The sequence below is a fragment of the Scyliorhinus canicula genome, chromosome 1, assembly GCF_902713615.1.
Source record: "Scyliorhinus canicula chromosome 1, sScyCan1.1, whole genome shotgun sequence".
NCBI classification, from domain to species: domain Eukaryota; kingdom Metazoa; phylum Chordata; class Chondrichthyes; order Carcharhiniformes; family Scyliorhinidae; genus Scyliorhinus; species Scyliorhinus canicula.
Genome location: NC_052146.1, coordinates 119991098 through 120279455, shown reverse-complemented (window position 1 = coordinate 120279455; position 288358 = coordinate 119991098). Strand labels below are relative to the sequence as shown.

The 288358-nt window shown below is 48.1% G+C and overlaps 1 long non-coding RNA gene across 1 annotated transcript; it reads right to left on the bottom strand.

Annotated features, from left to right (window-relative positions):
• Positions 1-82071: 82071 nt before the first annotated feature.
• LOC119966854 lies at positions 82072-256500 on the bottom strand. The gene is made up of 3 exons (XR_005460863.1): positions 256134-256500; positions 251614-251717; positions 82072-82924 (listed from the first exon to the last, which is right to left on the bottom strand). It is a non-coding gene; the product is annotated as an uncharacterized LOC119966854 (long non-coding RNA).
• Positions 256501-288358: the final 31858 nt, after the last annotated feature.

Below are 288358 nucleotides of genomic sequence, written 5' to 3'. Positions count from 1 at the left end.
GTCACCCATCTGGGAATTGAAGCTGGGACCCTGGAACTGTGAAGCAACTGTGCTAACCACTGTGCTACCATGCTGCCAGTAATACACTCTCCACTCCCCAGAGAGTCTCCCTCCCCAATCTGCTCCCAGGTCGGGGTTTTTATACTACACGTCTGATTCCCCCAGTTAAGGAGGAAACACTCCCCCTCATTACCGGGTGAGTTCAAATTCAGAGGAGGCCAACTGGAATCTAATTGCCCTGATACTGTTGAGGGTTATAACATCCCCCTCCACCAGGTTCGGCCAGGTATAGCGGTGCCTTAGGTGTCCTAGCCCAGGAACGACCGGCGAGGGCTGAACGTGTGGCATCGGGATCCTTAAGGGCGAGGGGGAGCAGCCCCAAGTCGTGGTCCACATAGGTACCAACGACATAGGTAGGAAAATGGATAGGGATGTAAGGCAGGAATTCAGGGAGCTAGGGTGGAAACTTAGATCTAGGACAAACAGAGTTATTATCTCTGGGTTGTTACCCGTGCCACGTGCTAGCGAGACGAGGAATAGGGAGAGAGAGCAGTTGAACACGTGGCTACAGGGATGGTGCATGAGGGAGGTTTTCAGATTCCTGGATAACTGGGGCTCATTCTGGGGTAGGTGGGACGTCTACAAACGGGATGGTCTACACCTGTACCAGAGGGGTACCGATATCTTCGGGATGACATTTGCTTATGCTCTTCGGGAGGGTTTAAACTAGTTCAGCAGGGGATTGGGAACCTGAATTGTAGCTCTAGTATACATGAGGTTGAGAGTAGTGAGGTCATGAGTAAGGTTTCAAAGTTGCAGGAGTGTACCGGCAGGAAGGAAGGTGGTTTAATGTGTGTCTACTTCAATGCCAGGAACATCCGGAATAAGGTGGGTGAACTTGCGGCATGGGTTGGTACCTGGGACTTTGATGTTGTACCCATTTCGGAGACATGGATAGAGTAGGGACAGGAATGGTTGTTGCAGGTACTGGGGTTTAGATATTTCAGTAAGCTCAGGGAAGGTGGTAAAAGAGGGGGAGGGGTGGCATTGTTAGTCAAGATGTGGAGATGCCGGCGTTGGACTGGGGTGAGCACAGTAAGAAGTCTTACAACACCAGGTTAAAGTCCAACAGGTTTGATTCAAACACGAGCTTTTGGAGCTCCGAAAGCTCGTGTTTGAATCAAACCTGTTGGACTTTAACCTGGTGTTGTAAGACTTCTTACCGTACATTGTTAGTCAAGGACAGTATTACGGTGGCAGAAAGGACGTTTGATGAGGACTCGTCTATTGAGGTAGTATGGGCTGAGGTTAGAAACAGGAAAGGAGAGGTCACCCTGTTAGGGATTTTCTATAGGCCTCCGAAAAGTTCCAGAGATATAGAGGAAAGGGTGGCAAAGATGATTCTGAATAGGAGTGAAAGTAACAGGGTAGTTGTTATGGGGGACTTTAACTTTCCAAACATTGACTGGAAACACTATAGTTCGAGTACTTTAGATGGGTCCGTTTTTGTCTAATGTGTGCAGGAGGGTTTCCTGACACAGTATGTAGATAGGCCAACGAGAGACGTGGCCATATTGGATTTGGTACTGGGTAATGAACCAGGACAGGTGTTAGATTTGGAGGTAGGTGAGCACTTTGGTGATAGTGACCACAATTCGATTCCGTTTACTTTAGTGATGGAAAGGGATAGGTATATACCGCAGGGCAAGAGTTATATCTGGGGGAAAGGCAATTATGATGCGATGAGGCAAGACTTAGGATGCGTCGGATGGGGAGGGAAATTGCAGGGGTTGGGCACAATGGAAATGTGGAGCTTGTTCAAGGAACAGCTACTGCGTGTCCTTGATAAGTATGTACCTGTCAGGCAGGGCGGAAGTGGTCGAGCGAGGGAACCGTGGTTTACTAAAGTAGTTGAAACACTTGTCAAGAGGAAGAAGGAGGCTTATGTAATGATGAGACGTGAAGGTTCAGTTAGGGCGCTCGAGAGTTAGCTAGGAAGGACCTAAAGAATTAGTGAATGCCTTCAAGTCCCCAGGCGGTGTTAGAGCCCCATTTTGGATTATGTGTCCCACCTGGGACAACAGTGGATCCGCTTTTGGCTAACTGTGGATGCGGGAGGCCGTAATTGGCAAAGAATCCATGAAATGGAGTACAGCTATCATTTCAACAGCTGATGTCGGTGCAGGCGGCCTGGTGGTAAAGGGGTGCTGGCTCAAAGTTTCGGCGTGAGGTATTGCAGACCCGGAATGGTGTTCCTATATGTACCGGTATGCTGCTAACAGCAGAGCCCACCACTGGATCCTGGGGGAAATCACTCTTCCTTAAACAACCCCAACATGGGCTTGTGGTAGGTGTAGATGACAAATGGGTGTCCATAGATGCACTGATGGAATTTCTTAACTCCAACTACCACAGACGAGCCTTCCTTTTCGATTTGCGCATAGTTTTTTCAGCATCGCCAATGTCCGAGACTCATACGCGATGGAACGCTCTGACCCACCATCCATTTGATGGGTGAGGATGGCCTGGACCCCGTATGGGGGAGCTTTGCATGTTAATAACAGTGGCTTGGTTGCACCGAAATGAGTCAATAGGCGGGACGAGATTAGTTGTTTCTTCACCATCACAAAAGCTGTTTCCTGGACCTGGGACCATTCCCAACTCTGACCTTTCTTCAGCAGAAGGTGGAGGGGGGCCAGGATTGTGGCAAAGTTCAGAATGAATTTTCCATAGCAATTCACCAGACTTAAAAATGAGCATAATTTGGTCGGTCTGAGTGGCACCGGGGCCTGATGAATGGCCTTCACTTCGTTCTCCGTGGGGTGCAACCCATGGTGGTCTACACGATAGCTGAGGTAGAATGCATTTTTCCCTGCGGAGCTGGTCCCCTGCTTCCTCAAAATGCTGGAGGAACTCAGGCAACTTTTTGTGGTGAGATAACCACTGTAGTTATGTGTACTGCAGTAGGGGGATGTATGCCTGTACCTGTAATACAGGTTCCTCCGGTCAGCCCCTGCCGGCTAGCTCCGCCCACAGGGAGCTTATGTATAAATGTATGAGAGCTGCTCAGACCCTTAGTCTACTGTTGCAGATGGAGGGACAACATCGTACAGCAATAAAGCCTCTATTGTACTAGTCTCTCGGCTTTGAGTATAATTGTTAGCGCCACAATTACTTTTTCAAATGTTCCTGGTCCAACGAGCCAGTGATTAGGACATTGTTGAGGTTAACCACCACTATTGGGAATCTGTGGAGGATGTTTTCCATTACCCGCTGGAAGATTGCGCAAGTGCAGGAATTCCTGAAGGGAAGCCTGGTGTACCCGTAGAGTCCTCAGTGTGTATTGATCGCAACAAACTTCCTCGAGTCTGTAGCCAAGGGCAGCTGCAGGTATACATATTTCATATACAATTTGGAAAATGTGTGTCCACCACTGAGCTTTGCATATAGGTCCTCTATGCGAGGGGCAGGGTAGCGATCCAGGCGGGAGACGCGATTGACTGTCATCTTGTAATCTCTGCAGAGGCAGACTGAGGCATTGGGCTTCAGCACCGGCACAACTGGTGCTGCCCAGTCGGGGAATTGGGGTATTATTTTCAACCCTCCAAGGTGGTCCAGCTCTGCATCCACGTTGGAACATATTGTACTTGGACAGGCTGGGCACGGAAATATCTTGCCTGGTCATTTGGGTCAACCTTGATGTGGCCATTACCCCTCTGATGGCTCGGTACCCCTCTTGGAATATGGTGGGGAATCTGGCCTGTACCCCCTCAGGCCCGTGCAGTCTATTTGGCAAACTCTTTGCCAGCCAAATCGAAGGTTGCGCAACCAGTCATGGCCCAGTTGATTTGGGCTACTGCCATTTACGACCACTGATGGGAGGTTCACCATCTGTTGACCGTACTCCACCAGGACCATAGAGGTATCCACTATTGTCAGCAGTTCATCAGTGTAGGTAGCGAGGTGTGTATTGGCGTCCTGAAGGGCCAGTGTCCTGAGGCCGGATAGAATACGGTCGAAGGTTCTGCAGCTGACCATTGATAATGCTGCAGCCGTGTACAATTCCATTTGGATGGAATGTCCATTCACTTGTAACAAATGTTTTATGGGGGCAACCCAAGAAGAAGATATATAATGAAGCCTGCTTTGGCCTCTTCATTGTCTTCTAGTTCGTGGGTCTGGTACCTTTGGTGGTGGTCGCTCCTGGCGGGGTGGCGGAGATGACTGTACTCCGGTGTCCTACTGCCGGTGGTCACCAGGTGGAAACGATACTCCTGGTTGCCACAGTCGGAGGAGGGTGTTCTGCAGCATTCCAGGCAGAGGCGGAGGCAGTGGCCTGTGTCCCTGTGTGGTGCATCCCGCTGTCAGGGCCCTGCTTCCAGGGCAGAAACAGGGCAGCTTGCAGTTTGGTGGCTGAGGTTCAGCATCACCATTCTTCAGAGCTCCTGGACCCTTGCCCCATGTTATCACGGGAGATGGCTATCTCTACGGTGTGTTCCAATGTCAGGTTAGTTACCACCAGAAGTTTCCTTTGAGTATCAGCATCGCAGATTCCACAAACAAATCTGTCTCGCAGCGATTCATTAAGCGTGGCGCCAATCTCGTAGATTTCTGCTCATTTGCGGAGGCGAACCAGGAAGTCGCTGGTCGATTCCGACTGGGTCTGGGCGGGTGTATGAAACCAGAACCTTCGGACATTTAGTGGCAGCTGCAGATCTAGGTGTCCCTTTATTAAGGCCACCAACACGACGAACGACCAGGTGTCTGGCGGCTGTGGGTGGGTGAGGCTGCGTGTGGGCCCCCACAAGAACACCATCATCTGCCACTTTTCCCCGACGATTTGGCTTGTACAAAAACAGTACTGCATTGTTTAGATATACTGTCGCCAGTCATCGGCCCCTGCCTGAAAAGGTTCCAGCTTAATGATATGCGGATGGATGAGCAGCCTCTCCAGGCCTAGACGAAGTAGCTCCGGCATGTCGTCTTTGGCATCGGCGGCAGCTCCACTTTATTCTCATCGCCAGTTCCAAGTAACTAATTTGTGCCAAGCCAGCCATTTCCCAGTCTCATCATCTGTCAACCCCTGCCTCAGCAGCCATTTTATTCAGCCTCAGCAGCCATTTTCTTCAGCAGGCATTTTATGTGCCAATGGTAATTTTCTTGAATAAAAGTGTTTATCCCATTCCTTGGTGGCCATTTTATTGAACATTAACAGCCATTTGTATGCCCTGCACCATTTTCTTGAACTCCAGCAATCATTCCAACTCTGGCAACAATTTTCTTCAATTTTTGGTTCGAATTCAGCCCGAGCTGATTCAAAAGAAACCAAAACTGTAAAAGAAAAGTGCACAATTAAGAGTTCTAATGTATGATGAACGTTCACACAACTCATAATTACCTTTGGAAAACAGTGCAATTTCAGAGTTGGCAGCCAACAAGAAGATTGCTTTAATACAAGGAATCTGCGGTGCTTTGAGGTTTGTATCGACATAAACATTGGTTCTTGTCCCGACCTGAATTTATTGAATAACAGAGTGTTGAAAAAGCAACTAGCTTTTTTTAAAATTCCACTCCCTCCCTCTTTCAGACGCCAGCATTCTTTCCAGCACTCGTTACATTTTTTGAGATGGAAAAGATTTAATTTGCATCTTTTTTTTAGTCATCGGAGATCTAACATCCTTGAATGCCAGTACATGCAGCATTCAAACTTGCGCTGTTCAATATAAAAACTTACTATGGCAAACAAAACATTCTCCAGAATAAATCTGTATGAATAATTTAGTTTGAATTTTATTTCACAAATCATGTTGTTTGTATCTTAATATCATAGAATCATTCAGCACAGGAGGAAGCCAATTGGCTCATTGTGCCAATGCTGTTCTCTGCCAGTGCTACTCTTTGAAAGATAGATCCTATAAAATCCCACTCTCAGGCTCTTTTCCCCATGCCCTATAATTCTTCTCCTCTCTAGCTTTATTACAATTTACTCTGAATTCATCTGGTTATTAATCCTCCTGCAAGTGGAAATGGCTTCTTCCTATCTAACAAATTCCCTCTGTAATTTTGAATGCCTCAATTAAATCTCCCTCTAATCTTTTGTGATCTAAGGAAATCCTAGCTCCTCCAGTCTCCTACACACGTCTCTCCTCCCTGCCACCGTCTGGGATTTTCTGAATGATTCCCGCCATTGGCGGGATGGAACATTTGACAACCAGCTAAATGTCCATTGACTTAGAATAATAATCTATTGTCACAAGTAGGCTTATATTAACACTGCAATGAAATTACTGTGAAAAGCCCCTAGTCGCCACATTCCGGCACTTGTTCGGGTACACAGTGCGGGAATTCAGAATGTCCAAGTTACCTAACAGCACGTCTTTCGGGACTAGTGGGAGGAAACCGGAGCACCCGGAGGAAAATCACGCAAACACAGGGAGAACGTGCAGACTCCGCACAGACAGTGACCCAAGCCGGGAATCAAACCTGGGACCCTGGCGCTGTGAAGCCACAGTGCTAACCACTGGGCTACCGTGCTGCCCACAACTTTGGGCAAGAATTCCTGGTCTTCTGGTGAGCAGGGCCAGGAAATGAATTTCTACAGTGCTGAAGGTGGCCATTCGGCCATTGGTCTGCACCAACCCTCTGAAAGGGCTTCCTACCTGGGCCCACTCCCCACCCTCACCCCATAACTCCACCTAACCTACACATTTTTGTACACTAAGGGACAACTCAGCATGGCCAATCCACACAACCAGCATATCTTTGGACTGTGGGAGGGAACCGGACCACCTGGAGAAAACCCACAGAGATACAGGGAGAACGTGCAAACTATACACAGTCACCCAAGGCCGTAATTGAACCCAGGTCCCTGGCGCCGTGAGGCAGTCGTGCTAACTGCTGTCCCACCGTGCCACCCATATCCTGCCCATCATTCCAACAAATCGCCTCTGCAAATCTTTTAAGGCCTTGACATTCTTCCAACAATATGGTGCCCAGAATTGGACACAATAATCCAGCTGATGCTTAATTAGTGATTTAAAATATGGAACATAATTGCATTTGTAATTTGTTAATCAGTTGCTACGGTCAAGGATTTTGCCTGTATTTTGACAGCCTTATCTATGCTTCCATTTTAAATTGCAGTTGTATTTGATAAATGGACTGTAAATGTAGGAATGCATAATGGATCATTAACCAAAGCTTCTGCTGACTATATCCAAACTCACACCAAGTCCCATTAATTCATCACTCCTGTACTCGTTGACCGACATTGGCTCCCAATCAGGCAATGCTTTCATCCTAAAATTCTCAGTCTTGTTTTCAAATCCTGCCAAAACAACAATCTCCCCAGCTCTAAAAGCCTCAGATCACAGAAATCACCATTCTGATCTCTTGTGCATCTCCAAATTCCAACTGCTTCAGCTGCATAGGCCTTATATTTGGAACTTCCTCCGTAAACCTCTCTCCCTTTCTCTTTTTCTTTAATATTTAACCTTCGAACCTACCCCTTTGCCAATGAAAAGTTCTGGTAACCTGCCCTAACTCTCCTTCTTTGACTTGGCGTGAATCCTTGTCGGGTAAACCCCTTTAAAGTAATGTGGGACATTTTCTTAGGTTAAAGGCACCATATAAAAGTTGCTATTGGAGGTGTTTGGAGAAAGAGCTGCAGAGAGTAAGACTTTGACAGCTGAAGGATTGATGGTAGAATTTGTCAAAGTCAGGAATAAAAGAACTGAAAATGTAGCCGAGGAGACATTGCAGAAGTAGGAGGAGCAAGTCCAAGCCGAGATCTTGTAAAATAGTTAAATGGTTTTTAATTAATTCAAGATAGGAATCAATAGTGGTCAATGAGGACAAGGCTATAGATGAATGGAACTTTAGGGTTAAATATTATGGGCGGGGGAGGCAGCAAGGGGTGGGAGGGGTGGTGGTAGAGGTGTGGACTACTGGTCATCCATAAGCCTTTAAGCGTTGTGGCCAGGCTAAACAAGGAGCAAGTGTGATGTCTGCTCCGCACTGGGGAGGACATCCTGCCCTCTGCAGCTGCGAGCCAACCCAATTGGCTGACAGCTTCATCAGTCCCAGCAGTGTCAAGTGCATGGCAGTGACCACTGCTGGGACTGCAAGAGAATAAGAAAGAAGGCCCATGGATCCCCGGAGCAGATACAACTGGGATATTGCACAGGGATCCAGGTTTGGGTAAGAGGGGTGCAGTGGGTGGGTAGGATGATTGGGAGGGATTCCAATATCTCCCCACCCCCCGGGGTCCAGCACCCGCAATCGCCAAAGGGCAATCCACAAAGATTGAACCTCTTTTTCCTTCCCAGCCTTTGAAGAGCCTTTAAAAACATTATGCTGCCCAGTCCCACCTGACCACACATGCCAAATATTTGACCCCTGATTAAATATTTTCAGTGCCCATCATCATGGGGGTGAGCTCGGGGATGGGCGGGAAGGTGATGGGATGGGCACACACCTGATTTTACATGTCCCCCCACACACCTGACAGGGGCTCAAAAGCCCTTAGTGTGGGAAGAATGTTGCAGAAAATCTGTTCAAGAAATCTTTCAAAGCATGTCAAAGCCTTATCAATCACATTCTGCCTTTCTAAGGTTAGCCATTGTTTTTAAATGAAAGTAAAGCATTTCTTAAATTGAGCATTTGCCCCAATATCTCTTTGTGTGACTCAGTGTTAAATGTTGATTGATCGTGCTCTTGAAGCATTTTATTACATGTTTGCTGCTTTGGAAGCAGCAGTTCTGTGCGTAATCGGCATGTGCTTTTGCAAGTAAGCTAAGTAAAATTTTAAAACTGCTTCTTACTTTCTTTTGACCCTGAACCTCCGAAGCACCACCCACACACAATGAAACACAGAGCAGCCCTAATTTAAATCCTGGAAATAATTAAAAATTGATTTGAAATCAAAAGAGCATAATCATTAACCTAACAGAGTGGATGTTGCAAATTCAAACATTTAATTGTCAAAACTTAAATTGAAGTAACAATGTGCAAAATTGATACTTCCATGCAATCTTTAAAATCCATTAATTATTAAGATCTAGGCTTCAGGCTGCAAATGGATAAAAAAACATTAAATTGCTTTATTAACATACAAAGTAGTTTTTCCAAATGGGAACAATATATGAAAAAATTGTAGCGCTTCTGACTTCAACTTCCTAGCCCGAAGAGAGAAACATGCTGGCAGCTCCAATTAATAATTCTATATCGTGCTAAGAAAAAAAAAATCTGAACAAGTGTCAGCTGAGGTTAATTTATCTTATACTTATATACCTCAAGCTGAGTCACAGACCACCTTTCTTCAAATTTCCCCAATACCCTTCCTGTGGTCGGGTATCCTGGCTTAATATAGGCCTATAAAAAAATACATTTTATCTATCACCTTTCACTACTTCAGGATATTCAGAAGAGCAGTCACTGTTCTACCTAATCCAGCAGCCAATCTGTTCAGAGAAATCTCCCATGTGATTAATTGTTTTAGTGGGTGGACTCTTTTGGAGGCACGGAGCCTTAGCCGTCAGCTGAAGATCCAGCAACAGCTTTGGGTCGGCTCTTTTTGGGAGGGCCTGCTGCATCTTGTTCTACTCAGGCACATAACAGACCAGCAGCGGGCCTATCTCTGGATGCAAGGACCCCAGCTGGCAGAGGGCTGTTGACCAATCAGAGGCTGGCACATCTATTGAATGGCGGCACCACCGTGGAGGCAATGGATGCTGTTGTTACGGCAACCATCTGAGGCCCAGGATAATCACTGCCAGAGATGAGGGATAGTCAGGACTGGTTGGGGGGGGGGGGGGGGGGGGGGGAGCGGTTGTGAGGTGACAATTGTGGGCGAGGTGGGGTCAGCAGTGGCTCTCAGCTGCCCCCTTTCTGCTGCCAGGTCCTTTGATCAGGCACTGAGTGCTTTTGAACGAGGGACAGCCCCTTCATGGAAGCCCCCAGGCAACCTCACATGGTTTGCTGTTGTGCTTTCTAAATGGTGAGTGCCCCACCCCTGGATGAAGCCTTTAAGTGGAGATTAATTGGCCACATAAGGGTTTCAGTAAGCGCTGTGGCAAGAAGGCTGTCTGTGGGCCTTCCCCCACAGACTTAATCTAATGGAGCTGGGAAGGCAGCAGAGCCCCTTCTCATAACACTCGCACGTAATTAAACTCCCCCTGCTTCCAAACATGCCAGTGGGGAGGGCACAGAACTCTGCCCAGTGATTTTAGTTGCAAAGATACTGGGCTAAACTCCATTGAACTTCTTTGAAAATTAATCTTGTTAAGGTGTTGCTAGAAGTGGCAAGGGGAATGAATAATGTTAAAATTCTCCTCTGTTTTCAAATACCTTCATGGCCGCTCCCTATCTCTGTAACCTACTCTCTGTGCCTTCAATTCTCTGACTGGCCTCTTTGCACCTTGCATACTGACCAGAATTACTATTAAACAGTTTTTGCGTAATATTTTAAGTCATTTTCATCGAATCATGGAATTCCTACAGTGCAGGAGGCCATTCTGCCTATTGAGTCTGTACCGACCCTTCGAAAGACGACTCTACCTAGACCCAATCCCCTACCCTATTCATCCAACCCCACCTTAAGGAGCAATTTAGCATAGCCAATCCGTCTAACCTGCATATATTTGGACTGTAGGAGGAAACCGGAGCACCCGGAGGAAACCTACGCAGACACGGGGAGAAAGTGCAAACTCCTCACAGTCACCCGAGATCGGAATTGAACCTGGGTCCCTGGCACTGTGAGGCAGTCGTGCTAACCACTGTGCCACCATGCCGGCCTATTTATTTTAAATTGGATTGCTTATAGACAGTTGGCTAGACACTGGTTGGAATTCTGCCATTTTTGGAACGAGATCTGTGACGGGGGTAAGAAGATCGCATTTTTACCTCTGTGGAGGCTGGCAGGAAAACACAGTCTTCTGGCACCAACCTAATCAATTATGCAACCAGGTGTTTTGTGCCATATTCCATGGTGGGCCAAGCATGATGACACATATCCTGCCGCATGTCCGGGCGCCATATTAAAAAAGCGCCCAACATCATTTATCCACTATTGGAGAAAGTAAGTGAACTTCCTGAATATGAAGATGGATCTCTGGGGTACATTCTGAGGCTGGAAGATGGACCTCCTGAGAAGGTGGATGGACCTTCGGGAACATTCTGAGGCTGGACATTGAACCTCGTCCAGGACATTGAATCACCTGTGGATGCTTCCCCCACCCCACTACTGTGGTGTGCCATGCACAGCGTTGTCGGAGGCCTCTATCCCAAACTCCAGATGCAGCCTCAGGCTTTGTTCAGCTGAGAAGGGGCAGCACGGTAGCATACTGGTTAGCACAGTTGTTTCACAGCTCCCAGGTTCGATTCCGGCTGGGTCACTGTCTGTGCGGAGTCTGCACATTTTCCCCGTGTCTGCGTGCGTTTCCTCCGGGTACTCCGATTTCCTTCCACAGTCCAAAGATGTGTGGGTTAGGTGGATTGGCATGCTAAATTGCCCTTAGTGTCCAAAACGGTTAAGTGGGGATGACTGGGTTACAGGGATAGGGTAGATGCGTGGGCTTGAGTAGGGTGCTCTTTGTAAGGGGCAGTGCAGACTCGATGGACGGAATAGCCTCCTTCTGCACTGTAAATTCTATGATTCTATGATTGGATGAGTCCTGACACCCGCACACCACATTGTTCCAAACGTGTTTCTACCAGCATGTTTTCCCGCAGGCTTCATTTAGAATCCAGTGTAGGGGGGGTCGGGCTTTCATCTGCATTAATGGGCTGAAGATTAATTTTACGCCAGCCTCCAGAGGGTTTTACGACCCACCATCCATAGCGGACACCAGCTGAATATTCAGCTGTAAACTCACGCCGAGGTGAAACCAATTTCTGCACCTTCAGTCATATTGTCCCCACACGCCCGGCATTAAACCCGCCGACAAGGGCTTGGGAGTATTCTGCCCAGTCTTATTAATAATGTTTATTTTTGCTGATAACCCCATTTTCAGCAGTATTAACAACATCAGTAATCACTGTTAGATATATCAAGGACTTTTTTTTAATTATAAACAATCTTACATTTTACAATTTTACATTTGTGATATTGAAATCACTTCAGATGAACACCTGAGCCATTGCTTCACTTTGGGAAAACCAGCACAATTTTATCCTGCATTGCCAATTGTAACTGGGGGAACCTCCCAAATCCAAAACATAGTAGACACCGAAAACGTTCTGAAAAATGGCCACCGAAAGGGCACGATTTGACCAAAATATATTTGAGTGCCAATTTGGGCAGGTTTGGCGCGGTGTTTCCCGTCAGCATTTTAGGTGAGATCCAGAAGTTTACCCACACATTCATTTTTTTGGGGCTTGGGAATTTCTCCCGGTCTAGCCCACACTTCCAATTTTTTTTCTGCAGTGCGGAGCTAAACTTGCCGGCTACATCGACTCTTCACAGAGCGGGACACCGTTTTTAAAATGTCCCCGATCTCTAAGTGAGCTTGAGGATCCCCCACATTCCCCACCCTTAGGCAATGCAAACTTTGGCATTGCCCCCCCCCCCCCTTTCGGGCAACCACTCAGCCCCCAATCTTTATGAGGCCCTTCCATCACCCCACCCTTCATACCCCTCCTCACCCCTCTTTCATGGGCATGGTCCCCCTCAGGCCCCAATCTGTGGCAGTGCCAACCTGGCACCTAGGTACACTGGGACTGCCAGACTGGCAGTGCCCCTGTCGGCATGTGCTGTGCGACCATAGCACTGCCAGGATGGCCTCTGGCAATCTGGCACTGCCAGGAAGGCACTGCCAGGGTGCACAGATGGTACTGCCAGGGTGCCATGCTGGCAGTGCCAAGTTTCCCAAGTTCCAGAGAGAGTGCCGGGTTACTACCCTGCCTTGTCCCCGATCACCTAAGGTCTCTAATGGCCTGGGAGTAACCCCCCAGGTGCCATTATGACTGATCCAACTTTGTGTAGACTGGTACTGAAAGCAACTCTAGCAAGGCTACCCAGGCATGACTATTAGACCTTGGGCACTGGTAGAATGGCTCATTTAAATAGGCTGATCTGGATCGAGCCCAGTGAGGGTTTGATTCAGATCGTGACATTTTATGAGATTCCGTTAAATCTCATGAGACATTTCAATCGTTGCGAATCTCAATGCAGACCTCTCTCAAAATTCAATGGCCTTGTCCCGGCATCAGGTCAGGCATGACGAGGTCACTGAATACCACCCATAATACAGATTAATTGTATTTTATGAGTGTCTCCAGTAAAATCCCCCCTCACAGGCCTGGTACTCTTTCTGGGGGTGTCATTTAGAGCGCTCATTAGGCACATCTGCAAATTACTAATGGTTTTTAAAAATAGGAAACAGGTGCCATGATCTCCAAGAGGGAGGAAGGTGAGCACCCTTCGCCAACTAGTACCAGAGAGTCCAAAGGACAGAGCCCGCTGCCCAGATCCAGAGGGTGGGAGTTCAAGGGTGTTGGGTAGGGGAGGTGGTGGTGGGGCTCAGGATGCAGGACAATGGGGAGCAGGAGGCCTCCAAAATGGGAGTTGCAGTGTTTATGGCCCTGAAGACCATGTGTCATTTAAACATTTTTTAGAGCATTGTGTCAGTAGGCAGCTTGTGTTGTTGATACAGTTTAATAAGCGTTGCGTTTGTCAGCTATTTGTGGCATGGGGATGTGAGGTGTCAGTGGGTATGCAACGCGTGAGGTGGGGGAAGGGTATAAAATGTTGCTCGTTCTGGGTGAGTGTGCTTTACACTCAATTTGGCTCTGTTTCGTTCCTTAGCTCTAGAGTCGCCAGGTATCGTTAAGATACTGCCACAAGTTCCAAGTTCAGATTAATAACTCAATACACCAGTTAGTAAGTTCAAACAAGACACGTTTATTATAATACAGTTATCTACTAATTATGCATATAAAACTACAAGACTAGGCTAATCCTACCACTAACAGGCCAATACTTATCTGGACTAAGGGAACTGCCGGATCAGGGAACAATGGCCTCTTGCTTTGTCCTGGATCCGCAGGCTTCCAGGCGGTGTGGACTAAAAGGGTCAGGAGTGTCTACTCTCGTAGCGTGCGTTGTATGACACTTACTTGATGGCAGCTGCTGACCAGGCCTCTCCTTCTCAAGGTCTTCTGCTGCAACGGTGGTCAAGGAGAGCGCTGGCTGAGAGGAGCTGGTCAAGGAGAGGCTGGCTAAGAGGAGCTGGTCAAGAGAGCAATCTGGGGTCGGGGTCTCTGTCTTATACCTCTCCCAGGGTCTCGCCTGGGCGGACCCTCTATACACTCGCAATCGATTGGGTCTCTTGTCAATCGATTGATTTGAATTTCCCCAATAACAGGCTGTTCTTCGATCACTGGGCGGTTCTTGGGGCTTATTGTTTTGGACTTCTCTTGGCACTGAGAAGTCTGGCCTTCTATTCAATGTAGCGATTTGAGTTATTTCCATTGTACCTGGGAATCACCGGGTATCGCCTCATTAGTATGCTAACTTGTTTTTTTCACAGTGCTGTTTGGTTTCTGCAGCAGTCAGAATACACAAGCGCTTCTGCAAGCTGCTTGCTTTTGCAACACGTCCATTTTCCCCTGCATTCTTTGTAATCTTCCATTTTGTGTTGGGCAGTGGCCACCCCAGGTGGCTACAAATACGACTGAAGGAGGGCGGTACTAAGGGGTTGGGTGGACGAGGTACCGACATCTTTGGCAATGCAGTGCCCAGCTTGGGGTTGATGGGGGTGGGGGGGGGGGAGGCAGCTGTTAAAATTAATGGAGTGACTGTCCTGGAGACTTACGTGTAAAGGCCTGACAGCAATTAAGTCTCGGGATGATCGAGCCTGTGTAAGAAGATGCCTATTAGCCTTGCCTACCCCTGATGCCGAAAGTAATTGTGTCCTCTAATATTCCTGAGACTCATGTTCCTCAAGCTATTCAGCCCTCATGAGTTAGCCCTCAACAATGTCAGCTGCCCACATTCTCAAAGTCAAGTAGAGGGGTGATAAATTATGGTTCAAGGATAAATGTTTGGGTGCAAGAGATGGAGAGGGATTGAGTCATCATTGAAGATCCATTAGCCCTCAAAATGGACAGAAACATCCAGTTGACCCCGTTCATGAGGGATGTGAGACCAGTAAAAACTCAGTGATGTAGAGAATAAGGGAGGGGACAACCAGACAGGAGGCTGGAGGTGACTCTGAACGGGCAAGGGCATTGATCAGGGCTAGACAAGCAATTGGGGTGAAAGGGCAGCTGTGATATGAGTGAATGGTAGCTGACGGATAAGGTGAAGGACTGGCTGCTTCCAGGACCAGGAGTACAATAGATGAGGGGAGGTACTGAAGTTAAGCAACATCAACCTGATGCTCAACCTGAGGGCAGCACAGTAGCATTGCGGGTAGCACAATTGCTTCACAGCTCCAGGGTCCCAGGTTCGATTCCGGCTTGGATCACTGACTGTGCGGAGTCTACACATCCTCCCCGTGTGTGCGTGGGTTTCCTTCGGGTGCTCCGGTTTCCTCCCACAGTCTAAAGATGTGCAGGTTTAGGCAGATTGGCCATGATAAATTGCCATTAGTGTCCAAATTTGCTCTTTGTGTTGGGTGGGGTTACTGGGTTATGGGGATAGGGTGGAGGCGTTGACCTTGGGTAGGGTGCCCTTTCCGTGGGCCGGAGCAGACGCAATGGGCCGAATGGCCTCCTTCTGCACTGTAAATTCTATGATAATTCTATGACCGTTTCGCTCTCTCATCCCTCGCAGCTTACTGATCGGGATCAGTATAGGGCCAGTGGAGCTGCAATTCTGCTAATTACAGCACTGGAGGAGGAGCAGTGACTCCAGCCACAACAAGCAGCGGCACCCAGGGAATACCCAGCACCAGGAGATCAGGGGGCCGCAGGGCAAGCTCAAGAACCGGAGCCTGCAGTAGCCAAATAAGGGGCATGAAGGCGAAGAAGGAGACTGAGGTTATACAGGACGGTGTGTCCTTCATGGAGCTGTCAGACAACATCTGCCACAGGAGAGTCTGCCTCACCAGGGAGACAGAGCAGTACATGTGACACATTCTGTCCAAATTGGCACCACATGGAGGCAGAGCCCCTTTCCCTGTGGCCATGAAGGGCAGAAGCATTCAAATTCTACATGGCAGATTCATTCCAGGGCTCCATGGGTAATCTGTGTGGCATTTTGCAGTCATCCACCCATAAATGCATCTGTGAGATCACGGATGTTCTCTATGCGAGGGCATTGGACTTAATTCATTTTGACCGGGGATCAGGCCCAGCAGGACCGGAGGGCTGTGGGATTTGTCACCATAACTGGTCTTCCACAGGTGCAAGAGATGATCAACTGTTCTCATGTCACTCCGCATACCCTGTGGCATCAGGGATTCCTATTCATCAACAGGAAGGGCCACTCCCTTATGTCCAGCTGGTGTGTGACCAGCAGATGAGGCTCGGCACTTGTGTGGACATTTTCCAGTGAGCATGCATGATCGCTACATCCTTGGGCAATTGCTAATCCCTGGAATATTCAAATGTCAACCAAGGCTGCAGAAATGGCTTGTTGGGGACAAAGGATATCTGCTGATGTCTTGGCTGATGACGCCACTGTGGAGGTCTGAGAGCGAAGCAGGGGCCTGCTCCAATGATGGCTCACAGTGACACCCAGTCTGTGATTGAGCGGTGCATTAGGATCCTTTGGATGTGCTTCCACTGTCTCGTCAGGTCTGGCGAGACGTTACAGTAAAGTCCCCAGAGGGTCTTCTGCATATTGGTTGTCAGCTGTGTCCGACATAACGTGGCAAAGCAGTGGGGTGCCCACCTTCCTGATGATAACCTGGAGGAGTGGAACATCCCTGTGGATGAGGAGGAAGATCAGGAGGGAGTGGAGGAAGAGGCTAGAGAGGGGCCTGAGGATGGAGGAAGATGGGAGCAAGGGTTTGCATGGGCAGAAGGATCTGAGCTGCCCTCATCACTTCCTGTCTCACACTGTAGGAACATCATGTGGTCCAACAGCTCAAGAGGCCCCCTTCACCCCACCAAGATTGCACTAGCCCTCTGCAACTATGGAAGGAGGGTCGCAGTAAACTCTTGTGATCCGGGCGATGGGCCTGGGGAATCCATGTTCTTGCTGATCAGAAAATGAAGGAGATTGATGATCACTCGCAGTGAGGAAAGCTCTTGATGCACCTCAATTATTTCTGACTCCTGTCCCTTTCCAGCACACTCACTTCCCAACTCATGTGCGAATGCGGTTGAACCCTAGGTCCCTTTGTTGCACAGTGTCATGTGAGAGTCCCTTTAAGAAATGGAGGTTTATAAAATAGCTGCAATGGATGTACCTTTAAGAAATGGGTGTTTATCAGTGATGTCACAGTGTGGGTGCTGCTTTTACTTTCATTTTGGGCTGTCTGCTACAGGGCGTGTTTAGTTTTGTTTTAGATTTGGAGACACTGCAGTCACAGCAAGATGTGCATGAATCTCTGCAAGCGAAAGAAAGTTCATTTAGTGATTTCAAAGTGGTAACTGCTCTCAGTAGAGAAGTTAAACCTGACGTCTTTCTGTAAAAAGGGTTCTTTTGGATGTTGCAAGGGAAGATTAAGAGTTACTTATCAAGTACTGTATTCGTTGGGGCATTTATTGGTGTTGATAATTGTTAAGATGTTTACTGTGGGTTTATAAAGTGTTAACTGGTTTCATAAATAAACATTGTTTTAATTTAAAAGTACTGTAGATCTCTGTTGCATCACACCTGCAGAGTAGGCCCGTGTGCTCCCCATAACCACAATCTATTAAAAGTTGTGGGTCAGGTGAACTCCCTGATACACTTTGGAGTTCTCTAAACCCTGGCCCATAACAATAGCACTAGAGGGAGAATTGGGCGAGGGTCCAGGGCTCATTTATTCACGTTGAGTGGGCCTAACCTTTTGCATAGCTTTGAGGTCATGTGTGAACATAGGTATTCAGAGCAGAAATATGCAATTCAGCTCTTCGAGCCTGCACCACCATTCAATAAAAACATGGCTGATCTCTTCCCAGTCTCAAATCCAACTCTCTGTCTGTTCCCCATATAATTTCAACCAATTTTAAAATCAGAAATATATCTATTTCCTTCTTGAAACCATTTAATGATTTTGACTCCATCACACTATGGGGCAGCGAATTCCACAAATTCACCACCCTCTGCGAAAAGTAGTTCCTCCTCATCTCAGTTTTAAATCTACTGCCTCACAATCTGTATCTGTGACCTCTCGTTCTAGATTGCCCCACAAGGGGGAACATTTGGTCTATGTTTACTTTATCAATCCCTTTTCGTATTTTATACACCTCGATCAGATCCCCTCTCATTCTTCTAAACTCCAGCCAGTATAATTCCAAACTGTTCAATCTCTCCTCATATGTGAACCCATTCATCTCCGGAATCAATCTGGTGAACCTCCTCTGAACTGCCTCCAATGCCACATCATCCGTCCTCAAATAACGAGACCAAACTGGACACAATATTCCAGATGTGGTCTCACCAACACCCTATACAATTGCAACAAAACTTCTCTATTTTTATACTCCAGTCCTTTTGCAATAAACGTTAAAATCCCATTTGTCTTTTGTATTACATGCTGTACCTGCAGACCGACTTTCTGAGATTCATGAACAAAGACACCCAGATCCCTCTGCCCAGATGCATTTTGAATCAGCATTCCATTTAGATAATAATTTGCCTTTCTACTTGTTTGACCAAAATGGATAACCTCACACTTACCCATATTAAACTCCATCTGCCAAATTGTGGCCCATTCTCGTGGCCTATCTATATCCGTCTTTAAACTCATTGGGGTGGATTCTCCGTCGGCAGGATCCTCTGTTTCGCCGCCAGCGCACACACGCCTGCGGATTACCCGATGGTGTGGGGATGCCTGCAATGGGAAACCCTATTGGCCAGTTGCCGGGATGTAGAATCCTGCTGCCAGAGCGGGTGCGCCGAATCAGAAAAGCGATGTGGCAGGAAGGAGAATCCCGTCCCTTATCTTCCCTTCCCTGCCTCCTTTCCCACCTATCATAGAATCATCTGCAGATGTTGACATTTATACTCTGTCTCTGCTGGTAGATCATTAAGATTATTGTAAACAGTTGAGGTCCAAGGACTGAATCCTGCGGTACCCCACTAGTTTCAATTTGGACCAGAGAAGGACCCATTTATCCCAACTCTCTACTTTCTGTCATTCAGCTAATCCTCAATCCAATCTGGTACTCTACCCCCAATCCCCTGTGATCTCTGCTTCTGGATCATGTTTTTATGCAGCACCTTGCCAAACGCCTTCTGGAAATCTAGATATATCATATCCACAGGTTCCCCATTATCCACCTTGCTGGTTACATGCACATGGACACATATGCATACGCACATACATGCACACAATGTACTCAGATAGTCTGGTGATATCTACCACCTGCACTCCACAACAAACAATGTCTGATTAAGTGATCCATCTTACAAGCAACAGATCAAGACTGTTAGGAGCAGAGACAAAGGATCAAATCTGGTTGAAAAGGAAAAATCTGTTGTAATATGTCTTTAAAGTGGTCGAGGTTAGTCACATGCCACGTAGCATGAGACTAACAAATGACTGTTCACCACTTGTACCTTTATTTAATCTTACTGCCAGGCTGAGAATTATGTTGTTTAGAAATAACTACCCTGCCACCATGTCTTCTGTGTTAACAATGGTATAAAAGGCACCAATCACTCCTAAGGGATTGCGTACACTGTGGATTAATTTATTCAGAGCAGACACTGTAATGATATGTAGTTAGATTAGTGAAGGGTTAATAATTACATCTCTGTGTAAATCAAACACGAGAGAGCGTTACCACTTCCATGTATTTAAGTCAGACTCTGAGGGAATTCTGGGAGTAGCATAAGGAGAAAGCATGGTGAAAGCATAAGAAAAAGATTAGAGTGGATAGAGTTAACACGAGATGAGATCATAGTGTAGTTAGTGACTATTTTGATTATTGAGTACTGTAAGACAGATTCAATATCACTTAATTATTATCTGTAGCTCAGTAGAGTGTGCTAACTTCATTTAATTATTGTAATAATAAATTAGTATATTCTTTGTCAACACTACAATGGATCATTCTGGAAGAAAGGACAAAAAATACAACATATTACCAATCATGGTAATATAACAGACACTAGTGAACAGCTACACATAAATAGAAAGCTTGAGGACATTCGAGCTGCAGGGCTGTGTGTGCTGTGTTCTGCTCCAGGCTGAAGTTAAACTGAGGTTGGATCACATAATTCCCTTAAAGTGATAGCATGCTGCTATTCCATAAAGCCATATGACAACAAAATTCCTAAAGGATGATCACGCTATAAGCGTAAGCTTTTTGTAATTGAAGTAGTGAGACGCTGACGGTTACATGTTTAATAATGATGAGTCAAAGACGCTGAAAACTGTCACAATATTTCCATAAAACCACTGCGTGAGGGGTACTAGATGTCAGCTGTACCTTAGTGGTAATCCTTTTACATCTGAGTTAGAAAGTCATGGGTTCAACCACTATTCAAGGTACTTAAACCCATCGTCCATGCTGATCCTCCCAGCATAATTCTATGGTAGTGTGCACTGTTGGAGATGTCACTTTTCAGATGAGCCATTAAAGCAAACCTCTGCCTGTCTTCTTAGGGAAATGTAAAGAATCCCATAACATTATCCTGGCAGATGGAATATAACGCTGAAAAGTGTGAGGTGATGCACTTTGGAATGAGTAACAAGACAAAGGAGTCAATGAATGGCAGAACATTAGGAAGCTCAGAGGGATCGTGGAGTGCTTGTCCACAGATTCCTGAATACGGCAGGATAGGTTAATAGGGTTGTTAAGAAGGCATACTGGTCACTTGCCTTTATCAGTCGTGGCATAGATTATAAGAAAGCGGGGTTATGTTGGAGCTGTAGAAAACTTTGGTTGGGCCTCTGCAGGATACTGTGTTCAATTCTGGTCACCTCACTATGGGAAGGATGTAATTGCATTGGAGAGCGTGCAGAGGAGATTCACCAGGATGTTGCCTGAGATGGAGCATTTGAGCTATGCAGAGAGACTGGATAGGCTTTGGTTGTTTTCTTTGGAGTAGAAAAGACTGAGGGCGACCTAATTGAGGTGTATAGGATTATGAGGGGGACGGACAAGGTGGATAGAAAGCAGCTGTTCGCTTTAGTTGAAGGGTCACAACCAGGGACCATCATTTTAAAGTGAGGGTCAGGAGGTTTCAAGGGGATTTGAGGAATGGTTTTTTTCACCCAGAAGGTAGGGGGAGTCTGGAATGCATTGCCTGGGAGGATAGTGGAGATGGGAAACCTCACAACTTTTAAAAAATACGTGGTTGAGCACTTGAAATGTCATAGCATTCACGGACTAAGGGCTAAGTGCTGGAAAAGGGATTAGTATAGATTTAGTGCAGTTTTGTCAGTGCAGACTCAACAGGCCAAAGGTTCGCTTCTATACTGTGTGACTCAATGACTTTATGTCTGTGGGTATGATTCAGTGACCGTGTTGCTCCCTGCATGGATCCGGGCGCAATAGGTGAATCGCACAAGAGACCCAAATTGGCCCCCTTGCCGGGTGCCAGGACGAACGTGAGTCACTTGACTCACTGCACCCGGCACAATCTGGATCTTGCCCTCACTGGGCAAGATCCAGATCTGCATATTTAAATGATCCATTGGGCTTAGTTAAACACCCAGATGCCATATGCACCGATAACCGGGAGTCAACGGACGCACCTGTGAGACCTCACGAGGGTGGCATTTAGCACTGTCTTACACAAGCATAGACCAGGCGTGATGGAACTTCGGTGGGGGGGAGGGGGGGTCTTTTGGGCCATTAGAGTCACCCTAGTAGCTGGGGACAGGGTAGGATGGTACCCTGCCACTCCCCTGGCAGTGCCAGCCTGGTGCAGTCAGGTTGCCTGAGTGACATTGCCAGTGTGCCAGGGGCACTTCCAGGTTGCCAGGCTGGCAATGCCAAGGTGCCTGGATGCAAGGTTGGCAGTGCCAGGTATCAGCCCAGGGGAGCATGCCCATGATAGTGCAGGTGAGGGGGAAATTTGAGGGCCCCAGTAAAAGTTGATGGGGTGAAGGTGGGGTCCTGATAGCCTGGGGTCTGATAGAAGTGCTCTAGAGATCTGCGAGGAGCCGGTCCTGCTGGTCAGATCAGCTCACCAGCGCAGGACGGCTGTCTAAGTATGGCCTCAACAGGGAGAAACTCACCAAAGCCAAAAAAAAATGGCAAAGTGTCATTGAATATCGGGGTGATTCCCAGTGCTGCAGCCATCGAGAAACACCCTGCCAAATGCGCCCAAAAGCGGAATTTTTACTTTTTTATCATGAATCGTGCCATATGACACGATGAGACTGTTCACTGCGACACCTGCCTATAATAAAGGGAACAATTTGCGGCATATGTCAGTAATTGCAAGCAACTGCACCACTTATAATGAAGCCATTTCTCCTGTTCATATGACCCATCCTGAAGATGAGGATAGTCCAGGGCTGTCATGTATCTATTGTCATTTTGATTCAATGCCAGGCATTGTGTCTCATGAATTGAGTGTTACAGACAATCAGTGGCATTATGTGCCACTCAGCGGTGTTGCCAGTGTTCAATTGTGTTTAGTGTTTATGCATCATGTCATGTCAGTGTTTATAGAGTCAATCCATAGGTCTTCTTTCACCTATAATTCTTCAGCTCAAGAGAAATATAAGAGGCTGTTTATTATTTTCTAACTAGTGTGCTGAAACAGATGTGTGCAGATCATTGAGCTAGTGCGCCTACTCTTCAAGATGGAAAATAATCATCACAGATTGACTTTATTACAAAATAACTGGTGATGTGGAAGTGATACGGAGGTTTCTCCCAAATCATTAACTATCTTTCCCCTTTGTATGATGACACCTCATGGTGTCCAAGCAGTTCACAATTTTCTTTTCAACCAAAGGTCAATTAAGTTGACAAAAGTAACAATAATGTTCTCAATGGGGACGCTAAGTGTGCAATCAGCTGTAATAGTATAAATACTACATGGTGTGAAACAGCCAGAGATAAAAGCCAATCTAAAATTGAATTACACAACTCAAATGAAACCCCCAAGTGGTGAGAGCATCCTGACTGAACAATCAGTTAACGGTCAGTTCCTTTTACACTTCCAAAGTTTGGAGGATTCACTTGTAGACTCTGGAGTTGAAACAGCTCAGCTTGAGCCTTGGTACCCAAGTCCTGATCATTTATCACCCCCAGACCGACACTTCCTCCTGGTTCAGCAATGCAGTGACTTGAAAATTCTCATCTTCCTTGGCCTAGTTCTCTCCCCATCCCGGTAACCGCCTCCAGCCCTACAACGTTCCACAATCCCAATGTTGTTCTCTTTCGCAGAGGCCCCGGAGGATCGGGCGTCAGGCCCGCTAATGATATGCCTACTGCACTCTCAGCCCACATGGCGAGCGCCACATTTACAGCATTTTGGGGGTGCCGGAGCATCCCGAGTTGGTGTCAAACCGGCGTCTACCGCGATTTTGGTGTCGGACGCTATTCTCCGCCCAATTGCGTTTCAGAATTCCCAAATTTTTTTTTAAAAATTGCTCCAGCATTGGCGCCCGAGCCTGGCTCTGAAGCTCTAATATTCTGTCTCTAAATCTCACTGCCTCTCTGCCACTCCCAGCTCACTAAAACTGCTTCTTGAAACTAACCATGTTGACCAACTGTACTCATATCTCATTATGTGGCTTGATGTCAATTTTGTCTGATGATGCCGAGATGAAATGCCTTGAGCTGGTTTTGCTATGTTTAACATGTGGCAAGCACTCCAGCCCATGCAGTGCCCTTGGTCACAAAAGACCTCAAGCATACCAGTGGGACCTGTGTGCTCCTTCTCGAAGGGATGGAAGAGAGATGGACAGTTGAGCTGGATGACCCCATCAATCACCCAGTGCAAAAGTTTGAGAGGTACCATTCTGAATCCACATGGGAAAAACTAGGAGGCAGCCCTCCATCATGAGGTTTTGTACCACAGCCAGTTCAGGAACAGAACCTGACTGCACAATTCTGTTACACATATTAGCCATCTGAACAAGCTGATCCCCACTCTCTCTCTATGCTCTTTTGAGCACCAGTGAAATTAACCAGACTACTGAATCAAATTAACAGAATTAACCAAATTGACAGCCCCTTAAAGCGGCACTGTGGTGAAAGGAGAAGGATTTAAAGGGAACTTACAAGCTAATGCAAAATGTAATTTTATGGAGCTACCAATGATACACTCCAGCCCCCCTGGTGCCCACCAGTCACAGAAGGTGTTCTCTCTTTATACTCCTTTTAAGTAAACCAAAAATAAATTAAACAAAAATGAGAGGGGGTAATATCCTCTGTTGGGGAAAAGTAACTAAAACAAATTGGCAAAGAAAACCTAACTAACTAAATCAAAATTGTTGTAGAAGTACTGCAATTTGTCAGTGAATGACATCATGTGCTCCCTCTCCAAGGCAAGCTGACTTCAAATATAGCCATGGTAGTCTCTCTTTATAAGTGCTCTAAGTACTTAATTAAACAATACCATTCTCTTGAGTATCTTAACAATATAATTAAAATAGCATGAAACCATTACAGCCGATCCTATTAGTTTGCTGGTGGGCAGAACAAATTAAAATTGCCACTTTAAACTCAGTCATTCAGGAAAGAGCCTCAACAAGGGAACCAGTGGCATGACCTTGCAGACTGCACATCACGCGGAGGATGAGGATACTCAATCCTAGTGGCCAAAAAGATTACCCTAGCCCGCAGGGATCATGAGGTGATCCTGAATGACACCTCAGGATCATTCCAAGGTCGAGTGGGGACTTGTGCACCATTTCAAAAGCTACAGTCCACAAGTGCATCCATGAGGTCACGGATGCCCTGTTTGCCTGGGCAGCTAACTATATAAACTTTGACCTGGACCCGGCCCAACAAGAGGCCCGAGCAGCAGGATTCACCACCATCAATTGGATGCCCCAAGTCCAGGGGGTATTAGATGGCACACCTGTTGCCATGCACGCACTGGGGCTTTGGGGAGTGCCCAACATCAATATGAAGGAGTTACACTCCCTGAAAACCCAGCTCATGTGTGACCACTACATGAATATCATGCACTTGTGTGCATGCTTCCCAAGGAGTGTGCACCACAGCTACATCCTGGGGCAGTCTGACATTCCCAGCTTCTTTGAGGTTGGCGCATGGTGGATAAGGAGTACCCGCTGAGGACCTGGGGCTAATGGCGCCAATATGAAGGCTGCTGACCACTGCAGAGACCCGACACAACAAGGCCGCTGCAGCCACTCGGCTTGTCATTCAGTGGTGCATCGGACTCCTCAAGATGCGGTTCAGATCCCTCGACCGCTCCGGTGGTGCAGAGGGTAAGGACTCTGATGTCTGAGACTTCGCCGCTATTCTGGGCTTCTCCAGAGTGGTGGGGTTAGGGGTTAGTCAGATGTGGTGATGGCTGGTGCCAATTCCTTCCAAGTGACACTGGCTGCCCTGGAGCTGACCCTTTGAGTCTCTCAGGGGAAAGGGCCTTTCTGTCTAGGCTTGACCACATCCAAAATTCTGGCCAGGTTTTGGCATCCCAAATCATGCGGCTCGTCTCCGCAGCGGCATGGCTGCGAGCTGTGGGAGATGGCTGTACAAGAGCGGTTTAAGTGCTGCTCTCCCTTGTTAGCGGGAGGCCGGTGTGCGTAGTACTGGCGAATCAGCTGGCAGGGCCATCATTTGTGGCATGAAGCACATATGGCCTCGTTAAGTGGACCAATTAGCGTTTGATACCGGTGACGGCTTTGCTGGGTCGTGTGCCTGGAACTTTGCGGCAATTCCCGTTCGCTACCGCACTCAGAAACTTTTCCATTAAATCGCACCCAATGGCTCTAATGATCTGGACCTGTGTATATGGAGCAGAATTTCAAAGTTATCACACGACATGAAACTTGGAAATGTCGGTTTGGTGGGTTGATGGGGTAGAGAAGAAATGCATTAGAATGTTACTAGGACTGTGGGACTTCATTTCCATGGAGAGACTGGAGAAACTGGATCCAGTGAAGAATAAGAAAATCATAGAATCCCTCGAATGCAGAACAAGGCCATTCAGCCCATTGAGTCTGCCCCGATCCTCTGAAAGAGCATCACACCTAGGCCCACGCCTCCACCCCCCTCCCCCCCCAGGGAGGGGTTCTGTCCCAGAAACAGGGAGAATGTGCAAACTCCACACAGGCATTCACCCAAGGGCAGAAACAAACTTGGGTCCCTGGTGTTGTTAAGCAGCAGTGCTAGCCACTGTGCCACCATGCCACCCTTGAGGTGTTCAAAATTATGAGATGTTTAAATAGAGTAGATAGTGCAAAACTAGCCGGCATGGTGGCACAGTTGCATTGTTGCCTTACGGCGCCGAGGACCCGGGTTCAATCCCGACACTGGGTCACTGTCTGTGTGGAGTTTGCACATTCTTTCCGTGTCTGTGTGGTTCTTACCCCCATAAGCCAAAGGTGTGCAGGGCAGATAGATTGGCCCTGCAAAATTGCCCGTTAATTGGAAAAAAATGAATTGGGCACTCTAAGTTTATTTAAAAAAAGATAGAATACAATAATCTTTATTGTCACAAGTCGGCTTACATTAACACTGCAATGAAGTTACTGTGAAAAGCCCCTCGTCGCCGCATTCTAGCACCTGTTCGGGTACACAGAGGGTGAATTCAGAATGCCCAAATTACCTAACAGCATGTCTTTCAGCACTTGTGGGATGAAACTGGAACACCCGGAGGAAAGCCACGCAGACATAGGGAGAATGTGCAGACTTCGCACAGACAGTGGCCCAAGCAGGGAATCGAATCTGGGACCCTGGAGCTGTGAAGCAACTGTGCTAACCACTGTGCTACCATGCCACCCACAGGAGAAAATCTATCCACTAGTGAGAGGACTGCTAACCAGAGGTCACAGATTTAGGATGATTGGTTAAAAAAAGATAAAGACGATAGGATTAATATTCACACAGCTGGTTGTTGTGATCTCGAACACACCACCTGAAAGGGTAATGAAAGCAAATACAACAGCAATGTTCCAAAGAGAAATGGATAAATTATAGGAGCATGGGGAAAAAGTTGGGAATGGAACTAAATGGCAAGAGCTACCAGAGAGCGGACACAACCTCCTTGTGCTACATGTATCATTGACAGGTTCCTTGATTTCAGGAGGACAGTGAGACAGCATCTCAGAAAATCAATGCAAGAATAAAATACAATTGGAGGCTTCTCCAGCTTTCAGGGTGAAGAGAGAATTCCTGCGCTGACGTTTTTATGGTTTTGTAAAGAAATGTAACGAGGACAGTCTTTGAATAAAACCAGAAAATGCTGAGAAAGCACAGCAGGCCTGGCAGCATCTCTGGGCAAAGAAACAAAGTTAATGTTTCGAGAGTCCATACAACTCTTTTTCAGCTTTCCAGCACCTGCAGAATTTTGCTGTTATCTGAGGACGGATTTCACATTTGTTTGTTCTCTGTATGCACAAAGAACACTGGTGCAGTAACCCATTCCGCATCACTCTCTGTAAATGCAATGTGTTAAATTGACTCACTTATGTGGGAGTTAAGTACTCACCAAATTCATGTTTACTAGTTACTGAAGCTTACCGTAAATGTTATTCAGAGACAATCCTCTCAGTCCCAGCCTTCAACCTCCCTTTGTCCTTGGCAATGTTGCTGGTCTCTATTTACTGATGCTTTCCGAGCTGTTCCAAATTTTCCTCTCTCCTTCCTCAAATGCAGCTACATTTTTTGTATACATTCTAATTCCTCCCAACATTCTTGTGATGTTCAGCTCAAGACTGACCTATTCTTTCCCAGATTCTCCAGACCACCACTTCCTTCAAGCGCCGGACAGCGAAACCCCAAGATGGCTGTTATTGTGCGAGTTCTTTCTCTTATTGTTTTACATTTTTGCACTGTCCCATGTCACAGGTGTTCAAATGTAAGTTGCCCCGAGGAACATTAAAGTGGTCCTATTAGGTCAACAAATTTTAAAGGGATAAAAACAGGGGGCGGGATTCTCTGATCCTGAGCCTAAATATTGACACCGTCGTAAACGACATCGCGTTTTACGACAGCATCAGGCTGGCCCCTAGGAGCAGCAATCCTGTGCCACGCAGGGGGCCAGCACAGCACTGGAGCGCTTCACGCAGCTCCCGATGTCGATACCGGCGTCAGAATGGTCACTGTGCGGGTCTGCGCATTCGCACTACGGCCGACACGAGCTCACGCATGCGCATGGGTTGCGGATCTCGCTGGGCACTTGGCCCATCACACGAGGAGAATCACCGTGGGGGCTGCGTTGAGCGCCCCCTCGACCAACACTGTGCCAACCGCACCGGCGTCGGAGCGGCATCGTGTGAATCGCGCCCCCCCCCCCCCCCCCCGGCGATTCTCTGACCTGGCACGGAGTCGGAGAATCCCGCCCATCTTGCATTTATTCAGCACCTTTAAAATCCCAAGTTGCTTCAGAAGAGCACTGTCAAATGAAATTTGACAACTAGCCCAATTGGAAGATACGGGTGACTGCGAGTTTGGTCAAAGTGATAGCAAGTGAAGTACCTGTGAAATGGTAAATTATAAAGAGTCAACAAAAGGAATGAAATTACAAAATGACCTTTGCAGGTGAATGACCAGAGGCACTGGTTCGTAGGTGCTTGTCAGTGAGTGTGGCACAGTGACACAGTGGTAAGCACTGCTGCCCTACAGCGTCAGGGACCCGGGTTTAATAACGACCTCGGGTGACTGCCTGTGTGGTACTTTCTCCCTGTGTCTGCGTGGGTTTCCTCCGTGTGCTCCAGTTTCCTCCCACAGTCTAAAGATGTGCCAGTTGGGTGGATTGGCCTTGCTAAATTGCCTCTTAGTGTCCAAAAGTTTGGGTGGGGTTACGGGGTTAGGATGGGGCTAGGTAGGGCGTTCCTTCTGCACTGTAGGGATGCTATGATAATACACAAGATGAAGCAGTTAGAATATAAGCAAGTGCACAGTTTGAAAAAGGTCATTCAACATCTGTTAAGGACTGGTCCGATACAGTTCATGAATTATGCAAAAATGTTGAACGATGAAACTTCAGAGGATGAAAGTAATTAAAAACACTCAAAAGAAGTGGAAAAGATCTCTTTGAAATGGGATTTGGTGAAACAAAAACAACGAGATCATAAGACGTTCAGAGATCAAACCAAGCAGGAATACAAAGTTCTTTTGAGTGAACATCAGAAGCATCTTAATGACATCCATTAAAAGGCTAAAAGAGATTTTGACCAGAGAAGAAATTATACATTAATGTACAAAAAAAGTTAACTTTGCTGAATCGAAATGGACGGTTTGTCACATTTTAGTTTAGAAAATGAGCTTAAGAATGCAATTGCCCGTAGAGTGAACAAAAGTGACGATTGGACTGCAGATATAATTAAACATTCTCTGCTGAGACTGGGAATTTGAGGAAAAGGAAACACAGCATTTGAGTTCTGATCATGCTATGATATGCAGATTCTGATAATGCGATGACATTTATTATCATTGTTTTAGTTAAATCTTTACAATTATACAATATGAAATTCATAGATGTGGAATGAGGAGTTTACTTGTATGATGTAATAAGTTATTTTGTTGGACATTTATTATGTTACGTTTGTATGAAGTGGATGTCACAGCATTGCAAAGAAAAATTCACGACTGTGAAGCTTTCTTTCTTCCAAAGAGGGAGGTGTTAGGAAATAGAGATAGTTTGAGTAATTTGTATTATGTGTGTTAGAAATAAGGGGCTGAATTCTCCGTCGCTGGGATTCTCTGTTTCACCGGCATCACACTCATGTCCGCGTATTTCCCGCAAACCGGGTGCAGCAGGACGGGGGTTCCCGCCCGAGGCATAAGTTTAAACTTAATTTTGTGTTTTTGTATTTGTATGGAAAGAAAATGTTACTAACTTCAGCTTAGCTTTGTGTTAGAAAGCTAGTCTCCCTCTAATATGCGCTCCGACGATCTACCCAAGGGGTGGCACGTACCCCCTCACCTTGGAATTCTTGTGTGCACGCCGTTCAGTGCTGGTGTCCACAAATGGGGACAGACATAACGGCACTTGTGGGGGTTCCCCAGGAGATTGGAGGCCCCCAGGTGCTTGCCCTCTGGGCAGAGTGGCACACTGGCACTGCCGGTGCCTCACTCGCACATTGGCTGCCAGGCTGCCAGTGCCAAGCTGGCATTTTTCCTGTGGTGGGGATCGGACCCAGGGGTGCCCAGTGCCAGTGCAAGGGGGTGGGGGGGGGGGGGGGGAGCGGCTGAGGAACCCCTTGTAGGTGAGTTGTGGCTTTGCGGGTTCGGGTGTTATGTCAGGGGTGAGAGATTGGGACATTATTTTTAAATGAGTCTTGATCTCATTCTGTACTGAGGAGCTCCAGTGAGCAGATCTCCTCACTGCAGATAAATGGACAAAGTGCAGCCTCGTCAGGGCATTTGCCGCTGATGCCCCATATCTACCCGAATGGACGCTCAATTGCCTGGTATTTTTGATGCTCAGAGTGCAGGGAGATACCCAGCCAAACGCGCTCGCTATGGTACTCTGTCCCCATTCGGGTAGTTCCCGCCCAGAAACTTTTCCATTAAATAGCGCCCAATGTTTACATCCCTTAAGTTCAGTAAAATTGGTGGAAAGAAAACGTGTGTACACAGACAAGTGTGCAGTTGCATGTAGTATTGTGTGCTGCCTCATATTACACTGTTTGGAAGTGTAAATGGCAAAAGCAATCAAAAGCAAATGATATAGCTTACACTTAACACATTAAGAAACAAAGCATCTCGCTTAGTTACCAACATAGATTTTGTACATCTGAGACAAACATTCCATGCAACACAAGCACAATGATTTAATTATTCTATATTCTACTTTCAGGGCGCCATTTAGCTCAGCTGGTTGGATGGCTAGTGTGTGCTTCAGAATAATGCCAACAGCACGAGTTCAATTTCCGTTCCAGCTGAGGTAGACTTGGGACCTGCCTCATGTGCGTGATGCAGACTGGTGCCCCTCAAGCTACATAACCAATTGACTCTCTGTAATAGAGAGAGGTGCTTACGGCCCCTTATGGACCATGGCTAATCACCTACCTCCTCTATTTTCCTTTATTTAGTTAAGATAACATGAAAGGTAACAATTGGATAGCCATAAAAGAAAGAAACTTTATCACAGTTTAAAGCACACATGAGCTACTATCACAGTTACTGTTAGAAATGTTGGAATGGCTGCCACTGGGACTGGTGAAGAATACAGTTGAGTAATGTCAGATCTGAACTTGACTTCGAGTCAAGGTGTTTGGAGGTTCCTCCAGTGACTGCCATATGGCCCAATCTAGATGCATCCCCGGCCCCATAAAATGCACCCAGTGATTTATTTAAGAGGAAATAGCTTCATTTAATAGGAAAGTAAACAAGCATAACAGGATGATAACAATAGAATGAGTTGTTAGCATAGATTAAGTAAGGTGGAAGGTGATTCTTGTAGACCCAAAACCAGCATGGACCAGTTAAACTAAGTAACCTGCTTCTATGTTGTAAATTCTATGTAATGCATATTATATTCTGACCATTTCATCTGCCTATTTCTGACAGCTAAAGTCTGTTGTATTATGTAATTTTGAATAACACAGAATAACAAAGAATAATGATAAAATATAGAAACACAAATTTTTTATGTTCATATCTTTTGTTTTAATGCAGTTTTGAGTAAAACATGCTCCAGACTTTGAAGTGAGTTCAGTGTGTTTTACCGAACTATTAGCACAGTTCTCAATGAGTTCGGCTCTCTGCTACTCTAAATGTAGTAACTCAGTCTAACTGAAACAGCCTTGCTCTAAACCACGTGCTGGGGTGTGATGCTGTAGATACACCCTGGGCGAGATTATCCGACCCTCCGCCGGGTCGGAGAATCGCCAGGGAGCGGTGTGAATTCCGCCCCTGGCGGCTGCCGAATTCTCCGCCGCCGGGGATCTTTTCTATCGAAAGAGGCGGGGTGTGAGTACCTCATCCTTTTTATAGTGAGATACCGCCCCTGAGTGTCCTGACTGCTCATTGGTTGTGTCCTATTCTATGTGTTCATTAGCTGCATGTTTGCATATCATGACATCTCCCCTTTTTTTATGTTTTGTTGGCCTATGTGAATGTATTTACATGTGAATGAGTCTGTCTAATGTGACTGACGGAGGACAACAAAACAGTGCAAACAAAACAAACGTTCACAAGTCCAGTCTCTGAGACATGCGTCTGATTCTGGTCAACCGCCGGAGAGGTGGCGGAGGGGATGATAGCGTCTTGACAGAGGGGATGGAAGACTGACTGTTGGCCTCATGGTGCGAGGTATCAGGAGGTGGCAATTCAACATATGAAAATGGAGGAGAAAGTGGTTGTGGGCAGGCAACTTTGCGTAGGGCCCGTTGATTCCTTTGCACGATGGAGCCATCAGCCATGCGTACAACATAAGAGCAGGGCACGGCCTGTCGAAAAACGACAGCGGAGCAGGCCAGCCACTATCCGATATCTTGATCCTGACAGTGTCTGCTGGGGACAGTACGACCAGATTGGTGGCATGGGCATCATAGCCCTGCTTTTGACGGTCTCTGAGCTGCTGCATCTTCTGCAGCACGGGGAGGTGATCCAGGTTGGGCAGGTGTATGGCTGGAAGCATCGTCCGCAGGTCCCTGTTCATCAGGAGTTGAGCCGGCGACATGCCAGTGGAAAACGGAGTCGCCCTGCATGCAAGCAGTACAAGGTGTATGTTGGAAGCAGAGTCCGCGGCCTTGCAGATGAGCTGTTTCACAATGTGCAGCCCTTTCTCGACTTTTCCATTGGACTGCGGATAGTGTGGACTGGAGGTGACATGCTGGAAATTGTATGACCTGGCAAACGTGGACCATTCTCGACTGGTAAAGCATGGGCCATTGTCACTCATGACAGTGATTGGGATGCCATGCCTTGAGAACGTCTCCTCACAGGCTTTGATGATGGTCTGAGAGGTGAAGTCGGGGATCTTCAGCACCTCAGGGTAATTTGAGAAATAGTCGATGATCAATACATAGTCGCAACCATTCGCATGAAAGAGGTCGATGCCAACTTTAGACCATGGAGAGGTCACTATGTCATGCTGTTGGAGTGTCCACTTGCTCTGCGCTGGCTGGAACTGCTGACAAGTAGCACAGTTCAGGACCATGTTCGAGATGTCCTGGCTGATGCCAGGCCAGTAGACAGCCTGTCTGGCTCTGCGTCTGCACTTCTTTATGCCTAGGTGTCCCTCATGAATCTGGCGTAGCACCAAGCTCTGGAGACTGAGCGGAATGACAATCCGGTCCAGCTTGAGGAGGATACCATCAATCACCATCGGGTCATCCTTCACATTGTAAAATTGTGGGCACTGCCCTTTCTGCCAGCCATTGGTGAGGTTGTGGATGACGCGCTGAAAGAGGGGGTCTTTGGCTGTCTCATCATGGATGAGAACTACCTTCTCATCTGTCGCCGGGAGAGCGCTAGCCCACAGCTACACCTGCAATTCGATGTGCTGGATGATCTCCATCTGCTCATTGGGCGAGGTGACGGAGCGGGACAATGCATCAGCGATGATGAGCTCCTTGCCAGATGTGTGCACCAAGTTGAAGTCATACCTCCTAACTTTAAGCAGGATTCCCTGCAACCGAGGCGTCATGTCATTCAGGTCCTTGTGGATGATGTGGACCAGAGGCCTATGATCTGTCTCGACAGTGAATGTCGGCAGGCCGTAGACATAATCATGAAATTTAAGGATGCCGGTGAGAAGACCCAAGCACTCCTTCTCAATCAGAGCATATCTGGTTTCAGTGGGCGTCATGGCCCTCGATGCGTAGGCTACTGATGCCCAGGATGATGTGTCATCTCATTGAAGCAACACCGCACCAATGCCATCCTGACTCGCATCCACGGATATCTTTGTCTCCCTGTCTGGGTCGAAGAATGCCAGGACTGGTGCAGTGGTGAGCTTGGCTTTCAGCTCCAGCCACTCTGTCTGGTGTGCCTGATGTGCCGCCTTCCACTCAAAGGCTGTTGACTTTTTCACCAGGTTGCGTAGGGCTGTGGTGAGTGTGGCAATGTTTGGAACTTGCCCAGAAAATTGACCATACCCAAGAAGCGCAGCACCATCATTTTGTCCTCAGGGACCTTCATCGCCTCGATGGCCTTGATTCTGTGTGTGTCTGGGCGCACACGATGCTGTGAGATCTGGTCGCCTAGGAACTTGAGCGTCAACGTGCCAAAACAACAATTGGACCTGCTTAACTTTAGGCCGTTGGCATGAACGCAGCGGAATACCTGCTGGAGACGGGACACATGTTCTTCAGGGGTCGTGACCATATGATGATGTCGTCCACATACACACAAACCCCTTCAATGCCTTCCATCATCTGCTCCATGATGCGTTGGAATATCTCCGATCCGAGATGATGCCAAATGGCATGCGATTGTAGCAGCATCTGCCAAAAGGCGTGTTGAAGGTGCAGAGTCTTCTGCTGGACTCTTCCAGCTGGATTTGCCAAAATCCCTGTGATGCATTCAAAGGGCTAAATCGCTGGCTTTCAAAGCAGACCAAGGCAGGCCAGCAGCACGGTCCAATTCCCATACCAGCCTTCCCGAACAGGCGCCAGAATGTGGCGACTAGGGGCTTTTCACAGTAACTTCATTTGAAGCCTACTTGTGACAATAAGCGATTTTCATTTCATTTCATTTGCCATCTCACTCATGAGTTCCTCCCGCTTCGGAATGGGGTAGTGTTCCCGCATGATATTCTTATTGAGATCCTTGGGATCAATGCAGATGCGCTGGTCCCCCGAAGACTTCTTTGCGCACACCATCGAGCTGACCCAGTCAGTCGGTTCGGTGACCTTGGATAGGATGCCTTTTTGCAAAAGGTGCTTGATCTGTGCCTTCAGGCGCTCTTTCAGTGGAGCAGGGACACATCATGGTGCGTGGACCACTGGCTTAGCATCATGTGTAGCAGAATCTTGTATCGATACGGCAGCGTACCCATCCCGTTGAACACATCTGGATGCTGGGCGAGGATGTCGTCGATGCCGGCCTGAAGATCCACATGGGAAGATGTTGTGGTGTAAACCCTTTGAATGAGGTTCAGCTGCTTGCAGCCGTGCGCACCTAGTCGGGATGTCCTGTCCGGCTTAACAATTTCAAAGTGTAACCGTGCTTGTGTGTGTCGGTTGGATACGTGCAGATGGCAGGACGCCAGTGCTATGATGGCATTTCCATACCTTGTGTTGCCCTATTATGTATTTTCTTTTATTCCCTTTTCTTCCCATGTACTTAATGATCTGTTGAGCTACTCGCAGAAAAATACTTTTCACTGTACCTCGGTACACATAACAATAAACAAATCCGTTGTAATCCAGAAGCTTGCAGGCAGCTGGAAGGACCGTTGGGGGCTTCTTAATGCGTCTGAAGTCTGCCTGTGAGAAGAGGTTGGCAGAGGTACCTGTGTCCAGCTTGAACTGGATGGGGCAATGGTTGACCTTCATCCTCAGAATCCACAATTAGGATTGACTGGACTTGTGATGAGTCTGGTGTGGCATATTCACACGTTGTAATAATGCCCATACGGTAGGCGCTGTCCAGGCATTCATCATCTGGATCCGTTGCACTGCCGGGATCAGAATCCTGTAAGTGTTGTTGCACACTCCGGATGCGCCGTCATCGGAATTGGGAGCGCTGGCTCCTGACTGGTGGTGCAGATCTGCATAGGGCTGCTTAGTGGCCTGGCTTCCCGCAGTTTAAACAGCGTCTGCCTCTCGCAGGGCATTGTTTCTTTAAATGGGCGGTGCCACAGTTCAAACACATCATGACGTTGGCATCCTGACGCTCCGTGCTTCGTTGCACATGCGCAGTGCGGGTTTCGGCCGCTTCGTTATCCCGTTCGCATCGCGCAGCGTCAGGCCCCGGGAAGACCGCGTGAAATGGCCGCTTTTGTCAATGTTGAGGCGCTGCATCCGGGAGATGGCCTGCACACTCTCTGCCTCGTGGGAAGCTAGTTTATCATTTTCTGCCGTTTTGTACTGGGAAAAGCGATTTTCAGCGTGCTCATGCATTGTGCATGTTTCAATCGCAACTGGCAGGGTCATATGCTTGATCTTCAGTAGCTGCTCTCTCAGAGGATTAGAGTGAAATCCAAAAATGATTTGGTCTCTGATCATGGAGTCAGTGATATCACCGAAGTTGCAAGATTGCACTAGCAGTCTAAGGTTCGTTAAATATGAGTTGAAGGATCGCTGCTTGAATATGTAGCGCTCGAAGATTTTGTTAGTGTCCACCTCACAGTGGCTGTCAAACTTGTCCAGGATGGTCTGAAACTTTGTCTTGTCCTGATCTTCGGTGAAGTGAAAGAGTTGAATATTTCCAAGGCGTGATCACCCGCTGTGGTGAGGAAAGGAGCTATCTTCCGTGTATCAGGCGCACCATTGAGGTCTGATGCTTCGACGTAAAGCTGAAATTTCTGCTTGAATGTCTGCCAGTTGGCACTGAGATTGCTAGAGGTCCTGAGCTGGTGAGGAGCTGGAATCTTTTCCATTGTGCCGGTACACATTCGCTGGTCGTCACGGATCTTGCTGAGTTGAACTAACTAGATTGAACAGACTCCTGGTATCATGTTGTGTTATGTAATTTGGAATAACACAAGCTGCCACTAAATGCAGTTTTGAGTAAAAGATGCTCCAGACTTTGAAGTGAGTTCAATGTGTTTTATTGAACTATTAGCACATTTCTCAATGAGTTTGACTCTCTGCTAATCTAAATGTAGTGAATCAGTCTAACTGAACCAGCCTTGCTCTGAGCCATGTGCTGGGGTGTGATGCTGAGGATACACCCAGTCTTACTCTGTAGATGTTGGTCTGTGGAAAGAGGTGGGGTGTGAGTGCTTCATCCCTTTTATAGTGAGATATCACCCCTGAGTGTCCTGACTGCTCATTAGCCGTGTCCTATTCTATGTGTTCATTAGCTGCATGTTTGCATATCATGACAAAGCCAGTGTTGGAAACCTGCATATGTTTTGACCAATTACTCAATGGGCATAGCAGCAAAGCTGGTGGTGCCATTGACCAGAATATATAAAACAAAGCAAGGCTCAGAACAGTTCATTTTTTTTCCCCAAACGCTTGGGCACAGAGTTACAATTTGAGAAAAGCACATTGATCCTTTATTGCATCGTAATGGATACTGTGCTCGAAGTTTTTGATGAAGGATCTTTGCAGTGTTGCTGATAGCAACAGTCAAATTGATTGTGATTCTCCCTTAACTCCAGCTGGCACCTTATATCCAATTCATACATTCCCTGTCTAGATTATCAAACCAGTTGTACTAACGGCACTGTTGAACACATTTCATATGCTTTGTTCGAACTAAATGCATTAATTTTCATCATGTGATTTTAGATGTGTGGTATCTTGCCAAGTCACTTACTAATTTCTTAGGAAGGATGTACCTCTAGGTGTTGCTGAGGTCGGGGGGGGGGGGGGGGGGGGGTTCAGCAAAACCAATCAATCCTGCATTTGAAACTCTATTACACTCACACATCACACTCAGGCCCTCATTCCAAATATGACACACTCAACATCAATCTGTTGAGAATAAACATGTTGCAGCTGGTCATCTTTATGAGACCGTGATATTGTAGAACCAGGTTAATGAACTGCGCGTGTACTCCGCACATCTCATCTGTCTGTTTAACCTTTAAACTGGAGCATCATTCTTTGTCGTTCTGGCTTGCTGATTGATCTAGGTTCATATTTCACCCATTTTCAACATGGGGAGTGTAATTCCTCCTCTAGAATATAACAGCAGGAGAAGGAAAGCATTCAGTCCACTGTATGCTGGCTCTCTGAAAGAACTTCCCACTACCCTTTGCTCATGCACCTTTTGAAGTTTTCTTTTCGAGTTATTTAACTCTTTAAAAAAAAATTTTTTTTAGAGTACCCAATTTATTTTTTTCAATTAAGGGGCAATGTAGTGTGGCCAATCCACTGACCCTGCACATCTTTGGGTTGTGGGGCGAAACCCACACAGACACGGGGAGAATGTGAAAACTCCATAAGGATAGTGACCCGGGGCCAGGATCGAACCTGGGACCTCGGCGCCATAAGGCAGCAGTGTTAACCACTGCGCCACCGTGCTGCCCTTATTTAACTATTTTTAAAAGTCGTTGCAAGCTCTACTACCTACACTGTTTGAAGGAAACCATTCTAGGTAAATTAATAGCATCATAAAACACAGAAGGAGGCCATTTGGCTCATTGTTCCTGTACTGGTTTGAACTCCCCTGCTCCTTCCCGATGGCTCTTCGATGTTTTTCTTTTCAAATATATAACCAATTTTCGGAAATCTCCCTGGGTAAAAAAATATTTCTATTATTTTACTTTTTACTTTAGCTAACAGCCATAAGTAAATGCTCTCTAGTTATTGACTCATTGCCCAGTGGAAACTATTATTTTCCTTGTTAACCTCCTGAAAATCTCTCGTAATAGTGTACCATCCTGCCGGATCACCTTGTAACCTTTTCTGTTCTAGCACAATCAATACAAATTCTCATCTGTGACGGGGAAAAGAGTTTTCACAGTGCGTTCAATAAAGCAAACATGACTTTAAAAACTGAAAATCGATTCTACTCGCTGTTGTTTTTTCAGTATTCTGACATCTGAAGGAAAATCCCTTTGATTTCAGTCAGTGGGACGTCAGAAGCCACTGGGAGATACTTTGCTTGCCTGTTACAGAGTTGCTGAGGTATTTTTTGTGGTTGTCAGTACAGTGTGAGCAGCCTCTTCACTGCTCCTCCACCAGCTATTCCTGTTGCCATCCTTTCATTTTGCAAGATGTGCCATTTAACAGTTACAAAAAAAAAAATCCCAGCATGCTTCCTTGGTGGTGTTAATGGTAATATAACAGAAAATAAATGATTAGAGCAGATGGTGGACAGCAACGCTGGCAATGTAATGAGACCAGTAAACTTGGGAAGAAGTCTGTACTGTTCAATTATGTGGCAATAAGTGAAAGGAACGCATAAAGCAAGGAGACACCATTGTAAGAACTGACAATATTAACAGTCTCATAAAAGACTTCTTCCAGATTCATTAATTATTCACATAGCCCATTCCGATAATATAAATCCTTTACTGAAGCTCAATGCCACCAACCAATCAGTTTAATGAAACATATATCACTTTCCATTTGCCTAATTATTGACTCGTCTAATAATTATACTTTCAAGTATTTTATTTGTGACTTTTAAAGAAACTAACACAGCATTCGTTCTCAAACCCTTTTGAAATTAACATTCTAATACATGATCTGCCTCTGCTCTCTAGCCTCAAACGTCACTCTCAATTCTTATTGTCTTTCTTTTATCAACACCAATAAGGTCATTGCTCCCAAACTCTGCAATGACTCTGATTCCATATCCTCTCTGTCACAATGACTGCATACTCGTACATCCATACTATGCACCTCCACACATCTGGTTCTGGACCTATGTTGGCTGCAGGCTCAATTATTCCAACACAGATGTAGCCTTGCAGCATCCCATTCATAATCCTCTGCAAATGTTAACTTATTCAGAACATTGCTGTCCGTATCGTATCCCACACCAAGTCCCATTCAGCCCTTGGTTCGCTGGTTCCTGTTGACTCCCTGTCTGCACAATGCCTCCAATATAAAATTCTTCCCTTAAGTCCCTTCACCGACTGACCCTGGGCGGGATTCACCGTCGAACGATGCTGGAATTTCAAAACACGATCCTGTCGAGAATCGGTCGTGAAGCCAAAATCATGGCGGGTGCCGGACGCACGGCAGAATGCCATGTTTCGGTGCCTCGACAGCGGAGTCAATGCATTCTACTCTGTCCCTACAGTAAATGCTGTTTACATATCATTAATGGGCCTGACCCGGTATTCACCGCCATGCTCCGCCTCCACAGGTGGAATCACTGACAGCGAGTTTCACAAATGGGGAAACAGACGCTGTTGCCAATGAGGGGTAGAAAGTAGGTCGGACATGCCGACCGTGGGTTGCTGCTCCTGACACTTGCACGGCTGGCAGGGAGGAGGGACATCTGCCAGGCCCCGAGGGGGCAATGGGGGATAACCAGGCATGGACAGCCATTGCCCCAGGAGCCATCTTGCTGCACACCCCACCGTGTGCCCACCGTGGTCCCTGGTTGTGCAGTGACACCAGCAGTATGGGTGCCTTCACCCTCCACCCACCATCCCTGCACGCCACACCCCACCCCACCACCCTATCCTTCACCCTCCGCCCCACCAACTCTTCCTCCCCCCCAACTGCCTGCCACCCGCTGGCGTGGCATCACGTGACCCGCCCAAGGGCAATGTCCACAATAGCCCCTGCAGGAGAATGCTGGTCAGAGACGCAGAACATACTGCTGGCATGGGTAGCAACGGCCAATGGTACCTCTGGCAGCAGGGATGGGCGCCAGGTACCGAGGCCTCCGCAGTGCCAGGCGCCGACGGGGCCAGGGATATGGTGGGCATAATGCCAAGGGGAATGGCCGAGGATGGGTGTGCGGATGGGGGGAGGAGGGGAGATGATGGGGAAGCAGGGTCTGCAGTGCAGGCCATGGCTACTGTGTAGCCCAGTGGACCTGGTCGGGCACAGGAGTACCCACCATACTACCATATCTGACTGTCACCCCTTGCAGGCAATGAACTTTGGAATTCAACGAGGAAAGGTGACCTTCATCCAGAGCCGCCCGCCCAACAGGCCAAGGAGGAGGTGGGAAGGAGGTGCCGCATGAGGCCTTGTGTGTACCAGCAGCGCCTGTCATTTGAGGATCTACCAGACCAGGCATGCTGTCAAAGACTCTGGCTGACCAGTGGGACAATGCGACACACCTACCAAATGATGGCACACCTGGCACAGTTGATGGTTGCCCTGAACATTTATGCCATGGGGTCCTTCCAGGCGCCAAGTGGGGACCTGTCCGGAATCCCGCAGACCTCAGTGAACAGCTGCATCCGCGGCGTATATGCCCAGTCGGCACAATACATCCATTTCAATCTGGACCGAGCCCATCAGGATGCCTAGGCAGTGGATTTCACCATCATCGCTGAGATGCCCTAGGTCCAGGGGCGATCGAAGGGGTGCATGTCACTCTACGAACAACTGCAGATGACAGGCCGCTCTACACAAACCGAGAGGGGTTCCTCTCGATGAATGTGCAACTGATGTGTGACCAACTGATGCACATCATGCAAATTCTGGCCGATACCCGAGCAATGTGCACATGCCTTCATCCTGGCACACTCGATGGTTCCTGACCTCTTCGAGATACACCCTCGGCTGAGGGGTTGGCTCCTGAGCGACTGGGGTTGTCTGCTGTGGCCATGACTGATAGCCCTATCCAGAGGCCGCAGACTGAAGCGGAGACTCACTACAATGGCGCCCGTGCAGTGACCTGAACATCATTGAGCGGTGCTTTGGCCTCCTGAAGACGCGGTCCAGGTGTCTGCACCGCTATGGAGGGACCCTCCAGAATAGCGCTAGGAAAGTCTCTGATATCGTGTTGGCCTGCTGCATGCTCCACAACATCGTGCAGCAGAGGGACAATGTGTTGCAGGAGGAGGATGAACGGCAGGCCTCATCCGTCGAGCAGGATTCGGGGAGGGCGAAGATGGGCAGGTCATGGGGCCCGGCCAGGCACAGGAGTCCGCACAACTTGTGCGTCTGGGCAGACGAGCACGGGACACTCTGAATGCCTCCAGGTTCACCAACTAGGGGGCCTGGCCATTGGCATGGACATCCCAACCTACCCCCATACCCCCACTCGTCTGACCACCCTTCCCATGAACACCCTCCCTGCGCAACCCCCCCACCCTTGGCTTGGCAGTCACAGTGGGACTGGTCCACGGGATGGAGGATGATAACACCACGCTCTGAGATGAGCTCTGGTGAACCACATCGTTTTGACAATGTCTGACTCCTGCCCACAGCAGCACTTTCCACCTTCCACCTGGGCGATCCCTACGTGCAAGCTGGCCATTCCATCACACGGTCCCACTGAACCCTTGCGGTGACGGAGGTGGGGTCAGGATGTGGGGGTGCGACACTTTATACCTCCCCTCAAGGGTTGGAGCCAGGGGCAGAGCCCACACAGGCTCCAACATGCTACATTATAGGTAGTATTATACAATGGCCCATAGATGGAGCCCATATGGGCAACAGTGTAATACAGATAAGTACATGGTGAATTGTTACAGCAATACATTCACCACAGACGGGTGGAACCTCCTCCCCACTCCAGGGTACAGGATGGCCCGCCTCTCATCCACTGTGTCCAGCAGCGTCTCCAATTCTGTGTTGGTGAAACGGGGTGCCGCTCTTCTTGCTGCCATCTTGTTGGCTGGGATGAATGTGTGTGGGCAGTGGAGTGCTTATATGCATCTTGTCAGCCTCTCGCGTGTCAATTCCTACTCCGGTGAATCAGACACTGTTTTTCACTGGAGGTAGTCGTGTTCCATGTGGCGCGGGTGGCAGTACATTAACGGTTGTGGAATTGCTCTGGGAACAGCGCCAATTTCCCTGGTGTAGAACACCACCGATTCAGTCCCGGCATCAACACTTGGTTTCTGCAACGGAAAACTCCGATCGGGATTCTCTCAGCCGGGGGCCGGAGAATCCCTGCAACCGACACAAATCGCACCTTGCTGCCTGATGCTGGGACGCGATTCTCCGCAGAGCAGAGCAGAGGAGAGGATTCGGTGCCATTGGCGCTGGCGTGGTTGGTGTGGCGCCAGTCGGAGGCCGCTCTACTGGCAGCCCCCCCCCCCCCGGCGATTCTCAGCCCAGGATGTGCTGAGCAGCCGTCGTAAAAAACCCAAGTCCCGCTGGCGCCGTTCACACCTGCTCTCAGCCGGCGAGAACTCGGGTGGGGGGGGGGGGGGGCGCGGCGGGCGGCCTGTGGGGAGGGAGGGGGTCCAACTCCGGGGGGAGACTCCGATGTGGCCTGGCCTGCGATCGGGTCCCACCGATTGGCAGGCCAGCCTCTCTGGCTGGGGACCTCCTTTCTTCCGCGCCGGCCCCTGTAGCCCCGCGCCATGTTGCGTCGGGCGCGTTGAAGAGAGCCACTGCGCATGCATGCATTGGCGCTAGTGCCGTTGTGCATGCGCGAACCCCGCGGCGTTCAGTTCACGCCAGGATCAGCAGTTGGAGCGGCATGGTCTGCTCCAGTGCCGTGCTGGCCTCCTGTCGGGGCCAGAATTGCTGATCCTGAGGCCGTGTTGACGCCGTCGAGAAACGCAATGCCGTTCCGACGGCGTCAACACTTAGCCTCAGGATCACAGAATCCCGCCCCCCACCTCTTCCATTCTTACACTTTCTGTTTCTCAGACATTGACCTTTCTTGAATCTTCTGTTGCCTTTGTCATGTTCTTGGTCGCCTTTAGCCACCTGTAATTCTCCAGAATTCCCTCCCTTAGCTCCCTCTCTAGAGCTTAAAGGCTGGACCTTCTTTTCCCAGACAGTAGTGGGCCTCTGGAGTACATTGGCAACTGATGTGGTGGACTCTGACTCTCAGCATTGACTTCAAGAGTGGGCCAGACTGGTTCCAGACACGAGTAGGATTGCATCATATGGAAAGTCTTTATAGACTACATTTGGTTCATGTGATCTCCTGGATGGGTATTGATCACTGAAGAAATCAGTGAGAAATCTTCCAGAGTACTTTGGTCTTTATAGATTCATTGTCCAGCACAGAAAGAGCCCATTCGGGCCATTGAGTCAATATTGACTCTTCCATAGAGCAACTAATGCCACTCCATCTCAGCATCTTCATCTCCTTCAAGTAGAGTCATGTATATCCAGTTCCCTTTTGAAGGTAGCTGCTGATCTGTATTTACGGAGGCGGCACGGTGGCACAATGGTTAGAACTGCTGCCTCATAGTTCCAGGGACCCGAGTTCGATCCTGGCCTTAGGTGGAGTTTGCTCTTTCTCCCCATGTCTGCATGAGTTTCTTCCGGGTGCTCCGGTTTTCTCCCACAGATGTGCAGGTTAGGTGGATTGGCCATGATTAATTTCCTCTTTGTGTCCAAAAGGTTAGAGGTTAAGTTAGGTTGGGTTACTGGGTTAAGGGGATGGGGTGGAGGTCTGACCCTTGGTAGGATACCCTTTCAACGGGTCAGTGCTGACCCAATGGGCCGAATGGCCTCTTTCTGCACTGTAATGATTCTATGATTCTACCATCCTGTCAGACTCCAGCCTATAGCAACTCTCTACCTAAAAAAAGCTCCTCATCAACCCTTTGAGTACAGTTCCCCCATTCTATCCATCAAACAATAATTCTTCATCCCTGGGTTTTCTCTCTGGTTTATTTTTCTGTCCATTCATGTGTCCCTTCCCTCCGCTTCTCTCTCTCAACTTAAGATCCTCTTTCATATCCACCTCTTTGAGTCAATGTTTTGCTCAACATTTGGCTTGCCATCCATTTTGTTTGCTTGTGAGTCATCTTGGGTCACATTGTTTTCCTGACATACTTTATAAATTGTTATTATTAAAGATACAACACAGCTACAGGTTGTTGCTGTTTCCTTGTCTTTAGTGTTCACCTTTTAGATTCACACATGAAGGGCAGTCATTGGGGTGAGATATGAGGCTGGTGATATTGGTCAAACTCTTCCACCAGGAATCAACACACTTCAAGAACGGAGGTAGAGCAATTGGGGAGAAGATACAAATTATTAATCTTCTCCTTTTCACAACCACGACAGAAGGCTTAAGTTAACTAAATATCCATTAGCTGCACTGTTCTGTTGACAGAATGAATTCATGTTTCAAACTATATTTGTACAATTAACATGATCATTGCATAAAAGATAACATTTTACAAGTTTCATAAAATCTACAGTGCTCATTAAAAATGACAATTACAGGTTGCACAGTCAGTGTGTAACTCGGATCATAAAGCACTGTTGACACAATATTACATTCATCTGACATTGTTGAAGTGTAAGAGAATTTATGCTGTTTCTTCTGATAGGTAGTTCATTGCATCAAGTGACAGTGCAATTTAGGCACAGTGGTGTCGTGGTAATGTTGTTGGACTAGTAATTTAGGAGCGTAGACAAATAATCCGGAGACTAGCAAATTAAAATGTCATTGCAATTCAATGGTTAACATGCTAATTGGGGATTTGCACCCCCACCTGACTCTTACTCATAAATGTCTGACGCTCCAGTCGTGTACTGATTGAGTGCCACACAGTCAGTGAGATGTTAAAACAGGACCCGTCAACTTTCTCAGATTAAACGCTTCATGGCACTGTTTGGAAAAACCTGGGGCTGGATTGTCCGCCATCGGAATTCTCCGCATTGCCAGCAGCCCAGAGGTTTCCCGACGGCGTGGGACTGCCCCCCAACATTGAGCAGCCGGCGAAACGGAGAATCCCGACGGCGCTTTGAACCAGGACCCCCCCGCCCTCACCAGGTTGGAAAATAGCCGGGGGCCGGCGTCAATCCCGCCCCCGCCGTGTCCCGAATTCTCCACCACCAGAGATTCGGCGGGGGCGGGAATCGCGGCGCGCTGGTCGGTGGCCCCCCCTCGCCGATTCTCCGGCCCGCGATGGGCCGATGTCCCGCCGCTGTCGAGCCTCTCCCACCAGCGGGAATCAAAAAACCTACCAGACCAGCGGGACTAGCGGCACGGGTGGGCTCCGGGGTCCTGGGGGGGCCGATCTGGCCCCGGGGGGTGCCCCCACGGTGGCCTGGCCCGCGATCAGGGCCCACCGATCGGCGGGCGGGCCTGTGCCGTGGGGGCACTCTTTTCCTTCCGCCTTCACCATGGTCTTCACCATGCACCATGGCGGAGGTGGAAGTGACCCCCTCCCCTGCGCATGCGCGGGGATGACGTCAGCAGTCGCTGACGCTCCGGCGTATGCCCGGATTTAGCCCGCCGGCTAAGTCTTTTCGGTCCCGGCTGGCGTGGAGCCAAAGGCCGTCCACACCAGTCGGCGGAGTGCCAACCACTCTGGTGCGGGCCTAGCCCCTCAAGGTGAGGGCTTGGCCCCTAAAGGTGCGGAGACTTCCGCACCTTTGGGGCAGCCCGACGCCGGAGTGGTTCATGCCACTCCATCATGCCGGGACCCCCCGCGCCGCCGGGTAGGGGAGAATTCCAGCCCAGAAATCTGGTGTGGCGGGATGGAGAAACCTGCCCATGGGGGCCTGATCAATATTTATTGTTCAGCCATCATTACGATCAAACAGACCATGTGGTTATTGGTGTCTGTAGAAGTTTGCTGTCAACAAACTGACTGTCACATTGCAATATTGACTGCTCTTTAAAAGTATTTCATTGCTTGTGAAGTGCTTTGGGATGTCCTGACTTCATGAAAGGTGCTATATCAGTGCAAGTATTTCTTTTTCACTGTGGAGAGTTTGAAACTTTGAAATCAGATTCAAAATAAATGAGGAAACTGGCAAACTGGCATGAGTAAAGGTGACCCGGACGTTGTCAAATTGTCATTAAAAAGTCAAATGTTCACCGATATCCTTCAGGGAAATGGGAACCTGCTTGGACCGGGCCCGCAGGTGAGCCCAGATTCACACCAACAACTGTTAACTACTCTTTAAAGTGGTTGAGCAAGCCACTCCCTTAAGGGATGTGGGGAGCTGGCAATAAAGGCCAACCTTGCCCACAGCCTGCAAGCAAATTTAGAAAACATTTGATGCTGCGTTGAATACTGCCAGCAGGCTGGGATAAATTTTCAGCTTTAATGTTCTTGGCACAGTGTGGGAAACAATGCCAGCAAGGGTCAGGAATTCAGCAGTTCCTGTCTGGATCTATGTGCCCAAATCTCTGAATGGTGCTTCTTCTGTATGAAACATTGGGGGCACTAAGTTACAGGGTAGATTATTGGCTACTGCACTAAAAGAAAGAACTTTAATTTATATAGCGCCCTTCACCACCGCGGCATGTCCCACATTGCTTTACTGCCAATGAATTGGCAGCCAATTTTTCACACAGGAAAATCCCGGAAACAGCAATGAGATATATGGGGCGGTATTCTCCCATTGGGTGGCTAAGTGCCGACGCCGGTGTAGAAGCGGGAGTGTTTTACTCTGGCGTCGGTGCCCTTTCCGAGACCTGATTCTCCAGGCCACAATGGGATCCCTGCGTGAACCTGGCGCCGCAGGGTCCGCGCATGCGCAGTTGGCCCGGCGCCAACTAGCGCATGCGCAGTGGCCTTCTTCCCCGCGCCGGCCCCGACGCCAAATGGCGCAGGGCTACAGAAGCCAGCGCGGAGGAAAGGAGGCCCCCAGACAGAGAGGCCGGCCCGTCGATCGGTGGGCCCCGATCACAGGCCAGGCCACTACGGAGAACCCCCTGGTTCGGACCCCCCATTCCCCCCACAGGCCGCCCCCGGACCCTTCAACGCCGACGTCCTGTAGGTTCAGAGGATGTTAGAATGGCACTGGCGGGACTCGGCTTTTTGTTGACAGCCGCTCGGCTCATGCGGGCCAGAGAATCGGCACGCTGGCCCTTGCCGGAGAGTCAGCGCATACCCCTACCAGCACCTCGCCAACCATGCCAGCCCCAGTGGCGCCGATTCTTCGCTCTGCAGAGAATCGCGTGCCGGCATCGGGGCAGCGTGGCGCGATTCGCGCGGCCCGCCAGCGATTCTCCGGCCCGGCGAGGGTCAGAGAATTCCGCCCATGACCTGTTCATTTATTTTAATGATATTGATTGAGGGATAAATATTGGCAGGGCACTGTTCCTGTTCAAAATAGTGCCATATGGAATCTTCTACATCTTCCTGAGAAGGTACACCTGGCCTTGTTTTAATGTGTCATTCAAAAGATGCCAATCAAGCTGCTGATAAATTTAAAATTCATGTGAATTTATCTGCATATCTCAAATTTAAAATTGAGTTTCCTGTCTCCATCTCATGACAACCCAAACCAGTTTTCAATCAACGAAGTAGTTTTTTATGTAACTGCTGTAAAGGAAACACAACACATTTGTGGTGCTATGATTTTTAACTTCATGCTGGTATAAAAATATGCGCCTATAAATGTAAAAATACTGAGGTTAAATTCAGGCTCACTCAGTGTGTAACATTCTCATTAACTACAACTTCCACAAAATGTCACACTTAAAACATCCTTGACGTGCTTGTGAGGTGAATTGGACATTCTGAATTCTCCCTCTGTGCACCCGAACAGGCGCCGGAGTGTGGCGGCTAGGGCATTTTCACAGTAACTTCATTGCGGTGTTAACGTCAGCCTACTTGTGACAATAAAGATTATTATTATTTACCATCTGCAGAATGTTGATAAAGATTAAATGAAGCTGGTCGTCATATTCTGCTGGCAACTGTTTTTGCTTGTATGTCTAGCTCTGTAATCTCTGTCAAAGGAGCACGTGTGGACACTGCGAGTGCAGATTAAACCCTTTAGCCTTATACTCCTCTCCTGCCCTGCAGCAGTTGCGGTACCCACACCGCATGGACAGCAGAAGTTCGAGAAAGCTACTTAACTAAGAATGTGCAAACTCCACACGGACAGTGACCCAGAGCCGGGATCGAACCTGGGGCCTCAGCGCCGTGAGGCAGCAGTGCTAACCACTAGGCCACCATGCTGCCCGTATAACAACACTCTTAATGATGTCAATTTTATCTTTTAGATGTGGTGTTGAAACCTCTTTGGAGTGGGGTTTAAATCCAAAACCTTTGGACTCGGAGCAAGGGTACGGCCCATTGAGACAAGGCGAGGGAGGGATCGAGAGAGAGGGAGAGATGAAATAAAAAGAGAAAATGTTGGAAAAAGAGCTGGAGGGGAGAGATGCTAAATCAAGCAAAGCTTTTTGCCTCAGTCATTGCGAATTAGATCCAGAACTATTAAACAATGCAAACTATTGGATAATGAGCCTGGGCTTCCCTCGGCAATAATTTGTTGAATCAATATTTAACTTTAAAATAAATCACTCAGAAAGAAGCTGCGCCAAGGATTTGAAATACATTTTGCTGGTTTAAAATTGGCAAATGGTTTATAAGGATATGGGAATGATTGTTGGCCAATAGTAATGCTTCCATAGGTTTTGGAAGAGTCAGTAAAAAGAGGCCTGTGGCTGTATTGAGGAAGTCAGATCAAACCGCGGGAAGCGGAAAGGTGTCTTGAAATTTATTTCCACAGTGCCTGATTGTCGGGCACAAAGCCCTGTCATAAACCAAAAGGTGCCGCCCTCCTCTTCTCAGACAGCAGGTTGTGGGTTCAAATCACACTGAGGGACTGCCGCATTGTCAGAGTTGTCGTCTTTTGCACGAGATATCAAACTAAGTCTGCCCTCTCAGGTGGGTGCAAAAGAAAAGCAAGGCTTCCCCATGTCCTGGCCAATATCTATTCCTCATTCAACATCTGGTCATAATCATACAGCTGATTACGGGATCTTGCTGTGTGTAAATCTGACTGCTCTTCAAAGCTACTTTGTTGGCTGCTACACTTTGGGACTGATGTGACCATCAATTCACTAGACACACGATTGGAAGTAAACTGTGGTTTTAATAGTCTTACAACTAAGCCAGCCTGCGACCAGAGGAACTGAGAGCAGGCTTACGGCTCCAGCACTTTATACTTCCGGTTAGTGGGAGGAGCCATGGGCGGAGCCAAGGGTGGAGCCCAGTACAAACTCCTCATCTCCCCCTATGGGCAGAGCTGCGCAACGGCTCACATACAGAGCCCACAAGGACACAATACAACGCAATGCAATACAATGTGAATTACAATGCAGTATAATTCACCACAGGGACGTCCTGTGATTGTGAAAGGCACTCAATAAATACAAGTCTTTCTTTCCAGAATATGCTTGTTTTTTTTTTCCGTAGCGAAAGTGACAAAGAAATCATGCTAGGTTTATACAGTCTCAGATTCCAAATTCTAGTTTTATTCATTTTATCATTTTATTGCATTGTTTCTCAGCTTTTCCAAGCAGGCTCAACCTACTGTATTGCTCTTTGTGTGAATTATGAACACTTATTCGAGCAATTAGCGCCCATTTGATATTTTATCGGGAGCACTTGTAAAAAGCCGCATCTAGCATCGCACGCCATTGGGTCCCCCGGGTACCTTCTATGCTACACAAGCACTCCTTTCTATTTGCTTAATGATACAGTCATTATTACTGTGCAACAACAGAGAAGAGATCAGAACACGAGAACAGGTCTGATGCTAACTAATTACAACAAAATAATCAGAAATTATGATATGTTTATACAGTCTGTGATTGCCTGGTCTTGCCACCTTCATATTGGCACCAGGTTTACAGTAAAATCCATTTCAGTTTCTCCGGCTTGTATATCTATTGGGGTATAAGTAATATAGTGGCTATGTTACTGGAACATCAAACAGGGGGCGGGATTCGCTCAGCCCAGGGCCGGGCCAGAGAATCCCCGTGACCAGGGCGAATTGCGCCACGCCGCTGCCATGCAATTCTCTGCAGAGCGGAGAATCGGCGCCATTGGTTGGCGCCTTGGTTGGCACGGTGCCAGTCGGGGGCCGCTCTACACGGCTGACCTGCTGATTCTCAGCCCGGGATGGGCCAAGAGGCCGTTGTAAAAAAGCCGTGTCCAGCCGGCACCGTCCACACCTGCTCTCAGCCGGCGGGAACTCGGCGTGGAAGGGTCCGGGGGCGGCCTGTGGGGGTGGAAGGGAGGTCCGACACCGGAGGGGGCTTGCCTCCGATGTGGCCTGGCCTGCAACTGAGGCGCACCAATCGGTGGGCCGGCCTCTCTGGCTGGCGGCCTCCTTTCTTCCGCTCCGACCCCTGTAGTCCTGCACCATGTTGCGTCAGGGCCGGCGCGTTGAAGGAAGCCACTGCGCTTGCGCGCGTTGACGCTGGTGCCACTGCGCATGCGCGGATCCGCGGCACCCATTTGATGCTGGGATCAGCAGCGGGAGTGGCGTGAACCGCTCCAGTGCCGTGCTGGCCCCCTGTAGGGGTCAGAATTGCTGATCCTGGGGCCGGGTCGACGCCATCGAGAAACGCGACGGCGTTTCCGACGGCGTCAACACTTAGCCTCAGGATCACAGAATCCCGCCCAGGAACTTCAATACCCAAAAGCAGGTGGGTTTGAACGAGGTGGGTAGCATAAATGGAAATCACCTCAAACATGAGTCCAACCAGCCTCGAACACACCACATTTTAGTTTTAGCAGAGGTAGGGCAGGAGAAAGGTTGCCCCCAAGAAGCACATCACTTATTTAACTATTATAGTGAGGCTACATGGATAAGATTGTATCAGCGTCTGAGGCTCAATGCCGCTGGTTGTGTTTCCCAGGCCTCGGGAACATCAACATTTAAAGGTTGGCGAGGACTCCTCCTTGGAATAGGTAAGTGCCTTTACACCAGTGCTTGTGGCAGTGCCGCGATTTTGCCGTCGGAACTTATTCTCCACCCAATCACGTTTCCCAATTCCAGATTCGGCCAACGGAGAATCCTGCCTGGAGTGTTTTGTGATGTTATCGCTGCTGGCTCGAAGATGTATTCTGGCTGCAAAAGATCACACTCTCTCCCTCCTCTCCAATTGTCATTCTATCACTCCCGTGCCAAATCACTCTGCCTGGAGCTCTAAAGCACCTCTAGGCCAACTGAAACCTTTAGATGTCTCATCATATAGGTGTGGTAGTCGGTATTAGGGGTATTACGGTACCTAGGTTGGAGGTACCTGATGCTGTAAGATCATTGGTGTTGGTGGTACCTGATACTGTAAGATCATTGGTGAAGCCGGCCTGCGGGTTCCGCCCAGTAAGGCGGAGTATAAGAGTCTGTGTTTCCCTAGCTGCTGCATTCTGTGCCTGCGCTGCTGGGGGAAACATCTAGTTCAATGAAGCCTTCAATTGTCCTACAATCTTGCTTTGGGAGTTATTGATCGTGCATCAGTATATTGAACTAGATTTGAAGAATGGAACTCCGCATCAAGCAACTCAGCCCCAAGGTGGCAAACTCAGCGGCGACCTTTAAACACTGGCTGCTGTGTTTCAACGGATACATCAGGACGGCCACAACTACACCCATGGAGAACCAGAAACTTCAAGTTCTCCACTCAAGGGTGAGCCCAGAAAGCTACACGCTCATCAAAGACGCGGACGGTTTCGAGGCCGCGATGACCCTGTTGAAAGGACACTACATCCGCCCAATAAATCAGCCCGGGATCTTCTAACTACCAGGCGACAAATTCCGGAGGAATCACTAGACGAATTCGACCGCGCACTGCTGGTACTAGGTAGGAACTGTGACTGTCCGCAAGTTTCAGCCAACGACCACACCGAACTTTTAATCCGGGATTCCTTCGTTGCAGGAATGCTGTCCTCCCAGATCCGCCAGCGGCTGCTGGAAAAAGAGACGCTAAGTCTCAAGGAGGCACAGGCCCTCGCAAGCTCCTTCGACATAGCCTCCCGCAGTGCTTGAGTGTATGTCTCCGACCGCACAGCAGCCCCATGGGCAGTGTGGACCCCACCTGCAGCCGATTCTGACGCATCCCCCAACCCGCCACAAGCGTGTGCCGCGCGGCTGCCAGGCAACCACGGGGAGCACCGATGTCACTTTTGCGGGCAAGCCAAGCACCCCCGGCAATGCTGCCCGGCCCGCTCGCAACTTGGAAGGGCTCTGGAAAAAAGGGGCATTTTGTGGCTGTATGCCAGGCCCGGGCTGTTGCCACTGTCTCCGGGGGCGAACCAGGACCGCCGCCATTACTCTCATTGCAGGACATGTGCGGCCCGTGGGCGCCGCCATCTTGTTCCCCAGGGACCACGTGCGATTCATGGGCACCGCCATCTTGCCCACCCCCAGCTATGTGCGACCCGTGGGTGCCGCCATCTTGGCTGGAGTCTCAAGATCCCGATTCGGATGACCGCACACCGCCCGAGGAATCCCACCAGCTTCTGCCACGACTCGCCGCGGTGACTCTGGACGAGTCTCGGCCCCGACCTCTTTCGACCGCTACGACGACTGTACTCATCAACGGACATGAGACATCCTGCCTAATTGACTCCGGGAGCACAGAGAGCTTTATACACCCCAACACGGTGAGGCGCTGCTCCCTCCCAACACACCCAGTTAACCAGAGAAACTCCCTGGCCTCTGGGTCTTACTCTGTAGAGATCAAGGGGTACTGCATAGCTAACCTCACAGTCCAGGGAAGAGAGTTTAAGAATTTCCGACTCTACGTCCTCCCTCACCTCTGCACTGCCACACCCCTGGGATTGGACTTCCAATGTAACCTCCAGAGCTTAACCTTTCAATTTGGTGGCCCTATAACCCCCCTCACTGTCAGCAGTCTCGCGACTCTCAAGGTCGACCCACCTTCCCTTTTTGCAAACCTCACCCCTGATTGCAAACCCGTCGCCACCAGGAGCAGACGGTACAATGCCCAGGACCGGACTTGCATTAGGTCAGAAGTCTAGGGGTTACTGAAGGAAGGTATTATCGAGGCTAGCAACAGTCGCTGGTTAGCTCAAATAGTGGTTGTAAAGGCTGGGGAGAAGCACAGGATGGTCATCGATTATAGTCAGACCATCAACAGGTATACGTAGCTCGACGCGTTCCCTCTCCCCCGCATATCTGATTTGGTCAATCAGATTGCACAATACAAGGTCTTTTCCACGGTGGACCTCAAGTCCGCCTACCACCAGTTCCCCATTCGCCCAGACGACTGCAAATGCACTGCATTAGAAGCAGATGGGCGGTTCTACCACTTCCTAAGGGTTCTCTTCGGTGTCACAAATGGGGGTGTCGGTCTTCCAACGGGAGATGGACCGAATGGTTGACCGGTACGGTTTGTGGGCCACGTTTCCATACCTTGACAATGTCACCATCTGCGGCCATGACCAGCAGGACCACGACACCAACCTCCGCAAATTTCCCCATGCTGTCAGTCTCCTTAACCTGACCTATAACAAGGAGAAATGTGTATTCAGCACCGACTGTCTAGCCATCCTCGGCTACGTAGTGCACGACGGAGTCATAAGCCCTGCCCCCGAACGCATGCGCCCCCTCATGGAGTTACCCCTCCCACACTGCTCCAAGGCCCTGAAACATTGCCTGGGGGTTTTTTTATATTATGCCCAGTGGGTCCCCAATTACGCAGACAAGGCCAGCCCACTAATCCAATCCACGGTTTTCCCCCTGTCGGCAGAGGCCCGCCAGGCCTTCAGTCGCATAAAGGCCGACATCGCAAAGGCCATGATGCACGCAATCGATGAATCCCTTCCCTTCCAAGTCGAGAGCAATGCATCTGACGTGGCTCTGGTGGCCACACGCAACCAAGCAGACAGGCCCGTGGCCTTCTTCTCACGCACCCTCAATGCCTCCGAAATCCGCCATTCCTCCGTTTAAAAGGAGGCCCAAGCCATAGTAGAAGCGGTGCGGCATTGGAGGCATTACCTGGCCGGCAGGAGATTCACGCTCCTCACTGACCAACGGTCGGTAGCTTTCACATTCGATAATGCACATGGGGCAAGATAAAGAACGATAAGATATTACAATGGAGGATCAAGCTCTCCACCTACAACTACGAGATTTTGTATCGTCTCGGGAAGCTAAATGAGCCTCCTGATGCCCTATCCCGCGGCACATGTGCCAACGCGCAAGTGGACCAACTCCGGATCCTCCATGATGACCTCTGCCACCCGGGGGTCACAAGTTTCTTCTATTTTATCAAAACCCGCAACCTGCCTACTCCATCGAGGAGGTCAGGACCGGCACCAGGAACTGCCACATCTGCGCGGAGTGCAGGCCGCACTTCTACAGGCCAGAGAAAGCGCACCTGGTAAAGGATTCCCACCCCTTTGAATGCCTCAGCATGGACTGCAAAGGGCCCCTTCCCTCCACCGACCGCAACACGTACTTCCTGAACGTGATTGACGAGTACTCCCGGTTCCCGTTCGCCATCCCCTGTCCCGACATGACCGCTGCCACTATCATTAAAGCCCTCCACAGCATCTTTACCCTGTTTCAGTTTCCCCGTCTACGTCCACAATGATAGGGGGTCCTCCTTCATGAGCGATGAACTGCATCAATTCCTGCTCAGCAAGGGCATTGCCTCAAGCAGGATGACCAGTTATAACCCCCGGGGTAACGGACAGGTGGAGAGGGAGAACGGAACGGTCTGGAAGACCATCCTACTGGCCCTATGGTCCAGGAATCCCCCAGTCTCCCACTGGCAGGAGGTCCTCGCCAATGCACTCCACTCCATTTGATCATTACTGTGTACCACGACCAACGAAACACCTCATGAACGTCTCCTTGTCTTCTCTAGGAAGTCCTCCTCCGGGACCTCGCTCCCAACCTGGCTGGCAGCTCCTGGACCCATTCTGCTCTGCAAACACATGCGGGTGCACAAGTCGGACCCGCTGGTCGAGAGGGTACACCTCCTTCATGCTAACCCTCAGTACGCCTATGTGGCGTACCCCGACGGCCGGCAGGATACAGTCTCCCTCCGGGACCTGGCGCCCTCTGGACCGCCACCCACTCCCCCCCTCACCAACCCCACCCACCCTCCCACTGGCGCACTCCATGCCTGCCCCTTCCCAGGGGGATTGGTCCTTCCACTGGCCCCACCCAGGGATGATGAAGCTGAAGAAACCACGCTCCCGGAGTCACAGATGTCCGAGCCGCCACCTGCATCACTGCTGAAACTGTGACAAGGGCCCCCGATCGCCTAATAGCTTCATTATGAAATGTACCTGTAAATAATTTGTGTGACATGTAAAAGGCAAAACACTGTACCACCGACAGGTACCGCCATAACCTCCACCACTGTATAACGTGAGACCACCACCCCCGCCGGACTCTTTTTTTAAAAACAGGGTGTGAATGTGGTAGTCGGTATTAGGGGTATTACGGTACCTAGGTTGGAGGTACCTGATGCTGTAAGACCATTGGTGTTGGATGTACCTGATACTGTAAGATCATTGGTGAAGCCTGCCTGCTGGTTCCACCCAGTAAGGCGGAGTATAAGAGTCTGTGTTTCCCGACTACTGCATTCTGTACCTGTGCTGCTGGGGGAAACATCTAGTTCAATAAAGCCTTCAATTGTCCTACAATCTCGCTTTGGGAGTTATTGATCGTGCATCAATCGGCCTCTTTGTTGAACTGCAGCAGCCCGAGTCTTGAAGTTGCTCTCATAATGCTGTTAGGTCGGGAATCCCATGATTTTGCCCCAGTGACGATAAAGGAATGGTCCATGGCAGGTTGGTAGGTGACTTGGAGGGGAGGTTGGAGATGAGAGTGTTCACATGTATCTGTTTCCCTTGTCACTCATGGTGGCAGAATTCAGGGATTCGGAGATGTGACTGACGAAGACTTGAAGGATGGTGGGATGAGTGATCAATCCGTTCTGAGAAGCCAGGCCTATCAGTAAAAGCTGAATGCCTCCATTATAACAAGCACTCAATTTTTAATCAGGGTTTATCCGTCTTTCCCAGGACTCGGGGAAACTTTGTGGCGAAAAGGAGGCAAAGAAGGGAAGATCCAATCAGATAAGTGTCCCCAGGTCCAACAATCTAATGCTGTAGACCCCCACAGCATCTCCATGATTTCTCCTTCCCTAAAAGATCCCATTCTCTCTCTCCCTCCACTGAAATCCGTTTTGCCCCCCACCAATATCCCTCTCTCTCTCCCCCACTGTGATCTCTCTTCCCACCTCATTCGCTCTCTCTCCCCCACCAAAGTCTCTTCCTCCCCATCATGATTGTCCTTCACCATCACCACCATTCCCTTCCCCCCCACAAGCCCGGTTTCCATCACCACTGTTCTCCTCCCCCCACGACCCTTGTCTCCATCACCACCATGCCTCTCCCGCACAACCCCTGTCACCATCACCACCATTCCCCTCCCCCACGACCCCTGTCTCCATCCCCACCACCATGCTCCTCCCCCACAACTCCTGTCACCATCACCACCATTCCCCTCCCCCCACAACCCCTGTCACCATCACCACCATTCCCCTCCCCCCACGACCCCTGTCTCCATCACCACCATTCCCCTCGCCCCACGACCCCTGTCACCATCACCACCATTCCCCTCGCCCCACGACCCCTGTCACCATCACCACCATTCCCCTCCCCCCACGACCCCTGTCTCCATCCCCACCACCATGCTCCTCCCCCACAACTCCTGTCACCATCACCACCATTCCCCTCCCCCCACAACCCCTGTCACCATCACCACCATTCCCCTCCCCCCACGACCCCTGTCTCCATCACCACCATTCCCCTCGCCCCACGACCCCTGTCACCATCACCACCATTCCCCTCGCCCCACGACCCCTGTCTCCATCACCACCATTCCCCTCGCCCCACGACCCCTGTCTCCACTGATTTTGTCTGATGGACTGAGTGTTTGCAACATTTTCTGTTTTTATTTCAAGCCCAGGTCTGCCTGTCACTCACACATCCTGGTTTCAGTGGGTGTGCTGTGTCAGTTGGAATGAATTCCATATGGCAGCAGGGACGATAGGCCTTTCCAAATGACAGGGCTTGCCAATCGATTAGAGAAAGGTGGAGTGACCACTGTCAGGAACTCAGTCCTCCCCTTCTGGCGAGTGAAGGGCAAACTTGACAGGCTCCTTCCAGCGTGGGAGGTGAGGGAGAATTTTAAAGCATGATTTTACTTCCGCTGCTTCTCTCTCTCTCTCTCTGTGCAAACACGCGCTTCATTCCTTCAATTGGAAGAGGGCAATTAACAGTTGATGAAAGCTTTGGTTAGACCCCCATCCAGAGTCCTGTGTTCAGCTCTTGGCATAGCAGCAAGAATTAACCTAAAATCAAAATGGAGTAATTGATGAGAGCAGTTTATATAGACTAGGATTGCATTGCCTCGTGTGGAGAAGATTAAAGTGTCATCTAACTGATGTGCTTAAAATGAGGAATGGGTAGGGAAGAGATGCTGGGCAGAATTCTCCATCAGCCAACGGTGAAATCTGGAAAAGCAATTGGGTTGGGAATAGGTTCCAACACCAAAATCGCGGAGGGCAGCAATTTGACCCCAAACCGCAATTCTCCATTGCCTCGACAGGGGCGCCAATGCATTTTGGAACCCACATACCGTAAACATCGTTTGCACATCATTAGCGGGCCTGACCCGTTATTCTCCGGGACCTCCGCGATTCTCCACCTCCAATAGGCCAAATTCCCGTACCAGCCTCCCCGGACAGGCGCCGGAAGGTGGCGACTAGGGGCTTTTCACAGTAACTTCATTGAAGCCTACTCGTGACAATAAGCGATTTTCATTTCATTTTCATTTCATTCATTTCAATTGCGGACAGCGCAGTTCACTTGTGCTTTTAAAAATCGTGAAACCGGCATTGTGGCTGATGAGGGAGAGACAGGGGGCAGGACACAGAGAGCCTCGACTGTGGGCCGGGCTGGTCACCGGCCGGGCTGGCTGGGGTGGGGGGGGGGGGCCCAGCCAGGCCGGGTGGGTGACGGGGAATGGGCCAAGAGGGCAGGGGGCTCCCCACGGGACTGCGGTGGTGTCTAGGCATGGACCGCCATTGCCGCGGCCTCCAAGGCAGACCTCTTGCTGCACACCCCACTGACCACCCACCTTAGACCCTGGTTTCGAAGAGTGATACCGGCCATGCAGGTGCCAACCGCCGGTGGGGCATCACACGGCCCACTCAAGGGCAACACCCACAGAAGCCTCTACAACAGCCCCTAACGCTGGCCAGGCCAGCAACAGCTGACAGTACCCCTGACATCAGGAATGGGCGCCAGGGCCAAGGTGCTAGGCAACAACGGGGCCAATGGTGCGGAGATCAGGGGAATCATGCGGGGACAGAGCCCACAGTGCCAATCGGGGCCACTGTGTAGCCCGGTGGACCTGGTTGGGCAAGGGTGTATGCACCATGCCAACCTTTCAACATTTCACCCCCTGCAAGCAATGGATATTGGAATTTAACCAGCAATGCTGGCCTTCCTGTCAGTCGCTGCAGCCCTGGGGGATGCCCTGTGGCTGTACAAGCTGAAGCTGGTCGAGGAGGAGGAAGTTGCAGCAGCGGAGTGTATAGCAGCGGAGCGTGTAGCAACTGAAGAGGAGTTAGCCACTGAGGATGGAGAGCTGGCCGCTGAACAGGCTGACTGGGAGGAGGAGGTGCAAAGGTGGCACTGCATGAGGCCTCGCATGTACCGGCAGCACCTGTCATTTGAGCACCTGCAGATGACAGGCCGCTCTACACCAACCAATGAACATACAGCTGATTTGTGACCATCAGCTGCGCATCAAACACATCCGTGCCCAACACCTGGGCCTTCATCCTGGCACACTCAATGATTCCTGACATTTTTGAGACGCCCCCCACCCCCTCCCTTCCTGGGTGACAGTGGTATCCGAAGGGGTTGTGGCTCATAACTCCTACCTAGAGGCCACAGACCAATGCAGAGACCCACTACAACAACCGCCCATGCAGCGACCAGGTGTGTGATCGAGCGGTACTTTGGTCACCTGAAGATGTGGCCAGGTTCACGAACACCGCATCCTACCCCAGCCCCCACCCCCCACCCCCCCACTCCCCCCAAGCCCCCGGCCAACCTTCCCCCCCCCCCCCGAAACGCCTCCCCTTGATGCATAGTATGGACAGCCTAGTTAAACCTATTCACGTTGTTAGACATATCATGATGTATAAAGTTAAAAGATTTATGTTGTTTGTAAACAAATCTTTTGTTTTCTGCGGAAGGGGGATGTGGTGATATGGCTTTAAGCAGTATCATAGATGGCTGGATGTGCGACCTCCCACCAGCAGGTGGTGGTACAGGCGCACCATGAGATCTCAAGACAGTGGTCATGTGACAGGCACTCCAATATAAGTGGGTGTACATCCGGCCATCAATAGGTGGTTGTAAGATGCACAAGTGAGCAGTCGTGCTAGGTGTAGTTCCAGAGGAGTACAAAGAAACACCGTGATAACTTGCTCTGTAACAGATCACTATCTGACCACGGGTGATTCAATAAAGTTCCTGGTCTGGACAAGTCAAGTCATTTGGTAGATTCCTTGCTAGACACCAAACATCGAACACAGCACTCTGGGCTGGTGGAGGGTGTTGGAGACAGCTGTGACGGGAAATCTGTCCCATCCTCACAGTTGAGCTCTAGAGCTGCTTGGGTCTCAGGTCCATGGCTTGCATCCATGCTGTTCTCCTCATCACTGCCTAGCACCCGGCACTCCGGCTGTGACACTGGCTGAGGGTGGGGTCACCAGATGGACCAGCCCATCACCAGCATGTCCTGCTAAACACAGGACAAAATGCATGATCAGATTGTGGACCGGGGCTTGGGTGGGGGGGGGGGGGGGGGGGGGAGCAGGGTTCCCCCCCCCTCCAGTTTTCTCCCGCTCCCGACGGTTGTGGGTAGCTTTCTCCTGCGGGGGGGAACAGAAAATGCACAGTGTTAGACAGTCCGACGCATGCAGCCCAGGGATTGGGTTGCTGGTGGCCTCAGTGGCCAGGGCACCCGGCCATGGTGGCCGGTATGGGTGCTGAAATGTAGTGCAAGGTGGGGGTTCGGCCACCCTCCGAATGGGGGTAGGGAGGTTGGGGGGGGGGGGGGGGGGGGTAGGTTTACGGATGTGTGACACGGGGATACGTACAAGGGGCACAGTGCTGCCTACTCACCCTGGCCACCCTGAGGAGGTTGTGCAGTTGTTTTACAGCACTGCACAATCGGGGCCCACCACTCTGCGGGTTGGCCTCTCTGGCTGGCGGCCTCCTTTCTCCCGCGACGGCCCCTGTAGTCCTGCGCCATGTTGCGTCGGCGCCGGTGCATTGAAGGAAGCCACTGTGCATGCACGCCTTGGCGCCAGTACCACTGCGCATGCGTGGATCCCGCGGCGCCCATTTAACGCTGGGATCAGCAGCTGGAGCGGCGTGAACCACTCTGTGCCGTGCTGGTCCCCTATAGGGGCCAGAATTGCTGATCCTGAGGCCGTGTTGACGCCATCGATAAACGCGACGGCGTTCCCGACGGCGTCAACACTTAGCCTCAGGGTCGCAGAATCCCGTCCTATATTGGGGCAGCCATTAGCACACAGGTTGTGAAAGTTCAGGGGAGCATACAAAACAGGTACAAAATGCTGTCAATCAATGTGCAATACTCCAGCTCCTGCCCTCTCTTAACCTCACATAGCGGAACATACATTTAGCAAGGGAGGGGGAGGGAGGGGGAGGGAAGGGGAGGGAGGGGTCCCTCCCTGCCACTTTCCTCCTTTTTTAAAGGTATCATCAACTGCTTCGAGGTTGATTGATTTTTTTTCTGTTGTTCCAATTCCACAAGTGAATGCTGCTTTCTATTTCTAATTCTACAAGGAGGCGGTGGGATAGTAGTATTGTCACTGGACTTGTAAACCAGAGACCCAGAGTAATGCTCTGGGGACCCAGGTTCAAATACCACCGCTGAAATTTGAATTCAATAAAAATCTGGAATTAAAAATCTAATGATGACCATGAAACAATTGTCAGAGGAAATCTGTCGTTCTTACCTGTTCTGACTGATATGTGTGACTCCAGACCCATATGTGTTTGACTCTTAATTGCTCCCTGGCACAGGGAGCATAAATGCTGGCACAGCCTGCAATGCCCAGGTCCCATGAACAAATAAAAAATGTGACATGAGAGATATTGAAGGACTCCATGCTGACTTTAAGGCTTGAGCATAAAAGCATTTGCTGCATTCCCCCATTCAATGATGTTCCGCTCAAATACAAGACGATTTGGAGAATGGACAGAGGTTATGCAGAGCAGTACAAACTGCTGGAAGCAGGAGGAGAAGGTGCGGATAGGGGCTCTCAACAGTTGGCCATATCTGCCCAGCATGTTCAGGAAATGATTCTCCAACCTGAAGACATTGGCTGCTGGCTACTTCGACTTCCAAAAAGTTTTTAACAAGATGTGGCACAAGAGGTTTCTCTAAGAGAGAAAGTTCTCTGGCATTAGTGGTACTATAATGAGATAGACTGACAGCTAGTTGGAAAGAAATAGACAGAAAATAATTATAGATCGACATGGGTCTGTTTAGAGTGCAATTTCCAGAATTGCAAGGTTCAATGCTGGGACCAGTATTTATTACTATACACGACATTATGATAAATGCACAGAACTGTAAGGGTTAATGTTATATCCAAATCAGCCACTAGAGGGAACTAGATGTAGACGTCTGTAGGGAATTAATGCTGAGCCTTGTGGCTGAGAGGTTGAGGAGAAGACTAGAAGACTGACTGTAGGAAAGGTAGTGTGAGTGAGAGCAGATCATAGTTATTGTATTAGTGTAGAGATTAGTAGTAGATGAGTATAGGTTGTTTATTATCAACTGTTTATTATCAGGAGTATATGTCAAATCCAGTTAGTGTAGATAAATCTTTAGCTTTGTTCAATATAAAAACTATTTGTGGTCTTTATGAACACTCCGCCAACCACCCTAGGATTAGAACCACAAAGAACACCACACTCTATACATTAAAGATCTGGATGTAGGTGTTGAGGGCACCATCTGGGAGGTTTTGGATGATTCTAAGATCTGGGTGTGTGATAGGGCAGTAGATCATATTTGACTGCTTGGGAATGTTTGATAAAGGGTTACGACGTGATGAAGGGATGACATTATTACATTCGAGTTGGCATTTTGTTCTAATTAGATAGATCAGGGATGATAAAGCAGGGGCTGTTTAGCTCACAGGGCTAATCGCTGGCTTTGAAAGCAGACCAAGGCAAGCCAGCAGCACGGTTCAATTCCCGTAACAGCCTCCCCGAACAGGCGCCGGAATGTGGCGACTAGGGGCTTTTCACAGTAACTTCATTTGAAGCCTACTCGTGACAATAAGCCATTTTCATTTCAGAGTCACAATTTTAAGCTGTACTAGGCTAGATCTGTGTTTATCTTTCCAATCACTTTAAATCTGTGCCCTAATTATCAGACCACCAGCCAGTGAAAACTGTTTCTCTTTACTTGCACCACATAAACTCTTCCTTATTTTTAAAACCTCTATCAAATCTCCTCTTAGTGTTCCCTTCTCTGAGGGAAACAATTCAATTCCCCCAGTTCCCTCACCTTTGGAATGACTAGTAAATCTATTCTGTACTATGACTAAACACGACGGCCGGAATGTTCCGTAGTTGGGATTCTCTATCCCTTCCGGCAGCACAGACCCCCTTGTGGGTTTCCCAGCAGTGTGGTGTGGGCTACAATGGGAAATCTCATTGACAAGCAGCGGGAACAGAGGATCCCACTACCAGCGAACGGCGTGCCGCCGGGAAACCGCAGCTGAGGGACCGGAGAATCCAGCCTGCCGCCTCCTTCCTATAAGTGTGGTTCCCAGGAATGGAGACAGCTGGAGGTGATTAGTGTTGTACATGGGTTTACCACAACTTCCGATGCTTTTGTACTATTACAAAAGTAATATACTTTTAGCTTGTATTATCCCTCCACAATCTTCCAACCAAAATGGACAACCTCCCATTGTTCTGTTTTGGATTATGTGGGGGAAATTGGCCAGCCCGCTTGGCATGCTTTGTGGCGGCTGAGGTGGTCTGCCATTAGCAGGTGGTAGGAACTTCCCATCCCGCCACTGTCAAAAAGGCTTTTCGTTGTCCGTACCCTCTTCCGCTGAGGAACCTGTGGCGGAGGTGGGGGAGGGGGTCACCATCAGCGGAAGCAGAAGATCCTGCCAGTGGGAACGGCCGGAAAAACTTGCCCATCATCCGCCATTTGTGCACTCATGCCGCCAGCCTGTCTATATCCTCTTTTCCTCCACCCCATTTACTGCAATTCTCAGCACAGCCCAAAATTAACTGGCAGATTTCCAAAGCTTTGAAATTTAATTGTGATCACCTTTTCAGTGAATGCTGATAAATCAAACACTTGATCCTGTTGTGCCAATTTGCAAGCGAGCATTTAGTAGTGATAGAAAGGTCACCTGATCCTCTGGTTCACCAGCAGTGCGCCCACACCCACAGGTTACCCACAGCGTGGCGAGGCCACAATGGGAAACCTCATTAGCTGGCTGAGGGAACAGAGAATCCCGTTGCCGGCAGGGGTGCATTGCCCAGATAAACGCGGCTGGCGGAGCAGTGAATCCCAACAAGATCTGCTGATCTTAGCTTTCACTGGGATAGATTGTGACCAGAATTCAGAAAGATGGGGGATCAGAGACCTCTCATCCTTTTTACCCAGGGGCTATCAAAGCACAGAACAGTTACAGGGACTGAGATCGAGACACATGGAAATTAGAGGGGCCAAGAAGAGAGATTGAGACACACAGATGTTGGCGAGGCCAACTTCAAGACACACGGCTGTCAAAGGGGAGGAGACCGAAACACACAACTGTTTGGAGCAGAGATTCACCGATAAGACAAGCAGGTTGATTGCCATTTCACTGCGGAGGCTGGATTCTCCGAGCCTCCGCAGTGAAATGGCAATCAATGCGGGGGCGGAGAATGGGCATTTATGCTGAAATCCGGTCCGACACCGCTCCCACGATTCACCGGTCCCCAGAAAATCCATCGCGCTACACGGCATGGGTAGGGGGCCATTGACAGAGGCCCCTCACTCACCCCCCCCACCCCTCCCCCCCCCCAATTCTCCAAGGAAAACTGGCCACGTTCCTGATGGCGTAGTTCTAACCACCTATCGGCCGTCGGGAAAGGCCGGTGGCAGTTGCAGACTTAGTCCGCTGCTATGCTGGTGGGGGGGCTGGCAGGATCGATAATGAGGGGGCCCAGAGGGGCGATTGGGTGACATGGACCCACGGGCACATACAATCTCGGGGGAGGGGCTACATTTCTGGTGCCACTCCACAGGCTGAGTCCGCCATGCGCATTCACTGACTCATGGCCGGAAGTGCGGGGCCCCATATCCGCAGCCAGAGCTGTGAGAAGCACTCCGGGGCCCTGCTAACTCCCTGCAGGTAGGAGAATCACTCTTTAGGAAAGTCCAGAGTGATTCACCAGTGCTTTTACACTAGCGTGGGGACATAGTCCCATTATTGGAGAATCCAGCCCATGATGTATGTTACACAGTTCCCTAATTTTCTAATAATGGCATCTTAATTGATTGAAGCTATAAAAGTCATGCAGTGTGCTGCTCTCACATCTCAAGTGGAATTACCTGCCACCAAAGCTGTAGATAACAGCTGAGAATTATACAAGCATATTAATATTATAATCATTTAGTATCAATTAAGAGCAAACTCAAACTTAAAATAAACCTTTTGTAAGGGGCAATGAAGAGTCCACACCGAGTTGTGGAGAAAAACAAAACCTACTTTATTTAACATGTTAACTATTACTTACAGCTACAGTCATACCCTACTGGACCTTCTCTAGTCAGTGCCTGACTAGCTGACTCTATTTATACAAAGACACATGAACCTTGCTAAGTAAGGGCCCTCCCCCTTAAGGGGGAGCTCACATTCTGCAAGCTCCATGGGGTACTGCATCATCCTTACCTGTAATGAATTCCAATTGGCTTTATTGGTTGGCCAATTGGAGTATGAGCTCCCTCAATGATAGCTCATTGAGGGGGCCCATATAAGTACCTGTGTAGGCTTTGTGAGCCAGTCTTAAGTTGACTGGACTGCTACCAGCACTGTTTGTAGCTGCTCCTGTAATATCGTTATTGTAAATAAATATTGGTGTGTTGACGGAACTCCTGCCTCCCTTGGATTACTGCACTACCCCATGAGACCCATGCAGGATACAACAAAACCTTTCACTTTAAAACCTAATTTGAAAAGTATAACGGTCAGTGGATCACAAAATAGCAATGAATGGAGAATATCATCCTGTTTATCCCCATTTTATTTTAAATAATTCACGTTTTTTGTTTCCGGATCACTCATCATCCTGGAAATCAGTAAAATGAAGGAAGGGGTCATCAACAGAGCTAGCAAGTGGCAAGTGACGAGCAAGTGGGGCTCTCATTGAAACGTACAGAATACTGAGAGGCCTAGATAGAGTGATCGTGGAGAGGATGTTTCCATTAGTAGGAGAGACTAGAACCTGAGGGCACAGTCTCAGACTCAAGGGACGATCCTTTAAAACTGAGATGAGAGGGTGCTGAATCTGTGGAATTCATTGCCGCAGAAGCCTGTGGAGGCCAAATCACTGAGTGTCTTTAAGACGGTGATAGATAGATTCCTGATTAATAACGGGTCAGGGGTTACAGGGAGCAGGCAGGAGAATTCGTATGAGAAACACATCAGCCATGATAGAATGGCGGAGCAGACCTGATGGACCAATTGGCCTTAATCTGCTCCTATATTTTCGGAACTGATGGTCTTACTCAGCAAAAACCTGCTCATTGACACTCACTTTGTGTTCTGCCAGGGTCATCAACACCTGGCCTCATCGCAGCCTTGGTTCAAACATGGAGAAAGGAGCTGAACACCAGAAGTAAAGTGAGATTGACTACTCCTGACATCAAGGCAGCATTTGACTGAGTATGGGAAAAAGGAATCCTAGCAAAACTGGAGTCAATTGGAATTTGGAATCATGGGAAAGCCCTCTGCTGGTTGGATTCATACCTGCACAAAGAAATACGGTTGTAGTGGTTGGAGGTCAATCATCTCAGTTCCAGGACATCACTGCAGGAGTTCGGCAGTGTAATGTCCTGGGCCCAACCACCTTCAACTGCTTCATCAATGACCTCCCTTCCACCTTGAGGTCAAAAGTGAGGATGTTCGCTGATAACTGCACAATGTTCAGCACTATTCACAGCTCCACACATACTGAAGCAGTCCGTGCCCAAAACAACTGGCCACACAAGTACCAGGCAATGGCCATTTCCCACAAGAGATACTCTAACCATCGTCCCTTGACATTCAATGGCATTACCATCGCTGAATCGCCCAGAATCAGCATGCTGTGGATTAACAGTCCCTGGAAACTGAACTGGACTAGCCACATTAATGCTGTGGCTACAAGAGCAGGTCAGAGGTTACGAATCCTGCAGTGAGTAACTCACCCCCAACCCCGCCCAAAGCCTGTCCACCATCTACAAAGCTCAAGTCAGGAGTGTAATTGAATACTCTCCACTTTCCTCGATGAGTGCAGCTCTAACAACACTTAAGAAGTTTGACACCATCTAGGACAAAGCTTGATTGATTTCCCCTTCCATAAACATTTCCTCCCTCCACCACAACAAAGAGTGTGTTCCATCCACAAGATCCACTGCAGGAACTCATCAAGACGCCTTAGGCAGCATTTAAAAACCCATTACCGCTATCAGCTAGCAGGATAAGGGCGGGAGTTACCAGGGAATACCACAACCAGGAAGTTCCCCTCAAAGTCACTCACCATCCAGACTTGGAACTATGGGGTGAATTCTCCGCCAGCAGGCTTCTCCATTCCGCCGGCAGCGCACTCCTGCCCGTGAGTTTCCCAGTGAGGTGGGGTGGCCACAATGGGAAATCTGTTGGCCGGCTGTGGGAAAGGAGAATCCTGGTGCCGGCACCAGCGTGCCGCTGAAGAACACACGGCTGGGGAGGCAGAGAATTCACCCCGATAGTACCGTTCCTTCACTGTCCCGAGGTCAAAATCCTTGAACACCCTCCCAAACAGCACCGTGGGTGTACCTAAACCTGCAGCGGTTCAAGAAGGCAGCTCACCACAACCTTCTCTCGGGCAACTAGGGATGGGCTAGCTAGTGACGGCCACATCTTTGAAGTTATTTTTTTTTTAAATGGCACCATGTTGCAATATCTTTGCACGGCAAATTTGCAGATGGCTATAGTTTAGTGGTTAGCATTCTTGCCTCGGAGTCAGAAGTGGCATGTGTTCAAATCTCAATTTTAAGAGACTTGAATACAAAATCAAGCATGACAACAACAGCGCAGTTCAGCCCTGCACTATCAGAAGTGCTATCTTTCAGGTGACACATTTAAACCAAGGCTCATCTGCGCTGTCAAAAGATCCTGTGCCACTTGTCAAAGAAAGACAGAGGAATTCTCCCTCATGCCCTACCTAATATTCATCTCACTATCAACATCACAAAAAATGGTTCAGTAGCCACAGAGGAGTCCAGAAGGGAGAGCCAAATAAATGATTCATGACCAACAGTGAAGTACTTGCAAGCAATAGTCCCAGTCCCAGCCGGGACTACTCTGCAGCTCGCTCATACCTGGGCCAGCTTTTAAGGTCCTGCGTTAACTACCCCGCTGATGGGCTTCCACCCCTCAGCGAGGGAGCTCTTACTCCTTGAGGCTCAGGGAAAGATTAATTGGGTTGTCTTCGTGGGTCTCCTGGGAATTATAACATCCCTCCCTCCAAAGTCCGTAGGTTTCTCTACAAAAGTCGAACTGGAGGACGTCTGCTCCTCTTCGCCCAGAGTTTGCGCTTCCAGTGGCTGAGGCGCTAGATCAGAGGGCATATAACATGTTGGGGAACTCCGTTTCCTTGGTGACCATCTGGAGGTACCACCGCTGGCAGCTCAGCCCTGGCCAGATCTCTGTCGGAAGCTTCGGATGCCTAGGTCACCATTTCAGAGTCTACCAGTCTTGCATCTCAGTGTCGGGAGTTCCCAGTGGGTGATGCCACCAGGTGTTGAGGCGACATGGCTGGAAGATGGTTCCTCCACTGGGGAGTGGCCCAGCATTCGTCCCCTGCTCCTGAGATGCTTTTGCACAATCCGTTCCCGCATCTGTACCTGGAATGAAACCAATCCAGTCTGCTGTACCACTGTCTCCAAAGTTTCGGACGTATATTGCGTACCCTGGTGTGAAATCCCTGGTATGCCTCCGCCTGTCCTGGCTTCATCTCTGCAGGTCCTGGTTATGTCGTACTTTCCTGCCAGTATCGGGGTACATGAGACTGAGGCAGGTCCTGAGCCTTCGGCCCATCAACAGTTCTGCCGGTGCTACGCCGGTTGCCGCATGCAGTGTGGTCAGGGCTGAACAAAAATCTTGCCATGTCTCGTCTCGACGGAGCCCCTGGTCTGCTTCTTAATTGCTCCCTTGAAGGTCTGGACTGCTCGCTTGGCCAGCCTGTTCCAGGAAGGGTGATACTGGACCATACATTTGTGCTACACCTAATTTGTTTTCATAAACCACTCGAACCCATTGCTTGTGAAGACGGTGCCATTGTCAATGACCAGTATCTCCAGAATACCGTGTGTGCTAAAGGAGTGCCGTAGCTTTTCAACCATTGTCTTCAATGTGGTGGATAGCATCTAGTGGACTTCCAGCTAATTGGAATGGGCATCCATAATGAGTAGAAATATTGACCCATGAAATGGCCCGACGAAATTATGTCAGCACACCCAAGGCAGGCTTGGCCATTCCCATAGGAATGCAGGGCAGCTGGCGGGAGATTCTGCTGTTCATGGCAAGTGGTGCATTGTTAGGCCAGTCCCTCGATCGTGCCATCCAAGCCTAGCCACCACACATAGTTGCGGGCTAACATCTTCATTTTCGAAGGCCCTGGGTGTCCGTTGTGCATATCCTGAAGTATGGCGTCTCCTCCCTGGCGTGGGACCATAACACAAGCTCCCCACAGAAGGATAACATCTTCCAAGCCGACCTCCTGTATTTTGACTTCAAGGGCCCATAGTTCTTCTGGCAGCTTCCCATTGCTGGCCCCCATGTAGACAATGTGGCGTATTTTCACCAATATGGAGTCTTTCTGTATCCAGTTGTGAATCTGGGCGGTGGTGACCGGCAAGGTGTCCATAATGTTGGGTCAAAACAACTTTGTCGGCTCTTGCTGGAGACGGGGACGCGGGGGGGGGGGGGAGAGGGGTAATGCATCCATACTGGGAGCCTGGTTAACACACCCATGTTTGTAACTTGCATGCTTGGGTGATGCCTAAAGGTGTATTTGTACACTTCCAGAAACAGGCCCCATCACTGTTAGAAGCATCACCTTGTCCTCTTTAAAAAGACGGAGAAATAGCTTGTGCTCTGTCACAATGGTGACTCGGCGCCCACGCACGTACTGATGAAATTTCTTCATTGAGAATACAGTGGCCAGTCTTTTTTCTATTTGGGCATAATTACGCTCCCTGGCGGCCAATTTCCTTGACGTGAATGCTATCGGCCTTTCTCTTCCAACAGCCATGTGGGTAGAACAACACAGCTCCAATTCCCTATGGTGAGGAGTCATACATCACCAAAAGAAGCTTGGAGGGGTTGTAATGTGCCAGGCAACGTTAGCTGCCCTTCACCCTGGCAAAAGGTTCCTTCCGAGGCACTATCCATGCCCATTCTTGGTGCTTTTTCAGCAATGCGTGCAATCAGGCGAGGATGGTCGCTCGGCCAGAAATACGTTTCCTGTAAGAGTTTACAAGAACAACCAGAACTCTATTGTGTTTTCCGGAGTGGAGGCTTGACTAATCACCCACGTCTTCTCCTCTCCCAGGTGTAGTCCATCCTGATCCACACAATACCATAAATATGTAACTTCCTAGGCGTAGAAAATGTACTTTCCTCTCGTGAGGCGGACGCCATCTTGGAAAATTGGTACAGCAGGACTTCCTCTAGGTTGATTAGGTGCTCCTTTCCTGTGGCTCTGGTGACCAGGTTGTCCAACAAGTATACTGCCACACGTGGTAAAGCTCTCAGGATGTTCTCCAATGCACGCTGAAAAATTGTGCAAGCCAACAAGACTTAAAACGGCAACCTTGTGTACTCATAGAGGCCGCTGTGGGTATTAAGGTTACATAATTCCTGGAATCGGTGTCCAGCTCCAGCTGAAGATAGGCGTGGCTCATGTTGAGCTTTGAAAAGGAATGGCCCCCAGCTAACTTCACATATAGGTCTTCTATCCACAGCATTGGGTACCTGTCCAGACGGGAGGCCTTGTTTATGGTCAACTTATAATCACCGCACAGGCGTATGATTTTGTCAGCTTTTAATACAGGTACTACCAGCATTGCCCAATCAGCAAACTGTACTGGTCGGATGATCCGAGGGCCTTCCAGTCGGCTGAGTGCGTCCTCAACTTGCCCTAGCAACTCATAGGGGACCGTGAAGTACTTACACTGGGCCTCAGGTCCACATATATTGTGGCTACAGCTCCCTTAATTTTGCCCAGGCCTTCCTGGAAGACTTCAGGATCCAGGCTCTGGGCTTGCATCTCCCTTCAGTAGAGCGGCAAGCATGTTGGCTGACCTGAAGTTTCCTATCCCTGTGGCTTCGCTGGCCACAAGCCACACCACCTCGGAACATCCTCTATTGATTCCTGAGGAGGTGTCCCACCGGGCTGCAGCAGACCTTGACCAATGGGACTGGTCCCGGTAGTGTTTGGGCCAGGCCGGGTTCCAGTGATCCCTGTGCTAGGGGATGCCGTGCCCAGAATGGGGGGCATCCTACATTGTTCACCTCCATCCCTGTCATCCTCTGGCATTCCTGGACTCCCTTCTCTGTGCTCTCCCATGAGAGGGAGATCTCAACAGCCTTTTTTAGGTCCAGCAATGGCTCAACCAGCAATTTCTGCTGGGCCCCCATATTATTTACTCCACATATAAGGTGGTCCCATAGTGTCATGTGAGAGTGCTTTAAGAAATGGGTGTTTATAAATGGGTGTGTATATAAGTATCTATAGTGAGACCACCTTTAAGAAATGGGTGTTTATTACTGCAGCGATGTCAGAGAGTAGGTGGAGCTGGGCTGTCTGTCAGCTTTTTACTTTTGTTTTAGGCTTTTTGCTGCAGGGTGGGTTTGGTTTAATTTTAGTTTTGGAGAAGCTGCAATCACAGCAGGATGTGTGTGAATCTCTGCAAGTTTATGAATGATCATTTGTTGATTTCAACATGAAGTTAAACCTGAGGTGCTTCTAGAACATAGAACAGTACAGCACAGAACAGGCCCTCCGGCCCTCAATGTTGTGCCGAGCCATGATCACCCTACTCAAACCCACGTATCCACCCTATACCCGAACCCAACAACCCCCCCCTTAACCTTACTTTTATTAGGACACTACGGGCAATTTAGCATGGCCAATCCACCTAACCCGCACATCTTTGGACTGTGGGAGGAAACCGGAGCACCCGGAGGAAACCCACGCACACAGGGGGAGGACGTGCAGACTCCACACAGACAGTGACCCAGCCGGGAATCGAACCTGGGACCCTGGAGCTGTGAAGCATTTATGCTAACCACCATGCTACCCTGCTGAAAGGTTTTGTTTTAAGTCTTATGGATGTTAAAAGGACAGCTTAATGATTACTTAGTGTTGTATTCTTTGGGGGTTGTATTTGAATTGATGGTTGCTAAGATGTTCACTTTCTGTTTTAAAAAGGTTAACTTGAGTTTATAGAATAAATATTGTTTTTCTTTAAAAAATACTTTTTCATTTCTGCTGTACCACACCTGTAGAGTGGGCCATGCGCTCCCCATACCACAATCTAGTAATTAGTTGTGGGTCAGGTGAACTCCATGATACACTTTGGGATTCTCTAAACCCTGGTCTATAACAATAGCATTTCGGGTATCATGGCCCATCGTCACTAAACTCTGCCAGTTTGCACAATAATTCTTTTTAAAAAAATAAATTTAGAGTACCCAATTATTTTTTCCAATTAAGGGGCAATTTAGCGTGGCCAATCCACCTAGCCTGCACATCTTTAGGTTGTGGGGACGAAACCCACGCAAGCACGGGGAGAATGTGCAAACTCCACGCGGGCAGTGACCCAGAGCCGGGATCGAACCTGAGACCTCGGCGCTGTGAGGCTGCAGGGCTAACCCACTGCGCCACCGTGCTGCCCCTGTTTGCACAATCATACCAAAACCTTGATAACAGACGCCCCTGGGGTCCATCAGCTATATTAAATCAGTATCTCTCTGGGAAAACTGACAGTGCTTGGGCTGCCGTGCTTTGCCATGCATGCCACAATCTCTTTGAACGCCTTGGAGTCTGGTACGTCAAGCTCGTTATTTTGATTGATTGATATTTATTGTCACATGTACCGAAGTATAGTGAAAAGTATTTTTCTGTGGCCAAGAGAACGTACACAGTACATACATAGTAGACAAAAAAAATAATCAACAGAGTACATTGACAAATGGTACATCAACAAATAGTGATTGGAGGGCAGCATAGGGTGTTATGATGCTGAAAGTGTGCGTCCCTTATGGAGTCAGAAGAATTACCATCTGGTGATTATCTCCAATGATAGCATTCTCCTTAAAAAAGTAATGTATATGCTCTGCATACTGAGTTGAGTCCTCTACACCCGCATTGAACACATTTGAGTCAGCCAAAGAGCATCATTTTCAAAATGATGCAAACCTGTTTTCCCTTGAGAAGGGAGGTGTCTAGTCTCCAAATGGTTGGCAGCACTGACTGTAGCTCTGCTTCATCCTCATCGCCAATTTAATAGTCACAGAGGAGCCTGGAAAGGAGAGTCAAGCGAAGGGACAGGGTAGGACCTCTTAAGGATAAACAAGGTCATCTTTGTGCAGATCTGTATGGGAGAGGTCCTAAATGAATGTTTCTCATCAGTATTTACTGTTGAGAAAGGCATGAATGTTAGGGAAATTGGGGAAATAAAAAGTGATGTCGTGAGGAGTTTACATATTACAGAGAAGTAGGATCTGGAACTATTAATGCGGATCAAGATAGATAAATCCGTGGGACCTGATGAAATGTATCCCAGGACGTTGTGGGAGGCTAGGGAAGAAATTGTCGGCCCCCTCGCTGAGATATTTTAATAATCGATAGCCACAGGAGAGGTGCCTGAAGATTGGAGGGTAGCAAATGTTGTGCGCTTGTTTAAGAAGGGTTGTAGGGATAAGCCCGGGAACTACAGACCGGTGAGTCTTACTACTGTAGTGGGCAAGTTGTCAGAAGGTATTCTGAGGGACAGGATCTACAGATATTTAGACAGGCAAGGGCTAATTAGGGAAAGTCAGCATGGCTTTGTAAGGGGAAAGTCATGTCTCACGAATTTGATTGAATTTTTTGAAGGGGTGACCAAGAAGGTAGATTAGGGCAGTGCAGTCGACGTTGTCTACATGGACTTTAGCAAGGTCTTTGACAAGATACCGCATGATATGTTGTTGCAAAAGGTTAAATCTCACAGAATCCAGGGTGAAATAACCAATTGGATACAAAATTTGCTTGGCAACCGAAGCTAAAAGGCCGTTGTGGAGGATTGTTTTTCAAACTGGAGGCCTGTGACCAGCGGTGTGCCTCAGGGATCAGTGCTGGGTCCACTGTTATTGGCTATATATATTAATGACTTGGATGAGAATGTAGAAGGCGTGGTTAGAAAGTTTGCAGATAACACTAAGATTGGTGGCATATTGGATAGTGAAGAAGGTTATATAAGATTGCAACACGATCTTGAGCAATTGGGCCAGTGGGCCGATGAATGGCAGATGGAGTTTAATATAGATAAATGTGAGGTTATGCATTTTGGTAGATCAAGTCAGGGCAGGACCTATTCAGTAATGATAGGGAGTTGGGGAGAGTTAAAGAACAAAGATATCTAGGGGTACAGGTTCATAGCTCCTTGAAGGTGGAGTCGCAGGTGGACAGGATGCTGAAGAAGGCATTCAGCAGGCGAGGTTTTATTGGTCAGAATATTGAAAACAGGAGTTGGGATGTCTTGTTGAAGTTGTACAAGACATTAATAAGACCACACATGGAATACTGTGTTCAGTTCTGGTCACCGTATTATAGGAAGGATATTGTTAAACTGGAAAGAGTACAGAGAGATTAACGAGGATGCTACCAGGACTTGATGGTCTGAGTTATAAGAAGAGGCTCGATAAGCTGGAACTTTTTTCCCTGGAGCGTAGGAGGTTTATAGAGGTATATAAAATAATGAGGAGCTTTGATAAGGTAGATAGACTACATCTTTTCCCAAAGGTAGAGGAGTCTAGAACTAGAGGGCATAGGTTTAAGGTGAGAGGGGAGAGATACAACAGAGACCAGAGGGGAAATTTCTTCATACAGAGGGTGGTGAGCATCTGGAACAGGCTACCAGAGGCAGTGGTAGAGACGGGTCCAATTTTGTCTTTTAAAAAGCAGGGTGGGTAGAGAGGGATATAGGCCAAATGCAGGCAAATGGGACTAGTTTAGTGATAGAAACTGTGCGGCATGGACAAGCTGGGACGATGGGCCTGTTTCCGTGCTGTAAACATCTATGGTTCTACCAAAAATGTTATTCAATTACAGTCCCAACGCCAGTTGGGACTACTCTGCAGTTTGGCTCCTACCTGAGCTGGCTTTTAAGGTCCCGAGTTAACTATCCCAGTGATGGACCTATGACCCTCATCAAGGAAGCTCATACCCCATGAGACTCACAGGGAGATTAATCTGGTCATCCCTGTGGATCTCGTGGGAGTTACAATAAGTGAGGATTAGGGGACAGCACAGTGGCACAGTGGTTAACACGGCTGCCTCATGGCGCCGAAGACCCAGGATTGGTACAGGCCCCGGGTCACTGTCTCTGTGGAATTTGTACATTCTCCCTGAGTCTGCGTGGGTCTCACCCCCACAACCCAATAAGATGTGCATGGTAGGGGAATTGGCAACACTAAATTTCCCCCTAATTGGAAAATTAGACAATTGGGCACTCTAAATGTATTTTAAAAAATGAGTGCAAGTCTTTATTTCTACTGAATGTATCAACTTTTTTTTGGCTCGTATGTGGCATGGCAGATATTGGTTTCAAGAGCCTTAATGACAACTATATTTTAAAGTCAATAGAGAAGCCACTTCTGCTTTTCACTCCAGTATAGTAACTGGGAGACCCCTCCCGATGCTGATTATTTTTTATGTACTCACCCTGCCTCCAGGCCAAACTAGCTCAGATGATAAATGGTCTAAAATTGTAAGAGGAAGTGAAAAGCTAAATCTGTAATTGTAAATCCTAATGGATCATGTTAATTGGTTTCAACATGAGGCAGGGCCATTGGGATAAATAAGTTTGTGCTGGGTTGCCAACTCTACTGCAATACTATTCCTAGGCGTTTCAATCACATGACTTACTTCCTCCAATTGCTCCCTCTCCACCCACCTCACACTCTCATTGTTGGTTGCTCGAATGTCCACCTCGTGACCTTCCCATTGCCAATCAGAATGTGTACGCAGTCTTTTAAGCAACTTTTACTGTGGGAGTCAGAAACCTGATTTTCAGCTGAAATGGGATTCCCAAATCCACACTTGCCAGCAGTGAGAGTGGCTCAACTAGTTTCCTCAAGGTGACCTCCGAATTGGCCTTATCATCCAATTAAGGATGGTGAGTGGGATGTAGATGATGCCAGCTCAATCAGTAGTTGGGGTTGGCGGGTGCTGCTGAGGCAGTTCGGCGATCGAGGGACCTCAGAGAGAAAGGTAGAAAATTACAGATAAGGTGGGCCAACGTGTCAGGAATTTAGGAAGCCCATTGGTGGCATGGGAATGGCCTTTCCTGACTATAATTCACCTCGAGGTCAATGAGACTCCTGCTCCAATGGACTGCTGGGTTGCCGCAGGGATGTCAACTCCATGAAGCTGAGGCCTAACCACGCAGCAGAGAGGGCTGCCCCGCTGATGTGCCATCAATTGTACGCGAGATGTGTGCTTTACAAAAGTCAGGCTTTAATAGACTAGAACACAGCTCTGCGATCGTCTACAATGGAATGGACGATCGCCGGGCGTTTGTCCATTTATACCTCGTTAATGGAGGCGTGGTTAACTCAGCCTCTCGGCCAATCGGTCGAGAGGCACATGACCGACCAGGGCCAATGGTAAGCCGGTGTTCTGCCCCAATGGCAGACAGGTATGCAGATCATATCACCACATTCACCCCTTGCGGAGAAGGAAGGCGGGGGGGGGGGAGGGTATGAACGAGAGCCGGGGTGGGGGGGGGAGGGGGGGGAGAGAGAACTGGTGATATGAGTAGCAGTCGGGAGGATAAATTTTCTCTCCTTACTCTTATCGAATTTGGGGGCTTCCCACTGGCCCACACAAAACGATATGTACACAAAGTCCATGGAGCTGTAGAACTTTAGAAAGATTCAATCAGTCTTTTTGTGGTCCTTGACGTCCTGGCAGACCGCTGCAGTGGAGGAGTTGACGTCAGGTCGGCCGATGGTTCCGCTGACGTCCTGGAGTCCGGGAGCAATGGACCTTGAATAGTCTCCGTCACCCGAACTGGCCGTGGAGATGCCATGGATGTGGAATGGGGAACCTGAGTGGGGTGCTGGGGTGAAAAAAAAGAGGGGGGTCTGTGATGGAGGGGGGGGGGAAGGCCGCTCGCCGGCGGGTGCCAGGTCCCGGAGGGAGACCGTGTCCTGCCGACTGTCGGGGTACTCCACATACGTGTACTGCGGGTTAGCGTGGAGTAACTGGACTTGTTCCACCAACGGGTCGGACTTGTGCACCTGCACATGCTTCTGGAGCAAGATGAGTCCGGGGGTGACCAGCCACGTCGGGAGAGGGGATCCGGAGGACGACTTCCTGGGGAAAACAAGAAGACGTTCATGAGGTGTCTGATTAGTTGCGGTACAGAGGAGTGAGCGGATAGAGTGCAGTGCATCGGGGATCACCTCTTGCCATCGGGAAATAGGGAGATCTCTGGACCGGAGGGCCAGTAGTATGGTCTTCCAGATGGTACCATTCTCCCGCTCGACCTGTCCGTTACCCCGGGAGTTATAGCTGGTCGTCCTGCTAGAGGCAATGCCCCTGTCGAGCAGGAATTGACGCAGCTCGTCACTCATAAATGAGGACCCCCGATCGCTGTGTATGTACGCGGGGTAGCCGAACAGTGAGAAGATGGAGAGTAGGGCCTTAATGACAGTCGATGTGGTCATGTCGGGGCAGGGAATGGCGAAGGGGAAGCGGGAGTATTCGTCGATTACCGCCAGGAAGTAAATGTTGCGGTTGCTAGAGGGAAGGGGCCCCTTGAAGTCAATGCTGAGACGTTCAAAGGGGCGGGATGCTTTGATCAGGTGTGCGCGCTCGGGGCAGTAGAAGTGCGGTTTGCACTCTGCGCAGATGTGGCAGTCACGTGTTACTGACCTGACTTCCGCGATGGAGAAAGGCAGGTTGCGGGCCTTAATGAAATGGTATAGGCGGGTCACCCCTGGATGGCAGAGGTCTGCGTGGAGGGTGCGGAGGCGGTCTATCTGAGCGCTGGCGCAGGTACCGCGGGACAGGGCATCAGGAGGCTCATTGAGCTTCCCAGGACGATACAAGATATCATAGTTGTATGTGGACAACTCGATCCGCCACCGTAAGATCTTGTCATTCTTGATCTTGCCCCTTTGTGCATTATCAAACATGAAAGCTACTGACCGTTGGTCTGTGAGGAGGGTAAATCTCCTGCCGGCCAAATAGTGCCTCCAATGTCACACTGCTTCGACTATGGCCTGGGCTTCCTTTTCCACAGAGTTCGGGGTCGGGGCCTATCACTCCTTTACGCACTACGTAGCCGAGGATGGCTAGATGGTCGGTGCTAAACACACACTTATCCTTATTGTATGTAAGGTTAAGGAGTTTTGCGGTTTGGAGGAATTTCTGGAGGTTGGCGTCATGGTCCTGCTGGTCGTGGCCGCAGATGGTGACATTATCAAGATACGGGAAGGTAGCCTGTAATCCGTACTTGTCGACCATTCGGTCCATCTCCCGTTGGAAGACCGAGACCCCATTTGTGACACCAAACGGAACCCTAAGGAAGTGGTAGAGGCGCCCATCAGCCTCGAACGCGGTGTACATGCGGTCACTCGCGCGGATGGGGAGCTGGTGATAAGCGGACTTAAGGTCCACAGTGGAGAAGACCTTGTATTTCGCGATCTCGTTTACCATGGTGGAAATACGGGAGAGAGGATACGCGTCCAGTTGCGAAAACCGGTTGATGGTCTGGCTATAGTCGATGACCATCCGGTTTTTCTCCCCAGTCCGGACCACCAGCACTTGGGCTCGCCAGGGACTGTTGCTGGCCTCAATGACCCCTTCCTTCAGCAACCTCTGGACCTCGGACCTGATGAAGGAAGGTCCTGAGCGCTGTACCGTCTGCTCCGTGTCGCGACGGGTTTGCAATCGGGGGTGAGATTAGCAAACAAGGAGGGAGGGTCCACTTTGAGGGACGCGAGGCTGCAGACAGTGAGGGGGGTATAGGGCCGCCGAATTGAAAGGTCAAGCTCTGCAGGTTGAACTGGAAGCTCAGTCCTAGGAGTGCCAGTGCGCAAAGGTCAGGGAGGACAAGGAATTTATAATTTTTAAAAACCTTCCCCTGGACCGTGAGATCCGCGATGTAGCACCCGGTGATGTGGACGGAGTGCGAACCTGAAGCTAACCCGATTTTGTGTGTTATGGGATGGACAGGGAGCGCGCAGCGTCTTACCGTGTCAGGGTGAACGAAGCTTTCCATGCTCCCGGAGTCCAGCAGAGCAGCCCGTCTCGTGGCTGTTGAGGTGGATCAGCGTTGTCGTTTTGGCGAGCGTGCGTGGACGTGACTGGTCGAGCTGAACGGCCGCAAGCCGTGGAGAAAATCCGTGTCCGTCGTCGCCGTCCGAGTCGATGCTGGAGGAACCTTGCGTGCAAATCCCGGAATGCGGTGGCCAGGATCCGCACGTGGAGTAGGGATCCGAAGATGGCAGCGCCCAGGACCCACACGTGGAGTCGGGATCCGAAGATGGCGGCGCCCAGGACCCGCACGTGGAGTCGGCGCCCCAAGATGGTGGCGCCCAGACCCGCAAGTGGGGTCGGCGCCCCAAGGTGGCGGCGCCCAGGAGGCCCTCGTGGTCGCTGGGAGCGGAGCTAGCGGTGCCGGCGAGCCGAGTGGAGCGGCTGCGAGCGGGGGAGGTGAGGCGTGCAGGCCAGGCGCAGGAGCCCGGGGGCGGGGGGAGAAGACTTGCGCGGCGGGCAGGTAGGGACCGGGAGGGCCCGGAGAGGCGAGCATGTCGGGTGCCGGGGGCGGGGGGAGAAGACTCGCGCGGCGGGCAGGTAGGGACCGGGAGGGCCCGGAGAGGCGAGCATGTCGGGTGCCGGGGCCCGGGGGCGGGGGGGAGAAGACTCGCGCGGCGGGCAGGTAGGGACCGGGAGGGCCCGGAGAGGCGAGCATGTCAGGTGCCGGGGCCCGGGGGAGAAGACTCGCGAGGCAGGCAGGTAGGGGCCGGGAGGGCCCGGAGAGGCGAGCATGTCGGATGCCGGGGCCCGGGGGAGAAGACTCGCGAGGCAGGCAGGTAGGGGCCGGGAGGGCCCGGAGAGGCGAGCATGTCGAGTGCCGGGGCCCGGGGCCTGGGGGAGAGGCTTGCGCGGCGGGCAGGTAGGGACCAGGAGGGCCCGGAGAGGCGAGCATGTCGGGTGCCGGGGCCCGGGGGCAGGGGGGAGAAGACTCGCGAGGCGGGCAGGTAGGGACCGGGAGGGCCCGGAGAGGCGAGCATGTCGAGTGCCGGGGCCCGGGGGAGAGGCTCGCGCGGCGGGCAGGTAGGGGCCGGGAGGGCCCGGAGAGGCGAGCATGTCGGGTGCCGGGGCCCGGGGGAGAAGACTCGCGAGGCAGGCAGGTAGGGGCCGGGAGGGCCCGGAGAGGCGAGCATGTCGGGTGCCGGGGCCCGGGGGCTGCGGGGAGAGGCTCGCGAGGCGGGCAGATCGGGGCCGGAAGGACCCGGAGAGGCGAGCAGGTCGGCCGGCGGGGCGCGAGTCGGGAGGCCCGGGGGAGAGAGAGAGGCGCACAGGCCGGACGCAGAGGCCTGGGGGCGGGGGGGAGAGTGCTGCTTGGCGTCCAGAAATGCAGCAGCCAGCGTTTTGGCCTGGCAGACCGTGGGGTAGTGGCCCTTCTTCCCGCAGCTCTTACAGAGGGCGAAGCGGGCTGGGAAGCGCGCGCGAGGGTGTTTTGCGAACCCGCAAAAGTAGCAGCGGGGCCCCGTGGACTTGTCGGGGCGTCCCGCGGCACAGGCCTGAGGGAGGTGGGGAGCGGCAGATGGCGGTTGTGAAGCGTGCGCTGAGGCCTGGCTAGGGTCATAGAAGCGGGCGTTTTGATCCGCGACCTCCAGAGAGGAGGAGAGAGTCAGTGTCTCAGTTAAGCTGAGGTCTTCTCTTTCCAGCATCCGCTGGCGGATAGTGGGGGACAGAATCCCAGCCACGTAAGCGTCTCTGATCAGTAGTGTCATGTGCTCCGTAGCCGAAACAGCTACGCAGGAGCAACTCCTCCCCAGGGCATGGAGGGCCCGGTAATATTGGTTTAGTGACTCACCGGGGACCTGCTTTCTGGTGGCCAGCAGATGTCGGGCGAATACCCTGTTGGCTGGTTTGATGAATTGTCCTTTTAGCTTTTGTATTGCGTCATCATAATCCGTTTCCTCTTTGATTATTGCGTAGGCGTCGATACCCACGCTGGAGTGGAGGACGTGCAGTTTCTGTGCCCCGGTGGGAGGGGGGGGGGTGGTTGTAGATGCTAGGAACCCTTCGAGGCATGTCAGCCAGAGTTGGAAAATTTCTGCAGAGTTCGGAGTTTGCGGGCTGATGCGGAGGCATTCGGGCTTGATCCGGAACTCCATCTTCAAAGTCTTAGTCTATTAAATTGATGTACCATCAATTGTACGCAAGGCGAGTGATTTACCAAAGTCCGGCTTTAATAGACTAGAACACAGCTCTGCGATCGTCTACAATGGAATGGACGATCGCCGGGCGTTTGTCCATTTATACCTCGTTACTGGAGGCGTAGTTAACTCAGCCTCTCGGCCAATCGGTCGAGAGGCACATGACCGACCAGGGCCAATGGTAAGCCGGTGTTCTACCCCAATGGCAGACAGGTATGCAGATCATATCACCACACCCGCCAACAGCAAAATGCCAGTGGGCTCAAGGAATGGACCCAGGGGATTCTTAATTACTTAAATTGGCTGCTAGCCTCCTGTAGGCAAGCAGCTGCTCTTCATCCAGTCCCACCACTGGGAAACTTTCCTGGCAGTCGAGAAGTTATCCTAAAAGGACACCTTGATATTACGCCACACCCTCGCCTCCCAGACCTCAACCCCCAGACCAGGAAATAGGCACCCTTTGTTCCCAAATTCGAAGATTCCTCATAATAATTGGCTGCCTTTTAGCGCTGTCCAATAATTTTATAACAAATTAACAGGGGTGTTCAAATAAACATTTTTTTTCCCCTTCCCTGTAATTTTCTATCTGGGTTTTGCTCACAACAGTGCCCTAGAGACTGGTTTTCAGTCCCCTGAGGCTGCAGGGCAATCTCGGAGGCTTTGTAGCCCAAGTTAGAGAAGGAAATGGTGACAAATATAAAGGCGAGTGGGAGCTTGAAATACTGATAACCTGAAGCAGAAAAGATGAAAACTCATTGACTGTCAGCACAACTTGACAGACCTTTTTCCGATTGTGTGATGAGTCATGATGTCAGCACATGTAAAGACAACAGTATCAGATTGGCAAGTAATTTGGTGGGAGGTAGATTGTTACATGAATGTTTCATTTCCCTGTGAATTTTTATTGAGGTGATAAAAATCACTCCAGCAGCTATTACGTTAATTTGAAACACAAACTGCCACATAAACTCATTCCATTTCATTGCTCCTCCTGTGGCCCATTTGCTTTAGTCTGCATTGCTGCTTGCATACAAATTGACATATTATGATAATTGCAAGTGCCATGGGTTTGTTTTTGGATACATAATTATAATTCACCGCCAGTTAATTGAATTGCATACAAGTTGTGCATTACAATTGTGTTGCAAAGTAGCACCAACATGATAGACCTCTTCCATAATCCTCCTTCACCTGGGATTCAGGGAAGCCATTTGATTCTCACCATCTGGTCAAAATATCCAATGCTAGGGAAATGTTGCTCGCCAATGTGAAGATGGGTCCCTCCAAAATAGGTTTTCTGAGTTGGAAAAAGAATCACATTATGGATAAAATTAAAAATGGTTTCAAGTGAATATTTACGAACACATGAACAATGACTGTCTGGACAAGGCTCTCTGATCGATCCAACCTGTCCCACAGATCTACAATGCCTTCACAAGATAAGTATCACAATATAGAACATAGAACATAGAACAGTACAGCACAGAACAGGCCCTTCGGCCCTCAATGTTGTGCCGAGCCATGATCACCCTACTCAAACCCACGTACCCACCCTATACCCGTAACCCAACAATGCTACCCTGTATAATCACTTCCCATCTCACCTGAATCTCTTGGAAGAAGCAGGAAACCAAATATCAATTGCAAAATCCAGAGATTCCTCTCAAAGTCAAAGAGATGACTCTAGCCATGATTAATATTGTACAGTACTTACATCTTGTACTAGGTGATCTCTTCACCCAGCCAGAAACAGATCCAGCTCTCGTTTGAAGAAACTGAGGGAATCAATGTTCACTGCACCTCAACGTCCCACCATACTGAATTAAGAAGTATATGTTCTTACATTGAGAAACCAAGACAACAGGCAGAAACCATTAGCAATGGGTACCTCAATGGCTGAAGTATGTTTGGGAGAAGGAAGAAGGTAAAGTAGATTAATGTTTAAGCGTTAACAACCGCAAGAGTTGTGCAGGGTGATGAGGAAAGACTCGAGGCAAGGAGTCTATAGCTTTGAGTTGACATAGGGAACCTTACTGTTTTGATTACCACGCTGTGAAGATATAGGAAAGATGAAGAGCTTGGGAAGAACAAGAGATACAGGTTTGGAGTAGAAAATTAGTATAGATAAAGACCATGCAAAGAAGATGTGATGGAGAGGGGCTGGAGTTATTTAATCGACATTATTCATATGCAAATTCTATCCTTGGGCAAGAAGGCATCAGAATACGTGATAAAGGTTGGAATGTATAATTAAACATACAATTCTAGTTACAACTTATTAATGCTAATTATATGCTCAGTATATACTTTTTCAGTCACCACCTACGTTATGTGTTTAGTTTAACGTCAATTTGACGTCTTTTACCAATTCTTCACCTACAGTGTTAGAAGGCAACCATGGGTTGAGTTTCCTCTCTAGTTAGTACACTGTTAAAAAAATTATGAAGCAGTCCTTATTTTAAAAAAGAGGTTAAAGAAGTGCACCAGGGAACCCTTACTCAAATAATTGGAAAATAATTGTCTGAATTGAGTAGAGGATCAGAGGGGAGATGGGGATACAATGCACAAATCATTACAATGTGGGTTCTTAATCTATTAAATAAAATAATGAAGCACTGGGGTTTATTTCTAGTGCGAAAGAATTGAGAAACAGAGAAACTTTGCTAAAATTGTTTAGTGTCTCATTCAGTTCATACTTGGAGCTACTGTGAATAGTTCTGGTGACTGTGTGAAGTTTGCATGATCTCCCCGTGTCTGCGTGGGCTTCCTCCGGGTGCTCCAGTTTCCTCCCACAGTCCAAAGATGTGCAGGTTAGATGGATAGGCCATGCTAAATTTCCCCTTTGTATCCAAAGATGAGCAGTTTAGGTGGATTGGCCATGCTAAATTTCCCCTTTGTATTCAAAGATGTGCAGGTTAGATGGATTGGCCATGCTAAATTTCCCCTTTGTATTCAAAGATGTGCAGGTTAGGTGGATTGGCCATGCTAAATTTCCCCTTCGTATCCAAAGATGGGCAGGTTAGGTGGATTGGCCAAGATCATTACACAAGGTTACAGGGATAGGGCAGGGGAGTGGGCCTATGTAGGGTGCTCTTTCAGAGGGTCGGTACAGACTTTATGGGCCAAATGGCCTTCTGCACTGTGGGGAATCTATGGATTATACATTATGAAAAGGATATAGAGGCACTGAAGAAGATTGACAAAGATGACACCAGAATAGAGAGGTTACACCGATCAGTTGAACAAGGGGGGCCACTTTTTTTGTAGAAAAGAGCAGACTGAGGGGTGCCCTGATAAAGATATTTAAGGTTATGAAAGTTTTTGATCGAGTAGACAAAGGGGAAATGTTTCCACTTGAGGATGGGAGCAAAAATAGAGGTTGTAAATAAAAGATAGTTACCAATAAACCATTAGTGAATTCAGTAGAAACGTCTTTATCTCGAGAGTGGTTAGAAAGTGGAACTCATCACTGCAGGAAGTAGTTCAGGCAATTAGCATTGTTCATTTAAGGGGGAGCTAGGTAAACACACACATCGGTAGAAAGGAATAACAGAAGGGGCATGTTCAAGAAGGTTGAAGACGGCTGGCAGGAATGGAGGCAGATGTAAAATACAAACACCAGCATGGTCCCTGTTGGTTCAAATGTGCTGCGAATACTGTACCACAGAGGAAGTCAAAGGCAATTGTGTAGAAATTCATCTTGGACAGTGGTGGGCTGAGTGGGTGTTATTGGATTGGCTGCCCATTATAAGCAGTGATATTCGATTCCACTGCAGTCAATGGGATTGAATATTTGGCACTGTATAGAATGGGCGGTTGATCCACGATCACCCAATTTGCGCCACTGCCTGAGGCAAGTTTCTAACCCCATTTTCATTCAGGCACATCATTCAGATATACAATGAAAGTCAGTAAATTAGGAAAATTATCCTGAAGCCTCTACTGTTTGAATCCACTATTTCCAGATGAGACTGCATTTGAATTGTTGGATGTACTCAGTACTCTTCGCAGTCGATCTGTGTAAAATAATGAAGGGTTTTGAGAGCGTCACTCAGGAGAAATTGTTTCAATTGGTAGGAGGATAGGTAACTGAAGGATGCAGATTTTAAGATAATTGGTAAAAGAACCAGTTTTTTTTATGGGGCAAGTCCTTGAGATCTGGAGTGCCTTGCTTGAAAGACTGAAGCAGATTCAACAGCAACTTTCAAAAAAGAATTGGAAAATACTCGAAACGGGAGAGAAAATTGCAGGGCGGTGGGAAAGTAGTGATGTTCTCTCCTTGCGTTTTTCTCCCCACCTCTGATGTACACTTGTTTTTGAGGCCTCCCCCTTTATAAAAAGTTAGTTTCTTCAGGTGCAGTGCTCTTGGGAGAACATGTCCCAGGACCTGGGGTTGACATCAAAACTTTTTGTTTTCCCTTTTGAACCGAAGATGATCACGTCCACCATCTTCAGTGTTTGGTATGTGTATTGTCCAGAAAGGGACAATCACCACAGTCGGGTTCAGGTGGGTAAGTAAAGGTAAGGTAAAGTCGCCATAGTCCCAGATGACCATAGGCTGCTTTCCCCTTTGAGGGGGGAGAGCAGTGGTTTAACCTGAGCATCATGGGGGGAGTGGTGCTACTCGGCTAGTTCATTCAAAGAAACTGTGGTCTGATAGTTATATTCTGCACTGTAAGCTGACAGTATGGAAATACCAATCACTGCAGTGCTCACCTGAACAATCATGCATACCATAGGGAGACAGTCACAACCCGAGTTGGGCTGGTCACAAAGCCAGAATGCCTGATGCCAGAATGCCTGATACTCACTTAGTAAAATTAATATTTTATGGATAGCCGGAGCCTCCGGGGGAGGGGAGGTGGAGGAGTTTTGATGTCAACCCCAGGTCCTGGGACATGTTCGCCCAAGATCACTGCACCTGAAGAAACCAACTTTTTATAAAGGGGGTGGCCTTGAAAACAAGTGTACATCAGAGGTGGGGAGAAAAACGCAAGGAGAGAACATCCTAAGACAGCAACTCAGTAATTTTCATCTGTCTGTGGCATCCTGTACTATTCACATTAGAACGTTCCAGGTGCATCTACCTTAGCAGACATCTACTTACCCACAAAAGGCCCGCCTTCTCAACCTTGCCCCTCACCTGAGGTGTGGTGATGCTCAGGTTAAACCACTGCTCTCCCCCCTCAAAGGGGAAAGCAGCCTTTAGTCATCTGGGACTATGGCGACTTTACCTTACCTTTACTTACCCACCTGAACCCGACTGTGGTGATTGTCCCTTTCTGGACAACACACATACCAAACACTGAAGATAATGGACGTGATCATCTTTGGTTCAAAAGGGAAAACAAAAAGTTTCTGAAGAATTATTTTCTCAGTCATAAAATACAATTTCAATCAAAAGTGTGCTGTGATTTCATGGAGGAGAAACTTTGGTGAACAGTGCCGTTTTGTAATGATCCTTCATTCCCTGTGATACATTGTAATTCATCTATTCTGAAACATTGCCTCCTCCAGATGAACCAGATAAGTCATTACTGAGCTGGTTTCTCATTTTGCGAGGGAATTATCAAAACATCTCATGACTGTGTGGGCAAACAGAACAATTACAGATTTCTTGAAGATGGTGCATCACATTAGACTTTTGTCTTAATAGCTGAAGAACACACGCAAAGGGTGGAATCCTGTAACCAGCCCCCTGCCTACACCCCCGCCCTGTGGCATGTTTGGTGTTGGTGGGGGGGGGGGGGGGGGGGCATTTAATCAGGCATACTTGTGGCCCCTATAATTACTCACCACTTAGGAACCTCATACTCCTGCCATTAGTATTCACCCAGTGGTGGTCGCCATGCAGGGAAGTTCCTCATTCAAAGATACTCAGTGTCTGATCAAGTGACACGGCATTGGGGGAGCCACATTCCGCTCTTGCTACTGAACCCTACCATCACCTCCCCTGCGCCACCATCTCTCACCTGTAGCTTGGGATCCAGCAACGATGCGAGGCCTCACACAGGTGTCATACCAGAAGCAGCCACTGCCTCCCCGTTGCTGCTGGCCTCTGACTGGCTGGAAGATCTCTGTGGCTGAGACGTCTGACCCTGGGATTTCTAACTTGTCAAGTGCCGCAGTGAAACAAGATGCGACTGCTCTTCCTGAAGAAAAGCGACGCAGGGATCTCGCTGGCCCTCCTGTCAGTGGCTAAGAACCCCAACATTTCCACAAAAATCCACCCATAAAGGGAGATAAGCAGCCCATTCAGCCTCTTCCACCTGCTGCGCCATTTTACCAAATCAGGGCTGATCAGCATGTTAACTCCATTTGGCCATACACAATACAGATACGCAAAGAATTATTTGAGGCCTAATTTGAAGTTAAGAATATTTCTGATGGAAAATATTAGCATTAATTTGTTGTATTAACAATTCTTTGGGGTTTAAATTTCCCTCTGTGTTATTTTTACAGCATTATTTGGGATTTCTTTCTTTCCTTAAAATAAGTATGTTAATGCAGTCATTTTCAAACTCAGGGTCGTGACCTGCAGGTGGATCCTTGGCGGGCGTCAGGAGGATTGCGGAGCGTTTGGTTCTGACCATGGGAAGAAGTGCCCAACGGCCTTGACCGGCTTTAAAAATGTCAGCTGTCCCATGCATACATGTCCAATCAGCCAGAACTAGCAGTGCACTGGCTCAGAGCCCAGCGGAACAGACCGCCTCCTCCTGACGCTAGCGCTCTGCACCAGGACCAAATTCTTTTCAAATCGATGGAGTATTCCCGCCAGAAGTAGTGCCAGAGCAGGTCATGCACTGACATCATGTGCTCTGGCCACAAAATCACAAGAGGCGAGATTCTGCCTTTTTGTAGCTGCCACTAAGCAAGCGACAGGACTGTGTGAAGTACTGAAGATGGATCATTTTGTAATGAAGGGGGACAGAGCCAGAGACACAAACAGGCCAGGATCTCACAATTGAATCTGGAGAGAGCATCGCGGGACAGTCCACGGCAGGACAATGCAGTGCTGGTGTGAGCTACTCAAGAGAGTCCATGGCAGGACAATGCATGGCTGGTGTGAGCTGCTCAAGAGAGTCACGGCAGGACAGCGCAGTGCTGGTATGAGCTGCTGAAGAGAGTCCACAGTGTAGCCACCGAAGCTGGCCACTTCCCGACATAAAATGTAACATTGAGTTGCATGCAGGGAAAATTGGACAATGTCAGAGAGGCAAGCAGGTTGCAGAACCTCTCTGTGGATTCTGTCTGTGAAGAAACCAGCCTGCATAGAAACTAACTAGCTGCGCATATTAATTGAGCGATTCACGGGCACAATGGACACAATTAAGAATAACAAAGTCCAAGCTAGACTCTTCGGCGCCAGCAGGAGTCCCGGAGAATAAGATATAAACAGCCCCAAGAACCGGCCAGTGATCGAGGGACAGCCCCGTTATTGGGGAAATTCAAATCAATCGATTGGGAAGAGACCCAATCGATTGCAAGTTTATAGAGGGTCCGCCCAGATGGGCGCGAAACCCAAAACAGTATAAGACAGAGACCCCGACCCCAGCTCTCTCTCTTAGCTGACCCTCCCAGCAGAACACCTTTGCAGCAGCTCTCCAGGAACTTGAACTTGAGAAGGAGAGACCTGGCCAATTGCTACACCGACAAGTAAGTGTCATACAACGCCCGCTACGAGAATAGACACTCCTGACCCCTTTAGTCCACACCAAGTGGAAGCCTGCGGATCCAGGACAAAGCAAGAGGCCATTGTTCCCTGATCCGGCAGTTCCCTTATTCCAGATAAGTATTTGCCTAGTAGCGGTAGGAACAGTTTAGTCTTAGTATTATGTGCATGAGTAGCAAATAACTGTATAATAATAAACGTGTCTTGTTTGAACTTACTAACTGGTGTATTGAGTCATTGATCTGAACTTGGACTTGAACCTCGTGGCAACTCTAGAGCTAAGGAATAAAACAGAGCCAATTGAGTGTAAAGCACACTCACCCAGAACGAGAAACAACTACAAGAGAAAGCAGTGCTAATGTCAGCTGCTCAAGATAGTCCATGGCACGAAAAAGCCGTGCGCTGGTGTGAGCTGCACAAGAGAGTCCACGACAAGACAAAGAAGTGCTGATATGAGCTGTATCCAGAGCTCCAGGGCCTCTGGTGAATAAACAATTAAGAAATTGAAATCAGGAGCAATGCAGAAAAAAGGTGATTCCTTGAGGCTTTGTTAATTGTGCCATTGCAAATCAGGATGAAAAGCCCATGTATGCAGGGTAGTACTGGTAATTTAAAGTTTCAAATCCCCAAAACTTCAAAGGCATTTGAAGATTAAGCATGTTCGTGGACAAACCTCTTGATTTCTTTCAAAGGATGCAGTGAGAACTTCCAGCGAGAAGGTCATCCAGCATGTGTTGCGAAGATCAGGAGTACGAGACCCTGATAGGCACCAAGGAGGAGAGGTGGATGACCTTGTACCCCAGGCCGGGAAGGAGGCTGCCAGCCGCTGCCCTTCGCCAGGTCTGGATGCAGGCGGCAGAGGTGGTCAGAGCCATGGGCAACACGGTCCAGACTAGTCCAGATTAGCCAGCGGTGCACGGTAACACAGTTGCTTCAGAGCTCCCATGTTCAGTTCCTGGCTTCGATCACTGTTCTGTGCAGCGTCTGCACGTTCTCCTCGTGTTTGCATGGATTTCCTTCGGGTGCTCCGGTTTCCTCCCATTGTCCAAAGATGTGCAGGATAGATGGATTGGCCATGCTAAATTGCCCTTAGTGTCCAAAATAAAGGTTAGATGGGGTTACTGGGTTACGGGATAGAGTGGTGGCGTGGGCCTAAGTAGGGTGCTCTTTCCAAGAGCTGGTGCAGACTCGATGGGCCGAATGGCCTCCTTCTGCACTGTAAATTCTATGTTCTATGTACCACCCCTCCACACCCCTATGTACTATCACTCATTTTATGGTTCCACACCACCCCCCTACCCCCAGGAGAAGACTGCCGATAACTGCCGGGAGCAGCAGAAGACGAGAGGGGGTGACCGAACATGCGGCCCCTCACCGCAGCAGTCTGCTCTGACTGGGCAGAGGGCCCTGGACATGGTAGGCAGGCATGAAGGGCAGTCGCTGGGGTGGAGGTTGGCATCGGCCAAGGAGGTAAGTCCTCGTTAATTTGCAGTTCCCATCCCCCACACCCACTCCGCACCACCCTAACACCATCCTCACATCCCCACACCCCTACTCCATCCTCCCAAACAACTCCCCTCCCCAACATAGCCCCATCACCCACATTCTTTCCCCCCTCCCCCCACCAACCCACAGTCTGATCATGCATCTTGCCTTGTGCCTTGCACAACCACAACCAGTACTCAGGTGCCGACTAGCAAAAGGATGATACCAGCACGGACAGGAGTCATTGATCGAATCCCAGGTCACCCCAGAGCTCGAGTCTGGGGATGAGACAGACTTCCCGTCACAGTTGTCTCCAACGCCCTCCACCATTCCTGAGACACTCACCTCAGTTGGGCACTTTAGTGAAGAGGCTCCTGGTACAGCCTGGGGTGCACACCACAAACATGCTCTGGTACAGAAGATGGAGGGAGGAACTCCCAAGGGGGTGGACGGTCGAATGCGGGCCAACCCCAGGAATGAGCTCCCATCCAGACGGGTTTCTGAAATGGACAGTCCCATCAATTGTGGAGATGCAGTTGGAGAGCCAAGGACTACATGAGGGGTTGTGGGAATGCCTCCAGCACCTGCAGCTGCAGTTGGAGAGGTCCTCCCGTTTGCAGGAGTAGGAAGTAGTGCCAACCATGTGTGCCACCTAGGCCAACACCGCACAAGTAACAGGGCGAAAGATTTATACGATCTGAAGAAAAACCAGAGTGTACTACCGCACGGGTAATATCTGTGGTGGCTGAGGGCTAGGACAGGCAGCTATGCGCCAGGGCCACCTGGATATTGCAGCGGCATTCCTGAGAGTGGCCCAGTCACATCGGCCCAGGCACTGTCTGATGTGGTGTCATGTGAGAGTACCTTTAAGAAATGTGTGTTTATAAATGGATATGTATATAACTATCTGTAGTGAGAGTACTTTTAAGAAATAGGTGTTTACTACTGCAGTGATGTCAGAGAGTGGGTGGAGTTGGGCTGTCAGCTTTTTACTTTCGTTTTCGGCTGTTTGCTGCAGGGTGTGTTTTAGTTTCGTTTTCAGAGCTGGACAGCTGCAGTCACAGCCAGAAGGTGTATAAATCTCTCTCTGTAATCTAAAGACTTTAAATCGATTCTGGTGATTTAAATCTAATAACAGTAGTGACTTTAACCTGATGTGCTTCTGGTAAAAGATGTTTTGAGTCGTATGGATGTTAAAAGGCCAGCTTAAAGGATTACTTAGTGGTGTATTCTTTGGGGGTTGTATTTGAATTAATGGTTGCTAAGATGTTCACTGTATGTTTTAAAAAGGTTAACTTGAGTTCAGAGAATAATCATTGTTTTGCTTTAAAAAAATACTTTTCCATTTCTGCTATCCCACAACCTGTAGAGTGGGCCGTGTGCTCCCCATTCCACAATCTATTAAAAGTTGTGGGTCAGGTGAACTCCATGATACACTTTGGGGTTCTCTAAACCCTAGCCCATAACAGTGGCATAGACACAGAGGGAGGTGGCCCAGTCCCATAGGCAAATGGTATAGTCACTGGCAAATATGGCACAGATCCTAAAGGTGGTGGCACAGTCACAGAGTGATGTGGCAGGTAGTCCACTCCCTGTGTTCCATGGCCGTGAGCATGCAGATCCTGCTTGAGATGGCAGCGGGCCTCGTGGACTGGCAGCGCCACGTGGCGGGGAGCCTCAGGGGTCAGCTCAGTTTGCACCCCTATCTGTCACCCGGGGGGGCGCACTGGGCACCCCGAGGGAGGAGGAGGTGATGGGGCCCGTGCTGGTGCCTCCAGCAAGTGTGGTGCCGGAACACCACAGCAACTTGGAATCTCCCCCTTCTCTCCCTGGCTCCCTGGAACATATGCTGGGCAGCGGGCCGAGCAGGGCAGCACCACGCCACCTGGAACACCCGAGCAGCAGCAGGGCTCATCCAGGTATCCAAGGTGAAGGGGATAGATCCCAAAGCCTCAGGTGCCTCAGGAATTTGCATATTAAAGTGGGACTAACTGTCACGCTCTAATATGCAGGTTTGCTAAAAAGTGATCCCGCCCATAGTGGGTGGGCTTCACATCACAATGTCTCATGAGATCATATTAGATCTTGAAGTGCGGCAATCCAACTAGATTCTGGGAGTCGGGGGTCTCCCATCATTTACCAGATGCGTTGTGGCGCGCTGCTTTTTGGGTGCAGTATGGCCGGAAGATCGTGTCCGTTGGAAGCCAGGAGGAATTTGCAATTTCCCCTCCAAAGACCAAATGCGGTGATGGGTGGGGAAATTCGCTTTTTTCCCGTCGACTGCGTCAGCACATTTTCACACTTCTTATCTACTTCTTGCATCATTAAATATTTATAATCTGGAAACACGCTATTTAACCGATGTGTGGCCGATGACTCATCAATCCTCCCATGACCTCAGTGGTCTCTTGCTCCAGGCAACACATTTAAAGTGTACACGCACACAGATCCTTCAATGTCTGCAGCCCAGGATGGCTCCAGGCAAGACATGGCTCCCAAAAACAGGAAGAACTCAGCCCAAAGGTTTTGTTACACCTGGCGAGGTCAGATTCTGGATGTTGTCGAGGCTGGCCATAACGTTCTCTATCCTGGGGATGGATGGCAAATGTCCCACAAGATCACCAACTCAACTTTGGAGGAACTGTCTGTGGCAGTGATTGCCAGCTCAGCTCACAGGAGAACAGCGATACAGTGCTGCAAATGGATGAATGATCTTGACCACACAGCCAGGGTAAGTCAACCTTCTCAGAATTCACATGATGGCAGTCCGCAGGAATATCACACACGACCAGCACAAGAGACAACACCCCCCACTCTCCCACCCGCACCCTGGCATCTCCATCGGGGCTAACATTATGTGCAGCTCGCGTCCTTATCTGCTACGTGGCTCCACTCAGCACCCACAGAAGGCAGACATCCTTATCAGCTGCCTTGGCATGCTTCCTGCTGACACTCCTTCTGTCTTCATGGAGGCCAAACTCACCCACAATAAGAGGGAGAGGTTCTCGACCTGTGGTGTGATGCTGTTGCTATATTTATCTGGTTATAAATACAGAGGTCAATGTGGTCACCTTCCTTGATCCTAATTATGTTTGCTCTAGAGTAGCCAGGTATCTTTCGATACCGCCACAATGTTCAAGCCCGAATACTGATCAAAGACCCAATGCACAAGTTAGTTAGTTCAAAGTCAATACTATTTATTTACACACACAGTAATATCTACTCATGCACAAAATACAATAAACTAAACTATCTCTAATGCTAACGCCTATACTTAACTTCGGGTGCCCACTCAGTCAGAGGAACAATGGCCGTTGTTCGGATCTGAGGCTGTTGGGTTCGAAGAGGTAACAGGAGGACAGCTAAGGTCGTCCGTCTGATGGCGAGCGGTGACCTTGGACTTACTTGCTTCTGGTGCAGCTGGTGGACGGGTCTCTCCGCTTCGAGAGCCGAGTCCAAGAGAGCGAATCTCTCTCGGGGGTTTCTTCTTATGCCCAAAGGGGCTTCGCGCAATTTTGGGCAGACCTTGAACTTGGTCCCAATTAATTGGACCGTATCTTGATCACTGGTATTGATCTTGACCAATAAAAGGGTGGGTGCCCTGATGGCTGGGCGTGTCTTAGGTGGTCGTTGGCCTTGCTTTGTTTGTGTCTATCTGGCGCCGGGGTGTCTGCAATAGTATTGGTTACTTGAGTGTCACTCCTTTGTTCTCGGAGATGGGCCATCAATATGCCAATTGCCTTACAGTTTCAGTCTCGTCTGGGAGATGCCTTCTCAATACGCATACAGGCTCTGTGCCTGCTTGCTTTCCTAACATTGTCCATATTTCCCTACAATCATTGCTATCATCCAGTTTGTATTCTGGAAGTGGCCATCCCAGATGGCTACAATGCCAGAGCTCAGCCAGTATGAGGAGCATGCGGTACACCTAGCCAAAGAGGATTGAGACCGTGCCTGCAGTGACGCTGATGTCAGCGGCGCACACTCATATGATCCATCAAGCAGTGAGACTGAGTGCGCAATGTCATAAACGTAGAACTGTACAGCACAGTACAGGCTCTTTGGCCCACAATGTTGTGCCAAACTAGTCTGAAACTAAGATCAAATCAACCTACTCCCAATCATTCTAGTGCACTCCATATGCCTATCCAATACCGTTTGAAAGTTCCTGAAGTGTCTGATTCCACTACGATAGCTGGGAGTGTGTTCTATGCCCCAAACACTCTCTGAGTAAACAACCTACCTCTGACATCCCTCCTATATCTTCCACCATGAACCTTATAGTAATGCCCCCTGTAACAGCTACATCCACCCGAGGAAAAAGTCGCTGAACGTCCACTCTATCTATCCCTCTCATCATCTTATACACCTCAATTAAGTCACCTCTCATCCTCCTTCGCTCCAATGAGAAAAGCCCTAGCTCCCTCGACCTTTCCTCATAAGACCTACCCTCCAATCCAGTCGGCATCCTGGTAAATCTCCTTTGCACCCTTTCAAATGCTTACACATCCTTCCTATAATGAGGTGACCAGAACTGCTCACAATATTCCAAATGTGGTCTAACCAAGGTCTTGCACAGTTGCAGCATAACCTCACGGCTCTTAAACTCAATCCCCCTGTTAATAAATGCTAACACACTATAGGCTTTCTTCATGGCTCTATCCACTTGGGTGGCAACTTTCAGAGATCTATGGACATCTCTCTGCTCCTCCACATTCTTCAAAAACCTGCCATTAATCCACATTCAAATTTGTCTGACCAAAATGAATCACCTCACACTTATCAGCGTTAAACTCCATCTGCCACTTTTCAGCCCAGCTCTGCATCCTATCAACGTCCCTTTGCAGCCTGCAACAGCCCTCCACATTATCCACTACTCCACCAATCTTGGTGTCATCAGCAAATTTACTAACCCAGCCTTCAACTCCATCATCCAAGTCATTGATAAAAATCAAAAATAGCAGAGGACCCAGCACTGATCCCTGTGGTACACCGCTGGTGACTGGGCTCCAGGATGAAAATTTGCCATCTGCCACCACCCCCTGTCCTCTATGTGGTAGCCAGTTACTGATCCAATCAGCCAAATTTCCCTCTATGCCATGCCTCCTTACTTTCTGTATGAGCCAGCCATGGGGCACCTTATCAAACACCTTACTAAAGTCCATGTATACGACATCAACTGCTTTAAATTCATCTATGTAGTTAGTTACCTCCTCAAAGAATACAATCAAACTTGTGATGCAAGACTTACCCCTCATAAATCCTTGCTGACTATCGTGGATTAAGCTGTATCTTTCCAAATGATCATAAATCCTATCCCTCAGGACCCTTTCCAATAATGTACCTATGACCGAAGTGAGACTAACCGGCCTATAATTCCCAGGGTTATACCTATTCCCTTTCTTGAACAAGGGGACAACATTCACCTCTCTTCAGTCTTCTGGCACTATTCCTGTAGACAGTGAGGACGTAAAGATCAAAGCCAAAGGCTCTGTAATCTCATCCCTCGCCTCCCAAAGAATCCTAGGGTATATCCCATCAGGCCCAGGGGACTTATCTATCCACAGGCTTCTCAAAATTTCTAACACATCTTCCAAATATCTACCTCCTCTAGCCTACCAGCCTGTATCACACTATCCTCCTCAACAACATGGCCCGTCTCCTTTGTGAACACTGAAGGAAAGTATTTATTTAGGGCCTCTCCTATTTCTTCAGACTCCATGCATAAATTCCCACTACTGTCCTTGACCAGCCCTAACTTCACCTTGGTCATTCTTTTATTCCTCAAATAAGTGTAAAAAGCCTTGGGGGTTTCCTTGATCCTACCCGCCAAGGACTTCTCATGCCCCCTCCTAGCTCTCCTAAGCCCTTTCTTGAGCTCCTTCCTAGCTATCTTGTATCCCTCAAGTGCCCTAATTGAACCTTGTTTTCACATCCTTACATAAGCCCCCTTCTTCCTCTTGACAAGCCATTCAACCTCTTTTGTAAACCATGGTTCCCTCACTCGACCATTTCCTCCCTGCCTGACAGGGATACATATCAAGGACACACAGTATTTGCTCCTTGAACAATTGTGCCTATCCCTGACAGTTCCTGTTTCCATTTTATGCTCCCCAATTCTTGCCTAATTGCATCGTAATTACCCTTCCCCTAGTTATAAACCTTGTCCTGCCGCATGTTCCTATCCCTCTCCATTGCTGTATTGAAAGTCACCGAATTGTGGTCACTGTCGCCAAAGTGCTCTCCCACAACCAAATCTAACACTTGGCCCGGTTCATTACCCAGTACCAAATCCAATGTGGCTCCGCCTCTTGTCGGTCTATCCACATATTGTGTGAGGAAACCCTCCTGCACACAGTGGATAAAAACAGCCCCATCCAAACAACTTGAATTATAGTGGTTCCAATCAATATTCGGAAAGTTAAAGTCACCCATGACAACTACCCTGTGACTACTGCACCTATCCAAAATCTGCATTGCAATCTTTTCCTCCACATCTCTATTACTGTTTGGGGTCATATAGAAAACTAAAAAAGTGACCGCTCCTTTCCTATTTCTAACTTCAGCCCACACTACCTCAGGCGACAGATCCTCCTCAAACTGCCTTTCTGCAGCCATTATACTATCCTTGATTAACAATGCTACTCCTCCACCTCTTTTACCACCTTCCCTAATCTTACTGAGACATCTAAACCCTGGAACCTCCAACAACCATTCCTGCTCCTGTTCTATCCACGTCTCCGTAATGGCCACAACATCGTAGTCCCAGGTACCAATCCATGCTTCGAGCTCACCAACCTTATTCCTGATGCTCCTCACATTGCAGTAGACAAACTTCAAACCACCTTCATGCATGCAGGTCCACTCTTATGACCTTGGTACCTTCCTCAGCACTGCACTACCCTCAGAATCCTGAACTCCAGCAACGCTATCTCCTGGACTACAAATCAGTTTCCCATCCCCCTGCCAAATTAGTTCAAACCATCCCCCCCCCCCCCCCCCCCCCCCCCCCCCCACCCCCCGAAGAGCTGTAGCAAATTTCCCTCCCAGGATATTGGTACCCCCTCTGGTTCAGGTATAACCCATACTGTTTGTTCAGGTCCCACCTTCCGCATAATGTGCTCCAATTATTCAAGTAACTGAAACCCTCCGTCCCACACCATCCCTGTAGCCACGTGTTGAACTGCACTCTCTCTCTGTTCCTCACATCGCTCGCACGTGGCACTGGCAGCAAACCAGAGAAGACAACACGGTCTGCTGTGGCTCTCAGCTTCCACCCTAGCTCCCTGAATTCCTGTTTTACATCTCCGTCCCTTTTCCTACCTATGTCGTTGGTACCGATGTGTACCGTGAGTTGTGGCTGCTCCCCCTCCCGCTGAAGGATCCTGAAAACACGATCAGAGATCATGTCTTGGAGTCTGTTGTCGTGCACTAATTTTTTCAACTCTTTCACAGGTACCACAACCAAGGTCACCCGGGAGCCAGCACTTCACCTGCAGCACTGAAAACACATCCGGGATGATGATTTTGAGGTCCAACCTGTGGAAGACCCATCACAGTGCTCACCCACACTCTCCACTATGTTCATGGACAGATGTCCTTGGGGAGGGAGCACGCAGTGTCCACCAGCAAGCTTCAGGTCTTTCATGAATGCTGACGGAGAACGGAGTGTATTATTGACCCTCAGAACAACATTTTGTTTTAATCTGAAAAGATTCCATTAGATTTTGATTCATTTTACGAAACACCTTAAAGAGTCTGCCCCTTTTGGTTCTTGTAAGAGTCATACTCTCCACCAGGGCAGAGACACTGTGTTCTGTATAGTATAGTAGGCACGGTGTCACAATCGGATAAGCACAGAACAGGTTCTGCTCCACAGCAGGGGGAGGCCGAGAAACCCAAGGTCACCGACACGCAAGAGGATTGATGGAGGCCAGGACTCTGCTGAGGCCCAGTCAGTTGCTTGTGGATTTGGTCGTAACGCAGATGCTGGAGCAGCAGCAACAAGACACAGGGATATCAAGCAAGGCTGTCAGCTGTATTCCACTGATTGTAGCGTACGATAGAGGAATCCATCCATGTTCAGTCTGAGGTAATGGTTTCAGCATGCCAAACATTGAAGTCAACACTAAATTCAGGCTAAATGGAGCTTCACACCCCGAATGGAGAGTGCAGGGACAGGGTCCTCAAAAATTGGAATGGAGATAATGCTGAGGAATGAGTGCTTTGAATGAGTGTTCCCACATGTTGAATGTCCTCACCTGCCTTGGCCCAAGTCTAGTGTTGGAGTATCTCCTTCGAAATGACACACAAGGGCCGGGATACTCCAATCCTGCGACCAAGTTCTGACGCCGGCGTGAAAAGTGGCGCGAGCCACTCCGGCATCAATCGGGCCTCACCTGGCAGTTATCCACCCTTTCCTAGTGGGCTAGTAAGGCGCCAGAGTGGCCTCCGCAGCTATGGCGCCCAAAAGCCGGTGCGCTAAGGCCGGCGTGAATTCATGCATGCATGTGGGTACCTATCTCTGCGCTTGCCCCGGGCAATATGGCGGAGCCCTACAGGGGCCCGGCGCGGAGGAACATGCCTGGAGGAACATAGGCCCCACGGAAATAGCCCGCCCGCCGCTCAGTAGACCCCGATCATGGACCCGGCCTCCCCTGGGGTCGAACCCCCGCACCCCCACCAGGACGGCCCACGCAGACAGAACTCCGAGGTCCCGCCGGGTGGGACCATACGCCGGTGGGACTGAGCCGAACTGGCGGGCACTCGGTGCGTCGAGGCCCGGAGAATTGCCGGGGGGGGGGGAGGGCTGCTTTCAACGGTCCCCGAATGGTGCAGCGGCGATCCCACGGGCGCTCGAAAATCGGCGCCGGAGAATCGGCGAGTCGGCGTCGGGGCGGAGTAGTGCAATTCTCGCTAAGAATCCCGGCCAAGGTGTTTTCCCTTGCTGGAGATAGATTTCCTTCAGTGCTTTGTCTGACCATTATTCCATTGAGGTTTGCAGTGCAACCCCTGTCTCTTTTGGGCTGCCTTGGTGACTGTGATGGTGGAGAGATGTTTGAAGAGGCAACACCTTCTGTAGTTTGATGTAGGAATGACCTCCTGCAGTTGATACCTCAACTCAGCAAGGACACATGCCCCTGAGACTTCATCATCTTTCAAAGGATGAATACATGAGGAGCAGAATATGTAAATACTCAATCTCAGAATGAAGAGGATGATTGAGAAGGCTAGTCACACGGATGGTTATATGGGTCCATCAAAGAGGGCACTGGTCCGTTAGGATCAGTATTGCTACTCATCATCATCCTCCCTGACTCTGGTAGCTATAGGTGCCTCACATGCATGCCTAAATTGTTTGGCGCATGCAATGGCTTCCTCTGCAGTCTCTGCTTCCTTGACCTTGTTGCTGTAATAACCTGCATAACGCACATGGAGCAGGGTAGGTTGTTTCCCCATGTGGCTTGAGGAGTATGTGCTCCCCTGCTATACAGGAATCTTACCATGTGTATATAAGGTTGGCCAGATCGGAACCGACTGACTGAGAATGAGGACTCGGTGAAGTCTATTTGTAAACAGTACATAGTATAAATAAACATCTTCTTCTGGATCCCATTCTCATCGCCAGTTTAATAAAGATGAAGGCAACCGGATGAGGATGGGATCCAGAAGACAACGTTTATTTATAATGCGTATTATTTACAAAGGGGCTTGGTTAGACTTCTCTGGGTCCTCTCTCTCTCTCTCTCTCTGTCGATTAGTTACTATCTGGCTGACCTTACATACACATGGCAATAGCCCTGTGGTTAATGGGGTGGTCACACACCTCGAGCCACGCATGAAAACAATCAACACCGCCCCGTGTGCTCCGTGCAGGTTATTAATTTCCCTCATCCCTCTCAATGTCTTCCTCATTGGAAAATACATGCTGCTCTCCATCTCGGCATCTGGCCACTTTGCAACTCCAGGTTGTGCAGAGCATTGCAATCCACAATGATCGGTGGGGCACTCTTGAGCAGTGTACTGGAATGCTCTGCCAGATCTGTTGTGGCATCAGAATTTCATCTTCAAGGTGTCATAGTCTGCTCTATCAGTGCTATTGTGGAAGAGTGTGCATTATTGTACCTTCCTATCGCTTGAGTTTGTGGCCATCGATGGCCATCATCAGCTATGCCCTTTGTGGGTCACCAAGGAGTCAAACCCAGATGTTATGTGGTCCCTTGTTTATGTCCGGGATCTGCGATCTGATCAGAATGTTGTAGTTGTGGCAACTCCCCGGGTATTTCGCACAAACTTGCATGATGTGTTTCTAGTGGTCTCAGGCCAGCTGCGCATTCAGCAGGTGGAAATCTTTCCTGTGGATGTGTTCCATTGCCTATCGCCAGGAAGCTTTTATATCTACATAAATACAATTTATGGCACCTCGAACTTGTGAGAATCCAGATACAGTAGCAAAGGCCAGAGGTCTGGCAGCCTGGCTAGCTTGATCTCCAGATAATTATGGGCCTTGGCAAAAAGGGCATCCGTCACCTGTGTGCACTTGTCAGTGGGAGGTTGAGAGATGCTGCAGAAGGTCCTTAAAGCACCCTCCAATTTACTGAAGGTTTCCTCTGTGCAGGAATATGGAAAGAAAGATATGACTGAACACCAGCCCACAGAGGGTGTCTTTCTGTCACTGACTCGTGAGGGACTGTGTGTTCAAGGGCTTGGTTACAGTTTAGGAAACTATTAGTCAATATAATCCTGGTAATCATAATGACTACTCTTAGTGTCACAGTATGCTTCCCCAGCAGCCCCCCCTCCCCCACATCCCCGCCCCAACTGGCCTGTTGCTGCAAGATGGGTTTGGCAGCGCTTGGATCATACTATAGAATCCCTACAGTGCAGAAGGAGGCCATTTGGCCCATCAAATCTGCACTGACCCTCTGAAGGAGCACTCCGCCCTTTCCCAACAACACCTTAACCTAGCCTTCACATCCCTGGACACAAAGGAGTCAGATTGCCCCTGTAGTTATTGAGATGCTTCTAACATATCTCAAGTGTACATTCCTCCTCCTGTGGTAATCGGCCACCTAGTGTTATGATTCACTTCTCCCAGAAGCTAAAAAAACCTAAAGCAGCCCTCCCTGGAAGTATTTTTTGTTAGTTTCGTTTTCTGCTGTGCTACTGCTTGAGGTTCCAACGTAGTGGTCCTCAGGTTTTATTTCCAAACCTTCGATCCTCCTTGTGTAACCATGGAAATCCCTCCCCTCGCCATGGAGCAGAATCATGTACAGGTTTTTCCTCCCTCCTATTACTCTTAGTCCACCCCTTGGTCCCATTGTAATTGTGGTTGAGATCCTGTGTCTCCACCACCCCACCCACGCCGCTGTCGCCGCCATCATTTGAGGTGGATGTGCCTGTGCCCCTCCCCATCTTAAGGCCGATTGTGTTGTCACACGTAGGGACTGCCCCCCATCTCCATACACACACCACGACCCTGTCCGTACCTGCACCCCATTTACAGGTTGCTGATGTCTTGACTGATTGTGACTGTGACCATCTGAGGATGAGCACTATGCCAGCAGCTTCCCCCATACTGCCATGTGACAGATGAAGACATGGGTACGACTAACAGTGGACTGATATGCCTCCCCCGGACTGGGACAAGGACTGTCTTTGGAAGCTCAGTAATGTCAGCTGAAGCATTTCTTCACCGTGCAGCCCTCCCACTCTAGCTCTGACTCATTTGTACCTTTCTGTGAGAGACTATCTTCCAATTGTGGCCCAGAGGACACTTCCCCCACCACCCACCCCAGTCATGTGTCTGAATGCAACCTTTCCCCATCTTCCCCTCCCCCAGTCAAGTTCTGATCCTCCAGCCCCTTCCCTTGCCGCAACCCTATCCTGCCTTCCCTTGCCCTAGTGCTATCCTCTACCTTGATCTAGCCCTGCAGCACGTTACTGTCCACCTCCTCCTTGCTGCTGCTCTGGTATCTGGAGCCTTGCCTCTGTAACCCCTTTAGAAAGTGATGCTGCCTGCGACGCTGTTGGGAGTTGGAGCTGCTGTGAGTACTGTACAATGAAGCTAGGTGCACTTTGCTTATATGTGGTTGTGAGGTTAGGAAAGACACGGTCTAATTAGACACCGGTGTGACCCTTTGATGTTGTATTTTAGGGCCCAATAAACTAAATAGAAGAACATAAATTAATTGAGGGCTAAATTAAAAGGGGCCGCTCCCAAAAAGAACAAAGAGGAACGGAAACTTAGGAACATTGAATCAAAATGTGAAAACTGGAGTCGATAAAGCAATCCAGGTGTGACCCTTTGACCTCTTCATTCACAGGAGGAAGGAGCCGTGCTCCGAAAGCTAGTGATTCGAAACAAACCTGTTGGACTTTAACCTGGTGTTGCAAGACTTCTTATTGTGCTCACCCCAGTCCAACCCCGTCATCTCCACACCTTTGATCCCATGTAGGGAGTGATTCTGGCACACTGTCTTGATAATGAGCGTTCATGATATTCTAATACAATCAAATGGTTTTCACAACGCCATCGAGGGTGGGAGCAGACGATCGCAACCTTCCTTTACGCCAACGGGAACCTGGCTTCCTTGCTCCCGTTATAATTTCCACAGCCTTCTGTCCGCCATTACGCCCCACCGTGGGTGGGTCGGGAAAATCCTGGACACAGTCAGAACTTTGTACCTAAAACCTGAAATTAAAATTCAAAGAAACTTGAATTCAAACCAGTTCTTCAGCAGAAGCAGCAATTATGCATTTTCAAACTTGACAGATTTTTGTTGTGGCTCAAGAGACAATTGTTTTCTGCTTCCCCTTCAGGCAGCTATAAGTTCACAAACTCCGAGCACAGCTGTTGGTTTTGAGTGCAGGCCATTGCAGAATTACCAGCCCCAAGCTGTGAAGTGAAATTCCTGTGATTCAATTACAAGTTTTTCGTGTATGTCAATGTAATGACCAGTGGTGTCTCATGTTCGCACTAGTTACTGGTACTTCAGGAAATAAATCACAGTACTCGTGTCTGCCGCAGCTGAGGGATGGATTCATTTTTGCTTTCTGTACAATCAGTAATCATCTCCCCATGTGAAGTCAACAAGGCATTTGAAAGCCGCAGTCATTTATTCCTTTCCTTCAATGGATTGGGTAATAGGCAGAGTACATTGAATACATCCACTTTTCTGTCATGTTAGGTACACTGGGATAACACTGGCTGCAACTGGATGCAGCATAGATCAAAAAGATACTCCAGACCTTGAAGTTAGTTCAATCAGGTTTATTGAACTAATAGCACAGTTAGCACAGTTCTCTGTGAGTTTGACTCTCTGCTAACCTAAGTGTGGTTACTCTGTCTGACTGAACCAGACTAGCTCTTAGCCACGTGGTGGAGGTGTGAGATTGTAACAACACCCTTGACTGGCTCTCTAGATGTTCACACTCTCTGCCTTGTGGAAGGCAAGTTCCTCATTTTCAGCCTATTTGTATTGGGCATACCGATGTTTTGTGTGATCATGCACTGTACATGTTTCAATCGTGACTGGCAGGGTCATATGTTTAATTTTTAAGAGCTGCTCTCTCAGAGAATCAGAGTGAACTCCAAACACGATTTGGTCTCTGATCATGGAGTCCGCAATATCACCAAAGGTGTAGGACAGCGCTGGCAGCCGGAGGTTAGTTAAGAAGGCACTGAAAGATTCATCTTTACCTTGAAGACATTGTTTGAATATGTAGCGCTCGAAGATTTCATTGGTGTCCACTTCACAGTGACTATCGAACTTGTCCAGGATGGTCTGAAACTTTGTCTTGTCCTGGCCTACGGTGAAGTTAAACGAGTTGAAGAGTTCGATGGCTTGATCACCCGCTGTTGAGAAGAGACGCGCGATCTTTCTTGCATCAAACACATCCTCGGGGTCTGAGACTACAATGTACAGCAGAAACTTTTGCCTGAATGTCCGCCAGTTGGCACTGAGATTGCTGGAGGTCCTGAGCTGGTGAGGAGCCTGAATCTACAGGAATAGTGCCGGAGTTACAGTTGCTGGTCATCACGGAACGGACTGAGGTAAGCCACCTTAAATTAGTAGTCTCCTGGTACCATGTCGTGTTCGGTACTGGCTCCAATTGGATGCAGCATAGATCAAAAAGATACTCCAGATCTTTAAGTTAGTTCAATCAGGTGTATTGAACTAATAGCACAGTTAGCACAGTTCTCTGTGAATTCGACTCTCTGCTAACTTAAGTCTGGTTACTCTGTCTGACTGAGCCAGACTAACTCTTAGCCACGTGCTGGAGGTGTGAGATTGTAACAACACCCTTGACTGACCCTCTAGATGTTCATCAGTGGAACGAGGCGGAGTGTCAGTGCCGCGTGTCTTTTATAGTCAGATCCCACCCCCGAGTGTCCTGCCTGCTTATTTGTCATGTCCTGTTCTCTGTGTCCATTAGTTGCTTGTCTGTATATCATTATGTGTGTGTCTGCATATCATGATTCTGGTTTTCTACTCTTGTGCTGGTAGCTGCTCAGTCAGCCAATTCTCTCCTGCCATCTGGAATTCTCTACTTAGTTTTCTTCACCTTGTCACCATTCTCTCGGTTTTCAACAATCTCTCCAAAACCCTCCTCTTGCACTGTACGTCAGTTCCCCATTCAAACCTCTCCACTATACCTGATACATACCCTAAGCTTTGCTTCTTTTTTGTTGAAGTGTTCTGAAATATTTCCCTGCATGTGAGGATACAAGTGCAACACGCTGAAGGAAAAAAAAGAGCTTGCATTTAGATAGCACTTCTCAGGACCTTGTCCAATGACGTACAATGTCGTGGGTGGCACAGCGGTTAGCACTGTTGCCTCAGAGCACTGGCCCGGGTTAGATTGCAACTTTTTAAGGACACTTAACGGCACCTCAAGGACTTTTCTCCGCCTGAGGTAAAAAATTTTAGGTTGGTGTTCGCTGGTTGGATCAGAGTGCTAAATAGAAAGTCTGCGCCCTCGATCTCAGGTGGGAAGGGGAGGAGATACCTCAATCTGAATGCCAACTTCAGATCACCTTCCCCTCATCAACCACGTGCTCTAGCCCTCCCTTCATGTGCTTCCCCTCCCTTCCCTAAACTCGGCCCCTGACATTGAGATCACCCTACCCTCAGGACCCCTGGCACTTATCTAAAGTGCAGTCATGGGATTTAGGCTCAGACACGACACTGCAGTACCTCTTCTGGCCACTGCAATGCTGTGGCTGGAGGGACTGGAGAGCTGTTGGTCAGGCTGGTTGGTCACTCCAAGGGCAGACAGAAGTTTGGTCTGCTGCCAATCAACGTTCAAGTGAGCGTTAAACGGCAGTGGGAGTTAGAGAGCCAGTGGTTGCGCAAAAGGCGTTGACTCCTGGGATGACAAGCTCCAACCATCCTTAAAATTTGACCTTTTACTTTCAAACATTGGATGACAGATTAATTTAGAAAAATCCTTACTAAATGCATGTGGTCAGTTTTGCTACTGCCAATTGTTTCCGACTCCTCCTTAAGCTTTTCACTGCATCAGATTAAAACATAATATCTGAGTCATTAAATGGTTTCAAGAAGATTTTTGGGCGCAATCTACGGGAATGGGAATAGGGACCCATAACTAGCACTGGACTCTGTTCCCATTCGGGTAGATATGGGGCCTCAGCAGCAAACCCTCAAACGGATCACGCTTAGTCGCCTTTTCTGCACTGAGGAACTCCGCTCGCTGATCTCTCAACCCCCAGATGTCACCCTCAGCCCCCCATAAAACTCCAACTAACCTATTTGGGGTCCTCAGGCCAACCCGTACCCCTGGCCTGATCTCCAGCGCAGTGGTTACACTGCCAGGGTGCCAGGGTGGCTGTTCAGGGTACCCAGGTAGCACCAGCAGTGCCAGGGTACCACCCTACCAGAGGGCAAGCACCTGAGGGTCTCTGGTCCCCTGGGAGACCCCCACAAGTGCCATTCCATCTGGTCGCTGTTCATGGGGACAAGCATTGAATGGCGCTCGCCTGAGATCTCCTAGGCAAAGGGGTTATGTCCCATCGCCTTGGGTAGATCATAGGAGTGCATATTAGAGTGAGACTAGCTGTCTTACAGCTGTATGCAGATTTGCCAAAAGGTTACCCACCCACAATGGGCGAGATTCACATTGCGATGTCTGATGATACCGTGTTAGATCTTGCAAGGTGTGGCGAGCTGGGTAGATCCCGGAAGAGGAACCTTCCAGCATCCACCGAACGCATTGCACCGCGTCGTGCTGCCTTTTGGGCACAAAGTGGCTGGTATATCACGTCCTTTGAATTTGACAGTAAGTAAATAATGTGAGAGAAGTTTACTTGTTTGAATGAATTACAACCAGCAGGGGCAGAGGAAACTAAAAATTCTCCCCATACATTGGCTCCTGGGTCTAGCAATGCCTTGATTTGAAAACTCTCATTCCATTTACAAATTGCTCCATGTCCTCACCCTTCCTGATTGTTATGACCCCCTGGGAAGTAAGGGAGTATGCATCATCCAATTCCCTTTACTCATAACAAGTATGAACTCCCTCAGTAATTGGGGACGGGGTTTCCCCCTTAACAGGGAAGGCTGCACAATATAAGAACCCCAGGCAGGTTGCAGGTCGGGGAGGTTGACCCTTCGGGATATGGGAGTTTAATTGTGTATCTTAATAATTATCCTATTGCCACTCCCCTGCAGAACAGATGTACCATTTTGGATACAGTTGAGGGGCATGGCCTCTCAGGGGAAAACAGCAACAGCCAAACCCGTGGCACCATGGTTGGTTCAGCTGCAGAGGGGAAGAGTAATAAGTGTGACAGTGCAATAGTTACAGGGGATTCAATTATAAGGGGAATAGACAGGCGTTTCTGTGGCCGCAAACGAGATTCCAGGATGGTATGTTGCCTCCCTGGTGCTGGGGGCAAGGATGTCTCAGAGAGGATACAGGACATTCTGGAGGGGGAGGATGAACAGCCAGTGGTCGTGATACAAACGACATAGGTAAAAAAAAAGGGATGAGGTCCGAAAAGCAGAATACAGGGAGCTAGGATGGAAGTTAAGAAATCGTTCCTCAAAGGTAGTGATCTCAGGATTACGACTGGTGCCACGTGCTAGTCAGAGTAGAAATGACAGGATATATAGGGTGAATACATGGCTGAAGAGATGGTGTCAGGGGGAGGGTTTCAGATTCCTGGGGCATTGGGACCGGTTCTGTGGGAGATGGGACCTGTAAAAACTGGACGGGTTACACCTGGGCAGGACTAATGAGCTATTTGCTCGAGTGGTTGGGGAAGGTTTAAACTAATATGCCTGGGGAATGGGAACCTATGCAAGGAGTCAGAGAAAGAGGGAGCAAGGACAAAAGCAAAAGGTAGAAAAGTGAATAAGAAAAGATAGATGGAGAAACCAAGGACAAAATTCAAACAGGGCAGTAGAGAAAAATATTGGGAGCAAGACAAGCATTGTGAAAAAGACAAACTTAAAGGCTCTGTGCCTTAATGCACAGAGCATTTGCAATAAAGTGGATGAACTAATTGTGCAGATAGATATAAATGGGTATGATATAATTGGGATTACGGAGACATGGCTGCAGGGTGACCAGGGATGGGAACTGAATGTCCTAGGGTTCTCAGTATTTAGGAAGGACAGGCATAAAAGAAATGGTGGTGGTGTGGCACTGCTGGTTAAAGAGGAAATTAGCACAATAGTGAGAAAGGATATTAGCTCTGACAATATGGAATCGGTATGCGTAGAGTTGAGAAATGCCAAGGGACAAAAAAAATTAGTGGGTGTCATATATAGACCACCAAGCTGCACTGGTGAGGTTGGGAATGGCATTAAACAAGAAATTAGAGAAGCATGTAATAAGGGAATATCGGTGACCATGGGTGATTTTAATCTTCACACAGATTGGGAAAATCAAATTAGCTACAATGTCGCAGAGGAGGAATTCCTGGAGTATATACAGGATGGTTTTCTTGACCAATATGTGGAGGAACCAACTAGAGAGCAGGCCATCTTAGACTGGGTACTGTGTAAAGAGAAGGGAATCATTGCCAATTTGGTTGTACAAGATCCCTTTGGGAAGAGACCATAACATGATAGAATTTTTTATCAAGATGGAGAGTGAAGTAGTTGATTCAGAGACTAGGCTGCTGAATCTTAATAACGGGAACTATGAGGATATGTGGCGTGAGTTAGCCTTGATAGATTGGGGAGAGTTACTTAAAGGGATGACAGTGGATAGACAGTGGCAAACATTCAAGGAACGCATGGGGGATCTACAGCAACTGTTCATTCCTGTCTGGCACAAAAACAAAATGGCTAAGAGGGCCAATCCATGGCTTACAACAGAAATTAGAAATAGTATCCGATACAAGGAAGAAACATACAAATTGGCCAAGAAAAATAATAGGTCTGAAGATTGGGAGCAGTTTAAAATTCTGCAAAGAAGGACAAAGGGATTGATTACGATGGGGAAAGTACAGTACGAAAGGAAGCTTGCAGGGAACATAAAGACTGACACTAAGAGTTTCTACAGATATGTGAAGAGAAAGAGATTGGTAAAGAGAAATGTAGGCCCTCTACAGACAGAAACGGGGGAATGTATAAGGGACAAAAATGGCTGAGCAATTGAATACATACTTTGGTTCTGTCTTCACAATAGAGGACACAAATCAGATCCCAGAAATGTTGCAGAATGAAAGGTTTAGTGAGAGGGAAGAACTGAGGGAGATCAACATTAGTAAAGAAATAGTTCTTGGAAAACCGAAGGGATTGTAGGCGGATAAATCCCCAGGGTCTGAGAATCTGCATCCCGGAGTGCTTACGGTGGCGGCTCTGGAAATAGTGGATGCATTGGTGGTCATCTTCCGGGATTCTATAGACTCTGGAACTGTCCCTGCCGATTGGAGGGTAGCTCACGTCATTCCGATATTCAAAAAGGGAGGTAGCGAGAAAGCAGGGAATTATAGACCAGGAAGCCTAACATCGGTAGTTGGGAAAATGCTTCAATCCATTATCAAGGCCTTTGTAGCGGAACAATTAGAAAGCAGTGGCAGGATCAGTCAGAGTCAGCGTGGATTTATGAAGGGAAAATCATGCTTGAAAAATCTGTTGGAATTATTTGAAGAGGTAACCAGTACAGTCGACAAGGGGGAACCAATCGATGTGGTATATTTGGACTTTCAGAAGACGTTTGACAAAGTCCCGAATCAGAGATTATTGTGCAAAATTAAAGCGCAAAGGATTAGGGGAAATGTATTGAGGTGGATGGAAAACTGGTTGGCAGAGAGGAAACAAAGAGTAGGGATTAATGGGTCCTTTTCAAATTGGCAGGCAGTAACCAGTGGGGTACCACAGGGATCGGTGCTGGGACCCCAGCTATTCACAATATATATTAATGATTTGAATGAGGGAACAAAATATAACATCTCAAAGTTTACAGATGATACCAAATTAGGTGGGAGGGTGAATTGCGACAGGGATGCAGGGATCCTACAGCAAGATCTGGACAGTTTGGGCGAGTGGGCAAATCAATGGTAGATGCAGTATCATTTGGATAAGTGTGAGGTTATTCATTTTGGAAGCAAAAACAGGAAGGCAGATTACTACCTGAATGTTTGTAAATTGGGAGAGGAGAGTGTGCAGCGGGACCTGGGTGTCCTTGTGCACTATTCGCTGAAGGTAAGCCTGCAGGTGCAGCAGGCGGTAAAGAAGGCTAATGGTATGTTGGCCTTCATTGTGAGAGGTTTCGAGTATAAAAGCAGGGATGTGTTGCTGCAATTGTACAGGGCCTTGGTGAGGCCACACTTGGAGTATTGTGTGCAGTTTAGGTCTCCTTCTCTGAGGAAGGATGTTCTTGCTCTCGAGGGAGTGCAGTGAAGGTTTACCAGACTGATCCCAGGGATAGCGGGACTGTCATATGAGGAGAGATTGACTAGGTTGGGATTGTTCTCGTTGGAGTTCAGAAGAATAAGGGGGGATCTCATAGAGACTTATAAAATTCTAACAGGACTAGACACGGTAGATGCAGGGAAGATGTTACCAATGATAGGTGTGTCCAGAACCAGAGGTCACAGCCTGAGGATTCAGGGAAAATCATTTTGGACAGAAATAAGGCGACATTTCTTCACACAAAGAGTGGTGAGCCTGTGGAACTCATTACCAAAGGAAGTAGTTGATGCTAAACTTTGAATATCTTCAAGAGGCAGCTGGATATAGCACTTGGGGAGAATGGGATCAAAGGCTATGTGGAGAAAGCAGGATTCGGCTATTGAGTTGGATGATCAGCCATGATGGTGATGAATGGCGGAGCAGGCTTGAAGGGCAAAAGGCCTCCTCTGCTTCTATCCTCTATGTATCTATGTATCTTTGTATCTTTCTTTGTATCCTACCACACATCCAATGTGTGTTTCTCATCCTTCGGATTCTACACCTATCCTTACAACCTCCTTCAGCCGCACAACCCTCCAAATGTTCTGCTTTCCTTCAATTCTAACCTTGGAGAGCCTCAATTTCCCTCACTCTATTATTGGTAGATGAGACTTCACAGCTGAACGCCCCTTTAATTCTTTCTCATTTGCTTGAACACACTCCTGAATACATAGCCAGCTGTTCCAGTACAGTTACAACACTGACATCGACTCAACAATGTGGGAACTTTCACCACATCCTGTCTATAAAAAGCAGTCTACCTTGAATCATCAGCAAAGTTATGAATGTATAATCGACAATGCTATCAAGTGGCATTTATACTGCAAAAGCTGATCACTGAAGCAGTACATGTCCATATGCAGCAACCCCAAGGCAATATTGAGGCTTGGGCAGATAAATGGTAAGTAACGATTGCATTGCCAGTCAATAACCACCTCCAACAAGAAAGAATCTAACCATCCCTATCAGCAACTTGGGAATTAGCATTGATCAAAAACTGAACAGGAAGAGCAGATCAGAGGCAGGGGATTTTGAGGCGAGTAACGCACCTCCTGACTCCCCAAAAGCCTGTCCACCATCTACAAGGCACAAGACAGGAGTGTGATGAAATACTCTCCACTTACCTCGATGAGTCCAACCACAATGACACTCAAGAAGCTCTACACCATCCAGTATCAAACAGCAAGGTTGATCGACACACCTTTTACCACCTTCAACATTCATTCCCTCCACTACCAATGCACAGTGGCATCAATGTGAACCATCTACATGATGTACTGCAGCAACTCACCCAAGGTTCCTTTGACAGCACCCAACCTGTACCACCTAGCAGCATAAATGCAACAGATGCAAGGGAAGATGGTTCACCTTCAATCCAGGCACCATCCTGATTATATTGTTGTTTCTTCACTGTCACTGGGTAAATATCCTGGAACTCCCTCCCTTACAGCACAGAGCGTGTACCTGCGCCACATGGACTGTAGCAGTTCAAGAAAGTGGCTCCCCACCACCTTCTCAAGTGCAATGGCCCAGTCAGTGGCACCCACATCCCAAGTGCAAACTTTAAAAACATCTTTGGCCTAGCTTTTGACAATCTGTCCTGATATTGTTCCATGTGGCTCAGTATCAATTTGATAATACCCTGTGCGTTGGGACACTTTGCGATACTAAAAGTACCATATAAATACAAATAGCTGTTCATGTAGACATGTTAGAATTTCTATTATCTCACAATACTAAGATCAACTTTCCTGCAACAAGATGCCTATGTAATCATCAAAGTTCATAATGACCCCTCAGGCCATTGCTCTCAATATGGCCATTCATTCCATTATGTTTGTCGAAAATGATTTAAAAATTTGTTTCGCAACGCCTTGATTTGAAACAAAAACTTTTAAAGTAAGAAAAGATCATCCACCTGATGATTTGAAAGTCAGTTTGTTCCCATTTTCTCTGGGTGTTGCAAAAACGCCAGAAATAAAACCATGCTCACACAGAATCTGGGCAGACATCGATATTGCTCCTGGGGTCAGAGCTGCTGAATCAATTCCATGAATATATGCATTCCAAATCCGAGGATTAATGCATCGGCACCTTGAAATAATTTAGTGAGAGATAATCCTGGCCTCTAATTGTTTTTAATCGTTTCTTATTGTTTATTTATCAATTAACACTGTGCTCCGAAAGCTGAACACCACCAAATCTGCTAAATACATTAAGGTTTGACTTGATTATACAATCCCTATCAGAGATAAAGAATGTTAATATCAATGGAGCCTAGAAAGATAACAAAATCACAGAATAATACAGCACAGAAGAGATCCTTCGGCCCATCGAGTCTGCACCTACGCATGAAAGACACCTGACCTGCCTACCTAATCCCATTTGCTAGCACTTGGCCCAGAGCCTTGAATGTTATGATATGCCAAGTGCTGATCCAGGTACTTTTTAAAGGATGTGAGGCAACCAGTCTCTACCACTCTCCCAGGCAGTCCATTCCAGACCGTCATCACCCTCTGCGTAAAAAGTTTTTGCCTCAAATCCCCGCTAAACCTTCTGCCTCTCACCTTTAACTTGTGTCCTCTCATAACTGATCCTTCAACGAAGGGGAATAGCTGATCTCTATCGAACCTGTCCACCTAGATCAGGTTGCCCATCAAGCCTTTCCTGCTCCAACAATAACAACCCAAGCCTATCCAACCTCTCTTCATAACTTAAATGTTCCATCCCAGGCAACATCCTGGTGAATCGCCTCGACTCCCCCTCCAGGCATAACATCCTTTAATAATGTGGTGACCAGAATTGCACACAGTACTCCAGCTGTGGCCTCATCAAAGTTCTATACAGCTCCATCATGAACTCCCTGCTTTGTAATCTATGCCTCGATTGATAAAGGCAAGTGTCCCATGTGCCTTTTTCACCACCTTTTTAACCTGCCCTTCTGCCTTCAGAGATCTATGAACAAACATGTCAAGGTCCCTTTGTTACATAGATAGATAGAACAGTACAGCACAGAACAGGCCCTTCGGCCCTCGATGTTGTGCCGAGCAATGATCACCCTACTCAAACCCACATATCCACCCCATACCTGTAACCCAACAACCCCCCCCCCCCCCCAACCTTACTTTTTTAGGACACTACGGGCAATTTAGCATGGCCAATCCACCTAACCCGCACATCTTTGGACTGTGGGAGGAAACCGGAGCACCCGGAGGAAACCCACACACACACGGGGAGGACGTGCAGACTCCACACAGACAGTGACCCAGCCGGGAACTGAACCTGGGACCCTGGAGCTGTGAAGCATTTATGCTAACCACCATGCTACCGTGCTGTTCCTCGGAACTTCCCAATGTCAGGCCATTCATTGAATACTTCCTTGTCACATTATTGCTTCCAGAGTGTATCAGCTCACACTTTTCAGGATTAAATTCCATCTACCACTTTTCTGCCCATTAGACCATCCCGTCTATATCTTCTTGCAACCAAAATCACTCAACCTCACTTTTAACCACCCGGCCAATCTTTGTGTCATCTGCAAACACACTGATCCTGCCCCCCACATAGTTGTCCATTTATATAAATGACAGAAATAAGGGACTCAGCACAGATCCCTGTAGTACGCCACTGGACACTGACTTCCAGTCACTAAAGCAGCCTCTATCTCCTACAGCTAAGCCAATTTTTGAATCCACCTTATCAAGTTTCCCTGTATCCCGTGTGCATTTGCTTTCTTTATAAGTCTCCCATGTAGGACCTTGTCAAAGGCTTTGCTGAAATCCATGTAAGCTACATCAACAGAGCTACCCTTATCTACACACCTGGTCACATGCTCAAAACATGTAATCAAATTTGTCAGGCATGACCTGCCTCTGACAAAGCCATGCTGACTATTCCTGATCAAACCTTGCCTCTCCAAGTTGAGATAGATTCTCTCCTTCAGACTTTTCTCCAAAATTTTCCCTACCACTGACGTGAGACTCACTGTTCTGTAGTTCCCTGGCTTATCTCTACAAACTTTCGGAAATAGTGGGACCACATTATCTGTTCTCCAATCCTCTGGCACCTCCCCCGAGGCCAGAGAGGAATAAAAAAATTGGGTCAGATCCCCCCGCTAACTCCTTCCTCACCTCCCACAGCATCCTCGGACACAATTCATCCGGACCTGGAGGTTTGTCCACTTTTAAGCCTGCCAGCACGTCCAATACTTTATCATTCCCCCTGACATTTTGCTCAATAACCTCACAGTCTCTCTCCCCGAGTTCCATACCTGCCTCCTCATTCTCTTGGGCGAAGACATATATGAAGTATTCATTCAACGCCCTACCAATGTCTCTGGCTCCATCCACAGATTTCCCCCTCTATCCTCAGGATGTCCTAAATGCCTTTGCAATAATTTAATTACTGTCAATACTGTGAATGGTAGAAATCTGAAATAAAAAGATTTTGACTTGATTTATTATTGTCACATGTATTAGTATACAGCGAAAAATATTGTTTCTTGCATGCTATACACACATAGGGAAGGAAGGAGAGACTGCAGGATATAATGTTACAGTTATAACTAGGGTGTAGAGAAAAGATCAACTTAATACGAGATAGGCCCATTCAAAAGTCTGATGGCAGCCAGGAAGAAGCTGTTCTTGAGTCGGTTGAAACGTGACCTCAAACATTTGTATATTTTCCTGACGGAAGAAGGTGGAAGAGATTATGTCCGGGAGGATGTGTGGGATCCTTAATTATGCTGGTTGCTTTTCCGAGGCAGCGGGACTTTTAGACAGAGTCAATGGATGGGAGGCTGGTTTGCGCGATGGACTGGGCTACATTCATGACGTTTTGTAGTTTCCTGCGGTCTTGGGCAGAGCAGGAACCATACCAAGCTGTGAGACAACCAGAAAGAATGCTTTCTATGGTGCATCTGTAAAAGTTATTGAGAGTTGTAGCTGACATGCCAAATTTCCTTAGTCTTCTGAGAAAGTACAGTCGTTGGTGGGCTTTCTTAACTATAGTGTCGGCACGGGGGGCCCAGGACAGGTTGTTGGTAATCTGGACACTTAAAAACTTGAAGCTCTCGACCCTTTCTACTTCATTCCCATTGATGTAGACAGGGGCATGTTCTCCACTACGCTTCCTGAAGTCGACGGCATCTCCTTCATTTTGTTGACATTGAGGGAGAGATTATTGCTGTTGCACCAGTTCACCAGATTCTCTATCTCATTCCTATATGCTGTCTCATCATTGTTTGAAATCCACCCCACTATGGTGGTGTCATCAGCAAATTTGAAATTCGAGTTGGTGGGAAATTTAGCCACACAGTCAAAGGTGTATAAGAAGTATAGTAGGGGGCTGAGGACACAGCCTTATGGGGCACCGGTGTTGAGGATGATCGTGGAGCAGCTGTTGTTGCCTATACTTACTGATTGTGGTCTGTGGGTTAGGAAGTTCAGGATGCAGTCTCAGAGGGAGGAACCGAGGCCTCGGTTTGGAGATGAGTTTCTGAGGAATAGTAATGTTAAAGGCTGAGCTGTAGTCAATAAATAAGAGTCTGACATAGGTGGTCTTTGTTATCTAGGTGTTCCAGGGTAGAGTGCAGAGCCATTGAGATGGCGTCTGCTGTGGACCTGTTGCAGCGGTAGGTGAACCGGTGAATCAAGGCAATCTGGGAGGCTGGAGTTGATTCGTGCCATGATTAATCTTTCAAAGCACTTCATAAGGATGGTGCATGTCAGAGCCACTGGAAGATAGTCATTAAGGCACGCTGTTTGGCTTTTCTTTGGTACAGGGATGATGATGATCTTCTTGAAGCAGGTAGGGATTTCAGATTGTTGTAAAGAGAGGTTGAAGATGTCTGCAAAACCCCCGCCAGCTGAATTTCTAAATGCTCAGGTATGCAGCATCTGTGGGCAATGTAAGAAGTCTTACAACACCAGGTTAAAGTCCAACAGTTTTGCTTCAAATCACTAGCATGTTAGACGTTTAGCTGCTGTTGTATAAAGAATCAAAGGTACTGCTCCTTTTTACAACCACCTTTATTTCACTTTCACAAACTCTGCATAAAACTCTATCTTTGCATCACCTGACACAAAGGCCACCTGAAGCCCCTTTACATAATCAGTGTCAATTATTGGATACTTAACATAAATGAGACAACTAATTGGTATGTCAATTAACCCATTACTTAATAGTCTCCCCTTCCTTGGGAGAAAAAAAATTATTAGGTGAAAACAAAATTACAAGAGACTCAAAACACACTCGCAATTTCCCCCCTTCTTTTTTTTCATTTCTTTTGGAATAAAAAAAAGTCACAGAAACAGGCATGCTTCATTAACAATATCCAAACGTTTCTGTGAAGTAGAGCCTCTTTTTGAAAACAGTCTGACAATTGATAGCTACTGTCGACGCATATAATTTTGCTATTTCCCCTCTGTCCAACATCTGTTTCAAATCTGTGAATCCTTAAATCTATCCTTAAATCTTTTTGCATTGACACTTTTTGTAGAGTGCACATTTTCCCACAGGGATTTGTCAATGTGACATTTAATAGGTATATTACCCAAATCCCCTAATCCCAAAATTTCTGTCAATATCAGATATATAAAAGGCCATATCCACCGCCTTTAGAATGCTTAGCGTCTCAGCAGCAAAAGTGCTTTTGACCACTCTCCTTATTTTATTTGTTTCCCACACAAGAGGCAACATTTACCATTATTCCCTAAAAGGAAAATTATAAAACCTCCTGCGCTTGAAACTCCATTACATAAATTTGCATATGACACAACACTATAAACTATGAGTTTCAAGGTCACCTAAAACCTGGAGCCTCAAAACACACTCCTGCATTTTTCGTTTGGCCAACGCTTTATTTGCTCAGATGTCCAATTAAACTTCACAGTTGGTCTTTTTCCATCTTTGAAACAATTGCGTCTTTTTGGGAAACCTGGTCATGACTAATTGCTATTGGGCTGATGCTTTCCAAATAACATTGCTGATATAAAGTTCTCCCTAACTTAGTCTGCCCGATTTCCAGTCCAAAATATTTAAAATTAAACGCACCGGAAGCCTGACTTCGAACCCTGAATTCTTTCCTCAAACCAGAGATTACAATAGCTTTGAAATCACTAGTTCCACCCCACAAAAAATCATCGACATGCATCATAAAGATGCCAGAAAGATTTCCTTTATAGTGCCAGTAAAACATTGCCGGATCTGCTTTCAACTGGCAACAGCCTAACTTTAACAAAATTGACCTTACCGAAAAATACCAGACTCTAGATGCATCATTTAATCCATATACACATTTGTTCAACTTCCAGAGTACCCCACCTGTGTTAGCTGCCTCTTCAGGAGGATGGAGAAAAATATCTCTCTGGGGCCGATGCCCCTGCAAAAAGGCAGCTTTTACATCTGTAGATTTGCATTCCCATGCCTTTGTGGCTAATAGAGCCAAGAAGATCTTTAAAATAACCTTTCCTGCCGTAGGCGAATCTACGTTCCATCCGGAAGAACCTTTTCCGTGCAAATCCATCTGTGGGATAGAGTTCTATGTCCCCTATCCGGTACTTCTGTGCATACCTCAAATTCATTCCAACTATGTAGTTCTTGCTGTTTGGCACCTTTGATAAATTTTTCATCTAATTTGTTGGAAGCCACCAAATATGTAGGCTTCTACTACGAATAGGATTCGTAGTCTTACTTATGTTCCGAGATCTTGATAAACTACATCTCCTCTCCCACCTGGTATCTCATTCTGTACTGCTACTGCTTGATCTTTCCCTTTTGCTGTGGGATGTCCTTTCAATAGTTCTCAACCTTTTCCTGCGGACTGATCACTATCCAATGTACTATCTGAGCTGGCACTGCGTTTCTGTGCCCTCCATTTTTGAACTTTGTTTTCCCAATCCATTGTCTTAACTTCTTCCCCTGAATGCTGTACATTCAACCAATGTTTATACCTTCCAGTGGCCTTCGCTGCTCTACTAATAAAAGTTGCATCCTTCCATTGGCTAGACCCTTCAGGCAAGTATGCCACTTTTGTACCAACTTTTGGCAGTTGTCCTTTCGGAAAAATGGCCTGTTCTCATTCATCAGAAGTATTGTGTTCCGGGGCAGCATGGTGGCGCAGTGGGTTAGCACTGCAGCTTCACGGTGCTGAAGTCCCAGGTTCGATCCCGGCTCTGGGTCACTGCCCATGTGGAGTTTGCACATTCTCCCTGTGTTTGCGTGGGTTTCGCCCCCACAACCCAAAAATGTGCAAGCTAGGTGGATTGGCCACGCTAAATTGCCCCTTAATTGGAAAAAATGAATTGGGCACTCTAAATTAAAAAAAAATAAGTGTTGTGTTCTTCTACAGAAATCCTGTCTATATCAGTTAACTGGTCATCATAGATCTGTAACGCGTGCGTACCAGATGACTCTAGTTCCTCGTCATGTCTGTCTGCTCTGTCTTAATTTGAAAATTTGTAATCTGTATCCATTATCCTTGATGAATGTACCCTAACAGTTTGATTGCCATTTTGCAAAATAATTGTTTTGCCATCTATGCCTAGGATCTTCCCTGGGTCTTTCCATTCATTAAAATTGTCTCTCTTATAGTATATTATGTCTCCTTGCTGAAAAACGGTATTTAATGGCCACACAATAGTTCTTAAAGCTCTGCGAATTCTTTCAGAGACTTCTGCTTCCAAAAAAGCAGAAAAAAGTCACATTGGATTTCGTACTTGGTAATGAACCGGGCCAAGTGTTAGATTTGTTTGTGGGAGAGCACTTTGGAGCTAGTGACCACAATTCGGTGTCTTTCACTATTGCAATGGAAAGGGATAGGGCCAAATGGCAGGGCAAGGTTATAATTGGGGAAGGGGTAATTATGATGCAATTAGGCAAGAATTAGGCAGCATAAGATGGGAACAGAAACTGTCAGAGAAAGACACAAATGGAAAGTGGACCTTGTTCAAGGAACAAATAGTGCATGTCATTGATAGGTATGTCCCTGTCAGGCAGGGGGGAAATGGCCGTGTGAGGGAACCATGGTTCACAAAGAAGTTTAATGTCTTGTCAAGAAAAGGGAAGTGTATGTAAGGATGAGAAAACAAGGTTTGGTGGGGTCGCTTGAGGGTTGCAAGGTAGAAAGGAATGAGCCAAAAAAAAAGGGCTGAGGAGAGATCGGAGGGGGCATGAGAAGTCCTTGGTGGGTCGGATCAAGGAAAACCCCAAGGCTTTTTACTCTTATGTGACAAATAAAAGAATGACCAGGGTGAGGTTAGGGCCGGTCAAGGACAGTAGTGGGAAATTGTGCATGGATTCAGAAGAGATAGGAGAGGCATTGAATTAATAATTTTCTTCAGTGTTCACCAAGGAGAGGGACCATGTTTTTGAGGATGAGAGTGTGATACAGGCGGGTAGGCTGGAGGAGGTAAAAGTTCTGAGGGAGGATGTATTAGCAATTTTAAAAAAACCTTAGGGTCGACAAGTATCCTGGGCCGGATGGGATATATCCGAGGATTCTTTGGGAGGCAAGGGATGAGATTGCAGAATCTTTGGCTTTGATCTTTGGGTCCTCGTTGTCCACGGGGATAGTGCCAGAGGACATGAGTGGCAAATGTTGTTCCTTTGTTCAAGAAAGGGAATAGGAATGACCCTAGGCCAGATAGTCTTACTTTGGTGGTCGGTAAGTTAATGGAAAAGGTCCTGAAGTATAGGATTTATGACCATTTGGAAAGGTGCAGCTTAATCCAGGATTAAGGAGGTGTGCGATAGAGGGAAATTTGCATTTAAATGCTCAGCAAAGGCAGAGCTAATTATAGCCCCTTCCCAAGCTGGAGGCTGGTCATCTAAAATGGACAGAATTGTAGCATTTCTACCAAACACTAATTGACAGGGACTATAGCCCCCAACCATCTGCAATGAATTCTTTGCCTGTACCGTCCATGCTAAAGCTGAATTTAGCTTGCAGTTTGGTCTATCTGCCAAAACTTTCCAAAGCATGTCATTTATTACCGCATGGTTTCTTTCACACACACCATTACTAAATGGGCTTTCCGCAGCCGTATTCATAAGTGTGATAATCATGTTTTCACACATATCCCTAAACTCATCATTAGCAAATTCTCCCCAATTGGCCGGAAGGAATTTTGCCGGTGGGCCCATTCCTGTCCCAATCCATTTTTCCATGATTTTATCCAGAATTACTCTCTTTTCTTTACTTAATTCAATCGTTGATTGACTAAAGTCTGGTTGCTAAATCTATAAAATGCAAAATAAGTATATTATTGGCTTTATCCCAGATCTTAAGGTCCATGGCCACAATGTCGTTAAAATCTCTGGCCAAAGGTAGGGTTACTATTGGTCATGCTGGTGCCCTTCTGTACTTCCTACAAACTTCACAGCAATCACTAACCTGTTCTATCAGCTTAGAATAGTCTTCATCCCTTACCCCTGCATCCTTTAATACATTTTCAGCCTCCGAGGAGACGGATGTGCAAATTGCCTATGCAGTTTTAATGCAACAAGCTTTTTAATCAAATAAAGTCCCATTATCAACTGCCATTAACACATCCTTAACAACTATACTTGAAATATTATTTGTTATTAATGGAATATAATAGTGTCCCGACTGTGTAAATTGTAAATTCACTGTCTTTCCAAAAACTGTTGCCTTATCCTGTTCCATATCCAGTTTCATGTGTGCTTTCTTCATCGACGGTCTGCTCAGAAGCAAAGGTATCTCACTTGATACACCATCCGTGCTATTGAAATGATTCACTCCGGCAATATTGCAAGGGATCACCACTCTTTTCAGCAACTTCAGAGTATTATCATCCCCAAACCTGCAAATTAATTTACCTTGTTACCATTTTCAGCATTCAAGGAGTCCAGGTAACATTTTAACCAGTCAATTCCACATACAGTAGATGTGCAGCCACTGTCCAATACAACACAATTAAAGGATTCTCATTACCGGCGTAAAACTGCTTGTTAATCAGACAATGCCTTCTTTCTGGTCACTATCTTTTTCCTCTTCTGACTCTTCCATGTCATGTGTCGCTTCAAACACTCTATTATAACGTGTTATAACGTGTTGGACAGTTGAAAGCATGATGTTATTGAGCATCACTTCGAAAACATCGATTTATCATACCCTGGGCATTTCTGGGGTTCATCTTCCTATTGTGGGTTCTAACTGGGTTTCTGTCTTCATACTTTCCAGGTCCCGATCTCCTTCTATAGTCTTGGAACCTCTTTGTAGCCATGCGATTTTGTCATTCTGTTAGTAGTGTATCTTCCATATTCTGCTTTATTGCAGACTGACCTATTTGGGTCATCAGAGCCATCGGAATCGAATGTGTCCCCAGAAACGTTTTTAAAGCTTCTGTCATCTGATTGAATAAGGTATCCTTATCCGCAAACTGAACTCCTGTCAAAATCTGGAATCTATCCATGTTGCTCACTCTAGCACCGTCAAGTAATTTAAAGGCCAACACAGACTGTGGAAATTGCAGGTTGTGTTTCTGCCACCTTTTATATAGTCTGCCAAATTCCATTATATAGCCTTCCATGGAGAAATCCTCTATTTTCCAGAACCTATCAAAATTTAACCATGCTTCATATGCACTTAACAAGTCATCCTTTTTATAAATCTTATCCATATAATGTAATAGAGTCTCCAGACCTTCTTCTGAGTCTAACTCTTCCAAATCCAGCTCAGAAAACACTTTGCTTCGGATTTTACTGTCATAAGGTTGAGAAAGAGCCAATGCCATACCTTGTTTTCTCTTTCCCAAGGCAGTTACCACATAACTACTGCACTTCTCCATTGGTCATACGATCCCCTTTCAGAAAATAAGGTGGGGGTAGTCATGTCCGGCCATCTTTATCCTAGATTCAGCGATATATCTTCTTTTTGTTTCTTCTCACTCACTCCTTGGTTTGGTCTGGAAAAGTTGTATCTTTCAACCCTTCACATTTGCACAGCAACCATCCTCTGCAACCATTTGTTAGACATTTAGCTGCTGTTGTGTAAAGAGTCAAAGGTACTGCTCCTTTTTACAATCACGTTTATTTAACTTTCACAGACTCTGCACAAAACTCTATCTTTACATCACCTGACACAAAGGCCACCTGAAGCCCCTTCACATATCAGTGTCAATTATTGGATACTTAACATAAATGAGAAAAACTAATTGGAATGTCTATTAATCCATGACTCAACACAGCAGCTCCTTCCTCAGGTGAAATCACCTGAGGAAGGAGCTGCGCTCTGAAAGTTAGTGATTCGAAACAAACCTGTTGGACTTTAACCTGGTGTTGTCAGACTTCTTACTGTGCCCACCCCAGTCTAACGCTGGTATCTCCACATCTATGGACAATGTAACACTCCATCGGTACTTCCCCTCCAAAAATATGGTACGTAAAAATAGCAATGTCACAGATGACCATAGGTTGCTTTCCCCTTTGAGGGGAAGAGCTGACTAGTGGTGATTTAACTTGAGGATCACCGCACCTCATGAATAACCTCAGCTGGTTCAGGAATTGAACTCGTGCTGTTGGCCTCGCTCTGCAACCCAAACGTTTTTCCCAGCCAACTGAGCTAAATTGGCCGCCAACACTACTGCCCATCTGATAAAGCAGCACTCAGTCAATAGTGCACCACAACGACCGATGACGACGATGTGCTGAGCACGGTGGCTCTCCTCCCGTGGACCAGAAAAATAGTCACTTTCCAAAGATAACACGCCAAAAAAGAAGCGGTAACTCATTCCCACAACCTTAGTAAGTCAGAGGAAGGAAGAAAGAGAGGGGGAATATAAGAAAAAATGCCCGGACAAAGCCAAACGAGGGGCCGAGCAGAGACCAGGAGTGGAAGGGGCCAGGAACGACCCCACTCGGACGAGCCAACCGACGCATGAGGCGGCGGAGCGCACGTTTCGCCGAAGCAAAAGGAGCAAGGCAGACACGAACAAGCTCCCCAAAGGCATCCTTCATTGAGGCACTGAGGGTGCACCAGCAGGAGATAAAGGTGGAGATATTGAGGCCAGGGTGAAAGCCGCGGTGGCCGAGACCCTGGCCCAAATACAGCTCGTCCTGAGCAGAGTGGAGAAGAGACTGAAAGCTCAAGAGACGACCATCGAAGGCATGGAAGAGGCCACACCCAACCAGAGCGATCGGCTCATGAGAAAGAGATGGCGAGGTTGGTCGCGACGCAGAGCAATCCGAAGGGTAAAGTAGAGGATCAGGAGAACCGCTCAAGCAGGCAAAACCTGTGAATAGTGGGCCTGCCAGAGGGTATTGAAGGCAGGGAACCCACAGTCTATGTGGCTGAGATGCTGGGCAACCTGGTGGGAAGGGAAACTTTCCCCAACACACCAGAAATAGACAGGGCACACCCGTCGCTGCGACCAAAACCCAAAGCTGGGGTACAGCCGAGGGCAGTAATAGCCAAACTGCACCGGTATCAGGACCAAAAAAGGATCCTGCACTGGCAGTCCAAGAACTTTAGCTGGGAAGGACATAGAATAAAGATATACCAGGACATTGGGGCTGACCTGGCCAGGAAACGGGCAGAGTTGAACAGGGCAAAGGCAGCCCTGTACAAGAACGGCGTACGCTTTGGCATGCTGTACTCAGCGAAGCTCTGGGTCACATACCAAGGCAAGGAATACTTCTTTATGGCCCCTGCCGAGGCAGACAAGTTTGTCGTGGAATGCGGGCTGGAACAGCGACAGCAAGGAAGCGATAAGGAGCCCCTGGCAAGGAACAACAGCACGGCAACAAGCCAATGAGGGTGGTGGTGGTGGTGGGGGGGGGGGGGGGGGGGGAGAGCAAACACATCTCCCCGCACCCTGTTTCCCCCCCATCCCCACCAAACATACCCTGAATGACAAGCGGCAAGCCACCACCTGAGGTACTGCTTCATGCAGGAGATAGTGACCTCGTTCGAGAGAACGGGGTCAGTGGATAAGGGCAAGCGAAAAGAGTGCCAGGCAGGGGCGGGGAACACACAACGGGGATGGGGGGGGGGGGGGGGGCAAAGGGGGATAGAAGTTGGGGGAAGGAGGACAAAGGGGGGGAAGGGGGGAATGGGGTGTGGGGGGGGGGGAACACAGTGAGGGCGATAAAAATAGGACCAGAGTGGGGGAGGCAGTATGGCTACAAAGGGTCACGACCAGGGAACCGGAGCATAGTAGCACTGCAAGTAACCACCCAGTACGGTCTCTGGGCAAAGGGAGGCCCCGGTGTGCAGGGCCCTACCCACGTGGTGGACACATATTTGACAGCCATGTTAGGTGCCCCCTGGACAAAGGGAGACCGTGAAGTGCAGGGGCATATACACATGACGCGCTGTTGACGGCCATGTTGGGTGCCCCCTGGACAAAGGGAAACCCTGGAGCGCAGGGACCCGACCGCATGGGGTGTGCAGTGGCAGCGGCCATCTTGGACAGACCCCTGACAAAGGGAAACCCTGGAGTGCAGGGGCGCATCCACCAGGTAAATATAGTTAATCCCACAGGAGCGGCAGGACAAAATTCCCCCACCAGGATAGTCACCTGGAATGTCAAGGGACTCAACAGCCCAGTGAAAAGATCCAGAGTTTTCACCCACTGAAGAAATATGGAGGCCGACATAATCTTCCTCCAGGACACACCTGAGAGAACAAGACTGACTGCGGGTAAGGAAGGGCAGGGTGGGTCAGACCTACCATTCCTGTTACAGGACGAGAGCCAGAGGGGTGGCAATACTGATCAATAAGAGGACGATGTTTAAGGCGAAGAAGGTGGTTACGGACCCAGGGGGGTGATACATTATGATCAGGGGGCACTAGATGGGGCACCAGTTGTACCCGTTAACGTGTATGCTCCCAACTGGGATGACACGAAGTTCATTAAAAAGACCATGGCGGAAATCCCCGACATAGCGACGCACCAACTGATCATGGTGGGGTACTTTAACTGTGTACAGGACCCACCGACAGACAGGTCAAACCCCAAAACAGGGAAGCACTGAAACATGGTGAATAAACTCGGTCAGTTTATGGAGCAGATGGGGGCTGTGGATCTTGGCGGTTCACCCACCCAGGGGAGAAAGAGTTCTCCTTCTTCTCCCCAGTGCACAATGTATATACCAGGATTGACTTCTTTGTGGTGGGGAAATCAGTGCTTCCAGGGTTGGTCAAAGAGGAATATTCCGCTACCATAATTTCCGACCAGGCTGTACATTACATGGATGTGAGGTTGGAGACAGGCAGGGCCCAACGCCCTGCATGGAGGTTGGACACTGCCCTACTACAGTAGTCCCCCTTTATAACGCGGGTGTTGGGGTCCAAGACAGCCACCCGCGTTGCAACCGAGCCGCGGATATCCACAATGGGGGTTTTAAATTTATTTAAAAATCTATGCTAGCGCTTCCCATTGAGAGTCTACGGGGGGCGGGGGGAGAGGTCAGACCCCCGTAGACTCACAATGGGAAGCGCTAGCATAGCTTTTTAAATAAATTTAAAACCCCCATCGTGGATCTAATTAAAACAGTGTCAATTTCAGCGGCCGGCTCACTTTGATCCGGAGAGGGAAGCTGCTCTCTCACTGAAACAATCAGCCGGCCGCTGAAATTGACACTGCCGGCTGCTCTCTCCCTCCAATCCAACTTTTAAGTTTTAATGTTTCTGATTGGAGGGAGAGAGCAGCCGGCAGTGTCAATTTCAGCGGCCGGCTGATTGTTTCAGTGAGAGAGCAGCTTCCCTCTCCGGATCAAAGTGAGCCGGCCGCTGAAATTGACACTGCCGGCTGATTGGAGGGAGAGAGCAGAGAACACAGGAGGAGGTCATACGGGCCTCTGCAAGACCAGCATGGTCTCACATCGCCCCTCCCCTCTGTAGCTGGGGTTCAGGCTGTGGCTGCTGGGGTACAGGCCGTGGCTGCTGGGGTACTGTGGCTGCTGGGGTACAGGCTGTGGCTGCTGGGGTACTGTGGCTGCTGGGCTTCAGGCTGCGGCTGCTGGGGTACTGTGGCTGCTGGGGTACTGTGGCTGCTGGGGTACAGGCTGTGGCTCCTGGGGTACAGGCCGTGGCTGCTGGGCTTCAGGCTGTGGCTGCTGGGGTACAGGTTGTGGCTGCTGGGGTACTGTGGCTGCTGGGCTTCAGGCTGTGGCTGCTGGGGTACTGTGGCTGCTGGGGTACAGGCTGTGGCTCCTGGGGTACAGGCCGTGGCTGCTGGGCTTCAGGCTATGGCTGCTGGGGTACTGTGGCTGCTGGGGTACAGGCTGTGGCTCCTGGGGTACAGGCTGTGGCTGCTGGGGTACTGTGGCTGCTGGGGTTCAGGCTGTGGCTGCTGGGGTACTGTGGCTGCTGGGGTGCAGGCTGTGGCTGCTGGGGTACTGTGGCTGCTGGGGTGCAGGCTGTAGCTGCTGGGGTTCAGGCTGTGGCTGCTGGGGTACTGTGGCTGCTGGGGTGCAGGCTGTGGCTGCTGGGGTTCAGGCTGTGGCTGCTGGGGTACTGTGGCTGCTGGGGTTCAGGCTGTGGCTGCTGGGGTACTGTGGCTGCTGGGGTGCAGGCTGTGGCTGCTGGGGTTCAGGCTGTGGCTGCTGGGGTACTGTGGCTGCTGGGGTGCAGGCTGTGGCTGCTGGGGTACAGGCCGTGGCTGCTGAGGTACAGGCCGTGGCTGCTGAGGTACAGGCTGTGGCTGCTGGGGTACTGATTGGAGGGAGAGAGCAGCCGGCAGTGTCAATTTCAGCGGCCGGCTGATTGCTTCAGTGAGAGCAGCTTCCCTCTCCGGATCAAAGTGAGCCGGCCGCTGAAATTGACACAACTGACAGTTGGGGTCCATAAGCCCCCCCGCGGTATATCGCGAACCGCGGTATGGCGGAGCGCGGTATAATGGGGGACTACTGTAGCCGACAAGGCTTTCAGCGAAAGTGTATCACAGGCCATAGCGGAGTATACGGAGAACAATCAGAACGGGGAGGTCTCACCCTCCATATTCTGGGAGGCAGAGCGCAGAGACAGGGAGGAAAGGACGGCGAGGCAGCAGTTGGTCGACTCCATACTGGAGGCAGACCGTAAATACTCCGAGGCCCTGACCATAGAACTCCTGGCGGTGAGGAAAAGGCTACAAATGGACTTTGACCTGCTCTCCACGAGGAAAGCAGTGCATCAACTCCGCCAGGCATGGGGGATCCTATACGAACACGGAAACAAAGCCAGCCGCCTGCTGGTACACCAGCTGAGAAAGCAGGCTGCCAGTAGAGAAATCGCGCAAATTAGAGACAGCAGAGGCATTTTAGAAACAGAACCAGAAAAGATCAACAAAATATTTGAGGCCTTTTACTCAGGGTTGTACACCTCAGAGCCCCCAGACAGGTTCCCGGCGGACTTCTATAAAATATTTGCGACAGGACTGGCCCCGCACCTGTCATAATGTACACCAGTATATCATGATGCAGACGGACATACAGCAGGACCATCTCCCGGATGGTGGCTGGTCTGCAACTGCTGTTGTCCTTAGGCAGGTGGCCCCCCGCTCGTTCCTGGTTCGGCTACCGGATCGCTGTATTCTGCTCCGCAATCGCGCGCCCTTCGTCTCGTTCTACGATCGCCATGTGATCCTCCGGTGTTGCCTCACTCCCCTGCTGACCCTGCCACAGACTATGCAGAGATTCCTGTCACTCTGCCTCCTGCCGACTGTGATGCAGTCCAGCCGCTCCTGAACTGGCGGCTCTCGACCTACCCTTGAGGCGGTCAACCAGAATTTGTCGCCCACCTCAGAGACTGAATTTATGAACTTTACAAATTTATGGACTGTCTGAGTTGTTTCCCTGCCTTGTTTGATTGTTTCCTTGGTTTGTACATAGTATTGTTCTCACTCTTTTTGTTGCATACTAGTTCTCTGCACCAGGCACCTTCCCTTGTATATAGCTTAGTTTTCATGTACGTAGTCCTGTAAATACGTCTTTGCACACGTAGTTAGGAACATTATCAACACACACTATTTATTGCCACAAACATACAAAAAAAAATTTTCAAAAAGGGGGGGAATGTCATAATATACACCAGTATATCATGGTGCAGACACACATATTGATGGACATACAGTAGGACCAATCAATATGCATAACACCGCAGCCAATTACCAGTTAGAGTACACTCACTATAAAGACAGAGGGCATCAGTTTTCCCACTCATTCGGGGATGCAGCCTTTCAGAAGTACAAAAGCTTACAGCACAGATCCTCACCATGTGCTGAGTGATTAGACTGGTTAGAATAGGCACAGGTCTTTAGTTAATCTAACATCGTGTTAACCCACAGTAAAGTATGTTCAACAGTTTATCATTTAATAAAATAGTGTACTATTTTAAGTGTTGGTGGCCTGTATGTGTTTCACGGATCCAGAGCACCCAATACATCAGCACCTGCAGGAGATGTTCACAGACTCGCTAGCTAGGGGCACACTGCCACCCACGCTAGCACAGGCCTCAATCTCGCAAATACCTAAGAAAGACAAAGACTCAACGGAATGTGCGTCATACAGACCCATCTCACTCCTAAGCATAGATGACAAAATACTGGCCAAGATCATAACCGAAAGACTGGAGAACTGCATTCCAGAGGTGGTTACAGAGGATCAGACAGGCTTTGTCAAAGGTAAACGGCTAACATCGAACATCATGCGCCTGCTGAACGTGATCATGACCCCTTCCGGGGAGAGAACACCAGAGGCGATCATCTTCCTGAACGCAGAAAAGGCCTTTGGCAGAGTCGAGTGGAAGTACCTCATAGATGGCTATGGAGCGGTTCGGCTCGGATCAGGGTTCACCTCCTGGATGATGTTCCTGTACAACGCTCCCATGGCGAATGTACGGACAAACAACACCAGCTCCCAGTACTTCCAACTGCACAGGATCACCAGGCAGGGATGCCCGTTGTCCCCGCTGCTATTCGCTCTAGCAATCGAACCATCGGCTCTCAGAATAGCACAAAACTGGAGGGGGATCCAAAGGGGAGGCAGAGAGCACAGAGTCTCGCTCTATGCAGATGAACTGCTCGTCTACATCTCGGACCCACAAAGCAGCATGGACGGAATCATCACACTCCTGAAAGAGTTTGGTACCTTTCAGGGCTACAAACCCAACATTAGCAAAAGCGAGATCTTCCCGGTGAACCCGCAAGAGGGAGGGGCAGCACTAAGGGGACTGCCGTTTAAACAGGCCCGACACAAATTCCGCTACCTGGGGATCCGAATAGCCCATGACTGGACGGGGATCCACAAATGGAGCCTGACCAATCTGACAGAGGAAGTCAAAAAGGACCTGCAAAGATGGAACACACTCCCACTCTCCCTCGCAGGGAGAGTGCAGACAATCAAAATGAACGTGCTGCCCAGATACTTCTTTCTACTTAGATCTAACCCAATCTATATCCGCAAGGCCTTTTTGCACGCACTGGACAAGTTAATCATGGCGTTTGTATGGGGGGCAAAGAATGCTGGGATCCCAAAGAAGGTCCTACAGAAAAAAAATTCCAGGGAGGGCTAGGCCTCCCAAACCTACAGTACTGCCACTGGGCAGCGACAGCAGGAAGAATAATGGGATGGATTAAGGAGCCAGAAGCTGAGTTGGTGTGCGCGGAGGAGGCTTCCTGCAAGGGGACCTCGCTCCGGGCTCTCGCCACGGCAGCACTCCCCTCACACCCAAAAAACACGGCAGCAGCCCAGTGGTGGTAGCCACCCTCCAGACCTGGAACCAGTTACAGCAGCAATTGGGCCTGACTGAAATGTCCGACAAAGCACCATCTGCAACAGCCATAGGTTCGTGCCAGTGCTCACTGACACCACCTTTAAAAGGTGGAGACAGGATGGGGGGGACACTGACAGTCAGAGACCTATACACCGATGGCAGGGTCACAACACTAGACGAACTGACAAAGAGATTCCAACTAGCTAAGGACAACAAACAACGACGCACACAAGGCCACCGCGACAGACACTACTAGAGGAATTACTGGACGCAATATTCTAGGAAGAGGAAATTGTCGTGACATATATGAAAGACTGGTAGAGAAGGCTGACATTTTCCTGGACACAACGAGGAGGAAATGAGAGGAAGACCTGGGGCTCAAAATAGGGTGGGGAATCTGGAGCGAAGCACTACATAGGGTCAACTCCACCTCCACGTGTGCAAGAGTCAACCTAACGTAACTGAAGGTGGTACATAGAGGCCACTTAACAAGAACCCGAATGATAAAGGCTCTTCCCGGAGCTGGAGGACAGATGTGAACGGTGTCACGGAGCCCAGCCAACCACGCCCACATGTTCCGGTCTTGCCCCAGACTTGCTGGGTGCTGAACAGCTTTCTTCGAGGCAATGTCCAAAGTGGAGATGAAAGAGGGTGGAGCCATGCCCAAAAGTGGCAGTCTACGGAGTATCAGGACAGCCAGGAGGGGAGGAGGGCGGACGCCCTTGCCTTTGCCTCCCTGATCGCCCGCCATAGAATCCTGCTTGGCTGGCAGTCAGCAGCACCACCTAAAGCTGCAGACTGGCTGTCCGACCTCTCGGAATCTCTCCAAATGGAGAAAATCAAATTCGCCATCCAGGGGTCGGAAGATGACTTCCTCAGAACATGGGAGCCATTCACCCAAACAAACAAAGAAAGAAATAATCAAGAGCCAGGGGAAAGTAGCCAAGGCGTGAGGAAAGAGAGGAAAGGGAGGGAAACCGGGAGTGGGGGGGGGGGGGGGGGGGGGTTGCTGAACAGTGCAAGAGGGGGTAGCCAAACATAGATGTAAAGAAAGGAACTGCAGAGAAGGAGTGGAGGGGAGGGGGAAAGGGGGGGTGGGAGGCAGGGAAGAAGGAAGGACAATGGGTAGAGAATAATAGAGGGGAAGAAAGACGAGGGAACACAAACTGGAAGGAGAGCACGGGAAACGACAATGACCACAACGGACACAGCAGGGTGACAGAGAGTAAAAAAGTACAGGAGGGAGGAACGACAGATGGCCGAAGCGGAGGCAAACACGCAACATCAGTGAAAACCAACCGGGAGAAGTAAGCAACATCAGGGGTGCCGCCCAGGAGCCCCACCCACCCAGTTTTGTTTTGGTTTGCTTGTTCTGTTGTATTATTTTTTTTAAAACATAAAAGGCTTTCTCCCCCCCCCAAAGACAATGACATGTATAACGGAATTGTCTCAGTTGCTTCTATGTATACACTTTCCCAGTTTTTATTTCCCACCCTTTGGTTTTTAGGTGTGCTGTTCTTTTGTTACCTCTTTTTGGTTTCTCTATGTGTACATTTGTAAATATACCATGTATAAAAACCCAATAAAAAACACTTTAAAAAAAATTCACCACTTCATCAGTATTTCCCCATGAGAAATGCAGCACTCCCTCAATGCCGTCCTCCTGGCAGTGTAATACTACCACAATACTGCCTCTCCAACAGTGCAGTACTCCCTGAGTACTGCCTCTCCAATAATGCCACATTTCCTCAGTACTGTCCCTCTAATTAAATAACCTTTATTGTCACACGTAGGCTTACATTAATACTGCAATGAAATTACCGTGAAAAGCCCCTAGTTGCCACATTCCGGCGCATGGTCGGGTACACAGAGAGAATTCAGAATTCTCAGCTGGGACAGGAATTGAACCCACGCTGCTGGCCTTGGTCTGCATTACAACCAGATGTCTAGCTCGCTGAGCTAAACAGTATTCCCTCAATATTGTCCCTCCGAAAATGCAACGCTCCTTCAATACTGCCCCTCCGACAATGTAGCACACCTTTGGTACTTCTCCTCCAATAGTGCATAGGCCAAATTATCTACTCAAGTCTTAGCTTATGTAAAAAAGTCCATGGTTGGCATGAGGGCATTCTTCCCTCAATTACACATGTGAAAAAATAGACTACAAAAAATATGTACATTCACCTCATTTACTCAAACACACAACTTTCTGGCCCAGAGTTCAGAGCATTGCCAACGGCATCAAGAAGGGCACTTCTAATGAAAACAAAATTAAGGCCGTTATTCTTTCATTTATTTCATTTAACCTTCAGCCTCCAACTTTTCTCTCCATCACAATTTTATTGGTACTGCTACAGTTATTACTCCTTTCTGTTGCCTTGTCCCTCCTTCACATTCCTCCAAATTTTCCTCCTTCCCGTGCCCTCGCTCACTGTATTGAAAGCATGACTCATCATCCCATATCTCCTGCCCTCGCTCCTTCTTGCCCAGGTCTCTAAAACCATGAAAACGTTTTTCTCCCTCAGTTGGCCCCTTTCCCCTGTCATCTTCAAAGGCTTTAAAAAAAATGATCTCACCAGAATCTAACCATGAATTAACGAATTGCCGTGTCCTCACTCCGTAATTGCTTCAGTAATGTTGGTGTCATATACAATGGATCTTAGGTTCTCCATAAAATTGCAAGTTTGCATTTTACAATGGCTTGAGAGGGCGCAATGACTAGGCAGTGCAAATCATGCTGCAATATTATAATATCAGCTTGCTTCATTACCCAAGACCACCTCTGTTTGTTAGGAGGGAATATTTCTTGGAAGTGCTGTGATATTAACTGCCTTAACATGGTAAGACATGAAATATATTTCAATTATGCAAAATCAACAGAGCCATAAAGCAATCCCCAAGCAAGATATAAAAATAATCTAATAACTATGATAAAAGAAAAAGATCGGAGACAGGAAATAGCCTCTCCAGCAGGACTTTGAATTGATTAGAATGTTAACTAGGCATAAAGAAGATTATTTAAATTAGTTTTTTAATACTCAACTGATTTGTGTGCAGTTTTGAGTGCAGAACAATGATTCGAGTTTGGGGTAAGTTCTTGGGACCAGGCTTCTTTGCTTCTTGAAAGCGCAGTCACAGTAATTACCAGTGTTCCCATTGAGCTATATGCGTATGTGGCTGTGGTGACATGCATCACCATATATACACAAGGGGTTAATGTAAATACACTACAACTAAGTAAACACCAGAGGGAGCACCGGAGATGTCATGACATGCAGACAAAGAGCTAATGAACACATAGAATAGGACACGACCAATGGGCAGTCAAGACACCCAGAGGTGACACTACCACAAGGGGGCATTACACAACCCACATGTAAGGACAGGGCACACATGCTCTGCCTCTTTCCAGAGGCGACACTTAGAGAGTAGGACAGGGGCAGATCAGAAACATCACACCCAGCAAGTGGCTTAGAACAGACTGGTTAGTTAGACTGAGTTACTATAGCAAGATTAGCAGAGAGTCAAACTCATAGAGAACTGTGCTAATAGTTCAATAAATCACAATGAACGTACTTCAAAGTCTGGAGTATCTTTTGGTCAAAGCTGCATCGAGTTGCAGCCTGTGTTATCCCAGGGTACATAATGCATCAGTGGTGATACAGCAAGCTGAACTTACGACACATCAACAAAACTGGACAAGCACAGTAATACCATTTCAGAGGGATCATTAGTCATTGCATTAAAAAGAGAAGTGAGTATTGTAATTGATAGAGTGCAGAAGGCATTGAGAGCACTTTTTATCCTCGCTATTTTTCATCTATATGTTAAAAATATCCCACGGTGATTTATGAAACATAATGAAACAAAGTTTAGCATCGATCCACATAGGGAAACAGTTTTTAAGGAGCATCTTAAAAGGAGAAAAGACATTAAGAGATTTGAACAGGTATAGGGACATAAATCCTGAGATGAGGGGTAAGGCAGTTAGTGGCTCCCAATGGTGGAGTGATTAAAATTGGGAACGTTCTAGAGGCAGAATTGGCAGAGTGCAGGAATCTTGGGTTCTGGCGAGGTGCGCTCTGTGCACCACCTTGAATTGCATGAGACTGAGCCTTGCGCAGGACGCGGTGGAGTTGACCCTGCTTAGTGCTTAGCACCAGAGTTCCCAACCCACTTCTGTCCCCAGTTCGTCTCCCCATTTTCATCTGGCTTCGTCCAGTGGCAGCCTCGCCCTATCCGGCAGCTCTCCATAGATTTCCCCGCAGTTTCTCCCTTCCTTGCTGTCCATGTTTATCAGGTCCTCTAGTAATGTGGCTCCAGGGCCCTGGGGTATCCTACATTCTCCTTGCGGAGGACATGCTTTACCTGTATGTGCCTAAGCTCCTGTCCTGCCGGTAGCTCCAGCTCCTCTGTCGATCCGGCCAGTGTTGCTAGTCTGTTTCCCATGTAAAAGTCCCTGACTGTCAGCATCCCCCCGTCCTGTCTCCATTTTTGGAAGGTAGTGTCTAGCAAGGCTGGTGGGAACTTGTGGTTTCTGCAGATGGAGGCCATGGGGGTCATCTCAGTCAGACCGAAATATTGCCTCACCTGGTTCCATGTCCTTAGTGTGGCTCCCAACTGTAGGCAGGATGTGTGTTTCATTGGGGGGGGGGGGGGGGGGGGGGGGATGGGAGCGCTGCTGTGGCGTGGGCCCGGAGGGTCATTCCCTTGCAGGAGGCCTCCTCCAACCACACCCCTTCCACGGTAGGTTCAAGTATCCACCTCCTCACTCTCTCTGCCGTTGCTGCCCAGTGGTAGTATTTTAATTTTGATAGTGCCAGACCACCCCTGTCTTTTCTCCTCTCCAGTATTAATTTGGGGACTCTTGGGTTGTTACATCCCCACACAAACACCATGATCATTTTGTCTACGTTTTGGAAGAAGGCATTGTGGATGAAGATCGGTATCGATCTGAACAGGAAAAGGAACCTCGGCAGGACGTTCATTTTCCTCGCGTGCACCCTCCCCACCAGGGCGAGCAAGAGCGTGTCCCATCCCTGTCGGTCCTTTTTAGCTTCCTCCACCAGACTGGTCAGATTCCACTTGTGGGTCCGTGTCCAGTCCTGGGCATTTGGATCCCTAGGTAGCGGAATTTGTTTTGGGCTAATTTGAATGGGAGTCCCTCCAGCTCTGCCCCTCCCCCATTTGGGTTCACCGGGAATGCCTCGCTCTTGCCCAGATAAGGTTTATAACCCGAGAAGGTTCCAAATTTTTTCAGGAGCTGCATGATTGCTCTCTGGCCTCTCTCCGAGACATAGAGGAGCAGGTCATCTGCATAGGGTGAGACTCTGTGCTCTCTGCCTCCCGTTTAGATGCCCTTCCAGCTTTTCGCACCTCACAGAGCGATCGCCAGGGGTTCAAGTGCTTGGGCAAACAGGAGCGGGGACAGTGGGCCCCCCTGCCATGTGCCTCTGTGTAATCTTCAGAGCTGGTGGTGTTGATTCGAACGCTTGCCTTAGGCTAATTTACAGGATTTTCACCCAGGAGATCCAGCCCCTAGCCCAAACCGCTTCAGTACCTAGAGGAGGTACTTCCATTCGGCTCTGTTGAAGGCCTTTCTCTGTGCCCAGGGAGGTGATCACCTCAGGTGTTCTCTACCTGAGTTTGCAGTAAGCTGCCTACTCTAGACCAAGTCCGTCTGGTCCTCTGCAATCACCTCTGGTAAGCAGTTCTCCAGCCTTTTGGCCAGGGCCTTCCCGAGTATCTTCGCGTCGACATTTGGCAGTGAAATGGATCTTTATAAGCCGCATTCCGTCGGATATTTGCCTTTTTGGGTATCAGCGATATTGTGGCCTTTGTTAGCGTAGGAGGTAGGGTGCCAATGAGTCTGCAAACATGTCCCTTAGGTCTGGGGCCAGGACCCACAAAAAAATGTTCTGGAAATCTGCCGGGAACCCATCAGGTCCCAGCGCCATCCCCGACTTCATGGAGCTGATGCTCTCCATGATTTCTCCCACATCTATTGGTGCTTCTAGTTCCCCGCACCTGTCCTCCCCCACAACTGGCATATCCAGTCCATCAAGGAACTGTTTCATCCCTGTGCCTCCATCGGGGGGCTCGGAGGTGTACAGCCCTTGGTAGAAGGTCTCAAATGCCCGGTTGACCACTTTTGGTTCCATTACAGTCTTCCTCTGCTATATTTTACCTGTGCTATTTCCCTCGTGGCTGCCTGTTTTCTCAGCTGGTGAGCCAGTAGCCGGCTAGCCTTTTCCCTGTGTTTGTAGAAGGTCCCCCACGTCTGGCGGAGTTGGTGCACTGCTTTCCAAGTGGAAAGCAGGTTAAAGTACATTTGTAGCTTTTTCCTCTCCGCCAGAAGCACCAGGTCAGGGATCGAAGTACTTTATGTCGACCTCCAGGATGGAGTCAATCAGCTGTTGCCTGGCAACCATCTCTTACCTGTCTCTGCGTGCATTGTAGGCTATAATTTCCCCTCTGATCATGGCCTTTAATGCCACCCAGAACATGAAAGGTGAGACTTCTGGTTGTTAGTCACATAGTTGCCTAAGGCCTGTGATGTTTTCTGGCAGAAGGCCTTGTCGGCCAGAAGGTCCGTGTCAAACCTCCACGTGGGGCGTTGGACACGGTCCTTCTCCAACCTCACATCCATGTAGCATGGAGCATGGTTGGAGATGACTATCGCAGAATACTCTGTTCCTATAATTCTTGGAAGCACCGATTTCCCCACTGCAAAGAAGTCGATCCTCGTGTGTACCTTGTGGACCAGGGAGAATAACAAGAATTCCCTCTTGCCGGGGTGCAGGATCCTCCATGGGTCCACTGCCCCCATCTGTTCCATGAATGTTCCCAGTTCCCGAGTATTGCCTGTCTTTTTTCCCATTCTGGGGCTTGATCGGTCAGTCAACAGGTCCTGCACGCAGTTAAAGTCGCCTGCCCATTATCAGTCGGTGTGTGTTGATGTCAGGGATTTCCGCCATGGTCTTTTTTATGAAGTCTGTGTCATCCCAGTTGGGCACGAACGCATTTACCAGTACTACTGGTGCCCCATCTTGGACACCGCTGACCATGACATGCCGACCCCTTGGTCCGTAACCGTCATGGTCTCCATAAACCTCATCCTCTTACTAATCAGTATGGCTACTCCACTAGTCCTCATCCCGTAGAATGAATGGTACGTCTGTCCCACCAAGCCCTTTCTTAGCAACAGTCTGACCTCCCTCAGGTGTGTCTCCTGCAGGAATATTATGTCAGCCTTCAGGCTCCTGAAGGCGAAGACTCTGGATCTTTTCATGGGACTGTTAAGTCCCCTTACATTCCACGTAACTATCCTGGTGGCGACGCCTGTCCCTCCATTCCTGTGGGATCACCCATTCTTACCTGGTGGACATGCCACCGCATGCCGTGATTTCCCTTTGATTAGGGACCCTGCAAAATGGCTGCTTGCGGCGCCATCTTGTTTCCTCGGCCTGCTCCCTGCCTGCCAAATCTAATCCGAGTGCAAAGTCGTTTTCCCCATTCTGTTCCTGTGCTTCCCCCCGCCCCCCTTCCCCGCGTCTCCCCCTCCCTGTCCCCCCTCCCGTGTTCCCCCTCCCTGCTGCCAAGTGGTGCGCCACGGCCCCCCTTACTGCTTATCTTCCCGTGCTAGCCATCCCTACTAGTACTGTCCCCGCCCCCCCATGGCTGATCTAGCACTTTGCCTATGCCCGCTGACTGCCTGCATTCCCCCTCCACCCCCTCACCTGCCTTCCCTCACCTTGCTCTCTCCTGTACCCGTTCTTTCTGTTCAGAACGAGGCAGTACAGTCCCGCGCAAACGCACAGTCAAGGCTGCCAGCCTCTGGTTCTATCACTTTTCAGTGATCTTCCCCCGACACGTCTTCGTCGCTGCCGCACTTGTTCTCTGTCCAGGCCATTAGTCTGCACAAACTCGTTTGCTTCTGTCGGGGTATTGAAATAATATTTATTGCTCTGATTTCTGACCCAGAGTCTGGCCGGGATAGCATGTCGGATCGCGCCCCACTCTTGTCGAGTGCCGACTTTGCCTTGTTAAACCCAGGCCTTTTCGTTGCCAGGTCAGCCCCAATGTCCTGATAGACCCGGATTTTGTGTCCTTCCCATGAGCTTGCGTTCATTTGCCTGGCCCACTGCAGGATCCCTTCCCAACCCTGGTATTGGGGCAGCTTCGCTATAATCGATCTCGGCAGCTCCCCTGCTTTGGGCTTCGGTCTGAGTGACATGTGTGCCCTGTCGAATTCTGGGGGGTTGGGGATAACGTCACTCCCAACTAGGATGCCCAGCATTTCAGCAACATAGTCCGTTGGATCTCTGCCCTCGATGCCTTCAGGCAGGCCCACGATCCGTATGTTCTGACATTGGGACCTGTTCTCCTGAACCTCGACCTTCCCTTTCAAACTCCCCTGAGCCACCACTAACCTTTCACCTCGGCCTCCAGAGCAACAATCCTGTTGCTCTGGTCCATCGAGGCTCACTCGAGGTCCTGGATTGTCTTTTCCTGCACCGCAACTTTCTTCCCCAGACCATTGATCGTGCGTTGGAGGGAGACCATCGCTTCCATCACCACCACCTTCACCGTCACCTGTATCTCTGTTTTTATTGTCTCCTTCATGGCGGCCAACTTCTTTTTTAGGAAGAACCTCCACTCGTCCCCTGGTGGGAAAATCATGGCAGGCGCTGGTTTCATGCCAAATTTCAGTACTACATTGCCTCGACAGCAGCGGCAATGTGTTCCAGAACGCATGTACAGTAAATGCTGTTGGCATATCATTCGCGGGCTGACATGGTAATCTCTGGGCTTCCGGAATTTTCCGCCTCCACTGGGACGAATTTCCGACAATGAGCATCACTTGTGATTTTAAAAATCGTGAAACTGCCCCCATGGCTGATGAGGGGGTACGACACAGAGAGGCACGACCATGGGCTGCTCGTCCTGACACCAGCCAGATGGGTGCCCCCACCCCACCACCACTGCACCCCACCTTCCGCCACACCACCACCACTCTCCCCCAACCACTCTCAGCCACCCTTCGATGGAGCATCACGCAGCCCACCCAGGGCAACGCCTATAGTAGCCCCTACAGGGCCGCAGGGCGTAACACGCGTGTGGGACAGGAGTTGGTGCCAGGGGCATAGTACTGCCTCCTCACCCTGGCTGCCTTGAGGATGTTGTGCAGTTGCCTACTGCACTACAGGCCGATCTGGATGACGTTGCTGATGTCACTTACTGCCTCTGTCACCTGCGCCCAGGCACAGCAAATGGCGATGGCTGGTGGCCTGTGGGTGGCACAGTAGCACAGTGGGTCGCAATGTTGCTTCTCAGCGCCATGGTCCCAGGTTCGATTCCCTCTTCTGTCACTGTCTGTGTGGAGGTTTGCACGTTCTCCCCGTGTCTGTGTGGGTTTCCTCCGGGTGCTTCAGTTTACTCCCACAAGTCCCGAAAGACGTGCTGTTAGGTGAAGTGGACATTCTGAATTCTCCCTTTGTGTACCCAAACAGGCGCCGGAATGTGGTGACTAGGGGATTTTCACAGTAACTTAATTGCAGTGTTAATGTAAGCCTACTTGTGACAATAATGAAGATTATTATTATCATTATTATTATTCCCGGGACGAGGTAGAGTGTGGTCTGCCTCTCCTCCATAGCATCCAGAAGGGTCTCAAGCTCGGCATCATGAATCTCAGGGCCGCTCTCCTTGCTGCCATCTTGTTGGCTGAGATGGTGTGTGTGGGGAGTGCAGCCTGTTTATGCGACTGCAGCTTGTCGGCCTCCTGAGTGTCAATCGTGAATCCGGCAAATCTCACACTATTTCTTATTGGTTATGTTCCATGTGGTGCTGGTACTAGCCCCTTAACAGTAGCAGAATTGGGCCAGATGCTATCGTGCAACTCCACAAGTCCTGAGTCTCAGAAACGGAGAATCCCGTCCTTCATCTCAGGAAGGGAGAATCCTGCCCCATGTTGTTGGCGAGCCAACTCAAACTTGGTTTCATTGACTCCTTTCTTCCTTTTGGGCACTGCCTGGGCCTGAACCAGACCATTCAAAATATTGTAGTCTAATGTGGCCCCAATCACAGACTTGACAATGTCAATGCTCTCCAGACTGCCTTCGCATGTTCTAATAATCATGACCCTGAATGCATTCAAAACTATATTGCCCATACATTAAATCACACCAAATCCCATTTACCCATCAACCCAGTGCTTGCTGACCACCATTAATTCCCAGTCCTGCAATGCCTCGATTTTGACATTCTTATCCTTGTTTTCAAATCTCTTCATGACCTCCCCACCCCCTCATTATCTCTGTAACCTTCTCCAGCCCAATACTCTCTCCTTGGCCTAATGAAAGCATCTTATTCCTGTGTTAAGACAGTTGTTGGCTCCAGCACTACTCAAGCTGTTCCATCTGTTATTGTCATGTCCAACATATTCTATAATTTTTCGGTTGACTCTTCCACTTCTATTGCCCCAAAGTAAGCTTTAAGTTAAAGCACATTTTAAAATAATTAATTACTGCATCCTTTCCTCGGAAAAGAATATTCATCTCCTTTTCATCTTCGTATTGAGGGTTGTCACTCTTCACACCATTCTGAAGAATAGTGAACCAAAAAGATTTATTTTTGAAAAGCCTATTATGCCTGTGCTGGGTCTTTGAAAGAACAGTCATACTTAATGCCACCACCCCTCTGCATTCTGTCCATAACCTGGGGCATCTATTCAACTCCCTTTTCAAATAGTTTATGTAATCAGTCTCCACCACCTTTTCAGAAAGACAGCTCTCTAAGTCAAAACATTTCTCCTCATCTGCCCTCTGGACATTTTGCCAATTATTTTTGTTACAGACAAAAGAGAGAAATAAACTAAAATTCCCTCTATTATCAGCGTATATTTTTGAAAGACTAATATCTGTGTGTCCAAACCCCCGTTAGTGTGCAGTTAATTTAAAATTCACCAGCAGTGGACTTTCATGGATTCAAACAAATTGGATTGCTCATTCACTCACTCACCCCAGAAAGTCGAATGCTACGTCAATCACATATCACACACCCAAGAAAGATACAATTAAAGAAGGCAGTATAAGTATTAAAACCAAACAGAATGATTTGCAGTTCACGTGTCTTTGACGTGCCATGAACGGGGGAACGTTTCCACTTCTGAAATTGTTGTTCAGGTAAGTTCAAATGTTGGGGTCAGATCGGATAAACTGCAGGATTCCTTCGAAAGGAAGACATTTCAGCAGCTCCCAAAGACCAGCACCACTGGTTATTGCAATCAGAGGTCCAATTTTTTGAGAGGTGAACATGGCGTTTTCCAGAAACAGGCTGGTGAAGGCTCTCTTATAGGTCCTTAAGCCTTGCAACTTTTGAAAGGCAAGATGGGACAGCCTTTCTCTACACCTGTGGTATTGTTAATGTTGGTCTGCAGACTGCTCTAGAGCAGGCAAGGCCCTGGAAAAAAATATTTTCAGTTTCAGAGAACAGTTTCCGTCACTTGATTAATGAATATTGATGTACAACAGAGGCAAATGATGGACTTTCAGTTGGAAATAAGTAGTTTCAGTCACATGTTTAAAGGCAATTTATATTCAATGAAAGATGTTAATTCATATTTTGCCTGTGGATAACTGGCCTTGGTAACTTGGTCACATTGCAAGACTGGAGCGTTGGAGCTCTATTGTGTTTGTATTTTGGAGTAAACTTCAATAATATCAAGTGTGAAAATCCACAGGGGAGTTCCACAGGCATATCCATTCAATGAGGAGATGCACAACCATTATAATTCAATTCAGAAGTTTCCAGAAAGCCTGTTAGTTTATTGAAATTGCAAATCACCTGATCCTCTTGGCAACCATCTTAACAGTTCACCAGCATACATCTTAAAAGGAAGGCAGTATATAAAATTGTAACATCATTAATCCAGTACTGGCATGATATTTTAAATATATGACATCTGGTTATTGACTCTCCAATAGAGGTGAGGTTCTCCTTCACCTTTGATAGATAATTTCCCCATGAAGTATGCAGATAACAAGATGATTTGCATTAGCCAAGCTGGGTTAAAATAAGGTCAGGTTCCATATATATTAATCAAAACACATCCATTTCAATGATTCATACAAACTCGGTATTATAATTCTTAGGAAACTTAGCAGGAATTTTGAATGTATTTTAGCTCCCAGAATTGCCTTGTCTTATGATGTATGGGAAGGTGTCAATGAAGACACACAACAGTGCATTAATGTCAGTATCAGTGGAAAAAACATTCATAGTGAGAGCGCAACTATTTTAGAATTCAGGATATTTGTACATGCCTTTTCGGCAACTGCCCCCTTGCTCAACGCTTGCTCCCCCATCTCCCCATTCAAGAAATGCAGCCTCACCTCCTGTTATAGACAGGAATAGGAAGGAACTGAAACTCTTGTCCTCTTACCCTGCTGTCTGTAATTAGTGTATTTTTGTAAAGGAGGGTGGGTATGTTTCTCAACCCCTGAGTACGTGGTCACTATTCAAATAATAAGCAGCAAGCTTTTGTGGGTTTAAATAAAGAGGATTATTATTCATGAATTCAGCTTGAAAATCCAAATACTACATCACCTACTCACACACTCAAGAAAGATACAGTTCAAAAGGATTGTGCACTTTTACAAGTTGTAGACAAAAGAATAGTTCATGGTTCATATGCTTTATTCCTGGTAGGAAAAACAGTCCTTCAATAAGCCAGTTCATTCCAAAATAGTAGTCTAAGTGATTTCAATAACTGGAGGCGCCCATCAACATTGTTTTAAAATTCCCTCAAAGAGATTATCTTTTCAGCAGATCGTGAAATTTGTTACTAGTGGTTTTCTTACCAAGAGGTAAAGTTTCTGTTCTGGTTAAGCTTTGATAAGGAATCAGTGGGAGACTTTTATGATGTAGCAGTCTGCAGGTTTTAATGGCAGAGAGTTTACTGCTTTTTCTACTGCTGTTGTTTCTAAGCTGGTGTTCAACTTAGATTGACCAGTTCTCTCCTGGTTCTTGGAATAATGAAACTTGTTGGCTGCAGAGCGTTTTGGTCACATGATCAACTGCTATTGCCCAACCAGAATGATTTTGAAGTCCAAAGCCATTGGTATATAATTGGAGCTATATTATGGTAATTCACACCTACTTATGGTTATCTAATTCCTGTAACTCTCATATTACATTTTCAAATTGGAAGCATGATATCTGGAAGCCCATTGCCTTTGAGTTTGGGGTGAACTACAAACAGTAGCAGGTTGCAAATTCAACAACAGGTTCTACCTGGGTATGTCCATTCAATGGGGATGCCCTCACCCATGGTTATTCAATCAGTAAATTTCCAGAAGATTGTGGAAGAAATTGTAGAAATCACCTGACCTTAGCAGTTGTGTTAGTACACGTCTTTTAAATGGAATATAGTTCCAGCAAATCAGATACTGAATGTGGTTCATGTTTGAAGTTCTGAATAGGAAAATCCTTAACTAGGCACAACACATCTCTCATGTCCCCCAAACTTTCAGGATCATATAAAATCTGAGGCATCAAAATTGCTTCCCACCAGGAAGAAATTTGGAAAGGACTGTTTTAGAACTACCAAAAATCTGTGCCTCATAAAGCATCATCTGAGCCTCTGAATAAAATGACTTATAATGGTACAAGTCTTGCTCCAGAGATATGTGCACTTGATCCTGACTGACACTCCACTGCAATTCTGAGAGACATTGGAGTGGATTCACTGTTTTGGAGACTATGGTTACAAACATTTACCATATCAAAAAGAGATAGGTGCATTGAAATCTCACGCTTCAGTGACTGGAATGTACTTAGTGCTTGGAATGCACATGTCTCATTGATGTGGTCAGTGTTTATAAACATTGGGGTTTCACCACTAGAGTCACTGATCCATGAAGGGAGGACAATGAATCAAGGATGCAGCTGGTTTGTGGTAACTGTCAATCACAGACCACTATAGAAAGTTATGAATGGCTTGCAGCTAATGGATATGTGGGATTGAAAAACAGGTCACCGCTGTTCCCCTTTGAGGAATGAACACATGGAGCTTCCAGGTAAGTGTTACAGCTGTATTCTTTCACTGCCCCTGTCTGTTTTTCACACAGAAGATGGTGAGAATCTGGATTGGGCTTCCAGAGGCAGTGGTGGAGGCAGGTGCAATTTTTTCCTTTAAAAAACAGTTAGACAGTTGCATGGGCAGGGTGGGTAGAGAGGGATATGGACCAAAGGCAGGCAAGTGATAGAGCCTGGGTGTCATGAACAAGCTGGGCAGAATGGCCTGTTTCCATGCTGTAAACATCTATGACTTGATGGACTGCCCTCTAGCTTCCAGATAGGGATCTCATTTCTTGGGCGGAATGTGTGGGTTGTCCCTTTCATTAGGGGGTCTCTGTGGGAGGTCCATTCAGTAAGGAGGTTTCTGTAGGGGGGCCTTTCTGTCAGGGGTTCCCTGTAGGGAGTCCCTTTAGCTCGGGGGTCTCTGTGGGCAGTACCTTTAGTTAGCGGGTTTCTGTGGTGCGTCCCTTTAGTCAGCGGATCCTTGTGGGGGAGTCCCTTTAGTTAGGGGGGTCCTTGGGGTGGTCTCCCTACTGCAAGTGTCCCTGGTGGGGTCTCCCTACTAAGGGGTTCTGGGGGGTCTCTCTACTAAGGGAGCCCTTGAGGGAGCTATAGCAGGAGGAGGTGGTGGTGCTGGTAGAGGAGGGGTGGGTGGGTAGGCAGTGCATTGTGGGGGGGGGGGAGTCACCCTTTGTTGGACTCTGGGGCAAAACCCCTCAGGAGGTACCGCATTGATCTACTGCAAGGTCCACCATGCCAGGGTCGTGTTGGTAGAGACCACCTGTGATCCGCACCTACGTGATTCCCAATCTGAGAGACCGGAGCATCATGGAGGGCCAGAGAATAGGGTGACGGGCCCAATAAATGGATTCAAATGAGTCAATAAGACCCATTTGCATTCATGTACATCATCCCGCTGGCACGCAATCGTAACTCTGGATTCCGTGAGTTGGAGCATCACGTTCGGATCGACACCCGCGATGCCCGATACCAATTCCAACTTTGTGATTCTCAGCCACTTCGTGGGCCCTGATTCCGGCGCCGGCCGATGGAGAATCCAGCCCATTGTGACAGGCACTACATAAATGCAAGTTCCTTTCTCAGAACCAAAACAAGGGAGCATATGTGCCTGAGAGGAACTGTATGGCTGAAGCTAGTTCACGCAAATCACCGTCTCTCATGAAACAAGCTTATCAATAGAGCAAAAGCAACTGCTGGAAACCTGATGAAAGATCACAGAGCTGTAACGTCAGCTCCAATTCTCTCTCCACAGATGCTGCCAGACTTGTTGAATATTTCCAGAATGTTCTGCTTCTATTATCAATAGAGCAGCTTGGTAAAGTGCTGAACATCTAAGCTTGTTTCTCCTTTAATGTCTAACACTTGCACTTTGGCCAAGCTTTCAGTCACGTCTCCAGATGGCTCTGCATTCATTTTATGTTCATCTCTGTGAAGCAGGTGTTAATGTTAATGTTTGTGTGTGAGACAATGTTGCCAACCCTCCAGGATTGGCCTGGAATCACCAAGACTCTGCCAGATAAACAATTTGACCGTGATAAAAATTGTGTGTTTTTGGCATTTTCTAGGAGCACGTTCATTTGCTAGATACAAAAATATTGGCAATGTGGAAAAACGTTATTTGACTGTGGGTCAAGAAACACACACAATTAAGTAAGTAGGAGTCTGTTGGAGGGTAGGTGCAGGCTCGATGGGCCAAATGACCTCCTTTTGCACTCCAGGAATGATATGGCTATATATGGTCAATTTCACAATGGGCTTGGGAAGGCAGAGCACATGAGAGTGTACAGTTGGAAAGATTGCAGGCAGAAACCAGATAATACCACATCCTATCCAGCATCAAAGAGAGGAAGGTCAGAGGGTGATGGATCTCTGTGTTGATCCGGAACCCTGGATATCCGTTATCCCTTCTCAGTTCCCAAATAACAGAGGTCAAGTCTGTGCTTTTTGGAAAAGTCCACTTGTACTTTATTTGTCAGCTGTGCCACTGTTAATTTTATTTTCAATACAACATTTAGGAAGTTCCGAGTAGCCCATGAGCAAGCTAGTCAGATTGATTGTCTTTAGCGAATAAAATAGTTGAGTTTTCATTCAATTACATATCGTGGTAATGCTTCAAATCATAATACACAGGATAACATAACTAAGTGATTTAAATAAAAGAAAGATGGCGATTAAGAAAAGCAAGCCCCGAAGAAATAGGTTTCAGAAATTTAGAATGGGTGATCCCAGAATGAGTTTTTCATCCCGGTAAGTGATTCTTAAGGAGATTATTATCTTAAGGTCTGGCCTTCTTTTTACTTCTGATTGGCTTTAACTAATTTATAATTCACTCCATTCAGCCAAACTGTCTGTCCATCAATTTAAGAGATATATGTATTTAAATATATTTGTGCCAATTTCCTATCCTATCGCTTGACAATTTAATTAGAAAAACACAATTTGTGTTAAGAAATTATCAGCCTTAGACTGGCTGTTACTATGGAAACAGGACTACTCATACTGGACAGCCGCCCAGCTGTTACCATACAATAGGGCCTTTTAGCTAGTTGACGTCACTGACATTGCACTTGCAACATGTGAAAACTAAGACATTGAATTAAAGAGTATAATTTGGATTAACCCTTAATGGATTCCCAGCTATCGTTGCACTGAAGTAATGCTTAATATGATTATAGATAATTATTCTTAATGAGTTCTCAATTAAGCCTCTATCATCTTCCCTTACTCTCATGCTTATAGCTGATTAGAAAAGTCAATTTCTATCAGAGGGTATAGTGAATACACGGCAGCGGCTTAGGTTGGAAAAGGAGTGGGGTCGGGCGACTGGAAGTTGTGGAAGATCCTGGATGGGAGCTGTTCTCGGCAAGTTGTTGGAGCTTCTGTCCCTTAACACCTGAAAGGAAGAGGAAAAACTTCTTGCTAAAGTGTCAGATTAGATAGAATTTACAGTGCAGAAGGAGGCCATTCGGCCCATCGAGTCTGCACCGGCTCTTGGAAAGAGCACCCTACCCAAGGTCAACACCTCCACCCTATCCCCATAACCCAGTAACCCCACCCAACACTAAGAGCAATTTTGGACACTGAGGGAAATTTAGCATGGCCAATCCACCTAACCTGCACATCTTTGGACTGTGGGAGGAAACCGGAGCATCCGGAGGAAACCCACGCACACACGGGGAGGAAGTGCAGACTCCGCACAGACAGTGACCCAAGCCGGAATCGAACCTGGGACCCTGGAGCTGTGAAGCCATTGTGCTATCCACAATGCTACCGTGCTGTAGAATAAAATGAAGCTGGGGAGGGCAGCTTTGAGAGAGGATGAGTTAATGCTGCTGGAGAGAGAGGTGGAGTGCATACATATGGAGCTACATGACACTGAGTGTGGATCTCAGAATGTGTTGAGAACAGCAGTCCAAGGACCGTTGTATGTCATGTAAAACTCCCTCACGCCATCCTCCACAGGGTCATCTGTCACTTGTTCTTTTGTCTTGCTTTCACTGACCTTTGCTCTCCCATTAACACATTCTGCTATCTTATCTTTATGTCATGATCAGCACCTTCTCTAGTCCTTCACACTGCCATTTACGCTTCCTTGCTCACGTCCTCATATCTTTGTTTCAATCTCTCCCAGCTCACACCTATCACTAACCTACTACTTAGCTCCAGGTGCTCCATCCCCTCTTGTGCAGTATATAATTCAACATGTTTTTCCCTCTATTTAGCTCTAAAAAAGAGGGGCAGCATGGTAGCACAGTAGTTGGCTTGGGTCACTGTCTGTGGGGAGTCTGCACTTTCTCCCTATGTCTGCGTGGGTTTCCTCGAGGTGCTCTGGTTTTCTCCCACAAATCTGAAAGACCTGGGGCACGATTCTCTGCCCTCCACGACGGGTCGGAGAATAGCGGGAGGGCCTTCCCGACATTTCTCCCGACCTCCCGCTATTCTCCCCCCCCCCCCCCCACGGCCGCCCCACGACATGAATCGCTGCTCACCGTTTTTTTACGGCGAGCAGCGATTCTCCCCTAGCCGATGGGCCGATTTCCCAGGCCTTTACGGCCGTTTTCACGAACTCCAACACACCTGCTCTCACAGTTCGTGAAAACGGCCGCAAAGTGCCGTTCTTGAGAACCATGGCACCGATTGGCACGGCCGCACCACGGCCGTGCCAAGGGTGGCATGGGCCCTCGATCGGTGGGCACCGATCGCGGGCAGCGGGTCCGAACCCCACGCACTCTTTGTTCCTCCGCCGCCCCGCTGGATCAGTCCGCGGGGCGGCTGAGGGGCATAACGGCCCGCGCATGCGCCGGTTTCACACATATGCGTGATGACATCATCCGCGCATGCGCGGGTTGGAGCCGTCCAATCCACGCATGCGTGGCTGACGTCATCGTGCGCGTCAGCCGCCATTACCCTTTGGCGCGCGGGCTTAGCGAAGTTCGCTAAGCCTGCGATGCCGAGGTTCACGGGGCCGCGCTGCTAGCCCCAACCGGGGAGCAGAATCGGGTCCCAGGAGGGGGCACGGAGGCTGCCGTGAAACACGGCCAGTTTCACGGCAGCCTTCACGACTCACCGCATTTGCGGAGAATCGCGCCCCTGCTTGTTAGGTGAATTGGACATTCTGAATTCTCCCCCTGTGTACCTGAACAGGCGCCGGAATGTGGCAACATGGGGATTTTCACAGTAACTTCATTGCAGTGTTAATGCAAGCCTACTTGTGACAATAAAGATCATCATTCTTACTACATTCATTCTGCTTCTCTCTCCACAGATGCTCCCAGACCTGCTGAGGTTTTCCAGCATTTTCGGTGTTTATTTCAGATCTCCAGCATCAGCAGTATTTTACTTTTATATCAGGACAGAGTTACTGTGCCTCTCTTCTATTCCTTTCACTCATCTATTTGTGCTTTTATTAGAATAGCGATAGAATTAACATTTTACTTTCTATCTTGCACCTCACATAATCTTGAACTCATCCAAACCTTCTCTGCCTGCATAATACTCCCATCAATTCCTTTTTTTAAAATAAACAATTTATTGAAGTATTTTTGGTTTGATAACAACGACAAAATAAACAATATACCTAAGTCTATAAACATAGTGCAAAAAGCCTACTTCCTCTCTTACAGGTCCCACCTTTATAAACTCCTTACTCTAAACTAAACTAACCCCCTCCCTTGTGCTGACAATTAATTTCCTGCAAAGAAGTCGATGAACGGTTGCCACCTCCGGGCGAACCCTAACAGTGACCCTCTGAAGGCGAACTTGTTTTTCTCCAAACAGAGAAAGCTAGCCATGTCCGATAGCCAGGTCTCGGGGGCTTTGAGTCCCTCCAAGCTAATAGTATCCGTCTCCGGGCTACCAGGGAAGCAAAGGCCAGAACGTCTGCCTCTTTTTCATCCTGGATTCATAGATCTTCCGACACCCCAAAAATTGCCACCCCCGGACTCGGTGCCACCCTTGTTTTTAACACCGTAGACATGACGTCTGCAAACCCCTGCCAGAATCCCTGAAGCTTCGGGCATTCCCAGAACATATGGACATGGTTCGCTGCCCACCCCCCCCACCCCCCGACCCCCCCTCCCCCCCTCCATCCCCCCGCACACCTTGCACACCTGTCTTCTACACCAAAGAACCTGTTCATCCGGGTCACTATCATGTGAGCCCGGTGAATGATCTTGAACTGTATCAGGCTGAGCCTGGCGCGTGTTGTGCCTGCATTGACTCTACTCAACGCATCTGCCCATCTCTCCTCCTAACTCCTCTTCCCATTTGCGCTTCAGCTCCTCAGTCTGCGTGTCCTCTGACCCCATGCACTCCTTATAGATGTCAGAGACCCTCCCTTCTCCCACCCACACTTTGGAAACTATCCTATCCTGAATCCCCCTTGGTGGTAGGAGCGGGAAGGTTGAGACCTGTCTACAGAGGAAGTCCAGCACTTGCAGGTACGTAAATTCGTTTCCCCTCGCCAATCCAAACTTTTCCTCCAGCTCCTTCAAGCAAGGAAAGTGACCTTCTATAAACATATCCTCCATCCTTTCAATCCCTGCTCTCTGCCATCTCTGAAGCCCTCCGTCTCCCAGGGCAAACCGGTGGTTATTGCAGATTGGGGACCAGACCGATGCACCCTCCGCTCCCACATGCTTCCTCCATTGCCCCAAGACTCTCAGGGCTGCCACCACTACGGGGCTGGTGCAGTACCATGCTGGCGGGAATGGCAGAGGCGCTGTTATCAACGCCTCCAAGCTGGTGCCCTTACATGAAGCTGCCTGCATACGCTCCAATGCCGACCCTCCCCCCATCACCCACTTCCTGATCATGGCTACATTCGCCGCCCAATAATACTTACTGAAGTTTGACAGCACCAACCCGTCCTCTCCCTGGCTCCGTTCAATCATCCCCTTTTTTACTCGTGGGTTCTTGCCCACCCATACAAAACCCGTGATAACTTTGTTAACCCATTTAAAAAAGGTCCGCGGAATAAAGATGGGGAGATACTGGAACACAAACAGGAACCTCAGAAGGATCGTCAATTTCACTGTGTGGACCCTCCCAGCTAGTGACAATAGGAGCGCGCCCCACCTCTGGAAATCATTCTTTATTTGGTCCACCAGACGGGCCAGATTAGGTTTGTGTAACCGTTCCCATTCCCATGTCACTTGGATGCCTAGATACCTGAAACTTCCCCCTACCACTCTAAATGGCAGTTCCCCCCAGTCGCCTCTCCTGTCCCCTTGCCTGTGTCATGGGCCAGGGTTTTGAGAAACCCAAAGTGTATCATGGAGTTCACCTGACCCACAACGTTTACTAGATTGAGGTATGGGGAGCACACGGCCCACTCTACAGCTGTGGTACAGCAGAAATGGAAAAGTATTTTTTAAAGCAAAACAATGTTTATTCTATGAACTCAAGTTAACCTTTTTAAAACATACAGTGAACATCTTAGCAACCATCAATTCAAATACAACCCCCTAAGAATACAACACTAAGTAATTCTTACTTTCCTTTTAACATCCATAAGACTTAAAAACATCATTTAACAGAAAGACATCAGGCTTAACTTCACTACTGAGAACAGTTGCCACGTTGAAATCAGCAAATGGACACTCATAAGCTTGCAGAGATTCACACACATCCTGCTGTGATTGCAGCTTCTCCAAAACTAAAATGAAACCAAACCCACCCTGTGGCAAAAAGCCTAAAGTGAAAGTAAAAAGCTGACAGACAGCCCAGCTCCACCCACTCTCTGACATCACTGCAGTAATAAACACCCATTTCTTAAAGGTACTCTCACTACAGATCCTTATATACACACCCATTTATAAACACCCAATTCTTAAAGGTACTCTCACATGACACCTGGATCGCAAACATCTCGCTTTGCCCCATATTTAGTTTGTAGCTGAAAACCGGCCAAATTCCCCCAGAATCCTCATGATTTCTTCCATCCCCTCCACTGGGTCCAATACATACAGGAGCAGGTTGTTTGCGTAAAGTGAGACTCTGTGTTCCGCTCCCCCCCCCCCCCCCCCCCCCCCCCCCCCTCTCCAGACCAACCCCTTCCAGCCTCTTGGTACTCCTTCATAGCCGCCACCGGATGTCCACCCCCATCAATTCCTGTTCACCTAACACCCCTGTGCTAACTGTCCTACATTGGCTCCTGGTGCAGAGACATTGGTTTTGAAAATAGTCATTCTTGTTTTCAAATCCATCCATGCCCTCATTCCCTCTATCTCAGGATCCACCTCCAGACCTCTAGCTCAGCATTCCTCTACTTATGGCCTCTTCCCCATCCCCAATTTCAAGCTGGCAGGGCCCATAGCTCTGGAAGTCCACCTAAATCTCTTCACCTTTCAATCTTTAGTTGCAGCTTAAAATCTGCTTTGTTGACCCAATAGTTGGCTGCATGGCGTGTCCAGTTTACCGTGTTAAAGAGACTATGTAAGTGCAGTATGTTTATTGTTGTAGTGCATGGCGAGGTGACGGGGCTGTGTTAAATCACAATGGTGATTTATTTAACAAAAGAAGAGTTCACATACATAACAGTCGAACTCCAACATAGATCTAATTCCCATGGCTCCCAAACTTACTCTGACGATACCCCCAACAGCCAGGTCCACGCCGAGGCACCCGATCAGCTAAGGTTCATGTGCTCCACCCCCATAGACTATGTGTGGAATGCATGGCCTGCGATGGACCGCCCCTTAAAAGTGGCCATGTGACCAGTTATATTGACTCCCCTTGAAGCAGCAGGTAATGAGAAATTGCTGCACTGTAAATTTCTGCATAATTATTTCCTTTGTAATGTGAAACTAGTTACTCCGTTCAGTAGTAATTCGGCAGCAATTGAACTCTAGAATTGATGGACGCCTGCTATCGTAGTGAGTGTTCCACCATCTTAAAGTGGGAAGTCACATTAACATCAACATATCCCCCTGTAAGTGGTTGAAAATATACTCAGCTGCAGCGAGAATACATTTTGCTGTCTTTAGGAGGAAAAGTATCAATAGGGATTCAATATTGAAAACGTTGTCCACATTAATCTACCTTCCGCATTATATGAACATAATTCAATCATATTGCATGCCCCATTATCAGTATGCATGCCATATACAGGAACATGAGAATGTCATTCGGGCAGCACGGTAGCAAAGTGGTTAGCACAGTTGTTTCACAGCTCAATGGCCCCAGGTTCGAATCCCAGCTTGGCTCACTGTCTATGCAGAGCCTGCATGTTCTCCCCATGTCTGCATGGGTTTCCTCTGCGAGATGTCCAAAGATGTGCAGGTTAGGTGGATTAGCCATGATAAATTGTCCTTAGTGTCCAAAAAGGTGAAGTGGGGTTACTGGGTTACGGGGATAGGGTGGAGGTGTGAGCTTAAAGGTGCTCTGTTTAGAAGGGCTGGTGCAGACTCGATGGGCTGAATGGTTTCCTTCTGCACTGTAAATTCTATAATTCTATTCCCCCTGAAGAATTGCTTCCCGCTATCATCCTCGAATAGCAGTTTAAGATTGCCCCACTTTGTTCTAGACTCTCCCTACCACACAAAGTATTTATTTCCAAATACACAATTATAGTAATCGCGAGGTGCCCGAAAAGGTAAGTCCAAGATGTTTGTTTTGTAGCACTAAGTAAAGTGACACTGTGGCGGAGAGTACAACTAGTATTTGCTGGGACCATCTGATGAAGCCGGTTCGTTTCTGGGCCCAATCTTATCTGGTGAAATCAATCAGCCCCGCTGTTGGGCCTCCTCCCTTCTCTGGAGGCACTTGTTTTCCACTAGATCTTTGGGAGATTAGTCGGGTCATCGTCGTGGAGTTTGGAACACCTATCAAATTCTGTAATCATTTTAAATACTTCAGTTATACCCCTTAATCCATAGTCTTAGATATTTCCCATTACCATAATGCTTATTCCTCATTAGCACACATTTCATTTTATCCGGCATTATAGGCCTCTGCCTCATAAATGTAATTATTATTCATGCCAGTCTAATAAAAAATTCTAAACCACTATTAAATGGATAATTGTAAATAGTTGCTCAAAGCTACATCCAAGTAATGATTTGGATCTATCTCATCTGTAATATATCAATCCTTCTTGAATATAACTGGTTTTGTGTGAGGTATTTTTCCAAACAATATTTTAATGTTTTAATATTCCTATTTTGATGAGTTGGCTATTTACAAGAAGCCATCTTGTGATGCATTGGGTATTGTGCCTGCCTCTGACTCTGGTGGCCAAGGAAGGTGTATTTATGATGTGGCCAAACAGATTGAGTATCAATGTGTAAACCCTCGCTGTAGATGTTGTGGATTCCTGAATCACTCACATCAAGGACCTTCAATAAAGAGTCTTTTATTCCCTAGCTTAGCAGCTGGTTCAACACTTTTGCCCAGATCGCGCTCCCGGGGTAACTCACCTACCCCTACCATGTGAACTCTAATGTCGCTGTGTTCGCACATGACCACTTGGTCTACACTTCCAATGTATCCTAAAGGCAGGAAGAGTGGGAGAGATTCCTAGTCAGCCATCTGATGGAAAGAAATTGGAACTTCTACCATCACCATCCATTGCTCTGGGCTACAAAATGCATGCAGAAGGGTATGTTCCCAAAGAACTCGGACTCCTTGGGGGGCCAGTTGGCTTAGTTGACTGGACCGTGAATGTAGATCAGATTGATGCCAACGGCAAAGGGTACAATCCCTGTTCAGGTTGGGTAGAATTGGGTTCTGCCTCTTTGCCGTACCTCTGGTGGAGCTCATAGCACTGTGGGTCAGCCCTGCCTTCGACAGGAAACTCAAAAAGAAAGTGGTATTTAGTGCAATTTATTTGTAAAGGAGTAGAATGATCGTGCCAGCTGCAGAAACTCAAGAATCAGCCCCTACTGCCACAAGAGACGATATTCAATATTAAATTGATTCTAATGAAGAAATTGAGCAGATGAGCCCGATACTGTCTGGCGTTTAGAGGAATGAGAGGAGAACTAATTGAGGTATATAAGATGCTAAAGGGGATTGACAGGGTAGATGTTTCCCTTTGTTGGACCTTCTAGAATAAGAAGCCATCGGCTGGATTCTCCGTTCCTGAGACTAAGTATTGACGCTGGTGCAGGATTTGTGGACATCCACGACAGCAGAACTGGCACCGTACCTGGACTGATTCAATGACTGTAAAGGGACTAACACCGGTGCCACAAGGAACACAATCTATTCCAACGGGAAACGGTGTGGGGTTTGCCAGGTTCGCATTTGACACTCAAGAGGCTGACAAGCTGCTGCCGCAGATACACACTTCATTCCCTACACAAACCTCCCCAGCCAACATGATGGCGGTAAGACACACGGTACCACACTTCACCGCGCTCAAGACCCTTCTGGACGCAATGGAGGGGAGGCAGGCCACCCTGTCCCCTGGTCCGGGAAGGAGGCTGCCAGCCATTGCCGTTTGCCATGTCTGGGCCCAGGCGGCAGAGTTGGTCAGCGCCACGAGCAACGCCGGATGGACCAACTAACAGTGCCAGAAAAAACTTCACAATCTCATCAGGGCGGTCAGGGTGGGTAGATAGCACTGTGCCCCTGGCACCAACCCCCGCCCCACACACCCATGACCCCTCCCCTCCCCCAACCCCCTCCATACTAGGAGAGCGGCGAACCCCTACCCTGCACCTTATTCTGGCTCCCGCAATGTCCGCCATGGCCGGGTGCCCAGGTCACTGAGGCTATCAGCTCCCGGGCTGCTTGCGTTGGACTGTCGTTTTCTGTTTCCCACTCCCAGGAGAAGGCTGCCGATAACCGCCAGGAACAAGAGAAAACTGGGGGACTACAGCCGGACCCACGGCCCATCACCGTAGCTGAGCAGAGGGCCATGGACATGGTCAGCAGGCTAGATGAAAGTGAAGTTGCCAGGGAGGAGATCGGCCACGGGCGAGAAAGAGACAGCTGCTTTGTTGCTGTTCCCCGTGACACGTCTGCCACCACCCACAACACCACCCCCCATCCTCACCCTCACAGCACACTCACCCCACACCACCCTCTCCCTACACAACCCTCACCCTTTTCCCCAAACCCTCACCCGCAAAACCCCCTCACCCCCACCCTCACCTCAACACTAACCCCATCCCCACCCGGCCGATGGTCTAATCGTGAGTCTTGTCTTGTGTCTTGCTGGACTTCCTGGTGATAGGGCTGGCCCTTCTGGTGTGTCCCCGCTCCCAGCCCCTGCTACAACCTGGGCACACCTCCCCCTCTCTCCCGCCTTGTGCCAACCAGCAATGAGGACACAGATACAGAGGAGAGCCATCAACCAGAAACCCAGGACACCCCGGAGCTCGAGACCAGGGATGACACTGATTTCCCATCACAGCTGTCTCCAACACCCTCCACCATCCCAGAGACACTCACCTCGGTTGGGCCCTTAGTGAGGAGGCTCCAGGGACACCCTCTGATGCTCATCACACAGCTACTCTGGCACACCAGGAGGTAGTAACTACCGAGGAGGCAGACGGTCGGGCAGTGGGCCAACATCAGTGATCCAAGCTGCCATCCAGACAGGTTTTAAATGTCTGGAACAGACAGTCCCATCGATTGTGGAGATGCAGTTACAGAGCCAGGGACTACATGAGGGGTTGTCGGCGAGTATCCAGCACCTGCAGGTGCAGTTGGAGGAGCCCAACCACATGCAGGAACAGGAGGTGGTGCCGACCATGTGTGCCACCCAAACCAACACCGCACTGGTGCCATCCGCGGTGGGAGCATTGTGGGCGAGGGTTTTGGCTATGGATCAGCATGTCCAAGGCCTGGGGCACTCTGTACAGGCAGTGGCCGAGGCCCAGGACAGGGCTGCCCTCTCACAGGCAGTGCCAGAGTCACCTGGACATTAGAGCGCCGCTTCTGAGCATGGCCCAGTCACAGCAGGCCATGGCTGAGAATGTTGGCTGCATTGCCCAAGCACTGGCCGCTGTGAGACAATCACAGAGGGAGGTGGCCAAGATCCAGAGGGAGATGGCACAGTCACTGGCTGATGTGGCACAGACCCACATCTGGTGGCACAGTCGCAGTGTGATGTAGCTCAGTCCCCGACAGAGAAGGTGCACTCACTGTTCTCCATGGCCGTGAACATACCCTGGTCGAGACTGGAGCGGGCCTCCAGAACTGACAGTGCCAGGTGGCAGGATGTCTCAGGGGATAGCTCCATTCGCACCCCAGTCCTATGGAGTAGCCCTTGCGCCATCAGGTGCCCTGAGAGAGGAGGTGGTGATGGTATCCGTGCCGATGACTCCTGCAGGGAAGGTGGTGGAACAGCACAGCACCTCGGACTCCTCCCCCCCATCCCCCCCCCCACCCCCGCTTCACTCCCCCCCCCCCCCCCACCACTCTCCTGTCCCTGGCATATCTGGTGGGCAGAGAGCAGATAAGGTTGGCACTACGCCACCTAGGATACCCGAGCAGCAGCCAGACCCATACAGACCCAGTCACCCCAGAAGACGCCCACCAACAGGGACCCAGGTCACATGACGGGAATCACAGCAGGCCGCCTTCACTCCTTATTTACCATCTAGTGGTCCACCTCGACGCAGCATTAAGGCCCGTAAGGCCAGAAAATTAGGCACCTGTTAAGTTGGCACGCATGCAGGGCACAGTTTAGTTATCGGGGCCAAGGCACGTTTAGAATATGTTTGTGCACATTAAAAACCTGTTCACGCTGCTACAACCTGCCTCAGTGCTCAGTCAGATATGTGTGAGGGGTGGGCTGGTCTGGGCTGGCCAGAGAGGTGGCATAGGAGAAGGAATGGGCGGACATTGGGGCTGGGCTATGCTCCCCCCGCCCCCGATCGTCCCCACTACCACTACCCTAGGGATTCATTGGGACTGTATGATGGAGTGGCCAGCTCGCATGCAGGGATCACCCAGGTGGATGGTGGAAAGTGCTACTGTGGGCAGCAGTCAGACATTGTTGAACGATGCAGAGCACCAGAGCTCATTGCAGAGCAGGTTGTCATCATCCTCCATCCCATGCACCAGACCCGGTGTTACTGCCAATCCAGGGCCCACACCCCCGCAATGTGGCAGCTATGTATCAATGAGGACGGAGGGAGTTGCAGGCATGGGGGTGGCCGGTGTGTGGGGTGCGATGCGGTGTCCATGTCCATGGCCAGCCCCCACCTCCCGGTGAACCGGGAGGCGATCAGAGCGATCTATGTGTATTGGCCCTGGCACAAATTTCGTGTAGCCTCCCATGCCTGCCTGGGCCCCATGTCCTGCCTATCCTCGCCCTCGCCCCTCTGCTGCGCAATGTTGTGGAGAACGCAACGGGCCGTAATGATGCAGGCAACTCTCTCAGCGTCATACTGGAATGGCCCTCCAGAGCAGACCAGGCATCTGAACCGCATCTTCAGGATACCGAAGTACTGCTCACTCACATCCCTGGTCGCTGTATGAGCGTTACTGGAGCGGGTCTTGGCGTCGGTCTGTGGCCTTCGGATAGGCGTCATCAGCCACAACCGCAGTGGATAACTCCAGTCATCCAGGAGCTAAACCCCCTCAAGTGGAACCCCTTTTGGTTTGTGTAGAGCAGCCTTTCATCTGCAGGTGCTCGTGGGGCAACATGCATTCCAATGATCACCCCCTGGACCCGGGGCATGTCGGCAATAGCGGAAAACCCCACAGCCCGGGCATCCTGGTGGACTCGGTACACATTGAAACGGATGTATTGAGCCATCTGGGCGAATAGGGCCTCTGTGAAGGCACGGATGCACCTGTGCACCGAGGTCTGGGGGATTTTGGACAGGTCCCCACGCGGCGCCTGAAGGAGCCCATGGCATAAAAGCTCAGGGCGACCATCACCATGACAGTCACCGGGAACGGATGTCCTCCCCCATCCCCCATGGAGCAACTTGCACCATGATCTGGCAGATATGTTGCACTGTCTCCCTGCTCCTGCTCCGGCAGGTCCTCGAATGACAGGTGCTGCTGGTACATATGAGGCCTCATGCTGCGCCTTCCAGGCACCTTCTCCTCGACTGGTGGCCAGCTCTCCATCCTGAGTGGCTGCCTCCTGTTCCGTGGCTGCATGATCTGCTGCTGCAGCCTCCTCCTCCTCGAGCAGCTCCAGCTCGTACAGCCGCAGGAAATCCCCCAGGACTACAGCGACCGGCAGGAGGGCCACCATTGCTGGGTGAATTCCAATATCCATTGTCTGCAGGGGATGAAAGGCTGACATGTTAGCACGGTGCGTACCCCTGTGCCCAACCAGGTCCACTAAGCTACATGGTGGTTGCGGCTGACACTGCAGGCTCTGTCCCCGCATGCCCCCCTCTCCCCCCCTCTCCGCACCCCAGGCCCCATCGGTACTGGCACCATGGGGGCCTCTGGCCCTGGTGCCCATCCCTGTTGCCAGGAGTACCGTCAGCTGGCACTGCCCAATCTATCGGTAACTATGCGGCCCCCGTCTACTGCCCCCCTTGGGGCACAATGGCCACTGTCCTTGGCTGGGCCACCTGATGTCCTGCTGGCAGGCGGCAGCAGCGCCGGCCCTAGGGTTGCTGGCGCCCTGGGCAAGCTGAACTTCGGCGCCCTTGGGGGGGGGGGGGCCGAGAGGGGGCAGGGCGGGGCCGAGAGGGGGCGGGGCGGGGCCGAGAGGGGGGCGGGGCGGGGCCGAGAGGGGGGGCCCGCGGCCGAGAGGGGGGGGCCGAGAGGGGGGGCGGGGCCGAGGGGGGGGTGGGCCGAAAGGGGGGGGGCCGAGAGGGGGGGGCGCAGACCCGGGGGGGGGCCGAGAGGGGGGGTCAAACGCGGGGGGGGGGGGGGACCCGAGGGGGGAGCGGGGGGGGGGGCGGACCCGAGGGGGGGCGGGGGGACGGACCCGAGGGGGGCGGACCGGGGGGGGGGGGGGGGGCGGACCGAGGGGGGGCCAGCCTGGGGGAGGGCGGCCACCGCGCATGCGCTGGTTGGCACCGGCCCAACTGCGCATGCGCGGGACCCGAGTCTCTGGCACCCCCTAGCACATGGCGCCCCGGGCGACTGCCCGAGTTGCCGGTGCCTTGAGCCAGCCCTGGGCGGCAGCCAGGTTGGGGGAGGGGGGTGCAGCAAAGTGAGGGGGGGAGGGGGGGGCAATGGGGGGAATAGGTGCACCCATGCGGCCGGTGTCACTCTGCAGAAACAAGACCGAGGTGGGTGGGGTGCACAGCATGATGGCTGCCTGCAGGCCATGGCAATGGTGGTCCGTGCTTGGACACCACTCCAGTCCTGTGAGGGTCAGCCGAGCCCCACAGTCCTTCCCCCTGTCACCCTCCCCTCCCACCGCAGGCCCTGGTAGGGCCCTCTCCCATCCCATCCAGCCTGGTCCCTGTCAGGACCGCCGGTCACTCCGTGTCCTATCTCCTCTTTCTCCCTCAGCAGTTGACGGCGGTTTCACAAAAGCACAAGTGAACCTCGCCATCGGGAATTCAGCCCATTGGAGGCGGAGAATCACGGAGGCCCCAGAGAATACCAGGTTAAACCCACTAATGATATGCCAATGGTGTTTACAGTACATGCATCCTGGAACGCATTGACACCGCTGTCAAGGCGATGGAGAGTTGCGATTTGGTCTGAATCGGCCTCGGAACCGATACCTCACCCAATCTTGTTTCCCGAGTTCGGCGTCAGCGACGGAAAATCCCGGCCCATGTTTTAGACTAAGGGGTGGCAGTTTTAAACATAGAAATGCGGAGGAATAATTAGAGGGATTCTCCGACCACCCCGCCAGGTCGGAGAATTCCCGGGAGGCGGCGCGAATCCCGTCCCACCGCCGGCTGTCCTATTCTCCGGCACCGGTTTTCGGGTGGGGGCGGGTTTCACGCCATGCTGGTCGGGGGCCGGGCTGTTGGCAGCATACCCCCTGGCAAATCTCTGGGCCCCGATGGGCCGTTTTTGACCAGTTCTGCCGGCGTGGGTTAGACATGGTTCCACATGGCAAGACCTGGCAGGTAAGTCGGCTTGGGCAGTACTCGGGGGGGCACAGGGGGATCCGACCCCGGGTGGGGGGGCCCATGGTGGCCTGGCCCGCGATCGGGTCCCACCAATCTGCGAGTGGGCCTGTGCCGTGGGAGCACTCCTTCCTTCTGTGCCGGCCCCTGTAGGGCTCCGCTATGCCGGCGCGCAGAAGAGAAACCCCCCCGTGCATGCGCCAAAACACAACGGCGGTTCCACGCATGCATGGGATCACGCTGGCCCTTTGGCACATGCACGGACTCACGCAATCCCTTCGGCACTGGCTGGCACTGCGCCAACCCCTCCGGCATCCACCTAGCCCCGGAAGTGCGGAGAATTCCGCACTTTCGGGGGCTGTTGACACCGGAGTGGTTCGTGCCGGTTTTCCGTGGGGACTAAGTCCCCAGAAAGGAGAATCCCGCCCAATTTGTTTCAAAGAATTATGAATCTGTGGAAGTCTCTACCCAGAGCGTCGTGGTCGCCGGACCACTAAACAGATTTAAGGAGGATGCAGATAGGTTTATAATTAGTCGCTGGATGAAGGGTTATGGGGAGCGGGCAGGAAGATGGAGATGAGGCCGAGATGAGATCAGCTATGATCATATTGAATGGCGGAGCAGGCTCGAGGGGCTGAATTGGCTACTCAAGCTCCTAGTTCTCATGTTCTTGTGCACTCATGAGAGAGTGTAGGACCAGAGGGCATTGTCGCAGAATAAGGAGACGCTCATTTAAGACGGATTTGAGGAAGAATTTATTTTCTCAAAGGGTGGTTAATCTTTGGAATTGTTTACCCAAGGAAGCTGTGATGGCCAAGGCCTTGAACATATTCAAGGTTGATTTTGATATGTTTTTAATCAGTAGAGGAATTAAGGGTTACGGAGATAAGGTAGGAAAGTGGTCTTAATGAATGTTAGATCAGCCATGGTCTTATTAAAAGCCGGATCAGGCTCAAAGGGCTGAATGGCCTACTCCTGTTCCTATTTCATATGGTCCTTTAGAAGCGACATACACTCTGAGTGCCAATATGTAACAGCATGATTCAGACAAGAGAAATTATAATCAAAAATCTACAATTCTGCCCTTGATTTTGAAACAATTTCACATAATGAAACATTAAAATGGAGAAAATGTAACAGTTGGACCTAAGTGTCTTTCTGCTATCAGATGTTACGTACTGTGGGGTTGATTTTCACTGCTGGGCATGCAACAAGCGGAGTGTCCTCATTGCCCACCCACCAAGTGGATGAAGAGGCCTGTTATATTACGATTTTGTAATACATATATTACTGTTTTTGTCCAGCCGAGTTGTTGAAATATAGACGTCATTTTCCAGGTGATGACAAAATAATTTAATGAGTAATATGAAATAAACTAGTGAGTTCTTTTGACTTCAATACTGAACTAATAAACAAACAAATAACTATAGATTAAACTATTGAATAAGATAATGCTATATACTAAGGTCTGTTAACTTCTTCTCTCTGGCTGTTTCCCTTCTGTACTCTCCACACTCCTAACACACGCTAATTTGATTTGATTTATTTGATTTGATTTATTATTGTCACATGTATCAGTATATAGTGAAAAGTGTTGTTTCTTGCATGCTGTACCGACAACGCATACGGTACATAGGGAAAGAAGGACAGACTACAGAATGTAATGTCACAGTCATAATTGGGATGTAGGGAAAATATCAACTTAATACGAAGTAGGTCCATTCAAAAATCTGATGGCAGTAGGGAAGAAGCTGTTCCTGAGTCGGTTGGTACGTTACCTCAAACTTTTGTATTTTTGTCCTGACGGAAGAAGGTGGAAGAGAGTATGTCCAGGGTGCTTGGGTTCCTTAATTATGCTGGTTGCCTTTCCAAGGCAGCGGGAATTATAGATAGAGTCAGTGGATGAGAGGCTGGTTTGCGTGATGGACTGGGCTACATTCATGACCTTTTGTAGTTTCCTGCGGTCTTGGGCAGAGCGGGAACCATACCAAGCTTTGATACAACCAGAAAGAATGCTTTTGATAGTGCATCTGTAAATGTTGGTGAGAGTCATAGCTGACATGCCAAATTTCCTTAGTCTTCTGAGAAAGTAGAGTCGTTGGTGGGCTTTCTTAATAATATTGTCGGCATGGGGGGACCAAGACAGGTTGTTGGTAATCAGGACACCGAAAAACTTGAAGCTCTCGACCTTTTCTACTTCGTTCCCATTGATGTAGACAGGGGCACATTCTCCTCTACGCTTTCTGAAGTCGATGACAATCTCCTTCGTTTTAGAACATAGAACATAGAACAGTACAGCACAGAACAGGCCCTTCGGCCCTCGATGTTGTGCCGAGCAATGATCACCCTACTCAAACCCACGTATCCACCCTATACCCGTAACCCAACAACCCCCCTTAACCTTACTTATTTAGGACACTACGGGCAATTTAGCATGGCTAATCCACCTAACCCGCACATCTTTGGACTGTGGGAGGAAACCGGAGCACCCGGAGGAAACCCACGCACACACGAGGAGGACGTGCAGACTCCACACAGACAGTGACCCAGCCGGGAATCGAACCTGGGACCCTGGAGCTGTGAAGCATTTATGCTAACCACCATGCTACCGTGCTGCCCCTTTTGTTGGCATTGAGGGAGAGATTATTGTCAGCGCACCAGTTCATCAGATTCTCTATCTCATACCTGTACTCTGTCTCGTCATTGTTTGAAATCCGACCCACTACGATGATGTCATCAGCAAATTTGAGAATCGAGTTGGAGGAAAATTTAGCCACATAGTCATAGGTGTATAAGGAGTATAGCAGGGGGCTGAGGACACAGCCTTGTGGGGCACCAGTGTTGAGGATGATCATGAAGGAGGTGTTGTTGCCTATCCTTATTGATTGTGGTTTGTGGGTTAGGATGTTCAGGATCCAGTCACAGAGGGAGGAGCCGAGGCCCAAGCCACGGAGTTTGGAAATAGGTTTTGTCTGAATAATAGTGTTGAAGGCTGAGCTGGAGTCAATAAATAGGAGTCTGACATAGGTGTCTTTGTTATCTAAGTGTTCCAATGTTGAGTGCAGGGCCAGGGAGATGGCGTCTGCTGTGGACCTGTTGGGCCGGTAGGCGAACTGTAGTGAATCAAGGAAATCCAGGAGGGTGGAGCTGATTCGTGCCATGACTAACCTTTCAAAGCACTTCATAATGATGGATGTCAGAGCCACTGGACGATAGTCATTAAGGCACGCTGCTTGGCTTTTCTTTGGTACAGGGATGATGGTCGTCTTCTTGAAGCAGATAGGGACCTCAGATTGTTGTAAAGAGAGGTTGAAGATGTCTGCGAATACCCCTGCCAGCTGATCCGCACAAGACCTGAGTGCTCGTCCGGGTACCCCATCCGGGCCAGTGGCTTTCCATGGGTTGACTTCGAGAAGGCTGCTCTGATGTCTGCAATGGTGACCTCGGATACAAGCTCATCCGAGGCTTCCAGGCTGGAGGGCGTGCCCTCGCTGACCTCTTGTTAAAACGGGCATAGAATGCATTGAGCTCATCAGGGAAGGGTGCGTTGGAGCCGGCAATTTTACATGCCTTCATCTTGTAGCCCGTTATGTCTTGCAGACCTTGCCACAGTCGACGGGGTCTGCGTGGCTAGCCTGGGACTTGAGCTTGGTCCGGTACTGTCTTTTGGCATCTTTGATGGATTTCCTTAGATCATATTTGGCTTTCATGTAGATGTCAGGGTCGCCTGACTTAAACGCCTCAGACCTAGACTTCAGCAAGCAGTGGATATCCCTGTTCAGCCAGGGTTTCTGGTTGGGAAATATGCGGATTTGCTTCTTTGGCACACAGTCTTCAACACACTTACTAATGAACTCAGTCATTGTAGTGGCATACTCGTTCAGGCTGGTCGCAGAGTTTTAAATACTGACCAGTCCACTGACTCTAAGCAGTCCCATAGGAGATCATCCGATTCCTCAGGCCAACATTGCACAACTTTCTTTGACGGATTCTCCCACTTCAGTTTTTGCTTTCAGCCGGGAGCAGGAGCACAGCCTGCTGGTCAGATTTGCCAAAGTGTGGGCGGGCGATAGAGCGGTAGGCATGTTTGATATTTGTGTAGCAGTGGTCCAGGATGTTTGGGCCTCTAGTAGAGCAGGTGACGTGTTGGTGGTAACTTGGTAGTATGGTCTTGAGCTTGGCCTGATTGAAGTCCCCGGCCACTCTTTTATTACATTCCTGTAACATCTTTTATTACACTTCTTTGTGTGTTTTGATATACTACAGAGTATATACTACACATATACTACATATGTGTTACTCAAACCTTGGTTACTGATGAGCTTCTGAATCTTGATGAAGAAGACTCAAACTCGTCCAGTAGTAACAAAAGGTTTATTGAGTAACTATAACAATAATTGTGTGAGTCCTTTACTTTAACATTGACACTAGTGATAAGGCTAACAAGATCTAACTACAGTAACTATGCTTGACTACACCAACCATCTGAGCTAATCTGATACTCCTGTCCTGGTCACAGTACACCCAAAAGAGAGAGAGAGAGACACACAATGCGGTTGCTTTTATACCCTTGTCGTGATCATCTGGTGCTACTGATTTCACATTAACCCCTTATGTACATGCACACACAGAGATCACTACAGCCGCGATGAACCTCAGGATGTTTCATTTCAAGGCTATATGTGGTGGTGTATTTTCGTCCGGTGCTATTTTCACATCTGCATGGCGTGGGATGTAAACTGCCGTCAGGATAACGGAGCTGAACTCTCGCGGAAGTTAGTAGGGGCAGCATTTTAGTTTCAGATATTCTCGGTCTGGGGAGACTTCCCACGAGGAAAGAGCGGGGGAACCTTTTTATAGGTCTTGGTAGTGTGGCCATTTAGTGATCATTTGCCTGTCCTTGCTTAACATTACTTGATCATGTATTACTACATACAGAGACCACTACAAGGTCTAAACTTGAAATGCCTTTAAATTGTGCAGCAGGTTGTATTTGGGCCACTTGGCCCAGTTGGTTTATTCTGGTGTTTATGTCCCACACAAGTCTCCTTCCAACCTTCTAAATCTTATTCATATTCATATGCACTTCTATTCCTTTGATCCTCATGTGTTAACCTATCCTCTCTGCCAATCACCTCAAACACCCAATGAGGTGACAAATTCCAAATTCTCTCCACCCTCTGAGTAAAGATATTTCTGTTGAATTCTTTATCGGGCTTACTCGTCTTGCATTTTAGGTATCTGTTTTTGAATTCCCCTATAAGGAGAGATCTCCTCCACGTCTACCCAATCCGATCTCTTTGCAAGTATGAAGAACTCTATCAAGTCATCACTCAGCCCTCTCTATTACTTAAAGAGCCTCAACCTGTTCAGCCTTTCCTGATAGTTATAACTTCACAGTTCTGATTTTTAAAATTATTAATTGACGATTGAGTTCAGGCTTCCTAGATATGCAGTTGAGGAGTGTCCTTGTTCCCTGGGCAAATACGAGGGCAGCATTCAGTCTCTGACATGGCTGTCACTGGCAAGGCAGGTATTTCTTGTTCATCTTGTTCTGAGACAAGATGGCGGGTCTTCATCTTGAACTGCTGTAATATGGCATTGATACAACTGTGCAGTAGCTTGCGAGACTTCCTCAAAGGGCAGTTAACAGTCATTGCCATTGATATTTGACTTGAGCTGCACAGAAGCCCAGACCAGGGAAGCACAGCAAGAGGAAGGTACTTCCCTGAAGATAGCTAATGGGCCAATTAGGTTTTTATGACAACCCAACAGCTTCGTGGTCACTTTAACTGATATCAGCTTTTTATATCCAGATATTTTTCAAATAATAATAATTATACTTATTGCAGCCCAATGCAATGTAGCAAAGAATAGACTCTCACACTAAGCAATATTAATATCAACATAGAGAAAGAACATCTGTTCTAAAAATTAATCAAATGAAATTGATATTTTCTATTGCTTTGACATATCATGGGAAATACTCTGATAATCTTTGTACAGATTCCTCAACCATTATAGCAATATAGACTTCAGGAAATAAAATCTAAATCTTTGGAGTATGTGTCCATGGTCCATTGCTTGGAGATGAAGGGATATCAACACTGGTTGCTCATATCAGTGGTTATTATGTTATTTAACCTCAGGTTCCCAACCACCCACCTGGACAAAAACCTTTCTTTGCTATCTCTAATATTTTTATAACAAACAGATAAGAATGGCTCACTACAAAATCTCCTTGAAATTAATCTTCAATTTCTAGAGACTCCAGGGTCAAACCTGGAGGGTTGCAACCTTCTGGAGATACTGTACACATCTCTTAAGCTGCAACTATAATGTGAAGTGACTTTGTGATAGCGTGTGCCATCAGCCTACTTGACCTTGGGGCCTTAAAAATCAAAACAGAGAGGGTAGCACGGTGGCGCAATGGTAACACTGCAGTCTCAAGGCGCCGAGTCCCAGGTTCGATCTTGGCTCTGGGTCACTGCCTGTGTGGAGTTTACACATTCTCTCCGTGTTTGCGTGGCTTTTTCCCCTGTCATAATATACACCAGTATATCATGGTGCAGGCACACACTGATGGACACACACAGGGACCAATCAACATGTACAAACACCGCAGCCAATCACCAGTTAGAATACACACACTATAAAGGCAGAGGGCACCACGGTTCCCGCTCATTCTGGGTGCTGCCTCTGAGTGTAACAAGAACTCATGCAGCCCAGCACAGACTCACAACACGTGCTGAGAGAATCAACTGGTTCGGACAAGGCTTAGGTCTCTAGTTTAAGTTAGCATTATTTAGACCCACAGTCATCGTGTGTTAGTTAGTTAGAAGTTGTTAATAAAATTGAGTTGAACCTTCATCAGTGTTGGAAGTGTCTGTTCAACTCTCAAGTCTACACTAGCCAACACTTCATGGTACCAGAAGTGGGGTGGTTGACCAGATAATAATGTTGTTGACATATACCCGGACGCTGTCGATCCCCTCCATCATCTGCTCCATGATCCGGTGGAAAACTTCGGACACAGAGATGATGCCGAATGGCATCCGGTTGCAGCAGAGCCTGCCAAAGGGTGTGTTGAACGTACACAGCTTCCTGCTTGACTCATCTAGTTGGATCTGCCAGAAACCCTTCGAGGCATCCAGTTTTGAGAATAGTTTGGTGTGGGCCATCTCGGATGTGAGCTCCTCACGTTTCGGAATCGGGTAGTGCTCCCACATGATATTCTGATTCAGATCTTTAGGATCAATACAGATCCGCCGCTCGCCGGACGGCTTCTTGACGCAGACCATGGAGCTTACCCAGTCTGTGGGTTCCGATACCCTAGAAATGACTCCTTGGTCCTGGAGGTCCTGGAGCTGTTGCTTGAGGTGGTCCTTGAGGGGCGCCGGGACTCTGCGAGGTGCGTGGACGACAGGCATGGTGTTGGGCTTGAGTAAGATTTTGTACCTGTAGGGGAGCATGCCCATGCCTTCGAAAACATCATGGTATTGCTGGATGATGGAGTCGAGTTGTGCCCTGAAGTCTGTGTCAGAGTATGCAGCCACATTGCTTGAAGAGAGAGAGTGTACTCTCTGCACTAAGTGGAGCAGCTTGCATGCCTGCGCACCAAGCAAGGATGGTGTGTACGTTCAACACACCCTTTGGCAGGTTCTGCTACAACCAGGAATGGGCCGGCTTCGCCTGACACTACAACTTCGAGCACGTTACATCCATCCCCTATACCCCCAATTCAATGGGAAGGTGGAAAAGGGGGTCCACATCGTTAAGCGGCTCCTCAGCAAGGCCGCCGACGCCGGCTCAGATTTCCATCTGGCTCTGCTGGCTTATCACTCCGCCCTGCTCTCTACTGGCCTGTCGCCTGCTCAGCTGCTAATGAACTGCACCCTCAGAACGACGGTGCCATCAATTCTCGCTCCCAACCTCGATTATATCCCCGTGCTCCACCGCATGCACATGTCTCAACTGCAGCAGAAAACTTCCTACGACTCACGGGCTGCTGACCTTCCCGACATCCATCCACGCGACAAGGTTCGCAGCCACCTCCTGGATGGTGGCTGGTCTGCGCCTGCTGTCGTTCTAAGGCAGGTGGCCTCCCGCTCCTTCCTGGTCCGCTTACCTGATGGATCCATTCGGCGCCGCAACAGGCGTGCTCTTCGCCTGGTTCCAGGGTCGTTACGGGATCCTCCGACCAGCTCTTCTACTGATCCCGCTGTGGCTTGTGTGCCGCTTCCGGTCACACTGCCTGCCCCTGACAATGCTGCAGCCCTCCCGGCTCCTGAGGCGCCAGCATTTCCCCACCCTTGAGGCGGTCAACCAGAGTTCGTCGCCCACCTCAGAGACTGAACCTATGATCTCTGTACACATGTGGACTCTCTGAAATGTTTTTTTTTTCTCCTATATCCTTTATTGTTGCATTTGTTATCCAGTGATTTGTAAATAGATTCGTTGGTTGTTCCAGTTCATGGTAGTCATCTGCACCAGGCTCATTCCTCTGTAAATAGTCTTGTTCCCTGTATATAGCTTTGTACATATATCTTCGCACCTCACACGTAGCTAGGTACATTCTCCACACACCCACACTATTTATTATGACATGCCTATATCAACATTTTTTTTATAAAAGCGGGGATGTCAGAATATACAGCAGTACATCATGGTGCAGACACACACTGATGGACACACACAGGGACTAATCAACATGTACAAATACTGCAGCCAATCACCAGTTGGAATACACACACTATAAAGGCAGAGGGCACCACGGTTCCCGCTCATTCTGGGTGCTGCCTCTGAGTGTAACAAGAACTCATCCAGCCCAGCACAGATTTACAACATGTGCTGAGAGAATCAACTCGTTCGGACAAGGCTTAGGTCTCTAGTTTAGGTTAGCATCATTTTGACCCACAGTCATCGTGTGTTAGTTAGTTAGAAGTAGTTAATAAAATTGAGTTGAACCTTCATCAGTGTTGGAAGTGTCTGTTCATCTCTCAAGTCTACACTAGCCAACACTTCAGCTCCCACAACCCAAAGATGTGCAGGGTTGGTGGATTGAACATGCTAAATTGTCCCTTAATTGGAAAAAAATCACAACAGAGTTCGCAGAAGGTGGCTGGCATCAGCCATGGGAACCATGGTCAATTTTTCCCCTCAAATTAAGGCAATCTGTAACTAGTCACGGTAGCATAGTGGTTAGCACAGTTGTTTCACAATGCCAGTGTCCCAGGTTCAATTCTGGCTTGGGTCACTGTCTGTGTGGAGTCTGCACGTTCTCCCTGTGTCTACGTGGATTTTCTCCTGGTGCTCCGGTTTCCTCCCACAAGTCCCGAAAGACGTGCTATTAGGTAATGTGGACATTCTGAATTCTTCCTCTGTGTATCCGAACAGGCGCCGGAATGTGGTGGCGAGGGGCTTTTCACAGTAACTTAATTGCAATGTTAATATGAGCCTACTTGTGACAATAAAGATTAATAATAATAGTCAATGGCCATCTCAGCTGAGTCAGCTGCCATGGCACAGACTGGAAATCACAAGCCCTTACTGAGTGAGGCTTGCTCATTTTAGAAAAGACCTTTAAGTATTTTTCTCCCTGTGCATTTTTGCACTATTGCAACGGTCAAATTCATTGGGCTGTATCAGTTCAGTTGAATGGTGATGTTTTGAGTTCCAATTTATCGGTCTTAAGAGGCAATTAATAACCATGCTAATCTACAGTAAGTGGAGAGTGTAGTGATCTCTGTATGTGTTGATACATGTTTAGTTAATGTAAAGTAAGTAGAGACAGATGATCACGAGATGGCAACACTAACTGGAGCTATGTACGAGTTTCCCGCTCTTTCTTTAGTTAGTGTGTGTGGAGAACAGTTAGAGTGAAGACGTGATCGGATCAGAGTGTAGTATATTATCATAATTGGTAGTTTAATCGAATCTTACTGATTTCTTTTACTAGTCAAAGTATTAAAGTGAAAGAACGCACAAGCATATGATTATATTACTCAATAAATATTTTGTCATCATCTGGAAGACTTTGACTGTTTGTCATCAGAATGCAAGACAAAAGAATAATATTTATATTACAATACAGTAATATACAGAGAGAGGGCCGAGGAAGGATTGTCGAATTGAATTGCTATCCCGAGGGAAGTTGACTTGGGAGCTATGGGCTGCATGAAAATTCAATCATTAGCTTGGTGAGCATGAAGGAATGGTATTTTTAGCAATTGTGAGTGCATGAAGGGAATGCAAGCCACCTGTCAATTTAAAACCACTGATTGAGAAAGGAATAGGGTGATACTTCTACTGAGCAGAAAGTTGGTAAACAGGGGACATAAATTTAAGACAACTGGCAAAGAGCCAGAGGCAGGATGAGGGACATTTTTTTTTACCGAGCGCCTTGTTATGATCTGGAATCAGATTCAAAAGTAACTTCCAGAAGGGAATTTGATAAATATCTGGGAGGAAATTGCAGACGTATGGGAAAAGAGCAGGATGGTACATACATAGGGTGGACTTTCCAGCCATTCCACCGGAGAAACCTTCCAGTCCTGCCAAATACAACCTCCCCCCCCCCCCCCCCCCACCAATCCCCCCCCCCCCCCCACCAATCCCCCCCCCCCCCCACCCATCCTCTTACTCTTCAAAACTCCAGCGGCTAGAAGCCTAGCCTTTCCAACCATTCCTCACAGACAACGCACCCATTCCAGGTATCAGTCTGGTAATCCTTCTCTGAACTGCTTTCAACGCATTTACATCCTTTCTTAAATAAGGTGATCAATACTGTACGCAGTTCTCCAGATATGATCTCACTAGTGCCCTGTACAACTGAAGCATAAACTCACGGCTTTTGTATTCAATTCCCATCGCAATAAATGAAAACATTCTATTAGCTTTCCTAATTACTTGCTGTACCTAACCCTAACCGTAACCTTATACTAACCTTTTGTGATTCCATTGAACATCCAGGGGTAGTCAGTATTATGTATTTATATTTATTTCTGAGTAGCATTACTGAAACTGCATTGAACACTGTATAATGATATATGCATGACGGCATGTTGTCACTTTGATCAGTAGCATAGGCAAGTGTGCAGAGTAAAGAACAGCCTGCACTGAACACACCTCATTAATAAAGCTCCTTTAGTTTGTCAGCCTCTGTATCTCCTAGCATCAATCCTGCAGACATAACACAGAAACTGGCGATGAGGATGTCGAACAGTGCTTCCTAGCCACCGGGGAGGAGGGAAAAATCATCGGAAAAGTCAGGAAAGGAGACTCCATGTGCTGCAGATAGAACGGGTTCAGTGGGTGTGAGTAACTGCAAGGTGCAAGCTGATTAAAGAACGATTGCAAAAGGAAATATAGAGTTGAGGGTGTTTAAGAAAATAGGCTGAAGCTCAGGGTGTGCCCTGTTTAACGGGAAAAGCAAGGTAGCTGCTGAAAACACTTGTGCATACTGGAAATCTCCATTAGGAAGAAAATGGCAGTTTTTGGGTAAGCAAACAAAATATCAGAAGATATTAGTGTTCTCACCTTATGGAGCATTAAGGGGTGAAAAACATTTAATCTCCTCAGAGGTTTAGTGCAGCCAGAGAAGCCAGAAAATACATGAAGAAATCGTAGCAATTCTGCAAGCACACTATTCGTCAAAGCTTCTATTGATTGCAGAGCGTTCCAGATTACACAAACATAATCAAGTAAAGGGGGAATCAATTATGCAATTCATGGCTTGCAGAGTACTGTGAGTTCGGTGATGTATTAAATGATATAATTTGGGACAAACTGGTCTGTGGTCTGAGAAATGAGGCAATACAGAAAAAGTTACTAACCAAGAGTGACCTTGCTCTGAAAAAGGCCATGGAAATTGCTGTGTCAATGGAGCTGGCAGTGAAAGAAGCTCAGCACCTGATTTCAAATACTTGGGTACACAAACTGTCAGTGAGTCAATGCTTAAGAGTTTCAGAACGCATACCCATATGTGCCCCAGATGTGCGAAGACAGGACATTCAGCTGCAGATTGATGGTGCAAGGATATTGTATTCAAAAGCTGTGGAAAAAGAGGCCACATCAAGCATGCATACTGAAAGAAAAAACAAATTATGGGCAAAAATAATAAGATTCAACAGCAGAATAAAGCAGTGTGGAAATAGAACAAAAGAACAAGTGTTCATGCTGTGCAAAACGAGGAATGATACGTTTTGCAGTCTGAAGACAAATAGGCACCGAATATGCTAGCCAATACATGTTGTATGAATAGATATTGGGTCACTTCATTGATGGATGGATAACCAGTCAGGATGGAAGTCGACATTAGGGCAGCAGTCTCACTGGTGCTAGAGACTGTCTGAAAGGAAAACCTTAGACACATTCCCACTAAACCATCAAGAATAGTATTGAAGACATACCTGGTGAAGTGGTGCCATTGAAGGCCACATTGATGTAGCTGTACAAGTGAACAGACAGATGGCAGGTTTGTATTTAAATAGAGTAAAGGGCAATTATCCGGCATTGATGGGTCGAATGTGGTTGGAAAACATTTAACTAAATTTGGCCAAAGTCAACCTGATGATGAATGCAGAATCAGGCCTTACAAAAGCTCTCAAGAAATGTAGCATCATGCTTGACGGTGGCCTGGGAAATATGAACGACATCACCATTAAGTTGACGATTAAAGAAGGAGCCAAGGGAAATGCATGAAGGCAAGGTCAGTACCCTCTGCTATCAGGCCAATCATAAAGGCTGAGTTGGAATGAGTGGTGAAGACGGGAGTCTTGGAACTGTCAGCATTAGTGAATGGGCTACACCAGTCGTATCAGTTATTAGGAAGGAAGGAACCCGTACAGATTTCCTGAGACTTCAAAGTCACTCTAAATCCAGTATTCTGTAAAGAACAATACCTTCTACCCCATATCGATGACCTGTTTGCAGGATTGGCAGGAGGCCGAGATTTCAGCAAGATCAACCTAAGCCAGACATATCTACAAATTAATGGAGAACACAAGTCTCAAGAACCTCTGATGATTGTGACAAATAAAGATTTGTTTCAGTGCCGAAGATCATCGTTTGGTATCATATTAACTCCGGCATTGTTCCAAAGGGCATTGGACCAAATCCTAAGTGGTGAAGAGGAGTCCATTGTTATCTGGATGAGATTCTAGTTACTGGCAAAGACGAAGAAGAATGTCTTTGGAATATGGATGCCAATCTTCAAAGATTGAAGGACAATGGATTGAAAGTCTGCAAGGGCAGTCGCAAATTCTTCCAGTCTTCAGTCAAATATTTGGGACAAGTGATAGATGCCATGGGCCTTCACAAATCTCCTTTGAAGGTCACGGCTATTACAGGGCATCCTCAGAATGTTAACCATTTGCGATCCTTCTTAAGATTGTTGAACTACTGCGGAAAATGTTTTACACATTTGGCGACCATTTTAAAACCATTACATAACCTGCTGTGTCAAAACAAGAATTGGAAGTGGTCAGATCAAGTACAACAACACATTCATGCAAACTAAGGAGGTGGTGCTCAAATCTGAAGTCCTGACACATTCCAATCCAAACCTACCCCTACAGTTAGCGTGTGACGTATTTCCCCATGGTATTGGTGCGATGATGCCATGGGTGAAGAGAAACACTTTGGGCGGGATTCACCGTTGGCTGACGCCAGAATCAGGAAACACGATAGGGCGGAGAATTGGTTTCAACGCAGAACTCGCGGCGGGTGGCTATTTCACGCCAAATCGCAATTCTCCGGCGCCTCGACAGTGGCATCAATGCGTTCCAGAACACATGAACAGTAAACGCCGTGAACATATCATTAGCGGGCCCGACCCGGTATTCTCCGGAATTCTCCGTCTTCGATGGGATGAATTCCTAATGGCGAAGGTTCACTTGTGCTTTTAAAAATTGTGAAAAGGCACCGTGGCAGCTGATGGTGAGGGAGGGGGTACGGAAAGTGTGCAACATTGCTATAGTTTTCTGAAATTGTAACGCTGACCCGGGGGGGGGGGGGGGGGGGGGGGGGGTCTTCCAGGAGTTGGGCTGTAAGGTCGGGTAGACAAGCACAGAACACCATTGCTGCAGCCGGCAAGAAAGCCATGCAGCTGCACATGCCCCTGACTTAGTGTCACAGGTCGTATGGTGTCGCCCCCCAGGCCACGCTCCCAGGTGCCCTCTGGCCCCAGCCATCCCATCAGCCATATGGGGTACTCCAGCGCAAAGAGTGCCATCTTGTTGGCTGGGAAGGTGTGTGTGGGGAGTAAAGTGTGTCAATCACGAATCCGGTGAATCCAGCACTGTTTCTCATTGTGTTCCACGAGGTGCCGGTGCTAGCCCCTTAACAGTCGCTCATTCAGTCCAGGTGCGGTGCCTGTTTGCTGTCGTGGAAGTCCATGAATCCGGCCCCAGGGTCAACATTCAGGAACGGAGATTGTTTTTGGGTCCAGAACATTGGGCAAAGCAGAACGTAACTATGTACAGATTAAAAGAGAAGCCTTAGGAATTACCTTTGTAGTAATGAGGTTCTACCAATTCTTGTATGGAAGGAAGCTCACATTATTAACGGATCATTGTCCATTAAGGGCAATTTTTAGACCGAATATAGGACTGCCTTCATTGACAGCAACAGATTGCATACACTTTTACCATCAACTATTGACAATCAAGTTTTCATTGTAATGCGGATGGGCTTTCTCGATTGCCAGCACCAAATAGTTCATCAGCAAGTGGTTCAAACTTAAGTATCTTCTACCTTGAACTGGTAGAATGTACACCTGTCACTTCACAACAAACAAAGAAATATACTCAGATCGATCCGATACTCTCTGAAGTGATGGATATACTTCTATGAGACAAGACCTCAGAACCAAAACCTGACCTGAAACCGTGTTCCACGAGAAAATTGAAGTTATCTGTTCAGTCAGGATGTCATCTTTGAGTGCTCAGAGTAATCATTCTGCCACGATTGAGAAGACAAGTGTTGGACAAGTTACACAAGGGTCATTGTGGAATTGTGAGAATGAAGGAGATAGCAAGGAGCTATTTCTGGTGACCTGGATTGGATGCAGAAATAGAGGAGAAGGTTGAAACATGTTCTTCATGCGCGAAGATGAGGAACGTGCCACCATTAGGGCCGCTGCATCCTTGGGAATGGCTGGAAGAGTCATGACAATGTGTACACCTTGTCCTTTTCAAGGATATATGTTCCTAGACACAGTCGATGCTGATTCAAATTGGCCAGAACTTTCATAATGAAGTCAACTTCATCAGAAAAGATTATCGAGAGGTTAGAAGTGTTTAGTAGATTCAGATTTCCTGAGCAATCAGTGAGTGCTAATGGACCACAGTTCACTTCTCAAGAATTTAAAAATTTCTTGAAAGTGAACGGTATACACCATCTGAGGTCTGCACCATACCATGCTGCTATGAACGGATTAGCATAACGATTCATTCAAACAATGAAGCACATATTAAGGGCAACCAGGGAACAAGGTTCAATGACCAAACATCTAAATGAATTCTTACTCATGTATAGGAATACTGTTCATTGAGCAATGAAACTTTCTCCAGCATTACTGATGATGAAGCAACAATTATTCAGCATTCGACTTATTCAAACTTCCAAGGACAAAATAAATAATTCAAAAGAAACAACAAGGCCAGATCAAACAGGAAAACAGAGCAAAATGACTCGTCTTCTGCCAAGGACAAGAGGTGAGGAACTATGCTGCATGAGAGAAAAGAGTTCCTGCCATGATCGTCACACAGTTGAAGATCTCGTATATCCGGTATATCTCGTATACGGCCCAGACCCGGGATGATTTCATCATGGAGGTGGCATGTGGACCAACTGTTGGTGGGGGAACCATCCGTTGGAGATAGAACCTGCAATGAATCTGAATTCAATAGTACAAGATTCTGACCAGAACCTTCATGACACCAGGCACCGACAGGGGTTGAGGAAAACAACACCTCAATTTCAGACCAAGCACAGTCAACCTCTAGTTATAGCATCGACACTGGTCAAAACAATCCCTGGCGGCATTCATACAAAGCAGGAAATGCTAAAGGCTACAACTAGGGCCAAGTAGCAGATGCCTGAAGTTGGCCGGCAACCCTTCAGCGAACGATGACCCCCAAGCTGTCTGATTTATTGATTATTGTTCATGTTACACTGTATTTATGTTGATTTGTGAGAAGCAGCACTGAAGCTGCATTGAGCACTCTACAATGGTATATGCATGACAGCATGATATTACCGGAAGAGACATCACAGATCGGCAGCAGGTCACTGCGCAGAATAAAGAAGCAGCCTGTACTGAACACATCTTGTTAATAAAACTGCTTTAGTTGGGCAGCCTCTGTGCCTCCCAGCATCAATCCTGCGGACACAACATTCAGTATTTAGGAAGGGCGGTCGAAAAGGAAAAGGGAGTAGAGTTATATTTCTGGTTAAAGAGCAAGTTAACGCAATAGTGAGGAAGGATATTAGCTCCAATGATGTGGAATCTGTGTGGGTAGAACTGAGAGACACCAAGGGGCAGAAAACATTAGCGGGGACTGTAAAGGTGATGCTGGGATTGACATTATACAGGAAATTAGAGGCGCATGCGATAAGGCACATCTGTAATTATGGTAGGCTTTAATTAGAATTAGAATTTACAGTGCAGAAGGAGGCCATTCAGCCCATCGAGTCTGCACCGGCTCTTGGAAAGAGCACCCTACCCAAGGTCAACAACTCCACCCTATCCCCATAACGCAGTAACCCCACCCAACACTAAGGGCAATTTTGGACACTAAGGGCAATTTATCATGGCCAATCCACCTAACCTGCACATCTTTGGACTGTGGGAGGAAACCGGAGCACCCGGAGGAAACCCACGCACACACGGGGAGGATGTGTAGACTCCGCACAGACAGTGACCCAAGCCGGAATCGAACCTGGGACCCTGGAGCTGTGAAGCAATTGTGCTATCCACAATGCTACCGTGCTGCCCTATAATCTTCATGTAGGTTGGACAAATCAAATTAATGGGCGGCACAGTGGCTAGTACTGCTGCCTCACAGCACCAGGGACCCAGGTTCAATTCCAGCCTTGGGAGTTTGTAAGTTTTCTCCTTGTCCACTTGGGTTTCCTCCGGGTGCCGCAGTTTCCTCCCACAGTCCAAAGATATGCGGGCTAGGTGGATAAGCCATCTAAATTGTCCTTTCGTGCCCAGCGATGTGCACATAGATTGTGGAGTTACAGGGATAGGGCGGGATGGATGAGAGAGTGGAAATGGGTTGCTCATTCGAAGTGTCAGTGCAGACTCGATGGGCTGAATTGCTTCCTTCTGCACTGTAGGGATTCTTTGTCAGTAGCAACACTGTAGGGCATGAATTCCTGGAGTGTATATAGGATTTTTGGGGGGCAAATATGTAGAGGAACCAACTAAAGAACAGACCATCCTAGATCGGATATGTGAAATGAGAAAGGAATAGTTGATAATCTAGTGTGAGGCCCCTTGGCGATGAGTGACCATATTACGATAACATTTTTAGTCAAAGTGGAGAGTAACGTATTTAATTCTGAGACTAGGTTCCATAATCTAAATAAAGGAAAGAACGATGGTTTGAGGTGCGAGTTGGCTATGATGGATTATTAAAGGGATGATGATAGATAGTCAATGGCAAACATTCATCGAGTGCATGGGTAAACAGCAACAATTGTTCATTCCTGTCTGGCGCAAAAATAAAACAAGAAATGTGACCAAACCATGGCTTACAAGGGAAATTAGAGATGGTATTAGATACAATGAAGAGGCATATAAATTGACCTGAAAAAACAACAGACCTGAGGATTAGAAACAATTTGGAATTCAGCAAAGGAAGAAAAAGCGATTCATTGAGAAGGGGAAAATAGAGCACAAGAGTAAGCTTGAGGGGAACATAAAAACTAACTGCAAAAATTTCCAAAGGTATGTGAAGAGAAAAAGTTTACAGTCAGACACAAGGGATTTATAATGATTCGCTGCCAATATGATATTCTGGGTCAGCTTCTAGTCTTCTTGTTTTAGCCCCTTTATCGTGGCCTACCTTGGCCTGCCACTTGGCGCTTTCCCTTGCACTAAGTAATAACGTACAGTAGTCTTAGAACATAACATACAGGAAACAAATTAAATATGAAAAAAAACAAAGGAATTATGAAAGAACATCATGGATTTATCAAGTGAATTCATTGCATTCTTTCTTGCAAAAAAGCATGCCTGGGTTACAGTGTCCGCAGAGACTGGAGTTCCCAATCCTCCAGGATTGGCCTGGAATATCCAGGAAATGATGATCAATCTCCACCACAGTGCTGTGAACAAGCCTGAAGAAAAATCATCGGGGCATTAAAATAGATAGATATTTTTGTCACTTTTTATTTGAACATTTCTCTTTCCCAGATACAGTATTGAAAATGGAAAGAAAAGTGTTGTTTAGCTGACAGTCAGGCGTTTGGTAATGAATCGTTTTGCATTCCATTTGGCATAAAAAGGCAGTGCGTCACAAGGATGCATTTTGTTGGCCAACTGATGATTGGAATATGGGGGTAAGACATGTGATGAAATCTCCAGGAATATATTTAGTCACAGTTAGCAACCCTAGTGGGGGCACAAAGTAGGAAGGGCAGCAGGACCCTCTGCTAGGATGGGGAAAAGTCCCATTCTGGTGGCAGTGGTTAGATGTCAACTCCCCTACAACATACCCCTTAGTCTGAGGTATTGTCCCACAAAGTTTGTTCAGATAGGCCCAGGGATATTGGGGGAATTTGCCAACAAACAGACAGACAGACATTGTGTTTTTATATAAATAGAAAGAGTATTGTAGAGGGTGGTGCCTATCCTAGATTCCTACTTTCTGAAGTCCATTGCAACCTTCGTAGCATCACCCGATTGCGCTTCCTGCAGCTCCTATTTTCTACGTTTCTGTGTTTCATGCACTAGGATACCCAGATCCCTCTCTGTACCATAGAGTTCTGCAATCTCTCACCATTTAGATCATCTGCTTCCTTTTTTATTCTTCCTACCAAAATGGACAGTTTCACATTTTCCCACATCATATTCCATTTACCAGATCTTTGCCCACACACTTAACACATCTACATCTTTTTGCAGCCTCCTTATGTCCTCTTCACAACTTATCATCCTGCCAGTCTTAGTGTCAGCAGCAAATTTGGCAACAATCCCTTCAGTCCCTTAATCCAAGTTATTTATATAAATTGCAAACAGTTGAGGTGCCAGCACTGATTCCTGTGGAACACCACTTGACACATCTTGCCAACCAGAAAAAGAGACCAAATGTAGACTGGGTGATCGCTTTGCTGAGCACCTTTGGTCATTCAGGACCCTGACCTTCCCATTGCTTGCCATTTTAACACAAGACTCCCATGCCTACATATCTCTCCTTGGCCTGTTGCAATGCACCAGTGAAGCTCAACCCAAACTGGAGCAACAGCATCTCATCTTCCGGTTAAGCATGCTACAGCCTTCCAATCTCAACATCGAATTCAACAACTTCAGATGGTTAGCTCTACCTCACATCGACCCCTTTGTTTTCATTCCATTTCATTTAACTGCCTTTAACTTTTATTTACTCATTGTTTTTCTTTATGTATATTTCCCCCCCTATCTTATCCCGCCTTTCCTTACCTTTTCTCCCCTTTGCTTCCCCTTTCCCACCTTTTTCTCATTTTACCTCTCTCCCACCTATGTACCCCTCCCCCCACATCTACATTTGTCACAGCTTACCCTCTGATTTTGCTTTCTCTGCCGTTTGGCGTTTCGCACCTTTTATTCTCTCTGGGGACTGCCATAAGCACTCTCTTCCGTTGGTTTCTATGGCAATGACTCTCTTTCATTTCCTCACCCTACGGTATAAATATCTCCCACTTTCTATGCCTTTTAGCTTTGAAAAAGAGTCATCTGGACTCGAAACGTTAGCTATTTTCCCTCCTTACAGATGCTGCCAGACCTGCTGAGATTTTCCAGCATTTTCTCTTTTGGATATAACTATGCTCCATCAAAGTTTGTGTGTAACCATTAAAATTCTTCTCAGATTTTCTCCCACCTGCAGATATCTAAAACCTTGCTTTGGCATGTTATTTGTATCTTAAGAAGCCTTACAACTTCTTAACGCCGGCATCTCCACATTATTTGTATCTTCTACAGTGAAGACTGATTCAAAATACCTGTTCATCAATTCATCTTTTATCTTCTATTTTCCATGATCAATTCTCCAAACTCACTTTCGATAGGACCAACACTCACTTTGTTAACTATTTTCCTTTTTTAAATGTTACAAAAACTCTTACTATAGTTTTTTGTATTTTTGGCTAACTTTCCCTCATGCTCTCATCTTTTCGCCATCTTTTGCTATTTCTTATATTCTGTCCAATTTTCTGACTTGCCACCTGTCTTTGCATATTGAAATTTTTTTCTTTAAGTTCGATACTACCTTCGTCCTTTCTAGTTAACTGTTAAGAGTGAATTAATAGATTTAATAAAAAGAGGATAGATCTGACACCCCTGCATTAGAGTAAAAGTACATAGAAAACACCCAAAGTCCCACAGGGATGGCCCGATTAATGCCCCCATGAGCCTCATGGAGTATGACCTCTCCCACTGAGGGACAGAAGCCCACCACCAGGCTAATTAATTCAGTACCATAAAAGCCGGCCCAGGTAGGAGCCGGCCTACAGAGTGGCCCTGACTGGGATTGGGACTGTTACTTGGAAATACTTCCCTTTTGGAAATAAACTATCATTTTGACACTCCTTTCCGGACCCCTCTATGACTACTAAATTAATGATGAGTATAAAGCAGGAGTACAGTGGGCTCTGCTAACCATTTGGAGCATGACCACCTCTCGTTGTTAAGGAATAAGGTTTCAATCATTTTGAAAATGCTGCTCTTTGGCAGGCTCAATGCATTTGGTGTGGGTGTAGAGGACTGAACTTAGTGTGTGGAGCGTGTGAGCCTTTTTCCAAGGTGAACAATATCATTGGGGATGATCACCAGACAGTGATTCTTCTGACCGCATGTGAAGCCCCCACTTCCAGCATCATGAAGCGCCTAACATACCCCATGGCCCCAGACCCCAAAACATTCGAAGAATTAGTGGCGCTTGTGGTAAACCTCTGCATCACCAAGCCATCGATTATTGTACAGAGGTATTGGTTTAATACAATTGAGAGAACCCACGGAGAGTCCGTTTCCGCGCTTTTGGTGCGATTGCACAAACAGCCGGAGTTTTGCAACTATGGGCCATCCCGACATGCTGCAGAATCACCTTGTCCGTGGAGTAAATAATATGACAATCCAGCGGAAACTGCTGGCCAAGCTGTTGCTGGACCTAAAAAAAAGGTCAATGGGGGGTGGCACAGTAGCACATTGGTTAGCATTGTTGCTTTGGAGCACCAGGGACTTGGGTTCAATTCCCGGCTTGCGCCACTGTCTGTGCGGAGTCTGCACATTCTCCCCGGGTCTGCGTGGGTTTCCTCCACGTGTTCTGATTTCCTCCTGTAGTCCAAAGATGTTCGGGTGAGGTAGATTGGTCACGCTAAATTGCTCCGTAGAGACCTATACACGGACGACAGGATCGCAACACTGGACGAACTGACAGAGAAATTTCAGCTAGCTGGGGGGAACGAGCTACGGTACCTGCAGCTCAAAACCTTCCTACGAAAGGAGAGAAGGACGTACCCACAACCGCCACGACAGACACTACTGGAAGACCTACTGGACGCAAGTATCCTAGAGAAAGGGAACTGTAGTGACATGTATGTCCGACTGGTAGATAGGGACGACACCGTACTGGACGCAACAAGAAGGAAATGGGAGGACGACCTGGGGATGGAGATAGGGTGGGGACTCTGGAGCGAAGCACTGCATAGGGTCAACTCCACCTCCACGTGCGCAAGGCTCAGCCTGACGCAACTAAAAGTGGTACATAGAGCCCACTTAACGAGAAACCGTATGAGAAGGTTCTTCCCGGAGGTGGAGGACAGATGTGAGCGGTGCCAAAGAGGCCCGGCCAACCACGCCCACATGTTCTGGTCTTGCCCCAGACTTGTGGAGTACTGGACAGCCTTCTTCGAGGCTATGTCCAAAGTGGTGGGGGTGAGGGTGGAGCCATGCCCGATAGTGGCGGTCTTCGGGGTTTCAGACCAGCCAGATCTATTCCTGGGGAGGAGGGTGGACGCCCTTGCCTTTGCCTCCCTGATCGCCCGCCGTAGAATCCTGTTTGGCTGGCGGTCAGCAGCACCGCCCAGAGCTGCAGACTGGCTGTCTGACCACTCGGAATCTCTCCAAATGGAGAAAATCAAATTCACCATCCGAGGGTCAGACGACGGCTTCCACAGAACATGGGAGCCATTCATGCAATTGTTCCGGGACCTGTTTGTGGCCAACGTACAAGAGGAAGAATAGTCGGGCGGCCAAGAATCAGGGGAAAATGGACGTGAATTGGGGGAAGGTAGCCGGGGCGGGGGGGGGGGGGGGTTACGGGCTCGTTATGGGGGTTTGATGGCTAGCTAAGGCCCAAAACCAAACTATAAATAAATGCCGATAAACATGTGCCTCGGCCATATTGGGGAATGTAAAATATGTATGCTGGCTAAAGGGGGCGGCCACAATTGTTGTTATGAAGATGCTTACCTGTAAATATTCATGTTAAATTTTTGTGTTTTCTTTTTTTCTCTCTAATAATTTGTAATTTGTCATATATAAAATATGAAAACTCAATAAAAAACATTTATTAAAAAAAAAATTGCTCCGTAGTGTCCAAAGGTTAAGTGGGGCTGTCAGGGTACGAGGATAGAGTGAAGGTGTGGCCTTAGGTAGGGTGCTCTTTCCAAGGGTAAGTGCACACTCGATGGGCCGAATGGCCTCCTTCTTGCACTGTAAGTTCTATGATTCTATGAGATCTCCCTCTCATGGGAGAGTGCAGAGAAGGGAGTCCAGGAACTCCAGGGGTTTTCAGGGATGAAGGTAAACAGCGTATGATGCCCCCCTCCCACCCCACCCGCCCCCCCATCCCACCCGCCCCCCCACCACCACCCCCCCCCCCCCCCCCGCCCCCCCGCCCCCCCCGCCCCCCCCGCCAACCATTCTGGCGACAGTGTCCCCTAGAACTGAGACTCCTGAAACCCCACCTTGTCTGAACACCATTGGGACCAGGCCTGTTGGCCAAGGGCACTACCGCTAGGCGGGACACCTCCCCGGATTCAATGGGTGATGCAAGACATTGCAGACTTGCGGCCAACAAAACCGCAGGGTAGGAATCCATAGGTCGGCCAACAAACTCACTGTCCTACTCGAGGGAGATGCCAGCCCAGAGCAAGAACCCTCCACTTTGAAAAACCTGATGACTAAGAGTGTATACAATTGCATTGCATTGCATTGCCACGCCATAACTGAGGATCACTATTCAGGTGAACGACTATCCGTTAAATATGGAATTGGACATGGAGGCCACAGTTCCTGGAACAAGAGGCAGACCTTTGAGAGAATTGATTAGTTGATTGATATTTATTGTCACATGTATCGAAGTACAGTGAAAAGTATTTTTCTGCGGCCAAGGGAACGTACACAGTACGTACATAGTAAACAAAAGAATCATCAACAGAGTACATTGACAAATGGTACATCAACAAATAGTGGTGGGTTACAGTGCGGAACAAGGGGCAAAACGAGCAATACTTGGAAGAGCAGCATAGGGTGTTGTGCATAGTATTCTTACAGGGAACAGATCGGTCCCAGGGAGAGTCGTTGAGTCTCGTAGCTGTGCGGAAGAAGTTGTTCCTATGTCTGGATGTGCGGGTCTTCAGACTTCTATATCTTCTGCCTGAATCAGGACTCAATTTCAATAATTGGGTTTGCAGGACACCGAGGCAAGGCTAGCGATCTCTGTGGAGGAACACCTAGCCATGGCGGGCATGACGATGACCCCGGTTACCTATTGGTAGCTGTCCGTTTGGTTGCTGTTAATACTAGTGTGGGGCCCCAGATTGAGTCTGCTGGGCCGTGACTGGCTTCAACGCCTCTGGTTGGACTGGCAACAGATCTTCTGGATGGGCACCAAAGAACTTTATGAAGTCTTGTGGAAGTACTCAGAAGTCTTCCAAGAGAGCCTGGGCAAGATTAAGGTAGCCATGGCCAAAATACATGTGGACCCTGAGGCCCAGGCAAAGTTCTTCAAGGCCTGACCTGTCTCCTATGCATTGCTGGGGAAAGTCAAGGACAAACTCAACTAATTGGAAGGCCTCGGTACCATCCGACCGGTATGGTTTGCTGATTGGGCAGCGCCGGTAGTTCCGGGACTAAAACCTGACAAAACCGTATGCTTGTGCAGAGATTAAAAGTTGACCGTACACAAGGCCTGCCGTCTGGATAGGTACTCAATGCCGTGAATAGAAGACCTCTCTGCGAAGTTAGCTGGGGGCTATTTCTTTTCCAAGCTCGATATGAGCCATACCTATCTCCAGCTGAAGCTGGACACCGATTCCAGAAGTTACCTAACCATTGAGACCCACAGGGGCTTCTGTGAACATATGAGGGTGCCGTCTGGAGTCTCGACGGCTTGCACAACTTTTCAGTGCATTATGGAGAACATCCTGAGAGGGCTACTGCGTGTGGCAGTCTACTTGTTGGACATTGGTCATGGGAAGGGAACACCTGAGCAATCTGGAGGAAGACATCCACTGGTTTTCCGAGAAGGGTATCCCTCTCAAGGTGGAAAATTGTGTGCTATACCCCAAAAGTTACACATTTGGGGTATCGCATGGATCGGGACAGATTACACCCGGTTTAGGAGAACGTGCGGGCAATAAAGCAAGTCCCCACGCTGCAAAACGCGTCCGGATTACATAGATCTCATAAACTATTACGGGAAATTTATTTCTGGCTGACCAACCATCCTCGCCCCTCTGCATGTATTGTTGATGAAGCACCAAGAATGGGAGTGGAGAGCGCATCGGGGAGGGGAAGCCTTTGCCAGGGTGAAACAGCAGCTCAGGTCTTTGGGGTTATTGACACACCCCTACAAGCCCCTTTTGGTGACATGCAAAGCTCGCCTTATGGAATCAGAGTAGTGTTGTCCCACCACATGGCTGACGGTAGGGAAAGGCCGATAGCATACACATCAAGGACTCTGACAGCTGCGGAGTGCAATTAAGCCCATATCGAAAAAGAAAGTTTGGCCATTGTATTTGCGGCAAATAAATTTCACCAATACATGTCTTGGCATCGATTCACCATTGTGACAGACCATATGCCATTGCTAGGTCTTTATAAAGAGGGCAAGGTGATATTGCCAATAGAGTCCGCCTGGATTCAGCGATGGGCCCTGTTGTTGCAGCACATGTTTCCTCCTTCGAGAATCGCCCAGCTTCACAGATTGAAAGCACGGACACGCTGACCAGGCTCTTGCTGCCGGCCCGCCTTCCAGCCCCACCGAGGGCCGACAAAGTTGTTTCGACGTTCAACTTCATGGGCACGTTGCTGGTGACCACCGTTCAGATACCAGACTCCATGCAGTACTGACGAAAGTATGCCATAACGTCTTACACGGGGGCTAGCAAGGGAAACTTCCCAAGGTCTCTCAGGCCTTTGGCCCAAGATCTGGAGCTCTGTGTGTGGAAGACGGTAGCCTCCTGTGGAGGGCTCGCATAGTGGTCCCAAGCCTGGGCAGAGAAGCGATTCTCCAGGATCTGCACAATGGATACCCAGGGGCGTTGAAAATGAAGATGCTGTCCAGAGATTATGTCTGGCGGCCAGGCCTGGATGGTGCAGCCGGCGTATCATGAGCAGAACTGTTGATAGACTGGAGGTTCAGGACTGCCTCAGCCTCACATTCCCCTATATTGGTGGGAAACTACAATGTGGTCAGGACCTGCATAGGCGAGACCAAGGCGGGAGGATGCAGACCAGGTGTTTAAACCCAGGGGACACGGTGTACGTCCGAAACTTTGGGGACGGTGCCCTGGATTCCAGGAACACTGGTACAACGGACCGGATCAGTTTTGTTCCAGGTGAAGATATGTGTGCGGAAAGTGCAGAACCATCTTGACCACCTCAAAACAAGGAGCCAGAGCTAGGCCTCACCCCACAAGAAGAACCATCTTCCAGCCACATCGCCCCAGCACATGGTAGTCTGGGAGCATCGCCCCCTGTGGGACCCGACAACGAAATGAAATTAAATGAATGAAATGAAAATCTCTTATTGTCACGAGTAGGCTTCAATGAAGTTACTGTGAAAAGCTCCTAGTCACCACATTCCGGTGACTGTTCGGGGAGGCTGGTACGGGAATTGAACCGTGCTGCTGGCCTGCCTCGGTCTGCTTTAAAAGCCAGCGATTTAGCCCAGTGTGCTAAACCAGCCCCTAGAGATGAGAGAGGTAGTGAATTCCGGCTCTGAGATGGAGATCCATGCATCCGACGCTTCTGACAGCGATCTTGCCAGACATCAGTTGCCAGCGGTATCCACCAGACGCTCATCTGGGATACAAAGTTCCCCAACACGCTATAAACCCCCCGACCCAGCCGTTCTGTAGTCTTTGGGGGTTGTATTTGAATTAATGGTTGCTAAGATATTCACTGTACGTTTAAAAAAGGTTAACTTGAAGCACTGTATGCTTTAAAAAGGTTTAAAATAAACATTGTTTTGCATTTAAAAAATACCTTTCCATTTCTGCTGTACCACACCTGTAGAGTGGGCCGTGTGCTCCCCATACCACAAGCTATTAAAAGTTTTGGGTCAGGTGAATTCCATGATACACTTTGGTGTTCTCTAAACCCTGGCCCATAACAACAGGGCTTTACTTTAATTAATCCAGTACCATAAAACCCAGGTAGGAGCTGGCCTGCAAAGTAGACTCATTTGAAATTACTTTCCTTTTGAAAATTTTAAAAACAAATTTAGAGTGTCCAATTATTTTTTTCCCATTAAGGGGTAATTCAGCATGGCCAATTACCCTACCCTGCACATCTTTTTGGGTTGTGGCAGTGGGACCCACGCAGACACGGGGAGAATGTGCAAACTCCACTTGGCCAGTGATCCCGAAACCGGGTCCTCGGCACCATGAGGCAACAGTGCTAACCAATGCACCACCGTGCTGCCCACCTTTTGGAAATAAACCATCTTTTTGTCTCTTCTTTCCGGACTCCGCTATGGCTACTAAACTAGTCAAATGCTTTGCGTCAAGGAGTTCAACAGAACTTGCCAGCAAGTTTGTTTAATTTTCAGAAGAATAGCCACTCTTTTAGCTAGATTATAAACTCGTTTTTCAGTGAAGGTTTAATAATAAACCTACATTGGCAAGATCAGAATTTTGAAGCACTGTTCTGTGTACTGAGTAACTGTGCAGCAGGCTATGTTTGTGTCTTGGAAGAGGAGGTGGTTTTAGAATGCTCCCCCTGTGATTCCAGGGTTAGAGGGATGCATAAGAGCTCTGAGAGCTGTATCTGAGGAGAGTGCCCCTCCAGGCATTTCTCTAGGATAGATCCCTCCATGCCTGACTCATGAATAAACTATTCTAACCTGTTCCTGGATCTTCTTGGGAGGAAATCCTCCACAACATTGATCAAGAATGGTGAGACCGAACTTGGACTTTTTCTTAATTGTTGGAATGTACCTATTCAAAGCATTCTGAAATATCCTGTTATATGTTTGCCATTGCATCTCTTATGACTAATCCCTTAACCTAATTTGCCAATTCACTTCATAATTTCCCTTATTTTAGTTTAAAAGCATAGTCCCACACCCACTCTTCTCTCCCTCAAACTGAAGTAAAATCCAATCATACTATGGTCACTGCTACCAAGGGGCTCATTCACATTGAGATCAGTGATTACTGCCATTTCATTGGCCAATACCAATCTATTATAGCCTGCTCGCTGGTTGGCTGGAGAATGTGCTGTTTTAAGAAACTATCCCAAAAACATTCATTGAACTCTTTATCTAGGCTTTCTTTGTCCATGTGACTTTTCCAGTCTGTGCACGATTCACCTGAAACATTTTGTGCGCGCTTGGTGGGCTGTTTCTCAACGGCTGCGTTGAACATATCACCAACCATATACAACAGTTCTTAATGCCAAAAATGAGCCCCACGAGATTCTCACCATCTTTGGCTTGTTCGCCATCTGATTCACCGGACTCATGCCACAGCTTCTCGAGGCTAACAAGAGGAAGCTGCTTTGAAACATTCCCTCACCACTCACTCCCAGTCAACATGGCAATGTGCAGACCTGTTCCTCGCTTTGACAATGCTGACCTGGCCAGGCTTTTCGGTGCCGTCGATGAGAGATGGGGTGTCCTGTTCCCGAAGGGGGTTGTAGGACCAGCAGCTGGGTCAGCAATGCTGCCTGGGAGGTAGTGGCAGCAGCTGTCAGTTTGGGCTGCATAACCAGGAGGGCTGCTATACAACGTGGAAAGATGACCAACGACCTCCAGCGAGCTGCAAGGGTAAGTTACCACCTCTCTCCTGGCATCGGTTCCGCCTGACATCCCTCAAATTCCCAAATCCTCCACCCCACAAATCACGGGTTGACACCTCGCACCCACCTCACATCTGATCTTCGTGCTTGTTGCTCAGAACCCCCTGGCACCCACCAGCACACCCCCTTCATGTCCAGGTGTGGTGCTCACAGATGCCACCTGCTAAAGAACCCACGGCCCATCAACTGTGCCACTCACAATGCCCTCTCTTTGCCCCCACAGGAGAAGATAGTCTACGATAAATGGGAAAGGACCAAGACGTGGATTGGGATGTCAGAGATCCGACTCCTCACCCTGTATGTGGAACTGGAAATCGTGGGGTTGTCCAAGGAGAGAGCAGTCACCGACAGCGAGGTTGGCTTGCGCCACAGAGGTGAGGATCCATTACCCCCACTACCCAGGCACAAGGGTTCAAGATCGAAAGCTTGCGATGCAGACCCCCATTCTGAGGATGGGTGTGATTGCACTGTCAGCAGTAAGACAGGAGTTAGACATTTACAGAAACTGAGGATCGCCAGAGCTTTCCGCATAGCGAGTTATCATCACTCTCCTGCCTTGTGTAGTGACCCGCTGACAGTGCCAACACATGGTACACAGACCCATGAAGGATGGAACAGGGGGTGGTGTGATGGGGGGGTGGGGAATAGGGGGAGGGGGATTGGAAGGGAGGGACAGGAGGGGACAATAGGGGATTTTGGGGAATTGTGGGGGGAATCTATGGGGGTTGGGTGGGAAAGGTGAAATGGGGGCAGCGGGTTTGGGGGAGAAGAAAGGCGGTAAAAGAGGTGGGTTGAGCTGACGGACACAGCCTCAACCTATGAGAATTTGAAGATTGGGGAGGGCGGATTGGGGTAAATGGGGGAGGGGGAAATGGGGGATTGGGGTGAGGGGGAAATGGGGGAAAGGGGTTTGGGGACGGTGAAGGGGTAAAAGGGGCAGGTTGAGCTGATGGATTCATCCTCTGAGAATCTGAAGAAATTGAGGGTCTTCCAAGTCCTTCGGGCATGTCAGACCCTTGCGGCCACCTGTCCTCCATCCTCCAGCTCCTCCTGGTCTGCCTCCTCCTCATCCTCAGATGAGGCCGCATATCTCTCTTTGTCCTCCATCATATCGCCCGCAGCTGTACGAGGATGTGGAGGGAACAGCAGACCACCACAAAGTGGTAGACCCTCTGTGGGGTGTACAGCAGGACATCTCCAAAGTAGTCCAGGCATCAGAACCGTATTTTCAGCAGACTGATGCATCTCCCAATGACAGCGCAGGTGGCAGCTTGAGCCTCAATATAACGGGTCTCTGCCTCAGTTTCAGGCCTCCGCACTGGGGGTGTCAGCCATGACCTCAGCAGGTATTCTTTGTCCTCCACAACCCAACCCGTCATCCTGGGGTGGTCTTCAAAGACGCCGGTGGTCTCTGAGTGTCCCAGGATGTAGCTGTCATGCACGCTCCCTGGTTGCATGATACGGAGGCAGTGATTGCACACAATCTGAACATTCAGGGAGTGGAACCCCTTCCTGTTAATAAAAGGCACTCTCTGATGCCTCGGTGACCACAGGGCGACATGCGTGCCATCGATTGCCGTCAGGACCTGGGGAATCCCAGCAATGGCGGCGAATCCTGCAGCCCAGGCATCTTGATGGGCCTGGTCCAGCTCAAAGCTGATAACGTCGAATGCTCGGGCATACAGACCATCTGAAAGAGCCCCACCTTATCCTCTTCACCCAATAACCCCTTCTAACCTCTTTGGTCACTAAGGGCAATTTATTATGGCCAATCCACCTAACCTGCACATCTTTGGACTGTGGGAGGAAACCGGAGCACCCGGAGGAAACCCATACAGTCACGGGGAGAACATGCAGACTCCGCACAGACAGTGACCCAGCGGGGAATCGAACCTGGGACCCTGGCGAACGTCAGGGTCTCAGATTCGATTCCCCGTTGGGTCACAGTGCAATCCACTTGTACGACCGTGCTGCCCTTGAACCAGTGGCATAAAAGATGAGGGCTGCGGTGACCGTCATGGTCATCAGGAGCGGGTATCCTCTTCCTCCATTGGATGCCAAGTCCATGAGTGCAGCATGGTCTCTCTCCTGAGACAGAGACTTCTGCGGCACATGCTGTCCATCATTTTATCCAATGACCAATGACGCCTGTACACGTTGGGCCTCCCATTCTCGGTTCTTCATCAGCCTGATGGGCGATCGGGTCTTCAGGGTGTGCGGCAAGGTTGCTTGACATGCAGTATGCTAATCACACTCTGAGACATGACACATATGCCCTTGAGGTGGTACTTGGAGTGTTATCAAAATTAACAAGGCTAATTCCTCATTTGAAATAGTTTTCAGCTATGAAGCTAGAGGCTGCTTACAGTCAAAGGGAGTGAAATTAAATTTCACAATAGAAGCCACAGCAGGCCTCTGTCCTTGAAGTGTTTGGTAGGACCGAAAGGCTGCAGCTGTGGTTGCCCCTGTTATGGGCCTCAACAGTATTTAAAGATGCAAAGTCCCTTACCCCCAGGCCTAGGAGCGACCCCTGACCTGGAAAATGTCCGTCCCTTGACCAAGCCAGGTGCCCCCCCCCCCCCCCCCACCCCAACACTGGGGAAGCAGCTCCAATGCCCTTGAGTTGCCTGCCAGAAAATGGAAATGGCTACTCACCTTTTCACCTCCTCTCAGAAGCACTTTTAAAAAGGGGTGCTGAACAACACCAGCATGATTTCACAAAGGCAAGTTGGTTAATTCCCGGGAGGCTGCTGCAATTGACTTCTATCTCATTAATGAGATTGAAATGATGCAAATGAGGGTTAATGATATTCTTGCCACCTTTTGGCGAGATTCGGAACTCGCCATCTCGAACGGGCCGAGTGAATTGCAAACTGGTTCAACGATTTTGGCCTTTCCTGCTATTTACCCCGCATGCCCAGATCCACGCCAGGCAAAACACAGTGGTTAAATCGTGCCCGAAGTGTAGATTAAAATATCCCATGATTATCGCCGTGCTTTTCTGACAAGCTCCAATTATTTCTTCCTTTATGCTTTGTGCTATCACGTGGCTACTGTTCGGGGGCCTGTACACAACTCCCAGAAGTGACTTCTTGCCTTCACCATTTCTCATTTCCATCCAACCCGTTTCTACATCCTGGTCTCCTGAACCTAGGTCATCCCTCTCTATTGTGCTCCAGTAACTAACAGAGTCATCCTCCACCTTATCCTCACTTTCTGTTTTTGCTAAATACCCTTTAATATTCAGGTCAATGACAAAGTTCTGTGCACTTTTGTCTTCAGTTTGACATAAATTCCATGATGAGATGCAATTTCCGACTCCTTGAAGTCAGTGACTGAGGTGATTTATTCAGTTCTCACAAGCGCTGACTTACCTCTGACAGAGGATTTCATCAACCTTCCCGGAGACTAAACATTAGCATTCTGCTCATCCAGACCTTAACTCCACACCAAATGTCCAGCCCACCAATCTTCTACCCCCGAATATTGTCCTGAACTCCCTTGTCAGCACCATAAGATATAGGAGCAGAATTACGCCATTCGGCCCATCGAGTCTGCTCTGCTATTCGATCAAGGCAGATATGTTTTTTTATCCCCATTCTCCTGCCTTCTCCCAAAGCCCCTTTCAACAGGAAACCGAGAAGGAAAGACTTGCATTCATGTAGCGCCTCTTCAGGCCCTCAGGATTTTCCAGGACACTTTACAGCCAATCAAACTGGAATTATTGGAAATACTCAGCAGTCGAACCTGCAGCTGCAGAGGGAAAAACTAAGTGAACATTTCAGGTCAGTGGCCTTTCCCCATTTTTGAGAGGTTCACCTTTAATTTCTCAGTATTCAGGGCAATCCGAGAGAGTTGGTAACCCTAGTTTGTCTCACCTTAACAAAGAATTAGTTAATTCATTTGACTGGTTAACCATTGGGCATAACAACTTCATATCAGTCTGCATGCTAATACAAGTTGAGTATTTTTTATCTAAGACCTGCAGGTAACTACAGCAGTTTTCAGACATTTTAAAAAGAAAATTCCAATTAAGGGGTAATTTAATGTGGCCAATTCCACTACCCTGCACATCTTTGGGGTGTGGGGGTGAGACCCATGCGGACACGGAGAGAATATGCAAACTCCACACGCACAGTGGTCCAGGGCCAGGATCGAGCCCAGGTCCTCAGCACCATGAGGCAGCAGTGCTAACCACATCGGCACCGTGCTGCCCAGCAGTTTTCAGACATTACAATAGCCTATGCCTGGACGAGCTATAGTCGAAAGTGAATCAAATAGGTAGACAAGTAAGATGCATCCTGAACATTGGATACAGGGGTACATGTAATAAATTTGCTTTTTGACATGTTCACCACAAAATAGACAGAGACATAGAACATACAGTGCAGAAGAAGGCCATTCGGGCCATCGAGTCTGCATGGACCCACTTAAGCCCTCATGTCCACACTATCCCCATAACCCAATAACCCCTCCTAACCTTTTTTGGTCACTAAGAGCAATTTATCATGGCCAATCCACCTAACCTGCTCGTCTTTGGACTGTGGGAGGAAATCGGAGCACCTGGAGGAAAACCACGCAGACACGGGGAGAATGTGCAGACTCCATGTGGTAGTATGACTAGGGGTATTACGGCACCTGGGAGTGCGAGCTGCCACTGGTGCAGAGGGCTCACTGCCCATTGGCCCAGATATCGTGTGCTTCTTATCCCTATTGGCTAAGAGGAAATAACTCCGCCTACGAGGCGGGGTATAAGAACCCGTGTTCCCCTGCAGCCAGACCATTTCCTGTATGTCTGCTGCCGGGCTCACTTCTTGCTAATTAAAGCCTTTCATTTCGGACTTCACCTACGTTTCTGTCCATTGATTGTGCATCACTCCACACAGACAGTGACCCAGCAGGTAATCGAACCTGGGACCCTGGTGCTGTGAAGCCACAGTGCTAATCACATATGCTACCGTACTGCCCGTAAAAATCGCAAGTTAAACAGTGCAGACTCACTAGTCTTCCTACGCTAAAGGTCGATGAGGTTCAAAGAAAGTGCGGATTTTGGGTATATTTGGCATTTTGGATTAAGAGTAATGAATGCTCTCGCTGTAGCACAGCAGAATTTCCGTCCTTAGATCACTTTATATTTTCAAACATAAAGAACTTGCGAATTAATATTCATAAGCCAGTTGATTGTTTTTCAAATGATCTCATGTTTGCTTCTCTACCGCGACCGTGCCCCCTCCCCCGCTGCGTGCTCCCATTTTCCAGAGGGAGAAAAGTAGCATTTGGTTTAAAATCTCTTCACTGTACCACTGAAGCAGAACCAAGAAGTGCGATTAATCTTGCAACAGAACTCCCAACTCCTCGCTGCATGTTGCTTCAAGCAGAGAGTTGTTTACAGGTTTGCAGTGATTTTGACAAAAGAAGAGCTTGTTTTATACAGCACCTTTCACAACCTCAGGACATCCAGAAAGGTTTACAGCCAATGAAGTACCTCATCAGTCACAAGAGTAATGTAGGGACTGTGGCAGCCAATCTACGCAAAACTATGACCCCACAAACAGCAATGTGATAATGACCAGATAATCTGCTTTTTTATTTTTGTGTATGATGGTGGAGGGATTAATATTGTCCAGCACAATGAGGAGAACTCTCCTGGCTCTTCTCCAAACATTAATGTCAGGCAATTTTATAGCCACCAAAGAGGGAGGACTTTCTTTAATGGTTTATCCAGAAGATGGCATCTGTACAGTGCAACACTCTCTCAGTATTTGATGGCACGGTGGCACAGTTCCTCACTGCGCCAGGGACAAGGGTTTGATTTTGACCTTGGGTGACTTTGTGTGGAGATTGTACATTCTCCTCGTGTCTGCGTGCATTTCCTCTGGGTGCTCCGGTTTCCTCCCACAGTCCAAAGATGTGCAGGTTAGGTGGATTGACCATGGTGGATTTCCTGCTGGGGTCGTGGGGTTACAGGGATACGCAGGGGAGTGGGCTTGGGTGTGATGCTCTTTCAGAGGGTTGGTGCAGACCTGATGGGCCGAATGGACACCTTCTATACTGTAGGTAATCTATGATGGTGCATCAGCAGCGCTTATGGGCTCAATTCTCAAAAGGGGCTTGAACACCCAAATTCAGCAAGGGCTGAAAGTGGGCGGGAAAAGCGGCATTGAAGACATGAGTACCAATGGTGGCTTTCTCTGCTGTATCATTCGGGCACTTGAAAATGAAAGCAAGGGGCAGGTCCCTCGACATCCCGCTGGTGGGGCAGGTTCTAATTGAATGCACCCTGCCAGCAACTTAACTTTTCGAAGATCGGGGAGCCATTTTTAAAGGCTGCCCCAGTGCACAATAGTTCACCAGGAACACTCCCCCCCCCCTCCCCACCACACTCCCCAACCCTATAAGCACTGCTCCTGGCAATTTCCGACCACTGTCCCCTGGCCATGTCTGCGTGGGTTTCCTCCGGGTGCCCTGGTTTCCTCCCATAGTCCAAAGACGTGCAGGTTAGGTGGATTGTATGCTAAATTGCCTTCAGTGTCCAAAAAGATTAGGTGGGGTTATTGGGATACGGGGTTATGGGGATAGGGTGGAAGTGAGGGCTTAAGTGGGTCAGTGCACACTCGATGGGCTGAATGGCCTCCTGCTCTGTATGTTCTATGTCTATGTCTATGATTTCTGAACTGTTCGGGCACTGCCCTTGGCAATACCCCAAGCACTGCCCATACAGTGCCCTGGCACTTTCTGGGAAATGCCCAGGTATGACCCTCAGCCCCCTAAGCAATGCATTTACCTGAGCTTCTCTGGAAGGTATGCTTGTCAGGGGCACATCTCGGGAGACCAGTCGGAATTCACGACTGTCTGCCTTCACACCGATGTGAATGGGCTTTCTTATGAGGGATGATTCAGGCTTGATAATTATATGCAAGTGTATTGAAATTATGTTCCCGATGTTGGGGAACGTGCAACATCACTGACAGGGTTGATAGGGCCCACCGTGTCACGTGTTTTTGCCGGCGTGAAACGCGATTTGGACATCCCATGAAATGTTCTCCTTCTATCGCAAAACTCGCTTGATGAAAACGGGAGCAGCAAATCTCGGCCCAAGTTTGGTCATTGGCCTACATCAAGCTTGGCCATAGCTGGCCTTATTGTTCTGAGAAAGAGAGATGGAATGTAAGAACATATGAAATAAGAGGCCATTCAGCCCTTCAAGATTGTGTTGCCATTCAGTAGCATGTGGAGATGCCGGCATTGGACTGGGGTGAGCACAGTAAGAAGTCTTACAACACCAGGTTAAAGTCCAACATGTTTGTTTCAAACACGAGCTTTCGGAGCACTGCTCCTTCCTCAGGTGAATGAAGTCCAACAGTGTCATTATATGTGATCACCTGCTAATGCTCGCATTCTAAGCATTGTCTGGTATCTTTGAATGTGTCTATATATATGTTTCTGGAACGTACCTCTTCATTCAACCGAGGAAGGAGCAGTGTTCCGAAAGCTAGTGTTTGAAACAAATATGTTGGACTTTAACCTGGTATTGTAAGACAGAAAATATGGCACAACAGCCGCACCGATTCAGCTACTTTAAATGGGCTAGCACCATCAGCATATGGAACACAATCAATTCCATGGAAAACGGTGCCGGATTAGCCGGGTCTGCGAGTGGCACTCATGAGGCTAACACGCCGCAGCCGCACTTAAACGATCCATCCTCCCCACGCACACCGTCCAAGTCAACAAGATGGCTGGAGGAGAGCAGCGCCACGGTTCAGGGACGCTGAGCTGGACACCCTCCTGGATGCCGTGGAGGAGAGAAGGGTGACCCTGTACCCCGGCCCGGGGTGAAGACTGACAGGCGTCGCCGTTTGCCGTGCCTGGGCAGAAGTGGTAGAGGCAGTCAACACAATGGGCATTGTCCGGACTGGCATGCAGTGCTGGAAAAACTCTGCAATCTCCTCAGGGCAGCCAGGGTGAGTAGGCAGCCCCTCCCCCACCCCTCACACACACCTGTAGCCCGGCCCCTACCCCCTTGGGGACGGCCGAACTCCCACCCTGCCCCACATGCCAGCACCCATACCAGCTGTCATGGCCGGGTGCCCAGGCCACTGAGGCCACCAGCAACCCAATCCCTGGGCTGCATGCGTCGGACCGTCTAACAGTGTCATTATATGTGTCCCCCCCCCCACTCCCGGAGAAGGCCATGCCCAGGCCACAATCGCCTGGAGTGGGAGAAGACTGGAGGGGGACCACCAGAACTGCGGCCTCTCACCATGCCCGAGCAGAGGTTACTGGGTGTGGTTGGCGGCCTGGAGGAAAGGGAGGTCACCGAGGTGGAGTTCAGCAGCAGGTGATGAAGTGAGACCCTGCTTAGTTGCGGATCCCATGACTCATGTGTGGACACCCCAACCTCACCCCTCCCTCCCTCATCCCCTCAACCATGCCCCTCTGGCCCACTGTCCAATCATACATGTCATCTTGTGTCTTACATGACCTGCGGAGATGGGGAGTCCATCCAGAGACCCCCGCCCCCAGCCAGTGCCAGAGCCGCTGCCCCCGAGATGGCCAAGCACTGACTGGGGGAGCAGCCCGAACACCAGCTCCCCATCTGAGACTCAGGACAGCCTGGAGCTCGGGTCGGAGTAGGACACGGACTTTCCGTCACAGCTGTCTCCAACACCCTCCAGCATCCCACAGACTATCACCTTGGTTGGGCACATTAGCGAAGTGGCTCCTGGGACACTATCTGGTGCGCATTCCGTGCAGGTGGTGGCCGAGGCCCAGGACAGGGCTGCCCTCTCACAGGCAGAGCCAGCTGGACATTGCAGCGGCGCTCCTCAGCATGGCCCACTCACAGCAGTCCATGGCTGGGAACGCCGCCGGCATTGCCCAGGCGCTGACTGGTGTTGCGCAGACACTGGGGGAGGTGGCCCAGTCGGAGAGGGACGCGGCCCAGTCGCTGGCTGATGCGACACAGTCGCAGCGTGATGTGGTGCAGTCCCAGCTGGAGATGGTTCACTCCCTGTGCTCCATGGCCGCGAACATGCAGACCCTGGTCGAGACCAGAGCGGGCCTCTAGTACTGGCAGCACCAGGTAGTGGGGGAGCCTCAGGGGATGGCTCCACTCACACCTCTATCCAAAGGAGTAGCCTGGGGGCCATCGGGAGGGAGGGGGTGGCGCTGGGGCCCGTGCCGGTGACTCCCGCAGGCAAGGTGCCAGAACACTACAGAACCTCGGACACCACCACTCCTGTCCCTGGGGCATCTGGTTTACAGCGGGCAGAACAGTGTGGCACCACGCCACCCGGGAAACCCGAGCAGCAGCAGGGACCATCCAGCCCAGGTCACCCCAGGAGATGCGCGGCAACAGTGACCCTTGTGTGGTAGTATGACTAGAGGTACTACGGTACCTGGGAGTGTGAGCTGCTATTGGTGTAGAAGGCTCGCTGCCCATCGGCCCAAGTGTTGGCTTCTCATTGGTCGAGAGGAAGGTAGCTCCGCCTACGAGGCGGGGTATAAGAACCTGTGTTTCCAAGCAGCCATCATTCTTTCGGTACTCAAGCTGCTGGGCACACTTCTTGTAGATTAAAGCCTTTGATTCGGACTACTCCTTTGTTTCTGTGTTCATTGATCGTGCATCACCTTGTCGCAGGGCAGAGGTCACAACAGGCTGCCTCTGCTCCTGCTGTATGGTCTGAGGAATCACCTAGGCATACTGTTTGGGCCTGTAAGGCCAGAAAGTTAGACACCAGGTAAATTGGCACGGGTGCAGGGTATATCATAGTAATAGGGGCTAGGGCACAGACTGTGCCTATATTTCTGCACAATAAACACCTGTTAACACCGTTAAAACCTATCTCGGCCTGATGGGTGTGGGTGTGGCACCTATCCAGAGGCCACAGGCCGGGGGGGGGGGGGGGGGGGGTGGGGTGTTGAAGTGTTGGCTAGTGTAGACTTGAGAGATGAACAGACACTTCCAACACTGATGAAGGTTCAACTCAATTTTATTAACTAACTTCTAATTAACTAACACACGATGACTGTGGGTCTAAATGATGCTAACTTAAACTAGAGACCTAAGCCTTGTCCGAACCAGTTGATACTCTCAGCACATGTTGTGAGTCTGTGCTGGGCTGGATGAGTTCTTGTTACACTCAGAGGCAGCACCCAGAATGAGCAGGAACCGTGGTGCCCTCTGCCTTTATAGTGTGTGTATTCTAACTGGTGATTGGCTGCGGTGTTTGTACATGTTGATTGGTCCCTGTGTGTCTACCAGTGTGCATCTGCACCATGAAATACTGGTGTATATTATGACATCCCCCTTTTATAAAAAATGTTGATATAGGCATGTAATAATAAATAATGTGGGTGTGTGGAGAATGTACCTAGCTACATGTGAGGTGCAAAGACATATGTACAAAGCTACATACAGGGAACAAGACTATTTACAGAGGAAGGTGCCTGGTGCAGATGACTGCCATGACCTGGAACAACCAACGAATCTATTTACAAATCTCTGGATAACGAATGCAACAATACAGGATATAGGAAAAAAAAACATTTCAGAGAGTCCATGGGCAAAATTCTCCCAAAGGGAGACAAGCAGCCGACGCCGGAGTGAAACCCGGAGTGTTTCACTCCGGCGTCGGAGGCCACTCCTCGCCCCCTATTCTCACCCCCCCCCCTCTCCCCCGGGGGGCCAGGAGTGGCGGTGCGTGAATTTCGCACAACGGGCCTTGACGCTTGCATCAAAGCGGCGCACCCGGAATGACGCGGCTGGTGGCGCCTAAGTGACGTCACCCGTGCATGCGCAGGTTGGCCGGCACCAACCCGCGCATGCGTGGTTGCCGTCTTCCCGTCCGCTGTCCCGCAAGACATGGCGGCTTGATCTTGTGGGTTGGTGGAGGGAAAAGAGTGCGTCTTTTAGAGACGCCGGCCCGACGATCGGTGGGCACCGATCGCGGGCCAGACACCTCCTGAGCACACCTGTGGTGCTCGATCCTCCCTCCGCCCTCCATAGGTCCCACATGCAGCGTTCGCGCGATGTTCACGCCGGCAGCGACCAGGTGTGGTTGGCGCCGGCGTGAACCGGTCGGGTTCGGCAGGCCACTCGGCCCATCCGGACCGGAGAATCACCGCTCGACCGTTAGAAACGGCGAGCGGCAATTCTCCGAGCAGCCTGTCACAAAACGCGACACGCCATTTTGGGGGGGTGGGAGAATCGTGTGGGGGTGCCAGGGCGGCGTGGCGTGATTCGCCTGGCACTCCCGCGATTCTCCCACCGGAGTGCGAATCGCGCCCAGCATTTGTATAGAGTTCATAAGTTCAGTCTCTGAGGTGGGCGACAAACTCTGGTTGACCGTAAGGGTGGCACACCACTCATCATCCTGGCTGACGCTGTGGATGTGGACGGGTTCAGTGCCACGCTTGGGGGACATCCTGTTTGTAGTAATGACGCCGATTTGGAACGGGACCTTGAATTCGCTGCTGAAACATGTAGCTATCGAAGCTCTCGTTGACCTCAACCACGCAGTGGTTGTCGAACTTTAGAATTACGGTTTTGAACTTTGATTTGTCCTCCCCCTCATCGAAGGTAAGCGAGTTGTAAATGTGCAGAGCGTGGTCACCGGCTGTGAAGAGGAAGAGAGCAATCTTCCGTGCGTCCGAGGCAGCTTCCAGGTCTCTGGCTTCGAGGTACAGCTAGAAGCGCTGTTTGAAAAGTTTCCAGTTCGAGCCCAGATTCCCTGCAATGCGGAGAGGCGGTGGCGGGCGAACGGAGTCCATTCTGTAGGATGGCACGAGACTGGTGGAAGGCAGATCACTGAAAGGTAGGTCTCAGAAGTGCTAGCATCCCTCAACTTCTGGTATCATGAAGTGTTGGCTAGTGTAGACATGAGAGATGAACAGACACTTCCAACACTGATGAAGGTTCAACTCAATTTTATCAACTACTTCTAACTAACTAACACACGATGACTGTGGTTCTAAATGATGCTAACTTAAACTAGAGACCTAAGCCTTGTCCGAACCAGTTGGTTCTCTCAGCACTTGTAAGTCTGTGCTGGGCTGGATGAGCTCTTGTTACACTCAGAGGCAGCACCCAGAATGAGCGTGAACCGTGGTGCCCTCTGCCTTTATAGTGTGTGTATTCTAACTGGTGATTGGCTGGGGTGTTTGCACATGTTGATTGGTCCCTGTGTGTGTCCATCAGTGTGTGCACCATGATACACTGGTGTATATTATGACAGGGGGGACTAGTGCAGGTCCTGTCCCCCGTGTCCCGACTATCCCTCGCAACCCCACCCCAGGGATTTGACGGGACTGCGTGATGGACTGACCAGCTCCCATTCAGGGATCACCCAGGTAGAAGGAGCTACTGGGGGCATGAGTCAGATATTGTCATACGATGTGGAGCACAGAGCTCATTGCAGAGCGGGTTGCCATCGCTGTCTAACCCATGGACCAGACCGCTGTCACTGCCAACCCAAAACCCCCAGCTTGTAGCGCTGCAGGTATGTATAATGGAGGGGTGTGCATGTGGGCGGTTTGGCGGTGTGGGAGGTGAGGGGTTGTGGGTCTGGGATGTAGTGTCTGTGCCCCTGGCAAGCAAATCCCCCCACCTCCTCTCCACCCCCTCCCTCCTCGTCGGTGAACCTGGAGGCGACCAGGGCATCCCATGCGTGTTGGCTCTGGCTCACATGTCGTGCGGCCTCCCTTGCCTGCCTGGGCCCCATGTCCTGCTCATCGTCCCCCTCTCCTGCATCCTTCTCATCTTCCTCCCCCAGCACATCACCTCTCTGCAGCGTGGTGTTGTGGAGGATGCAGCAGGCCACCACAATGTGGGCAATCCACTCAGCCTCATACTGGAGGGCCCCTCCAGAGCAGTCCAGCCACCTGAAGTGCATCTTCAGGATGCTGAAGCACCGCTCAATCACACTCCTGGTCGCTGTATGGGCGTTGTTGTAGCGGGTCTCCGCGTCGGTCTGTGGCCTCCAGATAGGTGCCGTCAGTCACGGCCGCAGCGGGTAATCCTAGTTGCCCAGCAGCCAGCCCCGCAGCCGGGGTGGTCCTCTCGAACATGTCAGGTATCACTGAGTGTGCCAGGATGAAGGAGTGGTGCACACTGTCCGGGTATCGGGCGCAGAGGTGCACGATGTTCACTGAGTGGTACCCCCTTTGGTTGGTGTAGAATGGCCTGTTATCTGCAGGTGCCCATAGGGGTGGCATACATCCCGTCTAGCGCCCTCTGGACCCGGGGCATCCTGGCGGTGGCAGCGAACCCCATTGCCCAGGCAGCCTGGTGGGCTTGGTACATATGGAAATGGATGTAAAAATCTGCCTGGGCATACAGTGCCTCCATGAAGGAGCGGATGCACATGTGCGCCGAAATCCCCGACAGGTCTCCAATCAGCGACTGGAAGGACCACGTCGCGTAGAAATTCACAGCAACCGTTATCTTGACGTGGTATTGGTCGCAGCTCACGCGGCCGCAGGTCATTTCGCAGAGCTGCGACCATCACCACGGCGGCTAGCATTGCTGATTGAACGCCTCATGGTATTGTCTGCAGGGGGTGGAAGGCCAACAGTTAGCATGGCACATACGCCCATGCCCAGCCAGGTTCCGTGGGCCCTGGTTGGCACTGCAGGCTCCGCCCAAGCATGTCCCTCACCCACACCCGCACCCCTGTCCCGACAGTGCCAGTGCTCATCGGTGTCCCTGGTCCTGGCGTCCATTCCTGCTGTCAGGGGTACCATTGGCTGGCACTGCCCTCACTGGGGTTGTGGTGGGTGTGGCCCTGGGTGGTCTGCTGGTGGGTGGTGGCTGATTGGGCAGGGTGTTTGGGGGAAGGGGGTGCAATGTGGCGGGGGGGTGGGGTTTGGGGGTGGACAAACCCATACGGCCAGTGTCACTGGGCCGAGGTGGGTGGTCAGTGGGTGTGCAGCAGGATGTCCGCTGTAATGACAGTCGGTGCCTGGGCACTGCCCCAGTCCTGTGGGGGGGGGGCACCCCAGCTGCTCGGCCCTTTCCCATCCCCTCCCCGGCCCTGGCAGGGGACCCCCCACTGCAGCCAGCACAGCCGTGTCCGGGCCGGCAGCCCGCAGTCACTCCACGCCATTTCCTACCTCCTCTCTCTCGCTCTGCAGGCACAACGCTAGGTTCACGATTTTTTGAGACCACAAGTGAACCACGCCATTGGGAACACGTCCCATTGGAGGTGGTGAATCTCGGAGGCCCAGGAGAATAGGCTGTCAGGCCCGCTAATGATATGCCTACTGTACATTTACCCCGCACGGCGAGTGATGCATTTATACCATTTTTGGGGTGCCGGAGCATCCCGATTTGGAGTCAAACCGGTGTCTACCCCGAGTTTGGCTATTTTGTCAGAAACTATTCTCCGCCCATTCACGTTTCGCGATTTCAGCAAGTGGAGATTCCCGCCCTAAGTGTTGATACCGGGGCAGGATTCACAGACTTCCACGACAGCAAAACTATTGCCGCTCCTGGACTGATTCAACGATTGTCACAGGCTAGCACCGGTTGCATGGAACACAATCGATTCCAATGAGAAATGGTGCCAGATTCGTTGGGTCCAGGATTGACACTCAGGAGGCAGACAGCCACAGCCGCACGTACACACTTCACTCCCCGCACACACCATCTCAGCCAGAAAAAGCCGCGAGATTCACCAACGTAGAACTGGAGACCCTGCTGGGGGACGTGGCAGAGAAGCAGGTGGCTCTGCACTCAGGGGTCGGAAAGAAGCTGCCAGCCGCCGCCATATGCCAGGCTTGGGAGCAAATGGCAGAGCTGGTCAGCGCTGTGGGCAACACCGTCCAGACCAGCCTGAAGTGTCAGAAGAAACTGCACGACCTCCTCAGGGTGACCAGGATGAATAGGCAGCACTGTATCCCTGGCACTAACCCCTGTCCCACATACCCAGAACCCTACCCCCACCAGAAGGGCAGCCAAACCTCCACCCTGCAGCACATGCCGGCACCCGTACTGGCCGCCACATCCCGGTGCCCTGGCCATTGAAGCTGCCAGCTGCCCACTCCCTGGGCTGCATGTAACAGAATGTCTAGCACTGTGCGATTTCTGTTTCCCCCTCCACCCCTAGCCGCCCCAGGAGATGGTCGTGCACAACCGCCGGGCGTTACAGAAGACTGGAGGGGGACCGCAAGACCTATGGCCTCTCACCGCAGCAGAGCAGAGGGCACTAGACATGGTCGGTGGGACCAAGAAAGTGCCATGGCCAGGACAGTGGTCGGCATCGGCCGAGGAAGTGAGACCCCGCTGAGTTGCGGTTCTCCTTGGCAGATGTGTTCCCCCTCCCCCCCACCACCCCACCACCCCACCACCACCTCACACCCACCACCACTCCCCACACCTACACCACCCCCATACCCACCACCAGCCCCATACCCACCACGAGCCCCATACCACCCCCATACCCCTGCTCCTCCACCACCCCTACTCCCCCATCCCAAACACACCCTCCTCCCCCCTCCCCAACACCCCACCACTCCCACTGCCCTCTGGCCCACAGCCTAATCAAGAGTCTTGTCTTTTGACTTGTAGCAGCTGCTAGTGTTGGGGAGGGCCCTTCTAGTGTCTCCCACCTCTGACCCCAGCCACAGCCAGAACCCCAAATGTCGACCAGTGACGAGGTCCAAGGATGACACAGATTTCCCGTCATAGTGGCCTCCAACAACCTCCACCATCCCAGAGACACTCACCTCGGTTGGGAATGTTAGTGAAGTGGCTCCAGGGGCACTATCTGGCACGGGCCACACAAATGCTCTGGTACAACAGGTGGAGGTAGGAACACCCGAGAGGTCAAATGGTTGAAGGGAGGGCTGACCCCAGGGATTAGCTGCTGCCCAGACGGGTTTCGGCCTTTTGGAACTGACAGTCACATTGATCATGGAGATGCAGTCACAGTGCCAGGGACTTCTGCAGGTGCAGTTGCAGGAGTCCAGTCGCATGCAGGATCAGGAGGTTGTGCCGACCATGCGTGCCACCCAGGCCAACACTGCATGGTTGGTGACCACAGTGGAGGCCTTTGGGGCAAAGGTTTTGGCCATGGGTTGAGATGTCCAAGGCCTGGGGCAATCTGTGCAGGTGGTGGTCAAGCCCAGGACAGAGCTGCCCTCTCACAGACAGCCACGTGCCAGGGCCACCTGGACATTGCAGCGGTTCTCCAGAGCGTGGCCCATTCACAGCGGGCCATGGCTGACAGCATCGGCGACATTGCCCTTGCACTGGCCGACGTGGCACAGGAAAAGAGAAAGGCAGCCCAGTCTCAGAAGGAAATGGCGCAGTCACTGACAGATGTAGCACAGACCCAGAAGGGGGTGGCACGGACGCAGCATGATGTGGTGCAGTCCCAAATGGAGGGGGTCCACTCCCAGTGCTCCATTGCTGCGAGCATGCAGACCCTGACTGAGATGAGAGGAGGCCTCCAGGACAGGCAGAGGAGCTTCAGGGGTTAGCTGAACTTGCACTCTCATTGCATGAAGTAGCCCGGGGACGACCGGGCACCCCGAGAGAGCAGGAGGTGAAGGGGCCCATGCCGGTGACGCCCGCAGAACCTCGGATTCGACCCCCTCCTGTCCCTGATCCATCACATGGGCATCGGGCAGAACAGGGCAGCACCACGTCACGTGGGACAACCAGGCAGCAGCCGGGTCCATCCAGGCCCAGTCGCACTAGAAGACGTCGGCTAAAGGGGACCCAGGTCACAGGGCGGGAATCACAGCAGGCCGCCTCCACTCCTGGTGTATCATCTGTGGATCCAGCTAAGTGTAGCGTTAGGGCCCATAAGGACAGAAAAGTAGGCACCAGTTAAGTTGGTACATGTCACAGTATAACGTTAGGCACTAAGGCAGAAACCTGTATATATTCGTACACATTAACCACCAGTGCACAATGTTACAACCTGCCTCAGTGCTCAGGAGGATGTGAGGGGTGGGCTGGTCTGGGCTGGCTGCAGAGCGGGCACGAGGCGCAAGGTTTGTGGGTGGGGAACGGGCAAATGTTGTGGGTGGGCTTGGCCCAGGGACCACGGGTTAGCCAGTATTCACCGCTCCGCAACACCCCATCCCCCCCCCCCCCCCCCCCCAGCTACCGTCCCCACCTCCGCCACCCTGGGATTCTATGGTACCGTGTGAATGGCCAGCTCTCATGCATGATCACCCAGCTGAATGATGGAAAGTGCTCCTGTAGGCCCCATCTGGAACCACCATTGCTGGTTGTATTCTGATATCTATTGTCTGCAAGCAGTGAAAGGCCGACATGTTAGCATGGTGCATACCCCCATGCCCAACCAGGTCCACCGGCATACTTGATGGCCCAAATGGCACTGCGGACCCTTCCCCCGCATGTTCAGCCATCCACCCACCCCATTCCCACAGCCCTGGCCCTGTCGGTTCCGGCACGATGGGGGCCTCAGGTCCTGGCGCCCATCCCTGCTGCCAGGGGTACCTTCGGCTGTTGCTGCCCTTGCCAGAGGTGCACTCCACAGCCACCATCCAGTGTCCCTCTTTCGGGCTATGGTGGACGTTGACCTTGGGCCGGCCACGAGATGCCCTGCCGGCGGATGGCGGCCGGTTGGGGAGCTGATATGGTGGAGGGTGAGGTGTGGGATAGGGGATGGGTTGCAGGGGTGGTGGTGGGGAGGATGGGGGCTGGGGCGCGGGGGTGGTGGGATAGGGGCACCCATACGGCCAGTGTCACTCTACAGAACCAGGAGCCAAGGTTCGTGGTCAGTGGGATGTGCAGCAAGATGGCTGCCTTGCAGGCTGAGGCAATGGCGGTCCATGCATGAACACCACCCCAGTCCCTTGGGGTGTCACCCTGGCCTCACGGCCCATCCCCCTGTCACCCCCACACCTCCCTCAAGTCTGGCAGTCCACAGTCACACCTCTGCATGTCCTACCTCCTCCCTCTCAGCAGCCACGTGGCCTGCTTCCCGATTTACAAAAGCACAAGTGACCTCGCTGTTGGGAATTCTCCACGGATGGGATCCACGGAAGCACTTTCCACCGTTCGTGGAGGCACCTGGAGAATACCGTGAAAGATATGTAAATGGTGTTTACTGTACATGTGGAGTGGAATGCATTGACACCGCTGTCGAGGTGCCAGAGAATTGCAATTTGGCGTGAACCTTCCGTCCGCCACGAATACGGCGCCAGATCAATTCTCCGCCCAATCACCATTCAGGATTTCTGTGTCAGCCGACAAAGAATCCTGCCCATGGGTTTTATTGACAACCTCCAAGACTCCCAGAACAACAGAAATACTTCAGAGGTTGTAAAAAGTTAATACACAATTTTTTTTTAAATGCGGATACAAGAAACATTTCTCAGTTCTGCAGCCTGCAGTCTTGAAAGAATTTTCGCTGTGGGTATATGTTAATGCGATATTCAGTACCATATAGCAGGAAGGCAGGAGAGCTTTTGTTGAACATCCTTTGGGATTCTTAATGAGCTTTCCATCAGTTATAAGGATAAATTTTCCACTCTTCATCAATCAGCTGCATTCCACTGATTGAATATGTGTCTCCTGTGGGCAGTTGTATTACAGTCATTTTGTTTGTTCAGTCTTATTAACCTGATTCCTTTCATTCCTACTGAAAGAGCTAGCCTCGCCAGGATTCCTTGGCTTACAAATAAGATTCTAACCCTATATATCCAAACTAAGAAATAGGACAGGAAACAGACTCCTGGGCCGAGTTCCGATGAGAATTCACTGCAAGTATTATTAACAAATACGTCCACCTCATTAGACAATGAATGGATGACCTGGACACCATTTATCCTTCAACTAACATCACAAATGCATTTAATTGTTTAGGGGACATTGCTGTGTGCAAATTGGTTTGAATATTTATCCATGTGGCCGCAGTGATCACCATTCCTAAGTATTTAATTAACTGCAATGCACGCTGGGACATTCTGAGGATGTGAGCCGGTGCAGACTCGATGGGCCGAATGGCCTCCTTCTGCACTGTAAATTCTGTGATTCTATGATTCTATGAAAAGCACAGTACTGGTGCGAGTTTTATTCCTTAACTCGTTGAGTCAACTTCTGCTTTCTGCAGACAAAGCTATACACAGCCTTGCTGATACTGAGATTGATCCCAACAGTCCGTGTTACTTCTCTGTGCTGATGTCATTCTGCATCCTAATGAGCAATTTGAAATGAAATGAAATGTAAATCGCTTATTGTCACAAGTAGGCTTCAAATGACGTTACTGTGAAAAGCCCCCTAGTCGCCACATTCCGGCGCCTGTTCGGGGAGGCTGGTACGGCAATTTCTGTTCTATCCAACTGTGTGGCACTGTAATGGAACCTGGTAAAATAAAGATTGGTATTTACCATGGGGGGATAGACTGCAAAAGCCGCATTCAGTCCCCATTACATAAGCAAGTTATGCAGCTTAAGCATTTGCTGAGTTTTCAAGATGAGCCTATCGGCAAATTTAGATCTACCAAGTCTCTGATTGGTGTTCACATAGTTTTCCCACAACAGTCACCTCTCCATTTGGGAGTACCCCGTCACCACACCACCCTCCCCCCCCCCCCCCCCCCCCCACCCGCCCAAAAACCTGGCATTGGCTGGGGCCCCGCTGCAGCTCTATATGTTTAATTGAAAGGCCATCTCAGTGAGGCCTGCTGCTTACCAAGCCCTGTTGCCTGAGGTGCCCTTGGTGAGTATCCTCTGAAGGGCCAGGACCTGGAGGGCCCCAGCCTACTTTTGGGTGGCACTAGTGTTGCCACTCACCTTGTTCTGTCCACTGCCCCTGAGATGCGCAGGTATCAGGAAGGAGGAATTCAGAAGGGCTGGTCACTCCCAGGCTCTGCTGGGTGGAAGGCCCTGGGAGGTGCTCCAGTGGTTCCTCCTCCCTTTGAGTGTTCATGAGTCCCTGATTTGCTCCATGGGATGGAAGCACACCTGGAGTGAACTTCAGAAGACTCAACATCATCTGATGCTGCCAGTCCTGGAGCCTCACCATTGGCTGGACCATACAGTTGAATTCCTCAGCCATGATCCTCAGGGGCTGAGCCATGCATCAGAGTTCTCCCATCATGGATCTGGCATCTTACCGCAGGCTTGCCACTCTTGTAGTATTGGCCTGGGTGCCATGCATCGCCAGCAACAGAAGGCTTTGGGACTCCTCCGTTCAGCCTTGCAGTTGCAGGAATATCACTGACAACCCTTCCTGGTGTTCCCAGCTCTGCCTTTGCATCTCCAGCAGCTGAGGGATAAACACGTCCAAAGGTACGTCACTTGGCTGAAGCACAGCCAAATCCTCGGATCCAGCAGATCTCCAACTGTCAGGTCCCTGGGGCGCCCCTGTCCCCACCTGATGTGCATGAGAAGCACTGTGATGCTCACCAGGTCGAGACCCAGAAGGCTGTCCGCTAAGTTTGTGCACTGAGGTGCTTGTCACTGCGATGGTGGATTGTGCTTAAACAGGGATGGGTTCTGAAGAGGAGTGCAGGGGGCGGGCAGGGGGAGGGGGGGTGAGGATGTTGGTGGGAGGGTGAGTGCTGGGAGTCTGCGAGATGATGGCATCAAGGTGACATTCTGCAAGTTGGCGGAAGGATGAAGCTCCAAGGGCAGACATGGGACACTTACCCTTGCATTTTGTAAAAGGTAATTTATTTATTTTCTAGATTGAACCCAGGTCCTCTTAGTCAGGCTCCTGGCATTGAGCAGCGCTGCCACCATCTGCGGGATTGGTGACCTTACTGAAGGGCCTCCACCCAACCCGGAGGTAAATTGCGGTCCGCCTCTCAATATCCAGCAATCGTGGCGTTCTTCACGTGGAGAATTAATATTTTTCAAAGTGTCTAAAGATTGTGTTCCAGATCGCACTGCCTGCGGCAGCGGGATTCACTGCCTTTCACACCGAAAATCACACTACTTTTTCAGAAAATACTGGCCCTATTATCAAAAGGTGCCCTTGGATGTGAGGACCACTGATACCCACTAGCCACGTTGGTAACCTTAATTTTAGTCCTTTGAGAATGTCGCAAACTAGCCTGTAGTTGAGTGGAGTAGTTTCGTTAAGCAGGAGCACTCAATAATTTTAAATTTTATGGATCATTGCTCAATGTAATTATAATTCTTAACCACCCAGCATGTAAGCATCTCTCGCTGGTCAGGCAGGAACCAAAGTGATGGAATTAACAGATCAGCCACGATTTAATTGAAGGACAGAACAAGCTCAATGGACAGAATGGCCTGCTCTTGTTTCCATGCTTAGAAAATCCCCAACTGTGATGTCCTTCAGAACCTCTGAATGTTTGACAATTGCATTTACTTTGACAATTGCAGATTTATTTTTTCAGTTCATCAAATACAGTTCGGAGTACAGACTATTCCTTCCAACGCGATGTGTTATGTAATGGTTGAGCTCATTCATGTTAAAGAACTAAGCACATCCAACCAAGTTCAGCCAAGTGAGAAACAAATTGCAATTGTAGCAAGCAATCACTTCCTGGTGAGAGAAACCATGTCTAGATCTTCTCCAACAGGCATACTTGTTTAAAGGTATAATAACTCTGTTGAGTGGGGCAATGGGTTTATTGCTTCTTTTCTCTAATCTTTACAGAGATGCCATTTTGCAATCAAGATCCCAGGAAGCCAGAGGCGTTTTCACTCCTTATGCTCCTGTGACAGTTGGGTTGATGAGCTCTTAAGTTAAGGGTATGACAAGGGGGTTTTGTTTCTGAGCTTCCGCTGGTCACGTGTCAGATGCACTAACCTCATGGCGCAATGTGTGGCCAGCTGTTGTTGCCTATGTTTACAGAAATGCAATTGCTCAATCCATGACATACTGGCCATGCCCAAGGATCAAGGGGAAGGTTAGCTAGCGCCAACAGTTATTAAAAGGCTCCTGGTGACTTTATAGTTGGACGGCCAAATAGAGATGTGGCTGCAACAAGGTCAGGAGGCAAAATAACACAATTCCAACGCATTATTTTGGACACAGCAAGACCCCACAAATAAAAAAGGGAATCAGAGAATCCCTACAATGCAGAAGGAGGCCATTCGGCCCATCAAGTCTGCACCAACACTCTGAAATGCTGCTACACCCACGCCCATATCTCCACCCTATTCCTAAAACCCTTAAACCTAACCTACACATCGCTGGACACTAAGGGACAATTTAGCATAGCCAGTCCACCTAACCTGCACATCTTTGGATTGTGGGAGGAAACCGGAGCACCCGGATGAAACCCATGCAGACACAGGGAGAAAGTGCAAACTTCACACAGACAGTCACCAAGGCCAGAATTGAACCTGGGTCCCTGGCACTGTGAGGTAGCATTGCTAACCACTGTGCCGCACGAATAATGGCCGTTTAATCTGCTTTTTCTGTTGCTGTTGGGTGAGGGAGAAACATTAGTCAGTACACCTCGAGGATGCCACGCTTTTCTATACAGTGCCAATGAAATCCTGAAGCCCAGAGGCAAACAGATGGGGCAGATGGATGTATCTTCTGAAGTAACGTGCAAGACCTGCTGCATGTATTGAAAATATTATGATTCATGAAGCTGGCCAATATTGCAATGATCTGATCAAAGCAATATTTCAATCTACGAAATAGACTGCACACTGAGCCATGTAATTAAAACTATCAGTTCTTTATTCGGCTCTTTATTGCCTTGAAGGAATTCATGAAGGAACCATGTTTCATGGTTGTTCTTTCAACTCAGGGCCAGAAGGATGTGGATAAGAGTCTCACTCCAGTCACTTTCAGCACAGGAGGATGACATGCCAATGTAGAATTATAATGTTGGTGGTGCTGTCTTTTAGATGAAACATTAAACCGAGGTCCCAATTGCTCTCTCAGATCAGTGTAAAAAATTCCAATGGCACACTTCAAAGAAGAGCAGGTTCATGGTGTCCAGGTCGATACATATCCCGTAATCAATATTAGCATTAAAGGCTCGAATAAACTGGTGGGGGCTATTTGATCCTGCTCCAGGTTTTCACAGCCACACCGGAATCCTTGAGCGAGGGGCAGGCCGTTCAGAGGACGCACCCCTCACCCCAATTTTATCCATGCTACATCTATGGATGGTGACTTTTGCCAGGACCAGGAGCAGGAGGCCCACTGACCTGTTCCCGCCCTCAGCTCCAGTACACTGGTTGGCCATTGTGGACCGGCCTGTTCTCACCGTGGACATTCTCTCACATGCTGGGTGTTTCCAGCATTTCTTCCTCACATTTCATGTTTCCAGTTTTGCTGTTTCACTTTTCACCCACAATGAGGGCAAAATTTAATTCCCTTCCCCATGGCTAGTCAGGTGGCAGGTGAGGCATTTATCCAGGCAGGAGAATGGCGGGTTGGGATCCTACTGCCATCCGGCCTCCAACTTGATTAAGTCTGTGATGAGAGGGTCCAAGGACAGTCTTCCCACACTGCTGCCAATTGTGGCCCTTAAATGGGCACTCATTTCATCCTGTCAGTGCTGGTATTAACCTCGGGGCCTGTATTAAATCAACGCAGGCAGAAGTCCCTTCACCAGAATCCCTTTTATTAACAAAACCAACATCATTACCACCGTGTGCATTCAGCTTGCTGTCTACACTGGGGGTGCAGAGGATCTAACACTCCCTGTTATATACAAAGAAGGGGTTCCCTGATTGACCCACTAATCAGGGAACTCATATTCCAATTGGCCAATCGCAAATGCCTGGTCTAAGTCATTACAGGGCAGATGGGGGGAGGCTCGCCATGGTGGGAGCATGACAAGTAAACCTTGTGCAGGGTTGTTTGCAGGCCCCCAAGTGTAGTTCCTCGTTGAAAGATTCTCAGTGCCTGACCAAGGGATCTGGCAACAAGAAGGGGTAGGCCCACTAAGAGCCACCCCTTACCCTTGCAACCAATATCTTCTGGCCACTTCTCCCTTGGCACAGACTCAATGACTCCTTCCCATCATCACTGACCTGTTGCCTGAAATCCAGTGATGGTACTACACTCGGATGAGTGTAGTACTGGAAGTAGCCACCAACTCCCCGGTGATGCACCATTCAGTGGAGCTCCTGGTCGGCAGGCAAGGTTTCTTGACCCCAGAAAAGGTCGGCAGGCAAGGTTTCTTGACCCCAGAAAAGGTCCCCTGCTTTCCAGTTAAATGCCTTACTGGCACTTCAATCAGCTGACCTGCTCTAAAGGAGGCAATGCGGGGTTCTTACCAGCGTTCCTGCTGGTGGGTGAGACCTCCCATCACCTCCATAAAATCCCAGCCTCAGGAATGATTGGAAAACAAATTTGTAGGTAAGCCCCAGAAATTATTAAAATTTAGCATTGAGCTTACTGTGCTTTCAGTTAACAGTGTATAAAAATAACAATTTGAAAATGAAAATCACTTATTGTCACAAGTAGGCTTCAATGAAGTTACGTGAAGTTAAGCCCCTAATCGCCACATTCCGGCACCTGTCTGGGGAGGCTGGTACAGGAATTGAACCGTGCTGCTGGCCTGCTTGGTCTGCTTTAAAAGCCAACGATTTAGCCCAGTGAGCTAAACCAGCCCCTACATTTCATGATGCGGCAAGAATGCACCATGACTTGTAAACCACCACAATCGCTGAAAATGTGCACCCCTCCTCTGTAAATCTCACCAAAACCAGAGCTCACCACAGTTCTCAAGGAATTACCGCATGTGAGCAAAAAATGCAAAGTAATCTTATGGGAGACATTTAAGGCTATTATTTCATCTCATATGGACTCTTAATGGGGTGATTAATAATCCAACCATGGTATTCAAACTCAGAGCCAAAAAGGAAACCATTGAAACTGTGGAGTCCCATCTCTTTAAATATTAAATTTTTCTTACTGTTACTTTTTCTCCCTCTCATAATTCAGACGTATTTTCTCTGTCTTTAGCCCCATTATTCATGGGAGGCGGCGGGGGGTGGGGGGGGGAGAGGGGGGGGGGGGTGGGGGGGGGGGGGGGGGAGCAGGTGGTGGTGGTTGTTTAGCCTGTAGGAAATCTTAAAGGATCCTGAAATCATGTTGGATTTAATGGCAGGGCCTGCTTAGCATTTTTGAGGAGATTAGAAATCATAGAATCCCTAGTGCAGGAAGAGCCATTGGGCCCATCGAATCTGCACCGACACTTCGAAGGACCACCCTGCCTAGGCCCAATCTCCCACCCTGTAACCCCACCCTAAGGGGCAATTTAGCATGGTCAATCCACCTAACCTGCACATCTTTGGACTGTGGGAGGAAACCGGAGCACTTGGCAGAAACCCTGGTAGAGGGCTTTCAAGGAGAATGTGCAAACTCCCTACAGACTGTCACTTGAGGTCGCAATCGAAGCGCACAGCTCCTTCGGCTTCGGCAATGCCGACACCTTCCAATGGTCCAAGCTCGGATCTATGACAGTGTTAAAATCACGCTCCACAATAAACCGATGCAAGTCCAAGTCCGGGTTCTTCCAACATTCGCCTCATAAAATCCACGTCATCCCAATTTGGGGCCTAAATGTTTACCAGAACCGCTGGCATCCCTTCCAGCCTCCCACATATCACATAACCATCACATATGTGCAACCACCCCCTCCCCCCACCCCCGGATCGGCCACAATACCCCCCCACCTTGAACGTAGCCCGCTTATTAACCAGTACCATCACCCCCCTCATCATGGGTGCCAATAGAGAAGTGGCCAGAGGATAATGGTTGCAAGGATAAGGGGTGGCTCTCAGTGGGCCTACCTCTTCTTGTTGCAGATACCTTGATCACTGCCCTCATCTTCATATCGAGCCCCAAATTAACCTGCCCCACCCATCTCTTTCTCAGCCTCGTTTGGTCCCTCAGCTTCTGGTGCATCTCCTGAAAAACAGCCACATCCGCCTTCAGACTCCTCAAATGCGTGACACAGGCGACCATTTAATCAGCTAATCAGCCCCACACATTCTACATAGCACAACATCGAGGGCTGAAGGGCCTGTTCTGTGCTGTACTGTTCTATGTTCTATGTTCTATGACCAGCCTGCACCCCCTTCCCCTGCCAATAAGCCATATCCCTTTTTGTGCCAGCCCCTGGCCTGCCCCGCCAGGCCGGCCCTTGGATGTCCAGCACCATAGATCCCTTCCCACCTGTGCCACACTAATCACATCCATGCCAGCAACCTTCCCCTCACCCCACCCTCAAACAAAAAGACAACTTCATCCCTCCCATCCCTTCCTCCTGGCAGACCCCAATTCACTCTCCAGTAATATCAGGAGGCTGTTAAATATAGTAATGACGGCATCGTTGGTGTGATGATATGCATCAGGCAAGGTTGTACATAATGTTAAGCATAACCTCTGACCACTAGGTGGCAGTGTAAACCCATCACGTGACCCTGTGATCAGGGAGTTGGGAGTAGGTGGTGCTGGAGGATAGATGTATTGTTTCATGTTAGTAATGTCATGTGAGAGTATCTTTAAGAAATGGGCGTTTAGAAAAATATCTGTAGTGGATATACCTTTAACAATTGGTTGTTTATCAGTGATATCGAGTGTGGGTGGAGCTGGGTTGTCTGTCTGCTTTTACTTTCACTTTAGGCTTTTTGCTACAGGTGTGTTTAGTTTCATTTTGGAGAGCTGGATAGCTGCAGGCAAAGCAAGCATCTGTAAGGATCTCTCTCTGCAGGCTACAGACTGACTTCAGCTCATTTGGGGATTTCAAAGTGGTACCTGTCTCAGTAGAGAAGTTAAACCTGATGCCTTTCTGTAAAAGGGTTCTTTTTTTGTCTTATGGATGTTTCAAGGAAAGATTAAGAGTTATTTATAGAGTATTGTATTCTTTGGGGGATTTATTGGTGTTGATAGTTGTTAAGATGTTGACTGTGGGTTTATAAAGTGTTAACTTGTTTCATAAATAAACATTGTTTTAATTTAAAAGTACTGTAAATCTCTGTTAGATCACACCTATAAGATAGGCCCGTGTGCTCCCCATAACTACAATCTATTAAAAGCTGTGGGTCAGGTGAACTCCATGATACACTTTGGGGTTCTCTAAACCCTGGCCCATAATAGTAGTTTATTATTTTATTTATCCTAGTTATCTGATCAGGCAGTTGTTCCACAATAGATTATTTAAACTACATGTTTTGTAGTTCATCATTCACTTCGGCCACTCTACAGAATATGAAAGGTGATGCGGGTGCCAGAGGTCATTTTCTCCATGGCTGCAGAGAAGGCTTTTGATCAGGTGGAGGTATCTATTTGAGATTTTGGGTAGGTTTGGGTTTGGACTGAAGTTTGTGGTGTGAGTGCGCTTGTTGTATGCAGCTCCGGTGGTGAGTGTTGATGCGAATCGTACAAGCTCACGGAGTTTTGGACTGCACAGAAGTACGAGACATAAGAGTCTGCTGTTGCCGCTGTTGTTTGCATGAGCAATTGCCCCTTGGCGATGGCCTTCAGGGGGTCAGTGGAGTGGCAGGATGTTTATGAGGGGGAACAGGGGACACCTGGTTGTTTAATGCTGCCGATCTGTTATTGTTTGTGTCGGACCCGCTGGGGAGTATGGGTAGGATCATGGGAATATTGGAGAAGTTTGGGGGCTTCTCGGGTCTAAGTTGAGCATTGGGAAAAGCTAGGTGTTTCCAGTGAATGCAGCGGGGCTGGGGGTCAACTTGGGGATGTTGCCATTCAAGGTGGCTCGGGAAAGGTTCAAGCATTTGGGGATTCAGGTGATGAGGGAATGGGCTATGAAGTACAAATGGAATTTGACAGTGTTGCTGGAGGAGATATGGCTGGATTTGAAGAGATGGGATACACTCCACCTGACACTGGCAGGGAGGGTGCAGGTCATGGAAATAAATGTGCCTCCGAGCTTCCTATTCCAGGCCCTCCCAATCTTTCTCCCGAGGCCTTTTTTTCGGAATCTGGAGCTGGTGATCTCAGAGTTTGTATGGGCGGGGAAGGTGCCAAGGGTAAAGCGGGCTCTGTTACAGAGGCAGAGGCAGAAAGGGGGTGTTCCTGAACCTACTGCACTATTTTTGGGTAGCGAATGTGGAGAAGGTGAGGCGGCGGGAGGGGGAGGGGGCAGAGAGGATTGGGATGGCTGAGAGTCCTGTAGGGGATCCAGCTTGAGGGCCATGGTGACTGCTCCACTGCCGTTGAATCTGGGGAAGTATACGGGGAGCCCGGTGGTACAGTCGATAGTCAAGTTGTGGAATCAACTGAGGAGGCACTTAAAATTGGATGGGATGTTATTTGCGCCATTGTGTGGGAGCCTTAGGTATAAGCTGGAGGAGATGGATGAGATGTACAGGAGGTAGAGGGAGGAGGGTCTGGAGAGGGTGAGGGGCTTGATCTGGAAGGGTAGTTTGCAGGATTGGATGAGGTGGGAGAGGTTTGAGTTGCTGGGGGGAGTAAATTTAGGTATATGCAGGTGTGGGACTTTGCAAGAAAGGAATGGAGGATGTTTCCCAGATTGCCAGCGTACACATTATTGGAGCAAGTGCTGCTCCTGGGCGAGTAGGAAGAGGGTAGGATTGGGGATATATTTGGATGGTTGGGTAGCAGGGGGGCAGGGGTGCAAGTGTTCAGGAACAAGTGCAAATGATAGGATAAACTGGTGGGGGGAAATAGATTGGTTGTGAGACGATGCACAGGGTGAACGCTACCTCCTCCTGTGCACGGATGAGCTTGATTCAGTTCAAAGTAGTACAAAGGGTGCACATGACTCGGGCAAGGATAGATGGGTTCTTTCAAGTAGTTGCTGATGAGTGCGAGAAGTGTGGCGGGGCCAGCAGATCATGTGCACATGTTCTTGGGTTGTGAGAAGTTGGAGAGTTACTGGGAAGCAGTTTTTGCAGACATTGTCCAAAATTGCGGGGGTGGGGGTCAGGCCGGAACCAATGATGGCAATCTGTGGTATCGGAAATGCTGGAGCTGGTGGAGTGGCAGGGGGCCAATGTTGGGGCCTTCGCCTCTCTCTACCCACCCAGGCAAAGGATCGTGTTGAATTGGAGGGCGGATATGCCAGCAGGGCTGGTGACCTGGCTGAGGGCCTGTATGACTTTCCATGTTAGGAAAAGATCAAATTTCAGTTGAGGGAGTCGGAGGAGGCCTTTGAAACAAGGTGGAGTTGTTCATGACAGTGTTTGAGGAATTCTTTGTCGTGGGGGAGGGGTGGAGGATATGGGTTAAAATGGGGAAGAAACTGTACAAAGTGTGGTTAATCAGGTTATTGAGTGTAGAGTTGTGTATGTTACTGTTCTTTTCACACATGTTTGTAATAAAATACAATTTTTAAAAAATTGAATTGCCCCATTTCTGACTTATGCCCATGGTGGATGTCATCTGGAGGGCCTGGAGCCGTGGCACCCCGGCCGGTATACCAGTGTCACTGGTGTTGCTGTGCAATCCTGTTCTGCCCGCTACCCTTGAGATGTACCAGTGTCAGGTTGGGGGTGGGGGGCATTCGGGAGAACTGGACACCCCCATCATCTCCACCCTGATGATGCCTGTAGGGTGGCCATAGGGCCCTGTGGGTCTCCATGGGATGGAGGGGCAGATGGAGTAAGCTCCAGAGGCCTCTGGACTATCTGACTTTGCCAACCCTGGCGTCTCCCCATTTTCTGCATATGGTGTCGACGCCCTCAGCCATGCTCCGCTCTTACTGGGCCATGCCTTGGAGTGCCTCGGCAATGTCCATCTGCATCTGGGACACATCCCTCGCAAACTGGACCATGCTTTGCAGTACCTCAGCAATGTCCATCTGCGCCTTGGAAACATCCCCCAGTAACAGGGACATGGGGCTGGATTCTCCCCTACAAGGCAGGGAGGGGGTCCCAGTGGGATGGAGTGGCGTGAACCACTCTGGCGTCGGGCCGCCCCAAAGGTGCGGATTTCTCCGCACCTTTAGGGGCCAAACCCTAACCTTGAAGGGCTAGTCCCGCGCCGGAGTGGTTGGCGCCCCGCCGGCCAGCGGGAAAGGCCTTTGGCGCCACGCCAGCCGGGGCTGAAGGGACTTCACCAGCCGGCGGAAGTCCGCGCATGCGCCGGAGCGTCAGCGGCTGCTGATGTCATCCCCGCTCATGCGCTGGGGAGGGGGTCACTTCTGCGTTGGCCATTGTGAAGGCTATGGCCAACGCGGAAGGAAGAGTACCCCCACGGCACAGGCCCGCCCGCCGATCCGTGGGCCCCGATCGCGGGCCAGGCCACCGTGGGGGCACCCCCCGGGGCCAGATCGCCCCGCACCCCCCCCCCCCCCCCCGGATCCCGGCCGCGCCGCCAATCCCGCCGGCAGGGGTCAGAGAATTCAGCCCATGATGTTGAAGCCCTCAGCCATGGTCGTCACAGATTCAGCCAAGTCATGGACACTCCAGGTTTTCCACTGTGGTCGCCACGCTAGCAGTGTTGACCTCGGTGCCACACATGATTGGCATAATCACCTGCGACCAAAGCCTTTGGGCCTCCTCCAATCGGCTATGCAGTTGCTGGAATGTACCTGGCATTCCCTGCTGAATGTCACAGCTGTGTCCTATCATCAGCATCAGCTGTAGGAAAACCTTGTCCAGTGGCTCGGCACCTGGCTGAGACACAGCTGAGTCCTGGAATCCAGCAGACATCCAACTGCTGTCTCTCTTGGATGTTCCTGCCTCCTCCCGATGTGTATCAGCAACTGTTTGGTGATCACCAAATTGTACCCCAGGAGCCTGTCTACACTGCGCTGGTGGAAGGTGGGGTGATAGCTGTGGGACCTCGCCGCTGTTCTCCTCAGATCTCTCCTCTGAGGTGGTCTCTTGGGTGGTGGGGGGGAGGGGGCTGGAGACCACTCTGGATGTCCAGCCCCATCAGATGGGGATCCTGCGACACAATGGATATGTGATCAGTGAGAGGGAAGGATCAATTTGTCTGATATGAACAACTCACTTGAGACAGATCATCTGGGTGAAGGGGCAATGGATCCTCACCTCTGTGGTGCAGGCTAACCTTGTTATCAGTGACTGCTCTCTGCTCTGTCAACCCCACAATCTCCAGGGCCCTTTCCTCATAGGTGGCATGTGGAACTGATGCCAGGACAGAGGTGGTAACTTATCCTTGCAGCTCGGTGAAGGTCGTTGGTCTTCTTTTGACATTGGACGGTGGTCCTCCTGGTCACGTTGCCCACACTGACCGCCAAGTCACTGCCTCCCAGGTGCCATTATTGACCCTGCTGCTGGGCCTCTGAATCCCTCGGGGAAATGAGATGTCCCGTCTCACATCCGCAGCGTCGAGAAGACTGGCCAGGTCAGTGAGGAGCTGATCTGCGCGCTGCCACACTTGTGTGTGACTGGGAGTGAGTGGTGAGGGAGCGTTTAAAAGCAGCTCCACCTTGTTCGCGGCGAGACACTGAGGCGGCATTCTGGCGAAACTGACGGTGAGACAGCCAGTAACGGCGAGACTCACGTGAGGGGTTCATTTTAGGCACTAAGTGCCACTGAACATGGGCCGCGATCTCGCCAACACAACTATCGAGGAACATCTCGCCAAACACGCCCAAAATGAGGCATTTACAAATTCTTCCGTTGAATGGTGTCCTCTGGGTTTAAAGGTGAGGCAATGGGAGAGCTGGAAAACACAGGAAGGCTGCAGGTTTGAAATTTTAATAAATAATTAAAAGTGCCGTTGAAACACTGGGAAACAATAATCTTTCTATCAGCCTCCCAGAAACTGGCCCTACAACTCCTCGCATTTTGCAAGTGCCTGTAGAAAGCCAAATGCTTCTACATTTACCTGGACAGCTATTGCAGCCACAGCACCTTTGAAACAATTACATTTCTGAGAGGCAGAAGGAGATTTTATGTGCTTCTTTTGTAGCTTATTGTGCCCAGTTAGCTCGTTTTACTGCAGGCTGTGACTAGAATTTTGCATAACGCTGACAGGCTGCCATAGTCAGCAATTTATTTTTATATGCAAGACGGGCTGGAAGTCTGTACAGTGTTGGACCTGTGATCCTCTACATATCAGAACATATTTGTCAGCAGTTCTACATTGCTTGCAACCGTTGAAACTGCATCTTCATCAAAGTAAATGATCCTCAAAAGATTAAAAGATTTTATTCAAAAAGTAACTGCTCACATTGATTTTTATTCTATTAAAAGGGTTTCAGTGCAGATGACAAAAGTTTCTGGAGGAAAAAATGCAACTTTTCTTAAAATGCAAGTTTAGATTTATTTCAGAAATGAATGTCACTTAAAAGAAGCACGGTCCCTCCGCTTTCAACATGGGCACAATGGACTGGTTAGCTGCCTTCTGAAATATGGGCTGGATTTTCCGTTTTGGAGACTAAAGCCCCATGCCGACGTGAAAACACCAGGAAAACTGGCACAAAATGGCCACCAATTCCCCGTTTTGCTCGGGGCTTGCAGCCAGGCAGCGTAGAGCTAGCAGCTCTAGCTGCCGATACGGCCCTGAGCATTTCCGGTTCCGTGGTCGTGCAAGCGCACGGCGGCGGCCTGCAGCGGCCGCGCAGTGCTTCATGGCGGACGTAACCCACGCCGTGGGGAACTCGGCTGGTCGGGGATGGAGAATCGCGGGGCACGCCTCAGTCAATGGCCTGAGGCCGTGGATACTTGGTGCAGCGTACTTCTCGAGTACGCGGCTTTTCAGGGGACGGGGATTACAGAAACCGGCGCCACTCCTGATATTGACGTCAAAACGAATTCCCCACCCCGTCACCGAATGCGATATAGGCGTCGGGGAGCGGAAAATCCAGCCCATGAGTTTTCATGATTGCCTTCATCCTTTATCTCTCGGACAGTGCTTCCCTGGTGTGACTCCATGTTAATGCCCAGACTTTACGTGACCCCAGCGAGCTATTATGGGGAATATGAAAGTTGCTGACTACCTTGGGAGCAGGCACAAATGAGGTTGAGCGTGCTGAGAAGTAGTTAAACTGTCGGGGTTTTATTTTAAAAAAATGAGCGCCCACCTTTTCACAGCCTTTATTTGCAGCAGGAATCAGACCTCAGACATCTATCTTTAAGTTTAAGGCCACCATTAGAAAGAAAAGGCGCTGATTTAAAGGGACCTTGCTGCTGTTAGGACGCAGTCCAAGTTGCACAGCAGCCATAGTTGCCTTGGAGACCATGACCCTAAGATGTCATCTTGTGACCCCATTGAAGTCATGACCCACAGTTTGGGAAATCCCGCTCTCGGGGATTCCAATAAAACCATAGAGGTTTACAGCCCAGGAACAAACCGTTGGGCTTGTTAAGGTGCATCGTAGAGAAAGCCTTGACCAGTGACAGTAAAGGAGATTCGCTAATCGTTCATCGTGTTACTGTATGAGGAACATTGCTGGCTACCTTTCTTGTCCCCATAACAACAGTGACTGCATGTCAAAAGTAATTCATTGTGTGAACTGCTTTGAGCTGTTTTAACACGATACCACACTGAGTAAATACCTATTGCTGGATTCTCCAAAAATGGAGCTATGTCCCCACGCCGGCATAAAAATGCTGGCGTTTTACTCCAGACTTTCCTGAAAGAAATATAGATCAATTCACTTACCTGCAGGGGGCTAGCAGGGTCCCGGGGAGCTTCACGCAGCATTAGCTGCGAGTACGGGCCCCCGCACTTCCGGTTCTGAGTCCACGCATGCACACGGCAGCGGCCTCCAGCGGCCATGCTGAGCACCATGGCAGACCTGGAATGCAGACCATCAGCAAGAAAGACGGTCCCCCCAATCCCCCCCCTGCGCCGCTTCATCCGATTCTCGCATAAAAGTCAATTCTCCGCCCCCGAGCCAAACGCGATTTTGGAGCGGGGCTGCGGAGAATTCAGCCCCTTAGCTTTACATTGTAGCCATCTGGATTTTTATTGAAACTCAGGAGACGAAAGGTTAACTAAATAGGAATGTATACAGTCTCAATACTGACTCTCAATATTGATTAATGACTCACTTGAAATAGTTTCTTGCATGAACATTAATGAGCTTCAATCCGAATGTCACCAAATTTTTGGACATTTGATATTTCCTCCTAACTCAATAGTTTCCCATAACCTTTTACCATCAAAAGCTGTTTAAATAAACCAACAGACAAATCAGAATGTCAGTGGTGGAGGAAGCAGAGCGTGAATATGAAATGGATGACGTCAATCCCAGTAGAATTTGGTCTGCAATTTAATCATGATACACAGTTTATTTGGGTGCGTGTGTGAAAATGTCAAAGCCTCAATAAAATTTATTGAAGATTAATTATCAGGTGGATTCCTTGGAAGGGTAAATTGTGTCTGGTGTGACAGCTGGCTGGATCCACTACAGTCTCTTGATTCCATACTTTCTCTCGCACATTAAAGAGTTTTCAATGTGACCCAAAGACCGAGGCACAATGGGTAGATTTTTAAAAAATCATTTACAGGATGTGGGCTTTGCTGGCTAGGCCAGCATTTCTTGCCCATCCAAAATTTACCTTGAGCAGGTGGCGGTGAGCAGCCTTCTTGAACCGCTGCAGTCCCTAAGGTGTAGGTACACCCACAGTGCTGTTAGGGAGGCAGCCCCAGAATTTTGTCCCAGCGACAGTGAAGGAACGGCGATATATTTCCGAGTCAGGATGGTAAGTGACTTGGAGGGGAACCTCCAGATGTTGGTGTTCCCATGTGTCTGCTGTCCTTGTCCTTCTCAAAGGTAGCCGTTGGGAGTTTAGAAGGTGTTGCCTAAGGAGCCTTAGTGAATTTCTGCAGGGAATCTTGCAGATTGTACTGACTTTTGCCACTGTTCGTCGGTTTTGGCAGAGTTGAATGTTTGTGGAAGGGTTAGCAATCAAGCAACAGCTTTTTACTCAGTGGTATCAAGATTCTTGTTGGATTCTACTTATCCAGGCAAGAGGAAATTATTCCATCTCATTCCTGATTTGTGCTTGATAAATGGTGGGCAGGCTTTGGGAAGTCAGGGAGTGAGTTACTCACTAAAAAACAGAAAATACTGGACAATCTCAGCAGGTCTGACAGCATCTGTGGAGAGAAAATGGAGCTAACATTTCGAGTCTGGATGGCTCTTTGTCAAAGTGAGTTACTCGCCACAGAATTCCTAGCATCTGACCTGCTCTTGTAGCCACAATATTTATATGGCTAGTCCAGTTGAGTTCTGGTCAATGGTAAGCCTCAGGATGTTGACAGTGGGGGAATTCAGCTTAGTGACCCTGGCAGAACCCAAACTGAAAACCGGGGAGCAGGTTATTGCCGCTTTCATAGAATTATAGAACCTCTACAGTACAGAAGGTCATTCAGCCCATCGACTCTGCACTGACCCTCTAAAGAGCCTCACCTTATCCTCATAACCCAGTAACCACGCCTAAACTTTTGGATATGAAGGGGCAATTTACGATAGCCAATCTATCTAACCGGCACATCTTTGGACTGTGGGAGGAAACCGGAAAATGCGGAGGAAACCCATGCAGACATGGCAAGAAAGTGCAAACTCCACACAGTAACCCGAGACCGGAATTGAACCCAGGTCCCTGGTGCTGTGAGGCACTGTGCTAACTACTGTGCCTCCATGCCACTTTATAACACTGTCGATGACCTCCTCCATCACTTTACAGATGCTCGATAGTAGACTGATAGAGCAGTAACTGGCTGGGTTGGATTTGTCCTGTTGCTCGTGTAGAGGGCATACCAGGGCAATTTTCCACATTGTCGGGTGGATGCTAGTGTTGTAACTGCTCTGCTAAAGCTTGGCTTGGGGCATGGAAAGTTCTGGAGCACAAATATTCAATAGTATTATTGGAATATTGTAAGGGCCGATAGCCTTTGCCGTATCCAGTCCCTTCACCCATTGCTTGATATCATGTGGAGTGAATCAAATTGGCTGAAGACTGGCACGTATGATGTTGGGGATCTCTGGAGGATACCAAGATGGATCATTCACTTGGCACTTCTAACTGAAGATTGCTTCAAATGCTTCAGCCTTGTCTTTTGCACTGATGTGCTGAAATCCCCCAAGATTAAGGATGGGGATGTTTGTGGAGCCTTCTCCGTCAGTGAGCTGGTTAGAAAATGAATGAAATGAAAAATGAAAAAGAAAATTGCTTATTGTCACGAGTAGGCTTCAATGAAGTTACTGTGAAAAGCCCCTAGTCGCCACATTCCAGCACCTGTCCGGGGAGGCTGATACAGGAATCGAACCGTGCTGCTGGCCTGCTTGATCTGCTTTAAAAGCCAGTGATTTAGCCCAGTGAGCTAAATCAGCCCCTACATAAGAACGTAGGAATTAGGAGCAGAAGTAGGCAATTCAGCCCTTCGAGCCTGCTCTACCATTCAATCAGATCTCTTCCTGGTCTCAAATCCACCTCCCTACCTGTTCCCCATATCCCTTTAACCCATTTTATTACATCAGAAATGTATCTATCTCCTCCTGGAAACCATTTAATGATTCAGACTCCACTATATTTGGGCAACACGGTAGCACAAGTGGCTTCACAGCATGATCCCAGGTTCGATTCCCCGTTGGGTCATGTCTGCACGTTCTCCCCGTGTCTGCGTGGGTTTCCTCCGGGTGCTCCGGTTTCCTCCCACAGTCTAAAGACATCCAGGTTAGGTGGATTGGCCATGCTAAATTGCCCTTAGTGTCCAAAAAAGGTTAGGAGGGGTTATTGGGTTCCGGGGATAGGGTGGAAATGAGGGCTTAAGTGGGTTGTGGCAGACTCAATGGGCCGAATGGCCTCCTTCTGCACTGACCAGAGCCTTATTCAGCCTCGGATGTACATCCCTGGTCTTGTATTCTAGCCCTCTCGACATGAATGCTAACATTGCATTTGCCTTCCTAACTGCATATCACACACAGCTTTGCTGCTGATGTCTTCAAGCTTGCTACTTAAGCAGAAATGTTCCATGTGCTTAGTCTCAATGAACCCATCATGTGTTCACACAATCCCTGATGAGAGATTGCTGCCTTTACATCATTATCAGAAAGATAATGACAGCACGGTAGCATGGTGGTTAGCATAAATGCTTCACAGCTCCAGGGTCCCTGGTTCGATTCCCGGCTGGGTCACTGTCTGTGTGGAGTCTGCACGTCCTCCCCGTGTGTGCGTGGGTTTCCTCCGGGTGCTCCGGTTTCCTCCCACAGTCTAAAGATGTGCGGGTTAGGTGGATTGGCCATGATAAATTGCCCGTAGTGTCCTAAAAAGTAAGGTTAAGGGGGGGGGGGTTGTTGGGTTACGGGTATAGGGTGGATACGTGGGTTTGAGTAGGGTGATCATTGCTCGGCACAACATTGAGGGCCGAAGGGCCTGTTCTGTGCTGTACTGTTCTATGTTCTATAAAGCTGAGAGCAAAAGAAAGAGACTGAGAGAGGAAAAACAAGATGAAACCGGGTGTGATCGAACGGCCATGCTGCATCCAAACTTGCTCCCGGGATCTACCCGGCTGGCAATGCCTCAGGATATCTAACGCGATCTTGCGAGATGTCACGATGGGCGGGATCACTTTTTAGCAAATCTGCATATTAGAGCAAGATGCACTTTAAAATGCAGTTTCCCGAGACGTTGGGATCTATCCCCCTTCGCCTCAGAGACCTTGGGCGAGTGCAATTCAGTTCTAGTCTCCACACTCTGGGGGTCACGTAGGGGATCGGAGGCCCCAGGTGCATGCCCTTTGTGTGCAGGGTGGTATCCTGGCATTGCTGGTTCCACCCTGGCAGTGCTAACCTGGCACCATGGCAATGCCACCTGGGTGCTGGTGTGACACAGCCAAGATACCCAGGTACCCAGGTGGCACTACCAGCTGGCAGGGGTACTGCTAGGGTGCCAGGTTGGTACTGCCAAGCTGGCATTTTTCAAACAGTGGCGATCAGGCTAGGGTGCCCTGTGTGGGTGTTTGGGAGGGGGGGGGGGGGGGGTGTAGTTGTGGTTAGGGGTCGGAAGTCGCCTCGGGGGCTCCAGACATCCGGAGGGTATTTAAACATGGCGTTCTGATCTCTCGCTAAACTGAGGAGTTACACCAAGCAGAGCTGCTCAGTGCAGGAAACGGGGCAAGGTGCAGCCTCAGCCGTGTATTCTCCACTATGGCCCTCTATCTAACCCAAGTACCATTTGATAGCACTGTGTTCCTTGGTGCTGTGAGCGCCAGGGAACACGCGGCTAAATGCACTTGCTATGCGACTTTGTTCCTATTTAGTTAAATCGCACCCAGAGAGAGAGAGACTGAAGGAGGGGGGAGGCTCAGTGGGGAGTAAGTGTGGTGGTATAACTAGGAGGTTTACGGTACCTATCTGCCATTGGCTGAGGTCGGTCATGTGCCTCTATGCTGATTGGTTGAGGCTAGTCATGTGACTGCTCGCCCATTGGCCGAGAGGCAAGTAGTCCCACCTACGAGGCAGGGTATAAGAACCCGTAGGACCCGGCAGTCGGCCTTTCTCTGTAAGTCGACTGTCGGGCACACAACTAGTTGATTAAAGCCTGATATATGGAACTTCTTCACGACTCGAGTCCAATTGATGGTACATCAGTAAGGATGGAGACACAAAGGAGAAAGTAGAAGCTGTATTTTCAATTGCATAAACAGTCTGTTGATCATAAACCTCTGTACTGTATATAAGATACATGCGTTCAATTCTATAAACCCCGCTCACCCTTACAAGAGAGCACATTGTGGCTCCCACCCATTTTCAGGTTTGTAATTATACTGTTAAGGTTTAATGTAGTTTCATTTTGTCTGATGGTACATTCCACGTGACACTCTGTCTCATGTATTATGAGGCTTTTTCCACCTTTTCTTCAGTCATTTCTCAATACTGTGAATAGAAATACCACCTGCAGACCTCCTGTGCATTAGAAGCATTGCTAGGGGCAGCCATGGTGAGGGTGTTGCCATGGCTACAGCTGGTGTTGACTAATGGAAGGACTAAGTACACATCCACTTGATTTAACTTCCGACAGCCGGAGGCTCATAGCAAGCTTGCTTTAGTTGAGGTGTTCTGTCACACACATCAAAGTAGGTCAGCCTCACACGATGCACCACCAGTGTGATTTTTGTTCTGTTGTCTATATTTCCCACACCAGTAATCTCTGTATGAATTAGGTTTTTTTTCTATAGACCTAAGCCACTGGGAAGTGGCATCACTCACTCTGGCTCATTAAATGTGGCAGGTATACACCCACCAGCAAGAAATGCTGTCAATCTGGGCTGGATCTGACCTTAGACCCCAGACGTGAATAAACTAACTAATCACCTACTGTACCATCGGTCCCCAATTCATTAAGGCTGAAACAGGGGACCAAATATGTCACAAAGGTGGGAAACAGGAACCAGATTTGTTTTTGGGTCATAAACCTGCCTCGGGGGAGAAGCTGATTAAAGTTAAGATTTTCATATGGATGAGCCCTTAATTGGCATGGAGATGTGTTCCCTGTAACAATTACCGGTTGCGAGCAGGCCCTCAAAGATAGACAGTCAATCAGAGGCCTTTCAGTTTGAGAGAAGCACCCAGTAGCAGTGCAAAATAAGCAATGGGGAGGTTACACAAGGAAATGCTCTCTCTGCCACTTATTCAAAATCTTAATGAAAAAACATGAAAAGCAAGCATGCAACCACCACTGCAGATGGGAATGGGGGTGGGGGGTGGGGGTGGGGGGGGGGGGGGGGGGGGGGGGGGGGTGAGAACGAGAGGGGGGGGCGGGGGGCGGGGGGAGGGTACTATGGAGAGGAGTGGGAAAGGCAGCGGTGGGGTGATGAAATCTCTCTACAAGGTGGTCTTTGGCTGTACCCCCACCAAAGCAGGCAAAATTTGGTTCCAACTCCATCTACAAGTTTGCTGACGATACAACCATAGTGGGTTGGATCTCGAATAACGACGAGCCAGAAAACAGGAGGGAGATAGAGAACCCAGTGGAGTGATGCAGCAACAGCAATCTATCCCTCAATGCCAGCAAAACTAAAGAGCTGGTCATTGACTTCAGGAAGCAAAGTACTGTCGACACCCCTCTCAGCATCAATGGGGCCGAGGTGGAGATGGTTAGCAGTTTCAAATTCCTAGCGGTACACGTCTCCAAAACTCTGTCCTGGTCCACCCACATCGAAGCTGCCATCAAGAGAGCACAACAGGGCCTATACTTCCTCAGGAAACTAAGGAAATTCAGCATGTCCACATTAACTCTAAGCAACTTTCACAGATGCACCATAGAAAGCATCCTATCTACCTGCATCACAGCCTGGTATGGCAACTGCTCGGCCCAATACCGCAAGAAACTTCAGAGAGTCGGGAACACAGCCCAGTCCATCACATGAACCTGCCTCCCATCCATTGACTCCATCTACACCTCCCGCTGCCGGGGGAAAGCGGGCAGCATAATCAAGGATCCCTCCCATCCAGCTTACTCACTCTTCCAACTTCTTCCATCGGGCAGGAGATACAAAAGTCTGAGAACACGCACGAATAGACTAAAAAACAGCTTCTTCCACACTGTTACCAGACTCCTAAATGACTGTGGTGAATTATAAACACTAATAATCCACACTGTATTGTACAACATGTGTTGAGCCTGTACCTTGTATCAGATCATGTGTAGTTGCGTGGCTCTACCCATAGGGGGAGATGAGGAGCTTGTACTGGGCTCCACCCTTGGCTCCGCCCATGGCTCCTCCCCCTAACCAGAAGTATAAAGGTTGCTGTTGTGAGCCTGCCTGCCAGTTCAACAAGAGTTCATCTTGTCACAGGCAGGCTCTGTTGTAAGACGATTAAAACCACTGTTCGCTTCTAACCACATGTCGCGTGAATTGATGGTCTCATCAATGACCCTCTTGTGGACTGACCTCATTAGCACTACCCCGCTGTATGCTTCACCCGATGTCGGTGTTATGTAGTTACATTGTGTACCTTGCGCTGCCCTATTATGTATTTCTTTTACTTCTTTTATTTTACTTTCATGTACTTAATGATCTGTTGAGCTGCCCGCAGAAAATACTTTTCACTGTACCTCGGTACACGTGACAATAAACAAAATCCAAAAGATCCAAAGGTGAGCGCATAAGCCCGCGAGGAGCACCAACACCGAAAATGCAGCCCAGGAGTTCAGTACTTGATCCAAAAAGCAAGGAAGGAAAGCCCTCAAACTGTATCGGCCCCCAAGCCACATATACTGTGAGTCTGGTGCGAGTGCAGTGTAAAACCATTGTCTCTAATGCACCAGACCCCAGGCTTTGCTGTGTGTTTCTGGATGTCTTTGTGTGTGCAGAATCTTAGTCTGACCAACATGGTACCATTGCACTGGAGCAATGACTGACCAGGCTTATACTTCCCGCTGCCTCAAAGATTGGTGGGGATTTGTGTGTGGGATGTCTGGTGAAATGAAGTGTATTAGCCTCAGGAAGGCAAAAGGTAATTTCCTCTAATAGGCTGGCTGGAAGAAAAAAGAGAGGACTTGCATTTATGTAGCACCTTTTATGACCTCAAGACGTCTCAAAGTGCTTTACAGCCAATGGTACGCTTTTTGAAGTGTAACCAAGAATGTAGCATAGTAAACGTGGAAGCCAGTTGATGCACAGCAGCCTTCGTCAAACAGCAATCGAGTTAACAATCTGCATTTTGCAGTCGGTGGTAAAAGTGACGATACTTTCCATTAACCTTGAAGAAAGCTGCCAACAAAGGTCTTGTAAGCTCTATGGCATGGGTTTCACCTTTCACAATGTTAATTTAATTTAGACTCCAGCTAGAGAGCTTTCTATCATCCAGCAAAGGTGATGTCATCAAACAAGCTAAACACCCAATTGTTTTGAAGAATTCTCAGAAGAAAATCAGGACATGGCAAACAGGTTTGAACATTAACATTTTCTAGTTTGCAGAGAGCGAAATAAAGATTGGGACATACACATGGAGTGGAATGGTGGCACAGTGGTTCAATTCCGACCTCGGGTAACTAACTGTGTGGAGTTTACACTTTCTCCCCATATCTGTGTGGGTTTCTTCCGGGTGCTCCGGTTTTCTTCCCCAGTCCAAAGATGTGGGGCGATTCTCTGGTCCGCCAGCCGGCCAATGGGGTTTCCCATTGTGACCACCTCACGCCATCGGGAAACCCGTGGGCGTGAATGTGCTTCTGGCAGATTAGAGGATCCCGTCAGTGGAGAATCCCGCTGCATATCATTTGTGCATCGTTTAGCTCTTCTGCTATTAAACCTAACATATTCAACCTTTGTAGAGCATCATTTCTAATTGCTGAGTAAACTTTTATGGCTTGCTTATCTGGTTCAGGCACATCTGAATTAAGAAACCATGGGCTGGATTGTCCGCTGGCGGGATTCTCCGTTGTGCCGGCAGCACACCCACAACCAGGGAATTTCCCATGACGTGGGTCTTCCCACAATGGGAAACCTAATTGGTGGGCTGGCGGGACAGAGAATCCCGCTGCCGGCAAGAGCGAGAGATGGAGAATCCCGCCCCATAGTTCTGTATTCCATTTAAACATTCTGAATTTTGATAGTATTTCAGCTGGATCCCAGTTCAAACTTGGAAATGTTCTGGACATTTTGTGAACAGCCCTTTGACCTTCCTTCTCCTATAGTCTTGGAATGAGTATCACTGTGGCTCCTTTCACAGGCTTTTCCGAATCTTCGCTTCCTGAGGCTAATACACAACATTTCACCAGACATACCACACACACAAATCCCCTTAAAGACATGTCCTCAGTTTCCCTTTCACTCTATTTTCTCTGTCTCAGTTTCTTTCTGTCTCTCTTTTTCTGACTCACTTCTTTTGCAGAGCAGAAAGTTATAATCACAACCTTCTGTGGTCTGATTTTTATTGTTATTTTCAGGGGATATTTTTCTCCTCAATTCAGCCCACACCCTGATCACTCACCTTTCCTGCCTGAGTTAGCCAAGTGCTGGTCTTCTCAATGTAATGTCCCACTCGCAATACTGTAATCTCACCACGTGGGATCAAACTGCTTATCTGGTCTTTGTTTGAACACTATCTTGACAATGTGTCTCCAAATCTTTTCTGGGCAGTCACCACATTGCATTTTAACAATCTCTGATTCTGTTGCACTGTGACCAAAGTGTCGAGGGTCATCTCATGCCATGTAACATGATCAAATATTGTTCATATACCTGTAATTAATCTTGCTGCCATGTGGCTTGTGTTTTTATGATGATATAAAAGCACCAATCACTCATTAAGGATTATGTAAACATGCTATGCATCCACTAATGGAGACTAAGCACATTGAAATATTTCTAATAAGGTAGAAAACTTGAAAACAGCAGCAACAGAATAGGTGCTGTGTGCGCTGCTCAAGAGCAAAGGTGAAATTAAAACTGGATCGCATGACACACTTCCCTTCTGGTGATGTCATGCTGCTTTCCTTTAAAGACATGTCCTCAGTTTATCTTTCGTTCTCTTTTCTCTGTCTCAGTTTCTTTCTGTCTCTCTTTTTCTGCCTCACTTCTTTTGCAGAGCACAAAGCTGTCTGCTACTGTAAAAAAAAGACTTGTATTTATAAAGTGCTGAGCAATAGATATCTCAAAACAAGCTTGCACAAAGAGCAATGTGCACATGGCCAGATAATCTGTTTTCATGGCTTTGATTAAGGAATAAATATTAGCCAGAATGCTGGGAAAACTCATCCCTGGCTCTTTTCAAAATCCTGTCACATCCACTCCAAACAGGCAGATGGGGCCTCAGTTTAATATTTCATCTCAAAGGCAGCACCTCTGACAGTGCAGCACTCTCTCAGCAATGCATTTGAGTGTCAGCTTTAATTTTTGTGCTTAAACCCAGGAGTGGGGCTTGCACTTGCAACCTTATAATCCAGAGACAAGAGCGCTACCATCTGAGCCAGGGTTGATACCTGATTGAGGAGATGTATTGCTGCAAGAGGCAATGTCTAGAGTTGTGTCATTTTATATGATGCGGCTGTGCGAGCTTCACTCTGCAACACAACTGAGGGATCCCAAATGTGGCAGCAGCCTCTTGACCTGTGTTCATATATTTTCCCATTTAATGCCAATTAGTTAGCCTCTGTCAATTTGTGGATTGGCTGCAGCGGGTATTAATATTTATTTAGCCATCTGCTGCTAAGATGTTACAAACACCTCCAGCTGCTCATGCTGGAGATCCAGCAGGAAGGGTTGCATTTTCTACCAGAAGTCTTTATTATTTATTATGTTCTGCAATAGCATTGCGAGGGACCCTTCGTATGACATTGCAGCATTCTGAAGCAGAATGTAGTCAAATGTGCCTGAGTACAAAGAAGGAAAGATGGTTTGACCTTTTGGGACTTGAATCCTTCATCAAAACTGAGGTGTGAAGGCGGAAGTTGAGATTTAAGGAGACTGGGGCAGATTTCAGTGCACCATCTCTTTCAGTTGCAGTTTTTTCATTAAAAGTCATTTGTATTATTTATTCCTAAAGCCTTCAGTGCATTTCTCCAACAGAATATTGTTGCAGTTCTTTTGACGAAGGGGTTTATCCTTGAGAACAACTGTATGTTTCCAGTGTAAGAGTCTGGAAAGTAGAAAATGGAACTTAAGGAAAAGCGTATAGTAAAGGAACATTACAGCCATTTTAGGAACGCATAATATTAGTGGGCAACTCACATTGGGAAATTGCAGAAAAACCTTCCAACATTTCCTAATTTGTCCTTCCATTAGCCGAGATTATACACCTACTTCGGCAGGACTGTAATATCCTGCTCGACGAGTGGGGCTGGAAATTAATGGCCCAAGTAAAGACTGCAGGCCTGATAGACCTACAAATCATCTGACAAAGGACAAGAAGAGAAAAGATTGAAGACTCGCCTGGGAGGGAAGAATCATTGGCGCTGCAGATGTGTGGAGACACACAGACGCAGGGTCCAGACAACAATGAGTTTAGATCACAATCTACAAGCCAAACTACTGAAGAAGCAACAGATCCAGAACTTAGAGTAAGCCCGCAGTCCATATTGCTACTCCTAGAATTGTACCGAAGCGCTGAAGGCTCGCAATAGGATCAAAACTGGGATAATTAGAGGGAGTGATTCTCCAGATACAGAATAACTTCAGGCTTGCATAAGAAGGACTAGGGGACAAAGTCAGTACTTTACTCTACACAGTAGGGATCAAAGCGGATTATGTCATTGCAAGACAGGGTATTGATGTGGCTTTGAGCTGTAAGGAAGCCCACCCAACATTCAATTCATACTTTAGTGTTCAAAAAAAATGTAATCATCGAGTGAGCAAAATTTAATAGGAGGCAAAAACTGGTTAAAGCCATGGATCCATCTGTAAATGACCTGTACAGACTACTGTAGAATTGCAACTGTGGAATCCTCAGAGACTAATTAATACATGATCTTCCAGTGGTTGAGGTCTTCGATGAAACCCATTCAGATCTTTTACAAACAACAAAATATTTAATTCAGACAAAGGCAGTACAAATAACCTAACCGCTCAAGCATAGAAAGCAAAACAGAGCAGTTGGGGGCAGCAGGGTAGCATGGTGGTTAGCATAAATGCTTCACAGCTCCAGGGTCCCAGGTTCGATTCCCGGCTGAGTCACTGTCTGTGTGGAGTCTGCACGTCCTCCCCCTGTGTGCGTGGGTTTCCTCTGGGTGCTCCGGTTTCCTCCCACAGTCCAAAGATGTGCGGGTTAGGTGGATTGGCCATGCTAAATTGCCCGTAGTGTCCTAATAAAAGTAAGGTTAAGGGGGGGGTTGTTGGGTTACGGGTATAGGGTGGATACGTGGGTTTGAGTAGGGTGATCATGGCTCGGCACAACATTGAGGGCCGAAGGGCCTGTTCTGTGCTGTACTGTTCTATGTTCTATGTTCTATGTTGTTGGGGGGAAAATAATCTCCCTTGGGAAAAAAATGAAACCATTCTACATGTCAGACAGAAAAGGGAAAATGCATTGAAGCAAAAGCCTGTGAAATTTGGAAACAGCGCGCCAACGTCATCTTGGGCAGCAGGGTACCGTACCACAAGTGACTTGCACTGTGCTTCACAGCGCCAGGGACCTAGGTTCGATTCTCCGCTGGGTCACTGTGCAGTGTCTGCACATTCTCCCCGTGTCTGCGTAGGTTTCCTCCGGGTGCTCCAGTTTCCTCCCACAGTCCAAAGACATGCAGGTTAGGTGGATTGACCATGGTAAATTACCCCTTAGTATCCAAAAAGGTTAGGAGAGGTTATTGCGTTATGGGGATAGGGTGGAAGTGAGGGCTGAAGGGGGTCGGTGTAGATTCGATGGGCCGAATGGCCTCCTTCTTCACTGTATGTTCTATGTTCCATGTTATTTGCTCTCAGTGTGGCGGGAAAACCCTGCTGAAGTGAGAGGTATGCCCAGCAGGGGGAGATGAGTGCCACAAATGTGGGAAGTTACGACATTTCAGAAAAGCCTGCAGATCCAAAGTTCTTATAGCTTATCGGAAGCAGGAGATAATAACAAAGACAAGTAAAAGCCAAGAAGAGGAAGAGACCCGGAAAAACAAACTCCTGAGGACAAGTTAATGAAACGGAAAGTAATCACTGAGGCATGAAACGAGACGTTGATGGTCACCCTACAGATTTCAAGCTAGATACAGTAGCAGGTGTTTCAGTATTACCTTCTGAAGTAAAATGGCTTAAATGTATGATGTTACAGCCATCCTCCATCCAGGTGGGACTGCTCTAAAAGCAATAGGTCAAGACTTGGCGAGATTAAGACACAAGGATTTTAAAATATGAAACCCATGTGAGTTATACAGAAACCAGGAGTCATCATTATTGAGCAGAAAAGCATGCTTGCAGTTGAGGCTGATTTACAAGGTTGATGAAGTGATGGATGAGCAGTCCAGTAATGTATTCAGTAACAAATTTCCAACGCATTTTCAAGTTAGTAAAGCTGAAGACAGAATATCATGTAGCCCTAAGGAAATAATTAATGTTCCCTAGTACTTAAGTTGGAACTGGGGTTTTAATTGCTTAATAGATTGCACTTATTGTTTAATAGACTGCACCAATATATAAAGAGGATACAAGGGACTGTTCTATTGTTGCAGAAGTGATTACTGAACACAATAAACTTGGAGTTCAAGAAGTCAAGGCTTGCTTCCTATTTCTTATTAGAATCATGGAATGCCTACAGGCCAGACGAGGCCATTTGGTCCATCAAGTCTGAACCGAGCCTTCAAAAGACCACTCTGCACATGTCCACTCACTCATCCATCCCGCCCTATCCCCGTACCCCATAACCTAACCTGCACATCCCTGGACAATAAGGGGCAATTTAGCATGGACAATCCACCTAATTTTTGGACTGTGGGAAGAAACCGCAGCACCCAAAGGAAACTATTACAGATACGGGGAAAACATGCAAATTCCAGACAGACAATCACCGGAATTGAACCCAGGTCCCTGGCGCTGTGAGACAGCAAGTCTAGCTAGTGTGCCCCCATGCTGCCTTTATAGAGTTACCATTGGAGCTTAATACTGAGGGTGGATGGTAAGCTTATAGAACATAGAACATAGAACAATACAGCACAGAACAGGCCCTTCGGCCCTCGATGTTGTGCCGAGCCATGATCACCCTACTCAAACCCACGTATCCACCCTATACCCGTAACCCAACAACCCCCCCCTTAACCTTACTTTTTAGGACACTACGGGCAATTTAGCATAGCCAATCCACCTACCCCACACATCTTTGGACTGTGGGAGGAAACCGGAGCACCCAGAGGAAACCCACGCACACACGGGGAGGACGTGCAGACTCCGCACAGACAGTGACCCAGCCGGGAATCGAACCTGGGATCCTGGAGCTGTGAAGCATTTATGCTAACCACCATGCTACCGTGCTGCCCATATGCCTTATATGTCTCTTCACAGGGAGGAAGGTCTCTCATCCATAGTTAAGAATGATATTGAACACATTGAAAGTGTTTTCTGAAATGGTCACAGTATCAAAACCTAATGGTTCAATTAGAATCGGTGCAGACTTGATTCAATTAAACAAGTCAGTAGAGCGGGAGATCCACCCGATGGCATGTGGATGACATACTTGACCAATTAGCAAAATACACCCTCTTCACAAAATTGGGTGCTGACAGCAGCTTTTGGCAGCTGCCACGAGACAAAGAATCCAGATTGTTACCTACTTTTATCACCCTATTTTCTCATTATTGTTTCAATAGGTTACTATTGGGAATTGCTTCTTCACCTGAGAGATTCCAAAGAATAATATCTCAGGCCCTGGAAGGCATGGAAGGAGTAATATAGCATATGAACAACATTCTTGTACAGTACATGGTTCATATAGGGAAGAACATGGCCATTGAGTGAGAGCAGTTCTCAAAGTCCTACAAGAAAGTTTGACATTAAACGATGAATGTGAATTTGCAAAGCCCATATCGGTCATACTGTTGCAGCTTCAGGAATTACAGCCGACCCACAGAAAACCAAGGCAATTAGACAATTCCCACAGCCTAAAAAAGCATAAAATTAGAAAGGTTCCTTGGAATATTCAACCAAGAAGACAAGTTCCTACAAAACTTGGGGGAAATAAACTAGTCATTATGACAGCTGTTGAGACAAAGGTCAACAGTGGTGTTGGAATTTGGACCAGCAAAATGCTTTTAACAAGATCACAAATCTGCTAATTGAACCAGAAATTCTAGTGCAATGCGACCCAGAGTTGCTAACAATTGTAGCAGTGGACACATCATTTACAGGCTTGAGCAAGGTGCTGACTGAGTTCAAAAAGATGGGCAGAAAAGACCTGTTTATTTTGCCTCTAGCTCTCTCATAGACAAAGAGAAGAGGGATACAACCAGTGAGAAAGAAATGTTAACAGCCACATGGGCCGGCAAGATGTTCTTCGAGTATGTCAAGGGTTAATGTTCAGTAATTCTTCTACCGAAAGGAAATTGCAAAAATGCCACCTAGAATTCAACATTTTAGGCTGAGACTCATGAGATATAATTCAGTTACTGAGTACGTTCAAGGGAAATACTAGGCAACAGCAAATGAATGGTCAAGAATACCAATGAAAGCTGGGGGATGTAAATTTTATTGAACTATTTTAGGTTCCAACTAATTAAACTAAATCAACAAACTGAGGGACAAATTAAAAGGGGCTGCTCTTTAACGGGGCATTGCCCTAAACAGAAACAGGGCAAATCAAACCAAAAAGCATTAAACCAAGAGTGAATAAAAGGGTCTATAAAGCACCCCAGATCCTGCAGTGCCCACCAGGCACGGATGTCCTTGATGGTTCCTATGGACACCACATGCTCCCTTTCCAGGGATATCCAGCCGCAAATTAAGATGTGGAAGATGTGCAAACAGTCAGCCAAATGACCCCCAAGGTCAACTGCTGCCTGGACGTGTTAATGGCAAGTTTTACTAGGTCCAGGAGTAGGTTCATGAGGAAATCCTCCTCGACTAACACCCCTCTCCGCACTGGGTAATAAAAGGTTTGACAAAAAACTTAAAAGGTGGTGCAGCCTAAAACACTTAACATAGACAGGGTCCACGGGCTCCACAAGGCCGCAAAACAGGCATGCATCGTGGGAGTCCGTTAACCGGTGCAAACAACAGTTGTATGGGACTGCTGTGTGCAACACCGTCTACCCAAGATCCCCAGGGTTAAGTGGGGGACCCCTCCGTGGAAGGACCTCAAGTGGTCAGCTTTGCCGCCAGATGGCAACAAGGCGGACCTAGGCCTGTCCAGGCGACAGGCCCTGTCCCAAAATCCCCCATGAGGACACTCCACTCACCCACATGATGCTGCCAAGAAGAATGGACACTTGCTCGAAGAAAATTGTTTACTACTAGCTCAGAAGGGGATGGCAGACATTCATAAAGTGAAGCACATGCCTCCTTTGTGGACCTTCAAGTGCAGCAATCAGCCTGGCACAGGCCTCTTGACACCCAAGATTTTGGATTGAAAATGTGGGGTCAACAAGTTAGTCACCCAGTGTGAATGTGAGGCCAGGTGACTCATGTAGACCTGCGTCCCGCCACTCCAGGAGCCACGTAGCTTCATCTCCTGGAGCAGTGTGTGTTTCTTGCAAGAAGCACACTGCCTAATTCCCATCCTGGAGGACCGAAAAGTTCTGCAATCTGTGGAGTGCTTCTGTGCTGCTGTTGATGATGAGGCTGGCTATGGTCACCTCCATGTCAGAAATATTGTGCCACCATCACCACTTAGTGCTCAGAAGAAGTGAGAAGTGTGTGCCCCTCCGCTCCCTCATGTGCCCAGCGACGAAGCCACTCAGCTGGCACCGCTCATTCCGGCCCATGTCCAGCATCCCTTTCGCATTGGCATGCGAAGAGCGAACAAGCAGGGCCGAGTCCGATCAGCGGTCAAGGGCGAACTGTACTCGATCCTGGTGACTGCGGTTTGTGATGAGAAAATCCCTGAGTTCCCCACTGGGATGAGGATCTACCCGGTGAAGGCCATGAGGGAGTCTTGGAGGCAGGGAATTTTTTGCAGATTGTGTGGTACTACGCGCTGTCTGTGGAGCAGAAGACCCAGTAGGTTTAATCCCTGTAGGGGATTTCAAAGCCCCCCTCTAACACCTCCTCCCGGGTCAGGCTGATGAAGTCCTGGCACCGGATGAAGAGGATGTGCCTGAGGGAAGCTTCCCTGAGACCCAGCGGGAGTGGCACCACCCCCATAGATGGAGATGGGGAAAGGAGGAACTCCACGGGGATGAGCACGTGACGGTCGAGAGGATGACTCTCTCGATGGTGGCTTCCAAAGAGTCCACTGCCAGGTAGGTCCCACCCACTGTGAACCTCTTTTCCAGAATCAGGTGAACAACCTGCTCAGCCTTCAGAGAAAATGCAGCTGCCGTACATCTTCGAAGCCACAATGGCCGAGGGGCCAATGACCCCGGCCATTGCTCTAATGCATGCCTCTATTGTCATGGTGGGATGGGTGTAGCACTTCACTCCGGGTTTCTGAGTAAATAATTTCAATGGTGACAGGGTCATAGGAGCAACCGGAGCCCGGGAGGCCATTAGACCTACATAAGTGGCCCTGGAGGGCCCCGCCACTGGTGACGATGGTATCAGCATCTTGGCAGTGCTGCACCCACCCCAATGTGACCTGTTTATGTTGCATTACGATGTATTGGGGGGGGCGGAGCAAGGTGTCACAGAGGGGGCAGAGGGTAGGGAGGCACAAGAGGGAGACACAGGAGGGTGGGATACAAAGGATGGGCCATGCCCCAGGTTCAGTGGAGAGGAGAGGAGGGGGTTGGCATTGAAAAGTCTTCCGTGCAGCTGGTGGGTGGCAGAATGGGGACTTCAGCTCGGAAGCGCCCAGCAAAATACAATCCACGGTTGTTCCTGTATGTCCCACTCCCACTGCAGACTTATCCCACTGTTAAGTAAGGCCTTACTGTTACGCAGTTGGTGGGTGGGAGGATGGGATCTTCAGCCCAGGGGAGGTCCAGAAAAATGGAGTCCACAATAGTTCTTGTTGGTTCCACTCCCACCTCTGTCTCAGCACAATTGATGAAATAAAATAAATAGGGCACCAATCTTCCTCTCTTTGTACAAACACTGGGCAACAGCAAATACATTATCACAAATGCCATGAAAGCTAGGAGATGTAAATTTAATTGAGGAAGTGGAAGCACATACTTCGCTCATTATCGTACACTTACCAGCCACAGAGAAGTCATTACCAGAGATTAAGCAAGAGCAAAACCAGGGTGACAAATGCATCCAAATAAAAGATGGATGGATTATAATGCTAACAACGCAGTACTCCATCAATACTTTGAACAGTGAAAACACAAAACACCTCATAATCAATGATAATTTTTTAGTTTTTAATGACAGGCCAGTCATCCCGCAAACACTTTGGCCCATAACTTCAGGGCTCCAGGGCAGAGTATCTGTGTGGAACCCTAAAAACGCGCTGCTGAACCCTGACCGACCCCTTTGTCTCTTGACTGACACTCCTCCAACTGATCCCCCTACCCTGACTGATGGACCTCCAACTGACTCCCCAAACTGACCCCGCCCCTCTCCGGCTGACAACCCACCAACTCACCTCTTGAACCCCAAACTGTTTGGATCCTGTGACCAAATAGGCCCCTCACCCCACCACAACTGATCCCATGGTCTCCCCTCGACTGACCTCTGACCCCCAAATTCCTACCCCACCTCCCTTTTTATACTTACTTTCTCCCTGGCCTGAACTTTTAAACTTATCTTGTTTACAATACTAATACCATAAAAATAGTGCGTGGTTTACTTATATTCTACTCGACAGCCCTTGACGGTAGACCCAGGACTGCGCTGTGCTGCACAAATCTCACCTGTCTTGAGGCAGGTGGCCTGGATTTGAATGTAAACAATTATGAGTGGAGTGGCAAACCATCCTCACGTGCCACTTCACCAGAAATTATGGGGAGCGATTCAGCAGACTTTAAGCCACATCCGCTGTCAGGTGCATTTAGCAGGGCATTCTCGGCAGCTGTAGCACCCAGAAACACCTCATTATTCAATGGCACTTTGCTGTTTCATTTGGCCTTGGGAGTTTCTCTCCACCAAGGCCGCACTTAAAGTGATTTCCTGCTGGCGAGCTGGCTCACCTGCTCCAGATTGGGATGGCAGTTTGATCAGCAGCCCCGATCACTCACCACCCCTTCACCCCCAACTTTCAGGCCCCCCGCTTTATCGACACCCTCCTCAACCTCCCAACCATGGCAAAAACCTCTGGGAACCCCATTAAACCATCTCTAATAGGCAAGGCCCCACTGTCCGGAGGACGAGATCCAGATCGTGCTGGACGGAGCGAGTCGTGTGACTCGCAATCAGCCCAGTGGAGTCCGATTCGGGGTCGCTGAATCGCACTGATCTTCTTTTGACTCAACATTCTTCAGAAAATCCATCAAAGTCATATGGGAATAGTGAAATGTAGAGCAAGAATCCAGCAATCAGTCTGGTGGCCAGTCGTCAGTCACTCCAATAAAGAGTTAATTACAAATTGCCTTATATGTGCAGCGAATATCCAACAACAGAGCCAACCACTAGCACCCTCCGATTGTCCATTGAGACCATGGCAGTGCCTGGGAATGGAATTATTTGGGTTCAAAGCCAAAGTTTTTATCATCATCATTGATTGCTACTCCAGGTGGTTTGAAGTGAGAAGATTGCACAACACAATGGGGGAGGCAGTCATTGCATAACAAAGAGAAATCTCTGCAACACATGGCATTCTGGACGTTCTGGTGTCAGAGAACAGACTTCAGTTTGCTAATGAGCTGTTCCACAACTATGAGCAAGAATATAGGCGGGGTTTTATGGCCCCCATCATGGTGGGAGAGAGGTGTAAAATGCAGCGAGTCATTTAAAAGTCCATTGCCTTCAATGGACTACAAGATAGGAGGAGACATAAAATTCCACCCATGGATTCACGCATGTGACTAGTTCACCTAGATATTCTCAGCTGAATGGAGAAGCAGAAAGAAGAATGTGAACATTAAAGGAATTGATGAAAAAGAATGAAGGAATTGATTTAGCCCTTCTTAACTACAGAACTTCATAGTTAAAAGATATAATGCAGGGGTCTCTGCGGGGAGTTCCCTTATTATAGGTGTCCATATTGGGGGTCCAGTGGGGGGGGTGTTCAGGTCACACCCGTACTTGAAAGTGGGAGGGCACCCAGGCAATCCAGGCATGGGTGGCTGCTGTGTGGTGGAGCTGATTTGCAGGGTGGAGGGGCGGGGGGGTGTCGAGGCCGGGTTGTAGTGCGGGATAGGCGCAGCTTAGCAACACAAGGCTTAGCATCTTGGCTGTAGTCCCCGTGTGGTACTGACCAATATTTATCTCTCAAAATAAACAGATTAATTTGGACATTGTCAGTTTGTTGTGCGCAGATTAGTTACTGCATTTCCCACATACAACATTGACTACATTTCAAAAGCACTTGGGCATCGCTGAAGAATTTTCAGATGTCCTGAGGTTGTGAAAGGTGGTGTGTAAATGCAAGCCTTTCTTTCCAAATGCTCAGATGTGGGCATCGGGTGAAGACATAGTTGGGTTTAGCTGTGGTGCTGAGCCCCTTGAATCTGTTCCATCACCCAATCAGATCATGGGCGATCTGTATCTTAAAGCAGCCTACCTGCTTTGGTTCCCCAACCCCTTTAGCCTCCTTGTCAAATAAAACGTCATCAATCTCACTTTTTGAATTTCCGATTGACCCCACCAGCTTGAAACATTTTTTGTGGGAGAGACAATTCCTGATTTCCGCTGCCCTTTGTCTGAAGGGGTGTTTCCTGACTTCATCCCTAAAGGTCTTGTTCTAAATGCCCCTTCATTCTGGACTCCCCCCACACAGGGAAACAGTCTCTATCTATCCTATGAAATCCTTTAATTATCCTGAACACCTCAATTAGATCAACTCTAATCTTTCATACTAAAGGATATTTAAGCCCAATCTGCATACCTGTCATCATAATTTTGCTCTTTTATCTCCAGTATCATTCTGCTGAACCTACATTGCATTCCCTCCAAGCCAATATATACATCCTGAACCACGATGCTCAGGACTGGATGCAGTACTCTCCTACTTTCCTTAACTGGTTCCTCATTTAACAGAGACAGTTCTTTTTCATTTTATTTACCTTACTCCTGGTAGTCCGTATTTCTGACGCACAAATCATGTTCAACTTTATTATTCTTTGATCGCTTTTTCCTCAGGGTGCTACTGCTTCATAACAGGAGCATTCTACCGTATATTACACATATTTAATCTCAAGGAGGAAAGTATTGTATAAATACCACCTTCTCCCTGAGGGTAATCAAACAAAATTCAAGAACACTCACCTCCCGTTCAGATCTCTGCAATTTAATCTTGGCCTTACCTTGTATTGCTCCCTCTGCAGCACCAACAGTGTTGTCTTCCAGGAGATTTTTGACCACCTTCAACGACTATCTCCAAGATTCACTTAAATCAGCTGGACTTTTCACCACTTCTATTGCAGATCAGTAAAATGATCTGACATTAATCGGAGGTTGCTGATATTGCTTCTCTATAGCTGATGCCTATTGCTTGACCTTGGTTCAATTCATTTATCTGCTTTCAAAGAAGGACGCCAATATTACAAGTTTATATTGATGATGTTTCCTATCTCTAATTTGAGGTTAATTGTGCTTCTTTAAGAAATAACACCAGTCCTCCAGTGGGATTGGAGACTGAACAAATCTAATTTACTGAACATGAAAATCCGAGACCCTTTGATCATAAGCTTTTGATTGATTGCTCCAGTCTGCTTTATCCTTTGGAGCATCTGAGGAAAACTGTTATATATGAACCTGTGGCACTGATGTGTAAAACAATGGATTGTCACTGCAAAAAGCCTTGGGCAGATTCAAGGTCATTTTGTTCACTTGAGTACAGAGCGTTGTTGTGCTGTGGTTTTCAATTGTCACATTTTGTAGTCTTAATCCATGCTGAAATCAGAGATGAAGTGGCACAATGGGACAGGTTACTTGCCTGTCTTGGATTTAGTCCCCTCAGTAGTTTACTGTCCTGTAAGGTACACCCATAATGATAAGCAAGGTCCCATGTTTAATTCATAGCTCACACTAAGTCATCTAATATCAGCCAGGATGACAAGAATATTTTCCAAACTCATCCATATTTTGCCACCTCTAGACTCAAATAATCCAATGCTCACCTGGTCCACCATGAACCCTGGCTCATCTAAAACTCTGTAGCCTCCATCTTAACTCCCATCGGATCTCATTCACCCATCACCACTGTCCTATATTGGTTCCCGGTCCGGGAAGACCTCAATTGTAAATTTCTCATCCTCATGTTCAAATTCCTACATGGCCTCATTCTTTCCCATCTCTCTGACCCCCTACCCATACCCCTCCAAGACCTCTGTTTTCTCCTGTATTCTTCTGCATCTCATATTTCCTTCGCCCCACCATTGATGGCCGTGCCATTAACAGTCAGGATAGTGTGTCAAGAAATCCCTCCCTCAAACCTCTCCACCTCTTTTAAAATGCTCATTAAAAAAAAACTTCATTGACCACCTTGTCAGTTCTGTAGACTGGCCAAAGTGGTTGATGAACTACAGAACATGCAGTTTAAAAGAATTTATTGTCAAACAACTGTATGATAAGAAAACTAGGATAAATAAAATAATAAACGACTAACACTGAACAAATATTGTGGAACTACTGCAAATATGTCTGTCTCCCAGCATGACCAACTCCTCGATCACAGGGTCACATGATAAGTTTACAACCAACTCGTGGTCGGAGGTTCTGCATAACATTATGTACAAACTTGCATTATGCATATCATCACACACCTGTCCTACTATCTCCTTCTTCAGTCCAGTGTTATCAATTTATGTTTCATTATGTTCCAATGAAACATCTTGAAACATTTTGCAAATTTACAGGTGCTAAAAAAATGAAAGTTGTTGTACAGGTAGCTTCAATAGAGAAAGAGAGGAGAGAGAGAGAGAGAGAGAGAGAGGGCTAAAAATGGTCCACTTCCTGATCATTAGCCATTGGCAGAAAGACAGTGTGAGCTTCATTTTGATGCTTTCCACTACCCTATAATACTCAGGGCCCAAAGCCCCTGTCGACCTCTCGCTAGCCCTGTAGTTACGACAAGGCAAAACATTTTTAAAATTATTTCACAGGATGTGTGCATCACTGGCTAGGCCAACATTTTTGTTGCTCATGCCTAATTGCGATTGAGAAGGTGGTGGTGAATTGCCTTCTTGATTCACTGCAGTCCAGATGGTGTAGGTACACCCGCAGTGTTATAATCCAGGATCTGGACCCAGCGACAATGAAGGAACGGCAAAGGAGCTCCAAGTCAGGATGGTGTGTGGCTTGGAGGGGAACTTGCAGGTGGTGGTGTTCCCATGCATCTGTTACCTTTGTCCTTCTTGGATGGTAGACATCACAGATTTGGAAATTTATCCCAAAGGAGCCTTGGCGAGATGCAACCAGTCAGTCCATTCCAGTCTTAACCCTGTTCCAATTCTTATGGGTGCAGCTATTTGCTCAAAATGCACAGACACCTATGCCATTCTGTGACACTCCATTGGTTGCCTACCCAATGAAAAGGGATGGGGTTCCAGGAATGTCAGGCTCCCTCGTTGCAGCGGCTCAGAGGTGAAGAATGGTTATGCGGGTAAGACAAAGAATGACTGGAGCCACGTTCACTCAAGTGTCAGGAAATTAGATGATTATATTAGAGGTGATAAAAGTAGGCTTACCGAAAATATGGGGAAGCTGAAAAAATATTATATGAAACTTATAAAGGCTCTAATCAATCTCAACCCCTAACAATGTCTGTGAATGTAGAAAAGAATAGTTCCGACAGATTCAAACTCCAAACTCATGTCAGCAGAAGGTTATTTAAAGGCATTTCAAATCATTTGCTTCTCTTTTTGATGTTGCTTAGTAACTAAAGCTCCTGCATAGCAACAATTCAGACCGAACTGAGGCAGTCAGAAAAGGATGAGTTTTTGCTTTACATAATCCAAAATTTGAAATTAACTCTTGATGCCCCATGGGTGAATTTGTAATTAATAAAGAAATCACACAGAACTTAATGCTCCCCGGTGGCCAGTTTTGATAAACTGTGGTGGGGGATTCAATCAGGCAGGTGTATGACAGGCCCCCACCACCTTCCCACCTCCACCTCAATCAAGTCCATGGCGGGAGGCCCCATAGATAGCCCTCCCACTGCCAACTGATGCATTGAAGAGGCCAATCAATGGTCACTTGAGGCCCTAATCTCACACAACTAGAAGCAGGCAGTGGCCTCACCATATGGGGAGCCCAACAAGCAAACTATCAGGTGTTTGCCTGCGAGTTCCAAGGGCAGTCCCTCGTTCAAAGGCACTCAGTACCTGAACAAGGGACCTGCATAAGGAAAGAGGGCCTCCATTGAAAATCATTTCCTGCTCTTGCTACCGATGCCCGTCTAAACTCGTCCCCTGTGACCCCAATACCATGACCCCCTTCCCACCATCTCTCACTTCTGGTCCAAGATCCAGCAATGACCCTAGGCCTTGGGTGGGTGCACTGGCAGCAATTTCCCAAGTGGTACTTCCATTCAATAGAGCTGCCACCTCTAATTGGCTGGCAGCTCTTGGTGGGCAAGATTGCTGCCCCTGGTGTTCTTGATCCCTGGGGAAGGCCCACCCCCAGTCTGTCAAGTGCCGCACCTGGAGTACTGCGTGCAGTTCTGGTCACCACATTATAGGAAGGATGTGGAAGCTTTGGAAAGGGTTCAGAGGAGATTTACTAGGATGTTGCCTGGTATGGAGGGAAGGTCTTACGAGGAAAGGCTCAGGGAATTGAGGTTGTTTTCGTTAGAGAGGAGAAGGCTGAGAGGTGACTTAATAGAGACATATAAGATAGTCAGAGGGTTAGATAGGGTGGACAGTGAGAGTCTTTTTCCTCGGATGGTGATGACCAACACGAGGGGACATAGCTTTAAATTGAGGGGTGATAGATATAGGACAGATGTCAGAGGCAGTTTCTTTACTCAGAGAGTAGTAGGGGTGTGGAACGCCCTGCCTGCAATAGTAGTAGACTCGCCAACTTTAAGGGCATTTAAGTGGTCACTGGATAGACATATGGATGAAAATGGAATAGTGTAGGTCAGATAGGCTTCAGATGGTTTCACAGGTCGGCGCAACATCGAGGGCCGAAGGGCCCGTACTGCGCTGTAGTGTTCTATGTTCTATGTTCTATAATGTGGCAGGCCTTCCTGAGCTCCCTGTCACAGCTGTTAAAATAGAATTTCACATACATGTGTTAATAAGTTCATATGGCAAATAATTTGATTCTGCCCATTTTACAACATTGCCCACATACCCCCCCCCCCCCCCCCCATCCTATATTATGTCACCAGTTTGTTGCTTTAGGTGAACATCAGTATTTGATATAATTGTGTTAATGCTTGCAAAATACCATTGCATATAATGATTTCAGGCCATATTGGCATAAACACCGGAGTGATGCACGCCGGCGTCAACGGGCCTCCTGGCCCAGCAATTCACCACTGTTCTGGGGGTTAGCATGGCGCCGGAGAGCAGCGTGTTGTTCTGGTGCCAAAAGGTGGCCCTGCACGGCCGACGCAGGTCCTCACATGCACGCGACGGCCGTCTCCGCACCGGCCCCCGCCCACATGGCGGAGCCCTACACGGGTCCGGCATGGAGGAACATAGGTCCCCCCCACCCCGGAATGAGCCCCCAATCGCGTGCCTGGCCACCGTGGAGGCCCCTCCCCAGAGTCGGATCCCCCTGCCCCCCAACCAGGATGGCCCCCACAGCCAGATCGCCGAGGTCCCGCCGGGTGGGACCACATGTGAACCACGCCGGTGGGACTCGGCCCATCAAGGAGAATCACCGCGGGGGCCGCTTTCAATGGCCCCCGACCGGCGTCGCATCGACCACGCACACGTGACTGATGGGTCCACGGAGAATCGCGGAAGCGCCATCTCGCCAGATTTCTGGCGTGAACGGCTATCCTCCGCTCCTGCGCCGGGCGCGATTCCGGTGCGGAGGATCGGAGAATCCCGCCCCAGGATTTTGAAATCATTCTTCAATTCTCAAGTCTCAATTTCTGAGCCTTATATATATAATCCAGGCTGACACTCTCACGGTAATAATGAGGGGGTTCTGTGCTGTTGGAGGTGGCAGCTTGCAGATGAGACAATGACCCAAAGACCCATTGATCTTCTCGGGTGAATGTAAGCAATCCCGTGGGATCAAGCAAAGTGGAACATGGCTCTATCTGGGTCTTTGTAGCCTCTCATTCACTGAGTGTTGAATGGCCTCAACTCACTGTTGAAATAGAGTCACCTTGTCAGCAATGCTGCGTCTAAAAACAGAAATGCACAGGCATATGTATGGATACCCAAACTGACAACAGACGTATTACATTTGCTTTTTGAAATTTCAGTGCTCCCATGTTAATCCAATAGATTAGATAACGCTAACCTTATCGAAGCACAATCTCCAACTCCGGGATAGCATTGTTTTGTGGGAATTGACAAATTAAATTTTTACTTAGGGCAATCGAACTTGAATGAAATAAAAATTCATGTTTTATGATTACCTCCACCGATTTATAGCCACAAAGACATAACAATTGATGTTGAATATGTGCCCTCAGTACATATGACATCTGTGCTTACACATTCCTTTGAAAGAATGAGTGGTGCTGGTCTTCTCTATCTATCAAAGCAGACGTGGGAGGAACAATGTATAATTTCTGAGGCAAATTAATTAACCATTTGATGTCTTAAAACTGAGGAACTTTATTTTGCTTTGACAGTGAACTGGCTGATGCGCTTGTGCAGCTATGCATTAATGTAACACGGTCATTAATCTGCTTGAAACACGTTAATCGATATGCTAGTAGAAGAAATAATACCCAGTGACCAGCCGTAAAGCCATGATAATGTATTGCCTGTATTTGTTTTATTCTTAGAAACTGTCTCCAATTTCTCTCCACTTCTTATGAAGATACAGGGCCATAGTTTCACCGACACAAGGCTAACTTCCTGGTGTTTTACTCAAGCCCAGACAATGAATACCAGCAGGCTATTCCACTGCAGAGGGCTGCACAGCTGAACATAATCCTGCTCACACCAAACATGGCGCTCAGATTTTGGTGTTGCGGTCAGATATATACTTGAAGAGAAACATTGGCATGACCATGGGGAAAGAGCAAGAAATCTGAGCTCATTGGATAGATCTTTCAAAGGGCCTGTACAGACATAATGGGCCAAAAGGGCTCCTTCTGTGCTGTGTGATTCAATAAACACCCCAACACTACTTCCCAATGTTACAATCATTGCACCTGCTTTTACACATTTAAAAATATTACCATGATGAGGCAGCAGAGATCATTTTGAAAGGGATCTATGTTGTTCCAGTCACAATGTAGGAGATCCCACGCTGCGATTTCAGAGAAACTGAGTTATCCCTGGCATTCTGGAAAATATTTACTCCTCGAGTAACATAACAAAAAATCATTATTTGGTCCTGACCAGATTGTTGTTTGTTGGATCTTGCTGTGCATAAATTGGCTGCTATATTTCTTACTTCACAACGTCACTACATTTCATGAGTTGTAAAGCAGTTGGGGTTTTCATGAGGTCATGAATGGTGTTGTAGAAATGCAAGTATTTCTAATGTACACAGGTGTAATAAATAATAATCTTTCTTATTGTCACAAGTCGACTTAGATTAACACCGCCATGAAGTTACTGTGAAAATGTCCGAGTCGCCACACTCCGGCACATGTTCGGGAACACAGAGGGAGAATTCAATATGTCTAAGTCACCTAACAGCACGTCTTTTGGGACTTGTGGGAGGAAACCGGAGCACCCGGTGGAAACCCACGTAGACACAGGGAGCACGTGAATACTCCACACAGACCGTGACCCAGGCCGGAATCGAACTCGAGATCATGACGCTGTGAAGCAACAGTGCTAACGACTGTGGTACCGTGAAGAGAGAAGACAGCAAACAATAAGAAAGACAATTTAGTCCATCAGTGGTTGTCTCATCTGAACTTGGTGCAGTGATGTATGCTGTTGTCTCGCTCAATTGCTTGCGAAAGTCCACCTTTTATGATTTTGCCCATTAGGTTTGAGGGCACATTTTTCACCTTCACACTCCTAATGCAAACTGCCACTTGTCAAAAGCACATTGTGGCACACGTGTTAGAGCATGTCTTGCCCATTCAAATTAATAGGCAAGGCTCTGACAAATGGGAAACAAATCCGTCTGCCTTGATGTGTGCTTAGACGCCTGATTGAAATAACCAGGTCCATGGTCCAAAACACTGATGACCAAGACTGGGATGAATAAGTGGTTGAAATAATTTTGTTACTATGGTTACTATGTGTCAGTGTTGCTATAAAATGAGGCGGAATTGCTTTTTAAAAATTCCTTGATATCTTCTACTTAGAGCCATTCATCACTCTCAGGGTTTGGTGCAGTTGCCAATCAGAATGGGACCGTTGCTTGCCATTATTTGAGAGAATAATGATCCTAGAAGTAAATTGCAACTTTTATAGAACTTTGCTTAGATCGCCCTTAGGGTACTGTGCCTCCATATTACACAAAGCATAGAGAAGCATTGGATAGTGTGCAGAAAGGATTTACAATGTACCATAACAGAAAACCAACTTACTTGAACATTTTGATGAGGTAAAGACAGAGTTGATGAGGGAAATGCTGTTGGTGTGGTGTAAATGGATTTCCAACAGGTGTTTTACAAAATGCCGCACGACAGGCCTATGAACAAAGAATAAAAAGAACAGTAGCAACATGGATACAAAATTGGCTGAGTGTCAAGAAACAGGGTTGTGGATAATGATGTTTTTGGACTTGGGGAATTTCATTATGGGGTTCTCCAGCGGTCTGTAATATGATCTCTGCTTTTCTTAATACAAATGGCCTAGACCTCGAAGCACTGAGCGCATTTCTAAATTTCCAGATGATATAAAACTTGGCAATATTATGAACTGTGAGGAGGATGTCAACCATTACGCGTGGTGGCTGGTATACAATGACCACCCCAAGTTTAAGAATCCATGCACAGGCACCTTTCACCCCAACCACACCTCATCCACCCAAATTAATTTCAGGACCTGGACATCAGGACCGCTCTGGACAACCCCAAAAGCAACAGACCTGAATATCGCACTGCCATCATAGCCCGGGAACTTCAACGCCACATCATTGGCATCATCGCCCTGAGTGAGACACGACTGGAAGGAGACAGCCAGCTGAAAGAAGAAGGTGGCATTACATTTTCTTCTGGAAAGGTAAACCAGAAGAAAATCGTCAAGCACGATTTTCCCAAAAGGGAACAAACTCCTCTAGCGAGCGCGTTTAGCCGCATGTTCCCCAGCACTCACAGTGTTGAGAAACACTGATGTTGAATAAGAGGCCTGAACGGGAAAAGCATGGCCTAGGCCTCACATAGCCCCGTTTTGTACAGTGGGCAGCTGCGCACACCGGAACTCTCCATTGTAGCAAGAGATTTTTAAATGGCGACCCAATCTCCGAGGCTCCCAAAACAATCCCTGAGCTCCCCCCCACCAGCCAGATTGCAATATGGAAAGATCACCGCACAGGCAGAAAAAACGCTGCCGCAAGAGACTTGGGGCGGGATTTTCTGAAAATGGGGCTATGTCCCCATGCTGGCGGGACAACCGGCGCCAACGACTCTGGCGCCAATCGCCCCCCAAGGTGAGGAATTCTCATCTTTCTAGGGGGCGAGGTTGCCGCCAGAGTCGTCCACGCTGCTCTAGCCGGCACATGCGTGGACCGGCTGGTGTATTTCTCTTCCCCGTGCCGTCCCCCAGGCATTATGGCGGAGCCCGACAGGGGCCCGGCACGGAAGAAAGAAGTCCCCACACGAAACAAGCCCGTCTGCAGATCGGTAGGCCCCCATCGCAGGCCAGGCCACCGTGGGGGCTTCCCAGGGGTCGGATTCCCCCACGCCCCCCCAAGGACCGCCCCCGCACACTCACCTGCCAGGTCCCGTCGTACGTGAGGTGAGTAATTCACGCCGGCGAGACTGGCCAAAACTGGATGGCCGCTCGGCCTATCAGGGCCCGGGGAATCGCAGGCGGGGCGGGGGGGGGGGGAGCGGGGGGGGGGAGAGAGGGGGCTGTCAACGGCCCCCGACCGGCAGGGGGTCGGAGAATCCCGGCCTTAATGTTGCTGTACTCAAAGAGCCTGAAAAGAAAACTGCTGAGTCAACGCCTCACAACTAGCCTGATGACAACCAATGAATGAGAGCCGCAGAACGCCCACAGCGCCTGATCCGCCTTAAAATCACTGTAGTCAGCACCTGGAAGGAGACACTCAGGCTTTCGACCAGGAAACACTAAGACTGGTTCGATGAAAATGATCAGTAAATCCAGGATCTCCTTGACTGTGAATGCAAAGGGTTCCTGAACTGAATCTACCAAGTGAGATAACAAGCCTACAGGCAACTGAAGGCCAAGGTGCAACAAAGAACTTGCGACCGAAAGAACAGATGGTGGGTGGAAAGAACACAGGAGACTCAGCAAATCGGCAATACCATGATGTGCACGGTTTCTTCAGCGCAATTAAAACCAGCGAAGGTCCGACTACTCAGGACCCATCCCACTGACAGCCAAAAACAGAGAGGCACTGTAAGACAGGGAAACAGTCAATGCCCACCAGAGGGAGCACTTTGAGGATCTCCTTCAATGCAAATGCCCTTGACACCATCCAGCAACATGCTACCCGCCACCATCTTAGCGCAACCCCAGTTCGCCATGACGTCGAAAAAGCGATCCGACAGATGAAGAACAACGAGGACCGTTGTTCTGATGGAATCACAGGGTTCCCTGGAATTCAAATGGAATCCTGCAAGAGTATTAAAATGTGGATGAGAACCACTCTTGACATGGATCCACAACCTCATCACCTTGTCTAGAAGGAAGAAAGCATGCCGGATGATCTTAGAGACACCTTAATTGCGAACATCTTCAAGAAAGGAGACAAGTCCGACTGTGAAAATTACAGAAGGATTTCCCCACTCTCCACGGGAAAGCTGAGGAGCTCCTCCCTGTGTCTCAGTGGGGCTTCCGCCCACCTAGAGCTCAATGGGCATGACTTTCAGTACATGTCAAATGCTGAAATGTGCAGGGAGCAGCATCAACCTTTGTACATGGCCTTCTTCGACCTCACAAAGGCCTTCGACTCTATCAACCGTGAGGGATTGTGGAGCATCCTCCTCACATTCGGCAGCCCATAGAAATTTGTCTCCGTTCTCCACCTACTTCACGATGACATGCACATCATGATCCTCACCAACGGGCCGACCACAGACCCAATATGTGTGAAAACTGGGGTCAAACAGGACTGCATTATCGCACCAACACATGTCTCCATCTTCCTCGCAGCAACACTCTACCCTCTACCCCATCACCCTGAACCTCCTAGCTGGAGTGGAGTTAATCTACCGGGAAACTGTTCAACCTCTGATGCCTCCAGGCCAGAACCAAGGCCACCCCAATCTCTGTTATCAAGTTGCGATACGCAGACGACACCCGTGTATGCGCACATTCAGAGGCCGAGCTACAAACCATCGTGATGCATTTACCAAGGAATTTGAGAGAATGGGTCTCAGACTAAACATTTGGGAAACAAAAGTTCTCTACCAACCCTCTCCTTCTACACAAAACTGCACCCTGATCATCAAGATCCACAGTGAGCCCCTGGACAATGCGAAGCATTTCCCATACCCCGGGACCCTCCTCTCAGTTTGAGCAGACATTGCGATGAAATACAGCATCGACTATAATGCACTTGTTCAACCTTCAGGCGCCTAAGGTACAGAGAGCGGGATTCTTGGTCCCCAGATCCCAGAATGTGTTCCCTGATGGGATGGAGAATCGGATACAGGGAAAATCGGGATCGGCACTGGGGACCTCTGTAATAGGGGACCTCCCCCCGGGACCTCTATAATAGGGTGACCGCACTCCACTCCCCCAAGGATCCCGGGAATATGGGGTCCCACCCAGGAGCCTCTGTAATAGGGAAACCCCCCTCAGGGAACCCTGTGATAAGGAGACCCCCACAGATAGCCCTGTAATTGTGAGATCCCTCCAGAACACCCTGCCTAAAGGGACTTCCGCACAGAACACCATCTTCCCACACAAACACCCCCCCCCCCCCCCTCTCCCCAGAAATGCACTGCTGTGTGGAAGCTAGAGAGCAGACCAGACATGGGCAGTGAGAAGAATTACAGCTGTAACACTTACCTTTCAGCACCACATGTCCACTCCTGTAAAGAGTGTCATAATATACACACCAGTATATGATGGTGCAGACACACACTGATTAACACACAGCAAGACCAATCAACACACACAACACCGCAGCCAATCACCAGTTAGAGCACACTCACTATAAAGACAGAGGGCACCAGTTTTCCCGCTCATTCGGGATGCAGCCTCTTAGAAGGACAGAGCTCACAGCTTGTAGCACAGATCTTTACCATGTGCTGAGAGTATAGACTGGTCAGGATAGGCATAGGTCTTCAGTTTAATCTAACATAGTGTCGACCCACAGTGAAAGTATGTTCAACAGTTCCTAGCTTAATAAAATAGCGTTGTACTATTTTAAGTGTTGGTAGCCTGTATGTGTTACTGCTGAGGTAAACGCAGTCTCCACAGATCCAGAGTACCCAACACATCAGAGAGTAGCTGTGAACTGCATTTGGTTCCCACAGATCCATTATCTACAAGCCATTCATAGCTTTCTAGTAGTGGTCTCTGATTGACAGGGGTGAGGGGGAGGGAGGCGCAGTTATGTGAAATGGCACAGACAGGATTCCCTCCTGGATCCCATCCACCCCGACTGGTTGCAATTTCACGTTGGTGTATGCAGGGTCTTGCCCTTGCCCCAATTTTTAGGTTGGCAGGCGGGTGACTGTTTGGAGGGGAAGGCTGGAAAAAAACAAAGTTTGGTCTCAGTGGGGAAAGGGCGGGGAAAACTCCATCAGAAGCCGCTCCTAACTTGCGGCACCCTTCCTTAAGGCCGTGTGACCTCTGAACCTCTGTCCCCCCAACAGCCTATCTCCTGAGATCCCAGTTGCCCCATTGTGACCCCCTGTCTTTCCCAGATGTTCCCTACCCTCCTTGCACTGGGATCCCTGCTACTTACCTGTCCTCTGAGTCCTGGGATGGCAGAGATGGCTCCCTGCTATCCCTCTTCCGGCCACTGCAGTGTTGTGCCTGAAGGGACTGGAGAACTGCTAGTCGGTCACAAGTGAGGGTGGAAGTCCCGCCTGCGATCAACGCCACTTGAAGCGTAATATGGCATCGGGCTGCTGGAATCAGTGCGGATGTGTTCCCTGAGCTCCAACCATCCAAAATATTCAGGCCAAGGAGTGACAGTTTAGTGAACACAGGATTGCTCTCAACAGCAGCGACACACTTGGCGGAAGCCTATGCCAGACTCAGGAAGGAACAAGAAGAAAACAATCATATGTTGGTGCAGCACAGAGAACTCTGCCAAAACACGACTGACCTGCTCTTTGTCTTATGTGTTGAGGGTCACATTCTAATCAGGGATAATGCTGCTAATCAGACCTCTCAAAACCCTGTCTGCTTGGAGCTGTCCTAATGCACACACACGATTGTTAGATTATAAACTACCTGATTTTATTCTGCAAGAAAATAATACCAAACACTACACCCTCATGCTTTAATGCCACACAGCTTCTTTCAATTCAATAGACAAATTAAAATTGCCGAAAATGTTGTGTGTGAATGTGTGTGTGGAGGGGGTGGGAGGGAATTACATTATTGTCAGAAATTACTGGTTAAAAACTGTTTTTGATTATTCCTATGCACCTACAAAATATGTGCAGCAAGAGGATTATCAGCGTAATATGCAAACCTGGAAAGTGGATTTGAAGAGAATCTGGAGCACTTAACTGCTTCACTCCATCCGACGTGCTTTTAAAATCCATGCTCCTCCAATTCTGGATTCCTGTGCATCCCCGATTTTAATGACTTTACCATTGTTGGCTGTACCTTCGGTTGCCTGGACCCTTAACACTGGAAAACAAATGTGAGGTTATCCATTTTTGGTAGGAATAACAACAAAAGGGATTATTATTTAAATTATAAAATATTAAAACACGCTGCTGTGCAGAGAGACCTGGGTGTGCTGCTGCATGAGTCGCAAAAAGTTGGTTTACAGGTGCAACAGGTGATTAAGAAGGCAAATGGAATTTTGTCCTTCATTGCTAGAGGGATGGCGTTTAAGATGAGGGAAGTTATGCTGCAATTGTATAAGGTGTTGGGCAGGCCACACCTGGAGTATTGTGTTCAGTTTTGGTCTCCTTACCTGAGAAAGGACGTACTGGCGCTGGAGGGTGTGCAGAGGAGATTCACAAGGTTAATCCCAGAGCTGAAGGGGTTGGATTACGAGGAGAGGTTGAGTAGACTGGGACTGTACTCGTTGGAATTTAGAAGGATGAGGGGGGATCTTATAGAAACATATAAAATTATGAAGGGAATAGATAAGATAGATGCGGGCAGGTTGTTTCCACTGGCAGGTGAAAGTAGAACTAGGGGGCATAGCCTCAAAATAAGGGGAAGTAGATTTAGGGCTGAGTTTAGGAGCAATTTCTTCACCCAAAGGGTTGTGAATCTATGGAATTCCTTGCCCAGTAAAGCAGTTGAGGCTCCTTCATTAAATATTTTTAAGATAAAGATAGATAGTTTTTTGAAGAATAAAGGGATTAAGGGTTATAGTGTTCAGGCCGGAAAGTGGAGCAGAATCCACAAAAGATCAGCCATGATCTCATTGAATGGTGGAGCAGGCTCGAGGGGCCAGATTGCCTACTCCTGCTCCTAGTTCTTATGTTCTTATGGAATACCCTCTCTAAACCTCTGCACTTCTCCTTCCTTTAAAACACTCCTTCCAACCTACCTTGACAAGACTTTGGCCATCTGCTCTAATGTCACCTTATGAGGCTCGGTATCAGATTGCTCCTGTGAAGAATCTTTGGATGTTTTACAATGTTAAGGTGCTGTTTAAGTATGAATGTTTGTAGTTGTCGGATATAATGTGGCTCTCAATCCCTCAGTACCGCCTCTCTTTGATGAATTGCCCATTGTCCTCATTACCCTTTCCAGCTCCTTTACACCGATCGAATCAAGATTCAGTTCTGAAACCCAAGGATTGATACACCCCGACATTGAAATTTACAGCCTTAATTTGGCTGGTTAGTCTTTGTAGCTATTTTCCTGAGAGCAGTTGAATAAAAATGTTTTCAAAAGGTTCCTGGGGGTGGTGGCGGGGGGGAGGGGGGGGGGGGGAGGGGGACGGGGGGGGGGGGGGGCTGCTGGTGGTGGCAGTGGTTATGAGGAAGCGGGAGTCCTGGGAGAGAGGGGTGCAGATAGAAAGTGGAAAATTCCATGTTATTGGAGGACCAAGATTGTTAAAGGAGCTGGTTACAACCCAGAAACAAAATGGAAGATCACAGCCTTGCCCCAATCCCAGTTTGCCAACACTGGCTGGACATTTTCCAGTAGGCTTGCCATCAACCAATCCGCTCTGTAAAACGGCCTATACTGTTTCCAGTATTTCGAAAAATATTCCCAATATTTTTGTAACCAATGGTCTTTGACTTCATTTCCCCTTTTTTTCTCTCATGTTGCTGGAAGCAGAATCCAGGAGATTCATGTCACTCAATTACATGGAGAATCTACACAGAACAAGGTAATTCAGGCCAATTGGACAATGCTGGTGTTTATGCTTCACACAAACCTCCTCCTAGCTCTTGTCATCTAACCCAATCAGCATAACCTCCTATTCCTTTCTCCCTCAAATGTATCTATGTTATTTTCCTCAGCTAAGCCTTGTGGTAGCAAGTTCCGCACTCTAACCACTGTCTCGTAAAGTTTCTTTTGAATTTTCTATTGGATTTATGAATTATTCGCTTATTGCACCAAGTTTAGATCTCCATCCTCACAAATGAAAATTCCTGGATTGTAGATTTAAATTTATTGCCACATGTACCGAGATACAGTGAAAAGTATTGTTCTGCGTACAGCCTATATATGAATACACTATAAATGAACAATGTAAATACATAGACATAGACATTGGGTGAAGCATTCGGAGTGTAGTGCTGCACTGAAGAGAATATGCATGGAGAGATTAGTTCAATCCATAAGAGGGTTTTTTAGGAGTCTGGTTACAGCGGGGAAGAAGCTATTTTTGAATCTGGTGGTGCACGTTCTCATACTTTTGTATCTTCTGCCCGATGGAAAAGAGAATAACCCAGGTGGGAGAGGCCTTTGATTATGCTGCCCACTTTCCCAAGGCAGCGGGAGATGTAGACAGAGTCAATGAATGGGAGGCGGGCTTGCATGATGGACTGGGCTGTGTTCACGACTCTCTGTAGTTTCTTACGGTCTTGGGCCAAGCAGTTGCCATACCAAGCTGTTATGCAGCCAGATAGGATGCTTTCTATTGTCCATCTATAAAAACTGGTAAGAGTCAATGTGGGCATGTTGAATTTCCTTAATTTCCTGAGGAAGTATAGGTGCTGTTGTGTTTTCTTGGTCGTAGCGTCGTCGTGGGTGGACCAAGACAAATTGTTGGTGATGTTTACACCCAGAAATTTGAAGCTGTCAATAATCTCCACCTCGGCACCATTGATGCAGACAGGTGTGTGTACAACACTTTGCTTCCTGAAGTCAAAGACCAACTCCTTAGTTTTGCTAACTTTGAGGGAGAGGTTGTTGTTGTTGCTGTCATGATATGCAGACATGCAGATAATGATATACAGACAGGCAGCTAATGAACACAGAGAACAGGACATGAACAATGAGCAGGCAGGACACTGAGGGGTGGTATCTCACTATAAAAGACACGAGGTGCTCACACTCCGTCTCTTTCCACTGATGAAGATCCACAGAGTGAGTCAGGGTGTATTTACAGTATCACACCTCCAGCACGTGGCTAAGAGCTAGTCTGGTTCAGTTAGACAGAGTAACCACACTTAGGTTAGCAAAGAGGCGAACTCAGAGAACTGTGATAACTTTGCTACTAGTTCAATAAATCAGATTGAACTAACTTCAAGGTCTGGAGTATCTCTTGGTTAAAGCTGCATCCAGTTGCAGCCTGTGTTATCCCAGAGTACATAACACGACCATTACACCATTCCACTAGGTCCTCAAACTTGAGTGTTTCTCAAACTTTTTTTTCCAACCGGCCAAGCTTCGAGACCCAACCCGGACGACGTTTGTGACCTACGCCGGCTGACCTTCGCGACTCACGCCAGCCGACCTTCGCGACCCATGCCGGCCAACCTGCGCGACCCACCATTTTCTCTTACCTTGTATGACGCTGACAAAACTGGAGGAAATGGTTCTAGGTCCCGTTGGCCCTCGTACACACTCCTCCAATGGAACCTGTTGGATGAAGGTGAAGCCTTCCGGTGTCGGAAAGTATGGAATCTCCAACTGTCCAAAGTTCTGCATTTTTGTCCTGTAAAGTTTTATCAAATAAAACCCCCCCGAACTTGTAAAAAAAAATGAATAAATTACATGAAAAAAAAATTAAATGAATAAAATAAATAAATAAACCCCCCCGAACTTGTAAAACAACAAGCTGCGACCGTTTAAAACAAAAGCGGTCACACAGCGCATGCGTGCCAGATCATCGGCGTGCATGCGCAGTGCGGCCTAATTTTCTTTACATGTTCGCAGCCATTTTGAAGGCCGCTTGCTGCGGCTGTTAGATTTGAGCGATTGGGAGCACCGTGACGGACGGCTCTGCAACCCTCCCGATACCCGCCCACGACCCACCGGCGGGTCCCGCCCCCAAGTTTGACAATACCTGCACTAGGTTCTCTATCACCCTCCTGTACTCTGACTTGTCGTTGTTTGAGATCCGACCCACTACGGTCGTGTCATCAGCAAACCTGTAGATGTTGGAGCTGAGTTTTGTCACACAGTCGTGTGTGTATAGGGAGTATAGTAGGGGGTAAATTATGCAGCCTTGCGAGGCACCGTAATTGAGGACTATCGTCCCCAGCTAGGGCAATCCTGGAGAGTTGGGAACCTGGCTGTCAAAGAATCATTGGCTGAATGAGGAGACTGAACGCGCCGACTCATCGGTCTGTGAGCGGGACATTCATTCAGGGAAAGAGAAGACACAAAATATGTTTTTTACTACATGACTAAAGATCTGATGCCTGAGATATTGGTTCCCTTAAGGCGTCAGTAACCCTCAAGTGAAACTACTGAGAGTCTCTAAGAATCAGCTGCCAGGAAGACCTTCTTTTATTGTTTCTGCCAAGCTGCCAGACAGTTCTGGCAGTTTTACATTTGCTTTGCAGTCATCTGTGCAAGACCAGAGCTTCCAAGCATCAGTGGTCTGGCAGTATGAAAACAGCTTGGCTTTCTATTAAAGCAAATCAATCATCGGCTCGTTTGAAGTTTGTGTACTTCGCTTCCTTTTTCATTTAAACCAGATGTGATCTCGTAAATATCACTTGTATCTGAATTTAAATAATACGCAACAAAAATGTGGGAAGAATTATTATGGTAGCCATGTGTTAATAATATCATTATCTCTGTTCACCAGCGTCAATGTGCCTTCAGGGGAACCTTTTGGTTTGTACAATGGATGGTGGGAATCTGGAATCCTCTCCTCAAATGCTGCTGAGGATGGAGTCAGTTGTGTGAGTGTGCAAACCAGAGTGCTTAAAGTAGTTAGGAACTGGAGATGGATCTAATCAAGGAAAAGTTTCAAACTGCGAATCCTGATTTAATAGAAGGGCAGCATGGTGGCACAGTAATCAGCACTGTTGTCTCATAGCACCAGGGATCAGGATTCAATTCTGACCTTGGGTCACTGTGTGGAGCTTGCATGTGCTCCCTGCGTCTGCGTGGGTTTCCTCCGTGTGCTCCGGTTTCCTCCCACAGTCCAAAGATGTGCAGGATATGCTATAATGTCTCTAATGTCCAAGGATGTGTAGGTTAGGCGAGGTTGAGAGGATAGAGTTGGAGAGTGGGCCTAGGTAGGATGCTCTTTCAGAAGATCAGCGCAAACTCGATGGGCCAAATCGTCTTCTTCTGCAATGTAGTAGTTCTATGGTTCTCAGTTGTACCTGAATATTGGACATTGTTCAGCTCTCAACAATGCAGAATAAGTGCATTGATAAAAAAAATACAGAACATGTGCACTGATAAATGAAATAAAATGGAATTTTGCAATTAGCAATAAAAATAACTGATTATTGTTGAATAAGTCATTCCCTTTGCACATCTCCCCACAACAAAGAGGGTCTATGCCTGGGGCAAGAGGTCCATTCTTCGAGGGAAGCAAGATTGCAATTGAAACCAAAGCTTTCCCTCATGGCAGGCTGGTGCGAAAGAATAAATCGCATGCAGTCAGGGGTGAACTAGCTAGTTGGATTCAGAACTGGCTTGGCCATAGAAGATAGAGGGTAGCAGTGGAAGGGTGTTTTTCCGAATGGAGGTCTGTAACTAGAGGTGTTCTGCAGGGATCAGTATTGGACTTCTGCTGTCTGTAATATATATAAATGACTTGGAAAAAAACGTAGCTAGTTAGCAAGTTTGCAGATGATACTAAGATTACAGGAGTTGCGGATAGTGATGAAGATTGTCAGAGAATGCAGCAGGATATAAATAGGCTGCAAAATCTGTCGGAGAAATGGCAGATGGAATTTTACCTGGACAAATGCGAGTGATGCATTTTGGTAGATCCAATTCAGGTGGGCGCTATAAAATAAATGGCAGAACCATCAGGAGCACAGACAAACATAGAGATCTGGGTGTGCAGATTCACAGATCCTCAAAAGTAGCAACACAGGTGGAAAGGATGGTAAAGAAAGCATATGGCATGCTTGCCTTCATAGGTCGGGGTATTAAGTATAAAACCTCGCAAATTATGTTACAGTTATATAGAGCGTTGGTTAGGCCACATTTGGAATACTGTGTCCAATTCTGGTCACCACACTATCAGAAGGATGTGGAGGCTTCAGAGAAAGTACAGAAAAGGTTTACCAGGATGTTGCCTGGTATGGAGGGTATTAGCTATGCGAGATTGAATAAACTAGGATTGTTCTCCCTAGAGAGACGGAGGCTGAGGGGTGACCTAATAGAAGTTTATAAAATTATGAGGGTGCAAATGGCAATTACAAAGGGCACAAGTTCAAGGTGAGGGGGAATAGGTTCAGTGGACATGTGCAGGGGAAGTTATTTACACAGAGGGTGGTGATGGCCTGGAATGCACTGCCAAGTGAGGTGGTTGAGGCAGAGACGTTAGCGACTTTTAAGACTTATCTGGATAGACACATGAACAGACGGGGTATAGAAGGATACAGGCATTTGGTCTAGATAGGACACGTGACTGGCACAGGCTTGGAGGGCTGAAGGGCTTGTTCCTGTGCTGTCTTCTTTGACAAGTCAATTGTGCCAATTTAGTTAGCATTGCAATGCAAAAGCGTGCCATTGATTGATCCCCAATTTTTAACCCTTTCGAAGCCTAGTTTCTGTATTGAACAATATAGTTGGAAGCTTAGCCTCCAAGCATTGAACTCCAAGGCTCATTTTGGAGATGGCAATTCTTTACATTGCAATTGACCAGCAACAGCAATATCGACATGACGCTGCATACGGCCAGGAACAGTGCCCTGCAAAGGAGGGGGAGGCTGGGCCCATTGATCTCCCGGAAGCAGGGCCACAGCTGGTATTCTGGCGTAGAAGTTACTATCTCTAGATATCAGAGGTCCAGTGCCGGAGAAAACTTTGTCTGCCTTGGGGGATGCTGGACCAACTGTGCCAGGTGATGAAAGAGTTGGCACCACATGGACTGGGAGGCCATCCATTCCTGTAGCCCTAAAGTTACTGCCGCTCTGAACTTCTATGCCAGTGGCTTGTTTCAGGACTGTGCGTGTGACCTTGTGCAACATATCCCAGTCAGCAGCTCACAAGTGCATTAGGGATGTCAGAGATGCACTATTTCCGAGGGCTCACTTGTACATCAATCGGACAGGGACCAGGAGAACAAAGGCGCCAGTCCCATGGGCTTTGCCCACATCAAAGTATACCCCAGGTGCAGGGTTTCATCAACAGCACCCATGTGGCTCGGAGCTCCCTATAGCAGCATGGGGCACCATTTATGAGCTGCAAGGCACTCCACTCCCTCAATATTCAGGTCGCCTGTGACCACATGATAGTTACCCTTTGGGGCGTTTGCAGATCCCAGAGAGAGCAGGAGGGATGGCTCCTCAGGGATAGGGTGTATCCACTGAGGAGGTGGCTGATGATCCCAATGCAGAGGCTACAAACACTAGCAGAGAATTGCTATAAAGAGGCTTATGCATAAATGCGTGAGCTGGTGAAGCAGTGATTGGACTGCTCAAGATTTGGTTTTGGTGCTTGGATCTGTCAGGGGCGCCCTCCAGTACTGCCCCCAGAGGATGTCCTGCATCATTGGAGTCTGATGTGCTCCACACAATCTCGAAGATTGGGTCCAGTACCGAATGGGTGTGCTATTTCTTCCAGGAAAATGGTGTTGCAGGAAATGACCGGCAAAAGGTAATAGTCCTGACCGCCTGCAGAGCCCCAGCTTAGGAGTGATCAAAAGCCTCACTTACCTGGTAGCTTCATATTCACAGACCTTTAATGAACTCGTAGGGCTTGTCACTGACCATGATGACCCTAAACCATCAGAGGTATCGGCAAACCCCGGGAGAATCAGTCAGGGAATTCCTAATTCGCCTTCGTAAGCTGGCTGAGTATTGTGACTACTGTCCATCCCTCCCAGAGATGTTGCAACATTGGTTAGTCTGTGACATTAATCACATGGAAATTGTTGACGGAACTGTCTTTGGATCTAAAAAGGGCCATAGAATCATCCCTATCATGTGAAAGAGCAGAAAAGGGGGTCCAAGGCTCCATGGACTTTGATGCACATAGCGTTGACCACCGTCCCATTCTGGTGAGTAATGCCCCCAAGGGCATGGCAATGGGACCCAGTCACCACCTGAGCATTGAGCATTGACCCACTGGCCAAGAACCATCACAGCCCATTGATACATCTCCCCTGAGTCCAGGAGGAAGGCTCACAATGGGGCTGTACTTACAACTGTGGTTTGGGGCATCAGAATTGACAGTGAATGCATCGTACCCCAAGCCAGTGCTCTACAACTAAGTTGCATTACAGCTCCAAAAATAACCCCAATTAAGATAACCCTCAAAGTGAATAGCCAACCCTTCGACATGGAAATAGATACAGGGGCTGATGTTTCTGTCATTGGACAACAGACATTCCGGAAAATTTATTTGGGGATCCAGTACCTGGGCCTAAAGGCACAACTGGCGATGCATACTAGAGAACAATTATTGGGACTATGGTGACTATGGTGACCCCTGGTTACTCATGGGCAATAATCTTTTCGACTGCCACTGGTAGTGGTGCAAGGGCCCGGACCCAGCATGCTGGGCCACAACTAGTTACAGAGACTCCACCTAGATTGCCATCAGATCTTTAGAATGGGCACAGGTGGATTGTATAGGGTCCTGGAAAAAATACCCAGAAGTCTTCGAGGAAAGCCGAGTGAAGATAAAGAAGGCTATGACTACAATTTATGTTGACCTGAATGCCCAACCCATGTACTTCAGAGCCCGCCCACTCCGACACGACCCGCTGTTAAAGGTGGATGATGAGCTAGGCCGGCTGAAGAATTTAGGGATTATTCACCCAGTCCAATTCACAGAATAGGCATCACCAGTGGTCCCGGTGCTGAAGCAAGACAAGGCCATCCGCTTGTGTGGCAACTATAAATGACGTTCAACAAGACCTCCAGTTTGGAAAAGTACCGCTTGCTTCAAATGGAAGACCTATACGCAAAGTTGGCTAGGGGGCCATTCATTCTCGAAGCTGAATATGAGCCACACATTCCTCCAGCTGGAGCTGGTCGCAACGTCCAGAACATACGTAACCATTAACACCTACAATCGATTGGATGAATACACCCAGCTGCCATTTATATGTGCAATTTTCCAGCAGGTTATGGAAGGCATTCTTCAAGGGCTCCTCAGGGTGGCTGTCTACCTGGCTGACATGTTGATTACAGGAGTCTCTGAGACGGAACACCTAGACAACCTAGAAGATATACCTAGGTAGATATACCTAGAAGAATACCAACAAAAAGGAAGGACGGAAGAAAGAGGGAAAATCGACCGTGGATATCTAAGGAAATAAGGGAGAGTATCAAATTGAAGGAAAAAGCATATAAAGTGGCAAAGATTGCTGGGAGATTAGAGGACTGGGAAATCTTTAGGGGGCAACAGAAAGCTACTAAAAAAGCTATAAAGAAGAGTAAGATAGAGTATGAGAGTAAACTTGCTCAGAATATAAAAACAGACAGTAAGAGTTTTTACAAATATATAAGACAAAAAAGAGTGGCTAAGGTAAATATTGGTCCTTTAGAGGATGAGAAGGGAGTTGTTTTAATAATGGGAAATGAGGAAATGGCTGAGGAACTGAACAGGTTTTTTGGGTCGGTCTTCACAGTGGAAGACACAAATAACATGCCAGCGACTGATAGAAATGAGGCTATGACAGGTGAGGACCTTGAGAGGATTGTTATCACTAAGGAGGGAGTGATGGGCAAGTTAATGGGGCTAAAGGTGGACAAGTCTGCTGGCCCTGATGGAATGCATCCCAGAGTGCTAAAAGAGATGGCTAGGGAAATTGCAGATGCACTAGCGATAATTTATCGAAATTCACTAGACTCTGGGGTGGTCCCGGTGGATTGGAAATTAGCAAACGTGACGCCACTGTTTAAAAAAGGAGGTAGGCAGAAAGCAGGAAATTATAGGCCAGTGAGCTTAACTTCGGTAGTAGGGAAGATGCTGGAATCTATCATCAAGGAAGAAATTGCGAGGCATCTGGATAGAAATTGTCCCATTGGGCAGACGCAGCATGGGTTCATAAAAGGCAGGTCATGCCTAACTAATTTAGTGGAATTTTTTGAGGATATTACCAGTGCAGTAAATAACGGGGAGCCGATGGATGTGGTATATCTGGATTTCCAGAAAGCCTTTGACAAGGTGCCACACAAAAGGTTGCTGCATAAGATAAAGATGCATGGCATTAAGAGTAAAGTAGTAGCATGGATAGAGGATTGGTTAATTAATAGAAAGCAAAGAGTTGGGATAAATGGGTGTTTCTCTGGTTGGCAATCAGTAGCTAGTGGTGTCCCTCAGGGATCCGTGTTGGGCCCACAATTGTTCACAATTTACATAGATGATTTGGAGTTGGGGACCAAGGGCAATGTGTCCAAGTTTGCAGATGACACTAAGATGAGTGGTAAAGCGAAAAGTGCAGAGGATACTGGAAGTCTGCAGAGGGATTTGGATAGGTTAAGTGAATGGGCTCGGGTCTGGCAGATGGAATACAATGTTGACAAATGTGAGGTTATCCATTTGGGTAGGAATAACAGCAAACGGGATTATTATTTAAACGATAAAATATTAAAGCATGCCGCTGTTCAGAGAGACTTGGGTGTGCTAGTGCATATGTCACAGAAGGTTGGTTTACAAGTGCAACAGGTGATTAAGAAGGCAAATGGAATTTTGTCCTTCATTGCTAGAGGGATGGAGTTTAAGACTAGGGAGGTTATGTTGCAATTGTATAAGGTGTTAGTGCGGCCACACCTGGAGTATTGTGTTCAGTTTTGGTCTCCTTACTTGAGAAAGGACGTACTGGCACTGGAGGGTGTGCAGAGGAGATTCACTAGGTTAATCCCAGAGCTGAAGGGGTTGGATTATGAGGAGAGGTTGAGTAGACTGGGACTGTACTCGTTGGAATTTAGAAGGATGAGGGGGGATCTTATAGAAACATTTAAAATTATGAAGGGAATAGATAGGATAGATGCGGGCAGGTTGTTTCCACTGGCGGGTGACAGCAGAACTAGGGGACATAGCCTCAAAATAAGGGGAAGTAGATTTAGGACTGAGTTTAGGAGGAACTTCTTCTCCCAAAGGGTTGTGAATCTATGGAATTCCTTGCCCAGTGAAGCAGTTGAGGCTCCTTCATTACATGTTTTTAAGGTAAAGATAGATAGTTTTTTGAAGAATAAAGGGATTAAGGGTTATGGTGTTCGGGCCGGAAAGTGGAGCTGAGTCCACAAAAGATCAGCCATGATCTAATTGAATGGCGGAGCAGGCTCGAGGGGCCAGATGGCCTAGTCCTGCTCCTAGTTCTTATATCATCCACTGAGTCTCAGAAATAGATGTCCGTCTGAAATGAAGCAAGTGCGTCTTCCAGCAGGAGAAGTCATATACCTGGGATACTGGGTTGACAAAGGCAGTTTTCACCCGGTAGAAGAGAAAGCCTGAGTCATCAAGCAGGTCCCAACGTCTGAGAACACGACAGAGCTAATGTCATTCCTCCAGCTCGTTAACTATTATGGATAATGTATTCCAAATCTGGCAACTATACTGGCGCGTCTATATGGCCTGTTAAAGAAGTATCAGAAATGGGCATGGATGGCGTCATATGAAGATGTATTTGCCAAAGTGAAGTGCCAGCTATTATCCTCCAGACTATTGATGCATTATGACCCGTCAGAACTGCTGATGCTCATATGCAACACCTCCCATATAGCATCCAAGCAGTGTTGTCGTATCAGAGGGACATTAGGGCAGAGTGGCCGTTAGCCGACGTACCTAGAGCTCTGGCTGACAGAGTGCCCTTATGCTCAAATTGAAAAGGAAGGACTGCTGTGATCTTTGGAGTTAAAAAGCTTCACCAATACATCTACTGCACCATTTTTCAATAATCCCCGACCTTTCTTGGCCCTTTTAAAGAAAATAAAGTGATGCCACAAATAGCTTCAGCCACGATCCAGCGATGAGCATTGCTGTTGGCAACATTTAAATATACTTTTGAGTATTGCCCAGGTTCACAGATTGCGCATGCGGATGCCCATAGCCAACTCCCACTGCCTATAGAATTCTCAACGATTCAGGATCAAATTGTCTTTGGAGTAAATGGTGTATGAACGTCACTTGTGGGAAAATGAGATTCAGTTAAAAGACACGATTAATATTTGCCACGCTAGTAAACTGGCGGCATACATATCAGCATGTTGCATGTACAAAATCTTGGCCCGGAAATTTAGAGCAATGCCGACGCCATAGATGTTGTGATGCACTCCAAAATAAAACGTGGTCTCAGCAGCGGCAACCATTTAAAATGCTTGCCAGAGGCAGCCATTACATGCAAAAAATGTGGAAACAGGCACCTACAGAGACAATATCCAACACAAAACAAAGGAAAAATCATTTTGCAAAACAATGTTTCACAAGCAAAAGAGTTAATGCAGGGAAATCAATTAATACAATTGCTGACATTAATTTGGAAGGCACATTTGTTATTGATGTAGTCTAAGATGAAGATAGGGCAAACACAGAATAAAATGTCGCCTACCAGAACAAAAACTGATAAAAATGATAATGCAACAGTGACAAAGGACAAATGACAGTTTCTTTGTTGATAAATCGATCACTTATCACTGTGAAGTTAGATACAGGAACACGAGCAAACCTCATAAGTATCAGCGATATCAAGACTATGCAATTAAAACCAAGAATACTGAACAAGCCAGTATTCTTGAATGACTATAATGGTCAGAAATTTGACACATTGGGAATGTGTGAATCGGATGTCCAAGTAAAAGATAAAGTTCACAAATTAAAATTCTGGATAGTAGCTAAAGAGCGTGAGTCATTATTGGGTGATGAAGCGTGTGAAACACTGGACTTGGTGAAAAGAGAGTATAGCACCGACTGTGCACTGAGCACACACAGCGGATGAGTGGAGTCCATTGTGCAGCCTTTTCCAGAAATATTCCAGGGTCTTGGTGTTTTACCTTTCACTTACCAGAGTCAATTAAAAATTGATGCTCAACCATTGAAACATGCTGCGATAAGAGTTCCAGCATCATTACGTGACCGCTTAAAGGCTGAATTAGACAGGATGACACATCTTGGCATTATAAAAAAGACTGAAGAGCTGATAGATTGGGTCAATTCGATGGAATGTGTAAAAAAAACGAAACAATGATTTTCGAATATGTATGGATCCCAAAGATTTAAATGCAAATATAAAAAGAGAAAACTATCTGATGCCCAAAAGCGAGAAGATCACAAGTGAGATGTCTGGTAAAAAATATTTCATCAAGCTTGATGCTTCGCACGGATTCCAAAGAAAATACCATATATTGTACGTTCAATGCTCCATTTAGTAGATATTGTTTTCTTTGCATTTGGCATTCTCTCAGTGTCAGAAATATTCCACACAGCGATGGAACATATTCTTGAAGGCATTCAAGATGTTCGAGTATAAATCGATACATCATAATCTGGGGTTCCACTCATTATAAGGCTAATTTGGGTATTAGAAAATATCAGAAGAAATGGGCTGCAACCCAATAAGGCCACATGTCAGTTTGGTGTAAAGGCAATAACATTCCTAGGAGATAGATTATCTGCTCAAGGAATAGAGCCTGATGGCATGAAGATACAAGCCATCATAAATATGCCTCAACCTACTGATAAAAAGGGAGTGCTAAGAATACTGGGCATGATCAGCTTCATTGGAAAGTTCATACCAAATCTCTTAGCAAAGGCAGCAGGTCTTAGAGATATCCTGAAGAAAGTGAATAACTTCACATGGACTGAACAGCATGAACACGAATGGATAAACTAAAGAAAGCTCTAATGACCACACCAGTATTAACATTTTTTGATCGAACAAAAATACCAAGATTTCAACAGATGCATCGAAGCATGGTCGAGGTTCAGTAATACTGCAACAGGAAAACGGTAGTTATTGGAAATCAGTAGCATATGCTTCAAGATCTATGACAGAATCTGAAGGTTGTTATGCACAAGTAGAAAAAGAGTGTTTAGGCCCAGTGAATGGTTTGGGCAAATTCTATAGCTACGTATGTGGCCTACCTGCGTTCGTTGTCGAGACAGATCATACACCGTTGCAATAGTTAAGAAGAACCTCAGTGAGATGTCACCTTGCATTCAATGTCTAAGGATGAAACTTCAGAGATATGACTGAATTAATCTGCACACCTGGTAAGCAAATTGTAGTAGCAGATGCATTGTCTAGAGCTATAGCAGTACTCGATGACAATTCCATTGGAGAGGATGTGCAAGTTCTTGTCGATATGATTATGGAAACATTACCAGTGTCAGATGCAAAGTCAAAACTGATTGTTGAAGTTACAGTGAAGGATGAAGTATTACAAATGGTGATACATAATCTCAGCAATGAATGACCATAAGGTTCATGTTCTAAGTATCAGCACATACAATCAGAGCTAAGTGCAGCAAATGGTTTGTTACTGAGGCAAGTGAGAATAGGAATTCCACAGTCTCTGCGCAAAGAAATACTACAAAAGATTCATGAGAATCAGCTTGGAAATGAGAAATGCAAGTGAAGAGCCGAGATACTGTATATTGGCTGGGAAAAAACAAAAACATAGAGAACGTGGTAAATAAGTGTACCACTTGTCAACGATATCAATAACGACAAGCAAAGGAACCGATGGAAATAGGTGAAATTGTGTCACTGCCTTGACAAAAGGTTGGGATACACTTATTCTACCATGATGGTAAAGGATATTTGCTAGTAGTAGACGATTATTACTACAGCACTACTGCGGCATGGTAGCACAGTGGCTAGCGCTGTTGCTTCACAGTGCCAGGGCCCCAGGTTCGATTCCCACTTGGCTTACTGTCTGTGTGGAGTTTGCACGTTCTCCCTGTGCCTGCCTGGGTTTCCTCCGGATGCTCCGGTTTCCTCCCACAAATCCTGAAAGACATGCTGTTAGATGAATTGGACATTCTGAATTCTCCCTCTGTGTGCCCAAACAGGCGCCGGAAGGTGGCGACTAGGAGCTTTTCACAGTAACTTCATTGCAGTGTTAATGTGAGCCTACTTGTGCCAATAAAAATTATTATTATTATTACTCAAATTATTCTGAAGTAGCACAATTATCTAGCGCATCAGTAAATTGTGTAATCATGCACACAAAAGCAACGTTTGCATGACATGGAATACCTGAGGTAGTAATAAGTGATAATGGACCTTGCTTCAACAGTAAAGAATGGAAGGCATTTGCATAAAAATATGATTTTAAGCACGTAACGTCAAGTCCATTATGCCCACAATCAAATCGCAAAGCAGAAAAAAGAGTTTAGATAGTCAAGCAATTACTGAACAGTATAAATGATCCATATTTAGCACTGCTAAGCTGTCGAACATCTCCATTAAGTTGTGGTTTATCGCCAGTAGAAATGTTGATGAGTCGGAAACTGTGAACCACTCTGCCATGTCATATCAAGCAACAAGTAAATGAGAAGATAAGAGATCAAATGGAATCTCAGAAGAAGAAACAAAAGAAATATTATGACAAGTCCACCAGGAGTCTGAAACCTTTAAAACCAAATGACATGGTGAGAGTGGAGAATCCTGATGGCTGGTCAAAATATGCTAAGGTATTGCAGAAAACAGGTCCAAGGTCCTATATATACTGTGATAACTGAGCAAGGACAGGTTTTAAGGGAGAATAGACGAGCACTGCTAAAAGTGAAACAACCAGTTGCAGATCAGCAAGGCAACGATGTATAATAAAGTTTACATTCTTCAAAACCGACACATGCAGTGAACGAGTTAAATGTCAATGTAAAGAATGATGTTCAGAGCAATGATACAATCAGAGTAGATGTATCTACAGAAGTTCAGAACTATCACAGAGATTCACCAGATTTACCAAAGTTGAGACGATCACCAAGAAACAGAAGAAACCGGAACGGTTGGATCTATGAGTGGATAATATAACTACATAATGTAAAATACGTTGTTACGCATATCATATGTGATATTATTGAAATAATGTATTATATGTTTTCTTTGAAACCTCAAGAAAAGGAGATGTAATGATATGCATAAACAAGTGTATGTGTAAATATGTATAGCCTCCGACTAGTAGGTGTGAGGCAAGTAATAGCACGTGACACTGTAACCTGGGGGAAGTCTGGAGAAAAATCATCATGATCAGTTGTGTTTGTATTAGTTCCAGTTTGATAGCATTAGTTTCCTACCCCGAGTTTGTTATATGATAATAAAATTGACTATCTAGAACTAGATGTTCTTTAGTACACCAATTCAGTAATTGTCTCTGTACAAGAACATAACACCGTTCACTCTGCCCATGCCCCTTAATCTTCTCTGTTTCAGTGAAAACAACCCAAGCCTATCCAACCTCTCTTCATAACTTAAATATTCCAACCCTGGCAACATCCTGATGAATTTCCTTTGCTCCCCCTCCAGTGTAACCACCCTTCTTCGAAGAGTCTGGCTGAGCAGACAGTGCAAATCTTTAGGAGGGCAGAAAAAATCAAACCAATGGATTGTTGAAACAAAACTGGCACATTTTTTATTTAATTATCAGGTCACGCCGGCTACCAGGGTAGATGGTAGCCGGCAAAGCTCCTGATGGGCCGACGGCTCTGAGCCCTTTTAAGCTTGAAATTTCCCAACCTTGGTGGGAAGGTTGAAAAGAAAATTTCCAGCAGAGGTATCATGACCACCGGAAGCAGGACAGAGGATTCAAAGCGGGGGATGCAGTTTATGCCCGGAATTTTGGGCATGGCGCCCAATGGATACCGGGCATAGTGGAGAAGACAGGACCAGTCTCCTATACGATCAAAACCAGCGAACGGACTGAATTCAAACATGTGGACCACCTCAAAGGCAGGGAGCATTCACCAGAGGTAACACTGGCAGATGAACTGGTCTCTTGTCCCCTTTGCCTACCATCCATAAACCAGGGTGCACAACTCTGTGGGGACCAGGGCTGAGGTGAACATGAGATGGAAGACTATCAGATATGGATACAGAATCCTCAATACTTTCGGTGGGCAGTATGGTCAGAGACGGACCTCTGACAGGACTCCTCCGACTCCAGTCACTGCAAAAACTACGCTTCTTGACGCATTATATACCCGCTTGACCCAGCCGCACAGCTGTTGGAAGCACAACCATGGCCAAAGTGGGGAAGGAATCCTCCTTTGCATCTAGCAACAGAGGGGCCTATGGATCTCGGGGGGAAGGATGTAATAAACCTCACAAAACCCACAGGGATGATTTTTCTTTTGGTTGGAAATAAACCTCCATTTTGATTCACCATCTCAGGTCTCCTGAGCTTTTATAGAACTCATGCCCTCAGCCATGGAGGTCATGAGCTAAAACAGGGAGTGGACATCCTCCGGCATGGAAAGCACCTCCTGCACCTCGATCTTCACTGCTGATTCTCTCCTTGCAGTGTTGGCCTCGTAGTGTGAGAGTGATGGCAACATCTCCTTGGACGGAACGTGATGGGACTCCTCCAGCTGGCCTTGCAGTCTGAGGAGGGATGCTATCATCCTTTCCTGGTGCTTGTGACTCTGCCTTTGTAGCTCTAGCATCTCTGGGACAGGGCCACGTCATTGGCCAGGTGCTTAGCAGAGTCCCGGGCTCCAGCATCCCTCTGAGTACCAGATCCTTGAGACATTCCTTCCTTTGCTTGCTGTGAGGTGAGGTGCTCACTAGTGAATGACCAAAAAGCCTGCCTAATCCCATTGAAATGTGAGTATCTGCACTAATGGATGATACGGATGACAAGATGTCTCCTCGACGCTGGTTTCTGCGATTTCTCCCTCAGAGCTGCTCTACTCTGTGGTCTCCAGAAGGTGCAAGGATGGTCCAGTCTGGTCACCTGATTGATCTGCAAGGGAAGTGAGATGGCTTTTGATATGAAAACCATTTGAAACATGCTTCCAAGTGCCCCTGTGCCTATGAAAATGATTCAATTTGAAGAGTCTCCTCGAATGGCCTCAAACAGGCATAATAACGAAACTTATAAAGAAAGTTATATATTACTAACACTACTCTAATAAATGCTCTTTATTTGCAATGTGGGGGCATGGCCCTGTTTTGTGGGTGGGGCTGGCTTTGCCAATATGATTTTTTAAACCAGCTTTGAAGACTATCCAACTTACACTTGAGTGGTCACCTTTGCAATAAACACCCCCAACAATAAGTAACAGCAAATGAGCTAAGAGAAGCAAATTATTCTAATGCTATTTGAAATTCTTTACTGATGCATATTATTTTCAAACAGATTGAGAACATCTTTTGCCCAGAGCAAAGTTATTGCCAAGGCTATTAACTTTGAAGCTTATTTTATAAAATCTATTTTTCATGCCTAGTTTGCAGAAGATTAATATTTGGAGCAACTTTAATTTCTCATTTATTAACATGATTTATGAGAAGAATTGAGTTGAGGTAATGATTAAATAATGGAAATTGTTCTCTGAGTTTTAAATGCAAGAGAGAAAAAATAATGCATGGATAATAAGAGTGAAATGCAGACTGGAACTGAGTTGGAAAGCAACCACAGGAGAGGCTACAGGAGAGTGTCAACAAGTACCTGCGTTTACTTAACAATTGTGATGCACATGACCTCTTTAAGAATTTCCCTTTCACCCATTCTGTATTTATCTTAGCTGCAACTTTGGACTCAAATCTCTAATTTTGCATTCTTTCTTTCCTGGCCACGTCCCAAGCTCTTTCTCCTTGCCCTTCCACACCATGCTTCCTTCAATCCTTACTTGCTCTCATGCCACTGATGTAAGATCAAGTGCTTTGGGGATGAATGCTCTTTGCTCTTCTCTCGGCACCTTCTGTCAGACTCACCTTGGCATCCCTTGCCTCTCCCAGAACTCTGAGTAATGCAAAATGTTTTGGTCAATAGTTAAAGAGGGATAAGCTTGCAACGGAAGCATTTTAGAGCAGGTTCAATAAGGCTGATTACTGGTTTGAAGGGGCTGTCTTATGAGGAAAGGTTGAGCACTTTAGGCCTCTGCTGCTTGGAGTTTAGAAGAATGAGAGGGGATCTAATTGAAACATATAACATTCTGAAGGGGATTCAAAGGAGATGCTGAGGTTTCCCCTTGCAGGGGAATCTAGAACGAGGGAGCACAAGCTTCGGAATAAAGGGTCTCCCATTATAGGAAGAGATGCGGGGAATTTCTTCTCTCAGAGGGCCGAGAATCTTTGGAATTCTTTACCAAAGAGGTCTGTGGAAGCTGGGTAAATGAATATATCCAAGGTTGAATGGACAGATTTTGGATCAACAAGGGAGTAAAAGGTTATGGGAGGGAGGCTAGAAAATGGAGTTGCGTGATGGTCAGATCTGCCATGATTTTATTGAATGGCGTAGTGGTTAGCACTGTTGCTTCACAGCTCCAAGGTCCCAGGTTTGATTCCGGGCTTGGGTCACTGGCTGTGTGCAGTCTGCACGTTCTCCCTGTGTCTGCGTGGGTTTCCTCCCACAAGTCCCGAAAGACGTGCTGTTGGTAATTTGGACATTCTGAATTCTCCCTTTGTATACCCGAACAGGTGCCGGAATGCCACTAGGGACTTTTCACAGTAACTTCATTGCAGTGTTAATGTAAGCCTACTTGTGACAACAAAGATTATTACAAAGATCATTATTATTATAGCAGGCTCAAAGGGCGAGTGGCCTAGCCCTGTTCCTGTTTCTTATGATCTTTTACTGATAGTGACAAAAATTGACTCACCTTTTGATCAAACCCTTTCCCTCTCCACCACTACCCCACCTACCCCTGGTAACCATCTAATCTTGCTCAATCCTCACAGTTTAGCACAGCCCTCAATCTTGTTGGAATATTAATCAATAGCGCCCGGCTAATCTCCAAAATGTAGAACCACAGATAGAAATTCAAAGCAAAAGAAAAAGATGTAACCCACAGTTAAAAAATAAACAACTGGTCAGGAAAGAAGTTTGCTAATTGTAACCTTCCGTAGCCTTGCTCCCAAGGGTATCACCTCTGAGATGGGGACTGTTCTTTCACCAAAGAACGTAAGGAACAAGAATAGGTGATTCAGCCCCCTTAAGCCTGCTCTGCCATTCAATTAGATCAAGGCTGACCTGCACCTCAACTCCATTTCCCCCTTTGTTCGATATACGTTGACACCTTTGTCCAAGGAATATTTATCGATCTCAGTGTTGAAAGTTTTCAATTCACCCCCAGCATTCACAGACTTCTTGTGGGAGAATTCCAAATTTCTACCACTCTCTGTGGAAGAAGTGTTTCTCGATTCAACCTTGTGTACTTCCCACAATGGGGGCCGTCTGCTCCCAAGTAGATGCCTATAATGTTCTTTGATTGGGCTGATGTTGAATCTTGATAATGTAGTATGAACAAAGAACATGAGACATTATTTTGTAAAGAAAGTTATATATTACTAACACTACTCTAATAAATTACTAAAATGGCTAAGATTAATGCAGTTGGAAATAATGGTCTAACACTAACTTATACTAAGATAGATCATAGAATTTACAGTGCAGAAGGAGGCCATTCGGCCCATCAAGTCAGCACCGGCTCTTGGAAAGAGCATCCTACCCAAGGTCAACACCTCCACCCTATCCCCATAACCCAGTAATCCCACCCAACACTAAGGGCAATTTTGGACACTAAGGGCAATTTATCATGGCCAATCCACCTAACCTGCACATCTTTGGACTGTGGGAGGAAACAGGAGCACCTGGAGGATATTTTGCTGAATGTTGCCTGCACGCAGGGTTGCCACATTCCACTTGTTTCACCTGCATAGTTCTTTTCCTACCGGTATGACTGAAGGGCACATAAAGCAAGGGAAAGTGAAGTGAAGTGCGTGTTGATTGCTCACAACATTAACTGTGAGAGACGTATGTTCCCTCTGCACACAATCAAAGCTGAAATATTTATTTTGCTTTTACCATTTGAAGTTGATGACAGTTCTATGAATGTACAAATGATGAAGCATTTTCTATAACTCGTTCTGAAATATTCAGCATGTATTAAATGTATTTAATATTATTCATGGGGTTGGTGAACAAGCCTGATTTCAATCCTGCGGCCCACTGAGAGGTTGCCCATCACTGTTCTAAACTCTTCCTCAAACAAGGAGGCCAAAGCTGTGCACAGTACCTGAGGTGAGGTCTCACCAATGCCCTCATTTCCTCATATCAGCAGGGAAGTAGTATCGGCATTTTAAGCACAGAGCTGAATGAATTTGCCATTTTTTGACTGCTCCTCTCCCACCCACCTTTATCGGCATTGTTCCAAACTGACTGTTCTCTTACTTACTCTGTGAGTGCTGGGTTGTGTAATAACCCCAGCAATCCTGCAATGCTCAGCAAAAGATTTTAATCTATCACTAACCCCGGTGATTTTCTACATTGTTTACACTTGCAAGAACCAATCGATTACTTGTTTTTTTTCTTCCAGGGCACTCGTTCTCATTAGTAAACAATATTTAAGGAAGCAAGCTCATTTTTGTTCTTTTTGGTGCCTCCAGCGACAACTTTAAGAAAGGAATTAACATCTTTCAAATAGTTTTGTGCAGCAGAATTGTCATATAGAGTGTGAAGCACATAGCATTTGCCCCAGATATTGAGTTGAAGGCACCAGCTCCAATGACATGTTCCCTTAAAAGGCATCAAAATGGGTACAGCTGCCTATCATTTTAACTAGTAATTGAAGCTTGTGAGTTAAAATCCAGTAGTGGCATGTGTGCCGATAATAATTTTCTCAAAAATTAATTCTCCGGATATAGGCTTCACAGGCAATTACAGCAAAGAATGACATGGTGGGCTGCCTCCCCAAACTTTCACTTTGTGTGCTGAAGCTCCTTCCATGGTGCTGTGTAATAGGCAATTATAGGATGGTGTGTGTGCATGGATTTCCTCCGGGTGCTCCGGTTTCCTCCCACAGTCCAAAGATGTGTAGGTTAGTTGGATTGGCCATGATAAATTGCCCTTAGTGTCCAAAATTGCCCTTAGTGGTGGGTGGGGTTACTGGGTTATGGGGATAGGGTGGAGAAGGTGTTGAATCTTGATATTGTAGTATGAACAAAGAACATGAGACATTATTTTATAAAGAAAGTTATATATTACTAACACTACTCTAATAAATTACTAAAATGGCTAAGATTAATACAGTTGGAAATAATGGTCTAACACTAACTTATACTAAGATAGATCATAGAATTTACAGTGCAGAAGGAGGCCATTCGGCCCATCAAGTCAGCACCGGCTCTTGGAAAGAGCACCCTACCCAAGGTCAACACCTCCTTGTGCTGTGAAGCGATTGTGCTATCCACAATGCTACCGTGCTGCCCGATACTACAGAGCTACTCTAATATGCGACTGCTAGAAACACCTTACCGACACCTTCTCCTGGAACGCATATTGGGCGTGAGTTTCAGGTTTCCGACGCCGAAATCGCGTTCAGCTCTCGGCCGGAGAATCCCTTCTTGCGCCGAAATTGGGGGTGGCGCCGCTTTTGCAATGCTCCGCCCCCGTATTGACATCCTCAGGACGTCACCTGAGGCCCTTCCCCGATACTCTGCCCCCGATGGGCCGAGTACCTGGCACCGAGGGTCACTCATACTATTTATGTTCATGAGCGTGGCATGGGGGCAGTCCCACGGGCAGGGGAGGACTTTGGCGGGGACTGGGGGCACTGCTGGGGAGGGGGGTCCAGGGATGGCGAGCCTGGTCAAAGGGGGGCAGCATTTAGCAGGCCGGGTGCACTTGCGGCCGGCGCCATGTTGCACGGCGTGGCCGCTGCAGGCCACCGCCGTGAACATGCGCAGCCACGGACCCGGCAATTCTCCAGCCGTATCCACAGGTAAAGCCGGGGGCTTTACGTTGCGTGTCTGCTAGCCCCCCACCAGGATCGGTGCAGCGTTTGCGCTGTTTGTTCAGGCGCAAATCGCCACTGTTCCCACACCGGCATCAGTACTCAGTCTTCAAATTGGAGAATCCAGCCCAGTGTGTCCCGGTTATGCATCTGCATACTCATACCACCTGGTGGTCGGATGCTGGAACTACAACAGTTATACATATATTATTACTTACATACAGATGATAATACAGATGAGAATCTACTTATCAACACATCCGACTTTCTTTGGAAATATATATTTTTAGATACATTTGTAGTTTCAAAGTATTTACATTTTGACTACCAGTTTTGATATAACTCTGTATACATTCAAATAATCAGGCTACTTATTATTTGCTCAATGCAGCAGTGTGGTTGTTGTACCACGCTGGAGACACGCTTCACCAGTTGTAACCGCTCGCAGGCATCTGCGCCCAATAACGATGTTCTTGATGATTGAACTATTATGAACTTGATGAAATGTTTCTTCCTCTTATGTATGTTATACCTGTATGTTACAAGCACCTTGAGTCAAAATATTTTTCCCATTGTACTCGCTCAGGACCCAATCTGTGTTTTGGATATTCTGTTTTATTTTCAACATCATCAAATTGGCTTTGTTAATTATGTTTGTGTGAGCTCCAGTGTCTAACTTTACTTTCACAATGGTCTTGTTTATTTTGAGCGGTGTAGTCCATTCGTCCGCTGTTTTCACCATCTTAATTTTTAGTGCTCTTAGCGTCCAGCATTTCTATTAATTTTTGTACACAAAGACAGAACCTTCAAAGCCAATTGGTTCATCATTAATTTCATGTTGCCTGTTCAAAGTACAATGGGCTAAACAGCTGGCTTGCAAAGCAGACCAAGGCCAGCAGCGCGGGTTCAATTCCCGTACCAGCCTCCCCGAATGTGGCGACTAGGGGCTTTTCACAGTCACTTCATTGAAGCTTACTTGTGACAATAAGCGATTTTCATTTCAAGGCTGCATTTTGTATACTTGCTGAATTGCTAGTTTTTGCAGCCTTGGCCATTATGTTCACACTCTTTGGGTTGCAGCGCAAAGTGATTTTTCTTCTGGCACAAGTTTGGCAAATGCAGGGCATTTTTTCGCACTGTGCATTGTGCTGCACCTCCAGCAAAAAATGGCATTGCGGTCATTTTCGAATCATACTGCAGCCAAACCTCAGGAAGTCTGTTGTTCATAGACCAGATCGAGCCAGACTTTCCATCACTGAGAATATCTACTGTTGCCTTATATGGCACAGGTCATGTGCAGCCCACACCACCAGCGATAGGGCACCTGGGGTGGGTTCAGGTGGCCTGTCAAACAATTATCCCATTGGCTGCTGTGACCCCTCTCCCGAGACCTCATTGGCTGAAAGCCAGAGACGTTTCTGGAAAAGTGAGTGGAGGGGGATAAAGGTAGGCATCTCGGAGCAGAAGAAGCGGAAGAAGCAGAAGACCAGCAGAAGACCAGCAGAAGACTAACAGAAGGCTCAAAGCAAAGCCTCAAAGCAAAGACTCGGTGTGTGAGATGACTCTGACCAGACTCGAAGGACACAAGCAACCAAGAAACAGCCAGTGAGAAGCACTTTGCAAAGAGGGACTCAGATCTACAACTTACCAAATCACCTTTATGGGTAGTATAGTCGAATCCAGGGTGTTTCTTGTCTGTATAAGGTTTAGAATGTAATAAATTATGCGAGCGATTGCTGAAGGAAAGCAATTTAAAATTAGCAGATGCCATTAAAATCTGCACGTGTTAACTATATTTAATAAAGTGTGTTGCATTATATCCTTTGTTCTCCTCATAAATAAAGGCATCTGGGTAAACTTTAATTAAGGAGCTGGTTAAAGTGTCTGAATTGGACAGATACAACGCCCTGTTCCGAAATGTTTTTAAAATGGCCACCGCTCAGCCCACGTTTCTGATTTTGCCGTGACACGGCAAAGATGACACTGGTCGCGCCCTCTTTTAGCCCGCCACTTTCTCGGGTCTGGTCCCAGTGATCTGCTTTTGTGTTGTCTCACTGTTCTTGCAGATTTTAATGGCATCTGCTAATTTTACATTGCATTCCCTCAGCAATCGCTCGCATAATTTATTACATTGTAAAACGTATACAATTTGGTTTTCATCAATGAATCATGGAGGTCTGCAAAATTGCAGGATTGCGCTTTGAGATGAAGAACTATGACAAAACAGTCAAAGGTTTTGCCCGATTTTTGCAGTCTTATCCTGAACATGCAGCACTTGAATATTTTGTTTTTTTGAGGATAGCAATAGGTATCGAATTGCTCGATTATCTTTAAGTAGCTCTTCTTGGCTTCATCGGAAACAAATTGAAAGGTATTGTACAAATCAATTGCTTGGGGGCCAGCTACTGCCATTAGGAGCACAATTTTTCATCCATCTGAATCTTCTTGGAGACAAAGAGCCTAAATGTAAAAAGTGAACTGTTGCTTGAAAGCACGCCAATTTGCATCTACATTACCAGTCATGAGCAGTACCTGGGAGTCTTCAATGCTTCCATTTCGCTTCAACGATCCTGGGAGTATTTTGTTTGATAGCCGATTTTCTCCGCGTCTCCAATTGTTCTCTTGTGTCATACCTAACTTTCCCTAACTGTTCTCTTTCAACATCCACTTCTAAGTACCATGTAATGCTCTTTGATTCAGCTGATGTTGAATCTTGATACTGTAATGTGAACAAAGAACATTAGATTTTGTTTTATAACCAAATTTATTTATTACTAATACTACACTAACAAATTACTAAAATGTCTAAGATTAATACAGTTGGAAATAAATGGTCTAACACTACCTTACACTAAGATACTACAGAGCTACTCTAATATGTGGCTGCTACAAACTCTTTCCCAACAGCTTCTCCTGGAACATATGGTGTGTCCGGGACATGTGTGTGCATACTCACAGCACCTGGTGGTTGGCTGCTGGATCAACAACAGTTATACATATATTATTATTTACATACAGATGAGAATACAGATGATAATCTACTTATCATCATTGTAACAAGCTCAGGAAAGTAGAGTTCAGCTATAGTCCAATGAAGTACGATAGTAGACCACCAGACATATTGAGGATGCCTCGTCTAGTCAATGATGCAGCTTTACAAACTGTTCACTCCACTGGAAACATGCAGAAATTCTGTGAAATCCCTCTCTGATCTGCTGAAATAATTAAGCAGTCTCCAGGAATTAATCTTTTACCCATTCAAGTATAAAAACAACTAAATAGCAATTTATCCCTATAACTGGGCACATCTTTTTCTCAAGTGGCAGCCTAGGTTCAATGGGTTCCATTTTCTCACCTCTAAGACTGAAAGTTGTGTTTTCGAGTCCTAATCTAAGGAAGTGAATATCTAGACATTCACTCCAGTGCAGCACTGGAGAGTGCTGCACTCTCAGACATACTTGCAGATGAAGTGTTAAATGGAGATCCCACCTGTCTTTGTAGATGAATGTAAAGATTAGATTTATTGTCCCATGTTCCAAAGTACAGTGAAAAGTATTGTTCTGCTTGCAGTCCTGTCAGATCGTACCATACATGAAAAACATAGGACATACAGCAGATACACAATGTATACATTGACATAGATATCGGGTGAAGCAAATGGAGTGTAGTGCTACACAATAGAGAAGACGTGTGGAGAAATCGGTTCAGTCCATAACAGGGTCATTCAGCAGTCTGGTAGCAGCGGAGAAGAAGCTGTTTTTGAATCTGTTATTGAATGTTCTCAGACTTTTATATCTCCTACTTGATGGAAGAGGTTGGAAGAGAGAATACCCTGGATGGGAGGAGTCTTCAATTATGCTGCCTGCTTTCCCAAGGCAACGGGAGATATAGACAGAGTCAATGGATGGGAGGCAGGTCCGCATGATAGACTGGGTTGTGTTCACAACTCTCTGTAGTTTCTTATGGTCTTCGGCTGACCAGTTGCCATACCAGGTTGTGATGCAGCCAGATAGGATGCTTTCTATAGTGCATCTGTAAAAGTTGATAAGAGTCGGCGTGGACATGCCAAATTTCCTTAGTTTCTTGAGGAAGTATTGATATTGTTGTGCTTTCTTGTTCGTAGCTTCAACATGGGTGGACCAGTACAGATTGCTGATGATGTGTACACCTATAAATTTGAAGCTGGCGACCATCTCCACCGCGGCACCATTGATGCAGACAGGAGTTTGTATGACATTTTGCTTCCTGACGTTGATGACCAGGTCCTTAGTTTTGCTGGCATTGAGGAAGAGTTGGTTCTCATTGCACCATGCCACTAGGTTCTCTATCTCCCTCCTGTACTCTAAGTCATCCTTGTATGAGATATGACCCACTTTGGTCTGCTCCTGTCTTACGGTCTTATGATTGTGTCATCAGCAAACTTATAGATGGAGTTGGAGCCACATTTTTGCCACACAGCCGTGTGTGTATTAAGAGTATAGCAGGGGGCTAAGTACGCAGCCTTGCAGGGCCCTTGTGTTGAGGAATATTGTGGAGTAGTTGTCATTGTTTATCCTTACTGATTGTGGTCTATGGGTCAGGAAATCGAGGATCCAGTTTCAGAAAGAGGAGCCAAGTCCTAGGTTTTGGAATCTGAATATGAGCTTGGCTGGGATTATGGTGTTAAAGGTGGAGCTGTAGTCAATGAATAGGGGTCATTGCTGTCGAGATTCTACAGGGCTGGGTGTAGGGCCAGAGAATGGCGTCTGCTGTGGACTGGTTGTGGCGGTATGCGAGTTGCAGTGGATCGAGGCATTCTGGGAGTATGGAGTTGATGCGTCGCATGACCGACCTCTCGAAGTGCTTCATAATGATAGCTGTCAATGCCACCAGACAGTAGTCATTCAGGCATGTTGCCTGTATCGTATGGCATTACTTCAAAGAAGAGCAGAGGGATTATCCCCGATGTCTTCTTCAGAGGGAAGATGAGGCCTCAATTTAACGTCTCATCCAAAGACATCACCTCTGACACTGCAACATTCCCTCGATACTGAACTGAAGAGTCAACCTTGATCTTTGTTTCCAAGACTGGAATGTGACTTGGACCCAAAACCTTCTGACTCAGAGGTAAGAGAACTACCATTGAGTCGGGGCAGATACTAACCAACACCAACCTGAAAACCAAACTTATGCTTATATTATAAATTGTAAAATAACTAGATTAAAAAACTTGGCATTGTATAATATTTATTGACCATATCAAAGGTCAGCCCAGTATGGTGGGACTGAAGTCATATGTAGGTTAGACCAGATAGGAGTTGAGTGAGCACGGTTTCTGTAACAATCCAGCATCTTTCATAGTTACCATGGAACATAGAACAAAGAAAAATACAGCATAGAACAGGCCCTTCAGCCCACGATGTTGTGCCGAACCTTTGTCCTAGATTAATCATAGATTATCATAGAATTTACAGTGCAGAAGGAGGCCACTCAGCCCATCGAGCCCTCACTGGCTCCCGGAAATAGCACCCCACCCAAGGTCAACACCTCCACACTATCCCCATAACCCAGTAACCCCACCCAACACTACGGGCAATTTTGGACACTAAGGGGCAATTTATCATGGCCAATCCACCTAACCTGCACATCTTTGGACTGTGGGAGGAAACCGGAGCACCCGGAGGAAATCCATGCACACACACCTTCCTATTATTCCCTATTAAACAGCACCATGGCAGGAGCTTCAGCACACAAAGTGAAAGTTTGGGGAGGCAGCCCACCATGTCATTCTTTGCTGTAACTGCCTGTGAAACCTATATCCGGAGAATTAATTTTTGAGAAAATTATTATCGGCACACATGCCACTACTGGATTTTAACTCACAAGCTTCAATTACTAGTTAAAATGATAGGCAGCTGTACCCATTTTGATGCCTTTTAAGGGAATATTCCTTGCATGTCATTGGAGCTGGTGCCTTCAGCTCAATATCTGGGGCAAATGCTATGAGTTTCACACTCTATATGACAATTCTGTTGCACAAAACTATTTGAAAGACGTTAATTCCTTTCTTAAAGTTGTCGCTGGAGGCACCAAAAAGAACAAAAATGAGCTTGCTTCCTTAAATATTGTTTACTAATGAGAACGAGTGCCCTGGAAGAAAAAAAACAAGTAATCGATTGGTTCTTGCAAGTGTAAACAATGTAGAAAATCACCGGGGTTAGTGATAGATTAAAATCTTTTGCTGAGCATTGCAGGATTGCTGGGGTTATTACACAACCCAGCACTCACAGAGTAAGTAAGAGAACAGTCAGTTTGGCAACAATGCCGATAAAGGTGGGGTGGGAGAGGAGCAGTCAAAAAATGGCAAATTCATTCAGCTCTGTGCTTAAAATGCCGATACTACTTCCCTGCTGATATGAGGAAATGAGGGCATTGGTGAGACCCCACCTCAGGTACTGTGCACAGCTTTGGCCTCCTTATTTGAGGAAGAGTTTAGAACAGTGATGGGCAACCTCTCAGTGGGCCGTAGGATTGAAATCAGGCTTGTTCACCAACCCCATGAATAAGATTAAATACATTTAATACATGCTGAATATTTCAGAATGAGTTATAGAAAATGCTTCATCATTTATACATTCATAGAACTGTCATCAACTTCAAATGGTAAAAACAAAATAAATATTTACGCTTTGATTGGGTGCAGAGGGAACATACGTCTCTCACAGTTAATGTTGTGAGCAATCAACACGCACCTCACTTCACTTTCCCTTGCTTTATGTGCCCTTCAGTCATACCGGTAGGAAAAGAACTATGCAGGTGAAACAAGTGGAATGTGGCAACCCTGCGTGCAGGCAACATTCAGCAAAATATCCTCCGGGTGCTCCGGTTTCCTCCCACAGTCCAAAGATGTGCAGGTTAGGTGGATTGGCCATGATAAATTGCCCTTAGTGTCCAAAATTGCCCTTAGTGTTGGGTGGGATTACTGGGTTATGGTGATAGGGTGGAGGTGTGCGGTTGGGAAGGGTGCTCTTTCCAAGAGCCGGCGCAGACTCGATGGGCTGCATGGCCTCCTTCTGCTCTGTAAATTCTATGAATCTATAAATCTTGTGGGCTACACTCAGCACCCAGGTGGACCACATGTGGCCCCTGAGCCCAGGCTTCCCACCACTGATTCAGAAGAATGAGAGGTGATCATATTGAAACATACAAGAGGGAGCTGGACATGGTAGATGCTGAAAGAATGTTTCCCCTTGTGGGGGAACCTACAACTAGGGGGCACAGTTTCAAAATTAGGGGTTTTCCATTGAAGACTTAGGTGAGGAATTTCTTCTCTGAAGGTTGTTAATCTTTGAAATTCTCTATCCCAGACAGTAGTGGAGGCTAGGTCATTGAATATACTCAAGGCTGAATTAGACGGATAATTGATCTACAAATATGCAAGTGCAGACAAAAAAAGTCAGTTAAGGTCATAGATTGATCAGACAAGATCATATTGAATGGCAGAGCAGGCTTGAGGCATCAAACGGCCTACTCCTGTTCTTATTTGTTATTTTCTCACATGGAATTCGCGAGGAGTTCAAAGCTGTCAACAGGAGTTCAGTTGTTATCAGTCTTGTCTCTCAGCCAGAATGGCACGGGTTCAGAGCACATAACCCAGCTGACACTCATGCAGGAGTACCGAGCGAGTGCTGCACTATATCAAATGGTATTATCTTTCAGGTGAGATGATTAAACGGTCTGCCCTCAGGTGGACACAAAGGATTCCATGGCATTTGTGAAAAAGAGCAAGGGAGATCTTGGTGCCTTGGTCGATTTTTATCCCTCAACCAATGCCAGTAAACTATCTGCTTATTATCATCTTATTACTTGAGGGATGTTGCTGTGCACAAATTGGCTGTCACATATCGTATAAGATAGTACTTCATTGGCTGTAGAGCACTTTGGAACATCCTGAGGTCTTGAAAGGCAGTTTATCATGGAATCATAGAATCCCTACAATGAAGAAGAAGGCCATTTCGCCCCAACAAGTCTCCACCGACTCTTTGAATGAGCACCCTACCCAAGCCCATTCTCCCATCCTATATCCATTACCCTACCTAATCTGCACATCCCTGGACACTAAGGGCAATTTAGCCTGGCCAATCCACCTAACCTGCACATCTTTGGACTGTGGGAGGAAACCGGAGCACCCGGAGGAAACCCACACAGACATGGGGAGAAAGTTGCAACTGCACACAAACAGCTAACCTACTGTGCCACCATGCTGCCCGTATTATGTATACAAGACTTTTAATTTTATGATGCACGTATGTCTCATTTCATGCATTTTAAAATAATCAATGTGAACTGCCATCATATAACTGAATTTAAAATTAAACTGAGTCTAACAGTAAGTAATATGTGTTGAGAGTGTGTTGGTTGCAGAGCATGCCTGTTAAAGTAGTCAATGCAGTCTTCTGTATGTTAACAGCAAGTCTTTATTAACTACTTGCAACCATATACAGTCAAGCAGACAGGTAAAGAGCAAACTCCATCCTCGGTCTTAACACATCTCTGGCCAGTGTTTAT